Source organism: Perognathus longimembris, chromosome 10, assembly GCF_023159225.1.
Source record: "Perognathus longimembris pacificus isolate PPM17 chromosome 10, ASM2315922v1, whole genome shotgun sequence".
NCBI classification, from domain to species: domain Eukaryota; kingdom Metazoa; phylum Chordata; class Mammalia; order Rodentia; family Heteromyidae; genus Perognathus; species Perognathus longimembris.
In genome coordinates this window covers 70,895,708-71,120,285 of record NC_063170.1, presented here as the reverse complement: position 1 = coordinate 71,120,285, position 224,578 = coordinate 70,895,708, and the positions used below count along the sequence as shown (strand labels likewise).

General features: G+C 63.5%; 4 protein-coding genes and 2 long non-coding RNA genes across 8 annotated transcripts; 3 read left to right on the top strand and 3 right to left on the bottom strand.

Moving 5' to 3' along the window:
• Nucleotides 1-61,799: 61,799 nt before the first annotated feature.
• On the bottom strand, nt 61,800-79,475 carry LOC125358855. Its single transcript, XR_007212409.1, has 3 exons — nt 79,460-79,475; nt 66,539-66,665; nt 61,800-61,827 (listed from the first exon to the last, which is right to left on the bottom strand). It is a non-coding gene; the product is annotated as an uncharacterized LOC125358855 (long non-coding RNA).
• Nucleotides 66,523-102,660, top strand: Aldh1l1 (aldehyde dehydrogenase 1 family member L1). 2 transcript variants are annotated; one of them, XM_048356337.1, is made up of 23 exons: nt 66,523-66,669; nt 69,595-69,829; nt 70,170-70,335; nt 71,739-71,840; nt 72,344-72,433; nt 73,056-73,193; nt 74,756-74,881; nt 76,567-76,658; nt 77,118-77,265; nt 77,993-78,112; nt 78,439-78,566; nt 81,637-81,787; nt 84,059-84,129; nt 86,067-86,172; nt 87,832-87,919; nt 90,643-90,736; nt 92,255-92,354; nt 93,287-93,385; nt 93,997-94,162; nt 94,795-94,900; nt 95,844-96,043; nt 97,489-97,571; nt 102,624-102,660. In XM_048356337.1, exons 1-22 carry the CDS (start codon nt 66,543-66,545, stop codon nt 97,542-97,544), a joined length of 2,709 nt encoding a protein of 902 aa, XP_048212294.1. In that variant the 5' UTR covers nt 66,523-66,542; the 3' UTR covers nt 97,545-97,571; nt 102,624-102,660. The 2 variants fall into 2 exon arrangements, with proteins under 2 accessions (XP_048212294.1, XP_048212295.1); XM_048356338.1 differs by lacking the exon at nt 102,624-102,660 and having other exon boundaries at nt 66,536-66,669; nt 69,728-69,829; nt 97,489-97,570.
• On the top strand, nt 101,172-132,767 carry Slc41a3 (solute carrier family 41 member 3). Of its 2 annotated transcripts, XM_048356339.1 has the most exons (11): nt 101,172-101,295; nt 111,100-111,372; nt 123,364-123,471; nt 123,956-124,027; nt 125,337-125,481; nt 126,385-126,531; nt 127,248-127,392; nt 127,470-127,549; nt 128,832-128,966; nt 131,031-131,179; nt 132,231-132,767. In XM_048356339.1, exons 2-11 carry the CDS (start codon nt 111,109-111,111, stop codon nt 132,420-132,422), a joined length of 1,437 nt encoding a protein of 478 aa, XP_048212296.1. In that variant the 5' UTR covers nt 101,172-101,295; nt 111,100-111,108; the 3' UTR covers nt 132,423-132,767. The 2 variants fall into 2 exon arrangements, with proteins under 2 accessions (XP_048212296.1, XP_048212297.1); XM_048356340.1 differs by lacking the exons at nt 101,172-101,295; nt 111,100-111,372 and adding an exon at nt 117,306-117,508.
• A 3,655-nt stretch (nt 132,768-136,422) lies between these two features.
• On the bottom strand, nt 136,423-190,620 carry Iqsec1 (IQ motif and Sec7 domain ArfGEF 1). The gene is given in 19 exon segments (XM_048356343.1): nt 136,423-137,419; nt 138,139-138,188; nt 142,547-142,723; nt 143,268-143,339; nt 143,342-143,428; nt 144,367-144,466; nt 145,474-145,599; nt 146,134-146,163; nt 146,684-146,763; nt 146,766-146,825; nt 148,375-148,497; nt 148,500-148,530; nt 148,532-148,541; nt 149,407-149,529; nt 152,545-152,706; nt 167,802-168,097; nt 168,100-169,047; nt 171,558-171,849; nt 190,379-190,620. Coding segments are annotated over 19 exon segments (3,309 nt in total). The 5' UTR covers nt 190,444-190,620; the 3' UTR covers nt 136,423-136,942.
• On the top strand, nt 146,962-154,986 carry LOC125358857. Its single transcript, XR_007212411.1, has 4 exons — nt 146,962-147,117; nt 153,734-153,742; nt 154,432-154,434; nt 154,975-154,986. It is a non-coding gene; the product is annotated as an uncharacterized LOC125358857 (long non-coding RNA).
• A 27,158-nt stretch (nt 190,621-217,778) lies between the features above and the next one.
• LOC125357957 (spidroin-2-like) lies at nt 217,779-224,440 on the bottom strand. Its single transcript, XM_048354791.1, has 4 exons — nt 224,121-224,440; nt 221,330-221,462; nt 220,058-220,299; nt 217,779-218,559 (listed from the first exon to the last, which is right to left on the bottom strand). Exons 1-4 carry the CDS (start codon nt 224,438-224,440, stop codon nt 217,779-217,781), a joined length of 1,476 nt encoding a protein of 491 aa, XP_048210748.1.
• Nucleotides 224,441-224,578: the final 138 nt, after the last annotated feature.

Genomic DNA, 224,578 nt, shown 5'->3' with positions numbered 1-224,578 from the left:
GTGCGCCAATTACATTTTGATGATGTAACTAATTTGACCAATGATTGGAATTCATGGGATTTGTTTCGTTTATGCACTTGTTAGTTATGAATATTTGTTATTGTCTTAAGTACTTACACAAAGGCGTTGTCACTCACCGAAACAACTTATGAACGCGGTGCCACTTGATCACGGTCACCCTTTCAGCTTCTCATCCACCCTCCCAACCCATTCCTTCCTCCCCGTATCTTAATTTTAGGTTATAGGTTGTTTTGGGGTTTTTTTTTGCAACTTAACAAAGCAGTTTATGTGTAAACTGTATCTTGATCTGTATCACTACTTCCACATCTCCCCGCCCCTCTGTGACCCACCCCTTCCCTTCAATGTCTCAGTTCTGTGGTATAACAATAATTTATTTAATTTTTTATCTATTTTTATTTTTTTATCTGGTTGTGGGCCTTGAACTCAGGCCACGGGCTGTCCCTGAGCTTTGTCACTCTCCACCACTTTGAGCCACAGCTTCACTTCCGGTTTTCTGGTGGTTAACCGGAGATAAGAGTCTCAAGGACTTTCTTGCCTGGGCTGGCTTCAAACTGAGCTCCTCATATCTCAGCCTCCTGAGTAGCTAGGATGACAGGCCTGAGCCACTGGTGTCTGGCTACAATGGATCCTTGCCTGCCTTCTTCCTTCCCCCTTCATTCTTCTACCCTTCTCCCCTTGTCTCGACCCTCCCCTCTTGCAAGTACTCTTTTCCTGGTACTTAACTTTGTTGGAATTTTGTTGGGCTTTGACTTTAGTCTTTTAAAATTACACTATTTTGTGCTCTCCATAGAGTCTATTACACTTCAGCTGATTCATTTGTAAACCCTTGCTTGCCAACCTACGTGTTTACTTGTACGTGTATAGGCGCATTCTAGCTACCACAAATGAGGGAAACCATGCAACCTATATTTCTCTGGGTCTGGTTTACTTTTGTTTAATATAATATTTTCCTGGTCTTTCCATCCAATATCATTCTGGCCAATGGATGAGTAGAATTCCATTGTGTCTATTCAGCTGTTGAGGGGCATCTGGACTAATTCCATATCTTGGCTATGGTAAATAATGTTGCAATGAACATGGATGTGCTGTATTGGATAAATGCCCAGGAGAGGAACTGTTGGATCACAGGGAAGCTCTATGTTTAGTTTTTGAGGCACCTCTGTACTGCTTTCCAAAGTGCTTGAACAAGGTTACATTCTTACCAACAGAGTCCCTTCTGGCACATCCATGCCATCATTTGTTTATTGTTAGTTTTCGTGATATTGGACATTCTAACTGGGATGAGGTGGAATCTCAATGTTGTTTTGCATTTCCTTTATGATTGGCGATGGTGAACAGTTCTTCATGTGTCTTTTGGCCATTTTTACTTTTTCTTTTTTTTTTTTTGTGGCCAGTCCTGGGCCTTGGACTCAGGGCCTGAGCACTGTCCCTGGCTTCCTTTTGCTCAAGGCTAGCACTCTGCCACTTGAGCCACAGCGCCACTTCTGGCCGTTTTCTATATATGTGGTGCTGGGGAATCGAACCCAGGGCTTGATGTATACGAGGCAAGCGCTCCTTGACACTAGGCCATATTCCCAGCCCCCATTTTTACTTTTTCTGAGATGTCTGTCTTTAAATCATTAGCCCATTTACTAATTGGATTGTTGTTTCTTTGAGATTTTATTTTTGGAGGGTTTAATTTTTTAGCTCGACATATATTTTGAATATTAGACCCTTCTCAAATTTTCCTCCCATTCTGTGGGCTTTCTATTTAGCCTGTTACCTATGTCCTTTGCCACACAAAAACTTGATGCAATCTCATGTATCCAATCTTTCTTTGATTTGCTGTGATTCTGGATCTTTACTTAGGAAGTTTCAACCTATGCCCAGGAGCACCCCTTCCTGTAATATTTTCATGGCTTCTGGCCTTACATTGAGGTCTTTGATCCATTTTGAATTCCTTCTGGTGAAGGTGATTGACAGGGATCTAATTTCAGTTTTCTGCATGTGGATAGCCAATTTTGCCAGCACTATTTGTTGGAGAGGCTGTCTTTCTTCCAACCTATGCTTTGGTCTCCCTTATCAAATATTAGATGGCTATAGGTCTGTGGGTTAATTTCTGGATCTTCTGTCTGTTCTATTGGTCCAAAGGCCATTTTTGTGTACCAAGCTGTTTTTTTTAACAATCACTATTGCTTTGTAATACAATTTGAAGTTTGATATTGATATTCCTTTAACACTGTTCTTCCTGCTAAGGATTGTTTTTGTTGTTTGGAGTCTTTCGTTATTCCATTTGAATTTTTTTGTGGGGGGGGGTCATGGGGCTTGGACTCTGGGCCTGGGCGCTGTCCTGGGCTCTTCAGCTCAAGCCTGGTGCTCCAGCACTTTGAGCCACAGCGCCACTTCCTCCATTTGAATTTTTGAGTTGCTTTCTCTGCTTCGTTGAAAAATGTTGCTGGGATTTTGATTGAATTTGTAAATTGCTTTGGGCAATATTGTCTGAGTTTTTTGTTGTTTTTGTTCTTTTATTTTTTATCTCCTTTTTTTTAAGTATTGTCATTTTTATGATGTTAATTCTTTGGATCCAGGAACATGGAAAGTTTTTCCATGTCCTTAAATCTTCTTCAATTTTGTTTTTCAATTTTTTGTAGTTTTCACAATAGAGGTCCTTTACATCTTGGACTTTTTTTGGGGGGGGTATTAAATGAGGTTGTTTTCCTAAATTCAGTCTTGATCTTCTCATTGTTGGCATACAGAAAAGGGTTGGTCTTATAACCTGCTACTTTGCTGAAGTTTAGAATCAGCTCTAGTAGTTTGGGGGAGCAGACTATAGAGTCCTTTAAATACACAATCAAGTCATCTGCAAAAAGGGATAGTTTCACTTCTTTCCCTATTTGGGTCCCCTTTATGTTCTTCTCTTGCCTTATTGGCTCTTGTTAGGAATTCTAGTACCACATTGAAGAGGAGTAGAAAAAGTGGATATCCTTGTCTCATTCCTGATTTTAGAGGAGATGGCTTTAGATTTTCATCATTAAGTATAATGCTGGCTGTAGGTTTTTCTTGCCTACTTTTGATCTTTATGTATAGTAGAGCAGTCTGAATTAGTGACCAGAAGAGATGGTGGAGGAACAGACTGAAATGATAGCAGCAGAGGCAGAGGAGACAACAAAGAATAGAGGAAGTAGAAAGACACGGAGAGTCAAGGTGGAAGAAAGCAGGCCGTGGAAAAGCAGAAGTGAGACATTAATAGGCCTGCAGGCCTCAGTGGCTGGAAGAATTCAAGGCAGGCACCAAGCCATACTGACCAAGGGTTTCAGACCTCTGTTCTGAGCTATAAAAACATCTTGTCAAGGGCAGGGTCCTGACACTCTCTGAGAGCTATAACACAAGTTGAATGCCCGTGATTGGTAAGAAGACAGTCCTTCATTTGCATGCCAATCTGCTGTGACTGGTGTAAATAGTCCTTCATTATGAAGATGGGCTATGATTAGTACAAACACCCTTGCCACACTCCTTTCCTGGCTGTATAACCGGGGCGCAAGGCTTCTCTGAGTGCTTCTTCTTCTCTACTTTTGATCTTTTTTATAAGTAGAGTGGGGCTGAGCGGGGAGAGAGGAGAGAGAGGAGGAAGAGGACAGGAAGTGGTAGCGAGGAAAGCATTCGCCGCCTCTGCCCTGGCAGCAGGCACCGGCAGTGGCGGCGGCAGCAGCAATGAGAGGGTGGCTGAAGAGTTTTAAGGAGCTGCCAAGCCTGAGAACCAAGGGTCTCGGCCCCCTGGGCTCCCCAGACCCAGGAGGCTTAACCCTAGTTGTCCCAGGCCCGGGGCCTTGGGTACCGAGGCCCTTGGATCTGCCTGCCCTGGGCGAATTTCTCCTCTCTACCTGGGTAGAGCAGAGGGATGCTAAGGCCGTAAGATAACAGTTGCAGGACAGAAAATCAAGCCTGGAGGACCCTTCTTGCCCACCCTGTATAAGGTTGTCCTCCAAGGCACCCAGAGGGGAGAGGAAAGTACCACTTTCACGTCACTATACCAAGTAGCCAGTGGGTCAGGCTGCTATAACAAAGAAATCTCCCAGTTGTGTGGATTAAGGTCAGGTTTATGGTATTCTGCTTCGCGTATGTGGGGGCTCTGCGTGAAGTGGCCAGCTCCTCCTCTTGTGGTCCTGCAGGCTCTCGGGTGTTGATCTAAGATGGCTTGGACCAGCTGGCAAGAGCAGGTGTCCCCTGGGCAAAGTCACTTGTACTCACCTCCATCAGCCAGAACGTAGCCACGGGGCCGTGAAGGATGCTGAGACACGAAGGCCACGGGTGGCTTGTGCCGAGCTGGAGTGGAAGGCCCCATTTCGGGTGTCAAGTGGCAGAACCCTGACTCCCACAAACAAAGGAGAATGTGTGCAAGTAACCAGGGTTTTCTGAATTGAGCCAGGGTCTCTACGGGGGCCAAGATGGGGAGCCGAGGAGGAGGGCTCCCAAAGGCAGAGTGCAATTTCCTTCTGCTGCGTTAGTCTAGAGTATCAAAGGTGCAGGCAGGGGGACCCGCATGCACAGACACAGTACCACTCTTCTCCCTGTTTGCACAGTTCTTGCATATCAGTCTGCTTCTTGATACTAAATGTGATACTTGAGGCAGGCTTCTTTATAATGAAACAGGTTTGTTTGGGTTCTCGGTCAAGAGTAGACATGGTGATGGCCTTCTTGGAACAGAGTCCTAGGGGCAGTGCGGGACGTTGCCTGGGAAGAGAGAACGTGCACATGCGTTTTCTGCTTTCTCTTCAGCTTTGGGCGCTAAACCCAGGCCCTTGTGCATGCCAGGCAAGCACTACGGCTCTGATGGACATCTCCAGTCTTTGTGCTTCTTGAGACAGGGTCTCACTACATAGCTCAGGTTGTCCTCAAAGTTGAGAGCCTCCTAAGTACTGTGATTACAGCTGTGTGTCTCTGTACTTGGCTTTTCTCTTCTTAAAAAACTACCAGAGGCTGGGTGCTGGGTGCTCACATCCGTAATTCTAGCTACTCAGGAGGCTGAGATCAGAGGATTGTAGTACAACCCGGGCAAGTAAGGCCATGAGACTTCCGTCTCCAATTAACCACCAGAAATCCAGAAGTGGAGCTGTGGCTCAAAGTGGTAAGGCACTATCTTGGAACAAAAAAGCTCAGGGACAGCGCCCATCCCTACATTCAAACTGACCCCCCAAAAATAAAAATAAAAAGCTACCAGGATTTAATCACCTAATCCTAGTCACTGTCCAAGCCCTTACCTCTAAGCACCATACCATAGTCCTTTTTTTTTTTTTGCCAGTCCTGGGCCTTGGACTCAAGGCCTGAGCACTGTCCCTGGCTTCTGTATGCTCAAGGCTAGCACTCTGCCACTTGAGCCACAGCGCCACTTGTGGCTTTGTCTGTGTATGTGGCGCTGAGGAATCAGCCCCAGGGCCTCATGCATGCTAGGCGAGCACTCTACCACGAAGCCACATTCCCAGCCCCCATGGTCTTTTTTAATGTGTCACAGTGGGAATTGGATTTCCACACATGAACCCTTGGAAGGCGCATTCAAGCCATATCGAAACCGTGCGCATTGCCAGTGTAATACAAGAGACACAAAGGGGGGGCAAGCGAATGCTGCAATTGTTCACGGGACAGCCAGAGCTTGTGACGGTGTTCAGCCCACAGCAAGCTGCAGGCTGACGTGGGAACGAGGTGTCGTGGGGTCACTGCCGTGCCCACGGTAGCTGCGTGAGGCAGCAGCCACCCCGTTCTGATCCCCAGGCCTGCGCTCGGCCCTGTGAAGCCTGCTCTTCTGGCTCTTTGTTGGGAAAGGCCCAGGAGCTTGCTTGCTGTGAGGAGACTTGTGTCTGTGCACAGAAGCGTGTTGGTCCACGCGCTGGCGCTTCTTCAGAGCCTCGCTTGAAAACCCCTGGGATCTCTGCGCGGAACCCTGCTGAGTCAGGACCAACGGAGGTGGAAAACCCACAGCAGGCCCCGCGCCGAGCATGGCCTGGCCTGCCCTGGCCGCCGCGGGGCTCCGTTCCCTGCTCTGGGGGGGGTCAGCATGTGGGAGCCCTCCTGTCTAAGGAGACCTGCCTCACCTCCCCCCAGGCAGAGCGCCATGGGAATAGGTCTGCCCTTGTTTCCCCAACTGAAGACTACTCTGCAAGGCCGCCTGCTCCTGAAGCGGGCACCAGGTCTGCCCCCAAGTCCCATGTGCCCCCCACCAGTGCTTGCTTCCCCCCGCCTCCCGCAGTGGGTCCATCTCTAGGACGACACACTTCCCGTGTGGTTCCCCCCCTCAAAGTCTGTTCCCTGCAGGCCGAGAGCAGCGGGCTGGCCAGGAGTCCAGTTCCAGCTTGGACGCTCTGCCCTCCACCTGCTGCCCAGTCTTGAGAGGGCCTCAGCGGGTGCCCTTGTGGGGGCCTGGGAGACACGGAGTCCATGGGAACAGCACTGCAGAGCCTGGCCAGGCTCGACTGGGATTCTTCCCCAGGTCTGAACTTCCGGTGGCCCAGCTGTGAGGACAGTTGGCTCACTGATCCAAGAGGAAGTTCTGGCCAGGCAGGCGGACCAGGCCCAGCACACACAGATCAGCCCCAGCCGATCTGCCATGGAAGGATGGAAGGGGATGGGAGGATGGAAGGGGATGGAAGGATGGAGGGATGGGAGGATGGAAGGGGATGGGAGGGGTGGAAGGGGTGGAAGGGGATGGAAGGGGATGGGAGGGGATGGGAGGGGTGGAAGGATGGAGGGATGGGAGGGATGGAAGGGGATGGGAGGGGTGGAAGGGGATGGAAGGGGATGGGAGGGGTGGAAGGGGATGGAAGGATGGAGGGATGAGAGGGGTGGAAGGATGGAAAGAGATGGAAGGATGGAGGGATGGAAGGGGATGGGAGGGGTGGAAGGGGATGGAAGGGGATGGGAGGGATGGAAGGAGATGGAAGGATGGAGGGATGGGAGGGGTGGAAGGGATGGGAGGATGGAGGGATGGAAGGGGCTGGAAGGATGGAAGGGGGTGACAGGGAATGGGTAGGTGGAAGGGGATAGATGGAAGAGGAGGAAGGAAGGATCGAAGCGGCAACAGAACGGCCTCTTCTCAACCAACCAAACAAAGTGGGGGCCCTGTCGGATCAACAGTTTCCCTTCCCCTTACTCCAGAGCTTCAATGTGTGGGCTGCACATGGACAGCTGTGTTGGTGTGTGTTATTGTGTGTGCACTGTATGTGTACTTGCCTTCTATATCTGCTTGTATGTTAAAGAAACTGCTGCACCCCAAATTCAGAGGCCAAGGCTGGCAAGATCACAGAGCTAGGGAGCTCCCAGAGGCCTTTGGACTGCTTTAGGCCTGGAGGTTCAGCCAGGGTTTGGGTTACACATTTATTTTCATGGCGTAAATACTCTTGGCAGTGAGGGACAGAGGACAATGGTGGTTTCTTTCTTCAGTGTGATTTCTATGCAAGATTCATCAGGGCCTCTGCCCATACATTGCTTTCCTTTCTCTTAGGTTGCCAAGGGGAGCAGATTTCAGACCTGTGGCCATCCTTCATAGGAGCCTTCAGCCCTGGGGAGAACCCCTCTCCATCCTGTTGGCCTCTTCCACTCCCAAAGTACAATACACAAGATGACGGTTTCTTCCTCCCGCTGAGCACCTGGGAGCCAGGGCTGAGAGGCGAGGAGGAGAAGGCGGAGCAGGGGCTGAGTCCCACAGGCACGCATTGGCATTGGCATTGGGAAGCACAGAAAAGCAGTGAAGTCAAACCATGTAGAACATCTCTCCAGCCACCTGTAACCTGTAAAACACCATGATTCCTCAGCTCAGCAGTAAGGCTCAAGTGTGAGCTTTTCTCTTCTTCTTCCTACTCCCTTTCCTCCCTCTGCCCTGCAGAGGACCTGCATTGAAACGCGTGGGCTGTCAACTCCTTATCTTTAAGACAGAGCTGATGCTATTGTGGCACCGATGTCACTGGCTGCCCAGCCCAATCCTGGTACACACACAACTTTACTCACCTGCCTCCCTTCCTGGAAAAGCGCAGCCAGGGGCTCAGACCTCTTGATCTAGTACTCTTTTTTTTTTTTTGGTCAGTCATGGAGCTTGAACTCCAGGCCTGGGCACTGTCCCTGAGCTCTTCCGCTCAAGGCTAGCGCTCTATCACTGGAGCCACAGCGCCACTTCCGGGTCAGACTTCTTATATAAGAAGGGTCAAGTTTCAAGTCATGGAATGAGAATGGGATCGCTGGAAAGCTCATTCTTGCTTGATAAAAGAGATCACAGAGAGAAGGGTGGGGGGACTGCCTTCTTTCCCCTCCTCTCCCTCCTTGTTCTTTTTGCCTTCAGTGTGGATGAGATGCCTGGATCTGTGCCAGCCATTTTACAACCCTTAGGTACCAACAACGAGAAGAAAAAGCCAATGTGCTAAGGAGGGCAAAACATAATTATGGAAAGAGCTGTGTGTGTGTGTGTGTGTGTGTGTGTGTGTTTCTCTGTTAAATGCCTTTTATTTAAAAAAAAATACCAGTCCAGTTTGTTCCCCTGTATGTAAACTGAAGTCCTTAACCACTGACATCTACCTGTAAAGCAGGGCAGTTTCACACACACACAATCGGGACATTAACAAGCCCCTGTCCCAGGGTCTCCCCGCCCTCCCCCGGCCTTCCTGTACAAGCTCCACACCAAGAATCTGCGCAGCAAAGCAAAAAGTGATGGGGAAAGCTATGACCAATGATTTATGTGCTCATCAAGTTTCTGATCATGGCGCTTGCTTCCTTTCCTTGTTATTAATGTGCCAAGCATGGATTGACCTAAAACTTGGCATTACTCAACAGGTACAATGTTAGGACTGCAGCCCTGGGGCCAGGAAGCTCCACCTTCACTCCTGAGAATGGAGGCCAGAGTCCCAGCCATTCCTGCCGCATGGGAGTGCCGTTCGCCTCCCTTCCTGCCACACCAGCCTCTATCCCGGAGAGACAGCTAACTCACCCAGAGAGGGCAGTGGCTGAGGAGACCGAGTGTGGAGTCCAAGTGTTGCTGCACACACACACACACACACATGCACGCGCGCACACACACACACACACACACACTCCGTGGGCCCTGGGACTAAACCCGTTGTACTAGGAACCACACTCAATGACCCCACACAGTGACACCACCCCACATGCTATCACCAATTTCTTTTTGACTCTTTCCCTTCTCCTGGTGGTGGAGGGTAACTGGCAGGCTGCCTCTTGCTGCCCTGCCCTCTGCTCTACAGCCCTCCCTTCAGTGCGGGCCAGCGATGTGGTCCTGGCTCCTCAGGTTCCCAAGCTTGTACTTTGTGATCCGAGTCTCTCTGTTCACATGGCTCTTGCAGTTCTATCTGCCTAGAGTTGGGTTCTCCTGCCCCCCATTCCTCTCTCCTTGGGACAGTCAGAACCCCATCTCACCCACCCTAGTGACTTCTTGGGCTCTGTTCCTTGGCCTAGTTCTTCATGGTGGCTTGTCTGTCCCCTTAGCTTCTCTCCAGTGCTGTTTCCGGACAGCCTCTCTTCCTGGAAGTCCTGTGACCTCACACCACAGCCCTGCATCTTGGCCATGTCTGGCCAGACTGATAAACATCACAGTTCACAGCAGGTAAACACTAGATTCTGTGCACGGAGCAGACTCCATCAACAGATCTAGTGCACTTCTCACTCTGCTTAATCCTAAAGGTAATACCTGAGATGATCAAACCGGTTTTAACTTGCTGAACTGGGCAGGATACAATATATTTTTAGGAAGACAAAGGATATTTATAGGAACACCAAGACCTGCTGTACAAGCATCATAAAACTTAATCTTTGGTTCCACATGAATGCTCTTCAGACATGCAAAAACTATGACCCTTAATGAAGGAAAACCAATGAAAAGCAACCCAGAACAGACACAGAAGGATGAAAACACAGCATTGAAACAATTACAGGTTTATAATATATGTTTAAAAGCTCCAGTAGAGATCCCAATAAAATTCCTATAGGTGAAAACTCTGAGAGGGAAAATGTCATGAATAGTGGAGGAGACATTGAAGGATTCAGCAAATAGATGATGGCAATAGAAGTTATATCAAATGAAACACTTAGGAAAAAAGAGCAATAAATAGCCTATCAAGGAGCACATCAAACGTGTCTCCCAATAGCAATGAGTTTGGTAAAGAAAAGGGGACCCTAGAGAAAATAATGGCTGGAAAAAATGTCAAAATGTTACCTAAACTGTGCCCCGCAGATACCTGTAAACACGAAGACAAGCGACAGGAAGGAGATGGCATCAAATGGCCTAATGCCGGCGATAGTAATTTGACCGTCCCTAAGCCCCTGAGAACGACCCACCACGCCCGGCGCAGGAACGGCGATCGCAGCAAGTTCTTGTTGACGCAGTGCAACTGTGAAGCAACGCGCACGGGGAACTTCATCCGCCACACTTGGGGGGCCACACAAACCACCCCACAAAACCACCACCGCGGCGCCTCGCGGACGGTCACGGGCTTGGAACTTCACAGCCAGGAGACCGGAAGGGGCGCCGGGTGCTCGGGAGGTAAGGACGGCGCTTCGCACAGCGGCCCGTGGGCTCCTGCGTTTCCCGAGGGGCCCGTCGCGCACTCCCGGGGGAGCTCACGGCGCCGAGGCTTACGTGGGAAGAGACGCACGGTCTCCACGGTCACCTCGAGAAGCTGAAACAGGCGGAGCAAAGCCGATTCCGGGGAAGCCGGAGAGAGGAAGAGACCGCGGATCCGGCGGGCAGCGGGCGCGGGGGCGAGCCCCGCCCACCGCAAATGGCGGCAAACAGCCGGCCAATCGCAAGCGCCCACGCGGGGGGCGCGCGCTGACGCGGCGGGCGCGGCCGGCCCCCGTAGCCAATAGGAGCTCCAGAGCCAGGAGCGGTCCCGCCTCCGCGCCCGCGCGGCGCTCCCGGGTCCCAGCCGCGAGGCCCGTGGCTCGGGGCGGCTTGTGCCGGGCGGTGGGGTTGGACTTGCGCTTTGATGGGGTCCGAACCCGGCGGGGGGGGGGGGCCGAGCTCGGTGGAGAGGCTCCTGGGCCCGGGACCTCCGGGTCGCGGGGCCTGCGCGTCGGGCAGGCCCGTGGGCGCCTGGGGGAGGTGAGCGGGCGCGGGCCGGGCCTCCCCGGGCCGCCTCTGCATGCACGCGAGGACCGGGCCAGCGCGGGAGAGGTGCGAGCCCCAGCGCCACGCCCGGCCTCGGGGTAAGAGTCGCACAGACTTGGCTGCTGGGGCTGGCTGTGAACCCCAGTCCTCGGGTCTCAGCCCCCTGCGTAGCCAGGATTGCAGGCGTGAGCCGTCGCCCGGCCCCCTCTGCTGTCCACCCTCCCGCTGTGACGCATGAGTCTGGCTCGGCCCGGCCCGGCCCCGCGCGTTCACGGAATGTGCTCACCCACGCCGCAGTGATCCCGGTTGTCTGCCTTTGGCGTGGTCAGAAATCACGGTTTCGCTTTTGCTGTTTACCGTGGGTGGATTGTCTGGGTTGGTTTCACCAGTGGACTTTGTGAATGGCCTTCCTGGAACGTGGGTACACAGCTACCTCGTCACAACTTCTCGAGTGGTTCTATGTGTAGACTAGGCATGCACTTGCTAGGGTCGCTTTCCCGTCGTGACTTCATGTTTCCACCGACCAGGCATCCAGCCTCTCCATGTCCCCACCAATACTTGTCATACGACGCAGACATCAAAGAGGCTATTTTACATGTGATTATATGAAAATGTTTCCAAAGCAGTTTTTCAAAGCATGGTATATTATGTTTTTGTATTTAAAATTATGTGTAACGAAAGAGTCAAATTTGTTGGTGTTTTGATAGTAGCTGTCCTAATGTGTATTCAGTAATATCATTGTGGTTTTGATTTGCATTTAAGTGATGACTGTTGCCCATTTCCCCCCCTCCCCCTGCCCCTCCCCCTCCTTTCTTCTCCCCACTTTTCTAGCCCCCTTCCTAGTAATCCCTTTGCACTTTCAGATTATGTGCTCTCCAATCATCTTTTTTTGTTGTTGTTGTTGTTGGTTATGGGGCTTGAACTCTGGTCCTGGGCACTGTCCCTGAGCTCTTCAGCCCAAGGCTAGTGCTCTTCCACTTGAGCCACAGTGCCACTCCTGGTTTTCTGGTGGTTAATTGGAGATAAGCATCTCACTGACTTTACTGCTCAGTCTGGCTTTGAACCATGATCCTCAGATCTCAGCCTCCTGAGTAGCTAGGATTACAGGTGTGAGTCACCTGCACCCCACTTTTTGTTTTATGGGTTTGTTGTTGGTGTTTATTTGTTTTGCTAGTCCTGGGGTTTAAATTCAGGGCCTGCCTAGCAAGCACCATCATGAAGAGATGTGGACTTTTTCAAATGCCTTTTCTGTACCCATTGAGATGATTGTGTGACTTTTGTCTTTGACTATTTATTTGATGTATTGTATTTATGGATTTCCTTATGATAAACCATGCTTGAATATCTGGAATGAACCACTTGATTATGGTTTAGAGGATTACATATGCTTGGCAAGTGCTCTACCACTGGACTGCGATCCCAGCTCAGCATTGATAGATTTAACAGAACACGTTATGGTAACATAAGTTTAGGACTAGTTGTTAATGAAAAGTTATTAAATTATTTAACAGGAAATAAAATTATATCATAAACTTAACACTCTACGTAAAGGGTTTTTACAAACCAATAAAGGAAGAGAAGAACATCTTTCCCAGTGATGGACAGTAGCAAGGATAATTCCCTGAGAGTGCTAGGAGCCGACGTGGACTCATTTGCACTCTCCCCAGATTACATCGTTTGTACTTTCTCAACTTTGGAGATAAGGACTTACAGAGCATGATAGAAATCTATTACCATCACAAATACTTGAGATAACCAACTTGCAGAGATAAAAGGCTTATCCTGGCTCATGATTTTAGTCCCTGACCAGTTTGGCTCTGCTCCTTTAGGCCTGTTTCAAAGCAGCATATCAAGGCAGGAGCGTGTTGCAAAGCAAAGTTACTCATCTCATGGCAGGGAGCAAGTGAAGAAGACAAGATCAGGGTCCCACGGTCCCCTTTTACCTGAAGACTTGCCACTAGATCCACCCCTTAGTTTTTACCACATCCTAGCAGTGACCAGCTTGGGACCAATCATTTAGCATGTAGACCATTGAGGAGTACATTGCAGACCCAAGCTATGCAGAGTGTAACTAAATTCACCCAGCTGGAATTTCAAAAACTGAGCCTTAGCTCCTCTACTTCAGGCCTGTCGTGGAAACATAAGGACATGTGTCTTAAGTAGATAAAAAAAAATCACTTGAATATTTAGTACAAATTAAATGAACATGTGTACAAATTTGTCACATATAAAAACAATACTAGGGTCTTTAAGTCCCCATGGGCCGCGAAGCAGGAGAGCAAGTAACATCCAGCATCGGTGGTTCCGTGCATGCTTCAGAACGCATTACTCTGTGTGCTTTATTAAAATGTGGTTAAGACGCACCCAAACGGTTGTGTGGTAAAAGAACGCTTTACTTTGTTAAAGTATGGTAGGAGGACTCGTTCTGGACCTTTGTTCATTAAAGAACACATTGCTCTGTGACTCCTTAAGGAGCCGTAAGGAAAATGGACTCAGGCCCACCGTACGGGGTTGAGTGGTGGGAGGGAGAGGTTGGGCTCAGCTCGGAGTCGATCGCGGGCCAGCCTGAGTTTACAGTCAAGGAGTCATGTCAGAGTTAGTGGGTGGGGAATGACAAACACCAGGGGGAACAGCCCGGCCATGGCGGACCACAAAGAAGCTAAGCAGATGTCACTGCGGGTGAACCGATCTGCAGGGGAAGGGTTCTTGGTAAACTCAACCCAGCTTTGTCTTGCTGGAACTGGATTTTACAATGAAGTGCAGGTGGGCTTTCAAGAAAGTTCAGAAGCCTAACACTTGGCTAAGCAGAGAGAATCTTTGTCAGAGAACAGGAAGCCTCTCATGTGTGGCAGACAAGTGGAGCTGGCTACCTCTCCCCCTGGAGGGGAGGGTGATGGAGGCAGAGAGCAGGTACTAAGTAGGACATCAGCACTGGGTGTTTAGTTGTGGATAACTTCTTTTTTTGGCCAGTCCTGGGCCTTGGACTTAGAACCTGAGCGCTGTCCCTGGCTTCTTTTTGCTCAAGGCTAGCACTCTGCCACTTGAGCCACAGCGCCACTTCTGGCCTTTTCTATATATGTGGTGCTGAGGATTTGAACCCAGGGCTTCATGTATACAAGGCGAGCACTCTTGCCACTAGGCCATATCCCCAGCCCTGTGGATAACTTCTGACCAGACCAACTTCAGTACTAATCTTGGAGCAGTACACCGAGATGGGACTGAAGGGGCAAGCTGTGCCACTTCCTGTAAGGCCCACCCCAGGGAGGGCTCCACGAAGATGCCCCCCACCTGTTTAAGTCTGCGCTCAGTACCTCCGTTACCTAGGTAACTGGCACACCTGGAGGCAGTTACGTCCCCCTTCTCTGAGCTCACATCCAATCCATACTTCCTGCCCCGCCACTGCTCTAGAAAAGGTATGGCCCTTTGGTGGTTCAAGCCTTCTCTCTGGCCATGCATCATCTCAGCCTGAATTTCTCTCCTGCCTGAATACCACATGGCATTCTCCTTTATCGGCTTCCTGCTTGAATAAACCTTCCATCTAGTGCCGCGACTCGGGAGGGGGCGGAGACTGGAGTCGCTGGATCCTCTCCTCCCTCTTCTCTTTCTGAGGAGTAATCCATTTCCTTGACCACCCTTCCTCTGACCAGACTACTGAAAGCCAGAGTAACCTCACCTCCGACTTCTCGCCTTTCCTATTGCTGGCTACACATCCGCCACGCCATCTCCTCTCTACGTCTGGTGAGTGACTCCCGTCTACAGCTCCTGTTTGTCTGACCACACCAGAGGGACCCCGAATGCCTTTTGGGCCAGTCTGTTCTCATTTCAGGGATGCCTGAATCGAGAATTTGACTCTACATCCTTGTGGACCCCCGTGGTGCCCTCAGCAGACTACTCCATAAAGTCAAAATGCCTCATAGGCTAGAAACTCAGTCTCAATGGCCCCAACCCTTTGGCTTGTGCCCTCGAGAGTGAGATGCAGGCTGGGTTCCAGGGGTCCCCCCCGCCCCAGGTTCCCTCTCAAAGGCTAGCCATTCTGGGTTTGATCTACTCCACAAGCAGGAGGAAAAAGCAGGCAGTTTTAGAGAAATAACTCTGACAAGTATTTGTGGTCAGTTCCTAATAAGTTGCAGCCCCTGCCTCGTGAGACTTCTTCTGGGCTTTATTCCGGGCTTTTTCTCTTCTCCCTTCCCCTCTGTCTCCCTGCACCCCATCTTGTGTGGGCTGGCTGTTTGCTCTCCTCCCCATAAACTCTTCTCTGCCTGAACCATGTGGCAGGTTTCCTTTCGGGTGAACCTTACACTTACCAGGAGCCCAGGGCAATAACAGTGCCTGTCCTAAACGCTGTGCTGAGGATGTGTGAGCTTCAGAAGCTGCTGCCTTCCGTCACAGCCTTGAAAGGTGGGAGCCGACATCTGGGACTAGACTACATGTGTGTTCGTGTGTATGTGGTCTGTATGTCTGCTTGTACATGTACCCACGTGCCTGTATTTGTATGTGTGCACCTATGTGCGCATGCACAGAGCCCAGTGGGCTATAGGCAGGGAGTTCTGGGTGGGATGTTTCCTTTGATGGGCAGGATGAGGACAGCAGAATTGCTGGCAGTGGAAGGAGCCAACCAGGTCTTGTTCTCTGGAGAGGCCACACTGAATCTTCTGCAAGGCCCAGGCCAGCTGCTGACCTCAGCAGCAGGGATAGGTCAGAGCCAGTGAGGACCAAGGGAACCCAGGGTCAGGCCATGGACAGAGACAGGTGCTGGGTTAAAAAGTGACTCGGGCAGCCTTTGTACTGGAAGTTTTGTTCTTCCTCCTGCCCCGTGCTCTGCTGACTGGTGTGTAGCTTAATTATTGATGTTTCAGAGTGAGTTAGCCTCTTCTGTACTGATCAGATCCAGCTAATAAAGATAAAACGAGAGACAAAGATGTCCACTGGAAGATGGCAAGACGCATAGCCACAGGCAGGAGCACGGGGGCACGGTACCGTTCCTGGGTGAAAGCTTGGGCAGACATCATGTCTGTGTGGAGGTGCCGAGTGTTGCTTGTGCATATGTATTCAGGAATCCCAAAGGACAACATAGAAAGTTCACAGTGGAGAGCCCTCCAGGCACCATCTTAGCTGGGAGATCGGGTACAAGGCCTAGCGAGGTGTACCTTCCAACAGGAGGCAGGGAGAAGGCCGGCCTGGCATTGCCACAGAGAGGCTGCCACAGAGAGTCTCATCTCAAGAAAGCATCCGGGGGCCTACGGGGAAGGATGGTCCACAGAGTGATGCGCCCAGCCTCTTCAAGCACATGCTGGTGGGCAAGGAAGGGCTGGGGCCCCAGTGGGGGCTGGAGGAGTCCAGTGAACCCTGACAAGAGAACATGTGGGGGGCAGGATGGGCCCCAGGGCAGGTAAGGACAGGGGGTGGACCCGGGTAGAGCAAGGCAAGCCTTGGGGTGGGGAGCCAGTGAGTTAGGAAAGAACTGCAGGGCGGAGACCTCACCCTCCTCTTGTGGAGCTGTCTACCGCAGTGGCGGGGCAGTGAACCGCGTTTCTCCAGTGCCGGGGGTCCCTCGTACAGATGGAGGTGGTGATGGAGGAGGCTGATGCCACCTGGTGGTGTAGAGCAGCTGTCGATGCCGCTTCAAGTCTTTTGTCTAAACTCATTGTAAGACAAATTGTTTTCAGAGGTGAGCTCACTGTTAGGAAAGGGCCAGGGGCAGTGTGTGTGTGTGTGTGTGTGTGTGTGTGTGTGTGTGTGTGTGTTCCCAAGTGTGAGTAGTGTTTGCTAGGGTCCAGCCTCAGGCGGTGCAGGACTCGCACAGCAGTGGAAGTGGCACACCGTCACTGAGGCACCGCCCTGCTCTGTGACATGAGCTCTGTGGGGTCATGCACTTACAGCCAGGCACACTCTGGGGGAGGCCAGGATGAAGGGTTTGCCAAGGAACAGAATGTCTTCCCCATGCTCACCTGCCCAAGTTCTCAAGACTCCCAGATCCCGAGGAGGTGTTACCAGTCACATGGCCAAGTGATTCCTGACTCCACCCTGTCGGGGGTTTTTAGCCTCCCGGGCTCTCCTGTCCTGCGGGAGAGACGGGCAAACACGCCCCACCCGGACGGGCCAAGAAGAGGAAAAGAGGGCCGACAGACTGCCACCCAGCCCCCGTCTCGACGGAGGACACACAGACAGTCCAGGAGCCAGTCAGCGCTAAGACTCGCTTAATGGCGGCGATGAGCTGTTGTTTTAAACGTGTCGGAGGGCGGCGGAAGGGAAGGGGTACATGCACCAACGTAGGGACTGTGAATGGACGCCTGAGCTGTCGTCCGTCAGGGTGGAGCTCTGAGGGACCTCCCTAAGGGGCGGCCTACATCTACGTCAAGGCCCACAGGACCACCTCTGGGTTCACCACCGGGGCCATCTTGGCTCACACGCAGTCTGAGGCTGGGAAAAGAGGCGGGGCCAGCTAGAAGCGCCTCGTAATGATGCAGGGCCACCACTCTCCCCAAGCCTGCTTTCCTTCTTCCCCAGGAATGACCCAGTCAACAGGCCACCTTAGTGTCTGTTTCCTCCACGCTCCCCTGCGGCTCTGCCTCCAAAACCTGTGCTCAGGCACCAGTCCCGCTGCCTCTCTCTTCATCCATTCTCCATCCAGCGAACACTGGAACTGATGAACCTCAGTCTGGTTAGCCCTCTTCTTCATGGACCCCACCAGTAGCTCTGCCCTTGACTCCTCCTGTCCTTCCTACCATCTTCCTGACCCAGAGTCAGCATCTCTGCGGGTGCCTCCCTTGCTGCCCAGGCCCAAGGGACTCACTCTTGGCTTGCTCACTTTCTCTCATTTCCTGTGGTCTTCATTCTGCCAGTGGTGATCTTCTCCACTGCTGTTCTAGAATGTCCACCCCGTGGGAGCATGACCTGTTTGATTCTTTTGGTTATATCCTAAATCTAGAGCAAAGAAGGTGTCGAGCAGACACTTGTCCAATTACTTCATTCATTAGTTGTTTCCTTCATTTAATGCTAGTCCTCCCCCGGGGCCAGAGCAGGAGCGAGGCAGGTGTGAAGGCCCCTAGAGGTTTTCTAGAGAGGAAGGTATCAGTAGGAATGCATTAAGATGTAGCTAAGTCCTTAGGGGAAACTATGTATCTTAAATTGGGTCACCCAGGAATCCCTCGTTCCTTCCCCTGAGCCACTGTCCCTGGGACCCAGGCACAGAGAGCCACTAAGGGACCTTGCACCCAGCTGGGTCATGCATCCTGGAAAGTCTCAGCAGGACAGAGGGACGGGCGAGAAGAGAAGACGGTGAGCAGGGAGGCGGGGCCCGCCCTGGGGGCTGCAGCGGGTGCTTCTGCCTGACGGTGCTGCGGGGCCTTTTCCTGAACACCGAGAGTGTGGAGCCGGCGAGTTAGGAAAGGACTCTGGGGTGGAGACCTGGCCCTGGCTTTGTGGAGCTGTCTACCGCAGTGGCGGGGCAGTGAACCACGGTTCTCCAGCGCCAGGGGTCCCACGCGCGCACACTCGTGGAGGTGGAGTCCAAAGTGGGAAACACACACTCGGGAGCAAGCTGGAGTTTGTTTGGGCTCCTGAGTAGGATGTCTTCCCATTTCTGTAGCTCCAGTGAGCTTCTACAAGGGGGCTGCCCAGGAAGTGGGCAGATGGGGAGGTAAATGGGAGGAAAGAGTTCACAGGGTGGCTGGCAAGCACTCCGCGAGAAGGAATTCCCTGACTGATGACAGGAGGGAGCTGAGCCCCGAGGGCGAGACCTCTTCAAAGCATTCCCTCCTAGACACTCCCGGTAGCCCTGGGACTCCAGCCCTCCTCCCGCCAGCCCAGCTCAAAGGCCCTCTGTCTGCCTCAGGCCTGAGGCTGAGAGCTAGCCTCAAGATAATGGACTAAGCTGGGCAGGAGGTGGAGGGGGAGCATTCAGAGCATCTCTCCCACTGTAAGGGGACGGGGGACGGGAGGGCGCGCGAGCCAGGTTCACACAGGCAGCAAGGGGCTCTGCCTCGCCGGGGAATCCACGCCGACTCCCAGCGCGGCAGCCGGATGTCACAGAGGCCAGAGAGATTGTTGCATGGGAAATGCAGTACAACACGATAAGCTAATACACCTTTCAAAAAGCTTAAAGCCAAATAACTTCTCAAGAAATCCAGGTACCCGAAGAACTCAGGCTATAATAATAGAGCACAGGAGAAATCTCAATGACCTGCGAGTCTCAAAATATTAACAAGTGAAGCAGATGATGGAAAGAGTCCACCATAACAAAATAAAATATCTACACGTTGTCCTGAATCGTCGTTATGCAAGCTGCGATTATAGCTCATTAGGTTTTTAAAGCAAAGCAAGAAATGATTGCCTCAACAGAAACCCAACAAATATTTTCTTAAGACATAATACCCTATTTTGAAGAGGGAGCTTCGATTGATTAGGACTGGAAGGAGATAGCTTTAGTGAACCGCAGTTTTCCAGCCCCAGCTGTGTTATAGCGGTGGCGCTGTTTTGGGAAGCTTTGGAGGTGGGGCCTCATGGGAGGAAGCAGGGCAGTGCTGGAGCCAGAGGAGGGGCTGTCCTTGGGGCTCTGTCGGGCTCTAGTCCCTTCGGAGGCCTCTGTCTCTGCTGCTGGTCTCTGTTTCCTCCACCATGGTGTCCCACCTCACCGCAGGGCTGGGGCCTTGGTGTAAATCAGCAGACAGACCGTGATCCAAAACCCTGGAAACCATGAGCCAAAATTATATCTTTCCTCCTTTTACATCATTCTCTTGGATATCCTGTCACCGCAAGGAAAAGTCTGGCTAACAGCAATAGGAATCTGTGCTTTCAGAGAAGTACTCTGTCAGGGGTACTGATTGCTTTTGGGGGTCCAGTGAATAACCTAGATATTGATCTCCACGAAATAAACATGCATTCAAAATTTTGTACAAGTCTGAGAGTTTAAGGGCTGCCTGAAGCCATTTAGGCCTCTATGGATCCTAACTTCATTATAGTTGAATTCTAAGGAATAAGTCAGAGTAACACACATGAGTTATTTGTTCTGCACTGGGTAGAAACCCCAGCTTTGTCATTCAGCTTTGTCACTAAGGGAATTTACTCAACATATCTGTTTTGCCTTAGTTTCTTTGTTTTTGGCTGTTTTGGGCTATGCTCAATTCTTAGGGCTCTTAGGAAAATGAAATGAGATTAATGTATATAAAGTTACTACCATATAATAAGTGCTCAATAACAGTGGTTGATTATTATTCAAAGTAGTCACATACTTTCTGGAATAGAATTAAAGTTTGCATTAGCCAGGTGTTGATGGCTCATGCCTGTAATCCCAGATGCTCTGGAGGCTGAGATCAGAGGATCATGGCTAAGAAGCAAGCCTGTGAGACTCCCATCTCCACAACAATCAGCAAAAAGCTGGGCTGGAGGCATGGCTCTGGTAGTAGAGTGCCAGTTGAACAATTAAGCTAAGCAAGCTCAAGGCCAGAGTTCAAATTCCAGTACCAGAAAAAAAATGTATACACCAATGTTCATAGCAGCATTATTCAGAATAGGCAAAAGGTAGAAACGACACAAATATCCATTGGTATAGCCATACGATAGATTACTGAGCCATAGAAAGGAATGAACTCCTGAAACATGCTGCCGCAGGAACCTTAAACACATCAGGAGGTGTGGCTTTAGTGGTAGAGTCAGCCAAGCAAGCAAGCTGAGTGAGAAAGGCTCTGAACTCAAACCCCAGTACCAGCACCCCCCTTAAATTCCTGTCTCATCTATGGCTGGCTGATGTGGTAGATCAAAGGTGCTAGCCAATGGAATGGCTGAGCAAACAGTTTAACCTATGAATATTAACAGTAAACATGAGGATCATTTTTTTTTTACCCAGGTGTTTTTTGGGGGTTGTTTTGGTACTGTAGCTTGAACTCAGAGCCTGGATGCTCTCTTTTAGCTTTTTTTTTTTTTGCTCAAGGCTGGCACTTAACCATTTGAGCCACAGCTCCACTTCCAACTTTTTGGCACGGAGTTTCCTGGTGAGGCTGGCTTTGAACTGGGCTCCTCAGATCTCAGCCTCCTGAGCAGCTAGGGTGACGGCCCTGAGCGACAGGCACCCAGCTTCATTTTGCTTTGCTATTGGGTAGTTTCCTGAAGTGTGTTTTTCCACAGCCAGTGCCATTTCCTCACTTTCTGTTAGTGTCAGCCTCACCTGGGGGTTTCATTTGAACACTTCCGTTCGGTCACTCCCTTCCTCGCTCCCCCCCCCTCCCCACACCAGTCGCAGTGAACCTTCTTGTTTGATTTTCACATAGGTACAGAGCGTTTTCTGATTGCATTCGACCTCCTTGCTCCTCTCTCTTCATCTTCCCCCTCCCATCCGTACCCACACTTTCTTCAAGACACATTTCAACTTCCTAGTCTTTATCAATGTATTTTTAAAAACTGTTGATTCAAGTGGATTTCATAATGGTATCTCACATGTGTATATATCATGTTTAGTCATATTGACCACACACGCATATGAAAGGAAACATAGACTTGTGTCCTTCTGAGCCTGGCTGACTCTACTTAATGGGATAGTTTCCAGATTCATTCGTTTCCCTGCAGATGACATAGGTCGATTCTTCTTTGTGACAGCAATATTTCATTATGCTCACCACTTTCTCCATCCATTCTTCTGTTATAGGGCGTCCAGACTGGTTCTGTAGGTTGGTCGTTGGGAATAGTGCCACAGTGAATACAGTGCATAGGAGCTACTACACTGCCTTGGCTCCCAGTCCTTCCGATAAATGCTCGAGTGCTATTGCTAGATTGTAGGGCAGTTCTTCTCTTAGATGTTTAAGGAACCTCAAGTTGATTTCTGTGCTGGTTCTCCAGTAGTAGCAAGTTCAAATAGCTTGCATTTTTCCCTTATATCCTCCTCACATTTATTGTTGTCCATGATCTTGATTGTGGCCATTCTGACTGGAAGGAGATGGAATCTCCGTGTGGTTTACATTTCAAATGATGTTGATTGGTGTTTTTTTTTGTATATTTATTGGCCATTGATATCTCTTCTTTTGAGAGGTGTCTCTATCTTCTTTTCTCATATAAAAATTGGGTCATTGGTTCTTGGGAGTTGACTTTTTTGAGCTGCCTGTATATTCTAGTTATTAGTTATTATTATTATTCTAGTTATTATATATCAGTTATATAAAGATTTTATTGCATTCTGGCAACTTCAGCCTTCATACTCTGCTTTACCGGTTCTAGACTCACCAGAGAGGCCCCTTTCCTCTTACTCATGTGAACAGGAGAGAGCCCGTTGGCCTTGCTGCTATGGTAAACATACCAAATGGCTGCTCAGTGCTCTCCTCCCTCTGCCCACTTCCCTGTGGCTTGGAGAATTTAAGTCTTGGGCCTCTCTTGTCCTGGAGGTCGGGGGGGGGGGTCTCCTGAAATCTGGTGGTCTGACCGGCGTTCTGTAAAGGACTGGGTGTGTCTTTGTGGTTCACGGCACTCTGTTGGAGCTTTCCTTGCTGGAAGGCAGCTAGAACCCTGGTTGCAGGGCCTCAGGACCTGTGCACTGCAGCAGGTGTCCCTTGTCACCCGTCAGGGTCTCGGAGACGGCTGGCTCACCCTGCCCATGCAGTGTTCACAGGCCGGCACTGGGGCGGGGGTTCCTGATGGGCTCTTGGGCAATATCTCTGACTTGCAACAGGGTAGAAACTTCACAGTGTTTCATAAGCATCGTCCCTGCAGTGTCTGAGTACAGGAGACTATGTTAGGGGCTGTTGAAATTTGTTCTCAACCCTAGCACTGAACTATATGTATCCTAACAGAAAACCCTTGACCCCTAGAAGAACGGAAAGGAAGAAGGGGATTGGAGGAAGGAAAAGGGGAGGGAAAAGAGGGATGGAAGGAAAGAATGAAAGGGAAAGGACAAGAGGAAGGAGGGAGGAAGGAGGGGAGGAGGGGTAGAGGAGAAGGCAGAGACTGCTGAAAACACAAAGGTTGTTGGTACCAGAGTGTGAACTTAGGGCCTCACGCTTGCTCAGCTAGTCTGGTGCCTACCACTTGAGCCATGCCTCCAACTAGAAGCAGAAAGGTTGGGTGACAGGGCCAGGGTCTCTGCCTATGACCAGATTTCTCTCCCTGCCGATAGCCTGACCCTCCCTTGCAGCACCTTCTGAGCTGGGCTTCCCATCGCGTGTGAGATCCGGTGCAGCATGCTGTGGTGTGATAGCAGGCAGAGTCCTCACCGGGATGTATGGAAGCCGGTGCGTGTCTCCATGGAGGCTGCGGAAGGGAAGCAGGAACTGGCCTCCCGGGCGGGAGCGCTTGGGGGAGCTGGCGTTGGCCGCAGAAACAAGCCCATGGTCCGGCTGGGCGGAGGTGGACTTCTGAGGCTCTGTGGGGCTGCCGGTCTGGGAAGGTTCTGGGGGGGCCTCGCAGAGCCTTTGGGTGGAGACAGAGCTCATGTCAGACTTGAGTCATCGGTCAAAGGCCCAGAAGGGCAAAGGGTCACCAGGAAGGGCACCAGAAGAGAGTAAGGAAGGGACTCGTGGCCGGCAGTGGGCAGCAGGGGTGAAGCCTCAGGCGGAAAAGCTACGCGCCGACCCTCTGTGCCTCTGCAAGGACATCCGGGAGGAAGACGCTCCCCGGTGGGGCGTCCGGGCCCTGGGTAAGGACAGGGCGGCCTCCGTGCTTCCGCGCGGCCTTGTGCTGCTCCGTAGGGCGGTTGGGGGGGGGGGGGAGCCCGGGCGGGAGCGAACGCCGGCGGCTGCCGAGCACCCTCGGTGTGCTGTGCCCCGCGGGCCGGCGCGGGGCTCCCCAGGGGTGTCCTCGACGACGAGGCTGAGCGCCGGCGTCCACCTCGTGCACCTGGGAAGCCAGGCGGGGAGGACGCGGAGGTCGAGCCTGGCAACAGAGCGCCACGGAGACCCTCCTGCAGAGGCCTTGCCACCGCGAGACGCAGAGGGATGCCTTCGCGTCCTGCCCCACCGCGAGACGCAGAGGGATGCCTTCGCGTCCTGCCCCAGCTCCAGCCTCCCCTTCGTCCAGACCGCGTCCCTGGCTCCGCCCGTGCCCTACAGCGTCCTCCCCCACCACGCCAGCGCCAAGAGCGCCTCTGCGGAACCCCAGCACGACACGCCGGCGAGGCCAGCCCTCCCGGGCCTGCCCGTGGCCTGCAGCTGCACCTTCCGTGTCCGGTCACCCTTCCCCCCACGCTGTCTCCCCCACAGTGGAAAATCAGCGCGTTCCTAATAGACCTGAAAGCGACTGGGAAACCGTCCACTGCACAGGCCTCACGCGGGACCTCCTGTCGTTGCCACTTCCTCCCCACGTGTGTGATTTGAAATCACTTGTTCATTCGTACGGGCCGTGAGCATTCAGCCTTTCGATGGCGAGTGTAGGGTGGAAAAATACTCAAGAGGGCGAAAGAGTGCAGAGGAAGAAGAGCCTCTACGGACGCTCTCCTTCGGGTCCGGGACGGCCACGGAGGACCTCTTGGCATGAGCTGCAGCCAGTTACTGCCTGCAGCAATTAGTAGCTTCACAAGATCCTTGCTCCTCTGTGTTTGGATCCTTGTTTCCAGTGGCAGTCCTTTGTTCAGTTGTTGTTTCCTTGTGAGTTACCCCTTTCTCATCCTAGATGTCAATCGTCTTGATTAACGTTCCATCACTATAACAAACCCCTGAAAGAATCCACTTACAAAGGAGAAAGGTTTAGCGAGGCTCTGTGGAGCAAGCCTGTAGTCTCAGCTGTTTGGGAAGTAGAGATAGGAGGATCGGAGTTCTAGGCCAGCCTAGGCAAAAACAGTTAGCAAGACTCTTATCTCAAAAATAAACCGAGCTTGGTAGCTCGTGCCAGCTACACAGGAGGGACAGTTAGGAGGGTTGCTGTCTGAGCTCCGCCTCGGCCAGGGTGAGCTCAAACCCCAGAACAGCCTGAAGGAAGGAAGAGAAAGAGGCCGTTTTTCACGGTCCGTGGCCTTGTGACTTTGGGTGGGCGGCCGGTCGTGGTGGGAGCACGGGGAGCCAGACTGCTGACCTCATTGCTGGGGGCGAGGGAGGGAGAAGGGGGGCCGGGGCCCCACCGCTCCTTTCCAGGGCTCCTCCTGGGAGGCCTCGCCTCTCAGAGGCTCTGTCTCCTCTCCGCAGCACCTCGCTGGGGCCTGGGCCTTTCACGGGCAGGCCTTGGAGAACATTCCAGATCCTGGCCACTAGAGTTTGCCTTTGGCTCTGCCAGTCACCACACACACGTCCACTGCCTACGTAAAGACAGCAAGTGCTGTTCCCGGTGCTCCCGGCAAGTCGGGTGGAGCACAGCCGGAACTCCTGGGAGCGCCCGCTGTCGATGCGGAGCTGAGCTCGCTTGTGTTGACACAGCGAAGTCTGTTTTGTTTTCTTGGGAATGGAGTTTGAACTCAGGTCACACAAAGAAGTTCTAAGTGTGTTTTCCGACCAGATCCATTCACCTTTTACCTTATTGTTTCAACCTTTGGTTTCATGTTTAATAAGTTCTCCCTCCAAGATTATATAAATATTCACGGAAATATTCTCCTTAATGTTTTTATGGTTTCGTGTTACATTGGAATCCTTAATCCACTAAAACAAGAATCTTAACTTTTATTTCATGTCCAGGGGCTGGCCATTTGCCCAAACTTAAGTGAAGAAAGCCTTCGCTCCCTGCTAGCTTGAAAGGTCTTCTTTTCATGCATGAGATGTTTATGTAATGACGGGCTGACACATGCAGTCCCTCCGCTAACTCGCTGCGTGCTCACCTAGATTGCAGTGACTGAAGGATTTTAGCGTTAGTATCTCTAAGATGAATTCACTTTATCCACCCGGTTCCCTTTCAGACACTTTGTGCTGACAAATGGACGTTGTCTTTCTATCCCAGGCCAGGTATTATCTCTCCGTTCACTAAATAATTTGTATTTTTCAGGCAAGAGTTGATGTTTCTCACTTGGGTCTTGTGTTTCCTTGTCCATGTTATTCCGAGGAATTTCTAATTTCTTGTTGAATCGTGAATAGGATCTTTTTTCTCCAATATATTTTGTTACAGCTATTTTGGAGCGTTTGGCAAGCCACGGGGTTTTGTGTATTTATTTTGTAACTGGCCACCTTACTGAATTCTCTTTTCCAGTTGGAATAGCTTCTTTCCCCAGAGGCTGTCTTTGAATGTTTTACTTCTGTACCCTTTTGTGGCAGTAGCATTGGGGGGCACTGAGCCCCCCACGTGGCCTTGGGGAAGAGCCCTTCACCCGCCACCAGCATTCAGGGATCCATCTCCAAGCAAAATATTTTTTTTTCGTGAAGGAGCTTGTTTTATACCAGTTGGTATTTTGGTCAGGAATTACAGAATGTACTTCGCAACAAGTTAAAAAACACTCTGCCTTTTTTAAAACCAGGCCTTTTCCAACGAGATCAACAACAAATGTGTTACTTTTCTCACACCTTGGACATGTAGGAAAATGTGTGCTCAGAGGGCTGGCCGAGTGCCCGCCTGGGAAAAGCGCCAGGCTGGGTGAATGCTACGGAGCCTGGCGTGTCCTTGTCTGCGGGACTCTGCAGAGCTGCTAAGAGTCCCCCTGGAGCCCGTGGGCGGCGCGGATCTGCGGGGCGCAAGCCTCGGCGGCTAGCAGCCCGTGCCGGGACAGCTCGCCCGCGTAGAGAGCCGCACGGATTTGCCCACTGCCACCACGCGGTTCGGGCATCCACTCGGGACGGCGGCAGAAAGAGAAGAGAAGCCGCCTCTTAGCGTTGTTGTCTTCGCGCCCCTTGCGAGGAGCTGGGGCTCCGGGACGCTCCGGGCCTCTGAACGTCCTGAGCGCGCACCGGTCCTGGGAGGACGGGCTCGCTGGGGCTCCCCTGATGAGCTTGAGGGGGTGGGACGGGCGTGGGAGAGTCGACCCGTCGGCTGCCCTTCTCTCACGCCCCACCTGCAGAGCCACCTGGTGAGAGAGACCCCAGGACCGTGATTGCACAGCCAGACCGAGAGAGACGAGGGGGCTCGCCCAGGCGGTGCTCTTAGTGAAGGGCTCACGCGCCGAGCAGCCGGTGACCCGCCACAGGGACTTCTGGTGACAGCTCGGTCCCCGGCTCAGGAGAGGCCCTTCCCCGGAATTTTGGCCCCGTGTTTGACTGATGATTAAAACAAATAGGAAATGCCAGCCAGCTCAAGGTGCCACCATGGGCAGATAAAGATACATGCCTTCCTCTGGCTGTGGAGGGAGAGGGGCTCGGTAATTCAGTGATCTGCCTGCTGGTGCCTCCAGCCCCACCACGTGTCCACTGCCCATTCTCTCCAGTTAGTATCCATTAACCCCCTTCTGGCTCTTCTTGGCTACCCTCAGAGAAAAACAAAAGCCAGCCCTCTTTCTCAGGCCCCAGCCCCGGCCAGGCCCAGTGGGACGTGGAATCGAGTCATCTTCTCCCCGTGGCCCCGGCCTGCCTCTGGGAATGGCTGTCCTGTCGTCATCTGGCGCCTCAGCCCTGCGGCTCACCCCCTCGCAGCCCCAGCTCTCCCCCGCCAGCCTCCCTCTCCACAGAGGCCCTTCCCTCCTGCTCTCCACGCCCCCATTTCGCGGGGGGCGGGGCATGCTCTGGACTTCCGTGTGTCAGAATGTCCCACCAGCTAGACCCAGCCTGCGCCACCTTCCGTCCCCACACCGTGTGCCAAGTGGGTTTAGTTGCCTGGCACCGGGGCGCCCAGGCAGGCCCAGTCCTGGAGGAGGGCACGGCGCGGGGGGGGGGAGGACATTCGAAGCCAGAGGGGTTCACACATGCCGTGCTGGGAGGAAGGGCCTGGCCCAAGGGCTCCGGAGGGGGCTGGGCTGGAGACCCCCACACCGCTGCTCTGTCTTCCCCAGCCTGGAAGACGGGAGCCCACCGCAGCCTTCCCGAGTCCCGGGCTCCGAGCTGCACACCCGGTCCCGGGAAGAGGCTACGTCCAGCGGCCGCAGGCTCCTCTCCCGGCAGACTCAGGCTGATCGCTACACAGCTCACGTGCGCCGGGGCTGGCGGGAGGACACGGCCGTGGCTGCGGGAAGCCCTCTTTCTCCTTCCCTTAATCCCTCGCCCTCCAGGCCCTCCGCCCCTCGCCAGGAATGTCATGAATGGAATGTACAAATTCCATCCTGTGCGCTCAAGGCCAGGAACGCAGGCTGCGGTGACCTCCCGGAGCCCGCGCCTCCCCGCCTGCCTGCGGTGGGGACAGGCTGACGGGCTGCGTGACCTCCCGGAGCCCGCGCCTCCCCGCCTGCCTGCGGTGGGGACAGGCTGACGGGCTGCGGTGACCTCCCGGAGCCCGCGCCTCCCCGCCTGCCTGCGGTGGGGACAGGCTGACGGGCTGCGTGACCTCCCGGAGCCCGCGCCTCCCCGCCTGCCTGCGGTGGGGACAGGCTGACGGGCTGCGGTGACCTCCCGGAGCCCGCGCCTCCCCGCCTGCCTGCGGTGGGGACAGGCTGACGGGCTGCGTGACCTCCCGGAGCCCGCGCCTCCCCGCCTGCCTGCGGTGGGGACAGGCTGACGGGCTGCGGTGACCTCCCGGAGCCCGCGCCTCCCGCCTGCCTGCGGTGGGGACAGGCTGACGGCCACTGTGGGAGACTGTAGGGCAGGCCCCACCGGGAGGCGTGAGGCCAAGACACACCAGCGCCACGCGCGCACCTGGATGTGGGGGATTGCGTACGCGGGCACGCAGGCCGTATTACATCCTGTGCGTGGGATACGCACTGGCGCGTAGGCACACCACGCTCTTGCAGACATTTGTGTACGGTACGGGTGCTGGCACTCACGTGCCAGATCATGCACAGTGCGCCCACACCTGCAGGGCACGCGCGTCCCGGCAGAGGGCACGCAGTCACACGCTGAGGTACCCAGACCTCCAGCGCACGGCGGCTCCCTAGAGGGCCTGAGGTCTTGGGCACAGATCGCCACCCTAGGCCGGCCCCAGGGAGGGCGCCGGGGGGTGGGGGGTGGCGGGGGGGGGGGGGTGGCGGGGGGGGGGGTGGCTGGGAAGGGCTGCACCGCTTGGCGTCGAGAGGTGCGGCCCAGCGCCCCTTCCTCAGGCCCTGCGTGTGTTGTAAGGACTGGAAGCTGTTGCCTGGAGGGGGGAGAGCCAGCGGGGCCCCTGGGAGGGACGGGCGGGACCGGCCCTCTCCGCTCCGGGGCCTGGGTGAGGCTGGCCGCTGGCCAGCCCGACGCCCCTGCCAGCTCCAGCACCTCCACAGCACGCTCCCTCCGGACACCATGTTCTCTCCTGGGACACGGGGTAAACACGAGCCTCCCAGAGGCCTGAGGGCCGGGACGCGCTGCCAGGCCTTTCATTCATTCACCCGGCCATACATCCATTCATGTGTCCACTCGGGAACGCCTCCCCGACGCCTCCCACAGGCCAGGCGCTGCAGTGGGAGCCAGCAGGCCCTGTCCGCGGTCTCGGGTGGGCTTCAGTTCACATATAGGTTTTGTCTGGACTTGCTGTGATTTTTTTAAAAACTTGATTCCATAGAAAAATCCAAATAGGTGTGTTTTCCCCCCTGTGGTGCTAAAGGGGTTAAACCTCACACATGCTGACCGTACAGTACTGGGTCTTTTTTTGGCTTCAGGCCTTCCCACCCAGTGGATTCCGATGTAAGCCCAGCCTCTCCTTCCTGACGGACCCTGAGTTGCCGTCCCGCCTCCTTACTGTCCTCACCTGCTGAGTCTTCTAGCGGCTCCTTTGGCACCTGGTGTTGGGTCCCAGGACTCTGCGGCAAGCAGCCCGCCACTCCAGGAAGCTTTGCCATCTGCGCCCCACTCTGCCCCGAGCAGGGCAGCTTGAGAGGCTCAGGGAAGGACTGGCAAGCCTCGGTGCATTAATTCCCTTGACTCAGAACTCTGGGTGCGTGTGTGCTTTAACGGAAGGGTACAGAGTATGCCCATTTGGGAAGAAAACCAGCTGAAATGGGGATGAGCGTAAATCTCATGTTTCTTGTAAATGGTGCAGCTTGAAATATCACAGCACAGAACTGGTGAGACTCAAGGAAGCAGCTTCCAGGTCTGTTCACACCCTGCTGGAGAGAGAGCCACTGTCAACTGCCTGGTGGACCTCTCCGTTATGTATGTGGCAAGTTCTATTCCCACATAACTGAAACAGGACTGCTCCCCTTAAAACACCATCGCTGAGGATATATCCAGACTCCTGATTAGCACTGCAATGTCCCTTTGGTCTCTCCTTATTGGACATCCAGTTGCAGGCTTAGACCCTGTGCCAAAATGAGCCCTAGACGCTATCTTCACTTCACCTTTTTTGCCAGTCCTGGGGCTTGGACTCAGGGCCTGAGCACTGTCCCTGGCTTCCTTTTGCTCAAGGCTAGCACTCTACCCCTTGAGCCAAGGCACCACTTCTGACTTTTTCTGTTTTTGTGGTGCTGAGGAATCGAACCCAGGGCTTCGTGCATGGTAGGCAAGCACTCTACTGCTAAGCCACATTCCCAGCCCCATCTCTCCTTCTTCAGATCATTTCCATGTTGAGTCTGCTGGGTTAGGTGTGGGATAGCTATCATTTTTGCCACCAGTATTTGTACTTCGTATTTGTCATGTGGTTTCTTCTATGAGTGAGGCAAATGAGTATCATTGGGCTGAGGATACCAAAATGCTGGCTCTGAGACAATTGAACACAGATAGGCTAAGGCTGCTGTCTTTCAGAAAGTGGGAATTGCTGGGATTTAATTTGAAAAAGAGAGCACTCCCAGGCAGCAGCATCTTGAGGCCTTGTGGCCCAGGTTCTGTGGAATCTGCACAAGTGGAGATGGACGTCCGCCTCGCCCCCATGCCCCCGTCCCCCCCCCCGGAGGCTCCTCCCCTCTGCTCCTTGAAGGCATGCCCTAGTTCCCAAAGCTCATGCCTCGTAGCTCATCTCATGAATATAACGAGACCTCAGTGTTCATACGCTCCGTGGTCAAGGAGTCACCCAACTATGGGTTGACATTTCCTTAAGGAGTAAAACATACCAAACGTCTATAGGTTTAAGACCTTGTCATTATTCTCTAAGAAACACACTAGATCGCCGTGATGGAGCATTAGAAGCCATCTGGAGGCGATTTGAAATTCCTAGTAGGATATGTGTAGTTTTTTGCTATGTTGAGCAAGGGGCTGGAGCATGTCTGGATTTTGGTGTTCCCTGGGGATACCGAGGGCAGCCTCGGTGCAGTGTGTCGCTACCTCTGTTAGAGATGAAGGGACGCAGTACCAGAAAGTGAGTGGTTTGCCAAGGTCAGGTGCAGTCGTGGATTTACTGAAAGTCGTGGCGTTAACCAGAGTGAGCAGAGCCAAAGCTTGCCAGGCTCGGATCTCTTCACTTCCAGTGGCAGCTCAAGACCACCACTCCGGGGTCTCAGTGCCAGGGAGAACCCCAGCCTCCCCTGGGGGAGCCCCAGAGCCTCTAACCACGCGCCTTATAAACGCCAGATGGCAACCCACTGTGGGGCTCCGCTGTCCAGGGAGCTCTTGCCTTCTCGCCTAGGACCTGGGGGGCTGGGACCTCCGGTGCTGGGGGGTGGGCGGTGCCCCCGTGTCTCCGGCTCACGTGGAGGCCTATTGCCACAACTTCCGCTCTCTTCCTCTCAGAGAGAGTGCCCAGAATTAGGGACAACTAACTCAACGTGGATTCTAGTGCTCCTGGACTCTAGAGCAGGCCTAGAATGGGTATGGCGAATCAAGACTTAAGCCAACCTATCCCGATATGCGGAGCTGGACAACTCCTCATGGACAGCCTTGTGTTCGTTTGGAAAAAAATAACATCCTGAGGGGTAGGGGCTATCTAGTCTCACCTAGGGCCTGGAAGTGGGTTGAGGAGGACCTTCCAAGGGGACAGCTTTCTTACCTGAGTGCCAAGTGGTAGATTGGAGTGTGCACTTGTAAGAACAGGAATCGGAGTGGAATTGGGTGGTCCTGGTGGAGCTGTAAAGTGTCTAGACCTGAGGAGACGCGGTCACGGGCCGCCTGGGTGAGTACTTACTCCAGGCAGACGCTCCCCGCGGGAGCCAGGGACACGGAAACGCTTACAGCAGGTTTGAAATGGAAGCCTGTGGGTCCAGCACAACCCTGTTTCCTTCCTCTGCAAAGTCTTCACTGAGGGTCCCCTCAGGTGTGGGTGCTGAGCTCCGCCGGTCACGCGGGGCAGTGCGGTGGGTGGAGGAGGTCTGAGGGGCACTGGCTTTGATAAGGCCCCGCGTTGCTTCAGGCCGACCCCTGTGTACTGCGGTGTCCCCCTGGCCTCACTTGGAAGCGGTCTCTCGTATTTGCTCGGTGACATCGATTCATTTCCCTGTCCTTTCTGTCTTTGCCCTCCACCTGCGAGGTGGGGAGCGCATTCGTGTCCTGCGTTCCCTGACGTACCTGGCCAAGGCCCATGGGCTGAAGCTGTGGCCCTCCCGGGAGAGGCAGAGCCTTCGGGAGGGAGGGCCTGATGAGAGGCAGTGAGGGTGGGCCCTAGCGTGGAATATCGGGCCCCCAGCCGCTCTGAGGCGGACACCTTGCTCTGTCATGGACTCCTACCATGATGTGCTGCCTTACCACGGGCCCTCGGGTAGCCAAGCTGAGCAGGGACGAACCCTCTGACACTGTGAGCCAAAGCAAACCTTTCATCCTTGAACTGTTTATCTCAGGGGTTTCGTCATCGTGACAGAGAGCTGAATAACAACCGGCTATTATAACAAATTATCAGGCACTCAGTAGCTTAAAACAACATTCATGCACTTCCTTATAGTTCTAGAGGTTGGAAGGATACAATGGGTCCTGCGGTCAGGTTGCTGGCGGAGCCGGCTGTCTTCCTCCTGGCCTTTTCCAGGGTCTGAGGCCTCCTGCATTTCTAGTTCCATGGCTCCTTCCTCCATTTTCAAAGCCAGCGGGGGCCAGTCAAGTTCACGTCCTATCATTTCTACTGCTTAGCCCCTGTCCCTTTTAGTTATTTAGCTGATAGTTCTCAAAGTTTTGTCCAGGCCAGATTGGACCACAATCCTCTTTAAACTTCCTGCCTGGCTGGAATTACACACCACCACAGATAGCTTGTGTGTTCCGATGAGTGTCACCTTTTGCTCAGGATGGCCTTGAACTGTGATACTCCTGATCTCTGCTTCCCAAGTAGCTAGGATTATAGGTATGGGACACCATGTGTGGCTGATTAAAATTTGATCGTGTTTTCACGGGTTTAATTTTACTGTATCCTGTTTCACTTCTTGAGTAGGCCCACGTGGCTTCAGCTCTACGCCCATACCTCTCAGGAGCCCGCTCTCCTCTCCTCTAGGAGCTCCTATCATTGCAGTGTTCAAATCGGGAAGCCAGAAGGCTCACTCTGCCTAGACACACTGGAAGCGTTATCCTTACGGACCTTGTCCGTCAGGCCCTGCGCTTGGGACCCCTTACTCTGAGGAGGAGAGGATCGACCTTTCCTAAGAGGGTGGCCAGACGGGCGCATTGGGGAGAGTGGGGTCTCTGCGCCCGTTTCCTCAGCCCTGGTGTGCCGAGTGTGCACTGGCCCGGCCTCTGCGCTGATGCAATCTTGCCCTCCATTGTGTAACGGATGAAAGGGCCCCCGGATGGCACACAGGGCTTTGCATCACCCCGCTTTGCGCTGGACCAGAATCAATTGCGCACACTGGAGAGCAGCCTGGGGCTCGGAGGGAAAGTGGGAAGGGAGACAGAAAGGCTGGTTTCGCCACACCGCGCAGGCTCCGAGAGGCTAGCAGGCCAGGGAGCAGGGTGAGGAAGAGATGGAGGAGAAAGTGAACCGTGGGAGGAGCAGGAAGAGGAGGAGGGCGACCAAGATGTACAGCCCTGGCTGAATGTGCTAGGCCTGCCAGCAATAGCCCTGAGGCAGACCCACACCCGGGAACGGAAACCTGGCACCGGCGCCCCAGTAGGTCTCCATCCCAGATCTCCTCCTGAGAGTGACTCTGCTGTGTATAAATAGGTACGGCTCCAGCGACAGTTCTTGAAATCCGTCCTAGCAGAGCCACGTAAACAGTGGCCTGATCCAATGTTGACTTTACAAGGCCTGGCACTCCCTGGGGGACTCACGAAGGTCTCTTCTGTGGTCCTTTCGACCAGCTGGCATTGCCTCTTAGAACCTGAGCTCTGGGGTACAGCTGCCCTCCCCCCTGCCCCCCGGGTCCTCTGCAGCTCTGTGCTGCCACCTGCCGGTCAGATCCGTGGGTCCCGAGCTGGGGACACAGGCTTGCGTTAGGCCATGGTTTCCTTTTCACACCTTGGATCTTCCCGTTACAGCAGCGGTGTGAACACACAGATGCACTCGTTTCCCCCAGTAATCGACAGAAAATTTTAAGTGTCCATTTTAGTATTTTGTCGCCATATTGGTAAAAACGAAAGAGCCAGTGAACAAGCACAGTTGTTGAAGGAGAAGAAAAGAGAAAAGCTTGCCGTTACGTGTTGTGCCAATAGTAGGGTTGAACTTAGGGCCCGGATACCGTCCCTTAGCGTTCCCACTCAGGGCTGGCGCCACGGCATGGCATCCAGCTTTTTGGGGTGGTTAATTGGAGATAAGAGTCTCATGAACTTTCCTGCCAGGCTGACTTTGAACCACGATCCTCAGACCTCAGCCAGCGGCTAGGTCTACAGGCCTAAGCCTCGGGCACACAGCAAATGAAGGGAGCATTTTTATACTGAAGATGTACGTGCAACGTGAACACGACCTTTGAAGTGAGCGTGTGGAGGCCCTGCCCCTGAGCGTTCCCACGCTGCTCTCCCTGGCGGAACGGCCTGCTCGTGGGGCCTTGCACAGGGTCCCGAGGGTCCTGAGCGGCCACTCGGGTGCTCATGGCAGAAGAGTGGGAAGTGGGCAGAGCGGGGTGCCGGTGTACGGTGCAGACGAGGGCAGGGGGGCCGCGCCCGTCTCCACCCTCTCTGCGGGGTGACTCCGCACCCCTGAACATCCCATGCGGGCATTTCCCTGTGCTTGAAGTCAGGCCGGCCTGCGGCACCCACGCACCCACGGTGTGCCCACGCATCCTCTGCAAGTCCCCAAGCTTGGCCTCTGTCCTCTGCGGATCCTGCATCCATCGTGCCTCGTTCATGGATAGGCATTTGTGCTGTTTTACCATTGTGAATGGCGCTGCGGTGACCTTGCATTTATTTTTAATTCTCATGCACATATAACTGGAAGTGATGTTCGTGGTCACAAGTACAGTGTTTAACTTGTGTGTGTGTGTGTGTGTGTGTGTGTGTGTGTGTGTGCTGGTCCTGAGGCTTGAACTCGAGGCCTGGGTGCTGTCACTGAGCTCCTTTTCTCAAGGCTAGCACTGCTACTCGAGCCAGAGCTCCACTTCTGCCTTTTTGGGGGTAGTTAATTGGAGATAAGAGTCTCCTGGGCTTTCCTGACTGGGCTGGCTTTGAACTGTAACCCTCGGATCTCAGCCTTCTAGAAGCTAGAATTACAGGCGTGAGCCACCGGCACGTTCAGCCCAAGTGGCTGAGTCATTTTACATTCACACCAACTGGGCACAAGGGTTCCAGTTTTTCTGTTCATTGTCAACATCCTTTGTTGGTGGTGGTGGTGGTGATGGCGGTCATGGCGCTTGAACCCGGGGCCCGGGCGCTGTCCTGAGCTCTTCAGCTCAAGGCTGGTGCTCTACCACTTCGAGCCACAGTGCCACTCCCAGTTTTCTGGTGGTTAATTGGAGATAAGAGTATCGTGGACTTTCCTGCCTGGGGTGGCTTTGAACCGTGATCCTCAGATCTCAGCGTGCACGGCTCCTGGCTCACTGTCAACATCTTTGTTTCCATCTTAAAGCACAAATTATTGTTGGAATATTGTATTTCCCAGAATTAATGTTAAACCTCTAACCTTAGTATAGTAGTGTTAAGAGATAGTCAGGTCGTTAGACTGGGACCCTTGTGAATAGAATTAGTGTCTTCACAAAACAAAACTTGCCTTACCTCTGCTACCATGTAAGGACACAGTGAATTCTGCCATCTTCTAGGACACAAACCTACTGGCATCTTGATCCTGGGTTTCTGTTGTTTGTAAGCCACCTGGTATATGGCATTGTGTTATAGCAGTTTGGACAAACTAAAACAGATTCCATCCTGGAAGTGGTTTGAATTTCCCTAATGACTTATGCTGCTAAGCATATTTTCATGTGAGTATCTTCTTTGGAAAAATGTCCATTGCCCATTTATTAATTGGGTTGTCTGTCTTTTTGTTGCTGACTTACAAACATATTTCTATGTTCTCAATGCCAGACCTTTGTCACATATCTGATTTGCAAATACGAGTTTTCTTCCATTCCTTCTGTAGGTTTCTCTCCTTTTCCTCAATAGTGTCCTTTGATGTTCAACAGTTTTGAATTTTGATGAACTATTTGGTCTATTTTGTTGTTATGCTTTGGGTGTCATGTAAGAATTCATTAGTCCCATTTTTTTCTTCTGAGGTTTATGGTATTATCTTTCATGTAGATGACTTAGGATCCATTTTGTTTTGTAAATGGATTAGCATGGATTGATAATATACAATTGTCTCTCAGCACTATTTGGTAAACAGACTCTCGTTTTTCTTTCTTTTGGTTCTGGTACTGGGACTTGAATTCAGAGACTTGTTGCTCCCCTTAGCTTTTTTGTCCAAAGCTAGCAGTCTACAACTTAAGCCATATCTCCACTTACGGCTTTTTGCTGGTTAATTGGGGGTAAGAGGCTTTCCTGCCATGGCTGGCTTTTAACCATGATCCTCTGATCTCAGCCTCCTGAATAGCTTGGGTTACAGGCAAGAACCACCACTGACCAGCAGTTTTTCTTGATTTTATACTATGCTTAGAAAAGTCTTCCTCATTACAACATTATCCTGTAATAGTGCCAGCGTCTATTACTTCATGGCTTCCCACACTTTTTTTTTTAAAGCAGTATTCACTGGTGAGTATTGGTGGGGTGGGGGGTGGTGCCCAACCATCTCACTTACCAAACTCTACCAAGAGAACATGTTCTGTCTCCATGCAAAGCCCTTAGTCGCCACTGTGATTGGGTGGCCATACCTAGCACCACTAACGTGCCAGTTGACCCGGGACCTACGAGTACGTGCTGCGAAGAACATAGCTCATGAAGTTTTCTGACAAAAATCCTTAGTCTGAACTCAGTCCCCGAGCTTTAATTTCTACTTTAGAAGGTGTGTGTGCGCGCCAGTGCGTGTGTGCACGTGTGAGCACGTGTGCACGTACCTAGGAACAAGTTAAACGAGCCCATTAGAGAAAGATCAGCAGAATTACCATTTGGAACATTTTACCAAAAAAAAATCTATCTAGATGCATAAAGTCAATGCCACTGGGGGGAAAAAAAGAAAGAAAAGCAGAACTGTTTGAGACGAAGAGAATAAAAATATAATCAGAATCTTAAGCCATAGGCCTAATTCCAGGGGCCTTGCACCTCAGCTTCCGCCACCTGCCGCAGTGCACCTGATAAAGAGTCGAGCAGTGAAGAAAGGAGGTGTGTTATGACACAGCAGGGCACCCCCTCCCCCAAGAGGTAAAGAAAGCTCTTCAGCCCAGCTTGGGGCTTGAGGCTTTGAATAGAGGGAGGATGGGGGGAGCAGGGATAAAGATACGCAGAGCCATTCAACAGTCCGAGTCGGGTCAGGTCCGGAGGCACAAGTGTGGTTGGGCTGCTCCTTATCTCCTTGCCCGGCAGGGGCAGCTTTGACTTCTGTCACAGGATGTTCATTAACCAGACGTTCTGGCCTTCCCAGATTCCAGGGTGGCTGACAGGTGCCAGACAGAATGGCTCAGAGCGAAGGACGTAGACGCAGATTGGGAGCAGAGATGCCAGGCTCTTATCCTGCGCTCAGTTGCTCTTGGACATTTGCAGGAAAGTCAAGTGAGGAGTAGGTCCTTTTCAACAAAAGTAGCTTCTAAGTCCCCATCCTAAGAAGACGACACAATCTAACATAGCTCACGAAGACGGACTGGACTGCTCTTGAAGAGTAAGCTAGAAAAGGTATTCTTAGGATATTTGGAGCAACTTAAATAAAGATATAGGGTATTGGCGGCATGGATTATTGCTACTTCTACTAGCTGTGATAATGGCTTTGTGGTTTGTAGTACACCGTCTTTAGCTTTGGCTTCGTTCTCGGGAGATGCAGACTGACAAGTGTGTGAGTCGTTGCCTTCATTGATCACTTCAGAGAGAAGTCAAGAGGCTAGATCAATAGAAACCTTTTAGCAGATCCAAAGGTAACCTTTTTACCTCTGTTACGTTGGAGACAGAGTTATGCAAATATGCTTGTGTTTCAAATACTCTTGTATGGTTGATATTTTTGCGATTGAACATTGGAGAAATAAATTTTAAGTGAGAGTACTTGATGCGTCGCGTCAGGCACCTTGATTTTTTTTCTTATCAGTATTTTCCCGTGTGAATGTACGGCTCCGCCTCTTTATTCTTCCCTAGAAATGTCAGCCGAGTGTTGGAATTTCCAAAGTGTCCACTTGCTCCGGCGCAGCCCGCTGTTCTTGGCTTCTGCAGAACAGTGTTCTTTCACCTGGTTGCGTTTAAAAGCAAGCAAGCGAGGCTGGGGAAGCAGTGCGCGTGGCCGGCATGAGCACCCTCTGCTGGCCGCTTGCAGGTCAGCGCTGACCTCCCGGCTGCGGTGACCCTTGCGGCTGCCCCGCCGCGGGGGGTTGTGCGAGGCGTCCCTGTTGGCAAGTTGTGACTCCTTCAATGACAAGGACTCCCTCAGCCCGTCTGACGGAACTTGTGCCACAGGGTTCCTCCTTCTCCACTCATCCTCTAGCTCCCTCCTCCAAAATGGGGTCCACTTCCGTGTGGGAACGAGGATATGATGTGTACCTGCCTTTGGTAATTTTGCATGCATGAAATACCACAATCATATCTTACACAATTATTTGCACTTTCTTGCTTTGGTTTTGTTAGGGTCAGGGGGTCGCCGTGGGGTTCGGGCTGCCTGCCCTCGAGCTCACGTTCTTCCTGCTGTAGCCCACTCGTGTGCTTTCTGAATTTAAAAAACCCCAAACGTTGTGCCAAAGTTGCTCTGCCCTGTCTCCTCTCATCCCCACGTCCTTCATGTTGCAGCCCTCCAGGAATCGGTGAGAACCAGTCACCAAATGCATTTGAGTATTTTTGTCCACCCTCAAGTAATAATAAACCAAGCTGAAAGACTTTGGTTTGGTTCCAGGTCACTGTGATGAAGGGGGTGTACGATAAGGAGAGCCACATGAATTCTAGTGCATACAGAAGCTGTGTTCACAATAAATCATCCCCTGTTGAGCGTGTGCTGGTCTTATGCCATTTCCCTCATTTTTTGTTTCTTATTTCTAGCGAAGGTGACGGTTGTGTGGATCTGGGATGCTCTGTGGTGGTTCGGCGGCGCGGTTCTTTCTCTCCGTGGGCGCCTGGGGTCTCTTCTGATCACGGCCGGTGGGTGCTCGCCCCTGCCCTCGCTCGCCCTCGGCTCTGGCCGAGCCTGTGGGACTGCTTGACTTAGGCAGTGTCGTGGGAGCGCCATGCTGGTGGGACTTTGGAGGCTGCTGAGAAGCCTGCGGTGCTCTCTGGGTCTTGGAACCCCGCCATCTTGCCGCAGGAATCCGAGTGGCACCGAGGTGCCCCCGTGAGTGCTTCCACGCAGCGCCTGCGGAGGGCCCAGGGGGCGGTCACGTTCAACTGCCGCTCCTGTGGCCAAACAGCCTGCGGCCTCTAACCCAGCGAGGTCTCCAGCTGACTGCAATCACCTCAGACACCTAAAGAACACAGCTAAACCCAGTCAGGCCACAGGGCCTCAGAAAACAATGAACCATTCTTGACGCTGCCACCTGTGTCTGTGTTTCCAGAGGTTTGAACCCAGGTCTCCATGCTTGCCACCTGAGCCATGTTCCCCAACCTTGCAGTGGTCTTGAAAGCAGTTACACGTGATACAGAGGCTCGGCTTAGAGCGGACACCTTACTTCCTCTCTCCAGATCCAGCACTGAATTCACCAGCCAAGAACTGATGTCTACAGAGCACAGAAGTCCAGCTCCAGAATAACAGTAAAAGAACGAAGTAGTTGGATATGAGTAAGTACACTTGTATATACTGGCAATAACTCTGTAACAATGAATGAATAAAGATATGTTGTACAACCACAGTAGCACCAACGAAGTATCTGGGAACCGTGTCGATGCCTTAGATACACGGAGTTCCTGGTTGAAGCCCCCAGGGAGCGGTTTTGTAATGAGCTCATTGGCAGACATCGGGTCCTGGGACTCTTCCAGCAAGGCTGCAAGAGAGTGTTCTGCCTCCGAATGGCTGGGCATGTTCTCCACTCTGTGGAAACGTCCCTGTGTAGGTACGATGCTGTGATCGTGGCAGAGCGGCTGATCTGACGGACTATGACCAAGACATTCTCTCCAGCATATGCCAAAGCGAAAAGGGGGGGGTGGGAGTCAGCTTCAAGTAAGGGAGTTGTCTCAGCTCTCCTGAGAACAGCGGGTAGAGGGCAGCCCTGCCAAGCCCCCTGTGCTCTGGGTGCCCAGACTGGACAGACGACCTCTGAGGAAAAGCCAGCAGTCCTTGGGGCAGCAGGGTCCTGACGCAGGAATGGCGTGTCTTTACCATCTCCTCCTCTGGAATACATCCTTAGTAAACCGCCGCATTCGTTGACATTGGCTAAAGCAATGATTTCTGCACCTTTGGGGCTGAGACTTAATTCCAACTGCAAATTTAGGAGAAAACTCCCATTGTACCTGGTACACACACACACAATTGCACGTGGCTTCGAAAGATCGGACCCAGTGACGCATCCCAGGCCTGTGATGAGAGGAGCCCTGCCCGTCAGGGGAGGGGGGAGATGGAGACGGCGAGACAGTGGGAAGTGGCAGGGGTTTTAGGCGGAGGAGACCCACGGTAACTCGCAATTGATGGAGGACAAGGTGAAGGCGGAGTAGCCCCCCAGGCATCTGTCAGTGAGAGGTGAATGAACCCCACTTCTCCGGAAGTTTAAAACACAGCCCCTCCCCGTCTATCCCTCTCCTCTCCTCCATTTTTCTTCACCTCATACGTAATTCCCGTGTTTATTTTGTTCACTGTCCAAGTCCATGTCATTGTAATTTCCTAAGGCATATGTCCTTAAATCTGTGTTCTTTGCCATAGCCCCAAGCTTAGGACGGTGCCCAGCACATGATAGTGCTCAGTGCTCTTTGTCCAAGGCTGACATTGAACTCTGGAGCACAGGGGCCTTGCCCCTTTCACAGAGGGCGTTTCCTTTGAATGCTGACTGGACTCATGACCCATCTGCCACAGCATGAAAACGGTAGTGTCAGGAAAGTCGGCCCCGGTGCTTGCACTAATGGAGAGCTTCGGACACCAACTGCAAAGCTCCTTGCCCTGTGTGCAGTTTGATCCGTTTATGCAGTCTGACGGCTGAGGCGCTCTCTCCGATCCACAGCCTCAGTTCTGCGGGGAAGTGGTGAACACTGGAAATCAGGGCGGGCCTTCACCCCCTCCCTAGCCCAGGAAATCAGGTACTGCAATCCGGCTTACTGCACTCACCCTAGAAACGGACAACCTTCTGTGAGCCTCAGGAGAACGAGGCTTGCGGACAGCTGACTGGAGGGCACGGGGAGCCCCGGGACACGGTGTCCGTATTCCCGCTTGCAGAAGGGCTGCGTGTGCAGTAGCGATTGCTCCAGCCTGGCTCGGGACCCAGAGCCCGTCGCCCCTGGATGGCCTGGCCTTCCTTTCCTTCCTCGGCCGTGTCCCAGCGCGGCCTGCCAGGGGGCGCTGCCCTCCTCTGCGTGGCTGGGCCCTGCCTGCTGGTCTCTGGGCCTGGGAGGTGGCGTCCCTGAAACAGCCTCCCTAGGGGGATAGCCGGGACGCGCATCTATCCTGGCTTGCGCGGTAGAGGCAGAGGGGAGCCAGCCCACAGGCAGCCATGTGTAGGGATCTGGACGATCCCTTTCTCCCCCCACGGGGAGAATGGTAACCACAAACTCTATGAAAGAGCACTCAGCCTGGCCCTCCGCCAGCGGAAGGCCAAAGGCGTGCTCACATGGGCAAGCGCTAAGTTGAGGACGGGTTGCTGAAGCTTCCCCTCCCCCCAGTCCCCCCACATGTTACCGAGGGCGGAGGCGAAAAGGAAGGCATCAGGGACACGCTGCGGTGGTGGGAAGCGTCTCAAAGACTTTAATATGGAAGGGCACTTATATAGAGGTAATGGCGGGAAAGAAAGGGGGCTGGCCAAAGGGCCAGTCATAGGCTAGGGGTCACGTTCATCAAGTGACATCACGAAACTTCCCTTTGTGGGCGGGACAACCCCATCATGGTGGCACGCACGTGTTCACCTCCCAAGGGGTGGAGGCCAGAAGGTGGGAGGGACTTCCATTGTCCCAAGGCTGGTGGAAGGGCAGCCTTTCCCAGGCCATAATAATCCCCAACAGCCATGGCTGAGCCCCTGGCAGTAAGGAGGAGCCATGCACCCATCAGCTCCTAAACACGAGTGCTGTTGTTCTCTTAATCCCTCCTGCTCTCCCAGGAGCTGCCATCCGAACTCAGCAAAGCCGCTAATGGCTTGGCGTTTTGCTTAGGACCTGTCTCCAGGTTTTGCCTGTCAGGAAAGGGGACTCATTACAGTAACGTGAGCTCTGTGCTTAGCACAGCAAGTGCAGCAGGAATTCAGGAATTGCTTGATTTACAGTGCTGGTGGGTTCATCCCTCCCCACCCCCCCCACTTACATAAGATCTGCCCGGGGTCCTGGCCCTCCAGGATCTGGGAGGGAAGCCCTTCCCAGAGAGAGGGCTAGAGAGAGAATTCGTATTTCAGGGTCTCAAAGGCTTCAGCCTGGAAGCGACATTTCTGCTCCTAACTTCCGGCCAGAAGTATGAGGAATCCAGGGAGAAGCGGCTCCCAGTGGGGAGGCGCGTGGCTGTTTCGGGAGTAGCAAACATCTTGCTCACCGCCTCCTCCCACAGAGTACATGATCTAAACGTGGCAGGGGGCACAGGGAAGGGGAGGAAGCTCACACCCACTGGAGATGCCCCAGTGGCTGGCACAACGAGCTCTCAGAGTACTGGAGGGACTGGCCCGGGGGCTCGGGGAAGAGTCCGGCAGAGGCGACTTCTGGACTCACACTGGCCACGGCTGGCATGCCACGCAGGCCTGCTAGCTGAGTGCCCGCTCTGTGTGTGGTCGGCGTCCCTCCCCCTCCCCCAGCACACACACACACACACACACACACACACGCATGCACGCACACACACACACGCTGGCCCGTGCCCTTCAGCCCCTTCAAAGAAGTGCAGAAAGCGTGAGGTAGAGTCATTGGAATCCTCCGCTCGGGGTTGTGGGCCCAGGGCATTGAGGCCCTAACTCAGTTAAAGCATGACCTGTTACTGTTCTTGACGACTTCGGTCTAGTTTGGCTCGTTTACATCTGGCAGCCATATAGATGTGTTTGCAACATTCCCTCAGACTTCTGCCAAGTGAGGAGCAAGGTGCCTCTTTTTAAATGATCAGGATGAGGTACAGAGGGGTTACAGTTACCTACTTAAGGTGGTGAATACGTTTCTTGTCACACTTGTTACCCCTTCCCCCCATCCCTCCTTTGCTTTAATCGTGTGTTTTTTAACCTTCCCAATGATGGACATCGTCATTCTACAGTGCTTATGAACTCTATGAATATGAACAATAAAACAGTTCCTTCCAGGTCAGGTGATACGTACACTCCTTTCCTTTTGCTTGGTGTAATCGGTTCCTTCTTTTTATCTCTCCCCCCGCCCCCCGCCCATGCCCTTGAGTTGCTTAGTTCACTTTCACTGCAATGTCCAAAGTCCACTGCAGCTGTTGGGCCCCCTCTACTGTTTTTTGTTTCATCTCTTTCCACTCATTCTGTGCCCTCCTCCCAGCCTTCCTCAGATGTGCACGTGTGTACACCGTATGTGAGGAAAAGAATATAGGGTCCTCTAAATACTAGAAGACTAATTAAGAAGAGGTCCTTTGCGTCCTTATCTTTGGAGTTCTTTTCAGTTTGGATATTATTTTAGGTGCATATGAAGTAGTGTTTGGGTTTTACTTTTTGGTGTCTTTCTCCCAAGACTGACCTTTTTTGGTCTCACTGTCAGTTGGTATCTTGGGTCCTGTTTTCTTTGTCGTGTCTCTTGGTTATTTAATTCTAACACCCGCATATCGTTTGTCTCTCTGTTCTTGGCTTGTCTCACTCAACATGATTTGTTCTAGTCTTGTCCATTTCCCTGCAGATGCCATTATTTTATCATTTCTAATAGCTGTGTAGAATCCCATTGTGTACAGGGACCACATTTTTGGGATCCATTTATCTGTAGTGGGGCATCTGGGTTGTTTCCCTATCTTGGCTATTGTGAACGGTGCAGCAGTGAACATGGAGGTGCAGGTGTCCTTGTCCTATCCTGGATCCTGTTGCTCAGGGCAGATGCCTAGAGCGGTATGGCTGGGTCATGGGGGATGTCTATGTTGAGTTTTTTTGAGGAACCTCCAGACTGCTTTCCAGAGTGGTTGTACTAGTTTACATTCCCACCAGCAATGGAGAACGGTTCCTCTTTCCCCGCACCCCCTCTAGCATTTGTTGTTGCCTGAGTTCAGCGTATAGGCCATTCTGACTGGGGTGAGGTGGTATCTCAGCGCTGTTTTTGTTTGCCTTTCCTTTACTGCCAGGGATGTGGACATTTCCTCATGTGTTTCTTTGCCATTTTTATGTCTTCTTCTGAGAAGTCTCTCTTTAGCTCCCTTGCCCATTTAGTGATTGGTTGATTAGGTTTGGAGGGATTCGTTTCTTGAGCTTTCTGTATAGGATGGATCCTAGGCCTTCATCTGTCGTATTGCTGGTGAAGATTTGGTTGGCTATCTTTCTAGTTTAGTAGCTATGTCTTTAGCTACGCAGAAACTTTTTGTTTTAATGTAGTTCCATTTCTCAAGTCTTTCTCCAATCTGTTGTGCCCCTGGAAGTTTGTTCAGGAAGTCAAGATGCCTTTTTTTTGTTTTGTTTTGTTTTGTTTTGCCAGTCCTGGGCCTTGGACTCAGGGCCTGAGCACTGTCCCTGGCTTCTTTTTTGCTCAAGGCTACCACTCTGCCACCTGAGCCACAGCGCCACTCCTGGCTTTTTCTGTGTATGTGGTGCTGAGGAATCCAACCCAGGGCTTTGAGCATGCTAGGCAAGCATGCTGCCACCAAGCCACGTTCCCAGCCCAAGATGCCTTTTAAGGTGCTTTGTCTAGTGGGAGAACCTGTCAGTCTCCTGTCCTGCCTGGTTCCTTTACTAGTTTATGTGGCTGCTTCTTGTCCAGGCTTGGCCTGTTTCCTATGTGGTTCCCCCATTTTCTCCATCCAGATCCTGGTTTGTTCTGTCATTTTTCTGAGTCGCGCACTGCAGTGTCTTTTTTTTTTTTTTTTTTGGCCAGTCCTGGGCCTTGGACTCAGGGCCTGAGCACTGTCCCTGGCTTCTTCCCGCTCAAGGCTAGCACTCTGCCACTTGAGCCACAGCACCACTTCTGGCCATTTTCTGTATATGTGGTGCTGGGGAATCGAACCTAGGGCCTCGTGTATCCGAGGCAGGCACTCTTGCCACTAGGCTATATCCCCAGCCCACTGCAGTGTCTTTTGTGGAGAAGGGAAATTTTCAGTCCTCGTTCGTGTCACAAAGTACTCGCACTCACAGGTGTTTATTTTCACTTGGCCAGAAGGTATTTGGTCGAGAGTCATGGCCCCTCATAGTTTTGAGGGCTGCGCCCCCCTCCCCCCCGGTACTCCAGAACTCACTTGTGACTTACACCTGTGTTTCTTCACAGACAGCCCGGTGGGGTTCCTTTTCCATGTCTCCTTTCGTGCTCACGCGACGGCGTGTGTCTCTTCTCACCACAAGAGGCATGGGTGAGTCCTCCCCCGCACACCGTGGCCCTGTAGGCTTCGGTGGGGCAGGCCGAGCATCCGGCCCTGTGCGGCCAGGTGGAGGGATTCTGGGAAGAAGGGGCGGCATGGGGCCTACTCGGGAATGTCCCGTTCCAGTCCTCGCTCTTACCCGGAGGTCTGAAAGAGGAACTCGAGCAGGACCTGAAGGCCAGCTTCACCTCACAGCGGTAATCGAATATTACCCAAGAGACGGTTAAATATTATCCCCAACTACTGGGATTCCCGGGTTGATTCCTTCAACGTGTTCAGCTTAACGCAGGTGTCTTCTTCCGTTCCTTCCGTCGGAGCTCGGCTCTGAAGTGCATTTGCTCTAGTGTCGACGAGTGCCCGCCCGGCCCCGGAGTGAGTGGCGCGCTCCGTCGGGGACACGCGGGTGTTTCCAGGAAGTGGTTTCATTGGAAAAATGAGTTGGGGTCCGGTGCTGAGTTTGAAGGCCATCGGTGGGGTGTTTTATAAGAGGCACTGCAGCCAACACAACTCCAGTTCTATGAGACAAAACAGTAACATTCAGGGAGGCCCTGAGTGGGTTCACTGCACCCATCTATAGTGTTTTACATTTATGATGAACATACGTTAATTCTGTAACTCATCTTTAGCTTTTTAATAGTTTTTATGCACAGATAGTGGGTTGGCTTCCCCGTTTGGTGGTGGCTAGCTGAGCTGGTAGGTGTAGTAAGAGAAAAGGTGGCTTATGGCTTTACAGGTTGACCCTATGGCTTTGGGAGCGTACCGGCACTGTGAACCGTAGCCGGGGGACCTGCTGACATCGCTACGGCCACCAACAGAGACACGGAGGGGCCAGGGTCTCACAGTCTCTGTAAGGGCACACCCCAGTGACCTTCTGGTTTCTTGTTAGGCCTGCTTCCTCAAAGTTCCACCACCTCCTGACAGTGCAAGTTGGGGCCCCGTCATTAACACGTGGACTGTGGGAAACAGGTCAGGCCCAAGTACGGCGCGGGGCTTCTGTGTTCGGTGTTCTTGTCAATGGCGTGATCAGTGCAGTCGCCGTCCTGGTACGCCGCAGGCTGTTTGCATTACTGCTGGCACGGCTATTCTGTCGGCCACTGTTGACCTTTATTACCACAGGTCGGCTGTATCTGATCTTGAATGTCCAGTAAACAAAACCGGGCAGCATGTGCTATTTTAGTGGTACTGGTGGTTGGCCCAGAAATAGAAGAACATCATTTGTAGGAAACAGCACAAAATGGGTGTCCTTCTCCCTGACAGTTGAAGGCCTCAAGTGAGCTACCGCTTTGTGGCCACCTCAGGTCTGTCACCACCTGGGCTGCCCTGGGTTCCAGGCCACCAGTTCCCCTCTGCCCACACGTTCTCATTCAGACTCCGGTTCATCTGCTCCGCCTGGCCACTCGGCCTCAAAGAGAACAGGTACTCCCAGTGTCCTCCGCCCGGCCCAGATCGGAAGACGCTGCTGCCTGTGGACTCGACCAGAAGCCTCCTGGGCAAGTCGTCAGCCTTGGCTAAGCCCTCCTGTCCGCCTGCCGTCCTCCTCTCTGCGCAGTCTACGGCGCCGGGAGACTCTCCCGGAGTTCACATGCTCCCCTGCAGACCCTCCGTGCTTACCAGCATCCTTCCTCCTACCTTTCTCCTCCTCCCAGACTGCACAGCGCTGCTCCGGAGCCTTCCCCTCGGCCGCGTTGCGCTGAGAGAAGGGAAGCCTCGAGGTGGGAAACATCACGGAAATCGCCACCTTGTCCACCCTTCCACGTGTGCGCGTTTCCCTCCACCCATCTACATTTCACCCACCTGGCGGGTCCTTCTCCCTTCCTCCTTTCTTCCGCCCATCTAGTCACTGTTATCTCCCCCCCCTCCCCATTCCCTCCCTCTCTTCCTTTCTCCTTTCCTGCCCTCTGGTTGTGATGTCATTGAAGACCACACCCTGAATCTAGTTTTGGGTGCCTTGCTATACAACTTTTGGTGCCTTTCAGGAATTACAGAGACTACTGACTCTCTCCTTCCTGCCATGTCCCTCTCTCCTCTACCCTTTCCCTCCCTCCCTCCCTCCCTCCCTTTCACACCAGCTTTTCTCTTCCTTACATTTAATTTTATTGCCAAGGTGACGTACAGCAGGGTTACAGTTACATAATAGGTAGTGAGTACATCTCCTGTCGTACCTGTTACCCCCTCCCTCATTTTTCTCCCACTCCTCTTCCCCCAGCCCCCCCCACCGAGTTGTACAGTTGATTTCCAACATATTGTCTTGTAGCTTTTTCTTCTTGACCCCTGAAGTCTCTCTCATTGCCTCTGTCGTGGCCCTCTTTCCTTACCTTCTACTCCCCAGCCTAGCACCTCGGACATCATGGCCGAGCCCTCCACGGGGTTCTGCCAGTCACTCAGACACGAGCTCTGGCTGAGGGAATGCGTCGGGGGGGGGCGGGGAGGGCTCAGCGGCCCCAGGCTGACCCCGGGCAGCCGCAGGTGGCCGGTGCGGTGGCCGTGCTGACCCCGGGCAGCCGCGGGTAGCGGGTGCGGTGGCCAGGCTGACCCCGGGCAGCCGCAGGTGGCCAGTGCGGTGGCCGTGCTGACCCCGGGCAGCCGCGGGTGGCCGGTGCGGTGGCCGTGCTGACCCCGGGCAGCCGCGGGTGGCCGGTGCGGTGGCCGTGCCTCCCGGCCCTGCTCTGCCTCCCTCTGCTCCTTGTTTGGGTGACTGACCCCAGCAGCCCCTGCTTCTTGGGCGCGTTAGCTAGTGAGTAGCTGCTTGTTTATTCAAACACGGAGAATCCCTGGCGGTGGTGGGAAGAGGGTGAGCGGCAAGAAGAAGCTGGGGTGTCTCCCCCCCCCCCCACCGCCAGTAGCCAAGCCCCTCCGCCACCCTCATTCCCCTGGGAAGCCCCGGGGTTGTTGTTTCCTGCCATTGACCCTCCCCCCTCAGGTCGGCCAGGCAGAGGCGGAGCGCGTGACTGACATGAGCACAGCAGCACCGGCCTTGCAAGCACGGCAGTGCCCAGCCGTCCTGGGTGTCCGTCCCGTCCGCCTGTGCCTCTCCCTCCTCCCCGCCGGGCCCTCCGGGGTGGGATCCCTCATGACTGCGTGGCACCGGGTCAGACGCCAGGCTCTGGACACGCGTGGCCTTCGCCGCGCCGTCCACTGCCCGGGAGTCAGGCCCAGAAGGCCTCCTTCCACGGGCCGCGGCCTCTGATAACCCAGCTGGCTTTCTGGCAGTTGGAAAGTCCTAGAAGGCGATCAGAAGAGAGAGGGAGGGCTGGAAGGAGAAAGGGAGGAAGCCGTGTTGGTCCGCTGATTAACCGAGGGAGGGAAGGGCTTCCTCGGGGACAGCGTTTGGGAGATCCCAGCCCCGCTGTTCTGGATCTACAGGGAGGGAGCCAGCGGTCACGGTGGCACATTTTGAAGCAGATTGCCCGGGGGGGCAAAGGAAGGGTGCCCCCTTTGAGGCTACTGCCCTGTGACTGAAGAGTCCCAGTAAGCGCCATCTTTCAGAGGTGCCACAGTGTCCCATAGCAGCGTGGGGCCACTCCAGTCACACCGGGCTCGCGATGGCATTCGAGAGCCAAACCGTCACAGGACAGGAGAGGCCGGGTCGGCTCCCGGCCCCCCGGTGGGGCCTGTCCGTGCCGTGCGAAGGTGGCGACTCTGCGGTTCTCCTCCGGGTCCCGCGAGATGGGCCTTGGCCCCGTCCCCAGGCCCCAGTGGGTGGCTCTTGATCGTGGCTCCGGGCTGTGGCGCCATCCTGCGGCTTTTGGCCAGGATGGCGTTGTCTTCTGTCTGCTGCTGGCCAGGCTGCTGGGTGAGTGATTGCCTCAGACTCAGTCCTGGCCACTGGGAAAGCCAGAGGCGCTCCGAGTGCCAGACCCCAGCCACCGGGAGCCGGATTGAGCCGGAGTGAGCGGGAACACCTCCGAGCAAGGTCCAAAGCTCCTTCACACTTTGCAGTGTTACACGCTGCTTCTGGATGACATGACTGATGACTGCTGGAAATTGACCTTTCTTTTTCCTTTTTTGTCGGTCGTGGGGCTTGAACTCCAGGCCTAGGTGCTGTCCCTGAGCCCTTTTGCCCAAGGCTAGCATTTTACCCCTTTGAGCCACAGCTCCACTTGCAGTTTTCTGGTGGTTACTTGGAGATGAGCGTCCCAATGACTCGCTTTGTTGCCCAATCATCACCACCATCCATCTCCAGGACTTTTTATTTTCTGTTAATGAAACTCTGTCCCTAGTAAACATCAACTCCCAGCTGGACACCGGTGGTTCACACCTACAATCCTAGCTACTCAGGAGGCTGAGATCTGAGGATCAGGGTTCGTAGCCAGCTTGGGCAAGAACGTCCGTCCGATTAACCATCCGAAAACCGCAAAGTGGCGCTGTGGCTCAAGTGGTAGAGTGCTAGCCTCGAGCAAAAGAGCTCAGGGACAGCGCCCGGGCCTCAAGTTCAAGCCCCGTGACGGCTAAAACAAAACCAAAAAGAAACCAATAGTTTCTCCTAATAGAATGAATGTAAGATTCAGCTGTGTTGTAGCATGACTCAGAGATACCTATTATTTATTAGATTAGATTATATAGAGCGTGGAGTGTTTCACCATAACATTTCCACATTTTTATACTATATTCCAACCAGTCTCTCCCTTCCTAGCTTCCCTCCCTCCCAACAGGTATTACTGTCTGTTTTCAGAGTTGTAATTTTTCTCACTATATTCGTCTCCCTCATCCTCCTTGCTTTTAGTACTTATTTCTGAGCCGGGGTGAGTTTCTGGGTGGGTGTGGGTGTGTCGCGTGGCTTCCTAGGGTGGCCTGGGTGACGGGACCCATCGCCATGCACATCGCCGTCGGGTCCTGCAGACTCACGACACTCCCTCTCTCAGCCTCCCAAGAAGCCGGGTTTCCAGGCAGGAGCCACGGGTGCCTGGTTACGATCTCCTCCCAGAATCACCTTTAGACGTCTTTGCAAGAACAAAAACTTGAGGGGCTGGGGATATAGCCTAGTGGCAAGAGTGCCTGCCTCGTATACATGAAGCCCTGGGTTCGATTCCCCAGCACCACATACACAGAAAACGGCCAGAAGCGGCGCTGTGGCTCAAGTGGCAGAGTGCTAGCCTTGAGCGGGAAGAAGCCAGGGACGGTGCTCAGGCCCTGAGTCCAAGCCCCAGGACTGGCCAAAAAAAAAAATTTTTTTTGAGACCATGATGTGAGTTACTGAAGTGCTTTTGCAATCCTCCTGGCCTATGAAATAATCACGTGGGGTCCCCCGGGTGAGCCCGGAGCCTCTGTCCCGTGCCGCGGCTGCCCAGGAGCCCTGGCCTCCGCCTCCTCCCGCTCCGCTGCCCGTCCAGTGACCTTTCCCTCGGTTCTCACAAAGCAGCCCTACAGCTACGCGGCCCCTCCCGCTGTGCTCCACCTGGAACGTCCTCCCTTCCTGCTCAAGTCCGGCCTGCCTCGCTGGGCCTGCGCGCCGCCGGGCTCCCTTTCTTAGTGTCTCTCGGGGAAGGGCCACGGCGCGGCCTGCTGTCACGCGTCGTGTCTCTGGGGAAGGGCCACGGCGCGGCCTGCTGTCACGCGTCGTGTCTCCCGGGGAAGGGCCACGGCGCGGTCTGCTGTCACGCGTCGTGTCTCCCGGGGAAGGGCCACGGCGCGGCCTGCTGTCACGCGTCGTGTCTCTCGGGGAAGGGCCACGGCGCGGCCTGCTGTCACGCGTCGTGTCTCTCGGGGAAGGGCCACGGCGCGGTCTGCTGTCGCGCGTCGTGTCTCTCGGGGAAGGGCCACGGCGCGGCCTGCTGTCACGCGTCGTGTCTCTCGGGGAAGGGCCACAGCGCGGTCTGCTGTCACGCGTCGTGTCTCTCGGGGAAGGGCCACGGCGCGGCCTGCTGTCGCGCGTCGTGTCTCTCGGGGAAGGGCCACGGCGCGGCCTGCTGTCGCGTACCCAGTGCTGGAGACGCGGCGTGCTGCCTGGCACTCTGGAGGCCCAGAGGAGTTGACCCGCCACGAGGCCGGCAAGGCCCCGGCTGGCCGTGCTGTGACTGTCACCCACCCTCAACTGCCCAGCTCTTCCAGGGGCTCTGGGCCTCGGCCGGCGGCCGCTACCACCGCTATGCAAAGCCACACCGGGGCCCTGTGGAAGGAAGCGTGGCGGAAGCCGTCCTGCGCGGCAGGCCCGCCCTGGGAGGCGTGCGGAGGAGGAGCGTGGGGGGAGGCTGCCTGGGGCGCCCCGGCTCCGCGAGCGTGGGGGGAGGCTGCCTGGGGCGCCCCGGCTCCACGAGCGTGGGGGGAGGCTGCCTGCCTGGGGCGCCCCGGCTCCGCGAGCGTGGGGGAGGCTGCCTGGGGCGCCCCGGCTCCGCGAGCGTGGGGGGAGGCTGCCTGGGGCGCCCCGGCTCCGCGAGCGTGGGGGGAGGCTGCCTGGGGCGCCCCGGCTCCGCGAGCGTGGGGGGAGGCTGCCTGGGGCGCCCCGGCTCCGCGAGCGTGGGGGGAGGCTGCCTGGGGCGCCCCGGCTCCGCGAGCGTGGGGGGAGGCTGCCTGGGGCGCCCCGGCTCCGCGAGCGTGGGGGGAGGCTGCCTGGGGCGCCCCGGCTCCGCGAGCGTGGGGGGAGGCTGCCTGGGGCGCCCCGGCTCCGCGAGCGTGGGGGGAGGCTGCCTGGGGCGCCCCGGCTCCACGAGCGTGGGGGGAGGCTGCCTGCCTGGGGCGCCCCGGCTCCGCGAGCGTGGGGGAGGCTGCCTGGGCGCCCCGGCTCTGCGAGCGTGGGGGGAGGCTGCCTGCCGGGGCGCCCCGGCTCCGCGAGCGTGGGGGGAGGCTGCCTGCCTGGGGCGCCCCGGCTCCGTGGGGAGCGTCTGCATGGGGGTCTCGGGCACTGAGGCAAAGGACACGCGGTCCAAGTGTAAGGGAGGCAGGAGGAGTTCAAGGCCAACCCGGGCTACCCAGTGAACCCGCTCTCAAAATAGAAAGAAAACAGTGTGAGCGTCATGCCCTGTCCACCGTGGTTCCCTAATGGCCACAGTCCCGTCCAGGTTAATGTTTTGTAGGCTACTCATAGCACTGTTAGTGAACCCCCGGAGAACGGGCTGACTCATCCTTACATAATATCCCCCCTCCGGCCGCTCTGCCCGTGCAGCCCCGAGCTCGCTCGATCCGCACGCCCCGTCCCCAGTCCGCCTTCCCGGGGGGCCAGCCACTGAGGGTTGCAGAAAGTTCTAGGGAGCAGAGGTTGCCCATACCTGCCACAAGGCTTCTCTTATTCTGGAGAGGGGTTGTGAGCTCAGAGCAGAACCGAGTGCCCTGCTTCTGCCGGGAGGGGGGCCTCTCACCGCAGGGCACGCGGGGGGGGGGGGGTGACACGCAGCCAGGGCTCAGGCGCGGCCACCTAGGCATCCCGGACGGTGTGGCCACGCGGGTGAGCCGTTCAGCAGGTGTCATGTAGCACAGGGACGCTGCAGGCCCTTCCACCTTTGGGCCTTGAGCCTCAGTTTCTCTAGATGGTCCATGAAGGGGTTCACCGCCTCCACACTCACTTCCCGTGACTGCGTCCAGCCCACACACAGGGAGGGAGTGACAGATGGACGCCCCCCACCTTTCAGAGGAAGGAAGGGAGTGAGAGCCCCCCACTCCCACCCGAGGGAGGAGAACCACCTGGAGTCAGCACCTCCGTCTGGCCAGCTCTGTTTCCTTCCCCATACCTAGCTCCTGTGGTAGGAGGCCCTTCCTTTGGAGACTTGGGGATTCAAGAGAGCTAGGTGCCCTGGGCAGGCAGGCAAAGGACGGCCGCTCTAGACCCTCCTGTTGTGAGGCCCCTGGGCTGGGGGTCGGGCAACCACGCCAGTCAATAGCAGTTCCGAACCCCTGCTTGCTTAGGACGGGGCCTGACTCCAGCCCACGGGTCTCCGCGTTCTTGGCCCCTTCCTGTTTACTCTCCCGCCTTCCCGTCTTCCTCGCCCACGAACTGCTGCACGGCTTTGCGCATGTGCAATTCCTCGGCTTCCTTCCTGCAGTAGAAGCTGGGGAGCCCAGCGGTCTCTTCCTTTTGTGTATCGCACCCTTAGACCAACCTGACACTTCTTGCCTTTAAAAACTAGTTTCTGTGAATCCCACTGAGGTTCACGCCTTCAGTCAGCTGACAAGCCCGCATCCCCTTGGAGAAGGGTTCTGTGGAGTCTAATGCTGAGGGCTGTGCTGAGCCGTCTGAGGCGCTGGGGAGGAGCCCTGGGTCTCCTGCCTGCCCAGGCGAGCAGTCCACCACGGAGCCCGCACACACCTCCAGTCTAACGTGAAGCCTCTCCCAAGGCCTGCTGCTTGACTGGGAGAAGATCTTGACCAGCAACACATCGGACAAAGGCCTAACACCTCACACACACCAGGAGCTCAAACACTGCTTCCAGACCTAACATGCCAATCACCGAATGGGCAAGGGGGCCGAGGAGAGACGCCTCAGAAGAAGAGGTAAGACTGGCAAAGAAGTACATAAGAAGTGCTCATCGCCCCGGCCCATAAAGAAAATGCAGATCAGAACAACTCCGCGATTCCATCTCGCCCCAGTTAGATTGGCCAACGTTGTGAATTCGAACAACAACGAGCATTGCTGCTGCGAAGTGGGGGAATCCTACTGCACTGTTGGTGGGAATGTAAGCTAGTGCAACCACTCTAGATAGCAGGCTGGAGGCTCATCCAAAAACAAAAACACAAAAAAAGAAGCATGGATCTTCCCTGTAACCGAGCCACACCGCTCCTGGGCATCGACCCTGCACGTCACCAGCCAGGATGGGATCAGCACGCCTGCAGTTCCACGCCCACTGCTGCGTTATTCACAACGGGCTAGATAAAGACACAGCCCGGATGCCCCACGGAAGAGGAGTGCATCCGAAACACATGCCCACACTCGGTGGAACTTTATACAGCCAGCAGAAAGAATAAAATAACGGCACTCGCGGGGAAATGGGTGGAACGAAAACAAATCATGTGGGCTGGGGATATGGCCTAGTGGCAAGAGTGCCTGGGTTCGATTCCCCAGCACCACATACACAGAAAACGGCCAGAAGTGGCGCTGTGGCTCAAGTGGCAGAGTGCTAGCCTTGAGCAAAAAGAAGCCAGGGACAGTGCTCAGGCCCTGAGTCCAAGGCCCCAGGACTGGCCAAAAATAAAAAAAAGAACAAAAACAAATCATGTGACGTGAAGTAAGCCAAGCTCAGAGACCAACAGCACGTGTTCTCTGTTATGTGGAGATTAGATCTAAAAATGATCAATTACACAAGATTTTAGATACTTACACACGGACCAAAAGAGGATGCTCTTAGGAAAGAAATACAACGGCGCAATGCTCTGTGCCTCTCCACATTTATATAAAATAACACACATATCACAGTGAACTCCAAGATATGGGAACAAGGCCCCCTTTGTTAAGTGTTTAGATTTTGGTGATTCTGTCCTTTCCTTACGTACGGTGTGTTCACGCGTATGCCTTTGGAAGGGTATAGAACTCAGGGAACAGGTGCAAGAGTACAGCTATGGCGCTCCCTGGATGCAGATGAAAGGCGAGGTGGGGGGAGGGGGAGGGAGAGAAAGAGGGAACAGAAGGCACGACGAAGGGAAATGTGCTCACGGCCTGACTCCTGTAACTGCGACCCCTCTGTCTATCACCTCTGTAGTAGCAGTGTCTTTTGGCTCTTGTGAAAACTTGCGGGACCTCGCACGCGTGGCTCTGGCTCTGGGCCCTCCTCCTGGCCCCGGTCTGTCTGCATTTGATCCTCGCGTGGAAGCCCCTGGTGTCAGCACCTCGGCACACGCGGCAGCGAACAGCGAGGAGGCGCCCTCAAACGCCGCCTGGGAGTCTCCCCCAGCGGATCGCACGCCCCTTCCACAGGCGTTGTGCCTCAAGAGCCTCCCTCTTCTCCGTGTGCGCATCTAAAGGGAGGGGTTCCTGGCTGCTGTGCTGCTGCGGGTTGTCCTGACAGCCAGCCTCTACGCGCTGGTGCATCAGTCCAGCCTCCTGTCCCTCTCAGTTTCGGTATCCAGCAGATCACCCCCTTTCTTCCCAGACCCCTGGCAGGCATTTGATCAGTGCCTTTATTGTGCACCCAAGACCCAGGAGGGCGTGGGACCTCTTCGCTCTCCTGCCCCGGGGGCAGGGGGCTCCTAAGTCAGGTGATTCTGAAGCAGGGCGGAAACCGCAGTCAAGGCGGGTTCCTGCAGGGAAATCGAGTCCCTGCAGGCGGGCACTCTGCGGGGAGGCTGCGGCTGGGCTGGGGAAGGCTTCTGGAAGGGGCGGAGGTCAGTGGGCAGGCCCTGCTGGAAAGAGCAAGGCGGCCAGCGGGTGCGACCTGGAGGGAGCACTGCCAGCACCAGGCCAGCAGACCCAAGCCCAAGCCCACGCCCTCCTCGCCCCTTAGCACACACGGAAGAAGTGCATTCAACCATTCGGCAAACATTTGTTCAGAACACAGTGTGTCATCACTGTGTACTGGAGACAGGGCCATGGGCACACCGAAGTTCCCTGCCCTCGAGGGGCTGACACTCTGGCGGGAGACGGGCGGATAAAAGGCCCAGCCAGCTCCCGGGCCGCAGCACCGTCTGGGATTCGCTAGCTGACTGGCAGCTGCGCACCGGGGGACAGGCTCGCCTCGCCGGTCAGTGCCCGGGGGTGTGTTCCAGGTGTGTTCCAGGCAGACCCGAGGTCACGGCTGGGCGGCGCGGGCGGGAGCCCGGGGCCGGGAGCTTGGGGTGGCACCGAGGCCGAGGCCGGGAAGGGCGCGCCTGGGAAGGGCGTTCCAGCGGAAGGCGCCCCTGGGACCCCGCTTCCTGCAGGAGGCAGGTGGCCCTCCCCGACCCTGGGCTCGGCCCTCACCTGGGCTCGGCCCTCACCGTGCGGACCGCGTTCCCCTAGCTGCACCCGGACTAGGCGGGCGGGGGGCTGGAGAAGCAGAGTCCCAGGAAGAGCGGGCGAGCCCACCGCGGGCTGCCGTCCCAGGCCCTCCCCGGCTGCCGTCCCAGGCCCACCCGGGCTGCCGTCCCAGGCCCTCCCCGGCTGCCGTCCCAGGCCCTCCCCGGCTGCCGTCCCAGGCCGCTTCCTCCCGGGCGGCCGCGGGCGCCCAGGCAGGGCTGCGCACGGCCGGCCTCACTGCGGGCTGGCTCTCCCCCGGTGCCGGAACTTGAACTCAGGACGCAGCGCTGGCCGCGCATCCGAGCCGCGCAGCCCTTGCGTCTTTCGATAGCTTGTGCGGAATTCCCTCTCTAGCTGTTGCTCCAGCCACCGAGTCCTCCTCCCCGGGCCTCGGCGAGGAGGGCGCCCGCCGGCCGCCCCAGCCCCACCCACTGCGAGTGCCCGAGGGCCCCTCCCTCCGCGGCGAGGCTCCCCCGCGCTCGCGGTGCCAGCAGAGGCAGGGAGGGGGGGCACCGCCCGCCCGGCCCGCGCCCCTGCTCCGCGCCCCTCCTGCGCCCCGCCTCCGCGCCCCGCGCCCCTGCTCCGCGCCCCGCGCCCCGCCGTCGCGCCCCGCGCCTCTCCGTCGCGCCCCGCGCCCCTCCGTCGCCCCTGCTCCGCGCCCCGCGCCCCTCCGTCGCGCCCCGTCTCCGCGCCCCGCGCCCCTCCGTCGCGCCCCGTCTCCGCGCCCCGCGCCCCTCCGTCGCGCCCCGTCTCCGCGCCCCGCGCCCCTCCGTCGCGCCCCGTCTCCGCGCCCCGCGCCCCTCCGTCGCGCCCCGTCTCCGCGCCCCGCGCCCCTCCGTCGCCCCGCCTCCGCGCCCCGCGCCCCTCCGTCGCCCCGCCTCCGCGCCCCGCGCCCCTCCGTCGCCCCGCCTCCGCGCCCCGCGCCCCTCCGTCGCCCCGCCTCCGCGCCCCGCGCCCCTCCGTCGCCCCGCCTCCGTCGCCCCGCCTCCGCGCCCCGCGCCCCTCCTGCGCCCCGCCTCCGCGCCCCGCGCCCCGCCCAGGCCCGGGCGGCACCGTGCCGCGCTGACCTCCGGTCTGCTTCGCAGAGGCCGCTCCGCCCGCCCGCGCTCGGCTCCCGCGCCCAGGTGAGTCCTTGGGACGGGACCCGGGGCCCTCGGAGCAGCCCGCCCGCCCGCCCGCCCGCCCGCCCGGGTCCGGGCCCGCGTGGTGCCGCCCTGGAGGCCATCGCGTCCCCGGGAACCCGGTGTCCCGGACAGCGCGCCCGCCCCCAAGCCCTCACCCCATTCTAGGACGGGGCACGGGGCCCGCGGCTGGGCAGCCCCGGGGGCCGGGCACGGGGGCCTCCCGGATCGGAGCCCGCTTCCCCGCAGCCCTGGGCTGGGTGAGGTCCACACGCACACACACACACACACACACACTCACGCCAGTCACTTACACAACCAGTCACACACACCAGTCACTCACACTAGTCACACACTAGTCACTTACACACAGTCACTTACACAACCAGTCACACACACCAATCACACGCCAGCCACACACACCAGTCACACACACAGCAGTCACACACACACCAGTCACTCACACACACCAGTGTGGGAGGAGGCGGACCCCCCCCCACCTTGACCTGTGCCCCGTGTGGGGGGAGGGGAGGGGTTTGCACGCTCCCCAGCCTCTGGCGCTCCGAGCTCCTCTGAGCTCCGGTGTACCGGGTCCCGGGCCCCTCTCCCCAGCCTGCTCGGCCTGGGACCCCCCCGCCCGGCCTGGGACCCCCCGGGAATGACTCCGGCACGGGCGCTCTGGGACAGCGTGGGGAGACAGCACTGTGCAGACGCTTTCAGATGAGAAGGGAGGCCCGAGGCGGTGCAGCCTCGGCCACCGGCCACGCCTCGCCCGGTGCCCGGATGCCCTGGCCCGGGAGGGGGGACGGAGCACCCTCTCCTCCCGGGGCAGGCGAATGGGCCTCCCGAGGCCCGCGGGGCCGGCCGGGAAGGAGGTAGAGCCTCCGCCCAACAGGTGGCCCCAGCTGCTATGTTCTGCACCAGAGAAGGTTAATTATTGACTTAATTTTTTAATCAATAGAGACCCCTTCACATGATTTCTCCTGGTGGGAGAAGCTTACTTCTTCCTTTCAAGGAAACGTGCCCCTGTATCTAGAGTCTCAAATTTGTGGGCACAGAGTTGCTTGCAATAGTACATTGTCCGTTGGTGAGTAGGGTTCACATGAGCAGATCTTGTCTTTGTTATTAGCAATTTGTACCTTTATTCTTCTTCTTAATCTGCCTAGGGACTTACTAGTTTTATTCTTCTTTTCAAATAAGCAGCTTCTGTTTAGTTGTTCTTAATTGCTCTTGTGATTTCTTGTTTTCATTAAGTTCTGCTCACATTTTTATTATTTCCTTCCACTTACTTTAGGTTTAATTCGCCCTTCTTTTTGTTTCCTAAAGTGGGAGCTTAAATGGTTAGTCTTCCATCTTTCCTCTTTAGTAGTGTCTGCATTCAATGCTCTAAGTTTCCTTCTACCGCCTTAGGTGTATCCCACTTTTAGCAAGTTACATTTTTGGCCGACACATTGTTTAGGAGTGTGGTGTTTAATCTCCATGTGCTATGTTTTCTAAATGTCTTTCTGTTATAGATTCTATCTAGTTCCGTCACGGTCTGAGTCATTCCTGTGGTAGAATTGTTATTGATGATGTTTTAAGTATGTCAGTGTAGGGGAAAATGTAGTCTGTCTTGGTGAATATTTCCTGTGAGCTTGAGCAGAATATGTACTCCTCATTGTTGGATGACGTCGTTTGTGGATATCAGACACAGTTCAGCTGGGGCAGCTCCATTCAACTTGCCATCAGTCTTTGCTGATTTCCAACCTGCTAGCCCTGCCACTCCCTGGGGATTGGGTGGGAAGTTTCAAAGCCACCAGCTGTGATAGTGAATTCATCTATATCACTTCACTTGAAGGCCTGGGCACTTCATGTGTTTTGCTGATGCATTGTTAGATACATAGACACTAGGGTTGGTATGCCTTCGAAGAATTGACCCTTTGCCATCATGTAATGCCTTCTGTCTAATAATTTTCCTTTCTCTGAAGTCTGCTTTGTCTGAGGTTTATAGTGCTATTCCTTATTTCTTTTGATTAGTGTTAATAGTGTATATCTTTCACTATCCTTTTATTCTACCTTTAAAGTGGGTTTCTTATAGCCAATATTTAATTAGGTCTTGATTTTGGATTTACTCTGATAGTTTTTGGGTTTTAGTTGGTCTGTGTAGACCTTTAATGTTTAAAGTGATAGGTGGATTAGCACTATCTTATTAGTACTTTCTCTCTTTCACCCTTGTTGTTCACTCTTCTTATGCCTTCCCTGGTTTTAGCTGAACATTTTGTATGATTCCATTTTCTCTTCTCTCCTACATAACAATTACACTTTTTTGGTGATGTTTATTTTCAGTGATTGTGCTAGATATAAATTTACAATATGATTTACAGTCTGATTTCAAATCCTGCTACATTATTTTATGTATAGTGCAGATACCTTACGACAATGTTTTTCTGATTCCTCCTTCCTGTGCATAAGCTAAAATCAATCTCAAATACATTGCTGCTATTAATGTTCTGAGAAAACTGTTATTAATCTTCAGGTTGACTTTAATTGTCTCTCTTGGTCCTTTCTAATTTTCTTTTAATGTAGATTTGAATTTCTGTTTGTTTGTTTGTTTTTTGCCAGTCCTGGGCCTTGGACTCAGGGCCTGAGCACTGTCCCTGGCTTCTTTTTGCTCAAGGCTAGCACTCTGACCACTTGAGCCGCAGCGCCACTTCTGGCCATTTTCTGTATATGTGGTGCTGGGGAATCGAACCCAGGGCCTCATGTATACGAGGCAAGCGCTCTTGCCACTAGGCCATGTTCCCAGCCCCGGATTTGAATTTCTGATACGTTACCTTTAGTCTGCATAATTCCTTTGAGTATCACATATAGCAGGTTCACTCATGACAGATTTCCTTGATTTTTTGTTTGAGGAGTCATTATTTCTCCTTTCTACAGTGAAGCACAATTTCTATGTGAAGCTGGAATTTACTTTTCTTAGTGGAGCATGATCTCTATGTGAAGATGGGATTTATTCTAGACTGATGGGCGTTTGCGTGTGTGTCCTGTCCAGGCGTCCCTGTCCCGGAGCTGCTTTTGTTAAAGCTAGTGCTTTACCATTTGACCCACAGCACAGTTCCACTTTAGGCTTTGTTGTTGTTGTTGTTGTTGTTGTTAGTTTAACATAGATAAGAGCTTCGCAGACTTTTCTGCCCGGACTGGCTTCCAACCATGATCCTCAAATCTCTGAGTAGCTAGGATTACAGGCACGGGCCCCTACCCCCCAGCCTGATGGGCTTTTTGTTTGTTTCAGTTCTTTAAATGTCTCATTCTGTTCTCCTGCTTGCATGTCTTTAGACAGACGTGTGATTTCAACCCATGCGCTTCTGAAGGGAATGCATTTCTTCCCTGTCCCTCTCAGCGTCTTACAAGATTTTCTGTCTTTTCTTTTCTGTAGGTTGACTATGATTTTTAATTTTGCTGTTTTTGCCAAGCCTCCTATTTGGTTTTCTTTGAGCTTCCATATCTGGTTCTCTGTGCAATTTTAGAACATTCTTGGTCATTGTTTCTTCTATTGCTTCCTCTCTTCCTCTAGCGTATCTACCACAGATTTGCTGCGTCGGTAGTAATTATCCCAAAGTTCCATCCTATTTGTCTTTCTTCCTCTTCACATTCGCCTGGGAGGGCCTCTTGCTCCATCCCCTCTCTTCAGTTGTGTTCAGTCTATGGGTACACCCCTCGAAGGCGTTCTTCATGCTTCTATAGGGTTTCTGTTGTTTCTAGCATCTGCTTTGCGGTGGGGGGGGGAGGGGCGTTTCCTCGACCTCTGCAGACGCGGGCGTCCGCCCTTCGAAGCTGGGCCCCGCCCTCGGGGCCCCTCCGGTCTTCATCACGGTCCTTCTGGGTTCCTTGTCCTCCAGATGCCCGCCGTTGTGCCACGCCTGTTCCAGGTCTCGTGCTGCTTCCGCCCCCTCCAGCTCTGCTGTACTGGTTGGTAGCTGCCGGTGGTGTCGTGATTTGTCTCGTAATTGTTTTTTGTAGAAAACTAGACATAATGTATCAGGTAGAAGATTCCAAAGTGGAGAGGCCTTTAGGCCCAGGCTCTATGCTTACCTGGGAGGGGTTAGGCCGCATTACTGTTGGGTTTAATAGCTACAGTTTCATCCAGTTTTCTAATGCCCTTGCTTTTGTCTCCTTCGTGTGTTTGGTTTTTCCTAGAGACTCCTTAAGTAGGGTCTGACCTTCAAGCCTTTTTTTTTTTTCCTCTCTACTTTCTGTTACACAGGAGCCCTGCTCATGTGATGGGAAGGTATGTATTGGGGGAGGGGAAAGGGGTGTTCTGTAGTCCTGTAAAATGAGTCTGTGCACTTGCCTGTGACCTTTACGGCTACATCGCAACTCCTCCTTCCGCTGGGAGCAATGCAGAAGACTGGAAGAGGCTGGAGTTGTTTTCCTTCTTACCAGGCTGGTTAGGCCCGGGTAGAGCCCAGCCGCTTGGCTCTGGGTCAGTGATTTCCATTGGTGACAAGTCCTTGAAGAATAGAATGTGCTGGGTATTCTCTTCTCTTTTTTGGGGGTCCTGGGGCTTGAACCCAGAGCCTGGGTGCTGTCCTGAGCCTCTTTGTGCTCAAGGCTAATGCTCTACCACCTGAGCCACAGCCCCACTTTTGTTTTTGTTTTTATCTGTGTAGTTTATCGGAGATAAGATTCTCACGGACTTTTCTGCCCAGGCTGGCTTTGAACCTGGATCCTCAGATCTCAGCCTCCTGAGTAGCTAGGATGACAGGCGTGAGCCACCCGTGCCCAGCTCGGAGTGTGCTCTTCAATGGCTTCCTTCCCTCCTCCTTCCAGCACGAGGAGCCTTCTCTCCTCTTCCGGTGAGAACCGGTTAGGGTTCTTGAAGACAATGCTCACGAATGTGTCTTACTCCCCTAACCATGGCCCTCAGCCCTCTAGTAGCCCGTCAGGGCGCGGGGCGCCCCCGCCCCGGCCCCCGCGAGGACGCGGGGCGCCCCTGCCCCCGTCTCGGGCTCTGGGACAGTGGCTGGGCGGGCGAGGTTTGGCTCTGTCCCCGTGTTACTCTCTCCAGCTTGTCCCGTGATCTCGGCTATCTGATGACCCAAGAAGAGTTGCCCGATTTGTTTTCTTAGCTTTTGTTTTGTGTTGACGAGAACAACATCTCACTTTCTTCTAGCCTGAAAACCAGAAGTTCTATTTTTAAATTTGGAAGTTGTTGGCCAGTTTCTAGTACACTGAATTATCCACCCTTTTCTGCCAGTTTGAAAGGCAACATTATCATATGAAATGGTCTTTTATTTCACTTTCTCTTCTCCTTTTTATTATGTGTGAACACACACACACTTCCCGACACTTGGCTTGAGGATCTTTGCAGAAACCTTCCCAGATCACTAAAATCCTCAGTGTCAGCGTCTCTTACAAGAAGCCTAGCAGGTCCTCAAATCTGCACCCCTCCCTCCGTGAACGGCAGGGCGGCCCTGGGTGACTTGCAATGCTAGTGCAGTGCGTGTGCTGTGGAAATCATATCCTGCCTCTTGTTAGGGAGCAGCAAGAAAAGAGGCTTGTGTGCCTTGAGTACAGATGTAATTCAGAAAAGAAGTCTGCGAATGGTTGGATCCACAGATCTGGCACCAGCAAATGCCTATGTGATTAGGGATTCCCCAGTCTTGCTTATGTTCCTACATCCCAAAGTCCTAAACAAAAGGCTTAGCTAATGAAACCTAGCCCTGGGTGAAAGAAGAACTTGTGACGAAATAAGCTGTTTCCTTCTAAGAAGACAAGTATGTGTCAGCATGGAGCAGTTATCCATGGAATCAGCTGTTATCATGTCTTCAATATGTGCTAAAAAAAATAATAAAAGTGCTTGACAAAACTCAACATTAAGTTCTTAGCAAAAAGAATAGGACATGGTTTCCCTGGTTTGGGTAGATAAGTGTCTATTTTAGGACTACTGGTTGACCCACCTTAGGCAGGAATGAAGCCTCCCCTCCACATTGAGGTGGGTAGGGTACTCAGAACCCCCTCAGCTGCTGTTTTATGGCCCTGATAGCCACCTAGACGAGTCACCTGGAAAGCTTAATCACAGTGTTTTCTCTCAAAGACCTTGTGATCTTACCCATGCCTTAGGTTCCCCTTGATTGCCCCTCACTCGTGACTGATAGCTGTTAATCCCATCTCAAGGGCTTGGGATGCTAAAATGTGTTGGAGAACAGGAAGTAGAAATTAGCCTTTGGCTACTTCCCACTGGTATGGGGTGTAGGGCTTAGCCGAGCGCCTTAGCCTTGCTCTCTGCCTGCGGAGCAGCCCCCGTCTGCAGTCCTGGCTGATCCGTGGGCCCCGGTGACGAGGAGCATCCAGTGGGAGTTGCACTTGAGGAGGAGGCGGAGCTGTGCTTCGAGTTCACTAGAGTTAGCTGTTAAGATGTTATTACTTGTGCTGGGTACTGGTGGCTCACACATGAAGTCCCAGCTACTCGCAATGTTGAGATCTGAGGATTATGGCTCACATCCAGCCTCGGCAGGAAGATCTGTGAAACGCTTGTCTTCAATGAACCACCAGAAAACTGGAAGTGGTGGTGCTGTGGCTTAAAGTGGTAGGGTACTAGCCTTGAGCAAAGAGAGCCCAGGGAAGCACCCAGGCCCCGAGTTCAAGCCCCACAACCAATAACAACAGCAAATGTGTGTGCGTGTGTGTGTGTGTATAAAATCACTTATAGTTCTCTCACCTGGAGATGGGAGGAAACAAACTTGGTTAAAACAGTACAATGCAAGGTCCAATAAGGAGGAGGAACATCTGGGTTTCTGGATCTTAGAGATAGCAGGTAATAGAAGTGGCGCGGTGGCACAGGTGGCAGAGCCCTAGTCTTGAGCTGAAGAGCTCAGGGACAGCGCCCAGGCCCAGTGTTCAAGCCCCGCAGCTGGGAAAAAAGACAAAATAATAATAATAATAATAATAATAATAATAATAATAATAATAATAATGAGATAGCAGGTAAAAGAAAGGCAAGGATGTAAGTTCCTGTGCTGTTGGGAGGTGGACAGCCATGGGCGTCAGGTAACCACGCTTGTGAACCACGCGTGTGAACCACGCGTGTGAACTATTTCCTCATACTCTCTCAGCGAGTTGCTTTTGAAAAGGTAAAGCGACTGCATCTGCAATCGGACAGCCTCCCCTTGCAGGAAAAGTCAAGACTTTAATGTCTTCCTACCTCCTGTGGGAGAGAGTAGACCAGCACTGAGAGACCGGCATCACGCACGCGTTGTCTGGCCTCCCAAGTAGCCACGAGCACAGCAAAGGGAAGATACAAGAAACCAAACTGTAGGATGCGTGGGGTGGATCCGCAGATCAGAGTGCACGCGTGATCCCTGGAAGGCACGTTTCTACACACTCACAGATGGCGCGGTGGGCCTCTCGTGGGAAGAAGGGGGCTCTTGGTCATGTTGTTGTCATTTCTTCCTTTGCTGGTTTGGGAGACATTTCCTGTTGGGAGGAGCACAGTCCCAGCCAGGAGAAGGCCCATCCGGAGCCGCGCAGGGACCGTCCCCCCCTCGCCCCCGTGCCCGCCCTCTGGGTGCTGATGCCCTTCGTAGGCGGTCGTGACTGGGAAAGCTCAGGGGGCGTCTGGGGCTCTCCTTTTCTGGGGGTGCATTTCGGAGTGTTCTGTTGCACACTCACCGAGGGGCACACCTGTGGTGAGCGTGCTTCCGTATCCAGGGGGATGCGCCGCTTCCTCGGTCTCCCCAAACCATGTTTGCTTTCACCAATGGACAACTCAAAGAAATGGATTAAGTGAACAGAGGTTCGGGCTTTCCAGCCAGGAGCAAGATGAATGAGCAAATCTAAGGGAAACTTGGGTTTTGTCCCATTGGGCTGGATTACACACACACACCTTCCTCCTCCTTGCCCATCCCAACCGCGTCCCTGCCCCTTGCCCCCACTTTGACCCCACCCCCCTCCACTGGCCAAGGTGGGCACCCTTTGGAGCTAAGTCTCCCTCTCCCCCTTGGGTAGCACCCTGGCTCAGGGGGAGACAGTTTGTAGACAAGAAGCTATTTGAGGAACAGAACTGTTCCTCAACAGTTACAAAAATGTGTTCTAGTATACCTCAGGATCTGTACCCCAGCTCTGTGCCAGTTTGGAGAGACTCTAAAGGGTCCCCCAAGGTTCCACGCGCCGCCACGTGCCTCCCCAGCCGCGGCGAGGGTGTGCGCTGCCCGTGGCTCTTTGCGTTATGCGCACATACTTTCCATGGCTCCTTGCGCAGGGACGGCTTCCCCGCGGGGGTCTGCTGCCTGTGGAGCCCCCGAGGTGGCCCAGACCAGACGGGCCAGGTGCTGTGAGCTCCCTCCGTCCCCCCCCCCCAGAGGTGGCCCAGACCAGACGGGCCAGGTGCTGTGAGCTCCATCCCCCCCCCCCCGAGGTGGCCCAGACCAGACGGGCCAGGTGCTGTGAGCTCCGTCCCCCCCCCCCCCCGCCAGAGGTGGCCCAGACCAGACGGGCCAGGTGCTGTGAGCTCCGTCTCCCCCCCCCCCAGGTGGCCCAGACCAGACGGGCCAGGTGCTGTGAGCTCCGCCCCCCCCCCCCCAGCCCCTGAACTGGGGCTGGCTTTCCTCCGTCCAGCAAGCGCTAACCTGCAGCGTCTCCTCCCCAGGTTCCCTGGGCCCCTTCCACTGCCATGAAGATCGCCGTGATCGGACAGAGCTTGTTTGGCCAGGAGGTTTACTGCCACCTGAGGAAGGAGGGCCACGAGGTGGTGGGCGTGTTCACCGTCCCGGACAAGGATGGGAAGGCAGACCCCCTGGGTGAGTGGTTAGCCCGGGGCCCCGCGGAGATGCCGCCAGCCTGCCCGTCGGGGCGGATGGGCAGCCGTCGGCGGCGGCCTTGCAGGGGCCCCGCTGGAAGGCAGCCATCTTCCTTCACGCTGATCTAGAAGGGTCCGTGCCGCCGGCATCCTCTAAGCTGGACGTGCCCCGTACTGTGGTTGCCAGTGGCTGCGGGTGTGCAGGGGGAGGGGCCGTGCTGGGGGCGTTCGTTCTGAAGCCTTCCGGGGCGGTGCTGCTGCCCCGCGGGAGGGAGGGCAGAGGTGGATTTGAGTGGGAGCCTGTGTGGAGGAACAGCCCCCCCAGGCACACTCGACCTTTGATGGAGGGAGAGGGGCGGATGGGCGCGGCCAGGCCCAGAGCCGGGGCTTCCAGTGCCTAGCGAGACTCCCCCCACTTCACAGCCCCCACACTTCACTGCAGCACCACCAGGGCCAGCCAGGGCCCCGGTGCCGCACCTGACCACAGCGCGGCCCCTCGTGGACGCCGCTCATCAAACCTGAGCCCTGCGTGCAGAGCCCAGACATAACCACCAGCTTCCCACCCCAGACCCGGCCCAGCCCAGCCTCTGACGGCCGCACAAGTAGCTCCTCGGCCGCAGTGGGACCACTCGTCCAAGTGCCCTCCCTCCACCGCAACTGGACGCCACGGCACAGTGCCGGAGAAGGGGGCCAGGCCAGTCAGGGCAGAGGTCGCGCCAGATGCCGAGAGCTGAGACCCAGGAAGTGTTCCTTAGGCTGGGAGGAGTAAGAGGGCCCTGCGGCGTGAGGCCGGGGGCTGCTGACGGGGTGGGATGCAGACGGGGTGGGATGCAGACGCGGCCACGTCCGGGAGCAGGAGCTGTGCTGCAGACGGTGCCAGGGCTGAGAAGGGGAGTGGGCTGCAGGCCCGTGAGAGCAGGAAGAGCCCTGCAGGCTGGGGGGCCCAGGGCCAGGCCTGGTAGGCGGGGGTGCACTGAGCTTATCTGCAGATGTGGGCAAGGACTCAGCGGCAGCGCTGGGAGGGAAGGGCACCCTAGGTGAAGCATCACGGTGGGGGTGGCCAGAGAACTGGGCCCAACCGAAGGACCAAGCCCCTACCCTAGCTCTCCCCATCCTCCCTCCAACCCTTCGTGCTCCCTCTGGTCAGGGGATGGCTGACAAAGCAATTCACACAGCCCCTGGTCTGTGGCCAGACAGACACACGGCCCGGGCCTCCACCGCAGAGAGCTGTGGATGGACAGACAGACAGACACACACCCCGGGCCTCCACCACAGAGATCTGTGGATGGACAGACAGACACACGCCCCGGGCCTCCACCACAGAGAGCTGTGGATGGACAGACAGACACACGCCCCGGGCCTCCACCACAGAGATCTGTGGATGGACAGACAGACAGACACACGCCCCGGGCCTCCACCACAGAGAGCTGTGGATAGACAGACACACAGTCCGGGCCTCCACCGCAGAGAGCTGTGGATGGACAGACAGACACATGCCCTGGGCCTCCACCACAGAGAGCTGTGGACAGACAGACACACAGTCCGGGCCTCCACCGCAGAGAGCTGTGGATGGACAGACAGACAGACACACGCCCCGGGCCTCCACCGCAGAGAGCTGTGGACAGACAGACACACAGTCCGGGCCTCCACCACAGAGAGCTATGGATGGACAGACAGACAGACACATTGCCCGGGCCTCCACCACAGAGATCTGTGGATGGACAGACAGACACATGCCCAGACCTCCACCACAGAGAACTGTGGATGGACAGACAGACACACACACAGCCTAGGTCTCCACCGCAGAGATCTGTGGATGGACAGACAGATACACGCCCCGGGCCTCCACCGCAGAGAGCTGTGGACAGACAGACACACGGCCCGGGCCTCCACCGCAGAGAGCTGTGGATGGACAGACAGACACACGGCCCGGGCCTCCACCGCAGAGAGCTGTGGATGGACAGACAGATACATGGCCCAGGCCTCCACCACAGAGATCTGTGGATGGACAGACAGACACACGGCCCGGGCCTCCACCGCAGAGAGCTGTGGATGGACAGACAGACACACGGCCCGGGCCTCCACTGCAGAGATCTGTGGATGGACAGACAGACACACGCCCCGGGCCTCCACCGCAGAGATCTGTGGATGGACAGACAGACAGACACACGGCCCGGGCCTCCACTGCAGAGAGCTGTGGATGGACAGACAGATACATGGCCCAGACCTCCACCACAGAGATCTGTGGATGGACAGACAGACACACGGCCCGGGCCTCCACCGCAGAGAGCTATGGATGGACAGACAGACACACGGCCCGGGTCTCCACTGCAGAGAGCTGTGGATGGACGGACAGACAAACACACGCCCCGGGCCTCCACCGCAGAGAGCTGTGGATAGACAGACACACAGCCCAGGCCTCTACCGCAAAGAGCTGTGGATGGACAGACAGACACACGGCCTGGGCCTCCACTGCAGAGATCTGTAGATGGGCAGACAGACAGACACATTGCCCGGGCCTCCACCACAGAGATCTGTGGATGGACAGACAGACAGACACACAGCCTAGGTCTCCACTGCAGAGATCTGTGGATGGACAGACACACGGCCCAGGCCTCCACCGCAGAGATCTGTGGATGGACAGACACACGGCCCGGGCCTCCACCGCAGAGATCTGCGGATGGGCTGGGTAAAGAGGGGAGCCCAGGGCCCAGGTGGAATCGGAGAGGGGGAGGCACTCGAGGTCTGGGTGCTCCGCATCAGACACTCCCGGGGGGAGAGACGCCGAGGGCTCGCCCTGGGCGGCGCCTGGCCGGGCGGCGGGGGCGGGCGGGGAAGGGCGCAGAGGGGGTTCGGGAGCCGCGTGGCCGGGCAGCAGGGGCCGCGGGCGGAGGGCTGGTTCCGTGACCGCGCTCCTCTCCCGCAGGCCTGGAGGCCGAGAAGGACGGGGTGCCGGTGTTCAAGTTCCCCCGGTGGCGGGCACGAGGACAGGCCCTGCCCGACGTGGTGGCCGAGTACCGGGCTGTGGGGGCCGAGCTGAACGTGCTGCCCTTCTGCAGCCAGTTCATCCCCATGGAGGTGATCAACGCTCCCCGCCACGGCTCCATCGTCTACCACCCGTCCCTGCTGCCCCGGCACAGAGGGGCGTCCGCCATTAACTGGTGAGCCGGGGCGCGTGGGGCGGTTCCGGAGGGCTCCCCGGTCCCCGCCCGGCACTCCGCGCACGAGCCTCCAGGCCTCCTCTCCGACGTGCACCGACCACGCTGACTCGTGGCTGCTGTCGGGGGGCGGGGGGGGGGGTCACGTTACAGGACGCTTCTAGAGCTTTCGCCCTGCCTGGCACGTGGTTGGTCGTTAGCAAACGTCCTTCTTTCCCCCTTCCTTGTGGCAGCAGTTCTCTTCGGGGGAGGAGAGAGGACGGTCAGAGTGGAGAGGTCACAGGTCACAGGTCGTACCCTGGGAGAGCGTCTTTCTCTGCGACCCTTCCTCTTGTGCTTCTAGGACCCTCATTCACGGAGACAAGAGAGCGGGCTTCACCATCTTCTGGGCTGATGAGGGCCTGGATACGGGGGACGTCCTACTCCAGAAGGAGTGTGAGGTGCTCCCCGACGACACCGTGAGCACCTTGTACAACCGCTTCCTCTTCCCCGAAGGCATCAAGGGGATGGTAAGGCCCGAGGCCCGGCCCCGCCGCGCTTGCCTGTGACACCGTGCCGCGGCCTCTGCCTTCCCAGAGCCTCCGCCGGCCGCAGCTCAGCCCGGCCCCCCTTCCCTCGGAGAAGGCACGGGTCCCCGGCTGGCCAGGAACCGGTTCCCCAAATCCCAGGATTCTGGAAAGAAGCGAGCTATCACTCCAGGGTGTAAAAGACAGGCTTAGGTCCGGGTTAGAGACTTGTTCACAACTGACAGGACCCAACACACACACACAAAAAAAAACAAATAGGGAAAGATGGGGTTTGAGTTCTCCATGGGCGAATCAGTTACCAAAGGCAGAGGGCAGAGCTGCAGACAAGCAGGGAAAATAGACGCCGGGATAGTTAGGCTTGACACAATGGGCAGGCCTGGGGCATGTACGCACACGCGCGTGTGTGCGCCCGGGCTGCTATTGCTCTAGCAGGGTAGGCAGACTTGTTGGGGGCGGGGCCAAGAAACAGGTACGGTCCAGGCCAGGAGTTGGATGGGAGGTTCGAGGAGAGATTTGCACAGGTGTCGATTGTCACACAGATGTGAGCAGTTCCCTGCCCTGGGTCCTGTGGCACTGTCTTTAATTTTCAGTTGTGTTAAACTAGATCCCCCTTTGCATTTCCCCCATGCTATCATCTGCTCACCAAAGTAGTGAGCAAAGCTGCCTTGCTGAAGATTCACACAAGACACAGACAAGAGTGTTAGCTGCACCTTGCATAACAAACAGCTGCAATATCCACCCAGCATGGCGGCCAGTGGCCACGCCCATGGGTCTATTTAAATTAATTGCAATTCAGTGGAATTTAGAGATGCAACTCAGAGATAAAGCACTTTCCTAGTGCGCACGACGTCCTGGGCTCCAGCCCTGACACCACCACCACCACCACACAATTCAGTGCATCAGCCTCATTAGCCGGGCTTGAAGTCCTCAGGAATTACACGTGGTTCCTGGCCACGCTTCTGGACCACGCAAACACAGAACACGTCTGTTACTGCGGAGCGTCCTGCCAGGCACCGTGGTTTTTAGCCGTTCCTGGGGTTGACCCCTTGGGCCTCTTCTCTCGGGCCTTCCAGGCTCCTCATTCTCCAGCCCTTCCCAACTACCTTCCTCCTTGCTTCCCCACAGAAGGTTGTGTCAGCCCTTCACACCCGCCTCGGGCTCGGGGGGGATGGGGGGGCGCCCTCCCTACGAGGCGGGGAGGATTAACCACGGGATGGTGCCTGCTGCCCCGGTACAGGGCTTGACAGTGGGTTAAGCCCAGAGATCCCGGTGGAGCGGGCGGGCTTGCGGCCCTGAGCGGCGCCCCTCCTCCCCCGCGCGGGTGGGTGTGAACCCCGGGGGGGGCCGGGCCGGGCACGCACCCAGCAGCGGGGTCTCCCCTCCAGGTGCAGGCCGTGCGGCTGATTGCCGAGGGCAGGGCCCCTCGACGCCCTCAGCCGGAGGAAGGAGCCACCTACGAAGGCATCCAGAAGAAGGACACGGCGCAGGTGAGGGCCGACCACCCGGCCAGGGTGCCGGCGCTGCCGAGCAGGCGGGTCCTTCCCGGCCCCTGGTCCCCCCCCAGGCGGGCGGTGGCCGGGGAGGGACGGGCGCTGGGCGGCGGGTAAAGCCAGCTCAGTGCATCAAGAGGAGGTAGGAGAGACCGCAGCTTCTTGGAGCAGCAGTGAGTAGGGGAGATGGGGGGGGGCAGTGGGCCGTGTTTCAGCTTGGGGATTGTGGGGGGCGGTGTGTGGATCTCCATAGCCACGGAGAAGCGGTCGTGAGGTCCTGTGGGGGTGAGCCCGGGCACTTCACTGGGGAGCTTCGGGGGTCACTGGCCAGCTCGGCGAGGCTGGGAGGAGCTCTTCCCGCATGTCCGCGTGTGTCCCGCAGGCCAGACTAAGGTTCAGAGAGCACCCAGAACCAGGGCCCCCCGGGGGGCGGGCGGGGCCCAGGAGGCGGCCCAGGCCTCGCGGCGAGGGTGGGTCCACCGTAACCCCGCTCCCCACAGATCGACTGGGCCCAGCCGGCAGAGGCCATTCACAACTGGATCCGGGGGAACGACAAGGTGCCGGGCGCCTGGACGGAGGCCGGCGGGCAGGTGGGTGCAGCCGGACGAGCCAGCGGGGCCCGCACGACGGTCAGACCTGCGTGGAATGCGCAGCGCCCCCACCCCGAGGCCCCTGGGCCCTCCTCGGGGTGACGGGGCCCCGTCCGCCGTCCAGGGGCTGAAGGGCAGGCGTCTGGGGACGCTGACCGCCTCTGGGCACTCACCACAATTCTGGAACGTTCCCACCCTTCCGTGGCCTCAGGCAGGGGAGGGGCATAATACCCGAGACCACGCTGGGCACGGGTAGGCCTGGGGTCCCAGGGCCCACGAGGGATCAAGGGATGGGGGACCGGGGGGGGGGGGGGGAGGGCTAGGTCCACGTCTTGAGGACAGCCCGTCCTCTGCGCAGCCTCAGGCTGAAGCACCCCTCTTCCTACTGACAAGCGCACCTCCTCCCGGTGCCCCCGGATGCGAGCCGCCCCGCGAGGCCTGAGTCCGCCCCCCACCTGAGCACCCCGCGTCTGCCTCAAGTCCTCCGGGACTCCCTTGTGCCCCTGGAGGCGGGCCCGCGGGGGCTCGGGGCCCGTCGGCCCTGGCGGCTCCGGTCGCGGCCGCCCGGGACCCGCGCAGCTCCAGCGGTACAGCGCGCCTCTCCTTTCCCTCCTCTCCGCAGAAGCTGACGTTTTTCAACTCCACGCTGCGTGTTCCCGGCGTGGTGCCGGAGGGAGAGGCCCTGCCCATCCCCGGAGCCCGGCGGCCGGGCCTGGTCACGAAAGCGGGACTCATTCTGTTCGGAAACGATGACAGGATGGTAATGGCGTCGCTGCCGGCACTCGAGGGTGGCGTGGGTTCCGGGAACAGGGGCTCCAGGCCCCACAGGGAGAGCCGGTGCCGGCTCTGAGCAGAGGACGCTCCAAGGGGGCCCGTGCTCTGTGAAAGAAGTCTTCATGGCTGGCACCTGTAGTCCACAGAGAGTTCCGTGTCCAGTCAGGCTTCCTGGGAGCAGGGAGGCGGGAATGCTCACGGCCGTGGTTCACTGAGGGAATGGAAGGCAGCGGGCAGGGCGGAGGAGCCGGCTAAGCAGAGCTGTGCCTTGGGGGGTGTCTGGGCTGGTTGGAATGAGGCACCGTGCTGGTTACGCACCCCAGCAGCCTGCCCCGGGCCTCCTTGACCCCGCCTCTGTGGGCCGGGACGGGGAGACACGGTCCCCAGCCTTCCGCTCAGTGCTTCTTGTCAGTAGCCGGTGAGGAGGAGGAGGGGACGGACCAGTCCTCCCCAGCCCTGGTTGCAGCTAAGGCCTCGGGGCTGAGGGACACCAGCCGCAGCCCCCATGAGGACCGGCTGGTGGGGGCCTGGGCGGGGCTGGCTGGCCAGGCTGGTGGGGGCCTGGGCGGGGCTGGCTGGCCAGGCTGGTGGGGGCCTGGGCGGGGCTGGCTGGCCAGGCTGGTGGGGGCCTAGGCGGGGCTGGCTGGCCAGGCTGGTGGGGGGCTCGGGCGGGGCTGGCTGGCCTTGAACCCACAGACATGTTTTCAGCGGCGGCCGAATCTGGCTCTGTTCTGAGAGCGCTTGCACTGAGCGCGCTGTTCCTACAGAGCCGCGGTCACCGAACGCTGCACCGGTCCGCCGAGTTTATCCCATGTGTTTTCCTCACCTCATGGTGTTTTTCCCATCCCGACAAAGGCTTAAGAGCAAACGGCCCAGAGAACCCGTGTGACGCATTACTGAACTCCGTAAGACGGAGGCACACACGAGAGTATTCCCCATCACCTTCTCTCTCCGTCACGGGTCGTAACCAGGATCACCTTCCATCTGGGGCTGGCCGTGGAACCTGCCGGGGGCCAGCTGGAAGTGGGGTCCCAGCCTGTAGGCGTAGGGCTGCTGGGCTCCTCTCAAACTCTGCTTCCCACCTCTGCCTGCAGGCAGGCATCTAGATGTTTCTGCGGGGTTTCCGGGAGATTGTGGGACCAGATGCACTCCCGGTTGACATCCCAAGTAGTTCTGGCATTATTTTTTTTTCTGATGAGCAGGCATCTTGTTTTTAGAATGTAGAGGCAAGGAAGTCGTTACAGGAAGGAAGAAGACAAGAGCATGGGGTGTAACTCAGGGGCAGAGCTCTTGCCCGCATGTTCACGGCCTGAGTTCCGCCCCCAGCCAAGCGAAAACCGTCACCAGCACTCTGGACAGCACGTGTGGCGGGAAAACGGGGGCTGAGGAAGCGCGCGGGCTCTGCGTCCCTGGCTGGTGGCCTCCCCCGTGGGGCGGCTCCTCGCCCTCACTGGCTGGCGTGGGCTCCTCCTCACTGCCCCGGCGCGGGTGCCCCGTGGCGCCCGCGTCCGCCTGGCCGCGGGAACAGCGCAGCCCTTCCTCTTACAGCTGCTGGTGAAGAATCTGCAGCTGGAGGACGGCAGGATGATCCCCGCCTCGCACTTCTTCAAGGGGGCGGCCAGCAGCGCCCTGGAGCTGACGGAGGCGGAGCTGGCCACTGCGGAGGCTGTGCGGGTAGGCGGAGGTGCCCACGTCCAGCTGGGTCGGGTCACCTGCCCTTGAGGCGGGCTTCTGTGTTAGCCTCGGGGGCTGAGCTTTCTGGTGTCTCTGGGCCCCTCCTTCCTTTGCCACGGGAGCCCTGGGTCTGACTCTGCAGGACTCGTTGTCCACGGTAAACAAAACCAGATGGCCAGGGGATCGTTGCCGGGATCCGCAGCCTGGCCCGTGGCTCGAGATGGGAGCAGGGGCTGTGGGATCCACCCGAGAGGCTGTCCGCAGGGAGGGACCAGGCCTGCCCAGCCCCCGCCCAGCTCTGCCTCCACCCTTGCCCGGGGGGCCCCAGTCTTCCAGCCTGAAGTTCAGCCCGTGGTCACTGGGGGGGAATTTGTTCCTGACCCTCCCTGCCCCCCTTCCCGGAATGGTGCATGCGTTGAGCTTTTTTGGATCCCGACGTGAAGTGGGTTTTCAGCCATTAACTCACTCAGCCATGTAGAACAGGTGCTCCTCTGCGCATAAGGGGCTACATCCTGAGGAACTCATCATACCTGGGAGTTAGACGAGCTGCCAGGGCGTCCAGCAAGCCCCCCCCCGCGCCCCCCCCGCCCCCCGTGGCTCCCTCCGCAGCTCGGTGTCTGTGAGCTCCTGTGACCGCAGGGCTGGCTGGGAGCTCCGGCTCCTGGCTGCTGCCCGGCAGACTCCTAGCCCAGGTGATCAAGGTTTACAGGCCATGTATGGTCTCCACCATCACGAGTGACGAGCATTGTGAGTCAAAGCCTCTCACCGCTGACACCTGCCTCCGTCGTGGCCCCTTGGGCACTGTCCGGCAACATGCCCTGTGCAGCCGGGCCCCCCAGCCCTGAGAGCCTGCGGAGCGTCGCCCCTCGCCGCAGAGTGCTCCCTGAAGGTTGAGGAGTGGGTGCCAGAGCCCCGGAGGAGCCCTGGACTCACACAGCAGCTCAGAGCTTGGGGCGTTCCTGACGGAAAAGCCGGGGCGGCATGGGCGTGGCCTCCCCACAGGAACGGGGGGCGGCAGCGTGCGCGCGGCCCCCAGTAGCTGCGGCAGGTTCAGGACACTGTTCCCTGAAAGGAGGAGCACCGGGGGCAGGGCGGGCCACCGCGGGGGGGGGGGGCAGGGGGGGAGCGCGCTCTGCCTCCCGCTGGCTTCCGTCTCTGAGCTCCGCTCCTGCGCTGAGGCAGGAGCTCGGAGGAGAGCGAAGCTGCCCACCCCATGGAGGCCAGGCAGCACAAGCACGGCGAGAGGGGGCCACGGCCCAGCACCCCTCTCCCCCCACGGTGGGTGCAGCTCCACCCCCTAAGGTTCCGCCACCTGCCGGCAGCGCCAGGCAAAGGCCACAGGTCCTCAGGGCACAGGCATCTGGGCGACACGCCAGAGGGCAGGGGCCTCAAGGACCGCGCCTAGACCGGCACCTTAGCCAGAGCGTGGACCCCTGCCCAGCCCCTTCTGCCAGGCCGGGGGGGGGCTGCCCAGAAAACACTTGTCTCCCCTTGAACCACTGGATGGCCTTGGGGTGGCCGGGCTTTCCCCGGCCCCTCTCCCCTGGTCTGCGGGGCCGGCTGGACACTGCCGCCCTCTGCAGGGGGCTCGGTGCGGCCCCGGCTCTGGCCCCGGCCCGGGCCGCGGTGCCTGTGCCCCCCCCCCCCCCCCCGGCGCCACGCGCTCACGGAGCCTCGTTTTGCAGAGCGCTTGGCGGAGGATCCTCTCCAACGTGCCGGAGATCAAAGACACCACGGATTTCTTCAAGTCGGGGGCTGCGTCGGTGGATGTCGTGAGGTATGGCGGAGGCAGAGGGGTCCCGTCCCGGTCCCGCCCCGAGCCCGAGGCTGCCGTGAGGACTGGCACCTAGGCCCGGGAGGCCCCCGTGGCCACGTGGGTCCCGGGCCGGGGGGGGGGGCGGGAGGAAGGTCAGTGAACGCCCGGCGCCTGTCCACCGTCACGGAGTCTGCCCTGTCCCCAGCACGGCCAGGCTCGGGTTGGCGTGAAGGGAAGGGCTCAGGGTGTGCGGCTAAACCTCCACTCGGCACGCAAGAGTGACCGCACTCGAGCGGGCTTGAGCCAGATACGGAGGATCACAGTTCCTGGTTAGCTTCCTCGTGGCGCCGCTGGTGACTGCAGAGGCCCCTTGTGTCATGAAAAGCTGGCCTGGTTTGCAGGCAGGATCTGCCTGCGTGGTGAGGAGCGGCTGGGTGTGGCCGGCCCCTTGCTCCCCTCCATCCTGTCTCCTCCCCGCAGACTGGTGGAGGAAGTGAAGGAGCTGTGCGACGGCCTGGAGTTGGAAAACGAAGATGTGTACATGGCCACCACCTTCGGGGCCTTCGTCCAGCTCCTGGTCCGGAAGCTGCGGGGCGAGGACGAGGACGGCGAGTGTGTCATCGACTGCGTGAGTCCCGGCCGCCGCCCGTGTGTGGCTCAGGCCCCGTCTCCGTGGCCCCGCGGTGACCCCGGGCCACCTGGCTCTTCGGGAATCCAGGACTCCCACGAGCCAGCGCTGTCTGGGCAGCGGGCGGCAGGCAGGAGGGCGGGCCGGCGCGGCGGGGGTCGCTGCCGTCCAGCGCGCCGTGCGTAGGTAAATTCTGTACCTCAGGACCTGAGACCAAGCCGGCCACGGGGCTCGGTGCAGGTCCTAGTGAGGTAAACAGTGAACGCTGTGTGCCCGGCTCCTGCACACGGACGTGCGGCGGGGGACTGCAAAGCAATTTACATTAACAAAAGAACTGCAGCTTTGGCAAACGACTGACTCCCAGGAGGAGGGGCTTGGGACTCGTGGGGATGGCGGTTTGCGCGGTGGCCCGAGTGGACCCCAAGCTGCCCCAAGGTAGTGGACAGATGACGGGTGGGACTGGCGCCCGGGAACTCCGTGGGGGGGCGGCGAGGGCCGCAGGGGGCCCGCCCGGGGCCCCGCCAGGCCTCCGCACCCCAGCACCTCCCGTGGTGCCCACGTGTGAGGAGCGTGTTCCCGCGGTGCACCCCCGAGTCCCGCGCTGTGTCTGTGCGTGGGCGTGTGGCCCCACGCCTCTCGGTGGGAGGGTGGGTGGGTGGGTGGGTGGGCGCTGGTCACCCTGCCCACGCGTGCGGGCCCCGCGGCAGCTCAGCCTTCCCCTCGGCAGGTAGAGCGGGCCGTGAACAAGCGGACCCTGCGGATGCCCCACCAGCTCTTCATCGGGGGCGCGTTTGTGGACGCCGAGGGTAGCCAGACCTACGACACCATCAACCCCACGGACGGCAGTGTGCGTGCCGCTCCCCCTCCCCCCACCTGGCCTAAGGGCCGTGCTGGGGCCTGCCGAGTCCCGGGAAGGGTCCCCAGCCCCGGCCCGGGAAGGGGGTCGAGCGGGGAGGACGCAGGGCTGCAAAGGGCCTCGCCTGCTTCTGAGACGGAGAAGAGGACTCGAGGCCAGGGCCGGGCCGCCCCTCCCGCCCCTCCCACCGCGGCAGTGAGCCCGGCCCCCGCACCGGCTTCGCCGCTACCTGTGCACTCACACAAGTGCGCTCGTGCTTCGTGGCCTCGTCCTACTGGGGGGCGGGGGGGGGCTGACATGTCCTTGTCCTGCCACAGGTCATCTGCCAGGTGTCCCTGGCCCAAGTCAGTGATGTTGACAAAGCAGTGGCTGCGGCGAAGGAGGCCTTTGAGAACGGACTGTGGGGAAAGATCAACGCCAGGGACCGGGGCCGGCTCCTGTACAGGTGAGCGCCGGGACCCCGCTAGGGACGGGGCCGGCTCCTGCACGGGTGAGCACCGGGACCCCGCTAGGGACGGGGCCGGCTCCTGCACGGGTGAGCACCGGGACCCCGCTAGGGACGGGGCCGGCTCCTGTACAGGTGAGCACCGGGACCCCGCTAGGGACGGGGCCGGCTCCTGTACAGGTGAGCACCGGGGACCCCGCTAGGGACGGGGCCGGCTCCTGTACAGGTGAGCACTAGGGACGGGGCCGGCTCCTGTACAGGTGAGCACCGGGACCCCGCTAGGGACCGGGGCCGGCTCCTGTACAGGTGAGCACTAGGGACGGGGCCGGCTCCTGTACAGGTGAGCACCGGGACCCCGCTAGGGACCGGGGCCGGCTCCTGTACAGGTGAGCACCGGGACCCCGCTAGGGACGGGGCCGGCTCCTGCACGGGTGAACGCCGGGACCCACCGCAGCCGCCACCTCTGGAGCAGTGGGCGGCCTCTCCCAAGGCCTCCTCCTGAGGGTCCTGCAGCCGGAGCTGCCGGCCTGAGCAGGCGGAGGGCTCTCGCTTGAGGCTCGGGGAAGACTTCCCAGAGGAAGGGACTTGAGAAGCAGGGGGTTCTGGACGGACGGGAGTGGCCACGGGGGACAGGGCCCGGTAGAGCCGGGACCGTGCTCACTGGGGGGTCCCCCACGGCACCTGGGGGACGGCTCAGAACGCGGTCGGCTCGGCAGGCACGGCCCCGCGTGGCTCCGCGAGCAGATACGGCTGGGCTGGAGCACGGCTCCTCCCGTCTCTGCCTATCACTGCTCAGCCCGACTGGCCGCCGGGATCTCTCCTGGCCCCTCTCTCCCCCCTCGCCCTCCTTTCCCCTCCCTCCCTCTTTGCTTTGCCATTCCTGGGGCTTGAACCTGGGCCTGGACGCTGTCCCCGAGCCTCTGTCTCTGTGCTCAGGGCTAGCTTCCTACCATTTGAGCCACAGCGCCTCCTGGGATTCGTTCCCAGCACAGGGGGGAGGCGGACAGAGAAGCCCAGTAGTCAGGGAATGCAGCCAAGCCGCTGGGGTTTGATTCCCGGCGTGGCTGAGAATGGCTCTGCGGGGCGTGGAGCCCGACGGCGCGGGCTCACCCCGGGTCCGCTGTCTGCTGGCAGGCAGCCCCCCCCCGCCCCGTGCTCTTGCAGCCGGAATGGCTTCTGTGCCTCTTTCTGGGGCCAGAAACTCCTCGGCAGCCTCAGGCGGGGAGCCGGAGGGCGGGGCCTACGTGGCTTGCAGAGCAGTTGGAAGCTAAGGACGTGCCTGGCCTGCTGAGGCTTCCGGCCTCCCTGGAGAAGCCCTGAGTGTTACACTCGCGGCGGACACCTCCCAGAGCCAGAGCCCCCGACGGGCTCTGCCATCTGGTGGCGCATGCCACCGCTGCGCCTACGAACCGCCGTGACAGTGCCGGCCAGGTCCGACTTGGGGTACGCGACCTCTCCCGGGCCTGGGGCTCTGCACGTGTCGGGCCCCCCGGAAGAGGTGCCCTGGACTGGCTGCACCGCAGCCCAGCAAGAGAGGCTGGATCGGACGCAGGACAGCTCCCCAAAGCCCCAAGGCGGGAAGCTGCACACACCGGAGCGCCTGGTGCGGCCACCAGGAGGGGGGGAGGGGAAGAGGTGCTGTGCCCTGGAATGACGCAGGACGGGCCCTCGGGACGGTCCCCGGCGTGGCGTGGGAAGGCGCTGGCCCTGGGCGGGGACGGGCCGGCAGCTCTGGCTGCACGCTTGGCTCCGGAGCCGGCCGCCTGCTTGCCTGTCGAAGCCCGAGGCTGTTCCAGACGGGTGGCCCCCAGCCTCCCACGTCTCGCTCTCCCGTCGTAACCAGGCGCCCCGCAGCTGAGGGCCACTGAGTCGCAGCTACCGCGGCGGCGAGGCTGCCGAGGGCCTGGCTGACAGCACTGGCGAGCTCAGGGTCACGGTGGTGGGCGAGCTCAGGGTCAGGTGATGGGGAAGCTCAGGGTCACGGTGGTGGGTGAGCTCAGGGTCACGGTGGTGGGTGAGCTCAGGGTCAGGTGATGGGGAAGCTCAGGGTCACGGTGGTGGGTGAGCTCAGGGTCAGGTGATGGGCAGGCTCAGGGTCAGGTGATGGGGAAGCTCAGGGTCAGGTGATGGGCGAGCTCAGGGTCAGGTGATGGGGAAGCTCAGGGTCAGGTGATGGGGAAGCTCAGGGTCAGGTGATGGGCCAGCTCAGGGTCAGGTGATGGGGAAGCTCAGGGTCAGGTGATGGGCGAGCTCAGGGTCACGGTGGTGGGTGAGCTCAGGGTCAGGTGATGGGGAAGCTCAGGGTCAGGTGATGGGGAAGCTCAGGGTCAGGTGATGGGCAGGCTCAGGGTCAGGTGATGGGCAAGCTCAGGGTCAGGTGATGGGCAAGCTCAGGGTCAGGTGATGGGGAAGCTCAGGGTCAGGTGATGGGGAAGCTCAGGGTCAGGTGATGGGCAAGGTCAGGGTCAGGTGATGGGGAAGCTCAGGGTCAGGTGATGGGGAAGCTCAGGGTCAGGTGATGGGCAAGGTCAGGGTCAGGTGATGGGCGAGCTCAGGGTCAGGTGATGGGGAAGCTCAGGGTCAGGTGATGGGCAAGGTCAGGGTCAGGTGATGGGCAAGGTCAGGGCCAGGTGATGGGGAAGCTCAGGGTCAGGTGATGGGGAAGCTCAGGGTCACGGTGGCAGAAAGCACACTGTGCCCCCTTCCTGCTCCTGCTCCCCCCCCATGATGGTGCCAGGCTGCGCCTCTACCTCTGGCGATGCCAGCGTGGAAGCAAGCCCCCCCCCCCCGCGCCGTCAGCCTCTTGAGGCATCTGCGTCCGCTGCCTGCAGCCAGCGGAGCCAGAGAGCCCTGAGCAGTGGTTATTGAGGGGCTCAACCCATAGATGTTTCGGGAGGGGAGGCAGGAGGGGTTTCGCTCCCATGAGAGCCAGCAAGCTAAGCCTTCTTGTCCGTGAGCGGCCCGAGGTCGTTCGTCTGAGCGCGGGGGACGGGGGTGGCGGGAGGGGCCCGCGGGGGGCAGGACCGCCTCCGGCTGAGCCCGCCCCCCTGCCCCTCGCCCCCCTGGCCAGGCTGGCGGACCTCATGGAGCAGCACCAGGAGGAGCTGGCCACCATCGAGGCCCTGGACGCCGGCGCCGTCTACACGCTGGCCCTCAAGACCCACGTGGGCATGTCCATCCAGACCTTCCGCTACTTCGCCGGCTGGTGCGACAAGATCCAGGTGGGCGTGGGCGACGGGCACCCGGGGAGTCCCACGGGTGGCACCCCGCCTGCGTGCAGAAACACAGGCCACCGGGGCTGAGGGCTTAAGGACCACGTCCTGCAGCCCCGCCGCCTGGGGCTTCCGGTTGGGAATTCCCGGCCGGCTTCACAGGGCTCTGGGGCAGAGTCCCTCCAGTGTGTCACACAAGTTCCCATCTCAAAAACATGCCCGCCAGGGGCTGGGGATATGGCCTAGTGGCAAGAGTGCCTGCCTCGGATACACGAGGCCCTAGGTTCGATTCCCCAGCACCACATATACAGAAAACGGCCAGAAGCGGCGCTGTGGCTCAAGTGGCAGAGTGCTAGCCTTGAGCGGGAAGAAGCCAGGGACAGTGCTCAGGCCCTGAGTCCAAGGCCCAGGACTGGCCAAAAAAAAAAAAAAAACATGCCCGCCGGGCTGGGAAGGTGGCTCAGCGGTTGAGTGCTTGCCTAGCTTGCGTGAAGCCCTGGGTTCGATTCCTCAGCACCACATACATAGAAAAGGCCAGAAGTGGCGCTGTGGCTCAGGTGGCAGAGTGCTAGCCTTGAGCAAAAAGAAGCCAGGGACGGTGCTCAGGCCCTGAGTCCAAGGCCCAGGACTGGCCAAAAAATAAATAAATAAAAATACTTGTGCCATTAGCTTGGCACCAGTGACTCATCCCTGTAATCCTAGCTACTCAGGAAGCTGAGCTCTGAGGATGGTGGTTTGAAGCCAGCCTGGGCAGAAAGTCCCCATGAAACTCGTATCTCCAACTAGACACTCAAAAGTCCTAGCCTTGACCACAAAGAGGCCCAGGGACAGTGCCCAGGTCCTGAGTTCAAGACCCACAACAAACAACAGCAAACAATGTACTTGTGCTGGATGCCAGTGGCTCTGTAATCCTGGCTACTCAAGAGCCTGAGGTAGGAGAATCATAATCCGAAGTCAGGTGGGGAAAGTCTGTGAGACTCAGGGACTCCTTAAGACTCTTATCTCCAATTAACAACAAAAAGCCGTAAGTGGAACAGTGACTCAGTGGCAGAGTGCTGGCCTTGAGCAAAAAGAAGCCAGGGACAGTGCTCAGGCCCTGAGTTCAAGCCCCAGGACTGGCAAAGAGAAAAGGGGTGGGGGGCAGAGTGCTAGCCCTAAGCATAAAAGCTAGGTGGCAGCTCCCAGGCATTAGTGTTGGCAAAAACAACAAAAGAAGTGACACAGCTACCGGGGAGGCAGAGCTCGGAAGATCACAGTCCAAGCCTGACGCCAAGCAACAGCACAAAACCCTCTCTGGACAGCAACTTAAGGCAAAAAGGGCCTGGGATACGCCTGTGGTAGATCCTGCATGGAAACCCTGATACCGTGCTTTAAAAAACTCTGAGACAACTTACAGAGGGAAAAGCCGTGTTAGGCTCGCAGATTTGGAGGCTCCCGCGTATGAGCTGTTGGCCCCGCTGTAGCTCATCACACTGGGGTGCGTGATGGAGCAAAGCTCATTCTAGCAGCTGGGAAGCAAAAAGAAAGGAGGGGACCAGGTCCCACTGCCCCCCCCCCAAAGACACACCCCCAGTGGCCTGGCACCTCGCGCTTGGCCCCACCAGTTAGAGTCCTCCCACCTGTAGCAAACCGTAGCCAGGAGCTAGGCTGAGGCTAGACTGAGGCTAGAACTCGTTTCCGGTCCCTTCAGGGGTTGCCTGGGGTCAGGTCTCTACAGTTGCAGGGTTCAGGCCTTGCTAGCTGCAGGGCCGGGGCTGCTGTCTCCCCTGCTTCTTACCCAGGTCTCTCACCTCCCCGTGGTAGTAGCGAGCTTGGAACCTTTGACCTGCTCTTCCGCCGCAAACCGTAGAGAGAGATCTGCGCCTGTTCTAGGCTGTTCTAGGCCATGTGCACCTCCTCCCTGTCCCGGGGACCCAGGGGATACAGCACTGAGGGAGAGAGAGCTCACCGTGTTCCCCAGGAGAGCGCCGAGGCAGGCCCCCGGCGGCTCTGGGGCTCTGCTTTCCATCGGGAGCTAAGTGGTTCGGGGAACGAGGGTGACGAGCGAGCAGGTTGTCTGGTGCCGGCTCCACGTGCTGCTTCTGGGCTACTCTCCAGGGCAGCCGCCTCCTCCTGGCCTCCGTGGGCTCCGGGGCCCGCTCAGCACTGTGCCCGGGCGCCGTTGCGCTGTGTGCGTGGCGGGGGCGGGGGGGGGGGTTCTCTGGGGCCCCCCGGGAGGAGCCGGCTGCCCAGAGCCAGTCGGGTGGGCGCTGGCCAGTGATGCTCACGATTTCTTCCCAGGGCTCCACCATCCCCATAAACCAGGCCAGACCCAACCGCAACCTGACTCTGACCAGGAAGGAGCCCATTGGGTGAGTTGCTGCCGTTAGAGGCAGAGCCACGTGGGCACCTTGCAGGCACTGTGCCAGGTGACCCCGCACCAGCCCACAGCGCCAAACGCTGCCATTCCACGGGCCTAGGGGACCCCTATCCCCTTGCTTCTCAAGTGCCCGGCCTGGGCTAGCACTGGCGTCACGACTTCATGCCCCACAGTAACCCGGTGTCCGTCAGGGTCACAGACATTCCAGTAGCTGGGGCATCTCTCCATCAGTCAAGGTGACAACCACGATTCACCCTCTCCGCTGTGACGGGGCAGCGGGGGACACCAGTGCCGTCTAGTCAGCCGTCCACCTGGCCACAGAGCGCTTCCTCCCACCAGCAGGGGGCGCAGGGTGGCGGGGCGGAGGCTGCAGATCTCCTCTGGAGCCGTCGGAAGCCGCGGGTCCCCGAGACCGCTGGCTGCCGACACAGGATAGCTTGGGGTGGGAGGTGGCGGAGCCGGGCGTCCGTCCGTCCGCCGGGCCGCTTCGTCCGGAGTGCTGCGGGGGGAGAACCTGCCCCAGGCTTCTCCTGGCCGGCGCAGGCGTCGGATTTCCATCACGGCGGCAGAGCCCTGGGGATGACGGAAGGGGAGAAGATGCTTCCTTTGGCTCAGTCAGAGGCCCCGTGTGGGCCCGGTGTGCCACGGTGGCGGCACGCGTGGACTTGCGTGGCAGCTGGGAGCCCGGAGGCCCTGGGCCTGGGCTCCGGGGTCCCCCTCGTGGCGCGCCCCCTCCCCCCACGAGGCTCCTCCCCCCAGGGGCGCCCAGACCCGCCGGCCGCCAGGCCTGCGCACACCGGCTTGGGAGGCCACCCCGGAGCTCGCTGTCCCCGGGGGCTGGCTGGTGGCCTGCTTTGGCTTCCGGAGCCTCCGCCGCCACCCGTCTCCGTGTCTCCCGGGCCTTGCTCCTGGGAGCGTCCCCTCGCGTGGCTTTCCTTCTCTAACGGCAGGATTCGGTCCCAGGGCCCGCCCCTCCCCAGCGCGACTCCAGCCTGCGACAGCGGCACGGCCGCACACTCACAGGTCCCCACGCTAGGGGCTGAGGGGCCAGCGCGTGGCCTGAGGGGGGACGGTCCACCCCGGGGCTGAGGGGCCAGCGCGTGGCCTGAGCGGGGACGGTCCACCCCGGGGCAGGAGGGCTCCTCTCACACGCTTTCTCCTCTGCCCCCCACCCCGCGTCCCTCCCTCTGTCCCCAAGGTCAACCCCTACTTCCCTGAGAACGGGGGGCATCCTGCCGCCCACCTCGTCCCCGGGGTTCTGCTCTCGGCGGTCTGCAGGCTCCCGGCCAGTCCTGTGCCCGGCAGGCCCAGGCTCGTGCTTTCTGTCCTGGTCCCCTGGCCCCAGGGAGTCCTCCCTGCCATCCTGCGTGCACGGAGGTCACCCCCGGGGAATGCTCCCGGTGGCTGGCGGCAGGGAGGTCACCCCCTGGGGAGTGCTCCCGATGTGGCAGGGAGGTCCCCCCCTGGGGAGGGCTCCCGGTGGCCGTGCCTCCTCCCGTTGCGTGGTGCTCTCGGCGGTGCCGCGGCCCCGTGGCGGGGGCCAGCGGAGGGCCAGGCCCCGTGTGGTCGGCGTAGCTGCTGGCCCCGTCCACACAGTGCGGAGCGGGAGGGCTGTGTGCTAGCCAGATGGCCACTCTGGGCTCGGGGAGACGCGCACGCTGGTCACAGCCCTGCAAGCCGAGCACGCGGCCTCGCCAGCTCCCCCTGCCGGCCCCATCGTGTCCCTCCACGGGACTGTCCCCTTTCCAGGCCACGCTCTCCGCTGGGTCTGCTCCCTGCACACCGGCCCCTCTGCACCGTCTAGGATGGAAAGGGCGGGGTGTCCCAAGGGGGCCGGGAGGCGCTGGCGGGGCCGGTGTGGATCTGCGGTCGGCAGGCCCGCGGCGGGGCGGGGGCTGGAGGACAAGGCCCGCTGCTTTGCCGTGACAGGGTCTGCGGCATCGTCATCCCCTGGAACTACCCGCTCATGATGCTGTCCTGGAAGACAGCCGCCTGCCTGGCGGCCGGGAACACCGTGGTGATCAAGCCAGCCCAGGTGAGCAGGGCCCGGGGGGCGCCAGGACCTCGGGGCGGGGGGGGGAGGAAGGGGGGAAGGCCGCTGGGACCCGGCCTTGGAAGCCCTGCCCTCCAGGGGTGCGGGCGGGTGTGCATGGGGGGCTGAGCAGCCAGGCCCCGCCCTCTGGGGGTGCAGGCAGGGGTGCTGGGGGCTGAGCGGCCAGGCCCCGCCCTCTGGGGGTGCAGGCAGGGGTGCTGGGGGCTGAGTGGCCAGGCCCTGCCCTCTGGGGGTGCAGGCGGGAGTGCGGGAGGCTGAGCGGCCAGGCCCTGCCCTCTGGGGGTGCAGGCCAGTGGGGGGGGGGCTGAGCGGCCAGGCCCCGCCCTCCTGAGGTGCAGGCCGGCATGCAGGGCGCTGAATGGCCAGGCCCTCTGCTCCTCGGCCCCGGGCGGTGGGAAGGGGCTCGCTGTGGGGGCCCCCGCACGCCCGCCAGCGCGGGGTGTCCCATGCTCAGCTCCCTCCTGGCCACCTCTCCCTGGGGACCTGCCGGGTGCGTGGGGGTGGGGCGAGGCGCAGAACCCCACACGCTGGCCCGGCGTCCCTCGACCGGCTCCCCGCCCCGGCTGCGGTCTGTGAATGACGCGGCCCCGTCCTTGGTTTGACTTCAGGGGCTACAAATCCAGGAGGGAGGCGGGACATCTCAGGGCTCTGCAGCCCCTAGGGGAGCAGCTGCCGCACAGAGGGAAGCCGCGGGGGGATTCCAGGGACCGGGAGCAAGCTGGGAGGGGCGTCTTCCTCCGCACACAGATGGCGGCTGTCCCCCGGCTGCCCGCCCCCAGCGCCTTAGACAGAGCAGCCAGGGGACCGGGCGCCCGGAGACCAACCTCGCTCCAGCGGCGTCAGCCCCCAGGGCGTTGACTGGATAACAAGCACGGGGAGCCCTCGCCCCGACCCCCACAGCCCCCGGCATTTACAACACAGGCACTGCCACCTGATCCAGACACGGGGCTGGTTCAGTCTTTGCAGTGACCCCCGCGACAGGGTGGGGGCTGTGCTCCCGGGTCAAGGCTGTGCCTCGGGGGTCCCCCCCCCACTCAGCCACTCGGCAGAGACCTTGGAGGGTGGGAGTAACCTAACTTTGGCTGGAAAACATGCCTGGGCCAGACAGACATTTGCAGAGGCCAGAGCGGGGAGGCGGTGGGGGTCCTCGGAGGGCTGGGAGAATGGCCTCGCTTGGGATGCCCGCACCCCCTCCAGGCAGCCTGGAGAGCAGGGGCGTGCTGGCAGCTTCCGGAGAGGGCGGGCGGTGCCACCGAGGGCCGCGGGAGGCGCTTCCCGGCCTGGCAGCCCAGCCTCGGCCCCCCGGCCCTGCCAGCTCGCCTTGGGCTCTGCTCTTTGGGGCTCAGCATAAACCAACCACAAAGAAATGAAGAGTAGGGAGAGGAGGCCAGGCCTGGCCGGGGGGGTGCCGCACCCCTAGGAGAAGGGAGAGTCCGAGGTTGGCAGGCCCTGGTTCCCACCAGGAGCGGTGAAGAAGCTGGCTGGGTTGGTAGCACCCCCATCCATGGTGGGCCATGAACCCAGCCTCCCTGGGGTCCTCGGGTACCCCAATCCGCTACTGTGTGGGGCTTCTGGGAATGGAAGGCAAAGGGAAGGCAGCGCCCTGAGTCCAACCTCTCTCTGCCCACTCTCCCCCGTCAGGTGACCCCACTCACAGCCTTGAAGTTTGCGGAGCTGACGCTGAAGGCGGGCATCCCTAAGGGCGTGATCAACGTCCTTCCTGGATCTGGTGAGGACTGTTGCGGGGGGGGGGGGGGGGGGCCCTCTGGGCCGGGGGAGGGGGGGCTCTGGGCCGGGGGAGGCACACCTTCCCTTCTGTGATCCTAGGAAAGAGCACTTGCAGCCTGTAGAAGCCAGGCCTCAGTGTGGTTTCCTCTGGGCCTGGCGTGCGTGTGCGTGTGTGTGTGTGTGCGTGCGTGCGTGCGTGTGCGTATCTGGGCCTCTTTTCGATCCAAATTCTCCTTTGTATGAGGACCCCAGTCACAGTGAGCGAGGGCCTAAGTCTCAGCTCATTGTATCCTAGTTGATTCTTTCCCCAGATAAGGCCACATCTGGGGGACTTGGGGGTAGGGTGTCAGTACATGAATTTGGGTGGGGATATGCCAACCCATAATATCCTGTTTTTTTTTTTTTTAAAAATCTGTCTTGCTTGGAAGTGGAGGGATGGGTCAAGTGGTAGGGTGCCATCCTCGGGTGAAAAAGCCAAGCAAGAACTTGAGGCTCTGAGTTTAATCCCCAATACTGGCACACGCAAAACAATAAAAAAAAAAAAAACTTTCTAGCGCTGGGAAATGTGGCCTAGTGGTAGAGCGCTTGCCTAGCATGCATGGAGCCCTGGGTTCGATTCCTCAGCACCACATATGTAGGAAAAGCCAGAAGTGGCGCTGTGGCTCAAGTGGCAGAGTGCTAGCCTTGAGCAAAGAGAAGCCAGGGACAGTGCTCAGGCCCTGAGTCCAAGCCCCAGGACTGGCAAAAAGTAAAACGAAAAAAAAAAAAAAAAAGCAGTTTGGGTCAACAAAAAACTCGAGCAGAAAGTTCCGAGTCGCATTGCGTGCGCGTCCGTGCACCCATGAGGAAGGCCGGGGCAGCTGGGCTGGGTGCTGCAGAGTGGACAAGCAGGTAGCAACAGGCACCCTGGTTCATACAGTGGATTCTCGCTGCCCTGCCCTCCCCCAAGGCCGTTCACACAGTCCCTTCTCACGGCCTGACCCCCTCCCCACCCCTCCCCAGCCACGCCGCCCCTCCGGACGCCGGACAGCACAGAGCCTTTAGCAATGTGCATTTGTGTTTCCTCCGTGGTTTTCATGGCTTGCTAGCCCTTCTTAGTTCTGCATATTCTGTACCCCTTCACCCAACAAAGGATGTCTGATTTGTTTTTGTGAATACAGCCGTGGTGAGCGGTTTGCTGGTTTCTGTATGGACGTTAGTCGCTGCACTGTATGCTAAGAATATTTACTTTTATAAGAAACTGCCATATTGTCCCCCAGAGTGTCTGGAACCATTTCACATTTCCACCAGCAATCAGCACACATTTCTTTCTCATTCTTGCCACTGTTTTTTGTTGTCAGCTCTGGATTTGATGTTCTAAAAGGGGCAAGGTGAGAATTCACTGTTATTTTAATTTGCACTTCTTGTTGACAGACAGTATTGAGCATTTTTTTTTGCACACATTTGCTGCATATATGTCTCCTTCTGGGAGGTGTACATTCCAATCTGTTGCTGGGTTTGTTTTTCTTACTATTGAGTTTTAATAGGCTTTTTGGGTGTTCTTTAAATACCAGTGTTTAGCCAGATAGATCTTTGCAAATATTTTCTTCCCGAACAATGACTTAACAGGAGAGACGGAAGGTGAATTGGTGTCAAAAATCATTGGTAAACCTTGAGTTAGAACTCCAAGGAGGCTGCAAGGGTCCTATTCCAAACCCAGCGAATGGAGATGTTCACGGTGCGGCTGGCAGCCTTCGGTCGGGCACAGCGGAGGAGGGGCCGGGCAGAAGAGGATGGGCCCTGGGAGGGCTTCTCTGCCTGAGGGGTTGTTTACCGCAGCGGAGGGGGGGCCGGGGCGCAGGGCCGGGGGAGGTGGAGAGCTCAGTGTCCGAGGCTGACTTTGAGAGGCCGTCAGCCCTGTGGGCACGACATCAAGGGGGCAGGACGACACGCGGGTCTGGGCTGCAGAGGCGCTGGGCTGCAGCTGCGGGTTCGGGCACGCTGTACCTGCCGAGGAGGCCCCGGGGCGGCCAGGGCCACGGGGGGGGGGGGGTGGGGGGAGCGAAGGCTGAGCAAGCAGGGTGATGGAAAGAGAGCGAGAGAAAAGCCAGAGGCCGGCGGGCGAGGAGAGCCAGGCTCGGGGGCCAGGTCGGGGGAGGGTCTTAAACAGGCAGTGAACGCGGGTGCTCCGGGGCCGGCGTAGGGAGCCCCCCCCCAGGTCTTCGTGGAGCAGGGACTCGCTCAGCGCACAGAGGGGAGGCGGTGGGCGTCGGGGGGCAGGAGTCAGAGCCTCCCTGCTGTGCAGGGCCGGGCCCTCCCGCGGCCTCTCTCCTGCCTGGTCCCGCGGCCTCTCTCCTGCCTGGTCCCGCGGCCTCTCTCCTGCCTGGTGGACGCTGTCTTCTCCCGGCTGCACCGGGCTAGCCCTCGGGGCGTGCCTGTCCATGCCCTCGGACTCCAGGCATGGAGGGCTTGCCTTCATTTCATTACTGAATTACTCATTACTCCTTTAAGGACGCTGCCTCCAAATTCGCCACATTAAGGGGTCCTGGGGGGTCAGGAACACTACTTACACGTTAGGGGACACAATTCAGCCTGCACCCACAGGCAAGGCCAGGCGTGTCCAGGCCCGCGGGGGGGCACTCACCCTGCAGGGGGCACAGGGCAGAGTTCTGGCCTTGGGGTGCCGGCCAGGCTGTGCCTCCCCAACACCACAGGGCTGCCCTGACTTCCCTCTAACACCCCCAGGCTCCCTGGTTGGCCAGAGACTCTCAGATCACCCCGATGTGAGGAAAATCGGGTTCACGGGCTCCACCGAGGTGGGAAAGCACATCATGAAAAGGTAGGTGCGGGGGGAGGGGAGGGGCGGCCTCTCGCGGTGGCGTGGGCCCGTCGGCTCGGCCCCCCTTCTGGGGCCTCGGTCGGCAGCGTCCCGGGCAGCAGCGCCCGCTGGCTGGGCTCGCCTGCGCTTGCTCGGGAAGCCTGGGGGCAGAGCCACCCGGACCGGGGAGGCCCTCAGGCCACGCCAGCCCCCGCACCCCAGGGCCTCACGGCGGAGCGGACGCACGTTACGGGGCGCTGCGCACTCCCTGCACTCGCCCGGCACCGCAGCGCCTCGGGGGCCGGGGCGGGAAGATCCCGAATCCGAGGCCGGCCCGGGCCGTGCGGTGAGACCGTCCGGAGAACACGCCGCCCCCGCACCACAGCGCTCAGCTGCCCTTGCCGTCTTGCTTACCGTGGGGAGTGGCGTTTTTCTATTAGATAAGTTCCGGCTGGACGCGAGCGCGTGGCTCCGCTGCCGAAGGGTGGGCGGGGGCCGCGAGGCCCAGCGCACGCGCCCGCCCTGACGGAAAGTGTCCTGAGCACACGCGTCTGGGCTGCTTTCCTTTTGATGGTTCCTTCAGTGCCCCAGGATGCACGCTCGCGTCGTATCAGCGTGAGCGTGTGGGCGTGCGCACCTTGCGGCACGCAACACGAGGGGTGCGGGGTCCCCGGGCTCCCGGCCGGCCCGGGGCGCACCCAGGGACTGCGCTGAGGGTTCCGCGCGGCCGGTGCGCGGCGGTTTCCTTCTCATGCAGCCCTGCCAGCGGCTCCCTCACCGGCATGGCCGCTGTTGGGGGCGTTTCCTCTGTGAGCCAGCGTGACCCCCACAGAGCCCCCGCCCATGGGGCCCCACGGAGCCCCCGCCCATGGGGCCCCACGGAGCCCCCGCCCATGGGGCCCCACGGAGCCCCCGCCCATGGGGCCTTCGCCTTCAGCCTCAAGGGGACTGAGGTCTGCTCCCGGCCTGCCCCTAATCCATGATGGGACCGAGGCCCAGCCCAGCCTGGCTCCCCCTGCCCCCGCCCCATGAGGGCAGGCTCCTGCCTGTGTCTCCCACCTGTGGACAGGTAAAGGGGCGCCCCTCGGGGCCGCCGGAGGCCTCCCCCCGCCCCCCACCTTTGCAGAGGCTGAACCTCAGGCTGGGCGTTGGCGCCAGGGGGCTCAGCCGGGCGCTCTGGCCTTGGCGCTGCTCCCACTGGGGGCTCACCGAGCACACGCGCGAGCAGCCCCCGCCGCCGCCCTGTGTCTGGCCCACGCACGCAGTGACGCGCGGCCCCCAGCTTCTCGGGGGTACCCTGCCGGGGGCCGCGCCGTGTGTCCTTGTTTGACCTTGGTTGACCCCCAGCTGTGCACAGCAGGCGGGGGGGGGGGGGGGGGCGAGGCGCCGTGGGGGGCCTGCCCTGGCCCGGGCCTAAGCGCGCAGGCGGGGCGCCGAGGAGCTGGCTTCCTGCGGCCCGGCGGGCAGGGGAGCGGCGGAGGGGGTGGGCGTCCGCTGTGGCGGGGGACGCCCTGACCGTGGCCCTCACTGCTCCTCCAGCTGCGCCCTCAGCAACGTGAAGAAGGTGTCCCTGGAGCTGGGCGGGAAGTCGCCCCTCATCATCTTCGCGGACTGTGACCTGGGCAAGGCGGTGCAGATGGTGAGGGCCGAGCGGGGGTGGGGCGGGCGAGGGGGGGCGGGAGTCTGCGGGTCACCCCTGCCCAGCGGGCGGTGGCGGGCGTCTTGGGAGACGTGCTGTGGAGAGGCGTCCTGGCCTTCGGGACGGCTGCCTCGGGGACCCGGGTTGGGGACCCGGCCGGGGCCCGTCTTCCCCGAGGCAGCAGGGCGGCCTGGCGCTGCAGGGAGGCCAGCCAGCCTGGACGCCCTGGGCACGGGCCCATCCGCCGGGCAGGGCCAGTGCGCCGTGCCGTGCACCGGGCCTGGGGCGCCCCGTCCTGGGGTGCAGGCCACCTGCCGGCAGGACTCGGAGCCGCCGTAGGGGCCCGCACCCCCCGAGCGGGGCGCTTCTTCCCGCGACTGTGCCCGCCGGCGCCCTCTCCACGCCTGGGGAGCAGACAAGTGGGGCCACCGGGTGCCCGAGGCTCCCCCCCCCCAAGCCCCACTCGGCCCTGGAGGAGGAGGCGACCCCAGCCTCCGTTCAGCTCCGTCCGGGCCTCCGCCCCAGCGGTGAGGCTGTGCCAGGCTCCGGGCCATGGCAGCCCGGGGAAGGCCGGCTTCCACGGCGCTGGGCTCTGCCGCCCTCGCCTCCCACGGGGGGTGGGGCGCCCGGCTTTCCAAGAGGACCCCTGCCCTGTGGTCACCCTCGGAGGGGCCCAGCATAGCCAGACTTCCTCCGGGGGGGGGCGCAGGAGCCAGGACGCCGTTCTGCCCCCTCACCGGGGCCCCCCGGCCCCGCTTCCCACCCCACGCTGCCCCCTGTGCCCGCGCTCCGCGTGGAGGATTGCGGGGCGCGCTGGGGCCGGGGCTGCCGCCTCTCCCCTCCCCCCTCCCGCCAGGAGGGGGGGCAGGGCCCCGCCGCGCGCCGGGCCGGGGCAGGCAGGACCCTGACCGCCCCTCGCCCGCTCTCCCCAGGGGATGAGCTCCGTGTTCTTCAACAAAGGGGAGAACTGCATCGCGGCGGGGCGGCTCTTCGTGGAGGACTCCATCCACGACGCGTTCGTGCGGAAGGTGGTGAGTGCCGCCCCAGGCCCGCGGCCCGCGGGCGGGCACCGAAGCGGGGTGGGCTTTCGAGGCTCGGGCCCCTCCCGGTGGCCCCTCCCCGTGGGCCCATCACGGCGGGGCTGACACGGGCCCGGCCCCCCACGTGCGGGAGGGGATGCCTGCCGGCGCCCCCTGCTGGCCACACCCCCTCCCCCACCACACCTCCCTCCCCCCCCCCCTCTGCCCCCTGGGGATGTCTGAGGCCTCCTCCCTGGGAGGACGGGTTGGAACCAGAGCCGGGTAGACCGTCCAGGACCATTGGTGAGCACGACCACTGCCGTCGTGAGGGGGGGGGCGCCGGCCTTGGGGGGGACGGTGGGGAGCACAGCAGCTGCGGTCGTGAGGGGGGGACACCGGCCTTGGTGGGGACGGTGGGGAGCACAGCAGCTGTGGTTGTGAGGGGGGGGGCGCCGGCCTTGGGGGGGACGGTGGGGAGCACAGCAGCTGCGGTCGTGAGGGGGGGGCGCCGGCCTTGGGGGGGACGGTGGGGAGCACAGCAGCTGCGGTCGTGAGGGGGGGGGCGCCGGCCTTGGGGGGGACGGTGGGGAGCACAGCAGCGGTGACCGGAGGACCCCGTGCAGGTGGAGGAGGTCGGGAAGATGAAGATCGGCAACCCCCTGGACAGGGACACCGACCACGGGCCGCAGAACCACCAGGCCCACCTGCGGAAGCTGCAGGAGTACTGCCGGCGCGGCGTGGAGGACGGGGCCACGCTGGTCTGCGGAGGGAGACAGGTCCCTCGCCCGGGTCAGTCAGGGCACCCGGGCTCACTTGGGTAAACGGAGGCAGCCGGTTCCAGCGGGAGGCAGCGGAAGGCCACATCAGGCGCGGAGCCCTGCACGGCGGGCGTGGGCTCCCTGGGCACCTGGCGGGCCAGGCGTGGAGCGGCACGGAGCGGAGGGCGGTCGGCCGTGCCGCGCTGCGGAGGGGGACGGGCCGGGGGCTACGCGCCGGGGGGTCCACGCGTTTCCAGACCACGCGTGGCAGGCTCCGTCTGGAGGCAGCTGTGCGGGGCGTGGACCTCCCCAGGAGGAGGAGAGGGGGGCGTGGACCTCCCCAGGAGGAGGAGGGGGGCGTGGACCTCCCCAGGAGGAGGGGGGGCGTGGACCTCCCCAGGAGGAGGAGGGGGGCGTGGACCTCCCCAGGAGGAGGAGGGGGGGCGTGGACCTCCCCAGGAGGAGGAGGGGGGGCGTGGACCTCCCCAGGAGGAGGAGGGGGGCGTGGACCTCCCCAGGAGGAGGAGGGGGGGCGTGGACCTCCCCAGGAGGAGGAGGGGGGGCGTGGACCTCCCCAGGAGGAGGAGAGCGGGCCCCGGGCGCTGGGCGGGGAGGGCCCCCGCGTGCGCCTCCTGTGTCCCACGCGCCTCGGTCTCCCCGCAGGCTTCTTCTTTGAGCCCACGGTGTTCACGGGCGTGGAGGACCACATGTTCATCGCCAGGGAGGAGTCCTTCGGGCCCATCATGATCGTCTCTCGGTTTGCTGACGGGTACGAACCCGCCGGGCTCGGGCCGGCGCTGCCCTGTGCCCCGGGGCCCTTTGCATGAGCTTGGGGGTGGGGGGGTGGGCCGGGGCAGCCGGGGGGCGCAGGGGAGGAAGCCCGAGGAAAGACGACCCTGCGGGGCTCTGCCGACCCCTGGGAGGAGCCGTGGCCGGGGAGGCTTCCAGGCAGCCCCTCTCGCGCCCGCGCAGCCTCTCCGTGTCTCTCCGTGCCCGCCCCCCGCCCCGCCCCGCCAGCTCCCGCGTGGAGGCTGCCCTGCCACGCGCGAAGCCTCCCGGCCTCCGAGCCGCTCTCCTCGGGGGCCCGGCCTTCTCCCAGGGCCCCGCGGGGTCGCACGGGGCCCCGCACTGGCACCCCCGGCTTCCCCCGGGCCCGCAGGAGGTGGCGGGGCCCCTCAGCACGCCCAACGCATTCTGCCTGCCGCGGCCTCAGCCCTGCGGCCCAAAGGGGGGGGGGCGGGACCCCGCTGAGGAGGGGAGGGGCTGGGAGGCGCCGGTCTCCCCGCGGTGCTGTCCGCGCTCGCTTCCCAGCTCTGTTCCCGGCCACACTGGCCTTCCCCCCCCACCGGCCCCCTTCCCCTCCCGGGCGGACCGAGGGCTCCGGGGGTCTCTGCGGAGCCGGCTCGCTGTGAAGCAGCCTCGGGTCACCGTCCCCGGCTGGTGTCTTCCCGAGATGGGGTGTCTCCTTGATGCCGGGGTGGCCCCCATCTTCCGAGCTCCGTGGTCTTCCCGCCTCGTTCCCTGAGTGCTAGGTGACAGGTGCTCCCCCCGCCCCGCGGTCTTCCTCGCCATCGCTCGCTGGTCTCCTGCACACTTGTTTTAGTTGCAGGACATTTTTCTCCCGTGTCAGGTCAGGGCTGGGACCCCGAGTCCAGGGCCAGGGCCCCTCCGAGCCGAGCCGTCCTCACGGAGGTCCTGGGCTCCCCCCACAGGGACGTGGACGCGGTGCTGTCCCGGGCCAATGCCACGGAATTCGGCCTGGCCTCCGGCGTCTTCACCCGGGACATCAGCAAGGCCCTGTACGTCAGCGACAGGCTCCAGGCGGGCACCGTGTTCGTCAACACCTACAACAAGACCGACGTGGCGGCCCCCTTCGGAGGATTCAAGCAGTCGGGATTTGGCAAAGACCTAGGTAGCCCAGCCCTGCCGGCACCTGCTTTCCTTCCTTCCTTCAACCAACGGCGGCCGAGCTGCTGGGCCGAGGGCTGGCTGTCACCCCAGGGCTGGCTGTCGTTTCCGGGGCGGGGGAGAACTGCGGGGTGACTTGCGCTTCTCAGGAGGGGGATGGAGATCCTTGAATCAGCCAGGGAGACCCTGCAGGGAGCAGGGAGCACGGGCAGGGGGCCCCTGGGGGGGGCACCGCCCTGGAGCACGTGGGAGGAAGCAGAGGGAGCAGCCTTGGTGTTGGAGCTGCAGGGAGGCCGGTGTGGTCGGCGGGGTGGAGGCCCGGGGAGGGGCGGAGGGCAGGGCTGGGCGGCCGCTCTGCCTGCAGGGCGCGGGGTGTCTGTCCTGGCCGTCCGTCCGTCCTGGGTCTGCCCCGTGTCTCCCGTCTCGGGCCTCATCCCACCTGCTGTGTTGGAGGCCAGCAGTTGGGGGCAAGCAGTGTGCTGTCCCAGAGGCCTCGGCCCCTCCGCCCCGGCCCGGCCCGCAGGGAGGGTCAGACCGAGGCTGGAATGGGGGGTCACCTCCCCTATCCTTCAGGTCCCCCGGGGCACCCCCGGAGGCCTGGGGAATGCTACCACACTGCACAGTCCTGACCCGACGCAAGCTCCGTGCAGTCACCTGCACCCACAGGCGGTGTGCGTGTGCACACGTGTGCACACACGCTCTCACACTCGCACATGGACACACGCACGCACGCACACACGTGCAGCCGGATATTCCTGCTCCCACCTCTCCCCGGGGCCTCCCTGGTGTCCACGGTGCCCTTGGCCGCGGGACACGCCGTGGCCTCGGGCCCAGGACGGGCTCCGGCCCAGCTCCCGCTCCACCGTGGCGGCCCTGCCCTGCAGAGGTCTCAGAGCCAGGCGTCCCGTCCACCCCCGTGCGGTGGGCCAGACACACACCGGGAGACAGCAGGCCCTGGGCCGGGGCCGGGCCCTCAGCCCCCGGGGACCACGCACGTCGCCCTGGGGCCGAGGCTCCCGCCACGAAGCTCTGCCACGTGCCCGGCCTCGGTCCCCCAGCTCCCCGGCAGCCTCGGCTTGCCCGGCAGCCAGGGCAGGAGGAGGAGAGGAGATGGGTCTGCAAGCCCTGGACACAGGAGGGCAGCCAGACCCTACTGTCCCACCCATGGCCACGAGGAGCCGGGGAAGGTTCTAGAACAGCTGTCCCTGATTGGCTCTGTAACCCCGCCAGTCTCCGCAGGATTGCCTGGGCCTGGGCCTCTGGTCTCTAGGGGGGCGGGTCTGGGCCTCCCCCTGGGCGGTGCCTAGGATACCACCAGGAGCCACACGTGGTCAGGTCCACCCGTGGTCAGGGACCTGCACGCTGGGAGCCACGCGTGGTCGGCGCCGCGCACGCGCACAGCACCCGAGGCGGCCTGGCACCCGTCCCACCGCCGGCGCTGTCTTGCAGGAGAGGCGGCCCTGAACGAGTACCTCCGCGTGAAGACGGTGACCGTGGAGTACTAACGCCAGGGCTCGGCGAGAGGAGAGGCCCCGCCCCGCCCCCCACGCCCCGCCACGCTGCCCCGCCACGCCCCCCACGCCCCCCCCCGCCCCCCACGCCTGCGCGGGCACCGCAGGCCCGGCCGCCCCGGCTGTCTTGGGACCCACGGGCCGGGTGAGGGGGATCACGGGGCAAATAAAGATGTTGAGCGGCGGCGGCCTGCGCGTCGAGTCTCGGGGTGCCCCGGGGTGCCCGCGGTCCTGTGGGACCCCGAGTCCTGGTGCCGTGCCGTGGCCCGCGAGACGCGTGTGATCCGCCGAGGCCTCCCCGCGGCTGGGCCTGAGCGGGAATCGTGGGTGCGAGGGCCCCGGGGAAGGGCGGCCCCGGGAGACGCGTGGGGGAGATGGGCCAGCCGGGCACCCTGGTCCCCCCCTCGCACCCCAGCCCCTCCCTGCCTGGAAGGCCCGGCCTCCGTCTCGTCCCTCTGGCGCGCCTTACGCTCCTCCTTGCCCCCCCCCGAGTGTCCTCCTGTGCCCTCACCCCACGGGAGCCGGGGCCCCTCCCTGACCCCCTGCCCTCTCGACCCCACAGTGCGTCAGCAGAGCAGCCATTGCCTCGGTTTCCCCCACACCCCTGCGCTCCTTGGCATCCCAGCCCCTCCTGGCTCTGCCCCCCCCCGGCCCAGAGGCCCCCCACAGGCCCCCCTCTGCTGCCCTGGCCGGTGCTTGGCTGGGGGTCCCGCCCTCGGGGTGCAGCACGCGGCCCTGCCCCGTGACAACCTCCCTCCCTCCCTCCCGGGAGCCCTCAGTCGTGCCGTCTCTAAGTGCTGTTAGACCCCCCACCATGGTCAGAATGGGGCTCTGGACTGCCCCCCCACACCTGTCTCTGATTCTTGTTGCCCCGGGGGGGGGGGGCTGTGCTCTCGCTTCCGTGTGCTCCCTGGGACTCAGTGACCGCAATGTGGTCTCTGCTGCGGTGGGCGCGGCGGCCGGGCCGGGAGGAGCCTGGCCACGGCCTTGCCCAGCACGGGGCGCCCACCCTGCACTGACCTGTCCCCTAGCTCCAGCCCTCCGACCTCGGTGTCCCCGGGGCCGAGCCCGGGTGTGTGCCCAGGGGGGGGGGGAGGTACCCGCGTCCCTGGGGGCGTCCCCGTTGTCTTCATGGGGACAGCAGCAAGCACTTCCCCGACAGACCCGCCACGGGGCACCCCTGCAGCTCCACGCGGGGTCCCCCACGCTGTTCCCCTCCAAGGATCCTCCACGAAGCACAGGGTGGGGGAGGCAGATGGCTAGTCGCCTCCGGAGCCCCTCTCCTCCGCCCTTCTCAAGGCTTGGACCCTCCCTCGCCCGGGCAATCACTGCCCCCGAGCCAGCGTCCTCCCTTCTTCCTGCGGGTGACAGTGCGGGGCTGAGGCCTAGCGAGCGGATGAAAGCGGCTGTGACCAGCCCGGCTTCCCGCACGCGCGCTGCCTTGTCCCGTTAGTAGACACGTTCAGGGGGCGGGCGCTGGAAATGGAATAAACAGCTGGTGTGGGGGCTCGAGCCTGTCCTAGCTCTGCAGGAGGCGGGGGGGGGGGGATGGCGGCTTGAGGTCAGCGTAAGGGTAGAGGTTCACAAGAACCCAGCTCAACCAGCGGCCGAGTACAGCGTGTGCGCCTGCCATTCCCGTGACAGTCCAGGCCCGCCGGGGCACGCTGTGAAGACAGCCAACTCATGAAGGACTGGAGGAGCGGTCAGAGCAGGAGAGGGCCGGCGCCGCAAGGGCGAGGCCCGGTGTTCACACCTGAGATCTGTCTGTCTGTCTGTCTGTCATCTATTGAAATTATTATTTATTTATTTTGCCAGTCCTGGGGCTTGGACTCAGGGCCTGAGCACTGTCCCTGGCTTCTTCTTGCTCAAGGCTAGCACTCTGCCACTTGAGCCACAGCGCCACTTCTGGCCGTTTTCTGTATATGTGGTGCTGGGGAATCGAACCCAGGGCCTCATGTATACGAGGCAAGCTCTCTTGCCACTAGGCCCTGAAATTAATTTTTAAAGCAAAGCAGAGTATACACTAGCTGCGTGCTGTGGTGCTTGTACAGTCCCGGCTCCTCTGGAGGCTGGGGCAGGAGGATTGCTGGAGTCTAGGAGTTCAAAGCCAGCCTAGACAAGACACAAGACCTCTGTCTCTTAAGAAACAGGGGAGGGGGGAGAGGGGAAGGGGGAGGGGAGAGGGAGAGGGGGAGCACTCATGCTGTGGCCTGGGCTGAGGCTCAGTCTCAAGCCACTGACCTAGCAGCTGTGAGGCCTTGGATTCAATCCACAACACTGAACAAAAAAGTCAAAAAGTGCGTTAAGTTATACCTAGCATTGGGCTGGGATGTAGCTCAGCAGCAAAGTGCTTGCCTAGCAAGTGCAATGTCCTGGGTTCGAGCCCCAATACCAAAAATGAAAAGACAAAAACAACAACCAAAAATATGCCTAGCATAAAATGGAGGGACAAAGGGTGAGGCAGAGCGGCTGCGGTGCGCGCTGGACACTGTTGAGAATGAACTACACAACTGTGGGTGTGGACGGGAGGGAGAACCCGGGAGAGAGCAAGGGAAGGTGACATGATCCAAAGGGAAATCTGCTCTTGGCTGGGAGTGTGGCTCAGTGGTAGAGTGCTTGCTTAGCATGCACAAAGCCCTGGGTTCGATTCCTCAGCACCACATACACAGAAAAATCCGGAAGTGGCGCTGTGGCTCAAGTGGTAGAGCGCGAGCCTTGAGCAAAAAGAAGCCAGGGACAGTGCTCAGGCCAGGAGTTCAAGCCCCAAGACTGGCAGAAGAGAAAGCAAGCAAGCAATGTACTCTTTAGCTGACTTATGAAACAGTAACTCCTTGGTATAGCACCTTTATAATAGCAATGAAATATAAAATAAAATTTAATAGATTAATATACAAGCACAAGTTGTGCCGTCCAGCGGTGTCAAGCGCCCTGATGGGTGTCAGCGAGCACCGTCTCCTCATTTCCGGCCTCTCCGCGGCCCGCCCCAGGGCTTGGTCATCTTGTGGACCGAGGACGGTCCCGGGCACGGGGGGAGCTGTGGGCAAATGCGATCAATTCAGAGCTGAGATTTCACTCCCGCTGTGGCTCGGATGAGAAGACGAGCACCTTTCACCCCGCGCCTGGGTAGCCCCAGTGAGTTAGACACTGCAGTGCGGCTGGGGAAGGCCCTGGGCTTTGATCCCCAGCACCAGCACCCCCCCCACCCCCATCGTCGTTGTGTTTTTTTTTCGTAAATTCTGAAATCACCTGACACAGGAACGTGCTCCACGTCAGTGTTCGTTCCACGTGAGCGCTTAACACACGCGGCAATCTGTCTAGCTTCCTTCTGGCTTTTCCTGGTCTTTTCCATATACTGCTAGCCTTCACATGCAGATAGAGCCTGGGCCTCTGGGCCCTTGCGGGGCCCCGGGGTGGGGGTGGGGGGGGAAGAAGCTCGTCCCCGGGGAGGACCAGGGCGCTGGCCCCGAAGCGGCTGACTTCAAGTCCTCGGCTGCCAGCGCCTGACCTGCGGTCAGCTAGACCTATCTTTAGCCTCGGACTCCGTCTCTCCCGGCCCTTGGGTCGGCCACGGCGGGCGGGAGGGGGCTGCCTGGGAGGAGCCCGGCCGGCCGGGCCTGCGGGGGAGCCCGGCGGGGAGGCCGTCCCTCCTGCAGCCCAGGGACCTCACAGCAAGTCCTGGAGCGGCCGGCTGCTCTCGACGCCCAGCGACGGAGCCGCGACTAGGCCCTGGCCTCACCGAAAGGCTGTGAGTCCTTTAAGGGGGACGTCGTGGTCGTGGCCGTGGCCGGTCCCCGCTGTTGGCCTCTAGGTGGCTCGAGCAGAGGGGTTTCTAACAGAGGCAGGGGCAGCCCCCCGGCTCGGCAGTCAGCCGCTGCGGGCTCCTCACTGGTAGATGGAGCTTCGGGTGGGTTCCCTCGTGTGTACACGTGTGTGTACAGTGTGTGTGTGTGTGCGCGTGCGCGCTGGTACTGGGGATTGAGCTCAGGACCTGGGCAGCACTGTCACTTAACTTTGTTTGCTTTAAGGCTAATGTTCTTCCACCCGAGCCATAGCACTTAGGGCTTTTTGCTGGTTCACTGGAGAAAAGCGTCTCCCAGAACTTCCCGCCCTGGCTGACTCTGAGCCATAATCTCAGATCTCGGCCTCCTGCGTGGCTAGAGCCGCAGGTCCCTCCCAGGACATGGGAGCGCGCCCGTTCTGCAGCTGAGCAGGGCTGTCACGCACGCGGGTAACACAGTGTGAGTGTGGAAAAGTCCAAGCAAATTGCAAGGCACCATCACAAGCGGGGCAGGGGATTGATGCTCGTGTGTATGGTTTTGCAGGTTGATGGCCGCCTTGCCTTCCTTCTTGGCCGGCGTGCAGAGGGCAGGGTGGGGCCCCGCGACTGGGGTGAAGGGGGGGGGCTATGAACTTCAGCTGGGCAGGCGCTTATCGGGGCTCGGGCAGTGTCCTCAGCTGTGGCTTGTCTCGGTTATCTTCCGAGACCGTGGGCAGGCCCGTTGATCTGCAGGACAAACGGTAGCGCTGGGTCACTTCCCTGTGAGCCGCGGCGAAGGCCGGGCGTGGCTTTTGGTCCTGTGTTCTAGCCTGGACGGAGGAGCTGTGAGCCGAGCCCTGGGTCTACGGCAGCCCTCGAGGCACCTGTGGACTCGCGAGAGACCAAGGGTCGTTCCTTGGGATTCCTCTGCTCTGAGTGTGAATTTGATGTTGTGCATCATGTCTGGAAAGGAAGATAATCCACGGGGTACTCTTAGGATTTTGGGGTTTGGTTTTGTTTGTGCGATTTGAGGGTGGAGCCTGAGACCCGTGTAAGACAGCAGTGCCCAGCCACTGGGCCGCACCCCAGCCGGCTCGCGGGAGAGCGGAGCAGCTCCTCCTCGGGGCCTGCTCGCCCACATGGCCGCGCCCTCCAGCTCTCTGCAAAGCAGAGGCCGCCTCGTGCCGCCGAACGCCGCCCCGGTCTCGGCCAGACCTCGAGTCTTGCTCTGCGTGGTGGCATCGGGCACAGGTATCCGCTCCCCCGGCCCTGCCCTCAGCGGGCCCCACCCTTCCCGCCCCTCCCAGGCAGCGGGACTAGCCACGCTTCCTCTCCACGCCCGCGCACTCTCCTTCACTCCCGGCAGCAGCAAGGGTCCCAAAGTGCGCTCGAGAGCCTGGGGGCGGCCTGCCCTCGCCCTGGCGGCCGGCGGGGGTCGCGGCCTGGCCCTGCCTGCGGTGACTCTCCGGAGGGCTTCTCTGAAGGAGCTGCGCTCCACCCCCTTCCCTAGCGCTGTAGGGAGCTGGCAGTCAAACGCTCTGCGCTCTGCTCCTTCAAGGGACACCAAGGAGGCTCCCAGAGGCCCCCCGCTTCCTCTGGTGCCAGCCTCGAGGGAAAAAGCCGAGAGAGCTCCCTGGCCCCGAGTTCGAGGGCTACACATGCAGAACGGAATTGCAGGTGTGTGCGTATGTGTGTGCATGTGTGTGTGTATGGGGGGGGGACTTGGAGAATGTTTGTTTCTAACTTGCAGCCCTCTCTCTCTCTCTCTCTCTCTTTCTCTTTCTCTCATTCTCTCTCTCGGTTGTGGGGCTTGAACTCAGGGCCTAGGCACTGTCCCTGAACTCTTGCTCAAGGCTAGCGCTCTACCACTTTGCCCCATACCACTTCTGGTTTCTGGTGGTTAATTGGAGATAGGAGTCTCTCGGACTTTCCTGCCTGAGCTGGCTTTGAACCGCCATCCTCAGCCTCCTAGCAGCTAGGATGACAGGCGTGAGCCCAGTCTCTCGGACTTTCCTGCCTGAGCTGGCTTTGAACCGCCATCCTCCGCCTCCTAGCAGCTAAGATGACAGGTGTGAGCCCAGTCTCTCGGACTTTCCTGCCTGAGCTGGCTTTGAACCGCCATCCTCCGCCTCCCAGCAGCTAGGATGACAGGCGTGAGCCCCCGGCACCCGGCTAGCATTGTCATGGGTGGAAATGATGACAAGATCTAGTGTCTCCGTATCTTGTGAAATAGCTAGGCCCCACCACACTGGACTTTACCACTCCTGCTTCGCCTCCTTGGGCTATGGAGCAGGCCTGAAGGTAAGCCCTTCCCTCTAGGAGACACCCTCCTCCCCGGGGTCCTATTTGGGCCCGTCCTCAAGGGTGCAAAGGCATTGCTCCGTCAATCAGGGAAAACCGAATTAGGCCGACAATAGTCAGGTGGAACAGTGGCCCTGGGGCCGGGAGCGTGGCTTAGTGTAGAGCGCTTGCCTAGCACGCACGAGGCCCGGGCGGGGTTCGAGTCCTCACTACCACAGACACCGAAAAGACCTGATGGGGTGAACACGCCCCAGTTCTGAGAGGTAAACCGCGTGCGGGACGCTTCACAGTTACTGCGGAGGGACACGGACGGCCTGTGCGGGCGGGGGCGGCTCCGGCGGCAGAGCCCGGGCCCCGAGTTCGAGGCCCAGGGCCGGAAAAGAAAGCAGCAACTCGACAACAGGCAGATGGGGACGCAAAACACGCTGGGCGAGTGAGGACGAGAGGGAGCCTCCGCCGGAGGCCACAGTCCCGGCCCCGCCCCGCCCCTCAGTCCCGCCCTGGCCCCGCCCCCCGGGCCTCAGTCCCGCCCTAGCCCCGCCCCTCCCGGGCCTCAGTCCCGCGCTGGCCACGCCCCGCCCGGGCCTCAGTCCCGCCCTGGCCCCGCCCCTCCCGGGCCTCAGTCCCGCCCTGGCCTCCCCCGACCTCTGTCTCGCGCTGGCCCCGCCCCGCCCCGTGTCTCATTCCCGCTCTGGCCCCGCCCCTCCCGGGCCTCAGTCCCGCGCTGGCCCCGCCCCGCCCCGTGCCTCATTCCCGCCCTGGCCCCGCCCCCCGGGCCTCAGTCCCGCCCTGGCCCCCGGGCCTCTGTCTCGCGCTGGCCCCGCCCCGCCCCGTGTCTCATTCCCGCCCTGGCCCCGCCCCTCCCAGGCCTCAGTCCCGCGCTGGCCCCGCCCCGCCCCGTGCCTCAGTCCCGCCCTGGCCCCGCCCCCGTGCCTCAGTCCCGCCCTGGCCCCGCCCCCGGGCCTCAGTCCCGCCCTGGCCCCGCCCCCCGGGCCTCAGTCCCGCCCTGGCCCGGCGCCCGGAGGCCACCGCCGCTCCCGCCCGCCCCGGCCCTCGCTTCTCCCAGCCCAGTCGCCCCTGGCGCCGCGCCCTCGAGGCCGCTTTCCACCTCTTCACGCAGGGTAAGCGCAGCTCCGAGCGTCCGGGGAGGCGCCGTGGAGACCCCGCCGGGAGCGCCCGCCCTCCGCGGGGCCTGGGGCGCCGGGCGGACCGGGAGGGGGCGGTGCCGGGGGCCGCGGGGGGCGGAGCCGGGGGCCGCGGGGGCCGCGGGGGCGGGGCGGGGCGGGCGGCCTGGCTCCTCACCCCGACCCCGCCCGGCTCCACGGCTGGCGTTGGCTCTCAACGTCCCGGGAAGCCTTGGCTGCCCTCCCCCGGGGTCCCTGACCCCAAGGCCCCGCCCACCGCCCCCGGGGTCCCAGCCGACCCCCACCCCGCCCCGGCACACCGCCCCCGGGGTCCCTGCGGACCCCCACCCCGCCCCGGCCCACCGCCCCCGGGGTCCCTGCCGACTCCCACCCCGCCCCGGCCCACCGCCCCCGGGGTCCCTGCGGACCCCCACCCCGCCCCGGCCCACCGCCCCCGGGGTCCCTGCGGACCCCCACCCCGCCCCGGCCCACCGCCCCCGGGGTCCCTGCGGACCCCCACCCCGCCCCGGCCCACCGCCCCCGGGGTCCCTGCGGACCCCCACCCCGCCCCGGCCCACCGCCCCCGGGGTCCCAGCCGACCCCCACCCCGCCCCGGCACACCGCCCCCGGGGTCCCTGCGGACCCCCACCCCGCCCCGGCCCACCGCCCCCGGGGTCCCTGCCGACTCCCACCCCGCCCCGGCCCACCGCCCCCGGGGTCCCTGCGGACCCCCACCCCGCCCCGGCCCACCGCCCCCGGGGTCCCTGCGGACCCCCACCCCGCCCCGGCCCACCGCCCCCGGGGTCCCAGCCGACCCCCACCCCGCCCCGGCACACCGCCCCCGGGGTCCCTGCGGACCCCCACCCCGCCCCGGCCCACCGCCCCCGGGGTCCCAGCCGACCCCCACCCCGCCCCGGCACACCGCCCCCGGGGTCCCTGCGGACCCCCACCCCGCCCCGGCCCACCGCCCCCGGGGTCCCTGCCGACCCCCACCCCGCCCCGGCCCACCGCCCCCGGGGTCCCTGCGGACCCCCACCCCGCCCCGGCCCACCGCCCCCGGGGTCCCAGCCGACCCCCGCCCCGGCCCACCGCCCCCGGTTCCCCCCACAGGCCCCCCCCCCACCCTCCCTCATCCTTCCTCAGCGGAGGGGGCATGGTAACTCCTAGGGAGCCCTGCGCATCCCGAGCAGACGGACCCGGAGACACTTGGACTGGTGACCTAGATAGTGAGGCCGGCAGCGAATAAGAGCAAAGCGCTGCACGGGAGAAGCTCAGCAGCCATGGGTGGCCTGTGCAGAGGGGGGGCTCCGGGGCGGCTCCCGGCCGAGAGGCGCAAACAGGGTGGGCCCGGCGGACACGGTGAACCGTCTGGTGGGATGGAGCTGGATGGCCAGAATTCCACCAGGCTGCCCAGTAACTGAAAGCACATGCATTACCGACTCGCGGGATCCGCTTTTACTGTTTGTGGGTCACGCCGGGTGGCCGGTATCTATAATCTTGTTGGGTGAATGGAGTCTCCGTGCTCTCCTAGGCCCCATTTAACTTCCTCAGCTCTGTGGCCCGAGTACTCTCATCTGACAGATGAGACAGGGGGGAGACAGCTTCATTTTCCAGGATCACGTGTCTAGGGAGAGGGAAGGCCCGGATTCTGAGGGGTCTTTTGGGGTGCGGAGCAGAGTTGAGCCCAGGGTTGAACCTACGGCCTTGGTAATGCTAGGTAAGTGCTCTACCTCAGAGCTACATCCAGCCGTAGGACCTGGGATTCCACTCCTGGAACGGCTCTCCAGTTCCTTCCTGCTGCAGTGGCCGTCACCCGTGAAGTGTAGATGAAGCCCGGCGGCTCCCCGCTCCCCCGCCAGGTCATGGTCAGGAGTGTCTGCCCAGCCTTTGTCTACCACAGCAGGAGTTCCTCTGAGGAACGATGGCCAGAGAGGAGAGTTACTGCTGGAGTGCTGAACGGGAAGGGGGCCACCACCCCTCCTTGGAGACGGGTCACTTCCAGGCCACACTGGCTGTTTGCCCCTCCTTCTGATGGGGCAGCTGCCCCCTGGTGGCAGCCGGGAGGGCCAGTGTCTTCCCAGTGTCCTATGTGGCCCTGACCTGGGGAGGTAGGGAGGGGCTTAGTCTCTGCCTTCCCATGGGGGGGTCGTTCTCTCTGCCCCCACACTGCTGACATGGGGTGAGAGCTGGTGCGGCGCACGCACACACACACACGCACGCGCACACACACACGTGCGCACACACACCCCTCGTGTGACAAACGCTGCCTGTTGCCCTTTGGGGTTAGTGGAACCTGGGTGGAGTGGGTGCCCACGGCCTCACTCCACTGAGCTGAAGGACAAGGGGGTTCCGACCCACAGCCCTCTCCCCATGGGACCCCACTCCGTACAGTGTTCCCTGCAGCCTGGCCTTCAGGACTGGTGTGCCCATGGTCTGTATGATTGTTTTTCCCCTCAGTCCTGGGGCTTGAACTCAGGGCCTGAGCACTGTCCCTGGCTTCTTTTTGCTCAAGGCTAGCACTCTGCCACTTGAGCCACAGCACCAGACCCAGCTTTTTCTGTGTATGTGGTGCTGAGGAATCGAACCCAGGGCTTCACGCGTGCTAGGCAAGCACTCTGCCACTAAGCCACATCCCCAGCCCTGTATGGATTTTTTTTGTTTTTTCTTGGCCAGTCCTGGGGCTTGGACTCAGGGCCTGAGCACTGTCCCTGGCTTCCTTTTGCTCAAGGCTAGCACTCTGCCACTTGAGCCACAGCGCCACTTCTGGCCGTTTTCTGTATATGTGGTGTTGGGGAATCGAACCCAGGGCTTCATGTATATGAGGCGAGCTCTCTTGCCACGAGGCCATATCCCCAGCCCATCTGTATGAATTTTTAATTACACAAGTGACAACTGAACACATCCTCCTCACAAAACACTACACCATTTCCATAAAGTGAGGTCCCTGCGGGTGCTGACCCCAGCCTGGGCCTCCCCAGGTGACAGCCCCCCCCCCCCCCCCCGCCCTTGCCTAGCCGGGTCAGAGCTTTGTCTAGACGTATGCTAAGCTGGTGAGCGGCCATGGGCCCTTGGGCCCGTGTGTCTTGGGGTGGCCCTGGCCCGTGTGTCTTGGGGTGCCTGTGGTCTGTGTCTTTTGAGGTGGCCCTGGCTGTGTGTCTTGGGGTGGCCCTGGCTGTGTGTCTTGGGGTGGCCCTGGCCCGTGTGTCTTGGGGTGGCCCTGACTTGTGTGTCTTGGGGTGGCCCTGGCCCGTGTGTCTTGGGGTGTCCCTGGCTTGTGTGTCTTGGGGTGGCCCTGGCCCATGTGTCTTGGGGTGCCTGTCGTCTGTGTCTTTTGAGGTGGCCCTGGCCCGTGTGTCTTGGGGTGGCCCTGGCCCGTGTGTCTTGGGCTGAGCTGGGATTGCCCCTTGGCTTCATTTCTTTTCCGGGCTCGGTTGCTTGCTTAGTGTTTCTCTCTGCACTGTGACTGCAGGGCCGGCCTCCGCGCTTGGCCTGGTTTCGGGGTGTCGGTGGAGGCTCACTGCCTGTTATCTGATCCCCGCTCACTCCGTGTGGTCATGCTCTCCCGTGTGTGGTTTTGTGGGATAGGGCCTTGTCGCGTTGCCAGGAGCTCCGGCTAGGCTGGCACGCTGCTCCCGCCTCCGCCTCCTGAGCGCCAGGCAGCTCACAGGAGCTCCTGCCCCACTCCCTCCCCACCGCGCCTGCCGCGGGGGGCTTCCCGCCATCGCTCCTCGGGCCCCCCTGGAGCTGGTCTGCCCGCCCCGGCCGTGGCCTCCGCCCCCCGTGCGGGGCTCAGGGCGGTCGGCCGAGGACCCGCCAGGCCTTCATAGCCGTCTTGTCCACAGGGTCTGTCACGGGCCTTGCGCCCCCGCTGGTTAGCCGCCGCCCGCACGCTCCGCCATGTTTGTCCCGAGGCCTGGAGAGCTGGGCCTCGGCCGGGCCGGCCCGGGACGCAGTGGTTTGCAGGTGTTCGGTGCTCTGTCCCTGGCTGTGCTTTGAGCAGGGGCGTGGCCAGGGCCACGTGTCTGGTGGCTTCCTGCCCCGCGTGGGCAGGCCTCCCGCCTCCACTGCCCCCCGCAGAAGGCCGCATGGGGCTGGTTCACGACGCCACAGAACAGCATTCGACCGACTCAGCATTTCTCCACGTTCCAGAGTTCTGGGACACACGTCTTCTCAACGAGGGTCCCTGGGCCTGATTCCCATGAGGGCTGTGACCGTCTGAGCTCACCCCGCCACCCTCCCTCCCTGAGAAGCACACCCCCACCCCAGGGCCTTTGCACTTTCTGTTCACCAGTTTTATCAGTGCAATTGTCACCCTCTCCTCCAGGCCTCCTTCGTCACCTGTTCGAGCTGTCCCCTCTGCTACCCTAGAGACCCTTCAACGCACGTCCCTTACTTTGCTTCGTACTCGCCCTTAGCCAGCACACGCGTTCACTTCTCGTTTCCTTCCTGCTCTGCCTTTACAATGTGACCCCTCTGAGGACAGGCCGTAGCTGTGCCTCTTCTGGAAAGGAACCCTGGGGTGAGCCAGCTGCGGCCCCCGAGTTCTGCCCGGGGCCCGGGTGGGAAGGGAGCAGGCCCTCTGGTCTTCGTCCCCCTCGGGTGAGGTCCCAGCTGCAGACATGCTTCGGGTGACGGCACGTCACTGTCCCCGCGGCCGGGGATTCGGGGCGAGCAAGCCCAGGTGAAGACAGCCAGGCGCCAGGCGTGGGGAGACCGAGGGGAGCCGTCTGCAGGCCGCGAGGCCGGAGGGAAGGGGAGGGGCACGAACGGGGGCCGGGTTGCCAGGCGAGGCGTGGGGCGCGGGCGGATGGACCTGGCTCCGTCGCGGCCCTGCGGCCCGGTTCTTTCACGCGGTCCGGCAACCGGAGGCTGCGCTCCAGGGGAACCCGAGGCGGCAGGGCCTCGAGAGAAGCCCGGGCATGGCCAGCCTCCAGGAGGCCATTTCCTTTGCACTGTGTGGGCTCTTCATTTTAAGGCTACCAGCAATGGGACACCCACACCACAGGTGTTACAACAACACCGCGAATGTTATGCCAACACAACACTGGATACTAATACCATGACCATTACCCCAACACATGACACCAGCACGTGACACGAGCACTACAAAAGTTATGCCAACACATGGACACCAACACCATGAACATCATACCACTGCCGTGAATTGTGGGCTCTCTCTGTCTCGATTTCCCTTCACTTGGGGGGGAAGGGGTTTGTCCGCCCCTTCCTGGGTGGTCCTTTATCGCTCTCACGTGGGAGCGATGGCCACGGGTAGCCTCAGTGGCGTGTGGTTGCAGGGTGCCCCAAAACCACCAAGAACGACACGGATGCGTGGGCCCCTGGAGAAAACCTCTAGGGCTTCTGTTTATTCAAATGAGGAGCCTCCCAGATATACCCCAAAGGCGGGCACAAGAGAGGGGCCCCTGATTGGTCCCAAGGAGCTGTCCCTTAAGTGATGTCAGGAGACTTCCTTTGTGGGCAGAGGTCCAGCCCCTCAAGGATGGGCCCCTGGGGTACCCCTCTGCCATAACACACGTGCTAGCCCCAGGAACAGGGGCTTCTCTTCCTGTTAAAGACAGGAAGGGGAGGGACAGGCCGAGGTCAGCTGTGGCCCCTTAAAGGTGCAGCTGACCCCAACAGTGAATGTTACACCAGCACCATGGACATGGTACCAACCCTATGAACATCACACCAACACCACAGATGTTACACCAGCACCGTGAATGTGACTCTAGCACCACAAACATTATACCAACATGCTACACTAACACCATGAACGTTACACCAATACCATGACTGTTACACCAGCGCCATGGACGTTATACCAACACGTTTACCAACAGCATAAGTGATACCGTAACACCACGAATGTCACACCAACACCATGAGTATCACACCACAAACATTACACCAGCAGCAGGAATATCACACCAACACCATAAACGTTACAGTGTCTCCATCCTTACTGGGCCTGGAGTTTAGGAATAGCCTCCCCCCAGTTTCCACAGGCCTGGGATTCATTCGGAGGTGTGGAGCAGGTCTTTTTCCACTTTCCTTATTTGCTTACTGGGTTTTCTATGCTTCTGCTGCGCTGGGCGTGGAACGCAGGCCGGGTGGGCGCCCGGCACTCTGGCGTCGGGTTTTCCGGTCGCTCCGAGGACGGAGGCCCAGGAGGCCGTCTCCGCACAGGCGGGGGCTGCAGTCGGTGCACGGTGGCACCGCTGCGGGTGCCCGTGAAGAAGCAGCCTGGGGGGCGCGGTGCAGGCGGCCCCGCGGCTGACCCCACGCGGGGCGGAGGGTGGCGGGCGGCCTCCGAGGCCCCGGGTCAGGCGTTCTGCCCTCAGCCCCGTTGCTTTGTGTCTCCCAGGTGAGGGAGATGGAAGGGACGGAGACCCGACACCGGAGGCTGGAAGGCTGTGCCAGGCCCGAGGAGCCGGGACCGCCCTGGCCCGTCAGCCCTGGAAGAGGGGCCGAGGAATCCGAGGACGCGCACCGGGGGGCCCCCGAGCCGCCCGCCCCGCCCGTGGAGGTCGAGCCCCGCCGGGAGACCGCCGTGACCATCGGCACGCAGGTGGTGGTGCCCTTCCTGCTCGCAGGCCTGGGGCTGGCCTGGGCCGGCCTGCTCCTCGACTACTTCCAGGTAGGGGCACCGGGGGGCGGGGCCCGGGACCCCCGGGAGCCGCCCGGCTCCCCAGCACCTTTCCTGGATACTGGGGAAAATTCTTTTTTTTTTTTTTTTTTTGGCCAGTCCTGGGGCGTGGACTCAGGGCCTGAGCACTGTCCCTGGCTTCTTTTTGCTCAAGGCTAGCACTCTGCCACTTGAGCCACAGCGCCCCTTCTGGCCTTTTCTATATATGTGGTGCTGTGGAATCGAACCCAGGGCTTCATGTAAGCAAGGCCACTGGGCCATATTCCCAGCCCCTGGGCAAAATTCTTTTTAGTCACTGGCAATAGAGGTGAACTCAAGTTAAACCTATCAAGACTTTCTTCTTTAAAAAAAAAAAAGTTGTGTTGTTACTATAGCGGTGGTGTTCAGAGAGCTGACTTTTTTCTTATAATCAGTATCGATGTCACAACGGTGTGATCCCATTGTGTGGTATATAAGGTTTTGTCCCCTGTGGTGATGGTTCTGTTCTGCAACTCTGTGTCTGCCCTGCCCGGCTGCTCTCACGGAGCCCCATTGGCCAGGGGACTAAGTCACCAAATCACCAAATCGAGGTGCCATTGGCCGACCGCCCAGGCGGAGGCGGCGGCGCAGACTGCTCGCTCGAGGCAGCCTCTTCTCCTGCTCCTGTCTGCTCTCAGAGACGCCCCTGTGGATTTCTTCCCTTGAATATGGTTACCTCTTAAAGACCCTGTCTCCAAAAGCAGTTACTTCCTGAGCACTTGGGTGACGCCGTTCAATAACCTGAATAATGCTGCTAGCAAATGCAGTGTGATCGTCTTGAGAAGTGACTTTGCACACATCTGGGGACGTCGGCGGGGCGAGGAGGCCAAACGCCGGTGGAGAACACGAGCCTGCGTGGCTCCGATGGACGGCAGCACCTTCCTCGCCGTGGGACAGGCGGCCAGTTCCCGACACCCGCGACTACCACTCCCTGCTAGCCCTTCGTCTCCCGCTGTCCCGGAGAAGGGAAACGCCTTCTTAGTGCATTGAGTTCTCACTTACTCCGAAACTTAACAGCTTAAGACACCTCAAGCTTCTTGGCGCACGGGTGCTGGGGGTCAGGCTCACGGGTGCTGTGAGGTGGGTTTCCTGCTTCGGGCTGTCCTGGTCTCCCCAACTCACGTACCAGGCCGGCTCCCGGCAGACTGGGGGCTGGTCCTCCCCTCAGCGCATTGGTCCCCTCCCTTGATGGCTGTCAGTCCTCCCCTCGTGGGCGTCGGTCCTCCCTCATGATTGTCAATCCTCGTGGTTGTCAGTCCTCCCTCGTGGTTGTCAGTCCTCCCTCGTGGTTGTCAGTCCTCCCTCGTGGGCGTCAGTCCTCCCCTCGTGGGCGTCGGTCCTCCCCTCGTGGGCGTCAGTCCTCGTGGGCATCGGTCCTCCCTTGTGGGCGTCAGTCCTCGTGGGCATCGGTCCTCCCCTCGTGGGCGTCGGTCCTCCCCTCGTGGGCGTCAGTCCTCGTTGGCATCAGTCCTCCCTCGTGGGCGTCAGTCCTCGTGGGCATCGGTCCTCCCTTGTGGGCGTCAGTCCTCCCTCGTGGTTGTCGGTCCTCGTGGTTGTCAGTCCTCCCTCGTGGTTGTCAGTCCTCCCTCGTGGTTGTCAGTCCTCCCTCATGGGCGTCAGTCCTCCCCTCGTGGGCGTCGGTCCTCCCTCGTGGGCGTCAGTCCTCGTGGGCATCGGTCCTCCCCTCGTGGGCGTCGGTCCTCCCCTCGTGGGCGTCGGTCCTCCCTCGTGGTTGTCAGTCCTCCCTCGTGGGCATCAGTCCTCGTGGGCGTCGGTCCTCCCTCGTGGGCGTCGCTCCTCCCTGGTGGGCGTCTGCCTGGGGCGGCTGGCTCCCTCCGTGTGTGCAGTCTGCATGGACGCAAAGGCTTCTGGTCAGCCAGGTGTTGGCCGTGGCCTCGGGAGCAGCGGCGGCTTGGCCGTCGGCGTCACCTGCTTGGCCCGCGGTGCTGGTGCGCGGCCTCCGTGGCGGGAGCAGGGCCCCGGGGCGGGGGGCAGGCTGCACGTGGGAGTCCATTCCTGTGTTGCCACCGGTGAGGCCGTGGTGTCGGCATCGCTGTCCTCACCAAACCTCGCGTCCAGGCCTAATCGCAGATGCTCGGTCAGTGTTGAAAGCCACCGGGACACGCGAGCGTCATGCCCTTCCCCTAAGGGTGCGGCAGCCGTCTGAGACCCTGAACTCCAGGTAACCACCAGAAAGCAGGCAGGGGCACGGGCACCGGGGCTCAGCGGGGCAGAGCACCAGCCTTGAGCCGAAGAAGCTCAGGGACAGCGCCTTCCCGGTCCTGAGTTCAAGCCCCACAGCTGACCAAAAAAAACAACAACTCAGAGGCTTGGCAGCACTGGCTCTGTGTTTAGTTTCCATTGCTGTGTCACAAATTGCCACCAGCTTGCCGGCACCCACTCGCAGGGCTGAGAGCCGGGGGGGGGGTCTCTCGGGGTCTCCATGGCCGGAGCCCAGGGCCGCCACTGCCCTCCAGGCTCTGGGGACCCGCTTCCAGACCCACGCCTGGCAGCCACAGCCCCCTCCTACGGCTGCAGGATCATGCCCCCGCCCCCCGAGCCCCCCGCCAGCAAGCAGGGGCTGCTCTTAGCCTCCTAAAGCCACCCGCCCAGCCCGCGTTCCTCCCTGAGGCCGCTCTGACCGTCAGAGGCCTGGCCGGGCCCGGGGCGGGCAGCGAGGGGGCCGCCTGGCCAGGCTGGAGGCTTCGCGTTGGCAGCCTGTCACGCACGCGGGGACCGGCAGGGCGGCGCCGGGGCCCTCACCCAGGACGGCTGTCAGGCCGGACCTTGTCCCCAGGAGTAGAGGGGCCCTGTGGTCAGGACCCCGATGCCCTTCTGGTTTTCCCAGATGTCGAGTCACTCATTCCGGCGATTGCCTCTCTGACACCACACAGCCTGCCCAGGGACCCGGTGTTTCCCTTTTCCTTCATGCGCACCCCTGCCTGGGTTTCTTTTGCTTGTGATTCTCTGGTTCCTGTTATTTGTCCCTTCTTTGTCAGGTGGCTTCCGCTGTGGGTGTGTGCCCGGGGAGAGGCACAGAGCAGGTGCCCGGCCAGCGCTGGCAGAAACCACGCAGCAGGAGGGCAGAGGGGGTACGCGAGGCCCCCCGGGAGGGGCAGGCTTGGGAAGGATGCCCGCCAGTCCTGGAGGTGGCGGGCCACGTCTTCATTTGCACCTAGGGGCGGGCCGCTGGCTGAGCTCAGACCAGAAAGTAAAGGGGACCTCCCCTCCCTCCCATAATTTAAGTCTCCTCAGGCCTGAGGCAAAGGTGCTGTGTCCCGGGAGCTGTCAGAACAGCCACCTGACTCAAGGGGACTCACAAGGGGGAATCGGAAACTGCTCCTGGGAAACGCAGTTCTCAGTTGCAGCCGACACCCCAAACCCTGCCAGCGAAGAGCACACCAAGCCTGCAAACCAGAGGCTGGAGTGGATCGGGGGTGCCGGCGTCCAGCTGAGCCTGAGCTCTGCAGGGGGATGTGGTTCCCACTTAGCTGCTGCTGAGCGCGGCTCTGTCTCGGGGCCCGGGGGCTCCGTCACGGATCTGATGAGCCGCTCACTCCCCTTGGGGGCTGTGGGGTGGGTAGAAGCCCAGGAGGGGCCACGCGTGGGCAGGGACACGCACAAGGCCACCGGATGCCTGACCCCGATTTGCCTGCCGTCTCCCTGCGTGCAGCTCAGGCTCTTGGAGGTGTTCCACTGGGCTGCTGGGCTGTTTGGAAGCCGCCGTCCTGGGGTCTGCAGGGTGACCCGGTAACGTTCTGAACCGTCAGGGAAAAGAGGTTTCTCATATGGTTGCAAGTTATCTGACGACTCTAGCCAGTCAGCACACAAAGGAAGTTATTTTTTAAGGTTCCTTATAGCCCTACTAATGAAGGGTAACTACTTTTTAAACTATTCTTCCCAACTTTGTGCAGTGTCTCTCTCGATCACTCAGTTTCATTCATTTATTTAGCGTGCTGGTAGCAGGGCTTGAACTCAGGGCTTGGGCACTGACCTTCCGCCACCTGAGCCACAGCTCTGCCTCTGGCTTTTGGGGGGTGAATGGGAGATGGAGTCTCCTGGGCTTTCCCGCCGGGCTGGCTTCACCCCATGGTCCTCAGATCTCAGCCTCGGGGCAGCGGGGGTCACCGACAGGAGCCACCGCTCACTCCGTCTCTGAAGCGGGTTTCACGAGCTGGCCGGGGTGAAGGGACCCTTGGTTGTGCAGGAGCTTGCGATTTGCTCATTTCCACGTGTTCAGGACGGCGCGGGGCTCGGGCTCCCGCTCTGGCTGCGGTGTTAATGATGGGGTGTCGCTGCCTCTGGGGGAGCCAATGGCAGGGCACCCCGGTGCCCTGGGGTGGCCCGGCGTCTGCAGGGCCTGCCCTCGTCCAGCCGCGTCCACACTCCACTCGTCTTCTCAGAAACTCAGCTTCTCTGTTTGTTGCGGCTTTGGATTCGCGTTTGAACCAAGTGGTCCATTCTGTGGCTTCCGGGAGGGGTGGGGAGGGGAGGCGGGGAAGGGTGAGCAGGGCAGAGGCGGGTGGGGGCCCTGGGAGCCTCACTGGTGAGCCTCACTGCTGCTGGCCTGCCGCGTTGGGCAGAGCCTCTCGGAGCCTTCACCTTCTCGTATGCAAAATCCAGCGCTGCCCCCTTCCCGTGCGGGGTCCTGCAGGGTCACGGCGGGTCAGGGCGGGTCACGGCGGGTCAGGGCGGGTCCCGCAGGGTCAGGGCGGGTCACGGTGGGTCAGGGTGGGTCAGGGCGGGTCAGGGCAGGTCACGGCGTGTCACGGCGGGTCAGGGCAGGTCAGGGTGGGTCACAGCGGGTCAGGGCGGGGGTCGTGGGCCGGGATGGGGGACTGGGCTGAGGCTGCTCTCGGTGGTCAGGCGCTGGTCAACGTTCCCGGGGGGGGGGGGGAGCGGGCTGGCGTGTCTGCAGGAGGCTGGGCGTGTGGCTGGAGGGGCGGGGGGGGGGGTGCGGGCGGAGCTTGGGAATTGTCGGGTGCAGGAGTAGGAGATTAGGAAAATCAAGGGTGGGGATGTGGTTCCCGCTTATCTGCTGCCGAGCGCGGAGCCCACGCCTTGGCGGCTTGCTGACCGCGCCACTCAGCGGATCACCAGGGCGCAGCTGGGCGGGGCTCTGCCGGCCTGGGGGGGGACCCCACCAGGGCGCACCAAGGGAGGAGCCCTGGGGCCGGGCGGGGTGCAGTGAGAGGCTCCAGTGGGGCCGGCGCGGGCCCGGCCGAGGTGCCCCGTGAAGGAGGTCGAGTGAGGCTGCCCGGAGCGACAGCGGTTTGGGCACCAGAGCAGAGGGAGGCCCCGGCCCGCCTGGCCCTCGGGCTGCGTGGGGGGCTCCGGGGTGCCAGGTAGACCCCCGCAGTCCCGCGGGGCCTCCCTCCGCCCCGCCCCTCTGGTCCAGGGTTGGCGGCCCCCAGGCCCCGGCCCACATCAAGGCGACCACGGCCACGAGTCCTGGGGGGGGCCTGTGGGCTCCCCGAGCTCGAGGGGCCTTCCGTGGGCGGGCCGGGGGCTCTGGCCCCTCTCTGCCAGGGCGGTGCCAGCCACGGTGCCCGTGGGGAGGGCGGCGGTGGGGCGGTGGCAGAGCTCTGCGCGCGCAAGCTCGGCAGGGCCGGGTCACGTGGGCGTGGGCTCTGCCCCCCTCCCCCCCTGCTGGGCCCTGCGGGGGGGGGGGGGGGGGGCGGGAGCGGGGCCGCCGGTGCTGTCAAGGTCGCTCTGGAGGGCAGCGGAGGGAGGGCCCGGCCCGCGCCCACCCCCCCGGGGGGCGTGGGCAGCAGAGCCCGTGCCCTCGAGGGGCTGGGTCGCGGCCGCCGCGGCGTCTCGCTGATTGGCTCTGGCCCTCGGCCAAGGCCGGGGTCCTCCACAGGTGCGGGGCGCCGGCGGCCTTCCTGCCCGGGCTGCGGCGGCCGGCCCGACCATGGTGGTCACCCAGCTGAACCTGGAGCTGCGCTTCCAGGGCCGGAAGCTGCGGGGCTTCCGCTGCGAGCTCAGGCGGGCCCCGCGCGGCGTGCTCCCGGAGGCCCTCTCCACCACGGCCAGCCAGGTCGCCCTGCCCGTCCTGCTGTCGGGCCTGGGCGTCATGACCGCCGGCCTGCTCATGAACACCGTCCAAGTGCGTACCGGGGCCCCGGGGCGGCGGGTGCGGGCGCGGGCCCGTGGCGGGGGCAGCCGCTCCCAGCCGGCCCCCCGCGTCTGAGCCACGTGCAGGGCGCCCCGCGAGCCCCCGGGAGGCCGTCGGAGGCGCGGCCAGCCCCGCAGAGCGCCGGCTCGCGGGCCACGGTCTGCCGTTCAGGACTGCGGGCCTCTTGTTTCCTCGGCTGGTCCCGGGGCTCGAACCTCAGGGCTTGGGTGCCACTCCTGACCTTTTGTGCTCAAGGCCAGGGCTCTACCACTCGAGCCGCGGCACCATGTTTGGCTTTTTCTTAGTAGTTTATTGGAGACAAGAGTCTCGTGGACTTGGCTGCCCAGGTTGGTTTCAAACCACGACCCTGAGACCTCAGCCTCCTGAACAGTCAGGACTCTAGGTGTGAGCCGCCAGCGCGTGGCTGAGCGCGTGGCTTTCGTCACTCTCTGCCTTGGTTTTCCTTCCTGTGAGCACGGGCAGTGCGGGCCCTCACCCCGCAGGGCTGGGAGGAGCCGGGGACGGCGGGCATCCGGTCCTGTGGGGTCTGAGACAGGCCTGTTCGTCTCCAGTCCTGTGGTTCCCTGCGGTAGGACGAGGCCCAGAGCCCAGCTTGGGGCCCCGGGGCAGGGGTGTGGCCACCCCCAGCTGGTGAGGCCTGGCCGCGAGCCAGGCCTTGTCCTGGGCCGGTGCCACCCCGCTGAGCGCGTAGGGAGCATTAAGACGCGCGGAGGCCCGTGGGGTGGGGTGAGACGGTGGCACCGCCCGCACGCACCGCCCTTCCCTGCGTCAGAGTGGGGACCTGCGTGATCGGGCCCTGGAATAACGCTTGTGCTCTTTTTTTTTTTTCAGGTTTTTTTTTTATGGGCTATGGAACTTGAACTCGGTGCCTGGGCACTGTCCCTGAGCTCTTCAGCTCGAGGCCAGCGCTCTACCACGTGAGCCACAAGGCCACTTCTGGTTTTCTGGTGGTTCATTGGAGCTGAGAGTCTCATGGACTTTCCTGCCCAGGCTGGCTTTGAACTGCAGTCCTCAGATCTCAGCCTCCTGTGTAGCTAGGAGTATGGGTGTGAGCCACCAGTGCCCGACTTTTGTTTGCTTTTAAAATTTGTGTATGTGCGGTCCTGGGGATTGAACTGGGGGCCTCACGCCTGCCAGCCAGAGCCTGTGCCCCTGCCCTTTAACCTGGGAAACTCATTACCTGTTTGTTATTGGAGATTCCATGGCCTTACGTCCACGCGGCCTCTCCTTGGTTGGCCTCTCCTGGGAACCTGTCCCCCAGCTGGGAAGCTGGTCACTAAGGGGTTGACCACCACCCTGTTACCCCAGGTGCATACAGATGCCAGGCACACCCCCAGGTGTGTAGCTAGGGCAGTCCGCCTAAGCTCGCGGTAAACAAGCCCTTATGGTCCAATCCAACCCCCCCACCCCATACCTCATGGCTTTGTCATTAACCTCTAGCTCCTTGCTCAGACCCCATGGGAGCCGGACGCCACATCCACGCCCTTGCCAAGCTCTGACGCCATGGGAAGGCCGCCGCCCCTCGCTGCTCTCCCAATCAGCCGTCCTCCCTGGGGAAGATCCCGTCTGGCCTGTTTCCTTTCGCCATTTTCCCAACAGTCACAACCCTCAGGACAGCTGGCCTTGAAATGCCCGCCCAGGGTGCCTGCCGGGAGCTCTTCCCCTACCCCTGGCGATGCCAGCGTCCTTGCCTTGGTGCAGGGCCAGCTTGTCGGAGAGAGCACATCCTTCTCTCCCCGAACCTCCAGCCCCTCCCTGACACCGCCTGCCCTCGAGGGAGAGGCTGCCCGCCCGGGTCTTCCCTTGGTGAGCTTTGCCATGGCTCCGCGCCCCTCCATTCCTAACCAGCCCCCCCCCCCCCAGTGCCCCAGCCCCTGGAGCCCAGAAGGCTCTTGTCAGTGGGCGGGCTGGGCAGGGCTTGGGCAGCCTGTGCCCCTCGGCTGGAGGGAAGGGCTGAGAGTGGGGGGCGTGAGACAGAGTGAGGGGGGTCGTGAGGGGCTTGGGGAGGCGCGGCAGGCGGGTTTGGGCAGCAGAAGCAGATGTCCCGACTGAGAAGCCAGCGGCAGGATGTGTCAACAGTGGTGGCGACTTGGTCGTCGGGTTGGGGACGGGAAGGGTGAAGGCCCAGAGAGCGGGGAAGGCCAGGGCAGCGGGTTGGGAGATCTCGGGGTGCCGCGTGGGGTCCTGTGTGTGGTTGGTTTTGGTGGCGAGAGGCGGAGGCTGGAGGCCGCGGCCCCCCACGCGCGCCGAGGACAGCCAGTGATTTGGTCTTGGCTGCGAGCGACGAGGCCCTGAGAGCGAGGGCACTGTGGGCCACGAGTGGGGGGGGGAGGCGGGGGGGCGGAGCGGGGCGGGGCTACAGCGCCCGCAGCACGGTCCCGAGGCCCGGGCCGGGGCTGTCTCCTCCCCACGCCCCAGGCCCCTCCCTGCCTCCCAGGACCCCACCACCTCCTCCAGGGCCCCCTCCGGGCTGGCACCCCGCCGCGCCCCCCGGCATCCCCACTGCCTGGGAGGCCGAGAACGGGGAGCCACCCGCGCAGCCACGCGCCCGGCACCGGGCGCCAGTCCGTGAATGGGGTGTATCTTGGCATAAGAGTGGGGGCCCCCTTCGGCTGCGTCTGGAACAGACCCCCCCCCCCAGGGTAGTGTGACCCCCGCATGTCTTCAGTGATCTCGAGACTGGGATCGCCACAGCCGCGCCCCGGCAGGAGGGGCCCGCCGCGGTCCCGGGGGGGGGGGGAGAGATGGAGGGGGGAGGGGGCCCTCCCCCGCAGGGGCGGGCGGTTAGGAGCGCCCCTGGACCCCCCACGCGGGGCGGGGGCCTGGGGGACGAGGACAGAGCCCCAGCGAGGGGCGTAACGTGCAGAAAGGCGTGTGTGCCTCGCTGCTGCCGCCCACTCGGCCTTGAGGGGGGGCGGCGAGGGCTGGGAGGGGGGCACCGGGGGCAGAGGGGTGCGGCGGGGCTGTCACGGGGCTGATAGGGGCGCGGGCGGCCCGGGGGAGACAGGGCGGCAGCGGGAGCCCGCTGATAAGGCTCCCAGGACTTTCTTGCCAAGTGTCTGGAGGGAGAAGGCAGGGCCGTTGTCAGAGCCGGCCTGTGCTCTGGACTCCCGGCCGCGCGGGGGGGGGGGGGGGGGGAGCACTGAGCACCGAGCACCGCCCGCAGTGCCTTCCTCTGTGTGCCAGGGGCAGGCAGGGCGGCGCTTCCTCCTTCCTTGCTTTTACACTTTTGGGTGTTTTTTGTTGTTGTTGTTGTTTTCCAGTCCTGGGCCTTGGACTCAGGGCCTGAGCACTGTCCCTGGCTTCTTTTTGCTCAAGGCTAGCACTCTACCACTTGAGCCATAGCGCCCCTTCTGGCCGTTTTCTACATATGTGGTGCTGGGGAATCGAACCCAGGGCTTCATGCATTCAAGGCAAGCACTCTACCACTAAGCCACATTCCCAGCAACTTTGGGGTTTTTTTAAATCATTTTAATCTTGATTTTGTTGCCACTATGGAAGGGATGTACAGAGGGCCACCGTTCCTGAGCCAGGTCCTGAGCGCCCTTCCCGGACAAGGTCACCCCGTCCCTCACTGTCTCCATTTTCCCTCCCTCCCCACGCATGCAGCCTAGTGAGCCAGTGCCGCTGCTGCGTTTGCTCACACGCCGTCCCTCCATCTGTGACCCCTGTCATTACTTTGAGTAGCTCTGTATTTTATTGTCTTTAAGTAGTTGTACAAAGGAGCTGCCACTCAACAAAGCTGTTTATGAATAGAGCGCGTCTTGATGAATATCTCCCCTTTCAGCATTCTCACCCACCCCTCCCAACCCACCTCCCAACCCACCCCCCAACCCACCCCTCCCAACCACCTCCCAAGCCACCCCCCAACCCACCCCTCCCAACCCACCTCCCAACCCACCCTTCCCAACCCACCCCCCAACCCACCCTTCCCAACCCACCCCTCCCAACCCACCTCCCAACTCACCTTTCCCAACCCACCCCTCCCAATCCACCCCTCCCAACCCACCCCTTCCCAACCCCCCTCCCAACCCACCCCATCCCAACCCACCTCCCAACCCACCCTTCCCACCCCACCTCCCAACCCACCCTTCCCACCCCACCCCTCCCAACCCACCCTTCCCACCCCACCCCTCCCAACCCACCTCCCAACCCACCCCTCCCAACCCACCCTTCCCAACCCACCCTTCCCAACCCACCCTTCCCAACCCACACCTCCCAACCCACCCTTCCCAACCCACCCCCCAACCCACCCTTCCCAACCTACCCCTCCCAACCCACCTCCCAACTCACCTTTCCCAACCCACCCCTCCCAATCCACCCCTCCCAACCCACCCCTTCCCAACCCCCCTCCCAACCCACCCCATCCCAACCCACCTCCCAACCCACCCTTCCCACCCCACCCCTCCCTCACTGCTCTTAAAAACAATCCTTGTTAAGACGATGGATGTGCAGAGGGGTTACAGTTGCATGGTAAGGTGGTAGGGATATTTGTTGTCAACCTTGTTATCTCCTCCCTCATTTATCTCCCGCCTTCCCTCCCCCCCAGAGTTGTACAGTTAGTTTACAACAACATAGTGTCTTGTTAGTATTGTTGGTGCATTGGCTCGCCTTTACCCTTTGTCTCACCATTTTGATGTTCCCCTTCCCTTCCCTAATTCAGACACACATGTATACAATACCCAGGGTACCAAAATCACATAAGATGATGCTAAGTGAAATGAACTCCAAGACACGGACACAAGCGGCTCACCACTGCTGCTGTTCTTCCTAACGCACTAGGTGAAATTATTTCTTTTTTCTTTTATCTTCCCGACGGTTTAGCCTCTGTGGTGTCTTCCTTATTTTTAAGGACTGATGTCTTTATTAGAAAACATTCAAACAAGTCAGTGGATTGAGCCACAAACTAACACATAATTTCCAAGAGGGAATACAATTGATAAGTGTGGAGAAGATGTTTAAAGTCAATAGTAATAAAAGTAATGCTAGTTAAGACCATGCTTTACTTTTTCACAATCAACCCACACGAAGGAACATGACCTTCCTGCCGGGCCTTGGCCTGACCCCTTTCTTGACCTCCCTCCCGGTGCCTGAAGTCAGCCCTGGCTATTGGGGGTGGCGTGGTGACACTGTTGTGCCCCCTAGGGGCCGCATGGATTTGCCCACCTCCACCCTGCGGCGGGTGGGGGGGAGAGGGGGGGATGGAGGTGGAACTAACGCCCGGTCCCGTCCTCTCCCTGGCTAAGCAGGATCTGCCCACAGGCCTGAAATCCCAGCTGGAGAAACTGACTGTGTTGGGAATACAGACAGCCATGGGCCAGCAAAATACATGGGTCCCATCGGACGGGGTGCGCAGAGCCGACCGTGAAGAGCCGTCCAACTGCGTGCTAAACAAATCGAGCTCGCCCCTCAAGCCAGTGCTTCTGTCCCAGTGTTTTTTAAAACCTGCATCCCTCCCAGCGTGTGTGTGTGTGTGTGTGCATGCGTGTGTTCTTTTTGTGTATTGTCTTTTCTGTAGAGAGAATGTCTTCCGTTTCGGAAGCGCTTGGGCCGGGTGAGATGATTCCTGTGCTCAGCCCGGTGCCCACCCAGGGGCGGAGGGCAGAGCCGGGCAGCCAGGCAACAGCAGAGGCCCTGCCACCCGCATGCAGCCCAGCCGCTTGGGCTTCGCAGTGTATGAGGAAAACCTCAGCGATTCCCTTCCCATGTCCACGTCTGCAGCCTTGTTAGACAGCGAGCCTCCCCGGGCCCGGCCCCTGCCCGCCCCTGCTCCTGGGGGCCGGAGACAGAGGAGGCGCTGCCCATTGGGCCTCCTTGTCTTCCAGCACTGGCCAGTGTTTGTGGAGGTGAAAGACCTGCTGACGCTGGTGCCGCCCCTGGTGGGCCTGAAGGGGAACCTGGAAATGACGCTGGCGTCGCGGCTCTCCACCGCGGTAGGCTGACACCCGGGCCCCAGCCCGCGGTCTCCCCTCTTTCGGGCGGGGCGGGGAGCCAGCCCCTTTGGTCCGGGTAGTTGGCTCTGCACGCCCCCCGCAAGCTGCTGCTCCCCCCCGCCGCTCCTCCCCCCCGCACGGCCGGACGGGACCGGAGGGGGCTCAGTCGCCCCGAGCAGCAGTCTTTCCCAGCATGCTGTTCTCCTTGACCGGCTTGTCCTGGTGCCCAAGACCCCGAAGCCCCCGGCGGGGCCCTCTCCCCACCACCCATGCCCAGCAGCCTGGAGGCATCCTCCGTGATGCCCCCCGGACCTCGGGGCCGGTGACCCCACCGCCCTCCCACCCCACAGGAGACCCCACGCTGGCCGCCGGCAGGCAGGGCGGCTTGTCCCGATGCGGGTGGAGTAGAGTTCCTTAATCTCTCCTAGGGGCTGCTCATGGCTTTGGGCCCCGCCAGACACGCTGCCCCTTCTCTGTCCGCTAGGCCAACACTGGGCAGATCGATGACCCCCAGGAGAAACGCAGGGTGATCAGCAGCAACCTCGCCCTGGTGCAGGTCAGTCTCGGCTTCCCTGTTTGTCAGGCCGATGCCTCTCCTCCCTCCTGGACCTGCGCAGACAGGCGCCGTCCCGGTGGGGAGAGAAGGTGGTACAAGCCTGTCCCGCACCCCAGACTGAGCTTGAGGACGGGCCCGCCAGCCTGCATTCCCAGCTTCCTGCAGGAGACGCCTGTCTGTCCTGGGATCCACAGCCCCATTCCCCAACCCCAGGGCTTCCCCCCAGCCACGTCCACACGGATAGCCTTGTTGCCAGCACCCGCAGGGCAAAGGCCCAGCTCGTCCGGCTCCCCTCGCTGATACCCTGGGGCTTGGGCTGCGCTTAATCTTCACGAGGGTACGGGTGGGTGGGTGGGTCCTCCCTTCCTGGACAGCCTTGGGACATGTCTCTGCCTCTCCTTGCCCCTTCTGGGCCGCTGGGGCACCTGGATAGAATGTGGCCTGCCTGTAGTTTGGATCTGCAGTGTCTGCTGAAGGGCCATGAAGTAGGGGGTGGGCGGGTCCCCGCTGGGGAGGCGGTAGGGGATGCGCTAGGCCTTTAGGAGGTGGGAGATTACCTGGCTCGTGGCACACCCTGTAATCCGAGCAGCAGGGGTGCTGGGTTGCAGGCTTGAGGCCAGCCGGGGTGGTATAACGTGGCCCTGTCTCAAGAATCAAATGAGAAGCCATAGGTGGGGCTCAACTGGGGGCCTCGATGGCTGGGCGCGCCCCTGAGGGGTGCTGGGGACTCAGCGCTGCTTCCTCCGGCCACCGGGGGCGTGGGCGCGCTCTGACTTGCACACGATCCACCGCCTCGCCCCCAGCCCACGGCAGCCAGGCCAGTCTACCACGGTGGACACCTCCAAAGCCCCGTGGCAGAACAGACACTTGAGCCGCCTGTGCCACGCGCTTGCTTCTGGCTGTACAGCTTTGCTGCGCACACGCCATCGCTCCCTCGCCCCATGGCGTAGGCTGCAGAACTCCTTCCCCACCTGCCCAGCCTAGAAGTGGGGTCCCTTCAGTTGCCTGCCCCTCCCCCGGCCGCCCAGGGCGCCCGCCGAGGCCCCTCAGGGCCGAGCCCCAGCCAGCCACCCGGGCAGCCATTTCTGCGCATGCCCCCTGGGCTCTGCGCCAGACCCACGGTGGAGGGCGACGGCCGCGAGCTTGCCCGGCGCACGGCGGCCCTGTGGGGGTGACACGGCCCCCTGCGGCCACAGGTCCACGCTTCCCCAGAGCGGAGCCTCCGCTGCTGCGGTGCCGCTGTGGGCGGCTGCGGGGTGGGGGCGAGCGAGGGGGGCCGGGGCCTCAGGTGTCTGTTGGTGCCCGGCAGGTGCAGGCCACCGTCGTGGGGCTCCTGGCGGCCACGGCCGCCCTGCTGCTGGGCGCGGTGTCTCGGGAGGAGCTGGACGTGGCCAAGGTGGCCCTGCTCTGCGCCAGCAGCGCCCTCACCGCGTTCCTCGCCGCCTTCGCCCTCGGTGAGCCCTCCCCACGCCCCTCTCCCGCACCCCAGAAGAGGACGCAGGGCTGCGGCCGTGCCTGCCGGCGTGGAGGGAGGGGTGGGAACTCTTTGGACTTGTTTGTTTGCCTAAACACCGTTGGGGGCGCTTTCACTCGGGCCCAGCGCACCGACACGTGAGCCACGGCGCCACCTGCAGGCTCGGGGTGGCTCATTGGAGATGAGAGTCTCAGGGCCTTTCCCGCCCAGGCTGGCTTTGAACTGTGATCCTCAGATGTGAGCCTCCTGAGGGGCTGGGGTGACAGGCCTGCGCCCCTGCACCCAGTAGCCCGTTTATCTTGTGTGTGGTGCTGAGTCCAGGCCCTCGCTGTCATCATTTCTGGAGTCGCAGGATTCCTGGTGGTGTTAAACCTCCAGGGACCACAGTGCAGAGTATCTTCCTAAAGAACCAGTGGGTGTCCGCACGGGGTCCCGGCAGTGGGTGGGGGGGGGGGAGAGGTCCCGAGCCTCCGACAGGTTTCCTGTCAGTCACGTGCCTATCACTGCCACCCTGGGCAGCCGCGCAGGGCAGGGCCCCTGGGGGAAGGGAGCTCAGAGGGCCACCCGGACCCCGCCTCCTTTGTCTCTTCCTCCTGTCCCCAGGGGGCCCCCCACCCCGTCTGTGGCTCCAGGTGCCGTGGGGGCTCTGGCCCGCCCGCCCGCCCTGGTCTAGGGTCAGCGATGTTTTCAGGCCCTTCCGGCATGGTGTGCACAGATCACAAAGCCGCGGCTGACTCCAGACCCCTCGGGCCTCCAGGGTGGCAGAGAAACGCTGAGCGTGGGGCAGAAAGAGCCAGATAATAAGCAGCACTTCCATGCCAGGGCCTGGGGACTCCAGCCCTCCTGGGACCCCTGACCCCAGCCTCCTCCCTCTCCCCGGCAGGCCTGCTCATGGTCTGCATAGTGATGGGCGCTCGCAAACTGGGCGTCAACCCGGACAACATCGCCACGCCCATCGCGGCCAGCCTGGGAGACCTCATCACCCTCTCCATTCTGGCCTTGGTCAGCAGCTTCCTGTACCAGCACAGAGGTAGGGGGGCACCCAGCTTTGGCAGTCCAGGTGGGGGGCACTGTGCACCGGCCCGTCCTGCCGTGGCAAAGCCTGGGGTCACGTCGCAGAAGCAAAGTTACAGAGAAAAGCTCCAGCTGTGGGCGTGGCTTGCCAGCCTCGGCCTTTTCGATGAGGTGGGCGGGGCATGTGGGGTGGGTGAGTGGGGCTGTGGGTGTGGTCTGTGTGGAAGTGGGCGTGGTCTGTGCGGAGGCGAGAGCGGCCGTGGGGATGGAGTGGGCGTGGCCTGTGCGGAGGCGGGAGGGGCCGTGGCCGGTGGGGAGGCAGGAGCGGCCATGGGATGGAGTGGGTGTGGCCTGGGTGGAGTGGGCGTGGCCTGGGTGGAGGCGGGAGCGGCCGTGGGATGGAGTGGGTGTGGCCTGTGGGGAGGCGGGAGCGGCCGTGGGGATGGAGTGGGCGGGGCCTGGGTGGAGGCGGGCGGGGTCTTGGAGGACGGGGCTGCTCTGGCCCTTCACCCGTGTCCCGAAGGGGATCAGGCAGCAGGAGCAGAGGCCGCCGGCCCGGCACAAGGCTGGGCCCCAGGCTCTCGCTCGCCCACCGGTGCCCGGTGGGTGCCCGGGCCCAGCCCGGTGCCGAGGTCAGGTGGGCAGGTCTGCCCTCCTGCCAACCTGCGAGCACTTCCGGAGTCGGGGGCCGAGGGGGCGGGGCGTGAGGCCGGAGGGTCCTCTCTGTTGCAGACGCCTGGTACCTGGCGCCCCTGGCCTGCGCCGGCCTCGTGGCCCTGACCCCGCTCTGGGTGGCCGTGGCCCAGCAGAACCCACCCGTCGTGAACATCCTCAAGTTCGGGTGGCTCCCCATTGTGCTGGCCATGGTCATCAGCAGGTGAGGGCGGGGACGGGGACGGGCAGGGCGGGGTGGGGGTGTGCAGGGCTGCTGAGGTCCCCCCCCTTGTCTCGCAGCGTGGGCGGACTCATTCTGAGCATGACGGCACAGAAGCAGCAGTTCCAAGGCATGGCCATCTTCACGCCCGTCATGTGTGGTGAGTGTTGGGAGGGCGCCGGGGGACGGGCGGTCCCCTCGCAGGGCTGGCCCTGAACACCAGCCCCAGGGTGGCCCATCCGTGGGCGGGTGGCAGCCGAGAGGCGGCGGGCAAGGAGGCGTGGAGGAAGGCGGCCTCCGCCCGAGCGCAGCTTCACCCCAGCTGCACGGGCACCCCGACACGGCCCGGGAGCCCGGGAGCCGGCCCTTCTTGGTTTGTCTTCCTTGACATTCACTGGTGACAATAAAACTCAGCCACTGACACCTAAAGATCTGGGTCTGTCTTCTTATACACTAAGACTGAGGGGCTGGGAACATGGCCTGGTGGTACAGCACTGGGTTCGATTCCTCAGCACCACATCTATATAGAAAAGGCCGGAAGTGGCGCTGTGGCTCAAGTGGCAGAGTGCTAGCCTTGAGCAAAAAGAAGCCAGGGACAGTGCTCAGGCCCTGAGTTCAAGGCCCAGGACCAGCCAGAAAATAACAACCCAAAACAAAAAAAAGTAGGACTGAGACAGTCAGTGGGTTTACTTGTCGGGCCTGGCAGCCATGACTGAGGCTGGTCTGGGCCACGTTCCTCCTGTTCACGCCGCCTGTCTAGCAGAGATAACAGGTCTGCACCAACAGATCCCTGACCTATTGGTTGAGATAGGGCTTCATCAACTTTTTGCCCTGGCTGGTCTTGAACCACAATCCTCCCAGTCTCTGCCCCCCAGTCACCAGCATTGGCAGGAATGAGTCACTGTGTGCCCAGGCTGCAAGCTCTTGCTAAACGACCCAATCCCCACACCTCCTCCCCCAGACTCCCCCTAGATCTCCTCACCCCAGCGTCCTCTGGGACCTGTTGCCTGTCCCACCTCGCTCTCTCAGAGGGCCAGCTGTCCAGACACGACCTCATGCTAGGCCTGGCCCACCCTACCTGGGAGACATGCCTTTTTTTTTTTTTTTTTTGACTAATCCTGGGGCTTGGACTCAGGGCCTGAGCACTGTCCCTGGCTTCCTTTTGCTCAAGGCTAGCACTCTGCCACCTGAGCCACAGCGCCACTTCCGGCTTTTTCTGTTTATGTGGACCTGAGGAATAGAACCCAGGGCTTCATGCGTGCTAGGCAAGCACTCTACTGCTAAGCCACCTTCCTAGCCTGGAGCCATGCAATTTTGAGGGAAAAAGAAGACATCGGATCCTGAGTTGATCAAGGGAGATGTCCTAGAGGAAGTGACTGACAGAGGAGGCAGGCCCGAGGCTGGGGTGAGGGAGGGAAACGCTCTTGCTTTTCTCCTCGCAGGAGTTGGTGGCAACCTGGTGGCCATCCAGACCAGCCGAGTCTCTACCTTCCTGCACATTTGGAGCACCCCCGGTGTTCTGCCCCTCCAGATGAAAAGGTTCTGCCCAAACCCCTGCTCCACTTTCTGTACCTCAGGTAGGTCTCGAGACTCCTGGGCCACATTCCTTTCAGCAGAGGAGAGTCTGACCTCTGAGGCCAGGGCTCATCTCAGCAGGGGCAGCTACAGGGTCCCAGCCCCTCCTTCCTCTGAAACAACTGCCTGCCACCCCTGCTTTCCTTCCTTCCATTCATCCGTCCATTCTTCATCCAAACATCCACTCATCCATCAATCATCCTTCCACTCCTCCATCATCCACTCCTCCATCATCCACTCCTCCATCATCCACTCATCCATCATCCACTCATCCATCCACCCACCCATCATCCACTCCTCCATCCACTCACCATCATCCACTCCTCCATCATCCACTCCTCCATCATCCACTCCTCCATCATCCACTCCTCCATCATCCACTCATCCATCCACCCACCCATCATCCACTCACCCATCATCCACTCCTCCATCATCCACTCACCCATCATCCACTCATCCTTCCACTCATCCTTCCACTCATCCATGCATTCATCCATTCATGAACACAAACACATAGCGAACGTCTGTTAGGCTCTAGGCGATCAGGTTGTAGGTTACAGTGGGAAACAACCTACATCTTGTCCTCACAGGTATAGTGTGCAAGAGAGAGATAAGCACAAAAGAAACAAGCCCATGATTGCAGATATTTTCCAGAGGGGAGCAGTGAGGAAGAGTTAGAGGGGATCAGGGGCTGCAAGTGTCTCTGCTAAGCAGAGGGGCACGGGGCAAAGGCACAGCCTGGGTGGTGATCTAAGAACCTGAAACGGGAGGGACTTGAACAAAGATGTCTCTTGCTCTATTTTCCCCCTTGGGTCATTTCCTCTTGGTTTCCAAAACTGCTATTCCCCTCACTTAGGGTAGGTGTGCTGGCACATTTCGGAGGGTGTTTTCCCAGGCCACAACGTCATAGACCATTGTTGTGTTCAATCCTTGGGAACTGGCCACTTCCTCCCACGCCCCTGCCAGGTCTGTTTTTGCTCTAGACTCAGAGATTCTGTCTTGCTATTTCACAACTTCTTTGTAAAAGGTGGGTGATAGTGTGCATGGATATGGATTTTTTAGGGTGTATTTGGAGTTTGTTAGGCTCCTTGAATCTGTAGCTTTATATCTTTTCCAAATATATTTTCAAGCTTATTGACTGACTGGTTGATTTAGGGTCAGTCCTGGAGCTTGAATGGAGGGAGGCCTGAGTGCTGTTCCTGAGGTTTTGGTTTTTCTTCCCACTAGCATTCTACTCCTCAAGCCGTTGCTCCTCCAGCCTTTGGTGTTCATTGGAGGCGGGAGTCTCACAGACGTCCCTGGCGCTCGGAGCTCAGCCTCCCGAGTGGCTGGGAGGACAGGCGTGAGCCCGCGCTCGGGGCTCCCGACCCCACGGGTTGGCTTTTGTTTTGTCCCCTCCATTCTGCCATTGAGTGAACTGCCTGGGTTCTTGGGAAGTTCTGGATGTTGGTTCTTCCTAGAATCTTCTGTTCCTTCCCTGTGACCTGCGCTTGGTTTTCAGGTCATTTCTCGTGTCGGGGGTCACTGCTCACGCTTCAGGGAGCACGCTGTCTTAAGGCAGCCTGACCCGCTTCCTCTCCATCGCGGAGCTGTCCTTTGTCCTCATGGGGTCCCGAGTGGGAGGCGGCGGGGCTGCGTCTGGACCTGTGGTGCTGTGTGGGGAGCTCGGGGTCTTACCGAGCCCGTCCCCTGCCCTGCACCGCGGGAGAGGGCGCCTGCTCTGCTCAGCCGGGCGGGTGGAGGCCTGGGGGTGGCCCGTGCCGGGCGGGGCGGGCGGGTGGAGGCGCGGGGGGGGGGGGGCCCTGGGCCCGGCGCCTCCATCCAGCACGAGGGCCGCTTCCTCACGCTCCTGACAGCCCCTGGTGGGGTGGGGGCGCCGCCAGGCTGCCCCCGTGCAGGGGACCCCTCTGTGCCCCACAGGGGCGTCACCGATGCCTGCGGGGGGCGGGGGCGGCCGCTCTGCGCGGCTCCGCAGCCCCCACAGCCCCGCCCCGCCGCCCTCTCACCCCGCCCCCCCCGCGTGCCGATGCACGGGTCTCACGCACTCTCGCTTCTGTTTCCTCCAGACACCAACGCCACGTCGGCGCGCGTGCTGCTCTCGCTGGCGGTCCCCGGCCATCTCGTCTTCTTCTACATCATCCGCCTGGCGGAGGGCCCGGCGCTCACGCTCAGCGCCACCTTCGTGGCGCTCTACCTGCTGGCCGGCCTGCTGCAGGTGCGCACGCGCCGCTCACTCCCGCGCGGAGCCCCACAAGCGCATGCGCACACGCGCCCCTCACCCCCGCGCTGAGCCCTGCACGCGCATGCGCACACGCGCCCCTCACCCCCGCGCAGAGCCCCACAAGCGCATGCGCACACGCGCCCCGCGCGCGCACAGGCGCCCGCGCAGAGCCCCACACAGCGCCCCTCGCACACGCGCCCGCACGCGCACACGCGCCCCTCGCACCCACCGCTGAGCCTCGCACGCGCACACGCGCCCCCGCACACCACCGCTGAGCCTCGCACGCGCACACGCGCCCCTCGCACCCACCGCTGAGCCTCGCACGCGCACACCGCCCCTCACACCCACCGGAGCCTCGCATGCGCACACGCGTCCCTCACGCCCACCGCCGAGCCCCGCACGTGAACCCCACACCCCTCACCCTGCACATTTTGCCGCGCACACGTGATCTCGTCGTACCGCACAGTGCGCACCCGCAGCCTGCGCACTCACCTTGCATTCGCGGCTGCACACTGCCCGTGCCCCGCCCGCCTCGCACCCTGCCTGCGTGGGCTTCGCGATGGGGACGCACGCGGCCCTGCTCACGCTCGGGGCCGGGGCGGCTCGGGCGCGGCTCAGCGGAGCCCCCCGCACCCCCTCCCCGCCGGCCTCGCCCCGGGTCCTGACGAAGAGCCGTGCCGCCCGCGCCCCGCGCAGCAGGGGCGTCCCGGCAGTGCGGGCGCGCTCCCTCGGCCGCCGCGCGTGCGCTCCCTCGGCCGCCGTGCGCGCGCGCTCCCTCGGCCGCCGTGCGCGCGCGCTCCCTCGGCCGCCGTGCGCGCGCGCTCCCTCGGCCGCCGTGCGGCGCGCTCCCTCGGCCGCCGTGCGGGCGCGCTCCCTCGGCCGCCGCGCGCGCGCTCCCTCGGCCGCCGTGCGTGCGCGCTCCCTCGGCCGCCGCGCGTGCGCTGCGCCTCCCTCGGCCGCCGTGCGCGCGCGCTCCCTCGGCCGCCGTGCGGGCGCGCTCCCTGGGCCGCCGCGCGTGCGCTCACCCGCGCGCGTGTGTTGACAGGTGGCCGTCCTGCTGTTCCTGGCCGAGGTGACGGTTCGGCTGGCGTGGCGCCAGGCCCTGGACCCCGACAACCACTGCATCCCCTACCTCACGGGGCTGGGGGACCTGCTGGGCACCGGCCTGCTCGCCCTCTGCTTCTTCCTGGACTGGCTGCTGAGGAGCCGGGAGGAAGCGGCCCCCGGGCCCCCCTGACGGACGGCCCGCACCCCGCCTGCGAGCGGCGCGCGGCCGCGACCCTTCCACCGCGGGCCCGGCCCGGCCCGGCCGCCCTGCCGGGGACCGGCCCCGCAGGCCTGGGCTCGGCGTGAGGAGGCCGCGCGGACCCGGCCCCCGGGGCCCCGGCAGGGTCCGGCGGGAGGCGCGGGCGCCCGGGCCGCTCCCCGCGGCCCTGCACCCCACCGCCGCCCCCAGCCCGGGGCGCGGCCTCGGCTCGCTCCCGGTTTTCCTTTCTTCCTTGTTGTCTTTTAAAACGCAAAGCCCCCGTTTGGATTTCCATTTCCATGACGCATAAAATAAAACCCGGTGACGCTGTGCGCACCCTCCGGCTCCTCGACGGCCGCTCCCGCGACCACCGCCGTGGGGGCCGCGGCAGAAGCCCTGGGCAGTGGTGTGTGGAGGGCTCCTGACAGTGCGGCTCGGAGGCGGAGGCAGGAGAATCGCGAGTGTGAGGCCGCCGGGGCTACATAGCAAATACCAGAAGCGAGAAGTAAGGGGCTGGGAACATGGCCTGGTGGTAGAGCGCTCGCCTCACATGCATGGAGCCCTGGGTTCGATTCCTCAGCGCCACACATGTAGAAAACGGCCAGAAGGGGCGCTGTGGCTCAAGTGGTAGCGTGCTAGCCTTGAGCAAAAGGAAGCCAGGGACAGTGCTCAGGCCCTGAGTCCAAGGCCCGGACTGGCAAACAAAACAAAGAAGTGAAAGAATCAACAGCCCCTGGCGCTCCTCCGGAGCAGTCACCCGGGGCCCCCGGCCTCCCCGGCCTCGGACCCTGCAGACCCAGGTGTCGGGTCGGGACCTGGCGGCCGTCACCGGGAGTCCCTGCTCGGGTTCTCGTCGCTTCTTACTCGACGCACGGTGTTGCCGGACGGCGTGCTGTGTCAATTCACCTTCACTTCCTGTTCGCAACGCAGCTCACAGCGCAGCGCGGGGTGGTGCAGGGCTGTCGTCCGCTGAGGGGGGCGCCCTGGCAGGAGTCGGGGTGTCGGGGTACCGTGCCCCGTGAGCACCTGGACAGTGGCTGGCCTCGGGGCTGCCTGAGGTGAGCTGCGACCCCCGTGAGTGTGGCCATTCCGCCCAGGCGTGGCCGAGGCAGCCACAACCCTAGCCTCTGCCCGCGTGCACCCCGCACGGGCCCAGCCCACGGGGGCTCAGCGCCTGGGCGCGGAGCCGGTGCCGGCGGGAGGGGAGGCGTCCGGTGGCGCTGTGAGCCCCGGCCGGCCCCGGGGCCCTGGCGGCTTCCGTGCCCACCCCGTCCAGTCAGCCGCGGGCCCGGGCCCAGGCTCCGCTGCCCCCCGCCCTGCAGCTCACAAGCAGGGGCAGGCGCCGGGCTCCGCGTGCCCGCTCCCGTGACGCCGCCACAGCCCGTGTCCAGCGCTGCCCGGGGGTTCGCCCGTGGAGCCAGGGCCGTGGCCGTGAGGGGCCCCAGGAGTAAAGGCGTGGCTGCGACAGGTCTGGAGAACTGTCCCCGGGAGATGGCGTGCCCGCCCGGCCCGGGAGGCCCCCGGGAGGGGGCTGAAGGTGCCTGCATCCTGGGCGGGGGAGGGAGGGGGAGGCAGAGCGAAGGGAAGGTGGCCGCAGCCCTTCCTCCCTCGGCAGCCCGGCCGGCCCACTGGGCCCCTCTGCCGCCCTGCAGCCAGTGGCCCGTGTTGGCGAGGAGCCCGGCGGCTCCGGAATCTTCTCCCTTTCCTGGGCGCTCAGGCCACCCTGGCCCTGGCTTCCCCCATGGGAGCGGCTGGCCGCCCTCGCCCTCCTGGGGACAGGCCTGCCCCCCCCAGGGTCATTTGGGGAGTATTTGGGGAGTACCCCCCTCTGGGCATTGCCTGTGCTGCAGCACAGCCCCCCCCCCCCCCCGTGAGCCCCATCCATGCTCCACCGCTGACTTGGGACTTTGCCTGGGTGGAATGGACTGAGCGGCACGGGGTGGGAGACAGGTAGGTGACACCCAGGCGGCCCAAGCGTTCCCTAAGGGAGACCGGCCACAGCGGAGTGGCGTGGACAGTGCGGCCGTGGACGCAGCCACCTCCTGCCACCACCGCGTGGCTTCCCGGGGGGTACGCACATCGGCCCTTCCTCTCCCGAGTGCCCGTGTGAGCCCGCCCCGGGCCGGGCGTGCGTGGGAGGCGACCGTGGGGGTCTCTAGGATCCCGCCTTCCTTCGTGGGTGAGGGCGTCTCAGGCCCCCACGCTAGCTTTTCTCACCCAGGACGCCATCTCCTAGTCTAGGTGGGACACGCGGGTTAGGGCTGCAGCCGTGTTCCCCATTAGAACCTCTCCCAAGGCCACAGGCCGGCGGGGGGCAGGGAGCGGGGCCCAGGGAGAGCAGGAAGCAGCCGTGGGCTTGAACTTGCTGCTCCCCGGGCCGCCCGGCCTTGTGGAACAGGACTGCGCTGCGAAGGGGCAGCTTCCCAAAGGCTGCGTGTGGAGATCGGGGGGCTGGGCTGCTAGGGACAGGGATCCCCCTCCTTCCCTTCCCCCCCACCGCGGCGGGGTGCGTGTGATTGTCATGGGGGGCGATGGTGCCGTACGCGCGGGCTGGGCAGGGCAGCCCTGGGGTGCCGGCAGCCGCCCTCCCCGGGGGCCGCACCCTCGGCCCGCGGGCTTCCCACGGGGGCCGGCCGCACCGCCGCCCGGCCCCGCACTTCCAGCCGCTCGGAGCCCGTTCCCGGCCCGCCACCGCCCATGCCCGCGCCTGCGCCTGGCCCGCCACGGCCTGCGAACGGGCGGCGGCGGCGGCGGGGTGAGCCTGGGGGGCGGCGGGGCCGGGGGGCCCTGAAGGCCAGAGCCGCGCGTTCTGCGCCCGGGCCCGCGCAGAAGAGGTGGAGAGGAGCCGGCGTCGGGTGTGATCACTTTACTTCAACTATTGTCAACAGTAACACTGGGATGTTTGCAAATGTACAATACAGAGCGCAGCCTGGCGGCCGGCGCCGACGGCATGCACGTCCGCGGGGCTCGGGGCGTGGGCCGGGCGGGCCGGGGCCGGGGGCCTCCCGTCCGCGGGGCTCGGGGCGTGGGCCGGGGGCCTCCCGTCCGCGGGGCTCGGGGCGTGGGCCGGGGGCCTCCCGTCCGCGGGGCTCGGGGCGTGGGCCGGGCCGGGGCCGGGGGCCGCGGCTGGCGCTCCGCGCTAACAAAGTGCTGGGCTTGCAGATGTGCTGGTCGGCGACCTCGAGGGCGTGGGGGGCGGGGAGGGGCCGGCGGCGTCACCCCGTGGAGCAGCGCCCCGCCCGGGCGCGCCGTGGGTGGTCCTCGGCCCCAGGCTTAGGGGCGCGGCGCGGGAGGCTGAAACTGCAAAGGAGGCCGTGGGTGACTCGGGCGGGCGGGCGGGCGGGGGGCGGGCAGCCCCGGGAGCGCACGGCATCACACACAGAAGCGACAAGGACACGCAGGGGCTCGCGGCCCGGCCGCCCGTGGGCCCGAGGGGTGGCGGGGGCTGGGCCCGGCCGGGGGCGCCGCGGCGGGGACGGGGGCGGCGAGCACACGGCTGCATGGAATCACAGTGACCACGGCTGCCACGCAGCGCACAACACGGGACACACACAGCCCGGCCGCGCGCGCACACCGCCCTGCGGGGCAGAGCCCGCGGGGACGCCCGCTCCTGCCTGGCCTGCCTGGGTGGCCGGGGTGGAGGGCAGGGTTGGGGGCGGGGGGGGGGTCTCCGTGTCACGCCTCCGAGGGCTGGGGCGTGTTCAGCGTGTGCATAGAGGAGGAATGTGGAACCCGGAGCTCGCGGTCGTGTCCGAGGCCGCGCGAGCCCGGCCGTGCGAGCGGCTATGGCGGAGGGGCCCTGTGGCCTCGCTGCTCCCGACGTGGTGGGGACACGGGCTCCCTAGTGGTCACCTAGCGTGGTCCTGCTGCTAACGGGGGGGGGGGTCGCACGGGCGGTGTGGGCACTTGGCACGGTAATGGCTGCGCGGGGCGCGGCGGGCGGGAGGGGGCGCGGGCGGGGCCTGGCGCTGGTCTAGCGGGGGCGTGGCCTACCGCGCACACCGGCCCGGGCTCGGCCTCCCGCGGGAGCCGAGGTCTGCGTGGCCAGCGCGGGCCGGATGCGCGTCTCAGACACACACCACCTATACAGCAGATGTATTTATATATTTATATATTTATATATTTATATTATATAAAGTTACTTACGTAGTTTCATCAACCATTTCAGGTCTACTTAGTTTGTTTTGCCAGGGTCAAGAACAGAGCAGGGATGCAGCAAGTTCTGGGTTAAGGTCTGTCCTGTCTGCTTCTGGGCCTCCCCTGTCTCTGTCTCTACGTGGGGTGTCCGGTGTGTGTGGCGAGGGCAGAGCGCGGGGGGCGGGTCTGTGTCTACTGGGGCTCCTCGGGCCCCCCTGTGGGGCGGGGGGAGCGCCCGAGGCGCGGGGCTGGGTCGCGTCGGGAGCTGTGCTCCCGCGGGCGCCGGCCGGGGCTCCAGGCCGTCCGGGCGGAGGAGGGGCGTGGTCGGCCGGCGCCCCGGTGCGGGCGGCTCTGGGGTGGCGGCCCCCGGCCGCCTACACGATTGTGCTGATGCCGCTGGGTTTGGCCTTGCTGCCGGCGGGGGGCGGCGGCGCGGGGGGCTGCCCGTGGTGGTGCGCGGGGTGCCCGCCGTGGGCGGGGGGCAGCGGGGGGTGGCCGTGGGCGTGGGCCCCGTAGTGGCCGTGGGGTCCGTGGTGGTGGTGCTGGTGCTGCAGGTGGGAGGGCGGGTGGTAGTGGTGGTGGTGGTGGTAGGGCGGCGGGTTCTGCATGTGGCAGTACTGCGCGTGGGGCCCGTGGGCCGGGGCCGGCGGGGGGCCCTCGAGGGGCCCGGGGAGGTGGCCGGCGGGGTGGGCGGGGGGCGGGGGGGCCTGGGGCGGGGGCTTCCCTCTCCGGCTCCCAAACAGGGAGCCCAGGAGGGAGGAGGAGTTGGGCGCGGCCTGGGGGGGGCGGGACGGGCACTCTCGCGTCGAAGTCGCTCTCCGGCGCGTGTGAGGACTGCTAATGATGGACCCCTAGAAAAGGAAATTCATAGAGGTCACGGTCACGAGGTCTCGGAGCGCGGGGAGGGCCTCCGCCTTCCACGCCAGCGCCGCCCTGCCCTGAGCCCGCGGGGGCCTGCGGGGCGGGGGGCGCGGGGCAGCCCCTCCTGACTGGGGCGCGCCCGCCGTCTGCCTGTGCTCTGGGGCGCAGGGGCCTGGGGTGTCTGTGCACTGGGAAGGGGGGGGGGCGTGACGGGTGTGACGTGGGCCCTGAACTCCGTCCCGGTCGCCCCGCCCCTACCGCGACCCCCCGGCCAAGGGGAACCGGACGGAGCTCTGCCGGCCGAGGGCGGTGTGGACGGCGCGGGAGATGAGGATGAATGAGATCTCGGGAGCCCGCCCCGCGTCCTCGCTCCTCCCGCACCCTAGCTGACCGCAGACACAGCGGGGCGGCAGCGTGGGAGGCCGGGCGGGCCCGGAGGGGGCGGCAAGCCGGGCGGTGAACCATGCTCGGGCCGGGGGGCTCCGCGGACGCGCGCGCCCTCCGGAGCCGCCCCGTCGGGTGGGGCAGCCAAGCGGTGAGAGGCGCGGATGCGTCTGGCGGAGAAGCCGCATGCACGGGCAGCAGGCAGGGCGGGGGGCCGGGGCTGCGTCTCGGGGGCGGGGAAGGGAGCGCAAAACAATAAAAAGACCACAGAGAGAAACCGGGGACGGGGCGACAGGACAGCCGGCCACGGGCGCGTCCTACTTACTTCCACATTGCTCTCTAGCGATCCCGCACTGCTGCGACGCCCTCGCTTCCCTGCCCAGAACATGCAATACCACAGGTTAGACTCGCAGCCCGGGCCGGGGCCGCCGGGGCGGGGCGGGGCTGCGGGGAGCTCCAAGGAGCCGGCCCGGCGGAGGGAGGAGGGAGGGACGCCTGCGAACCCGGCCGCCGCGCGTCCTCACAGGGTCTGCAGGGGTCTCGGGGCCCTGCTGCCCCACACCCCCGTCGGCGCGCCCCGGCTCGGGGCGGGGCGCGGGCTGGCCTCGTCGCACCGACACCCGCCCCGGGAGCTCACACACGGGCGCACGCACACACACATATATATATGTGCGTGTCACTCCACGCGCATGCTCACATATATATATACACGCGCCCCACGGCCTCCGGGGAGCAGCAGCGGGGCGAGGACGCGAGCGCGGCCCCTCTCCCGGCTTGGGCCGAGTTGTAGTTTGTGCAGTGCCCTGGCTGGGAGCAGGAGGCTTCCTCCCCGAGTGCCCCGTGGCGCCCGCTCGGGAGCCAGGCGCGGGGTCCCGGGCCCGCGCCCGGCCACGCGGGCTCCGCCGCAGGACGGCTCAGGACCCCCGGCCCGCCCGGCCTCCGGGACGGCGTCTCGGCTTTCCGCAGGACGTCTGGCCGTGGCCTCCGACCTCACACACGCTCTGAGCGCGTGCGCGCGCCCCCTGCCTTCCGGTCAGCCCTGCCGCACACCCGCGGATGCCAGGGCCGGCTACGGCGGGGCCGCCGGCTGGCGTGCGTCGCTTCTGGGCGGGACGGCCCGACGGCGAGGAGGGGCGCGTGTTCCGGCCCCGCGTGGCTCCGCCGAGGCCAGGCGGCTGTAGGTGGCTGTAGGCGGCTGTGTCTGCTTGGTTGGTGGCTGGCGTGGCCTGGCACCCCGAGGAGACGGAGGCGCTCCATCCGTGTGGCCCAGCGCGGGGCTGTCGGGAGCCTCAGGGAGCCGGGCTGTCCGCTCCTCCCTCCCCGCGTCCATAGCGCGGGCTCTGCGCCCGCCGCCCGCCCCACGCTCTTTCCTCCCGCAGAGCACGCGCTGGATTTCAGTGCCGGCCTCCCTCGTCTGCAGACGTGCAGGTGCCACGCCCCCAGCTGTTCACACGGCGGGTGTGCGCGCGTGCGTGGTGCGCGGGTGGGGGGCTTGATCTCAGGGCCCGGCGCTCGTGCTTAGGTGTTCACTCAGGCCGGCACTTTACCACGCGAGCCACCGCTCCACGCGCAGCCGTTGGCCGGCTGCCGAGCCGCGATCACCCGCTCCGGGTTTGCCGGCGGGGGATGGCTGTGAACGTCGATCCTCGGGGCGGCAGCCCAGGCCGCTCTGGGACAGAGCCTCTCGTGTCTGCCCGGGTTGCCTGGGCTGTGATCCTCCGGATGGGGGCCGTGCCGCGCGCCGCGCGTGTGGACGGAGGAGGGCTTGTGAATGGCGGGTTGGCCCGGAACCAGCGTCCTCCCGGCAGCCGCGCCGGGCCTGGGGTGCTCTCAGCGTCTTGACCGCTGGCGCCCGCACACCGCGCGCCTCGGACGGACGGGGCGGGCTCCCCACTCTGAGTGGCCCCGCGGGCGTGCCGAGGGCGGGCAGCCGGCCCGGGGTGAGCGAGGCTTCTGGGTGGCGCCATCTCGGGGTGGGGTGGCTCCTCGTTTTCACCTCTTCCGCTTCTCAGCCGGGAGGTGCGCTGCTCTGCTTCCCACCCGCCAGGCGCCCCGCACACGCCCCCCCCCCCCCCGCAGCCCGGGACACGGCCGTCACGCTACGCGTGCTTCCTGGGTGGACGCGGCATGCTTGGAGTGAGTCCTCAGGCTTCCCCCCCCTGTCAGGAGCCGCGGGTGCCTGTCCATGTCCCCCCCCCCGTCAGGAGCCGCGGGTGCCTGTCCATGTCCCCCCCCCCCCGTCAGGAGCCGCGGGTGCCTGTCCGTGTCCCCCCCCCCCCCCCCCGTCAGGAGCCGCGGGTGCCTGTCCGTGTCCCGTCCCCCCCCCCCCGTCAGGAGCCGCGGGTGCCTGTCCGTGTCCCCCCCCCGTCAGGAGCCGCGGGTGCCTGTCCGTATCCCCCCCCCCCCCGTCAGGAGCCGCGGGTGCCTGTCCGTGTTCCCCCCCCCCCCGTCAGGAGCCGCGGGTGCCTGTCCGTGTCCCCCCCCCCCGTCAGGAGCCGCGGGTGCCTGTCCGTGTCCCCCCCCCCCCCGCACCCCGTCAGGAGCCGCGGGTGCCTGTCCGTGTCCCCCCCGTCAGGAGCCGCGGGTGCCTGTCCGTGTCCCCCCCCCCCCGTCAGGAGCCGCGGGTGCCTGTCCATGTCCCCCCCCCGTCAGGAGCCGCGGGTGCCTGTCCATGTCCCCCCCCCGTCAGGAGCCGCGGGTGCCTGTCCGTGTCCCCCCCCCCCCCCCGTCAGGAGCCGCGGGTGCCTGTCCGTGTCCCGTCCCCCCCCCCCCGTCAGGAGCCGCGGGTGCCTGTCCGTGTCCCCCCCCCCCCCCGTCAGGAGCCGCGGGTGCCTGTCCGTGTCCCGTCCCCCCCCCCCCGTCAGGAGCCGCGGGTGCCTGTCCGTGTCCCCCCCCCCCGTCAGGAGCCGCGGGTGCCTGTCCGTGTCCCCCCCCCCCCCCGTCAGGAGCCGCGGGTGCCTGTCTCATGCAGCGCAGGCCTGGCGTTCGGCCCGGCTGCCTTCGCCGTCCTGGGCCGCGGCTCGCGGGGCAGCCCTGCGCGTAGCAGATGCCAGTCAGCTCGACGCTTTTCCCATCTCCCTCGTGCAGCTGGGGAAACTGAGGCTGAGATGTGCCGAGGCCTGGTCCGGCCGCTGAGGACCCGCAGGCCGCCCGGGCGCTCCGCTCCTGTCGAGCTGCACGGCTGCCGGGACGGACGCTCAGCGGGGTGCTGGGTCCCTGACGGGCGGAGCGGTCCTCTCCCTGGGGACAGGGCGCCATCCCGGGCCCCTGCCGCGCGCATCTGGAGGAGCGGGGGCCCGAGTCCTGGGCTGGCGTGTGCAGGGCGGCTCCGAGGCGTCGGGGGCTCCTCGCGGGTCTGGTGAGTGGCGACAGGCCAGCCCCGGGCTGTCCCTTCTGCAGGGCGCGGGCTCGGTGCACGCGCAGGCCCGCGGGGGCCGCACACACGTCCGTCCTCCGCATGGCTGCCGTCCTCCGCGTGGCCGCCGTCCTCGGGGCAGGCTGCCGTCCTCCGCGTGGCCGCCGTCCTCGGGGCAGGCTGCCGGCCTTCGCGCGCCGCCTGGGCTGCGCCGCCACCCCCCCCCCCCCCCCCCCCCCCCCCGCTCGCAGCTTCCGCGGGCTGCGCGGGCGGTGTCCTGGCGGGCCCGGGGCTCCCCTCGGAGCTCTGCGGGACCTCTGGGCCGGGCCGGGCGGGGCCTCGGGCGAGGCCGGGGGGCGGGGCGGGGGAGGGGGACTGCCACACTGCACAAACTCAAACGGGCCCTGCCCGCGGCCTGGTGATGCGTGGGGGGGCCGGACGGGCACCGGGCAGCCAGTGGTTCTCCAGCGGGGCGCGGGGCGGGGCTGCGGGCCCGGGCCGCGTGGAGAAGCGCTGGCTGCCTTCATGCTGGCGATGGGCTCACGTGATTACTATGGAGAGATGACAGAAGCAGAGGGCCACTCCACAAGGACACAGAAAGGAACAAGAACTTGTGAGGCAGGGACGAGCGGGCCACACGAGGCGGGGCTCTGCGGGCGGGGCTGGGGCGCCGTGCGGGGCGGGCTGTGCCCGGCCGGTCTCAGCCCCGGGGCCGCACAGACACACACGGCCACGGCAGCTCCAGAAGCGCGCTGCGAGTGAGCTGATGGGCGGCCGGGGGCTCAGGGAGCCCCCCAACACTGCTCTGACGGCGAGCCCGCCCCGCCCTCCCCCCGCTGCCCTGAGTGCCGCCTTCTCTTAGCGGCTGGGGTGAGGTTCTAGAAGCTTCCTGAGCCTCGTCAAGGACCCTCGCTCCTGGAAAGCCGGGAGGCCTGAGGGCTCTGGGCATTAAGTGGCTGGCGGCGACGTCAAACACACGGACGGGGAAACGGCACCACGGTCAGTTTGCCCCGGGGCCCCCGCCGCCCGGAACCGGCCGCGCTCACGGGCCACGGCCTGCGCGCTGGACAGAGGCCCGGGGCCCCCGGGAAAGCGGCCCTGAGGAGAAGCAAGACCAGGCAGCTCCGAGGGCTCCCCACCTTCATTCATCAGCAAAAGTCAGCAGGACGCGGCGGCGCGGGGAACGCGGGACGCAGGGGCTGACGGGCGCGGAGCGGTGCGCGCAGGTCAGTAAAGCATCGCGCACACCCCGGGGGGGCCCAGGCCCTCCCCAGCGGCTCCCCAGCTGCCTGTCCTGAGCCTGGACGCCCTCCCTGCCCTGCCCCCGGGCTGCCCTGTCGGGGGGGGGGGGGGGGGCCGCGAGGGCGGCGGCGCTTACCCGCGTCCGAGAGGTCGCGCAGGGAGCTGCTGAGGGCGCTGCGCTTGAGGCCCTCGCCGCTGGCGTAGCTGTCGTCCAGGCAGGCCCGGCTCAGCGTCCCCGCGCCCGGCTCCTTCTTCAGACTGGAGCACTGGGACATGCTGGGGCGCACCACGCCCTTCTGCTTCTCCAGCTCGGCTGCGGCGGGGAGGACGGGGGTGAGGGCCACAGCCGGGACGGGCAAGGGACCCGCCCAGGCCCCGCTGCCTTTCACTGCGGCACAGGCCTTCCGGGCTGGGGTGCGTGGCCAGGGCAGAGCTGGCGCGGCTGGCCGCCCGGGGGCCTCCGCCGGGTCGCTGCCCAGAGGGGCTGGCGCGGCCCTGTGTGCCCGCGGGAGGGCTGGGAGCCAAGGCCGGGCCTGCTGGTGCCCCCCCCCGCCCCACCCCGGCCCATCGAGGAGGTGTGGAAGGACCACAGGCCACCGGCGGCACGCCGCAGCACGGAGGGCTGGGGACCGTGCCCTCGGCCTCCGTGGCACGGGCATGTGGCCGTCAGCAGGGGTGCGGGGAGCAGAGGGAAGCCAGGCACCCCGTTTCTGTGCTCGGGGAGTCCGGCCATCACCTGCCTCTGACCGGCCACTGCCCCACGGAGGCCGCGCCAGGCCCAAGGGCCCCTCGGCTCCAGCTGGGGACCCACCCCGCCCCCCAGCCCGCCCCCTCCCCCCCCTTCCGCCGGGACCCACCCTCTATCCGGTGCTTCTCCATCTCCTGCACTTCCGCCACCGACTCCCGCAGGTCGTCGGTGAACTTCTTCCGTCCTGAGGGTTGGGCGCGTTGAAGTTGATCAACACCTTGACGTCGGCCCCGGGAACGGCGGAGGTGAGGCGGATGCCGTGCGGGTAATCTGCAGGAGGAGCCGCGGGGCCGGGGCTGGGTGGAGGGGCCCGGCCCGGCCTCCCGTGCCCCCCACACCCGTCGGGGACCGCGCAGGCGAGATGCCCGTCCTGGTGAGGGCCCTGGTCACTGCCGGACGCCAAGCCCCAGGAGGGTAGGTGGCCCCTGGTGGCGTCACGGCCCGTCCCCTTGGGCTGTCCTCTCCCTCGCGGTCGTGGGGTGCGCCTGGGACACCGCACGGCCACGTCCAGACCCCCTGGGCTCGGGTCTCGTGGGTGCTGCGGTTCTCAGTGCTAACGCCCTGCCCAGACCAGGTGTGGGGAGGCCGGGCCCCGGGGGCCGCGGACACGGGGTCCTGGGACCCCAAATCTGCTGGCCTTTCCACACAGGCCAAAGATCTAACGTTTGAGGTGAAGATATAAATATGGACCCCACAAGTTTTTGAAAATGTCCATGAGACGCTGATCTCCCAAGGACCCGAGTGGAGCCGGGTGGAAGGCGAGAGCCTTGAGCAACAGCGCTCAGGGCCGGCGGCCGGCCACAGGCCTGGCAGGAGCAGCACGGAGAGAAAGCTGGCGGGCGGCACTGGGGGGGAGGGGCAGGGGAGGGGGAGGGGGGCGGGCAGGGAAGCCTCACAGGTAGAAGCCAGCTTCCTGGCGGGGCTGGGACGCAGCCTCCATCGCACTCCCGGAGCCCATGCCTGGACCCCCCGGGGGCAGTGCTGCTCCCCAAAGTGACAGCCGGGAACAGAGGCTGGGTTCAGAAATAAGACCCCCAGCAAAAACACAGCCGTCTCCTGGCGCTGGGCGGAGGGCGCAGCGCCCTGGCTGTCGGTGTCACCCAGGCGGCTCCAGGCCCTTTCATGTGAACAACCCATCCTGCCCCCCGTGGAAACCCCACGGGGCTCCCCGCCTGTGCTACCCGTCCTCGGGGGCCCGGGGGACTCACACTGGTTCTCGAAGAGCAGGACCTGCATGCCACACAGGGAGAAGGACTGCCGGAAGCTGTACGTCACCGAGTTCTTCTTCTTCTGGAAGATCTTGGTGACCTTGGGGAACGGAGACAGAGCTGAAGGGGAGCTCCCGGGATGCCGTCCTGGCTGCGCTGCCACACAGCACCCCCACCCCGCCTCACCCCGCCCCGCCCTGTGGGGGCGCAGCCCACCCCACCCCCCAGCCCAGCGCCCTGGACGGCGGGAGGCAGCTCCGCGCAGCCCCTCCTGAGGCCGGAGGCCGGCTATGGACAGAGCTTCCAGCCTGGCCGTGCCAGCTGCGTGCAAGGCCCGGGAGCCTCGCTGCCCAGGCTGCCAGGCGCACACGAGAGCGCAGGAGGGTCCTGGGTTCAGCACGCAGGAGGAGGCTGAGGCCAGGGACTCTGGAAACATCCACAGCTGCCTGTCTGGACCTGGGCCTCGGGGGGGGGGGGCGCCAGCAGTGGGGAGGTCTTTAGGAGCACCCACCCGCGCCTGCAGCAGGCCCCAACCTCGAGGAAGAACAACATGCGCTCTGCCCTTGGTGGCAGGTGCTCTTATTTGCCACGGGCTGGCGTTTCTGTGCCTTCTTTGTGGAAAGAACTTCTCCAGGTCATTCTGCAGACCTGGCTTTGATTACTTTGCCCCTTGGGTCCTGGTAGACAGGACTCCCAGCCAAATCCCACAGCTGAGCCATCGCAAGGCCTGGTGCTTGCTCGGTCTCCATGACTGGCTCGGAGCTGGGCACCTGCTCTGACAACTCTGCTGAAGTAGGAGGAGAAAATTCTATCGGCTTCCCTGGCCATGCCTCCCCCTACGATGGGAGCTTGCTCCGTGAGTGGCTCACCAGGCGGGGTCGGCCTGCTCCCGTCGAGTGCAGAGGACGGGAAGGAGCCCGGCGGTGGTGGCCCCTCCGCGCGCGGCCGAGCCGGGAGCCTTTGCACGGCCGTGGCTACGCCAGCCTGCACTGGCCCTCGGTTCTCCTGCTGGAGCCCCACACCAGCCCCGGGCGTGCGTGCCCAGCCCCACGGCAGCGCGATGGCCACAGGAAGACCCGGGTCCCCACGCCGAGCCCCTTCACCTACCACCAAGAGGTCGTTAAAGAGGAAGATTTCCCGCTGGTGCAGCCCAAGTTTCTGGGGCTTATTGGGGTCTGGAACCTCAAAGAGTCGGCAGTAGCAGACCAGTCGCCGATGGGGCAGAGACAACACCTGCACGAAGAGACGGCCCCGCCTCGGTCCCCAGCCCTCCAGTGGGAATCCTGCCGTCCCCACAGCCCACGCCGCAGCCCTGGGGACCCCACGCCTGTCCTGTTGTGCAGGGCAGAAGGGGACTTGGCCCCTGCAGCCATGTCCCCCCCCCCCGCCCCCCGTCCACAAAGGAGCCACTGGGAAAAAGCCCTGGCCCCTGCTCCCGCAGACCTCCGGCCAGCACTCCAGAGGACGCGCCGTTTAACTGGCCGCCCCCTCGGGGCCCCCTCACCTCCTCCCCCCCAAGGCACTCGTGGGTCTGATGCCCGGAAGAGGCCCCTCCAAAGACGGGAGCTGGGCCGGGCCCTGACCTGGTGCCCCCGCGCCCACCCCCTCAGGAGCTCAGGCAGGCAGAGGTAGCGAACGCTCTCAAAGGCCACGGGGAAGACTTCTCCCCCAGGTCCTGGGGTCAGGTGTGTCCCCGGGAACGTGGCAGAGGGCCACAGATCACGCGCAGTGTCCTCAGCGTGGGCAAACGAGCAAGCAAATACTCACACAGCCGAGTCCGTGATGAAGAGACCCAATCTGTGGGGAGCAAAGGCCAAGAGAAGGCGTGACTATTCCACGCTTGTGTCTGGGGCCCCAGGGAGCTCCAGGCAGAGGCGGAGCCCGCCTTGCCAGGCCCGGTCCCCTAAGGAAAGCCACCTGAACCCCCCCCCCCCCACGCCACCGCAGCCTGCCATTTTTCTAAGCGCCCGGGGCATCCAGCTGCTACTACCCGAGACTGTGGAGCCACTCGGAAACCCTCAGCCCAGAGCCGCTCACCCAGCTCCCCGGGGGGGGGGGGGGGGGGGGGGGGGGGGGGGGGAGGGGAGGGAGCTGGAAACCCTCAGCCCCAGAGCCGCTCACTAGCTCCCCTGGGGGGGAAGGGGGAGGGAGCTGGAAACCCTCAGCCCAGAGCCGCTCACCAGCTCCCCAGGGGGGGCTTGAAACCCTCAGCCCAGAGCCCTTAGCCCAGAGCCGCTCACCAGCTCCCCTGGGGGGGGAGGGAGAGGGGAGGGAGCTTCGACGGCGTCAGGGGGGCCCGGGAGGCGGGGCCCAGCACGTACCGGCTCTTGCCCACAATGAGCTTCTCCACCTTCTGCACCTGGGACACGTGGTCCTCGTTGGTCTTCAGCTCGCGCTTCGGATCCGCTCGTAGATCCCGATCAGCATCTCCCGAGGAATGTCCTCCCCGTCGTCCACGCCTGCGGGCACAGGGCCGGGGGTGAGGCCGCCGCCGGGTCCAGGCTCCACCCGAGGGGCGAGCTTCTAACAACTCCCGAGAGCCACAGGCCACGAGCAGCCCGGGCCTCGCAGCTAGGCAGTTATGGGTCCAGAACATGAAGCCAGACCCGAGGGAAAGACGGCCTGTGACGTGGGCAGGCAGGCTCCCGCTCCACAGGGGGAAACTGAGGCCGGGTGCCGGGCCTGCCTGAGGCTGAGTTCAGGCCGGCAGACTGAGAACCAAGTCCCACGTGTGTCCCCTCTGAGCTGGCTGTCCTTCGCAACTCGGGCGCCCGGGGGCCTGCAGCCTTGCAGGGCCTCGAAGGCGCGGCTGGGCCGGCCTGGCCCTCGGCGCCCCCCACAGGCCACGGGCGGGAGGCTGAGGCGCCGCTTCCAGCGCCTGTCAGAGGCGTCCTCTGGCTACAGGTACCTGTGTGGTACTGCCGCTGCGGGAAGGGAGACGCGGGCCAAGATGGCGACGGGGCCAGGTCCCGCCTCAGGACCTTAGACTTCCTACCGCGCATGCACCCGGAATGGGCGGCCCTGGGGGACCGGCTCTCGAGAGGGTGAGGCGTCGGGCCGTGGAGAAGGGGCGGCGCGGCCGCCGCGGCCCTCCCCGGCACGGGAGGTGTCTGTGTACTCTTGGCCAGGCACCTCTCCAGGTCAGCGTCATCTCTAGCGGTGGACAGCGACCCTCTGGGTGTCCGTGCGCCTGCGGAAGGAGCGCTCGGCTTCCTCCTTGGCGTGCGGAGGGCGCACGCGCGGGTCTCTGCCGGGACCTGACGTGACGCTCACGTGGAACACCGAGGAGTGACTGGCCGTGGGCTACGGGAAGGTCACACCCACTCGAGGCCGCAGGAGGGCCGGGGCGGCGGCTTGGCGGTGGCGTGCCGGCCCGGCGTGCACGAAGCCCGCGCGGACTCTCGGCACCGCAGACACACAGAGCCGTGCTCAAGGAGAGAGCTCCAGCCTTGCGCCAAAGAAGCCCAGGGGCCGTGCCCGGGCCCTGAGTTCAAGTGCCAGGACTGGCAAAAAAATTCAGACGACCCAAACAAAAACCAGAAGGCACGAAGCAAGGAATAATGCTCTGGGCGCCTCCTTTGCGAGTGTCTGGCCCCTCCGTGCCCACGGAGGCAGCGCGGGGGAGCCGGGTGCGGGCGCTCACCCGTGTGGCCTCGCGCTGAGAGGAAGGCACGTCAGTCTTCTTCCCAGGGCCGCCCTCAGCCCTGCGGCACGAGCTGCCCAGGAGTGAGGCAGGACCCCCCATTCCTCCTCCCAGGGCACGCAGGGGTGACCCGGAGCTGCCCCCCCGGCTGACGGCGGAAGCACAGGGGCACCCTGCCCTCCGCACGGGGCTCGTGGCTGGCTCCTGGGGTCCTGCCTGGTGAAGGCGTTTTTGTACCCTTTGAAACGCCCTGCCTCGGGAGGCCCCCCGCGAGAGGCAGCCCGCCTCCCTGCAGCGAGGGCCCGCCCGCCCCGCCCGCCCGCCCGCCCTCCCCGCCCGCCGCCGCCACCGGGGCCGGGCCCCACCTCTGAGGTTCTTGACGAAGTCCTCCAGCTTCATCTTGCGCTCGGGCTTGACGTTGGGGCTGTACATGTCGGTGTTGAGCAGGATGATGGCGAAGGCCAGGATGAAGATGGTGTCCGGGTTCCGAACTGCCGCACCACCCCGGGGTTGCAGATGCAGGTACCGCTGGCTGAGGGGAAAGGCAGCTGGCCAGGGCCCCTCGGGGAGCACCCCGAAGCTTTGTTCCTGCCCCTGGGGCGCTGGCCTGGGAGGACCTGACGTGCAGGCACAGGGCCGGGCACGCAGCCCGTGGGGAGGCCCCTCTGCCTCACTCCACGTGGGCGCCACCGGCCTCCTTACAGCAGCTGAGCCCTCCCCTCCCCCGCCCGTCCTCCGGGTCCTCCTGCGTCCGGGGGGCCCCTGGGGGCCTTGAGGATGGTGGCAAGGTGACTAGGTCTGCGGGGCAGGGGCCGCACGGTGCCAACTCCTCCAGGAAGCCGCCCCCTCGCCACGCAGCCTTCCCCCACGGCCACGCTTCTACATGAAGAGGACCCAGGCCCGCGCCCACGCCGCCCCCCAAGCCGCCCACAGGGCTGCCCGGAGGGACCCCAGGCCCGCGCCCACGCCGCCCCCCCAAGCCGCCCACAGGGCTGCCCGGAGGGACCCCAGGCCCGCGCCCACGCCGCCCCCCAAGCCGCCCACAGGGCTGCCCGGAGGGACCCCAGGCCCACGCCCACGCCGCCCCCAAGCCGCCCACAGGGCTGCCCGGAGGGACCCCAGGCCCACGCCCACGCCGCCCCCCAAGCCGCTCACGGGGCTGACCTGAGGGACCCCAGGCCCGCGCCCACGCCGCCCCCAAGCCGCCCACAGGGCTGCCCGGAGGGACCCCAGGCCCGCGCCCACGCCGCCCCCAAGCCGCCCACAGGGCTGCCCGGAGGGACCCCAGGCCCGCGCCCACGCCGCCCCCAAGCCGCCGGCGCCCACGGGGCTGACCCTGAGGGACCCCAGGCCCGCGCCCACGCCGCCCCCCAAGCCGCCGGCGCTCACGGGCTGACCTGAAGGCCTCGATGAGCCGCTCCACCTTCTGGGCCTCCCCTTGGACGCGGATGTGTGCCTGGAACTTCCTGAGCGCCTCGTCCAGCTCCATGGCAGAGAAGTCCATCTCGTCCACCACGCAGCTGGAACAGAGGCGAGGGCGGGCGTGAGAAGCGGGCGCCGCTCCCCGGGGGCGGGGCGGAGGCCCGGCGCCCCCTCGGGCACCGCAGTCAGCAGACGAGCCCGCGAGGCGGGGACCACCAGTGCCGCCCCGTCCGCCCACGGCCCCTGCAGGGTGGAGAGGCCCGCAGGAGGCGGCCCGGCCCCGCACACCGCAGGCGGGCTCTGGCCCGGAGGGGCCTGCGGCCAAGCCGGGGTGGACGGGCGACGCTCCAGGGACACCGAGGGGTAACGGGAGCCTCTGCCCTGGCGCGGCCCCCACGGCCCCCTCGCGGCGGGCGGCAGCGGCGGGGGTGACCCGCGCCTCGGCGCCCTCGGCTGGAGCAGGAGGCGCGGGCCTCAGGCCCACAGCCTGGGGGGCACTTAGGGGGCCGTTGCTACGGGGGGGGGGCGGGGCTAGGACCCGCGGGCAGACTTGCTGGCGGGGCGGGCGGGCCGGGGCTTCCGCAGGCCATCGCTATTTTCTGACGAGAACAAAGCGCGGATTTCCTGTGACCGGGAGCCCGGGCGGCTCCTGCGGGGCGGCTGCGGGGCAGGGCCTGGGCTCCCTGACACCGTGCCCTGCCGCCCAGGAGTGCGGCCCTCCCCACGCACGCAGACCGAGAGCGGAGGGGGTCGCGCCGCCGCCGCGGGCAGCTCCAGTGAGGGGCACGGAAATGAGCCCGGGAAGACCCACGGCGGTGCGCCCGGCCGGAGGGGCAGCGCCGTGCTGGAGCCCGCGCTGGAGCCCGCCACGCGCCCGCCTAACGCCCCGCGCCGGAGCCCGCCACGCGCCCGCCGCCTAACGCCCGCGCCGGAGCCCGCCACGCGCCCGCCGCCTAACGCCCGCCGCCGGAGCCCGCCACGCGCCCGCCGCCTAACGCCCACGCTGGAGCCCGCCACGCGCCCCGCCTAACGCCCGCGCCGGAGCCCGCCACGCGCCCGCCGCCTAACGCCCGCGCCGGAGCCCGTGCTGGAGCCCGCCACGCGCCCGCCGCCTAACGCCCGTGGGGCAGCACACGCGTAAGCACGTCCGCCTTGGTGCGTCTGCGGGACACACACGTTAGCTTGGAGTGCCGTGTGGCGGCACGCGCACGTTAGCTTGGGTGGGCCGTGCGGCCCGCCAGCCCGGCTTCCCTCAGGCGTGTGTGGAGCGTGATGTGCGTCGGCATTCAGGGCTGTGTGAACTGTGTGGACACGAGGCCATGGCGTGGCCTGACCCCCGAGGCGGAGCAGGGGCCCAGGAAGCCCCCCGGAGCACGCGGGACCGCTCATGCCCGCCGGCACCCTGTGTGAGCGTGAAGCTGTACGCGTGCCCGGCCCCGTGTGTGAGCGTGAAGCTGTACGCGTGCCCGGCCCCGTGGCGTGAGCGTGAAGCTGGACGCGTGCCCGGCCCCGTGCGTGAGCGTGAAGCTGGACGCGTGCCCGGCCCCGTGCGTGAGCGTGAAGCTGGACGCGTGCCCGGCCCCGTGCGTGAGCGTGAAGCTGGACGCGTGCCCGGCCCGTGCGTGTGTGGCAGCTGTCTGTGTGCTTGGCTCTGTGTGAGTGTGACAGTGGTGTGCGTGCCTAGCTCTGTGTGTGAGTGTAAACAGCTGTGTGCACGCCCGGCCATGTGTGCGCGTGGCAGCCGTGTGCGCTCCTGGCCTCACCTGTGAGTGTGACTGGCAGGAGTGGCTGGGTCAGTCCTCCCTCCTTCACATCCCCATGCCCCGAGTCCTCCCTCCACGTCCCCCCACACCCCGAGTCCTCCCTCCTGCACGTCCCCGCACGCCACGAGTCCTCCCTCCACGTCCCCCATGCCCTGAGTCCTCCCTCCTTCACGTCCCCCACGCCCCGAGTCCTCCCTCCCTCCCGCCCCCCCCACGCCCCGAGTCCTCCCTCCCTCCCGCCCCCCCCACGCCACGAGTCCTCCCTCCACGTCCCCCCACACCCCGAGTCCTCCCTCCTGCACGTCCCCCACGCCCCCGAGTCCTCCCTCCACGTCCCCATGCCCTGAGTCCTCCCTCCTTCACGTCCCCCCACGCCCCGAGTCCTCCCTCCCTCCCGCCCCCCCACGCCACGAGTCCTCCCTCCTTCACGTTCCCCACGCCCCGAGTCCTCCCTCCTTCACGTCCCCCCACGCCCCGAGTCCTCCCTCCCTCCCGCCCCCCCCACGCCACGAGTCCTCCCTCCTTCACGTTCCCCCACGCCCCGAGTCCTCCCTCCTTCACGTCCCCCACGCCCCGAGTCCTCCCTCCCTCCCGCCCCCCCACGCCCCGAGTCCTCCCTCCTTCACGTCCCCCCACGCCACGAGTCCTCCCTCCTTCACGTCCCCCCACGCCACGAGTCCTCCCTCCTGCACGTCCCCCACGCCCCGAGTCCTCCCTCCTTCACGTCCCCCCCACGCCACGAGTCCTCCCTCCACGTCCCCCATGCCTGAGTCCTCCCTCCTTCACGTCCCCCACGCCCCGAGTCCTCCCTCCCTCCCGCCCCCCCACGCCCCAAGTCCTCCCTCCTTCACGTCCCCCCACGCTCCGAGTCCTCCCTCCTTCACGTCCCCCCACGCCCCGAGTCCTCCCTCCCTCCCGCCCCCCCACGCCACGAGTCCTCCCTCCTTCACGTCCCCCACGCCACGAGTCCTCCCCCTCACGTCCCCCCAAGCCACGAGTCCTCCCTCCCACACGTCCCCACACCACGAGTCCTCCCTCCTTCACGTCCCCCCACGCCACGAGTCCTCCCTCCTTCACGTCCCCCCACCACGAGTCCTCCCTCCTTCACGTCCCCCCACCACGAGTCCTCCCTCCCGCACGTCCCCACACCACGAGTCCTCCCTCCTTCACGTCCCCACGCCATGAGTCCTCCCTCTGCACGTCCCCCCACACGAGTCCTCCCTCCTTCACGTCCCCCCACGCCACGAGTCCTCCCTCCTTCACATCCTCCCACGCCCCGAGTTCTCCCTCCTTCACATCCCCCACGCCCAGAGTCCTCCCTCCCTCCCCCCCCCCTTGGTCAGCACTCACTCCAGCACGTCGCGGTTGAACTGCTTCTGCCGGTTGCCCAGGAACTCGCCGATCATCTGGCGGCTGAGGCCCTTGCGCTGCAGCAGGAAGTGGGCCACGCCCACGGGGGTGTCGGGCACGAAGCCGCGCTCGATGAGGTACTGGACGCCCTTCTCAGGCTTCCTGTGGGCAGGGGAAAGGACGGTCAGCCTGGAGCGCCAGCCCAGGGGCGGGTCCCCCCACCTGCTCACAGGGCTGCGCTAGCCCTCACCCCCGCTTCTCCTTCGCAGGCCAGGGCGGACGGCCAGGAGGACCCCCAGGACCCCCAGGACCTCCAGGCCTCCTGTCCCGGCCCCTCCTGGCCCAAACCTTCCTCCGGAGCACGGCGGGGCGGGGCGGACTGGGCCGGCGCCGGGGCGCTTCCGCCGCCCTCCAGCCCCGCCTGCGGACCCCAGCTGCCCGCAGATCTGCGGCCTCGCCCGGCCCAGCTGCACGGGCTCTAGCGTGGCCGCTGCTGACGCGACAGGCGTCGGGCGTGCCTCTGGGTGCGGCGGGGGTCCTAGGACCGGGGGCCCCGAGGCTGTCCCGGGGGCCATGTCCTGCGGTGTGCAGGCCGGGGGGAGGCTGTGGTCAGGACTGCTGGCTGGGGCAGCGGAGACAGGGTGCAGGCGCAACAAGGAGCTGGCTCTGGCCAAGGCCCCGGTGGGCACCCAGGCCGGGCACCGTGAGGAGAGGGAAAGGAGCTGGCTTAGGATGTGGCCTGAGCGTGTATGCGGCCAAGGCGACCGGGATGAAGAGACGAAACACAGGACGCCTCCAGCGCAGCCCAAGCCCGGCAGAGAGGGAGCGGGTCCACGCGGACGGGGCAGGAGACAGACCCAACGCCGATCTAGACCCCCAGGGAGGCTGTGTGGCCGGCGAGTCCACAGGCTGCCCTCCCCCCCCACCCCGGGCCCAGGCTCCAGCACGGGCCTCGCCTCCACAGGGGACCCGGTATTCCGCAGACCTAACCCGGACTTAGCAGCCGGCTCTGGGCTCCAGAAGGCTCTAGAGACCAGCAGTGGGCACACTTCAGAAACCAAGGCTCCCAGCCTGTGGCAAGAGGCGGCGGCTTGAGGAAGCACCGCCGCCCAAGCCGCAGGGCCCCCAGCCTGGGCCGCCTGGCGGGGCCCTGAGGTCGCTGCGGCAGTGGCCTCTCGGCTCCACGGAGGCAGGACTGGTGGGGATCTGCACCCGCACGGCCGGCCGCTCCCCACGGGCAGCCAGAGGTCGGCGCAGCGAGCTAGCGCCCCGAGGAAACTGAGCTCACAGCATCCCAGTTGAGGCTCCGGCCCAGAGGCGGCGCCAAACCCACTGGGGCTTTTAGGAGTTGCAATGAGCTGCTTTGAAAGTCGTGTGGGGAAGTAGTTTTGGGGTGTTTTTCTTTCTGGTGCTGGTAGGACCCGGGCACGGTCCCACTGTCCCACTTAAGCCACAGCTCCACGTCTGGCTTTGTGACAGTTAACTGGAGTTAAGAGTCTCATGGGGGCTGGGAATATGGCCTAGTGGCAAGAGTGCTTGCCTCGTATACATGAGGCCCTGGGTTCCATTCCCCAACACCACATATACAGAAAACATCCAGAAGTGGCGCTGTGGCTCAAGTGGCAGAGTGCTAGCCTTGAGCAAAAAGAAGCCAGGGACAGTGCTCAGGCCCTGAGTCCAAGCCTCAGGACTGGCAAAAAAAAAACCAAAACAAGAGTCTCATGGATTTTCCTGCCCAGACTAGCTCTGAAGTATGGTCCTCAGCTCTCAGCCTCCTGAGGAGCTAAGAGTGCAGGCGTGAGACACGAGTGCCCAGCCAGAGACCGGAACGAAGGAGAAAATGGTGTATCAGTTACACCTGATCTTAATGGCAGCGTGCTCGCTTAGCAGGTATGGCCATCTGGGTTCTACCCCAGCATTTGGAGAAGAAAAGAAATATCTGCCATGCGCAGAAACACCAAACAGATTCCCTAGCCACTAAGGTGCCGGTATCCAGGCCTTTCGCTCCGTCCGCTGGTGTGGCCAGGCCCCTACCGAAGAGTGCGGAGCGCGATGGATCCCAGGAGGAGGTGCTGCGTGAAGGAGGGTCTCAGGCCACGTCTGCACGGGGCCCCCGGCCCACGGAGCACGGTGTCGGAGCCAACAGCAAGCCCGGCCCCTCCCCCGTTACCGTCCAGTCACGTATAAAGCACAACGACGAACATACTTCAGCCCAAACTCAAACCCCAAGTTCTAGACCTGTGGAGAGCAGTGGGGGGGGGGGGTGGTGGAGGGGGGGGCAGCTCAGAACACAGTGCCGGCCCAGTGGGTGCAAGGCCGTGGCTTCCACCCCCAGACTACAAGGGAAGGAAAAGGAAGAAAAAGGGGGTATTTTTAGAAATAAATGGAGACAGCGGTGCTTTTGCTGAGTAGAATGGAACGCGGGATGAGGAGAGACCTGAGGGAAGTCGGTGTCTGTGTGGCGAGAGCAGAAGCGACGTTTCACGTTGGGCGCCCCACAGGGCCCCCGGTGCCCCCGGTGCGGGACGCGGGCTGCACCTCCAAAGCTACAACAAGACAAAACAAAGGCCAGCCCGGGAGCGCTGGGGATGACGGAGGATCGCAGCCAGGGAGCCCCTAGGAACGGCATGTCCTCCCAAGGGACAGGTGGCCAGCAGGGAGGTGACCGGGCCTCCTGCCCAGACACCCCAGAGAAGCAGAGAGGTGCAAATCAAAATGCCCACCGCCGGCAGTGTGCGGGAGCCTGTGGGGTGGGGGGGGCGGATCCAGCCTCCTGTTGAACACGTCCCCCCGGGGGCGCGCCCCCCACTCTGTGGACTCTACCCAGGACACCACTGTTCCGCTCCCGCTGTCTTCCCAGCCCCTCCCAGCCCCCCGTCTGCCCCAGTGCCCGCCGGGCCTCAGCCGCCCGCTCCGCGGCCCCGGCCGCCAGCCTCAGGTGAGGCAGCGGACACTGTGGCATCGGTGCCTGAGCCTGCCCCCCTCCCCCGCCCCCCCCCGCCCGCATCAGCCCCGTTCCACAGGCGCCCTGTGCACAGTGGAGTGGAGGGCAGGCAGGGAAGGGGGGAGGAGAGGAGCTGAGCTAGCCAGACTGCCCCTGAGCCATGGCCCCGACCGTTCCTAAAGGCCGTGCGCACGCGCGCGCACACACACACACACACACACACAGAAAGATCTGGAAAGAGACGCTGCAAGTCACAGAGGCACTCGCGCTGCGTTGTGGAGCTCACACACACACACACGTCAAGGAGGCACTCGCGCTGCGTTGTGGAGCTCACACACACACACACGTCAAGGAGGCACTCGCGCTGCGTTGTGGAGCTCACACACACACACACGTGTCACGGAGGCACTCGCGCTGCGTTGTGGAGCTCACACACACACACACGTCAAGGAGGCACTCGCGCTGCGTTGTGGAGCTCACACACACGCGTCACAGAGGCACTCGCGCTGCGTTGTGGAGCTCACACACACGTGTCACAGAGGCACTCGCGCTGCGTTGTGGAGCTCACACACACACGTGTCACAGAGGCACTCGCGCTGCGTTGTGGAGCTCACACACACGTGTCACAGAGGCAATCGCGCTGCGTTGTGGAGCTCACACACACACGTGTCACAGAGGCACTCGCGCTGCGTTGTGGAGCTCACACACACGCACACACGTGTCACAGAGGCACTCGCGCTGCGTTGTGGAGCTCACACACACGTGTCACAGAGGCACTCGCGCTGCGTTGTGGAGCTCACACACACATGCACACACGTGTCACAGAGGCACTCGCGCTGCGTTGTGGAGCTCACACACATGCACACACGTGTCACAGAGGCACTCGCGCTGCGTTGTGGAGCTCACACACACACGTGTCACAGAGGCACTCGCGCTGCGTTGTGGAGCTCACACACACGCACACACGTGTCACAGAGGCACTCGCGCTGCGTTGTGGAGCTCACACACACGTGTCACAGAGGCACTCGCGCTGCGTTGTGGAGCTCACACACATGCACACACGTGTCACAGAGGCACTCGCGCTGCGTTGTGGAGCTCACACACACGCACGTGTCACGGAGGCACTCGCGCTGCGTTGTGGAGCTCACACACACACGTGTCACAGAGGCACTCGCGCTGCGTTGTGGAGCTCACACACACGCACACACGTGTCACAGAGGCACTCGCGCTGCGTTGTGGAGCTCACACACACGTGTCACAGAGGCACTCGCGCTGCGTTGTGGAGCTCACACACATGCACACACGTGTCACAGAGGCACTCGCGCTGCGTTGTGGAGCTCACACACACGCACGTGTCACGGAGGCACTCGCGCTGCGTTGTGGAGCTCACACACACACGTGTCACAGAGGCACTCGCGCTGCGTTGTGGAGCTCACACACACACACACGTGTCACGGAAGCACTCGCGCTGCGTTGTGGAGCTCACACACACACGTGTCACAGAGGCACTCGCGCTGCGTTGTGGAGCTCACATACACACACACACGTGTCACAGAGGCACTCGAGCTGCGTTGTGGAGCTCACACACACGCACACACGTGTCACAGAGGCACTCGCGCTGCGTTTTGGAGCTCACACACACGCACACACACGTGTCACGGAGGCACTCGCGCTGCGTTGTGGAGCTCACACACACACACGTGTCACAGAGGCACTCGCGCTGCGTTGTGGAGCTCACACACACACACGTGTCACAGAGGCACTCGCGCTGCGTTGTGGAGCTCACACACACACACGTGTCACAGAGGCACTCGCGCTGCGTTGTGGAGCTCACACACACGCGTCACAGAGGCACTCGCGCTGCGTTGTGGAGCTCACACACACACACGCGTCACAGGCACTCGCGCTGCGTTGTGGAGCTCACACACACACGTGTCACAGAGGCACTCGCGCTGCGTTGTGGAGCTCACACACACACACACACGTGTCACAGAGGCACTCGCGCTGCGTTGTGGAGCTCACACACACACACGTGTCACAGAGGCACTCGCGCTGCGTTGTGGAGCTCACACACATGCACACACACGTCAAGGAGGCACTCGCGCTGCGTTTTGGAGCTCACACACACGCACACACACGTGTCACGGAGGCACTCGCGCTGCGTTGTGGAGCTCACACACACACACGTGTCACAGAGGCACTCGCGCTGCGTTGTGGAGCTCACACACACGCGTCACAGAGGCACTCGCGCTGCGTTGTGGAGCTCACACACACACACGCGTCACAGGCACTCGCGCTGCGTTGTGGAGCTCACACACATGCACACACGTGTCACAGAGGCACTCGCGCTGCGTTGTGGAGCTCACACACACACACGTGTCACAGAGGCACTCGCGCTGCGTTGTGGAGCTCACACACATGCACACACGTCACGGAGGCACTCCCGCTGCGTTGTGGAGCTCACACACACGCACACACGTCACGGAGGCACTCGTGCTGCGTTGTGGAGCTCACACACACGCACACACACGTGTCACGGAGGCACTCGCGCTGCGTTGTGGAGCTCACACACACACACGTGTCACAGAGGCACTCGCGCTGCGTTGTGGAGCTCACACACATGCACACACACGTCAAGGAGGCACTCGCGCTGCGTTGTGGAGCTCACACACACACACGTGTCACGGAGGCACTCGCGCTGCGTTGTGGAGCTCACACACATGCACACACGTGTCACAGAGGCACTCGCGCTGCGTTGTGGAGCTCACACACACACACACGTGTCACAGAGGCACTCGCGCTGCGTTGTGGAGCTCACACACACACACGTGTCACAGAGGCACTCGCGCTGCGTTGTGGAGCTCACACACACACGTGTCACGGAGGCACTCGCGCTGCGTTGTGGAGCTCACACACACACACGCGTCACAGAGGCACTCGCGCTGCGTTGTGGAGCTCACACACATGCACACACGTGTCACGGAGGCACTCGCGCTGCGTTGTGGAGCTCACACACACACACACGCGTCACACAGGCACTCGCGCTGCGTTGTGGAGCTCACACACACACGTGTCACAGAGGCACTCGCGCTGCGTTGTGGAGCTCACACACACACACACGTGTCACAGAGACACTCGCGCTGCGTTGTGGAGCTCACACACATGCACACACATGTCACGGAGGCACTCGCGCTGCGTTGTGGAGCTCACACACACACACACGTGTCACGGAGGCACTCGCGCTGCGTTGTGGAGCTCACACACACACACGTGTCACAGAGGCACTCGCGCTGCGTTGTGGAGCTCACACACACACACACGTGTCACGGAGGCACTCGCGCTGCGTTGTGGAGCTCACACACACACACGTGTCACAGAGGCACTCGCGCTGCGTTGTGGAGCTCACACACACACACACACGTGTCACAGAGGCACTCGCGCTGCGTTCTGGAGCTCACACACACACGCACACACACGTGTCACGGAGGCACTCGCGCTGCGTTGTGGAGCTCACACACACACACGTGTCACAGAGGCACTCGCGCTGCGTTGTGGAGCTCACACACACACGTGTCACAGAGGCACTCGCGCTGCGTTGTGGAGCTCACACACACGCACACACGTGTCACAGAGGCACTCGCGCTGCGTTGTGGAGCTCACACACATGCACACACACGTCACGGAGGCACTCGCGCTGCGTTGTGGAGCTCACACACACACACGTGTCACGGAGGCACTCGCGCTGCGTTGTGGAGCTCACACACATGCACACACGTGTCACAGAGGCACTCGCGCTGCGTTGTGGAGCTCACACACATGCACACACGTGTCACAGAGGCACTCGCGCTGCGTTGTGGAGCTCACACACACACACGCGTCACAGAGGCACTCGCGCTGCGTTGTGGAGCTCACACACACGTGTCACAGAGGCACTCGCGCTGTGGAGCTCACACACACACGTGTCACAGAGGCACTCGCGCTGCGTTGTGGAGCTCACACACACACGTGTCACAGAGGCACTCGCGCTGCCTTGTGGAGCTCACACACACATGCACACACGTGTCACAGAGGCACTCGCGCTGCGTTGTGGAGCTCACACACACACACGCGTCACAGGCACTCGCGCTGCGTTGTGGAGCTCACACACATGCACACACGTGTCACGGAGACACTCGCGCTGCGTTGTGGAGCTCACACACACACGCGTCACAGAGGCACTCGCGCTGCGTTGTGGAGCTCACACACACACGTGTCACAGAGACACTCGCGCTGCGTTGTGGAGCTCACACACATGCACACACGTGTCACAGAGGCACTCGCGCTGCGTTGTGGAGCTCACACACATGCACACACGTGTCACGGAGGCACTCGCGCTGCGTTGTGGAGCTCACACACACACACGTCACGGAGGCACTCGCGCTGCGTTGTGGAGCTCACACACACACACACACGTGTCACAGAGGCACTCGCGCTGCATTGTGGAGCTCACACACACACACGTGTCACAGAGGCACTCGCGCTGCGTTGTGGAGCTCACACACACACACACACGTGTCACGGAGGCACTCGCGCTGCGTTGTGGAGCTCACACACACGCACACACGTGTCACAGAGGCACTCGCGCTGCATTGTGGAGCTCACACACACGTGTCACAGAGGCACTCGCGCTGCGTTGTGGAGCTCACACACACACACGCGTCACAGAGGCACTCGCGCTGCGTTGTGGAGCTCACACACACACGTGTCACAGAGGCACTCGCGCTGCGTTGTGGAGCTCACACACATGCACACACGTGTCACGGAGGCACTCGCGCTGCGTTGTGGAGCTCACACACATGCACACACGTGTCACGGAGGCACTCGCGCTGCGTTGTGGAGCTCACACACACACACGTGTCACAGAGGCACTCGCGCTGCGTTGTGGAGCTCACACACATGCACACACGTGTCACGGAGGCACTCGCGCTGCGTTGTGGAGCTCACACACACACACGTCACGGAGGCACTCGCGCTGCGTTGTGGAGCTCACACACACACGCGTCACAGAGGCACTCGCGCTGCGTTGTGGAGCTCACACACACATGCACACACGTGTCACGGAGGCACTCGCGCTGCGTTGTGGAGCTCACACACACACACACACGTCACGGAGGCACTCGCGCTGCGTTGTGGAGCTCACACACACACGCGTCACAGAGGCACTCGCGCTGCGTTGTGGAGCTCACACACACACGTGTCACAGAGGCACTCGCGCTGCGTTGTGGAGCTCACACACACACGCGCGTCACAGAGGCACTCGCGCTGCGTTGTGGAGCTCACACACACACACACACGCGTCACAGAGGCACTCGCGCTGCGTTGTGGAGCTCACACACACACACGCGTCACAGAGGCACTCGCGCTGCGTTGTGGAGCTCACACACACACGTGTCACAGAGGCACTCGCGCTGCGTTGTGGAGCTCACACACACACACACGTGTCACAGAGACACTCGCGCTGCGTTGTGGAGCTCACACACACACACGTGTCACAGAGGCACTCGCGCTGCGTTGTGGAGCTCACACACACACACACATGTCACGGAGGCACTCGCGCTGCGTTGTGGAGCTCACACACACACACACACGTGTCACAGAGGCACTCGCGCTGCGTTCTGGAGCTCACACACACACACACACGCGTCACAGAGGCACTCGCGCTGCGTTGTGGAGCTCACACACACACGTGTCACGGAGGCACTCGCGCTGCGTTGTGGAGCTCACACACACACACGTGTCACAGAGGCACTCGCGCTGCGTTGTGGAGCTCACACACACACACGTGTCACGGAGGCACTCGCGCTGCGTTGTGGAGCTCACACACACACACGTGTCACAGAGGCACTCGCGCTGCGTTGTGGAGCTCACACACATGCACACACGTGTCACAGAGGCACTCGCGCTGCGTTGTGGAGCTCACACACATGCACACACGCGTCACAGAGGCACTCGCGCTGCGTTGTGGAGCTCACACACATGCACACACACGTCACGGAGGCACTCGCGCTGCGTTGTGGAGCTCACACACACACACACGTGTCACAGAGGCACTCGCGCTGCGTTGTGGAGCTCACACACACGCACACACACGTGTCACGGAGGCACTCGTGCTGCGTTGTGGAGCTCACACACATGCACACACACGTCAAGGAGGCACTCGCGCTGCGTTTTGGAGCTCACACACACGCACACACACGTGTCACGGAGGCACTCGCGCTGCGTTGTGGAGCTCACACACACACACGTGTCACAGAGGCACTCGCGCTGCGTTGTGGAGCTCACACACACGCGTCACAGAGGCACTCGCGCTGCGTTGTGGAGCTCACACACACACACGCGTCACAGGCACTCGCGCTGCGTTGTGGAGCTCACACACATGCACACACGTGTCACAGAGGCACTCGCGCTGCGTTGTGGAGCTCACACACACACACGTGTCACAGAGGCACTCGCGCTGCGTTGTGGAGCTCACACACATGCACACACGTCACGGAGGCACTCCCGCTGCGTTGTGGAGCTCACACACACGCACACACGTCACGGAGGCACTCGTGCTGCGTTGTGGAGCTCACACACATGCACACACACGTCAAGGAGGCACTCGCGCTGCGTTTTGGAGCTCACACACACGCACACACACGTGTCACGGAGGCACTCGCGCTGCGTTGTGGAGCTCACACACACACACGTGTCACAGAGGCACTCGCGCTGCGTTGTGGAGCTCACACACATGCACACACACGTCAAGGAGGCACTCGCGCTGCGTTGTGGAGCTCACACACACACACGTGTCACGGAGGCACTCGCGCTGCGTTGTGGAGCTCACACACATGCACACACGTGTCACAGAGGCACTCGCGCTGCGTTGTGGAGCTCACACACACACACACGTGTCACAGAGGCACTCGCGCTGCGTTGTGGAGCTCACACACACACACGTGTCACAGAGGCACTCGCGCTGCGTTGTGGAGCTCACACAAACACACGCGTCACAGAGGCACTCGCGCTGCGTTGTGGAGCTCACACACACACGTGTCACGGAGGCACTCGCGCTGCGTTGTGGAGCTCACACACACACACGCGTCACAGAGGCACTCGCGCTGCGTTGTGGAGCTCACACACATGCACACACGTGTCACGGAGGCACTCGCGCTGCGTTGTGGAGCTCACACACACACACACGCGTCACAGAGGCACTCGCGCTGCGTTGTGGAGCTCACACACACACGTGTCACAGAGGCACTCGCGCTGCGTTGTGGAGCTCACACACACACACACGTGTCACAGAGACACTCGCGCTGCGTTGTGGAGCTCACACACATGCACACACATGTCACGGAGGCACTCGCGCTGCGTTGTGGAGCTCACACACACACACACGTGTCACGGAGGCACTCGCGCTGCGTTGTGGAGCTCACACACACACACGTGTCACAGAGGCACTCGCGCTGCGTTGTGGAGCTCACACACACACACACGTGTCACGGAGGCACTCGCGCTGCGTTGTGGAGCTCACACACACACACGTGTCACAGAGGCACTCGCGCTGCGTTGTGGAGCTCACACACACACACACACGTGTCACAGAGGCACTCGCGCTGCGTTCTGGAGCTCACACACACACGCACACACACGTGTCACGGAGGCACTCGCGCTGCGTTGTGGAGCTCACACACACACACGTGTCACAGAGGCACTCGCGCTGCGTTGTGGAGCTCACACACACACGTGTCACAGAGGCACTCGCGCTGCGTTGTGGAGCTCACACACACGCACACACGTGTCACAGAGGCACTCGCGCTGCGTTGTGGAGCTCACACACATGCACACACACGTCACGGAGGCACTCGCGCTGCGTTGTGGAGCTCACACACACACACGTGTCACGGAGGCACTCGCGCTGCGTTGTGGAGCTCACACACATGCACACACGTGTCACAGAGGCACTCGCGCTGCGTTGTGGAGCTCACACACATGCACACACGTGTCACAGAGGCACTCGCGCTGCGTTGTGGAGCTCACACACACACACGCGTCACAGAGGCACTCGCGCTGCGTTGTGGAGCTCACACACACGTGTCACAGAGGCACTCGCGCTGTGGAGCTCACACACACACGTGTCACAGAGGCACTCGCGCTGCGTTGTGGAGCTCACACACACACGTGTCACAGAGGCACTCGCGCTGCCTTGTGGAGCTCACACACACATGCACACACGTGTCACAGAGGCACTCGCGCTGCGTTGTGGAGCTCACACACACACACGCGTCACAGGCACTCGCGCTGCGTTGTGGAGCTCACACACATGCACACACGTGTCACGGAGACACTCGCGCTGCGTTGTGGAGCTCACACACACACGCGTCACAGAGGCACTCGCGCTGCGTTGTGGAGCTCACACACACACGTGTCACAGAGACACTCGCGCTGCGTTGTGGAGCTCACACACATGCACACACGTGTCACAGAGGCACTCGCGCTGCGTTGTGGAGCTCACACACATGCACACACGTGTCACGGAGGCACTCGCGCTGCGTTGTGGAGCTCACACACACACACGTCACGGAGGCACTCGCGCTGCGTTGTGGAGCTCACACACACACACACACGTGTCACAGAGGCACTCGCGCTGCATTGTGGAGCTCACACACACACACACGTGTCACAGAGGCACTCGCGCTGCGTTGTGGAGCTCACACACACACACACACACGTGTCACGGAGGCACTCGCGCTGCGTTGTGGAGCTCACACACACGCACACACGTGTCACAGAGGCACTCGCGCTGCATTGTGGAGCTCACACACACGTGTCACAGAGGCACTCGCGCTGCGTTGTGGAGCTCACACACACACACGCGTCACAGAGGCACTCGCGCTGCGTTGTGGAGCTCACACACACACGTGTCACAGAGGCACTCGCGCTGCGTTGTGGAGCTCACACACATGCACACACGTGTCACGGAGGCACTCGCGCTGCGTTGTGGAGCTCACACACATGCACACACGTGTCACGGAGGCACTCGCGCTGCGTTGTGGAGCTCACACACACACACGTGTCACAGAGGCACTCGCGCTGCGTTGTGGAGCTCACACACATGCACACACGTGTCACGGAGGCACTCGCGCTGCGTTGTGGAGCTCACACACACACACGTCACGGAGGCACTCGCGCTGCGTTGTGGAGCTCACACACACACGCGTCACAGAGGCACTCGCGCTGCGTTGTGGAGCTCACACACACATGCACACACGTGTCACGGAGGCACTCGCGCTGCGTTGTGGAGCTCACACACACACACACACGTCACGGAGGCACTCGCGCTGCGTTGTGGAGCTCACACACACACGCGTCACAGAGGCACTCGCGCTGCGTTGTGGAGCTCACACACACACGTGTCACAGAGGCACTCGCGCTGCGTTGTGGAGCTCACACACACACGCGCGTCACAGAGGCACTCGCGCTGCGTTGTGGAGCTCACACACACACACACACGCGTCACAGAGGCACTCGCGCTGCGTTGTGGAGCTCACACACACACACGCGTCACAGAGGCACTCGCGCTGCGTTGTGGAGCTCACACACACACGTGTCACAGAGGCACTCGCGCTGCGTTGTGGAGCTCACACACACACACACGTGTCACAGAGACACTCGCGCTGCGTTGTGGAGCTCACACACACACACGTGTCACAGAGGCACTCGCGCTGCGTTGTGGAGCTCACACACACACACACATGTCACGGAGGCACTCGCGCTGCGTTGTGGAGCTCACACACACACACACACGTGTCACAGAGGCACTCGCGCTGCGTTCTGGAGCTCACACACACACACACACGCGTCACAGAGGCACTCGCGCTGCGTTGTGGAGCTCACACACACACGTGTCACGGAGGCACTCGCGCTGCGTTGTGGAGCTCACACACACACACGTGTCACAGAGGCACTCGCGCTGCGTTGTGGAGCTCACACACACACACGTGTCACGGAGGCACTCGCGCTGCGTTGTGGAGCTCACACACACACACGTGTCACAGAGGCACTCGCGCTGCGTTGTGGAGCTCACACACACACACACGTGTCACGGAGGCACTCGCGCTGCGTTGTGGAGCTCACACACACACGTGTCACAGAGGCACTCGCGCTGCGTTGTGGAGCTCACACACACACACACACGTGTCACAGAGGCACTCGCGCTGCGTTGTGGAGCTCACACACACACGTGTCACGGAGGCACTCGCGCTGCGTTGTGGAGCTCACACACACACACACGTGTCACAGAGACACTCGCGCTGCGTTGTGGAGCTCACACACATGCACACACGTGTCACAGAGGCACTCGCGCTGCGTTGTGGAGCTCACACACACGCACGTGTCACGGAGGCACTCGCGCTGCGTTGTGGAGCTCACACACACACGTGTCACAGAGGCACTCGCGCTGCGTTGTGGAGCTCACACACACACACACACGTGTCACAGAGGCACTCGAGCTGCATTGTGGAGCTCACACACATGCACACACGTGTCACAGAGGCACTCGCGCTGCGTTGTGGAGCTCACACACACACACACACGCGTCACAGAGGCACTCGCGCTGCGTTGTGGAGCTCCGGCTGCGAGCGCGGGATGTGGGGTGCGTGGCGAGGTCAGGAGGCCGGAGCCGGCTGAAGGAGGGGCCCGGGCGCCTGGCCCTCGCCTCCACCCCGGGGGACCCTAGTCAGCCCTGCCGCCCAACTGCGCGTCACGCACCGCACACTCCACGCCAGGGCTGGCCCTGGACGGGGCGGTGCCCAGGAGCCGTGGGGCTGGAGTGGGACACGCCCTTTCACCCGCTTGCAGCTCTGGATGGGGCGCAGGGGCCCTGTACGCAGCAGGCCATGGGCAAAGGGGTCGCAGGAGCTGCAGCCCCAGCAGGTGAGGGGCCGGACGTCTAGCTCCTAGCTGGACCAGGGGGCGCAGCGCTGAGCCACGGCCGCCCCTCCATCAGGTCCCGGGCCCCCCTGCCCAGGCCGGGCCGCTGACACGCCACCCGCCACTCCGTCTCTTTTGTTTGTTTTGGTTTTTTTGGCCAGTCCTGGGGCTTGGACTCAGGGCCTGAGCACTGTCCCTGGCTTCTTTTTGCTCAAGGCTAGCACTCTACCACTTGAGCCACAGCGCCACTTTGGCCGTTTTCTATATATGTGGTGCTGGGGAATTGAACCCAGGGCTTCATGTATACGAGGCCAGCGCTCTTGCCACTAGGCCATATTCCCAGTCTCTACCAGCGCGGCTCAAAAGCTTCCGGTCTTCGCCGGCCCCCCCTGGGCCACGGTACTGTTCCGTGGCCCTTCTGGGAAGCTCCTGGGTGTGCACTTCACTCTTGGTTTCAGCCCTGGGGGAATGCACCAGGCTGGCATCGGAGGAGCCCCAATCCCAGAGGCCCTGGGGACCGGGGCCTGTGAGGCTCTGGAGGGGTGCTCCGCCCCGCCCCTCCCACCTGCTATTTTGGGCTCTGCTAAGAATAGTTCCTGTAGGTATCGCTGTCCTCCTCGGGGCTGCAATCGGAGCTGGCCGGCAGCCCCTCCATGAACCCCCAAGGAGCAGACTCCATGACCCAATTCCCTGGCCTCCCAGACGTCCTCCCTACCCTCACACATGGTCACGGCCGGCCTGTTTCTACTCCCGGACTCAGATGTGTGCCCTGCCCAGCTCCCCCTAAGCCTGGCGCTGGGCCCCGGCACAGACACCCGCCACAGGCCTGCCCCAAGGTCCTGGGCTCCACACGGTCCCCAAGCCACGGTACTCGGACAGCTGAGGCCAGGCCTGGTGTGGCCAGCCTCCTCCCTCCCGGGGGGACACATGAGCAGAGTGGGGGACGGGGCCCAGCCTCCTCCCTCCTGGGGGACCCGGTCCAGCCTCCTCCCTCCTGGGTGACCCGGTTCAGCCTCTTCCCTTCCTGGGGGACCGGGCCCAGCCTACTTCTCCCTCCTGGGGGACGGGGCCCAGCCTCTTCCCTTCCTGGGGGACAGGGCCCAGCCTCCTCCTCCCTCCTGGGGGACACTTGAGCAGAGTGAGGGGCAGCCCTTGACTCACAGCTGGCGGCCCTGCCCGAGTGGTTTCTCAGAGAAGCTCCCGTCCGGCCCAGTGGCCCAGCAGCGGGCACCGGAGGGAGCGGGGTCTCAGCTCCCCGGCTCTGAAGCCCTCGGCACAGACACCGACAGGCCCCTGTGCGGAGCGCCCGCCCGCCCCCCCCCGCCCCGCCCCCCGCCCCCCGCCCCGGCCGCGGACTCACTTGTTGAAGAGGTTCAGCCCGATGCGGTAGTGGCGCTTGCGGATGACGTCGTTGCTGAAGGCCGGCGAGTCCCAGCTGTGGCGGGCCTCCTTGTGGTAGGTCTGCTTGCTGAGCGTCTGCTCCCGCACGCTGTCCCGGGAGGAGGACTCGGAGCTGCAGTTGATGGTGTCGTTGGAGTTGGACGTGCTGTTGATGCTGTCGTTGTCCCCGTCCGAGTAGTCCGACTCGGACTTGCTCTGCCGATTGGCCGAGCCGTTGATGGCCAGGTGGCTCTCCAGGGGCCGGGGGGGGCCGGGGGCCGCAGCTCGGGGTCGTCCCGGGGCGGGCCCTTGGGGGCGCCCCCGAGGGGGCCGTGCTTGGGGCTGGCGGGCTGGCCGAGGCCGCGCTCGTAGGCGCCGTGCCGCGTGAGCGAGCCGCGGTCCGAGCGGTCGCTGAGGTCCACCGAGCTGTCGCTGGGGGGCTCGACGGTGAGCAGGGGCAGGCGCTCCACGCGCAGCCGGGGCTCCCGCCGCTCCAGCGACGGCGTGCTGCGGCAGCTCGTGTCCGTGTCGGCCTTCTCGTCCTTGTGGGCCAGGGCCCAGTAGTCCTGGGCGGCGCCGCCCACCCGCAGGCGCAGGTCGGGCTCGGCGCCGGGCGGCCCGTCCCCGGAGGGCGCGAGCGGCAGCGGCGGGGACAGCTCCTCCTCGTCGATGTACAGGGTGACGTCGCTGTAGGAGGCGGTCATCTCGTCCAGCTGGTGGCGGTCCAGGCCGTGCAGCGCGGCCTGCGGCTCCGCGTCCCGGGCCCTGGCCGCCTCCTGGGCCGGCCCCTCCTCCGCGTGGAGGCTGCGGCAGTTCAGGGCGTCGTCGATGGACTCGGCCAGGGACTTCACCTGCCGGGAGAAGGCGTCCTCCAGCTCCGTGATGGCGTCGGTGAAGTCGCTGGAGGGGGCTGGGGACTTGAGGGCGGGCTCCCCGAGGCCCTCGCGCTCCGAGGGCCCTAGGGCGCCCAGCTGAGCGCCGTCGTTGGTCACGGAGACCTGCTTGCCCTCGAAGTAGGAGCTGTGCACCTTCTCGGGCCCCTCAAAGGAGAACTGCATCCTCATGTTGGACAGCACGATCCGGCGAGACATGCGGTTCTCCGACATGGAGCTGCGGAGGCGCTCGAAGTTCTTGTTCATCTGGTACTGGCGGAACGCGGTCTGGATGGTGCGGGCCGCATGGCGGGTCACGAGGCGACCTCCATACTTGCGTTCTAGCATCTCCACCTGGCGGGGGAAGGCAGGGGCTGAGGGAAGTGCTGCCCGGTGACCCCCACCCGCCGTGCGGGGGCGCGGCCTGGGACAGCCCGCCACAGGCCCCGGCCGGCTGGGACGACGGCCAGTACACCGCCCAGGATAAAATAAGACCAAGAAACCCCAGCTGGCCAGGCAGGCCCGGCGGCTCCCGCCTGTGATCCCAGCTCCTCAGGAAGCTGAGATCTGAGGAGCCTGGCGCGAAGCCAGTCCTGGCAGGGAAGCCCGTGAGACTCTCATCTCCAGTTAACCACAACAAGCCAGCAGTGGCGCTGTGGCTCAAGTGGTAGAGCACCAGCCTTGAGCGCAAAGCTCAGGGGCAGTGCCCTGTGTCCAGGCCCTGAGCAGAACAGGAGGGTAAGGGAGGGAGGGAGGGAGGGAGAGAGGGAGGGAAGAAAGAAGAGAGGGAGGGAGGGAGGAAGGGAAGCAAAGCTGGCGTATGCAGAGTGCTGAGCATCCCCGGGGCCCTGGGCCGGGCCAGGGGCCCTCCCGGGAAGCACTGAGGCTGGGAGAGGGCAGGCTGGGCCCTCGGGAGGTGGGGGAACGGGCAGCAGCTCAGGCTGTACACCTGGTAGGGGCACACTGTCTCAAGGGAGCTCCCCACGCTCCTGGGGCTGGTGGGGGGTCGAGTTGGGCGTGAAGGGGGCGGGAGGCCTCGGGAGCAGCTGCCTCGCGCTGCGGTTGCTGTGTGTCATCCTCAGGGAGGAAGGGCCGCACCCCCGAACCCCGCCCTGTCTGCAGGGGCACCCCGTCTTGAGGCACCTCAGACTCCCAGCATTCCCTCTCGGGCTTCTTCTCCTGCTGTCCCGGGACCTTGAGCACCAGCCACCTCTTCCTGAGCCCGGCCCAAGTCTGCGTGTGCTTTGGGGTCAGGGCTGCCGCGAGGCAGAGCCATCAAGACCCCTTTCCGCTTCTCCCCGCGCAGACACCCAGAGAGGCCCCCCCTCCGCTCGCCTCGACTCCCAGGCCCCGCTTTCTTCTTTCTTTCTGCCAGCCAGGGGCTGCCCTGCTCTTTTTGCTCGAGGCTGGCGCTCTACCACTTGGAGCCACAGCGCCGCTTCCAGGTTTTCTGGTGTTTAACTGCAGATGAGTCTCATGGGCTTCGCTGCCCGGGCTGGCTTTGAACTGTGGTCCTCAGAGCTCAGCCTCCCGAGCAGCTGGGTGAGAGGCGCGAGCCACCAGTGCCCGGCCAGCCGCCGTTTGCTCGGCGGGCACTGACGTGAGGCCCTGCCTGTGCTCACACGGGGGGCAGGGAAGGCAGTGGGTGAGCACGGGCTTCCCCGCGGGCTGTGCCGGGGGACGTGCACCCTCCCGAGACACCCCGACCCCTCCCCAGCACCCGGCCTGGGCCTGTGGCCCTGACTCACGCAGGGGGCCGGGAACAGGGTGAGCGAGGAGTGACCCGTCTGCCTCCCAGGGCAGCCGGCGGGCGCCTGGTGTGCCCCCCCCTTCCATGCGGCCCCTGCGCTGGCGGGACGCGGCGCCACCCCACCCCACGCCACCCGCCCCGTTAGGGAATGCTGTGCGGCCACCGGGGCCGCCACCTCTCCCGGTCACCCTCGCGTCCCCAGGGCCTTCGTGCCTGGGTCACGCTTTCCCAGAGCCCCTCTGCATCGTCCCCAGCTCAGTCCCGGGAGCCCCACTTCCTGGATTTGCTCCTGAGCCGAGCTCTGTGCCAGCACCCCGGCCGCTCCCCGCAGGCGGCCGTGTCGGGAATGCACCGGCGCGTGGCCACCGCGTGCGGGGTGAGAACGCGCAGCGGCAGCACACGAGCCCTGAACGCGCGGCCTTTCTCGTTTCTATTCTAAGGGTTCTACAGGCATCTCTTTGGCTTTGAACATGGAGCCCACGACGGCAGGGGGGGCTGCCTCCCCCGCGGCGGCCCGGCTGGGGGCCGCACCAGCCCAGACCTCTGCTTCCAGGACCAGCGGGGAGACGGAGCGGACAGGTGTGGGCCAGGCTGAAAGCAGCTGGGGGGGGGTAGGGGGGAGGGGATGGGGGCTGGCTGCCTGTTCCAAGCTCGGCGCCCAGGAGCGGGGGCTGGGGGGGCAGACATCCCTGCCCATCCTGGGCTGAGAGCTGCTGCCCGCACTCCACTCCCCCGGGGGCGGGAGAGCACGGGCGCCGGGGCTGCGTGGGCGCACTCGCCACCGGCCTCTGGCCGCGGCTGGCGTCCTTCCGTGTGCCGCGTGGGAGGGCCTGCTCTGCGCACCTAGCGTGGGCCGCCCTCCTCCCCGGGCCCCTGGGGACCTGGCACCGCCAACCGGAGTGGAGAGGGTGAGCGGCGCCGCTCCGGCGGCTGGGGCGCGCTTCCGTCCTTGGTGCTGTCCCCTGGGCCGGAGGACCTTGTGGCGGGTCACGTGACCCGAGTCCCGGGGACTGGGACACCACAGGGGCGTCTGGACGCGGGAGGGCTCCGGCGCTGCCCCTCCCACACCCGGGGCCCCGAGGGACGCTCCGCGCCCCGCGCCGGGGCCGCCCACCTGCTTGTCCTGCAGGTCGGAGGAGAGCTCATAGCTCTCGGACAGGGAGCGCGAGCGCTTGATGGCCTCCTCCTCGGCGTGCTTGCGCAGGATGGACGCCGAGTGCTGCAGCTTGGGCCTCCGCGCGCGCGGCTGCCCCGGCAGGCCCGGGTACAGCCCATAGGCCCCCAGCGGCGCGTGCTCGTAGTGGTCCGGGCTCGGGCTGGAACCGGGCACCAAGGGGCCCTGGTGGTAGGCGGAGGGGCTGTCCAGGGAGGTGCCCGTCTCGCTGCTGGGGGCCTCGCCCTCGACGCTGCGGAGAGAGGGGAGAGGCGGTGAGCGGGCGAGCCCGGGGCGCAGCGCGGCGGCCCAGCCCCTCCCCCACGCGGAGCCCGCCCAGGCGCTGCCCCCGCGGCCCGGCTCCCGGGGCCCCCTCCCGGGCCCGGCTGCTTCTCCTGCTCGGCGTGGCTTCTGTCGGCTTCCTGCGGGCCACGCAGACCCCTCGGCACCCAGAGCAAACACCGAGCCAGCACAAGCCTCCCCCGGGCACGCGGTGCTCCCCGCTCCCCAGGACTGGGCTCGGAGACGGGGTCACCTAACGTAACTGGACCGGGCCTTGCTTCCCGAAGAGCAGGTCCTGAGACGGCAGAGAGGCGAGCCACGTGACCAGGGGGGCCGCCCCCGCCCCAAGCCAGGACACGCCCGCACCACACCCCAGCCTCACCACTGGGGTAACGATGCTCACGCCCGCACCACACCCCAGCCTCACCACTGGGGTAACGAAGTTCACGCCCGCACCACACCCCAGCCTCACCACTGGGGTAACGATGCTCACGCCCGCACCACACCCCAGCCTCCAGCCTCACCACTGGGGTAACGATGCTCACGCCGCGCCACACCCCAGCCTCACCACTGGGGTAACGATGCTCACCGCCGACACCACACCCCAGCCTCCAGCCTCACCACTGGGGTAACGATGCTCACGCCCGCACCACACCCCAGCCTCACCACTGTGCTAACGATGCTCACGCCCCCACCACACCCCAGCCTCACCACTGGGGTAACGATGCTCACGCCCGCGCCACACCCCAGCCTCACCACTGGGGTAACGAAGTTCACGCCCGCACCACACCCCAGCCTCCAGCCTCACCACTGGGGTAACGATGCTCACGCCCGCGCCACACCCCAGCCTCCAGCCTCACCACTGGGGTAACGATGCTCACGCCCGCGCCACACCCCAGCCTCCAGCCTCACCACTGGGGTAACGATGCTCACGCCCACACCACACCCCAGCCTCACCACTGGGGTAACGATGCTCACGCCCACGCCACACCCCAGCCTCACCACTGGGGTAACGATGCTCACGCCCGCGCCACACCCCAGCCTCACCACTGGGGTAACGATGCTCACGCCCGCGCCACACCCCAGCCTCACCACTGTGCTAATGATGCTCACGCCCGCGCCACACCCCAGCCTCTCCACTGTGCTAACGCATGTCCGGTGTTCACGCCTGTCAACGGTCCTTGCTACGGCAGGATCGGACGTGATCCCATGTTGCACAAGCACTCTACGCCTTCACATCAGCGTGCAAAGGAGGACTTATCGACTCCCTGAAGCCGTCCCGGCCCACAGGGGAGGAAGTGCCGACTCCTCAGTGTGGGTGAGGAGACTGAGGCCCAGGAGGACCGGCTGTCATTGCGTACGGCCCCAGGGGGCAGCCTCCAAGCTGGGGTGCCACGAGCCAGGGTACTCCCCACAACCTTGCTGCCTCTCACCCCACACATCCAAACATCACGCAGGGGTGGAACCGCCGCCCCCGGGGGGGAACAGAGGGCCCGCAGGCCCTCACCTGCCTGTGAACCCGGCTCTGTGCGGCCCACTGCTTTTCAGGGGACAGAAATGAGCTCCCGCGGGGAGCGTGGGGGTGGACGCAGGGGCTCGCACTGCTAGGCAGGTGATCTCTGCTTGAAGGACTGCAGAACATCCCCACCCCCACCCCTCTGCGCTGCACCCACCAGTGTCTTCTGGTCTCGTGTGGGGCAGGGCCGGGGCTGGCAGGCCCGGACACCCCTGCTTCACAGGGCAAAGGTGACTCACATCTGTCGTCATAGCTACTGCAGAAGACGGAGACCTAGAGGATCCCAGTTCAAAGCCAGCCCAAGCAGAAAGGAGACCCTGTCTCCACATTAACCAGCCAAAGGCCAGGCCAGAGGCATAGCTCAAGTGGTAGAACATGAGCCAAGCAAGTACAAAGACCTGAGTTCAAACTGCAGTACCAACAAAAAGAAAGAGGAAAAAACACTCAGTCCTCGCCTGAGGCTTGGGCCCACGGCTCGCATCAAGTGCTCAGGACTACAGCCAACTGCCTCACAAAAGACCAGCGGAGCCACAGCCGGCGCTGGGGGATCAGTGAGCGCACGCCAGGAGCAGCCAGGAGCAGCCAGGCGGGGAAAGCCCACCCTGGCTGTCTGGACACCAAGCCTCTGCTCCCAGCCACGGCCTCCGGGCCTCGTCTCCTTTCACCTCTGCTGCAGTCTACACACACAGGAGCATCTCAAGGGCTGGTCCGTGCGTGCGTGCGTGCGTGCGTGCGTGCAAGAGAGAGGCTGGGTGGAAGCAGGTCCTGAGCTGAGCTCCTCTCCTGGGGTGTACCCCTTCCCTGCAGTCCTTAGGGCGTGGGACACCCCTCAGTGAGCTGCCAGGCGGCTCAGCGGAGAGACCCTTCCTAGTTCACCATGCTGCCCCCGGTGGAGCCCGGGGTGCTGGGGTAAACATGCCCCCGTCCACGTTGGGGGACTCAGCCCTCTGTGCCTGAACATGGCTACAAGCGCGGGGCACTGGGAGAGAGTGGGCCCCGCTGCCTGCAAGCCCGGGAGTCACCTCCATTCCCGGAGGAATGCTGCCCGGGGCAGGGCATGAGGGCAGAGGAGCAGGTGCCGCTCCCCGGCTGAGCTGGCCTTGCTCGGCCGTGGGGAGGCCGGATGTCAGGAGGGGCGCCACCCACCCGGGAGGAGGCTCTGCGCCTGGGAAGGGGCAGAGAGGAGCGCCGCAGGACGGTGCCAGCCCAGAATTCCCAGCAGGCCAGCAGGCTCTGGAGGGCAGGAGGGCAGGAAGGGAAGGGAGGGAGGGACGGAGGGCGGGACGGAGGGCGGGAGGGGAGCATGGGGGAGAGGGAGGGAAGGGCTACCTCCACGCGAGACCAGGACCTCCGTCCCTCCTCCCAAGTCCAGCCCAGGTGCCCCCTGCGGCCACCACAGGTTCTGCAAAGTCACAGCCTTTCCCAACTCCACAGCAACCCCAACGCCGGCCCAGCCTGGTAAGAAGGGAAACGGCTGGGTGGCCCCACGTCCAGGCCGCCCGGGGGGGCAACGCGGGCGGGCGAGAGGACAGGCGCGGCAGGCAGGCCTTTCCCCCGCGTAGCTTAAGTCCTCTGCTGACGCAGGAACAGTGCCCGTCGGAAACCACACAGCGTTAGGCACCAGGAGCTCGTCTGTACTGACACGCGGAGAGGTGCAAGTGAAAACGCCGTGCTGGCGGGCGATGCCCAGCCCCGCGGGCAGAGCCAGGAGAGGGGCGGCCTCACTGCAGGGCAGCTCCCCAGCCAGGACACGGGGGGGGGGGGGGACACGCTGCCCTCGCCGACCAGGAGGGCTGCCCCCACCCCCAGGAGGGCACGCGTTTCCCACAGCAACGCCCCGAGGCTGGGGGCTTTGAGCCCCGCCCTCCTTCCGATCGGGGCAGGGACGACGCTGCACATCCCGCAGCCCAAGGGACCTCCCGGTGGCCCAGGCGCCTGCCGTCCTCCTACTTCCTGACAGGGCCACAGGGCATTCAGCAGGCGGCTCCAATGGGGCCACGTTTCGCGTCCCTGTGCACGAGTCTCGAGCTGGGACTTGGTAAGGACACAGCTGGGCTGGCCCCCCCATCCCTGCCTCGACCCCCCCTGGGCAAAGCTGCTCTGCACGTCAACACTCCCGCCATCAGACGCGGCCCTCAACAGCACCCCGAATTCGCCTTCTCTCCCGACGCCCAGCCACAGGCAGACCGAGGAATGCGGTGGGAGTCCCTGCCGTTCAGTTTCGGGGATTCTACGGCGGTTAGGCTGCCCGCATCTCTCAGGAGAGGCTCGTGGTGCGGCAAGCCCTCTTCCGGAGAGTTCTGTCAAGGAGATGAGCCACTGGCGGTCGCATGGAGCCCAGCCAAGCGGGAGGCTCGGGCAGGAAGACGGCGGCGGACCCTATCCCAAACGACAAAAACCAACAGAGCTGGGGGCCTAGATCCGGTGCTAAGGTACCTGCCTAACACGCACCGCCACAAGACCAGCAAGAGCAGTCCACAAAGGGGGAAATAAGCCAAGGAGTCCACAGCAGTGATGACTGGGGACCATGCAAACACCCGTCAACAAGGGGCTTAAATGATTTCTAGATCCATGTCGTGACACTGACGTCGGGATGGGTGAAGAGCTGGTCTGACAGCTGTTCTTCTGGAAGAGATTTGGAGATGGGTTGACTGACTGTAAGATTAACGGGAACAGATACATCACACGGCTGAGCAGGTCGCCGTGCCTAGGAAGCCAGAAATAAAACAGCTCTGCTCTCGCTGTCAGACGCCACGCAAGACTTGAGTTCCAGGGTGGGGGCGGCCGACCTGTGCAAGCTCACCTGCCCCAGCAGGCCCAGCAGGCCCAGCAGACATGGCTAATTGATCACAGACTCTCTCACAGATGATGGGTGGGCCCGGCCCCCTACCGACACGGCAGTGCACACGACCGATCCTCGCTGGCAAGGGGTGAACTCCAGGTGCCAAGCCCGCATTACAGCCCGCTGGGAGCAGAAGCTGCGGCCTCTACCAGGTGCTGGGACTGCAGGGCTAGGAGAGCAGCCGGGGGGGGTCTGGTCACCAGGCTCGGCAGAAGGACACGCGGAGGCTGAAGTTCTCCGGGTGACGCTGCCCAACACGGCAGGGTGCTCGGGAGGGTGAGCCCTCTGCCCGGCAGGCCCTACCTCCACCAGGGGCGTGGGCCAAGGCCTCGGCTCACAGAGTCATTTCGTCTTGCAGTCTGTGCTCGGGCTGCGTGGTCGCAGCTTACCTCCACTGCCCACCTGCACACAGGCTGTGTGTATGCCCCGCCCACCTGCCATGAGGGCCGGAACCCTCGGAAAACAGTCCCCAGGGAACCTGGTCTCCGTGGACAGAAACCAGGGAGGGAGGTGGAGAGCAGCTCTTGCTCTCGGGATGAGCCATGTTCCACATTCTGCCCCGGCCCGCAGCCCAGGCAGCCCCCCCCCCCCCCCCCCCGGGACTCCAGGCTCTGGCTCGCAGAGGGTCAGCGACAGGCCCTGGGAGGTGGCAGGGCACCGCGGGGCGCAACCCTGCTCCCCCGAGGAGAGAGGGCAGGCAGCTCCCCGCCCTCCCTCCCTCCCTCCCTCCCTCCCCCCGCTGCCTCTGGGTTGGGACTTTGGTTCCATTGCCCTCTGTGTGGCTGGGGAAGGACCTCTGTGCCCCCGTGTCCATTCCTGTCCACCAGGGGTAGTTAGGACTTCAGTGGGGCCTGGGCCTCGCCCCCACCCCGAGTGCTCTGCTCATGGACAGAACGCGCTCTCCCACACCTGCTGCTCCAACCCACGCACAGGCACGTGCGTGTGATCATATGCACACACGTACACACAGACACGCACACGTATGTGGGTGCACGCGAAAGCCTACGTGCCCATACAGGCTCACGCGATTCTTGGTTCTCCCCGCTCCTACACCTCCATTCAGATTTTCTGCCCAGGGCATGTTGACTCCAAGCCACCCCCAAACACCACTGTGGGTGGGGCCCGTCTCAGAGGCGCCCACCCTCTTCTTCCACAGCAGGGACCCCCAGGTCTCTAAGTCTCACTTGTCACCAGCTACACATTGTCTTCTCGGGGGACCCCTTGTCAACCCCGAAGAGGTCCTGCCCCGCCAGCACCAGAGAGGGGACGGGTGGCCTGCTGCGCACATCGCCCCGTTCCTGGGGACGCCTCAGTCCACCCTCTGTGCCCGCCCCGCCCCTCCCCCCCCCCCCCGGGCTCAGCCCGGGACACTGCAGCTTGGGAGACCTGGGTCTGGGAGAAGGATGCCGCCACATCCTGGCTCTGCTGGCTGGGACCAACGCGGGGTCCCCGTGAGCCCCGCTGTCCCGGCCTCGGCAGGCAGGGCTGGGGAGGCCCCGTCCCGAGCTGCGGCTGGGCTCCCCGGGCCGCCATCTCCCCACATGAGCCAACGGTTCTCCCCGGCGCTCCAGCTCTGTGCTCACGGACCCCCACTTCCTCGGCAGAGACTTGGGGGTGCTGCCACGCTAGCTATGCCATGCTTGTCTTCAGAGCCCCTTCGCCTTTGCTCCCTAGACCCTGGCCCTCCCTGGCTGGGCCTGGATGTGCACACGGGACCTAGCCCAATACGAGCAACGCGGTCCCCCTTTCCTGCAGTCGACCTCCACGCGCACGGCCCCAGCAGCGGGCGTCTCACGGGGCTCAGGAGGGCTGAGAAGGGGTCGCCCTGCCTTGTCTAGCCTCCCGAAAGGGCAGGGCCAGAGCGTGAGGGGTCACGCGGCTGCTTGGCTCTGGCAGTGCAGAGTGCGAGGAACCGGCCGGGCGTTTAGCCTCCGTGGGTGCTTCGCCGCGGACCGGCTCTCAGGCGCCTCCTCCCCGTCCCGGCCCCCTGCCCGGAAGAGGGGGGCCTCCCCACGTGACACGCCGCACTGGCCCCGGGCAGCCGGGCTCGGGCACCCCTGCCGTGGGGGGGCGCCAGCGGCCCCTCGGCCCTCAGGTGGGAGAGCTGCGGCCGAGGCCAGGCCCCGCGGCGACGGCCTTCCCTCGGCCCCAGAGCCCCCGAGCCGCCCCCCGTTTCTCCCCAGGCGCTGCTGAGGGGCCACGCGTGCCAGACGCCAGCGTGTGTGCACCCATCCCCGTGGGCACTGGTGTGGGTGCAGTCACGCACACCTGCTTGAGCGTGTACACAGGATGCGTGTGACCGTGCAGGCGGATATCCACGTGCACCTGTGCACCCGCATCTGCCTGCACACGTGTGACGGTCTTGCACACGGGCATACCTGTGCACGCAAGTGTGCATGCAGGTACACACATGGTTGCCCATACATATGTGCATACACATCACTGAGTGTGCACACGTCACAGATGTGTGTGGGTATAGTTGGGTTCCACAACTGGGTTTGCAACCATCTGCTTGACTGGAAATACCAGAAAACGGTGTGGAACACACACCTGTACTCTCACGAGTGCGTGCTGAGCTCTGTGCCCGGGCGTGTGCGCCCGCTGGGGTCGGGCCGGACGGAGGACGGAGCCCCGGGCTGCGGAGCCCCCCGCGGCGGTGTGGGGCGCGGCGGGGCCCTCCTTAGTCCTGCCCGTGGCCAGAACCTCCTGACTAACATTTTTCTTGAGAAAAGTCATTCGTGATTTCCCAGGCCATAATTAGAGACCTCCGTGGCCCAGAGGCCGGGGTTCCCGCCCTCACGGCGGGCAGCGCAGCGGGGCGCGGGCGTCTCCCGCAGGGCCCTGGGCTGGGGTCACGCCGCACTGGCCGGCTCCCGGACTGGGAAAGGCGGCAGGACAGGTCTCGAAGGCTTCGGCTGGAGGGGACCCTCCAGCAGGCAGGGCGAGGCGGGCGGCCCGTGTGCGCCCTGGACTTGGGCGGGCCCAGCCCTTCCTGCTCCTCCCCTCCCCCCTCCCGTGCCCCGGGCCGCTCCAGCCCGCAGAGACCCACAGGGTGGACCCCTCCGTCCCGCCAGGCTCCTTCCCAGGGCCTGGGCTAGGCTGGGTGACAGCCATCCTTAGGGCCTCAGTCTCCCGAGGGCAGGGAAGGCGGGCAGTCAGCCCCAGAGGGAGCATGGACCCCCCCCCCCCCAGCAGGCTAGGGTTCACATGGGCCCAACTTAGCAGCCTGAGAGCAGGGTCGGGGAGAGGGGACACTGTGCCAAGCTTGGTTGCAGGGGCAGCTTCAGCCCGTCTGAGCCTCGTGGCCACAGGGCTGTAGGCGGGCTCCGTGTGTGAACGCCCTGGGACGGGCTCTTGCAGCTCCTCGCCCCTGCTGGCCTCCATCCGATGTGCTCCTGGCCCGGCCTGGGCCGCCCACGGCCTCCAGGCCTAAGGACTTGCTCGGGCCTCAGGGGCGGAGCTACGGCTGGGCTGGGCTCTGCCAAGGGCATCATCCCAACTACCGACAGACTCCAGGAGGGCTTCTATACACTAGAAAAACATAGGGCTGCAAACAATGGGCTTTTCAAAGCAGCAGCTATTTTTAGAGCCTCACTTACTGAGCCAGCACACAACATTTCCCGATGGTCAGCTGCTCCCAGCACGCCCGGAGGGTGGCGGGAGGATTTGGGAGCCCAGGCCTTCTGGGGCCATGAGGGCAAAAGGGGAGGATGTCATCTGGGGTGCCCAAGGCCGGCAGAGGCGCCATGACAGCCAACCAAAGGGCCCTGTGCGGCCTTTGCCCTCCTGCCTGGGGAGGGCAGCCTGGAGCCCCACCAGAGAGAAGGAAGAACGCTCCATGTCCCACGAGCCCCAGGCCACGCGGCCAGTCCCTCGTCCTAGGCCGGTCACCAGGGCCGAGGGTCCTCTCTGTGGGTCGCTGGTGCTCATATCTGTGAGGACGTGCAGGCTATGGAGTCAGGAGGCTGGAGGCTGAGACCCGAACCTGCTCCACCCTGCCCGTCTCTGGAAGGAGCACGAGGGCCCTGCGACGCCCAAGCCGGGCACCCAGCTCAGGCAAGATGGCAGACTGGTGCGAGGGCAGCAGGGGTCCCAGGAGGCTGGCCCTATGCACCCCTCCTCACCATGACCCACTGGGGGCCACAAGCACGGCAGCAAGGGAAGGCGGCGCCAGGACGAGGGAAGGAGAGGGTGTCGTGTCTGGCCTCCGGGGCGCTGGAGGACAGCTCCTTCCCCGTAGGCCACAGCTTAGAAGGCAGTGCTGTCCACCTCCTTACAAAGGCGGCCCCAGCACCCAGCAGGCGGGCGCGAGCCGGTGCCACCGAATGAAAGGTGCTGGCCGTGAAGAACCCGGGCACAAAGCCGGGGTCCGAGCCGCACCCCTCACCCCCCCCTTCGCTCCTCTGCCGCTCACCACCGGGGGCACCAGGCGTGCGGGGCGGGGGACGTGGGGAGACACCGGGGTCACGTGGCCCACTCAGAGTGAGTGTGGAGACTCGACGTGGGACGCACACCTTCACTCCGCACTGCGCCGCGGGGGGCAGACCTGCCAACACACAGACGCGCGCACGAGGCTCCCCGAGCCCCCGCCACGCCCAGGCCTCGAGGAGCCAAGGAACGCGTGGGGCCAAAGGCAGCCCCTCCCCAGGGGCCGTGGGCCTGTCCCAAGGATGCCTTCTGCCCGGTGTCCACTCGCACAGTCCTGGAGGCCCACCAGCCTCGGCTGGGCCCCGCTGGGCCTGACCCAGGAGGCGAGAGCAGAGATCTCCACCGCCTGGCACGCACGGCCTGCAACACAGGCTGTGAGCCAGCTGGCAGAGCGGCTGGAGGCTCTGGGTGGGGACACGAGCACCCTACAATTGATCCCAGCTGGGCCGGCCTGGGCTGTCCTCCAGAAGGCCCCCCGCCGCCTGGGGCCCCCCGCCACGGGACAGGGTGTCAGGCCTCACTCAGAGGGAGGCCAGCCCCTAGCAACCAAAGCCCCCGTGGTGGTGGCCTCCGCGGTGACGCTGGGACAGGCCTCTCCTCTCCCGACTGCCACCGCGGGCCGGGCGGGCCAGGAGGCCGCGCAGCTCTCTGGGTGATGCGCTCCAGACGCTGCGGGCGTGACGCGTGGACTGGGGGCCGGGGCCGGGGCCGGGGAGGGCTGCACGGGCTGCCACCTGACTAGAATGAAACAAGAGAAAGCCAGGCACGGAAGCCATGCCTGGGTCGGGAGGATCTAGAGTTTCCGGCCAGCCTGGGCTCTACACCAACCCTGCTTCAAACGAGTAATATAAAAAAGGGGGGTCGCCACGCTTCCGTACCTAGAGGAACCCGGGAACCATAGGAACCCGGAGTCTAGTCTTTCAGAGGGGGGCCGCCTGACGTCGGGGCACGGTGGGCCGGCGTCCTGCCTGACGGCTGGCCACACGTGCCGTGCCACGGTCACCGACCCCACGTGGGCTGCCCGCGCGCGGCTCGCCTCTCTGCCGACACCTCCCGCCTCTCTGCTGGCATCTCTGTCCGCTCATGGCGGCCGAAAGGCCCGAGGCGCGGCGGAGAGCAGGACAGGGACCACAGCTCAGGACGGCCACTTCTGAGAACCTGATTTACAACACCAAGTCCCAAGAGACGGGATGGGACCCACAGAGGTCCCAGCGGGGCTGGGGAACCCCGAGGCCTCCTCACTGCTGATCCTGTGTTTGGTTTTTAGGAGACTCAGCCCCCGGACCCCACCCACCGCCGTGGACCGCGGGGGCGGCCACGCCTCACCGTCCAGCCGCCCCATGCTGGGGTGCAGGGCCAGGACACAATGGAGAGGCCACCGGATACCCGCTGCTTGTTCCAAGCTAGACTGTCGGGGGGTGAAACCCGAGCTCCTCCCACCCCAGAACGCCAGCGTGCGTGGGGAAAGAAGGCCCCAGACGCGCCAGTGGGCAGACAGGGGACAGACTGGTGTCCCCACTGCAGGCTGAGGACAGGACGGGCGACCTCACCTCGCGGGGCGCCAAGGTCTCATCAGACAGAGGCTGCTGCTCCACCCCCTCGCCCAGTGGGGGTGCGGAGTCAGCTCCCGGCGCTGGCCAGGAACGGGGCCGGGGGGTTGGGGGGGCTGGAGCCCTGAACTCCATGGAAAGGGGGGGAACGAGAAGAATCCCAGCCAGCCACGGCACAGCAAGCCTGTGGCCTGCCCCCCACCTCTACTCACCCCCCCCCACTCTGCCCACGGGGTCTAGAGACCGACGCTGACACCTCTGCTCCCAGCCACAACCTCGCCCCCGGTGGCTCGGGCCTCCTCCCCGCTTGCTTCCTCCCGGGCTTTCGCTCACCATTTCCTGCAGCCCCTCCTCCACCCAGGCCCGGCCGCCCAGGCAGGGCAGCTCTTGTTGGCTTTGACTGCACAAAGATGACCAGCGCTTCCGACCCCTGGGCTCCCTCAGAAAGACTCTTCAGAACCCCACACACATACACACGCACAGCCAAAGACCCTCCCGGCGGAGCCAAATTAAACACAGAGGCCTCTAGTCACTTCCCTACGCGCGGAACGGGCTTGCACAAAGCCGCTCTGTGGCGGGCTCCAGCAGACAGGGCTGGGCAGGAGGCACCGGCTGGGGAGAGCGGCCCGGAGAGGGTGGGCACCGCCAGAGACACAAGCCTGCTGCCCAGCCTGGCGGCCACGGCCCACCCCACAGGCCAGGGAGGCCGCGCCCAGGGCCCAGCACCATCGGCCTTTCTAAAGTACACAGCAGTACTGAACAGGGAGCACTAAGCTCCCAACCCGCGCCAACACACACAGCCCCCACGCTCCACCTCCCCAGGCGGCTGAGCGCAACCCCACTACTATCCACACCCCACCCCGGCCGTCCACACACAGCCCCTACTCCCCGCACCCCACCCCACGCCAACACACACAGCCCCTACTATCTGCACCCCACCCCACGCCAACACACACAGCCCCTACTATCCGCACCCCACCCCGGCCGCCCACACACAGCCCCTACTATCCGCACCCCACCCCATGCCAACACACACAGCCCCTACTATCCACACCCCACCCCGGCCGTCCACACACAGCCCCACTCCCCGCGCCCCACGCGGGCCAAGCACACACAGCCCCACTCCCCGCACCCCACCCCGGCCGTGCACACACAGCCCCACTCCCCGCACCCCACCCCGGCCGTCCACACACAGCCCCTACTATCCACACCCCACCCCGGCCGTCCACACACAGCCCCTACTATCCACACCCCACCCTGGCCGTCCACACACAGCCCCCACTCCCCACACCCCACCCCGGCCGTGCACACACAGCCCCCACTCCCCGCACCCCACCCCGGCCGTCCACACACAGCCCCTACTATCCGCACCCCACCCCGGCCGTGCACACACAGCCCCCACTCCCCGCACCCCACCCCATGCCAACACACAGCCCCTACTATCTGCACCCCACCCCGGCCGTCCACACACAGCCCCTACTATCCACACCCCACCCCACGCCAACACACACAGCCCCTACTATCCACACCCCACCCCGGCCGTCCACACACAGCCCCTACTATCCACACCCCACCCCGGCCGTCCACACACAGCCCCTACTATCCACACCCCACCCCGGCCGTCCACACACAGCCCCTACTATCCACACCCCACCCCGGCCGTCCACACACAGCCCCTACTATCCACACCCCACCCCGGCCGTGCACACACAGCCCCACTCCCCGCACCCCACCCCACGCCAACACACAGCCCCTACTATCCACACCCCACCCCGGCCGTCCACACACAGCCCCTACTATCCGCACCCTACCCAGGCCGTCCACACACAGCCCCACTCCCCGCACCCCACCCCGGCCGTCCACACACAGCCCCACTCCCCACACCCCACCCCGGCCGTCCACACAAAGCCCCACTCCCCGCACCCCACACACAGCCCCTACTATCCACACCCCACCCCGGCCGTCCACACACAGCCCCTACTATCCGCACCCTACCCAGGCCGTCCACACACAGCCCCACTCCCCGCACCCCACCCCGGCCGTCCACACACAGCCCCACTCCCCACACCCCACCCCGGCCGTCCACACAAAGCCCCACTCCCCGCACCCCACACACAGCCCCTACTATCCGCACCCCACCCCGGCTGTCCACACACAGCCCCTACTATCCACACCCCACCCCGGCCGTCCACACACAGCCCCTACTATCCGCACCCTACCCAGGCCGTCCACACACAGCCCCACTCCCCGCGCCCCACCCCGGCCGTCCACACACAGCCCCACTCCCCACACCCCACCCCGGCCGTCCACACACAACCCCACTCCCCGCACCCCACCCTGGCCGTCCACACACAGCCCCCACTCCCCGCACCCCACCCCGGCCGTCCACACACAGCCCCTGCTATCCGCACCCCACCCCGGCCGTCCACACACAGCCCCACTCCCCGCGCCCCACGCGGGCCAAGCCACACAGCCCCACTCCGCGTGCCCCGTGCGGCAGGCCCTGTGTGGCAATCCACGCCGCGATCACCCGGCATCCCGTGTCCACGCCCTGGCCTACGGAAACTCCTGCGGCTGGTGTGGACCACCCGTCTCTTTGTGGAGGAAGGAACCTCCACAACCAAGCCTCAGCCCCCGGCTTCGCAGAAGGCCTGGGAAGCAGCTCCATCTGCGGCGCGGCCGCACTCACGGCCTGTCACGCCCAGCCCCCACCCGTCTGCCCACGAGGCTCCTAGGCGTCGGCAGGTGCCTGGCGCCCACCCGCCGTCCGGCTGGCTGAGAAGGGGCAGAGCCACAGGCCTGGGGACCCCAGGCTGCCGACTGAGGCTGGGCCCCCAACTCTGAGCCTGGTTAGGTGCCAGAAGCGGCCCAGCCCGGGGAGCAGGAGCTCAGCACAGCCACCAATTCAGAGGCCTAGAGAGGCCACTGCACCGCTCCCCAGGGGGCACTGCGCCCCAGGGGCTCCACTGCACCGCTCCCCAGGGGGCACTGCGCCCCAGGGGCTCCACTGCACCGCTCCCCAGGGGGCACTGCGCCCCCAGGGGCTCCACTGCACCGCTCCCCAGGGGGGCACTGCGCCCCAGCGGGCACTGCACCCCAGGGGCTCCACTGCACCACTCCCCAGGGGGCACTGCACCCCAGGGGCTCCACTGCACCGCTCCCCAGGGGGCACTGCACCCCAGGGGCTCCACAACACCATTGGGGGGGTTCTTGCCCCCCTGCATGGGGCCAGGCACTTCTCCCCAAGTGGGGCTGGGCACTGCCCTCACTGTCCGCAGCCTCAGGGGCCTAAACACACACACACACACACACGCGCGCGCGTGCGCGCGCGCGGTGTCTTCTTCCTCCTCTCCTCTCTGCGCCCAGCAGAGTGACCGCTTCCCCGTGGGTTGTTGGACGGTGGCAACGTGGCCCCCTCGAGTCTGGGCTTGGCCGCTTCCCACCGTCTGCTGTCAGGAGGCTCCCATGTACTGGCGGAGCACTTTCTGCAGGTTAGTGCCTGTCACAAACAGGGAAACGGAGGCACGGGACGACAAGGGGCCCAGATCCCCGAGACAGTGCGGCAGAGCCTCGTGCTTCGCCCCGTGGCAGCACTTGAAGTTGGTCCACGCTAAGCACATCTCACCCAAAAAAGAGTTATTATGGTTTTGTTTTCAGACGAGGGCATGTACCTGACCGGGGGGACGGGGCGGGGGCCTGCTTGATTTGAAAGCGGCGGGTCTGCCTCCAGAATCTTTTAACCACGGGATTCCACATCCACGCTCTGCCTACTTGCAGGTGTGGAAACTGAGGCCCAGGGTGGGGAGATGTGGGCAGCCAGAACCACCAACCAATCAGGGCCAGCTCTGGCCAGGCTTTCTGGGAAGCCTCCTCTTCAGGGAGGTGACTTTCAAAGCTTCGTAATAACCACAAAAAGCCAGAATAAATAAGAACAATCATAGCTATGTTAAGTGAGAACAATTAAATAAGTCAAATTAATAAGTAAATTAAATAAGAATGATTGTAACTATATTCGGTGCTCATATAAGACATGGTTTGAACACTTTCACGCAGTAATGCATTGGACACTTATACTACCTAGCAGTCCAGCCAGAGACAAGAGCAAGCACTTGGCTTCTACGTGGAAAGCAGGTGAGGGGGAGAGCAAGGCAGACTCCAAGCGGCCTGGGCCCTTTCCACGTGGGAGCCTGCGGCGGCCCTGCCCTGCCGAGGACTCGTCCAAGCTTCCTCGTTTATGAGGATCCTCCCCCATCCCAGGGGACCCCGTCCAGGCCCCACACCCATTTGTCTTGTAATGACATCATAGGCCTTGGCTTTCCTCACCACGCAGGGCTGGTTCTCTTAGCCAGTCAGGGGACAGCTAGCTTCTGTCCCCAAGTCCCTGCCCACACAGAGCCTGGGCCGGGCCGGGCTGTGGAAGGGAACAACACGCCCTAAGGGCTTGGGACTGAACACTGGTGCCCAGGTCCCCTGGAGCTCCTGGGAAGGAGATGAGGCGCCAGGAGAGCCAGTGTGGGCACCAAACATGCCCGCATTCTGGCCTCGGGAGAGAACAGGCCCATTTATGATGGTGACATATTTTGCCAAAGACGATCTGACCCAGAGGAAGCAGAGGCTGGCTTGAGCACCGACTCTGCGGCGGGGCAGCGGGAGCCTGGATCCTAGCACCAGCCCTTCCTGGCCAGGGGCCCTGGGCACTTCCCACCCACCATGAGCCCCAGGGACGCAAAGCCTGTGCTCACAAACGGCCTGAAGAATGGAGCCATTCACATAGCGTCGGTAAGTGGCAGCTGAACCGCTAGTACCGTGGCGCTAATCTCTGAGTAAAGAGGAAAAAACAAACACAGTCACCGTTTCCTATCTCTACAAGTGGGGTTCCACATGGGCCTGAAGTTCAAACTGATGGTTCAGTTCAAGCAGGAATCCGCAGGCCGAGGAACTAAATTGGGAGGAATGGTTTCTTCCAGGAAGGGGCCGCAGCCATGTACAAACAAGGTAGAAAAAACATCCAAGCGGGACCAAGAGGACTCGGGACAGAGCTACCAACCCTCAGCTCCCGGAAACAGCCAGAAGAAAACCACAGGGAACCGAGGAACCGCTTAGCCCGGCAGCCCCTGTCCCCAGAGGGAGAGGTGGTGACGGCAGGGGAGGTGACAAGAGCGGCCACTCACTGCCCGGCTGGACAATTAGCAGGCCAAGCTGCACATCACCTCCCAGCTCCCTCTGGCTCCACTTCATAGATGAGAAAAACCAAGGTTCAGAGAGGGAGCCATGGGCTGGGAGTGGTGGGGTCAGGGGTCAGCGTGGCCTCCAGCCTAGACTCCGGTGACGCGCAGTTTCACAATACCACGCGGTGGCTCTCACGCTAGCCCAGGGCGGGCACGAGGTCCGTGCTCAGCAAGTGTTCATGGTGTGAACAGAGGAAACGCAGGGAAGTGCACGTGGGGGTGCCCCCGGGACCCCTCCTCTCCCTAGAAAACAAAGGGCTCCTCCAGGCCCCGAGGGGTTGGTGCGCGTGCTCTCTCCTGCGTCTGTGACCGGGAGCGGGGCGAGGCGGGCCGGGCCTCGGGCGCAGGCCTTGGAGAAGCACTCCCCTAAGAAGGGAGCAGAGCGGAGCTGGCGGGTCCAGGTGGCACCATGCCACATCTTCTACCATAATTGCCATCAATTTTCTCTCTGCAGCAGCTCACACAGTGGGAAGAGCCAGGTCCTCTAAGGCCACACCAATTAATTCTTCAAGAGCCTCAAGGGCCTTTAAACTCATCATGATTCGCTTTTGAGGATCGATGATAAATCGCACTCAACAGCCTTTATCTTCTTCCCCAAACACACACTGGTGTGGGGACAGCGCCTAGCCCTCCAGCTGGGGCCCAACCCACTGGAGCAGGGTTGCTTCCCTGGCCCTCTGCTTCCTGGGCGGATATTCCAGACAGCATCCTCAGTCAAAGGAAACTGACGAAAGAGGAAGGAAGAAAGCGCAGTGGACCCTGGCTGGCAGTGGGGAGAAGCCGAGTGCTGACTTGAACAAAGGCGGCCTGGAGCTGGAGGCCGCATGGCTGACCAGCCCTGCGAGACCACCACCTTCTGAGGACCCTGGGCCACTGCCACGACAGGGGAATCAGGCACAGAGGGAGGCAATAACGCGTATGAGTGCACAAAACTGAGCTGGGATTGGGGGGGGAGGGGGAGGAGTTTGCCTCCCTGAATGTAGGGATTCTCCTGGCAAACCGTGACCCCTGGGCTCAGAGACCCTACAGCAGCCACACACCCCTGCACACGCACGCACACAGAGCCCATCCAGAAACACCCATCTGCCAGTCACCACGTTATTCAACCGCGCAGCTGTCAGTCCTGCCCATCCATGTGTCTGAAGCCAGGCTGTGTAAATATTAGCACAACTAGTTCAGAGTCCGACTTCCTGGGGCAAAAGCTTGAGATGCTGGTGGGGGCCCCTGGAGTCCACTCTCCTCCCCAACAGCTGGGTCCTGCTCCCGGCTCCCCCTGGGGTATTCTGGGCCAGTCCTGGCCCCTGACTCTCTGAGCAGGGACAAGGGTGAGCCAAGGGTAAAAGGGTGCCCTGCGGTGCCACCAGGCGGGGGTGCAGTGCAGCACTGGGCACACGGGGGCCGGGAGCCCACTGCTGTTCAGAAGCCTGCGGGGTGGGGAGGCTGGCTGGCTGGTACCCGGGGTCAGGAGCACGTAGGAAGCAGGAGATGGCCAGGTACAAGGGCTTTGGGTGGGGAAGAAGCAGGCTCCTGAAGGTCCTGTGACCCCAGGAGCACCGAGTTCCACCTGCGACACCTAAGGATGGAGATTCTCCCCAGCCTTCCACGAAGGCTCGCACCAGGAGCTCTAGAGCAACTGAGCCCCACCCACTTGGAGGCTGACGGGGGTAAACAGCAGCTGCACCTGAGTGGACAGCTGGCGCTGCTATGTGGGGGGCGGCAGCTGTCAGCCGCAGCCCAGGCCCCGCAGGGCTCCCCGCAGCGCTCCCCGCAGCTGGGAGACCTACATCAGACACAGAGGGCCTGCTGCGTCTGCAAAGGAGAGGCCAGGGCATGCTCACTGGGATGGAGATCTCGGGGAGGTAGAGAAAGAAGCAGGACGACCTTCATCCTCTCCAGCTGGGGGTGAGAAGTACAGCCAGGACAGGGAGCCCCCTTGCTTGTGGTCACGGTGCCCATGACACACGCGAGACAAAAACTATGTTGAGTTCTCTGCTGCATCGCTGGTCCCGGGCAGGGCCTGGCCCGCCACGGGCTCTCAGTACACCCGGGGTTTAGTCTTGAGCAGACTTCATGCCCACCTGTTGGCTCTTCTGCAACAGCGGGATGGTGGCGCCGCACAACTAGGATTGCAAACACAACACCGCATGGCACAGCTGATGAACTGCACAGGGTGGAAGTATGTGTGAGACATAAACAGTGTGACCCCCATACCAAGACAATGCCCCCCATCCCAGACAGATGGCCCTGCAGCTGCAGCTTGCCTGGCCTCCAGCCAGACGCCACGAGCATTTGGATCCATGGGAGCCACCCCTCCCACAACCCCACTCCAGAGCCTGAGGCCCAGAGCCCTTGGCTTGGAGGAGGGAGGGGGCAGAGAACAGTTGCCCGTTCATGCGACTGCCTGTAGTCCCCCAGAAGGGACTGGACACGGCCAAGCCTGCTTGTCCACAGCCCCCGGGCCCCCCACCCTGCTCCTCGGAGGGGCCCGCAGACAGCGCGGGGCAGCTGTGCAGGAGAGAAAGAAAATCAATATTCCCAGCACACACGCGCACTCTCTCCCTCTCCATAAACACAGGCGGCCAGCTGCCCACAGGCCCCTGGAACAGCGGGCCGGGCTCCGCGGGCCCACACAGAAGCGCGGCTCCCCCTCCTCCAGCCCCCCTCACACCCGCACTGGGTCACCCACAGCGCCCCGCGCGCGCCCCAGGTGCCCCGGCGGACACACACCCCACCCCACCCGCGATCTCCAGCAAGCAGGCCGAGGGCGGCCTCGCCTCCCGGCCCGGGGCCTCCCCGCCGGACGCGGGCGCCCTGGCTCTCGCCCCGCGGGGAACTCCGCGCCCCACCGCCGCCGCCTTCGGCCCGTGGAGCCCCCGAGTCGCCGGCGGCCGTCCCGCCGCCCCCGGCCCGCCGCCCCGCCGCCCTCGCGGCCTCACCCGCTGTCGAGCTCCAGCTCCAGCAGGGACTGCGTCCGCTCCGAGTGGCAGTGCAGGCACCACATGGCGGCCGCGGCGGGGCTGACGGGCCGGCGCCCGGGACCCAGGCCCGGCCTCGGGCCTCCGGCCGCCAGACCCCGGCGCCGCTACCCGGCCGCCCGGACACAGACCACCGGCCACGCGACCACGCCGGCTTCTTCGGGCCCGGCGCCCGCAGGCCCCGGAGTCCGCACCCCGGCCCGGCCGAGCCCGCCCCTCCGCCGCCGCCGCCCGCCGGCCCGGCGCAGCCCGCCAGCGGCCCGAGGAATGTGGCCCCGGAGGGGGCGGGGCCGCCGGCGGAGGGGCGGGGCCCCCGGAGAGGGCGGCGCCGGGCTGCGGGGGCGGGGCCTCGGCGAGCGGGGCGGGGCCGCGCAGGCGCCGTCGGGCGGGGGTCTGGGCGAGCGGGGCGGGGCCGCGGCGAGCGGGGCGGGGCCGCGGGGAGCCTGCGGGCGGAGCCGAGTCCAACGCGCCGGCCCGGAACCAGCCTGGGGCCGCCGCAGCTGAGCCGCCGCACGTAGGCCCTGGAAGGAGCCTGCGCGCTCCCACCGCCCGGGCCTACCGACAGCCACACCTTCCTCCCGGCGTGGGCTCTGCAGACGCGGGTCCTGAGCCTGGGGCCCGAGGAGCCCGCCCCACCGGCTCCCAGAAGGGAGTACCGTGCCCAGCACCCACGCCTGTGGAGTACTCAGGTATTCCTGGCAAGGGGGTCTCCACACCATCAAATCCACCCGTTCCACCCACTCCACCTTCACCGGACCCACTTCTCACCTGCAAGTCTCCAGGCTTCCTTTGCTATGTTACAGACACACAACCCCAAAGTGGCAACTCTGGGAGGGAGGGAGGGAGGGAGGGAGGGAGGGAGGGAGGGGAGAGCCAGCAATAAGTAGAACCAAGAGGATTCCCCAGCTCAGCCCTGGACACCGGCTCAGAGAGCCCCACTGCACCCATTCTCCGAGAACTCTAGGCCCAGGCCATGCCTCATCTGTCTCCCAGACGGAATTCCTGCCCCCATCTAAAAGGGACTGAGTTTCTCTGATAGCACCTGAAATGCCAGAGGATGGAGTCCCTGGAAACCAAACGTCTGTGCGTTTCTTGTTCTCTCTTCTTGTCCCTAGTGTGCTTCTAGCTCCTGCCCCGTAACTGTCTGGCAGAGAAAAAGTGAGGGAACCGAATGGAAACAAGGAGAAGAGAGGGACAGTCGGGGAGCAGAGAAGGCCCATTTCCTGCCCAGGTGACAAGACTAGGCAGAACCCTTACCCGTCCCATTTGGGCAAAGTGCTTCACCTTCTGAAACTCCCTTCCCTCAAAGTCTGGCTCAGCACTCACTCTATCCAGCCGACGCACCATTGCTATGTGATTTAGCAAGCACTAATCAGCACTTACCTGTCCCTGTCTTCTGAGGCCTCAATGCAGAGACATCATTAGGATTTCCAAGCGTCTCCCAGTGGACAGTGGAAGACAGACTCTATAGCTCCAGTGATGAGCTGGGCTTTGAAGGATGCAAAAAAGCCATACTAAGGGCTGGGAGTGTGGCCTAGTGGTAGAGGGCTTGCCTAGCATGCATGTAGCCCTGGGTTCAGTTCCTCAACACCACATACACAGAAAAGGCTGGAAGTAGTGCTGTGGCTCAAGGGTAGAGCTTTATCCTTGAGCAAAAAGGAGCTCGAGGACAGTGCCCAGGCCCCGATGTGAAGCCCCAGGACTGGCAAAACAAAAACCAAAGCCGTAGAAATGTTCAGTTCCACTGTGGTGTCCTGGGTTTTAGTTCTGAGTTGTATGCTTTGACCCATTTTACATGCCACAACTCAGCCATGTCCCCATCCCTGTTTTCCAAGCGTCTTCTGTCTTTCTAGAGCCTTCTGCTGTTCTAAGCCAGCTAGGTGCCACCCCTCTTTGCAGCCTGACAGGTTGAAGTCTGGTTCTTCCCCGCGGCTGACCCCCAGGTCTGTGTGGCCTGGCGCTGGGCCACATCTCCAGCTCTTATCTCCACTGCACTTCCTCCCATCTGCCACGCGGTGCCACCCCCTAGCGTATCACGCCACACCGCACCGCACGGTGCCACGACACATGGGACCGCACCCCTCTGCACGTCAAGCAATGCTAAGCGTCTCAGGGCCGAGTCTTCCAGGCCCCGGACCCCCTGCTGTCCGGATCACAGCCGAGACCCGGAGGCAGGTTCGGGTTCAAGCCCATCTTTCGCCAAGAAGCTACCGGACAGGTCCCTCGTCCCAGTCAGAAAGTCCCCAGCACGCGTGGCCGCCGCCTGTGCCCTCCCCATTCCAACGGGCAGCGCTGGGCCTGGCCCTTCCCAGCAGCCCCGAGCCCGCCGCGGCGGGGCCTGGCAGCCCCCGGTGCCCAGGGCCTGGCGCCTGCCACTGTCTGTTTCACTGGCAAGGAACCACCACCTGCATGTGGGTTACGAAGGGCGGAGAGCGTGAGTGCGGAGCGCCTCAGACCCACGACCCCGTGCCGGGTCCGGGAGTGACGCGAGTGAGTGGCGCCCCTCAGGGCTCGGGTCAGGACAGGAAGTTCCCCCCCCCCCCGCCAGACCCCCAGGGCTCTGCAGAGCAGAGTACACGCAGGGGAGGAAGAAGGTGATGAAACTGAGCACACCCTGGCTGGGGAGGGAGGGGCGGGAGAGGGGCGGGCAGGACTCTGCCCACACTGTCTGTGGGTGCCGGGGAGAATATTTGGAACAGCAGGGCAGACTCAGGAAACACGCAACCCACCGCCGCGGGCTTGCTGGTGGGGGGAGCCCGGACCTGGACACGCAGGCGGGTGTGCTCCCTCGTGGCTGTACCCCAGCCTCAGCCCCTCACCGACCACCCGACAGACACCCGAGAGCAAATGCCCTGGCTGCCTTCAGGAGGACCGGGCGCCCGCCCTGCGGAGAGCTGGAGCTCTGACGGCATTCTGGTTCTTAAGCCCAGGTTGGCTGATTTTTTAGAAGCCCGTGCCAGCCCCGTGCAGGTGGCTCACACCTGTAATCCCGCCACTCAGGAGGCTGAGATCCCAGGACCATGGTCGGAAGCCAGCCCCGGCAGGAAGGTCTATGAGGCTCTTAGTTAACCTCCCCAGAAAGCCAGAAGTGGAGTTGTGGCTCCAAGTGGTAGAGCCTTGAGAGAAAAAGCTCAGGGACAGCGCACAGGCCCTGAGTTCAAGCCCCATGACCGACCCCCCCCCCCATAAAAGCCAGTGTAATAAAAGAACCCACAAAAAGCCTGGCGGCGCACAAGGCAGGAGGGCCTGGCCTTCCTCCAGCATCTCCTAGAAGCTCTTTGAGTCAGCATTCAGTGTGTAGCTCAGGCTGGCCTAGAACTCACGAACCTCCTGCCTCCTGATGCTGGCCTTGCAGGCCTCGCCCACATCCAGCCACGGATGGCCCTTCAAGGCCACCGCAGCCAGCCACAAAGCCACGAAGTGCCACCGGGCGCCTGGCCATCGCTCAGGCTGCTCCCGCTCTCCTCCTTAAGCGGGCTGTGTCTGTGCCCAGCTGCAAAGCGGACGGAGCGGTTTCCAGCTGGCCTCCACCGTCCCTCCTCACCACGCCTCGAGTCCTGGAGTCACAGGAAGGACGCATGCCGGGCCTCGGGCCTGCGGTAAAGCTCCTCGGCCACCTCCCAAGCCCGAATCCTGCTTACAGACGGGCACTGAACACAGCGATGCTAAGCCCGGGCTTCCTGCCTCGCTGCTGGGGTGCCCGGGCTGGGAGGGGGCCAATAAGCAGATGGGGGCGGGGCGATTAAGAAACCACTGTAACCCACGTGCGAAACGGGCCTTCTGCCCATGACCCGGGACACAGAAGAGAAGCCGGCGGGGCCCGGCCTGGTGCCCGGCCTTGGACCCCCAGCACGTGGAGCCTGAAGCAGGAGGACGGCCTAAGCCCAGAAGCCTGAGGTCGGCCTCACAGCCAACTCTACCTCAAAATCAAGAAGTCAGAGGCACCCGGACAGGCAGGCGCCGGACCCACAACCCCAGAGCGCCCGCTCGGGGGCAGCGGTCGGCCATCTCCCAGGAGGAAATGCTCCCCGATAAATGCAGCTTGGACATCTTACTTCCGAACTTCAGGCCATTTGTCATAGGAAGCACCTGCAAGCCAGCTTCTTTCCTAATTTTACTAAAAACAAAGCAGGTGGGACAGGCCCGGCCTCCCTTGCGTTGGGGGGCAACGGGAGGGGGAGTCCCCCCGAGGAGGCAGGAGCCTCTGGTTTTCCGCCGGAGCCCAGGCTTGGCTGTGATTCGGCTCTGCTCACCCCCAGTCCGGCCTCTCCAGTCTGGACACTCCCACAGGACCCCCGCACTTCCCCGTCCCGAGCCTCTGCTGGTGCGGTTCCCACTTCTGAGTGGGTCTCCCGGTCTAGGCGGCAGTCTCTGCCCCTTCAAAGCCCATCGCGAATACCTCCCCCTCCTCTCTGAACCCCCCTCCTCTCCTCGGTCCTGTCCCCCAAGCACAGGGGAACTCGCCTGCACTCTGGCAGCTCAGCCTGGGCAGGGACGCCCCCCCCCCACCTCCGCGCCAGTTCTGCACCTGCCTGGCACCAGGGTTGTGAGACTCAAGGGGCCTCAGCTCCTGCTGTCGGGGGAGCAGGGAGGAAGCCAGGCCCTCACCCCTGGCAAGCAGCGCCAGGGAGGGAGCTACGGCAGATTCCGGGGAGAGGGGACTGTGGGGCGGCACTGTGGGCACTCCCGGCCTGGGGCGGGGCGGCTGCTGGCTGCAAGGGGCAGAGCCTGCGGGGGGGGGGGCCTGGGGGTCCCCAGCTCCTCAAAGGGGACAGTGACATCACACGCGCAAGGTCAGAGAGCACAGCAGTGACCTCAGCGATGCCCGGCCTGGGGCCGCGTCCCACCCCGCCGAGGGGACCCAGAGCCCAGTGCCACCGCCGCCCCGGGCCCCACCGCCGCCCCGGGCCCCACCAGGGCAGAGCCCAGCACCGCAGCGCCATGTGTGCGGACCCGGCCGGCCGGCCCGCCTCGCCGCCTCCTCCCGCAGGAGGCACTTTGCACAGGGATGGAATCTAATCCTTCACGACCCTCCACTTCACGGGTAAACTGAGACACAGGCCACACCACACAACCAGCGCCCGGCCCGTCAGAAACCTGAGCCCAGCTGCGTTTGACCGCCAAACCGTGAACTTAATTAACCGTGATGCTAGGCGCCCCATGAACTTCATTAACCACGGGGAAGGCCGCCCCCCCACCCCCACCCGAGACACAGGCCCCGCGCTCAGCACTTTACAGACATCGTCTCATTTAAGACCCCAGTGCCGGAAGGTGGGGGGGGGGCACTGTCCTCACAGGTGGGGGGGGGGCACACAAGGCTGGGGGAATCTGCTTAGACACGAGCCGTTGGTGGCATGGAGAATGTGCACCTGGGGCGGTCCTGTCCCCCTCCACGCGGGCCCTGCGGCTCTGCCCTCCCCACCCCTGCGTGGGGGTGGCGGCTCCAGGGCTCCGGCGCCCAGGGCAGAGGCTGCGGGCTCGCAGGGCGAGGAGTGTCCTCCTCTCTCCCCCTCCTCCTGCCCCTCGACAGGTGTGTCCCGACCTCGGCACCCGCACGGGGCCCCTCCAGGAGCGGCGAGGTGTGCGGGCACCGGGTGCCCGGCACGCAGGAGGGACGCGAGGGCCGGGCAAGGGCTTAAATGGTGGCCGTGGGGCTCGCCGTAGAAGCCCGGCCCCGTGGGGGAGGACCTCGCTTGGTCACTTGCCTGCTTCCTGCCTCCGCTCGCTGCCCGAGCCCAGACGGTGCCAGGCTGAACCAGCGCCCGGTGAGCATCCGACGGTGACCGACTGGCTCGGGGACAGCTCCAGGAGTGGGGGGGGGCTCCCCTTCTCACCCCTGTCTCACTGGGGTCTCCTTTGCCTTAAGCCAGCACTCCACCCCATCTCTCTGCACACCGCCGAGTCTAGAAAAGTGAGAACAGACCCCCTTTTGCGGAAAGCGCCGATCTCACGCCCCGTGTGCCCGGAGGCCGGGGCTCCGCGCCCGCGGAAGGCCTTCGGCAGCAGACACGGGAGCCCGCCCTCCTCCCGACGCCACTCAGACGGGGGCCGCGGGCGCGGCGGAGCGGACGACGCGGGACGTCTGGGGAGCGCGACGCCGGGGCCCCGGGGCCGCCCTCTCGCGGCACCCCTGACCCAGGGCCCGGCGCTAAGTAGCCATCGGGGAGCCGCCTAAACGCCGAGCTCGCGGCCAAGAAGAGGCGCCGCGCGGCGCCAGGCCCGGCCCGCGGCCTCCGCCGTGATGAAGAGCTGCGTTATTTACAGCCAGCCGCGGGGCCGCCTGCCCGGCCCGTAACGGAAGCCGTCACGGCCCCTGCGATGCCAGCTACACTTAAGCAGGTTAACATCCATCCCGCCGTCCGGGTGCTATTGATTTAAACACCACCTCCGCGGTGGACATGGCCTCGGCCCTGGCTGGGCGGGGGCGGGGGCGGGGCCGGGAGGCGGCGCTGAGCTCCCGCACCCCTCACAGCAATTCCACCTGGCGAGGGGTGGGGGCGGGGGGGCTGCTGATCTAGGGTAATCTAGGGTGATCTAGCCCTAAGCACACGCCCCGGGGGGTTGGGCACAGCCAGAACCTTCTCTCTGCGCCGCGCCAGCGGTCCTCTTTGTAGTGGCCCTGGCTGGCCACAGTCAGAAAGCCAAGTTCTGCTCCTCGGGTGCCTCGATCCCGATGCCCGCTGGTGTGAGCTCCGTCCACACACCGAGCAGGCCCCTGTGCTGCCGTGGGCGTCACTGGCAGCCCCGGGGGGGGGGGGCCTTCCTACGGGGCAAAGGGTGCCGATGCTCAGGATCTGCGGTGTGGACGGGGGGGGGGGGGGGGGGGGGGGAGAAGGGCCCTCCAGGGATGGGGGCTGGCGGGGTGGAGGAGGGAAGCTGCCCTGGGAGGGGGTGGGGGGAGCTTTCCCCCTCAGCAGGCGGGGGCTGGGCGGGCGTGGGCACAGTCTGCCCCCGTCTGTCTCAGACAGGCTTGCCAGCTCCTCTGTAGGGGGCCCCGTCTCCTTGGCACAGGGGGGATTTTCCCATGAGAAGAAGTCAGCCAGCGCCCGAAGCGCAGGAGGCTGGGTGGAGGCCAGCTCCGCCCCGGGGACGCCGCCGGCCAGCCAGATCGAATGGAGGGGTGCTCCTCACACCTCAAGGGGTGCCGGAGAGGAGGGGGCGCGCCGGATCAGGGCAGGGCCCGCCACACAAAGCAAAGGGCAAAGAGCAGAGCAGACACGGCGATGCGGAACCTCTGTGGGTGTCGGCTGCCCCCGGGAGGGGAAGGGGATGGGGGGCGCGGCCCCCACGGGGGGCCTTTGCATCTGTGACCGCAGAGCCGCGTGGCAATGGGATGCCCCGTGTGATACACGGCCATGATGAAGAGACGGGAGACGTGTCCGCCCGGGCCGGGCGCGCGGCTCTGGGAGAGGACCCACGGAGCGCGCCCCGGCTCCCGCGATGCCGTTCCCGCCCGGCCTCTGACCCCGGTGCCTATCAGAAACCCTGCCTGGCGAGGGACAGAAACCTGAGAACCGCTTTGCAGTGAGCAACACCATCAGGCCAGGTTTGGCGGCTGCCACGGCCGACACCGGCTACTCGGGATCTGGAGACGGAAGGGATTGTAATCCAAGGCCAACCTGGCAAAAAGTCAGCAAGCAAGCGGGGCGTGGAGGGGCCGCCCTGTTCACTCAGCAACGCGGCGGGAAGCAACAGGCAGGAGGAGGCCGACGGCCCAAGGAGAAAGCGCAAGACCCTATCTGAAAAATAACTAAACAAGGCCGAGGGCATGGCTCAAGCGGTAGAGCGTCTGTCTAGAAACCTCAAGGTCCCGAGTTCAAACCCCGGTACCGGAAAGAGAGTGAGGGGATGAGAATGCGGTCCGAGTGAGTGGGTGGTCCGGTCTGCCTACCGCAGAGGAGGCGGCCTGGAGCCCGGGACTGGGGCCTCACCTCCTCCCCATCCCCGGGAAACAGCCCCGCTGCTGCGGCCTTCTCTCCCGGTCCAGGAGCAGACGGAGGCCAGGGAGGCGACAGCGAGCCCTTCGGGAGCCCTTCGGGAGCCCGCGGAGCCCGGGCCCGGCCCCTGGGCCCTCACCAGCATCTCCTCCCAACTGCAACACAACTCACGGGCAGCTCCAGCCTCTCCAGCCGGCTCCCTAAAGCGCAGCCATCTACACATTAGCAGCGAGGGGCCCCTGGGGTGCGGGAAGGCGGTTTATAATGACAGCGCACAGAAGGTGCCAGTGCTGCAATTAGGAGCCTGGTGAAGGGTAATCTGCATCTCACACGCCCCCTCCCCGGAGCCCCGCGCTGGGCGTTCTCCCCTCGGCCGCCCGCATGGACGGGAACCTCCGCCAACCTCGACCGCCCGGGCCGTCCCGCAGACCCAGGCCTTCCCTGGATAGGCCAAGGCAGAGCGGCCCTCCGGAGAAAATCTGCTTGACGCCCGAGCCATCCCTTGTATTCCCAGGCACGCACGGGACCACGCTGCTGCCCTGGGGTCGGGCACACGTACGACCCTCCCAGCACACTGACAACACGTCAACCAGGAGACTGGCACTGTTTCGCCACAAGCCCCCCCCCCAGTCCATCCTTCCTCCTATGGGAGCAAGATTGGGGGCTTCCCACCACATGCCCCCCCCCCCGCCTTTGGAATTGTAAACTATACAAACAAACCCATCTACAAAGTTACTACTAGGAGCCAAGCGATTATTTACTCATTATGTGACACTGACTGTAGAACCAGCTATGAACTCCCTGGTCTCCATTTTTGGGTGCTGCAGCGGGGTCCCCCGGGGGGCAGCTGGGGAGAGGGGCCTCCGGCCAGCCGTCCCCGCAGCCGAGAACAGAGCCCGTGCGAGGCCAGGTGCGGGTCAGCGAAGTCGCCCTCCACACGGGCCTCTTCCGGCCTCCTCGCATCCCCGCCGCCTACCGTACCGGCTCCAGCTCGGAGGCTGCGACGGAGTCTAGGGGTGCTCTTTGTGGCGGGGCTCGATGCTGCGTGCACACTGTGGTCTGGCCACCGAAGACCAGCGCAGTTACAGCTGGACCCCGCGAACAGGCTGAGCAGTTCTGCCCCAATCCCCACCATTCCATCTGCCTCTCTCTCCACGGCTGAAATCAGCCTTAGCTGTCCTTTTATATCAATAGTGCTCTCTCTTGCTCTTTCTCTCTCCCTCCCTCCTCCCCCCCCTCTCTCTCACACACACACACACACACACACACACACACACACACACACACACACACACACCCCAGTGGTTCTCAAACTTTTGGTCCCAAGCTCTTTATATACTTGGTCTCGGAATTGTTTCCGGGGTCTCTGTCTACTGACAGTACCCTCTCAGAGGTTTACTAGGGCACTATCTTCCCCCCCTCCCCGGCTGGTTCCTGGGGCTTGAACTCAAGGCCTGAGCGCTGTCCCTGAGCCTCTTTGTGCTCGAGGCTAGGGCTCTACCACTTGAGCCACAGCGCCACTTCCAACATTTTTTTCTGAGTAGTTTATTGGAGATAAGTTTCTCGTGGACTTTTCTACCTGGCCTGGCTTTGACCTGGGATCCTCTGCTCTCAGCCTCCCGAGGAGCTAGGGTTACAGGTGTGAGCCACGGGTACTTGGCTTGCTGCCCTATCTCTTAGCATGAGAATACACAAGTACCCTCCCATCAACGGGCCAGCCACCTCTAGAAAGTTCCACAGAACACCGGAAAGGGGCAGGCGCAGCTTGTAGTTGTCACTCAAATGGTCTGAACACCTGACACTCAGGGTCACACCAAGAATCCTCCTCCCAGAACCTTCTCAGTCTCATCTGAGCCTACACTGCCACACCAGGTCCTGTACCTGTGCACACGGGAGAAAGAGAGAAGGCCGAGCCCCCACCCCCACCCCCCAGCTTGGTGGGGGTGCCCTTTATGTGCCGGGCAGCCCAGGGCGTGGTGTCGGGGAGATTGCAGGCGGCCCCCCCAATGCCGAGGCTGCCGCACCTCACCCGGCTGTCCCCACAACTGGCTTGCTGGCAAATCTAGATCGGCTTAAGAAGCGCCGGGGCGCAGCTGGTGCAGCCGTCCCAGATGGGCACCGACAGTGCTGGCTGGGAGCCGGCGGGCGCTGGCGGGCGGGCCCCACTCCCGACTCCGGGCTGCTCTGTGCCGCTCCAGTCGGCCAGTCACGGCCGGGGCTGGGGCCACCGTTCCCTACTGGTGGACAGGGCCTGGCCCGCGCACACACGCGTGCCTGTGCACACGCACGCGCGCGCGCACACACCCTGCTCCTCCCAGCACCTGGGGGCACCGAGAGGCGCGTGTCCCTCTTCTCTGAGTAGGGACAGTTCAGCGGCCGTCTACGGCCCGCACCGGGCCTGAGGGCCTCGGTGGGGGCCGGAGCGGCACCCAGCTCCTCAGCACAGCGGCTGGACTCCGACTGCCGCCCGCGCAGCGTTCAGACGGGCCCGTGCCTGGGCAGGAGGCCCGGCAGGGAGAGCTGGGCGGTGCCCGGGACTGCGACCAAAGCCAGGCGCAAGACTGGGGGGTCCCTGGCATTGCACCTAGGTGCTGGGCGCTACACCCGGCTCCAGCTCAGCCCAGGAGTCTGGAGTTCCCTTCCCCCGGGGCTTCTGGAAGAGCTCTAGGAAGAACTGTCTAGAAGACCAGAGCCAGGAGGCCCTGAGCCCTGCTCATCCGTGGGGCGTGCTGGGGCGCCCTCTTCTGGTGGAGACGGCCCCGGGGGCCCAGCGTCTGACTACTCCTGCTCTGCGCCGCCCAGCCCCCTTCCCAGGCCAGGCCTGCTCCCTCCATGGGGCTGGCGGTCCCAGCGGTGGGGGGGGGGGGGGGGTAGGAGGCCTGTGTGCAGGGCCTGTGGCGACCTCCATTCCCAGGCCCGGGGGACAGACAGGACACCTGCGGGCCCACAGGGCCTGCCTGGCCGTCAAGGGCGTCAGGGGTGACTCAGGGAAGGCACACAGAGCGCAGTTCTACACCACGGGCGCTGGCCAGGTAGGCTGGGGTGTGGCTTGCTTAGGTCCTCAGGGGAATGCCCTCCCCTCCCCAAGGCCACAGTCAAGAGCCCCAAAGAGGCCAGGACAGGCTCAAGGTCACACAGTGGCCAGCTGGCGGCCACGCTGGGTGCGGGCCAGGCCTCCAGACCTGCAGGGGTTGGGGTGGGGGTGGAGAGCTGGCCTCCGCCAGGCACAGAGCGGCCGTTCTTCCTGCTCCCAACTCCTGGTGTTTGCCTGGTGCCAGGCTACAGCCAAATCTGTTGCCAGCACCTACAAATGTGCACGCCTGCAGAAGGAACATGACAGCCCAGGTCCCAGCGGCCAGGGTGGGCAGACAGGGCCGGAGGGGGTCCACAGGGGGCCCAGCCAGCAGGGGCGGGGGCTCCAGGGGGGTGAGGGGGGCCGCGTGCGTCATGACTGGAAGTTGCTGGGGGGCAGTGGTATGACCAGCGCGGACCACGGGCTGCACTGGGAGCAAACATTCAATCCATGGGTGTGAACACACACACACACACACACACAGAGGCTGGGGACGAGGGGGGGACGAGGGCAAAGCCGTGCTCCCTCCCTCCCTCGTCACGTCTGAGGCTCGCAGGGCCAGACGCGAGGGGCAGGGCCAGCGGTCATCCGGACCGAGCGCTTGCCGCTCAGGCTACACCGGCCGTGTCACCACGCTGGGAGCTGGGTGCCGGCTCCGCCCTTGGCACCTGGACATCTCCCGAGAGGCCTGGGCACAGCAGCCCTGCTCCACAGGTGAGGAGAGCCGAGGTGGGGCCTTCCTCGAGCCTGAAATGGGCGCATCGCCCTCGCTGCACGAGGCCCTGGGTGAGGGGCCCCAGGGCGAGCCGCTCCTTCCCCTCTCCTGGGCTGTGACCAAGGCTGCGTGGGACCTAGGAGGGCCAGCTGAGTATTGGCCACTGCCACTGGACAGGCCCAGGGTCTGGTCAGCCTTCCCACCCAGCCGGCAGGCTCTGGGCCCCCGGGGGGGGGGCGTCACTGCTGGCGAGTGGGCTCTGTGAGCTCCGTCAGAGCGCGTGACTGCGGCAGGCCCCTCTGTGAGCTCCGCCCAGGTCCCGCTGCCCAGCAGACAGACCGAGCCTGCCGGAGGGCTCGCTTTGCAGCCCAGGCCCCAGGGCACGGCCCTTACCTCGCTCCAGCTCCAGTGGAGGTCGTGGCCTGCCTGGCCTCTGCTCCCTCTCCCGCCCCAGGCGCGGGGCTCCGCAGCGGCCGGTGTGGGTCATAAACCCCAAGCCCTGCTTAATCCAGGGCCCTGCCTACCGCCGGCAGCACACGTGACCCGCGGCCCCAGGACCTGTTTGGCAGGAGCGGCAGCTGGTGTGGCTGGGTGGGGAAGGTCTTCCCCTGGCCCTGGCCTCTCACCCCTGCAGGAAGGCTCCCTGGCCCAGGGCCCGTGCCCGGGAGCGGCGTGGGGTCCGCGGTCGCGCGGACACGGGGCCCTCGCGTCTCACAAAAGCCAAGTCAGGCAGACTGAAGTCCCCACTGCGTGCAGACGGCTGCGGGTGGGGACCGGTTCCCAGCAGACCCCGTCAGGAGTAGAGTGCAAGCCAGCTTTGATTAACTACTTCAATGAAGACCTCTCCGGGGGGCGGGGTTAGGGGGTGGAGGGGGCGGGGTTAGGGGGTAGAGGGGTCTGCCCACCAAGTACAGGCCTGGACTTCAGTCCCAGTGCAGAGAAAAAGGCCGGCGGGGTGGGGTGGGCGTGGCGGCATTCACCCCCGGCCCCCCGCCCTGAACTGACCAGAAGCAGAGCCAGAAACATCCCAAGAATCTGCCGCCTCAACAAGTGAACCACAAGCGAACCCAGTGGCACCACCCCTGGGCGAGCAGGGCGACGGAGCTTTGGGAAAGCGTAGGGTGTGGGCTAGAGGTTCAGGAGCAGCAAGTCCAAGGGACAACAGTCCCTGCCGGTCCCAGGAGCCACCCAGGAATGCCACGGGCCACATCTCCCTGGGAGGGACTAAACTACCAGAGCAGCCACCACCTGGGGCGAGGGCGGCGGGAACCCGACACAGGCACAGCCCGGTCCACCTGCGGGCAGCCCTGATCGGGCGCAGGAAACAGGCGTCTGGCCGGGTGCCGAGGGTGGGCGGGCAGGGTGGGGGAGGACCCAGGTGCACACAGGGACTCGGGGGCCCTGTCAGATGCCCTGAGCCCGGCCTGGCGGGGGGGGGGGGGCACTGCTCTGTGCGGTGGGCTTCTCACTGTCCGAGGCCGGGACAGACCAGAACTGCGGCTCAGAGATTTGCCAGAACGCGTTCAGTCACCTTCCTGACTACCAAGCCGAGGGCCAGGTCCCCCAGCGGCGCCTGGAGAGGCGCCTGGAGAGCCGCAGCACCAAGGGAGGGCCCTCTAGGCTCCAAAGCCAGGCGGGGAGTTCAGGGCTGCTAGGAGCCTGTAGCAGCCCTCGGGCAATTAAGTCAGTCAATGGCCTCCAGGGGAGCAGCTGGCTGCCACACCCACAGAACCCCCGGGGGGCAGAACCCAAAGGCAGCAAGAAGTGGGAGCTGCCCCTGCACGGGGGCGGCCAGTGCCTCTCCCTGCCTCCACCGTACCCCAGACCGTGTGAGGCCGACGGTGGGTGTCCGGCACCCCCGTCCTGCCGCTCAGGGCAGGATCTCACAGGTCAGCCGTGACACCGCGCTGGAGGAGTGGGGACACAGCCCGGGGGCTCTGGGAGGCCTCTGAGGGGGCCGGCCCCGGTGGCCGAGGGCACTGCGGCCCCAGGGAAGCTCCGGGAACGATCTCGACAGTGGCCCATGGGCCCAAGGTTCGGAGCCAGGAACGGAGGCCGTCTGTGGGAGGCCGGTGGCCGGGCCATCGGTCTGAACTGGATCTGAGTGACTTCAAAGCAGAGGACTTGGCCATCTGGGCGGGCCTGTCTGGGAGCCTGAGGGGGGCCGGAAGGGCAGAGGACATCTGTCCCCTCAGGCACTTCTGGCGGGTGGCCTGTGACACCGGTGCCCCTGGCCTGCACAGGGGAGAGGGCCGAGGGCGGGAAGGACGACAGGACATTCCCAGGCTCCTCAGGGAGGAGGCCCGAGCGGGCCAGGCCTCCACGGGGGACCTCTAGTTGAGAGCAAAGTCCTGAGACGTCTATGTGAGGCCGCAGCTGACCGAGGAGCTGTTCCCAGCCAGGGGTGCTCCGGGCTTGGGGGCACCCCAACCCCAGGAGTTAGAAGGTTGGTTCGGAAGCGAGCTGAGGACACGAGGGTTCCCGCTCGGCTGCCCTGGCCTCCACACACGCGCGCGGACCTGCAGGGGAGGGCAGTGCGGGCCGGGGCCTCGGGCCCTTTAAGCAGCCCGCGAGGAGCCAGCTCCAGTCACGAGAACCAGATTACTTCATGTTTGCAAACTGCAGGAGTCCCCTGCAGAGGGAGGAGTTGCTGCCCCCCCCCCCACTGCAGGCAGCAGCCCCTCCAAGATGACTGGGGTGCGATAGAGCCGGGAATGGGGTCCCACTCTGAACAGGCTTGCTGACCTTGGCCAGGGATCTGTCTCTCCAGTGGGCTCCCAGGCTCCAGAGCCCAGTGGCTCTGAGGCCCGAGGCTGGGCTGTGGGCAGGACGCCCCTGGAGGCGCCCCGGGCTCAGCTTCTCCCCTCTGAGGGGTGGCCCTGGGGGAGTGGGCTACGGCTGCCGTAGGCACTGGCCTGGCTCCCTCGCCAGACCTTGTGGAGGGCCAGGCAGAACGCCGGGGGCAGGGGAGGGTGACCAGAAGCCATGTCTGCTGGCTGCGCGTGTGTCCCCTGCTCCCGGCCCAGCACAAGGCCCTCGGACCACCAGCAAAAGGCACCACAGGGAGCGACGTGGCCCGCGGGAGCCCAGCACGCCCACTGCTGTCCTTGGGGGTGAGCCGCGCGCATCTTTCTGCCCTCCTTGCTCCAGGAACAGACTCGCTGTGACAGCTGACAGCTTGTCAATTCCAGGCGGCCACCATCGGGCCAGGCGCGGGAAGGGGTTCCCCGAGGGCTCACCTCTGCTAGCCGGTCCTTCCGCTCGGCTCAGCCCGGCGGGCGGCGGCTCGGCGCGGCCGGGCGGGTTCCACCGCCGAGCCCCCACCGGGAGGAGCGCGGCGCCGGGCGGGCAGGGATGTGGCCAGGGCGCCCGCGTGACGCCACGCGGGGCTGCCCGGGGTCCCGCTGCTCTGGAGGCCCCGCCCCCTGCGCGGGACCGGCCCGGGGCTCACATCCGGGTGCGGAGCCCCCGAGGGGGTCCCAGCCCCGGCCGAGTTCCCAGCGGCCTCCCCCGCGGCCCGGCCCGGGCCCAGCCCCCGCCCGCAGGCCCCCGGCGGATTCCTGAGATGCTTCCACCGCCCGCCCGCGGCGGCCAGTCCCGGGAGGCCGGGCGGGGAGGGGAGGGCGGCGAGGGCGGCCCCGCGCACCCGGGTCCCGCGGGCGGCAGCTGCATTGCGCGGCGGGCGCCCTGCCCCCACCCGGACCGCGCCTGGCTCCGGAGAGGCCGCGAGCCCCGAGCGGAGCCCCGGGGCCCCGAGCCCGCCGCAGGCCCACGGGGGCGCCCTCCCCCCCCCCGACCCCGGCCCCACCCCGGCCCGGCGCCCGCCCCCCGCTCGCCCGCCCGCCCTGGCGCGGCCCCGGCCTCTGCGGCGCAGCCCGCCGCCCGCCCCGCGCTCGCGCCCCGGGGCCCGGGGCGACGCGTCCCGGGCGGCGCGGACCCTGCGAGGGGCCCCGCCGCAGCCCCGCGCCCGGGCCCCGTCCCGCACCGCGCCGCGCCGCGCGGGCCGCCGCGTCCCCCGCCCGCCCTCCTACCTGGCGGGTCCCCGCGGCCGAGCGCGCGCCGTCCCCGCGCCGGGCGCGGCCCCAGCGCCTAGGGCCGGCGGGGCGCGGGGCCGGGGGGCGCTCGGGAGCCGGAGTCCGGCCCGGCGCCCCCGCCCCGGCCTCCCGCGCGCCCGCGGACCGTGACCTTGGCGGCGGCCTCTCCGCAGGCCGCCTCAGTTTCCCCTTCGGAAGGTGTGAGCGCGCGCGCGTGGCGGAGGGCGGGGAGGACGGGTGCCGCCCCGGCCGCCGACGTCACCCGGGCCCGGGCCGAGCCGTACGCTGCGGCGTCCGGGCGCGGAGCACCCTGCGCGGCGCGCCCCCGCTGCCCCGCGCGCCCCGGTGCGCTCCGGAGGCCGGGCCGCCGGCCGGGCTCGCCCGCCCCTCCCCGCACCCGGGCGGCGGGGCAGCGCGGCTCGGCGCCCCCTCCCCAGCGGACGCGGGCGGCGCTGGGCCCTGGGGCCGGGCCGGCAGCCGCCATGGCCCGCGGGGGGCGAGGCTGGAGGGGCGGCCGGGGGCGCTGGGCCGGGACGCGGCCGGGCCTGGGGGGGGCGCGCTCGGGGAACGGGCGGGCGGCGCGGGCGCGGACACGCCGGGGCTCCAGGGGGCCGCCGCGCTCCGCGGCCCGGGAGCCGGGGCGCCCCGAGCCCGCGCGGCGTCCGCCCAGCGCCCCCTGGCGCCCGGAGCGGCCAGGCCGCAGCCGCGCGGGTGATGTCACCACCGGCCCCGCTGGGCTGTGTGACCTTGCGCCAGGCGCTTCCCCTCTCTGGGCTTCCGGAAGAGGCCGTGGGAGCCAGATTTCCGACCCGGCCTGGCCCTGCATGCCTGGACCGGGAGGGCGTGGGGGCCCATCCCGGAACCGGCGGGCAGGTTGGCGGGGAGGAGGGGGCGCTCCACGCCACGCTCCACGGGAGGGCAGAGACGAGCATCTCAGTTCCACAGACAAGGACACCGCCCAGGGAGGGAGAGGTCCCTGCCCTCCGTGGCCCAGCAGCCAGGCTGTGATTTGAACGCAGGCCTGGCAGTCTGCAGTCCAAGCCTTGCTCTCCACCCTTGCTGCATTTAGCCCCCCGCCCCCCGGGGTCCCTGGAAGGCAGCCCCGCACGCTGCGCGCCCTCCCTGACTCCTAGTGAGGGGGAACCATGGCGCCTAACGGGTGCTCACAGCAGACGCCGCAGTGGGCTCACCCTGGGCCATAAGCTGGGGAGAGGATCTGCTGCTCCCCCATGGAAAACGCAAGCCTGGGCTATGCCCCCTGTGTGGCTGCAGGCCCTACTGGGGTTTGAACTCGGGCCTCACCCTTGCTGGACAGGCGCTATGCTGGCGAGCACCCCCCATCCATGTTTGCACTGGTTATTTTGCGAGGGTGTCTTGCTCTTTGCCCAGGCCTGGCTGAACACCCCCCCCCCCCCCCCCCCCCCGTTTACACTTCCTGCAGCAATCGGATGATGGGTGCGCATCACTAGACCCAGCATTTTCTTCCTTCCTTTCTTTTTTTGGCCAGTCCTGGGGCTTGAACTTAGGTCCTGGGCACTGTCCCTGAGCTTTTCTTGCTCAAGGCTAGCACTGTGCCACTTGAGCCACAGCACCATTCCCGGCCTTTTCAGTGTATGTGGTGCTGAGGAATCGAACCCAGGGCTTCATGCATGTGAGGCAAGCACTCCACCGCTAAGCCACCCTCCCAGCCATGCCCAGCATTTTCTGTTGAAATAGTCCTGTAAGCACTTTTGGTCCATGCTGGCCTGGAACTACAATCCCCTTGAATCTGGACCTTCAGAGCAGCTGGGTTTACAGGGCTGAACCAAGGCCTGGCTTAGCAGGTTACTTTTTAAGAACTATGATGTCAGCATGAGGCTCTGACTCAAACCTCATCCAAAAGACAGAAAAGAAAAACAAAGAACTACAAATTAGTTTTATCAAGCACTTCAAGGAGGAAGATATTCGTAGCTTGTAATCCTAGGTACTCAAGAGGCTGAGATCTGAGGATTGTGGTTCAAAGCCAGCCCCAGCAGGAAAGTCCATTATACTCTTATCTCCAATTAATCATCAAAAAGCGAGACGTGGCACTGTGGCTCAAAGTGGTAGAGGACTAGCTTTGAGCAAAAGAGCTTCAGGACAGCGCCCAGGCCCAGAGTCCACCACCACAGCAGCAGCAGCAGCAGCAGAATCTGTCCTGGGGAAGCCAGCGCTTTGACTTCAGTGCTAGAAGTAAGTGGCCTGGGGGAGGGCAGCTAGGCCTGTGAATGCTCGTGACAGGGCCCACTGCCCCCCCCCCCCGGCCTGTGGGACGCAGCTGTAAGGTGAGGCTGACCCTACGCATCCCAAGGCTGCCCGAGGACAGCCAGCAAGAGTCAGGAAATGAAATGCACTGCAGAAAGACTTCCTTCCCAAAGTCCCAGAGGCAGACGTGGGCACACTGTGTGGGCCGCGTGCAAATGTGGGCACACTGTGTGGGCCGCGTGCAAATGTGGGCACACTGTACCCTATGCAAATGTGGGGCACACTGTGGGCGTGTACAAATGTGAGCACACTGTGTGCACCGCGTGCAAATGTGGGCACACTGTGGGCACCACGTGCAAATGTGGGCACACTTTGTACCCTATGCAAATGTGGGCACACTGTGACAATCAATACTACATACACAGAATGGAAGTACCATAAACAAGGTAGAAAAGACAAGTGGCACATGGACTGAAAGATGTCTGCCGCACACATGACAGAAGCTAATTGAGGAAACTAAGATGCAAGCTAACTTCCCTAATGCATAAAGAGCTCTTTCAAATCGACCCGAGGATGACTAACCCATTAGACAGCAGAGCGAGGGATCCCAACACTCCATTCAGGAAGAGATATTCAATCTCACTTGTAATTAAATGCACATTACAGAAATACAATCAAGGCACTATTTGCTTGCCTTCTTGTTTGTTTTTTTTTTACCCACCAGGTTGGCAAACATCAGCATGTTTCATCTGAGGCTCAGCGGGAAAGGCGCTGGGTGCACACGGCACTGGCCCAGCGTCCTTGAGCTGAGGCTGGGCTCCATCCCCCGCTCTGGACGTGATGACGTTGATAATAATAATAACAACAATAACAACAAGTGGAAGGAAGGAAGGAAGGAAGGTGCATGGGGGTGGGAGGAAGGGGAGGCCAGGGGGCGGGGCCTGGTGGGAGGAAGGGAGGCCAGGGGGTGGGGCCTGGTGGGAGGAAGGGAGGCCATGGGGTGGGACCTGGTGGAAGAGAGGCCAGGGCGAGGGACCTAATGGGAGGAAGGGAGGCCAGGGGGGTGGGGCCTGGTGGAGGAAGGGAGGCCAGGGGTGGGGCCTGGGGGGAGGAAGGGAGGCCATGGGGTGGGGCCTGGTGGAAGAGAGGCCAGGGCGAGGGACCTAATGGGAGGAGGGAGGCCAGGGGGTGGGGCCTGGTGGGAGGAAGGGAGGCCATGGGGTGGGGCCTGGTGGGAGGAAGGGAGGCCAGGGGGTGGGGCCTTGGTGGGAGGAGGGGAGGCCAGGAGGCGGGGCCTGGTGGGAGGAAGGGAGGCCATGGGGTGGGGCCTGGTGGGAGGAAGGGAGGCCAGGGGGTGGGGCCTGGTGGGAAGGGAGGCCATGGGGGCGGGGCCTGGTGGGAGGAAGGGAGGCCAGGGGGTGGGGCCTGGTGGGAAGGGAGGCCATGGGGCGGGGCCTGGTGGGAGAAGGGAGGCCAGGAGGCGGGGCCTGGTGGGAGGAAGGGAGGCCATGGGGTGGGACCTAATGGGAGGAAGGGAGGCCAGGGGGCGGGGCCTGGTGGGAGGAAGGGAGGCCAGGGGGCGGGGCCTGGTAGGAGGAAGGGAGGCCAGGGGGCGGGGCCTGGTGGGAGGAAGGGAGGGACAGGCTGTTGAAGGGAGTGCGGGATCCACCCCTCGGTCTCCCCTGGCCATCGGGTGGGCAGCCGCCTCCTCCTCCTCCTGGGGTTCCCACATGCCCGGCCCTGCCAGCACAGGCTCGGGGCCATAGGCTGGAACACCACGGGCCCTGTCCCCCCAACTCTGGGTGGAAACAGCCCTCTCCTCCTGGTGAGCTGCTCGCAGGGCCCGGAAGCCGTCCGGGGCGTGGCTGGAGAAGGCAGGGGGCCAGGCCAGCGAGGGCCGGCGCCCCCAGGCTGCCCTCCATGGACTGGCGGGCGGCCTGCACCCCAGCCTGGGAAGGGAGGTGTACAGGAGGCGGGGCCTGCGCTCCTCTGAATCTGGCCGGGCCCCCGGGAAGGGTGGGAGGATGAGGAAGCTGGAGGAGGGCCCGGCTGTTCACGGAAGCGCTCCCTGCGGCCTGCGCGGTGTTTGCGCTGCGTCTTCACGTGACCTTGTTTTTCTGAAGACTGTATTTGAGGGTTGGATGTGGTAGCTAAGGCCTATAATCCCAGATACTTGGCTTGAGGCCATTCTGGGCAAAACCTCAGCAAGATTCCATTCCAACCAATATGCTCGGTGTGGCAGGGCATGCCTGTAATCCCAGCGACACTAGAAGCTACACTGAGCGAAATGATAATCCCCCCATAAAACACCTTAGTGGTAACAAAATTATACTTCAAGTCAAAGTGGCCGGGCACTGGTGCTCACACCTGTGCTACTCAGGAGGCTGAGATCTGAGGACTGTGGTTTGAGACCAGCCTGGGCAGGAAAGCCCATGAGGCTCCAACTGATCACCAGAAAGCTAGAAGTGGCGCTGCGGCTCAAGTCATAGAGCGCGAGCTTTGAGCAAAAGAAGCTCAAGGACAGAGCCCAGGCCCAAGGTTCGAGCCCAGGACTGGCTGGCAAACAAACAAACATCACACACACACACAACACACACACACACACACACACACACACACACACACACACAGCCAGCTCTGGCAAATAGATGATATATAGTTGCAAAACAACTCAAGCAAAACAACTCAACAAGTGAAGCTATGGCTTCACACCTGAGTTCAAACTCCAGTCACCCCAACCCCCCCCAAAATAAAGTTCTGCTTGTTCCTAGTACTTTCTGATCCTGGAAGGGGGGGGGGGAGCTGCTTCAGGCCGGCGCTGAGCCAGGGGCTGGGCCTGACTCCAGGGGACCTCTGGGCAGAGGGCAGAGGGCGTTTCTTCTGCACCTCCCAGGCCCCTCTCTGAAGCAAACAGGAAGCTGAGAGGAGCACCCAGCCTCCCTCCCACTGCTCAGTGACCCAGAGCCCGCCCTCCCTCCCTCCCTCCCTCCCTCCCTCCCTCCCACCCCCCCCATCCCCGGCTCCCTTCCCTGGCCTGCCGCTGGAAACTCTGGGCTCATGTTTCCTCGCTTGGTTCCCGAGCGGCGGCCTGTCTGCCCAGGCGGGCAGTCCGCCTGTGGTCCCGAGGCGGGGCCTCCCGATGGGAAACAGAACCGCGCACCGCACCCCAGAGCTGCAGGCCCGGCCCCGTCCCTCTGGGATCTGCGGAAGGACCCAGTGTCCGCGGTGTCCTCCCCACGGCCTGAGCCTGCGGCTCCCACGGCCATCAAGCCAAGCGGCCTCGCGTCGCCCCTCCTCCCCGCCAGCCAAGGAACGGGCGGCTCATCTCCTGCCCCACTCCACTCCCCTCCAGCCCCCCGCGACCCACACGTCCAGGCTGCTCGGCGGGTGCTCAGAGCTGCCTCCGCCTCCTGCCGGGCTCCACCTGCAGCGTCTTTCCCCAAAGTCAGGCCACGCTTGGTCCCTCTGAGCTACTGCGCGCCTCCAGATTTCCTCCAGTGACAAAGAGTTCCTCCAAACCGCTACCCCCAGTCACCGTTTGGAAGGAGAACTGTGGCCAGGCACAGCGCCTCGGAAGCGGGGAATCCCGAGGACAGCGTTTCTAGACCGGCCTAGGCAAACATTTCGCAAGACGCCATGTCAACCGACAAACGGGGCAGGGTGATGCATGCATGTAACCCCGGCAGTGCAGGGGGACTAGGTAGGAGAACTGCGGAACAACGCCCGTCTGGGCGAAAAGCATTTAGACCATGTCTGAAAAATAAGCGAAGCAAAAAGAGCCGGGGACACTGCTCAAGTGGTAGAGAACTCGGCAGCAAGGGAAGGTCGTTCCATCCCCAAAAGGTCTAGGTAGTCGAGAGAAGAAGGGGTACAAAGACCCAGCCAGCAGAGACGCCCAGCTCCCGACGGAGCCGCTGCCGTCCACCCGGACGAGACGCGGAGCCGCTGCCGTCCACCCAGACGAGACGCGGAGCCGCTGCCGTCCACCCAGCCAGACGAGACGCCCGGAGTGCCGCCAGGTCTCCGTTAGCTGAACCAAGCCGGTCCTTCCAGCCCAGCTCCCAAACTGCCACCTCGTGGGGCATTACCCTCCCATCGCTTGGTGCCCGCTGTCCCGCGACAGCCCCAGAGCGGGGCCAGGCACGAGGCCACGCGGTGTCAGCTGGTGGCCGGCGGCCCTGCCCTGCGCTCGGGGACGCGGCTGCCCGGAGCCCATGACGGAGCCGGCCCCAGCAGCCAGGCCGTGGGACCGGGCGGGACGGGAGGAAGGGATGTCTGGAGCCCCCGAGGGCGTGGGGCAGGCCCAGTCGCCCTCCACCCCCACTCCCTCCGGGGCTGCCCTCCCAGGGCAGAGCTGGGCCCGCCCCCTCCCCTCACAAGCGGCTCTGTATCGAGGGAGTCTTAACCATAGGAAGTAGTGGGCCCCCTTGCATGGTTTCTGGGGCTCACCGGGCCTCCCTGGGAGACAGCCTGTGGTGCCGCCCGTTCAGGAGAGCCGGCCAGGTGGCAGGGCTCAGTTCTGTTCCGCGGGGCCGGAGACGGAGCCCCCAAGCCGCCCCCAGGCCCGCCCTCCAGCGGCCCGTCCACGCAGAAACGGCATTCACAAGGTGCCGTCCGCGGAGTGGGCGCCCTCGGGGCGCAGCGCGTGCTGGGCGTGCGCGAGGCCCCGGGGTTCGGCCCCGCGCGGGGAAGGAACGCAGTGCCGCGGGCTGATGTGGGAGTTCTGACACCGGTGCCACGATCTCAGTGGGGTGCTGCTGGCTGGCTCGCCACGCGGACCCTCGCCGCCGATGCTCCGCCCCCCCGCCCCCCTCCGCGGCCCCACGCCGAGCACGCGCCCCGCACCGAGCTCGCGCCCCGGCTCCTGGACTTAAGACTCCTGAGCCGCAGCACCAGAACACAAGCAACTTTAGAAAGGATAACTGGGCGCATGGAAACGAGCGCGGCCGTGCTTCCACAGAAGCCCCGAGGACAGGAGGAGGAGCGCGCGGCGCAGGGCCTGAGCTTGGAGTCCGGGGACAGCCGGACGGCAGCGGGGCCCCCGCGGCACGGGCCGGGCCGGGCGGGCGGGGGTGGCCGGGCCGGGCGGGCGAGGGGCCGCCGCGGGGACCCGGCTCGCCTCCCCTGGGCCCCCCGGAGCCCCGCTGCGGAGCAGCAGCCCGTCCTGAGACTCGGCTCCGGAGCGGCGGGAATTCCCAGGCTGGATTATTCTGGGGGCTCGTTCATCCCGTACGCACACCAGACACCCGCCGCTGCTCACACCCTGACCTCTGCCACACCCAAACAGGCCGCCGCCGCCCTCGACCCCCGCCAGCCGCAAGTTCATCCCGCGGGGGGCGCGGCCGGCACCATGGAGGTTCAGCCTCAGATCCCGGCCCAGCCTCGCGCGTCCTAGGAGCACGGGGGCGGCTGCAGCGGAAGCCCCGGCCCCGGGCCGTCCCGCGCCCCCTCTGCCGCCCCTCCCGGGAGCCCAAGGCAGGACTTCCTCGCCTCTGCCGCCCCTCCCGGGGCCACACGGCAGCTCGGAGCGGAGCGGGGCCCGGAGCCCGGCTCTCCTGGCGTCTGGGACGCCCAATCTGGGCTTTTCCATTGGGAGAGCCGGAGCGGCCCGCTGACCCGCCCTGGGTCACGGGGCGGCAGAAGCCCCGATTACCAGACCTCGGTGGGTGGTGACAGGGAGACCCCGGGAGCCTGTACCCTCCACTTCCCCTGGGGCAGCAGGGGAGGAGGGGTGGGCAGGTGACCTCTGACCTTGCATGATGTCACCAGGGGTGGGGCTTTCACCTGGGACTCGGAGGGCTGAAAGGGGAAGTGAGGACAGCAGTTTCTCCTTTCCGCTCAATGCCCAGGCCCCTAGCAGAGGGCTGACACCCCCCTCTGACCGCTTCCCCCCGGAAATGTCCCAGGTGTCCAGTTACGGGCCGGCACTGAGGATGGGCCCCTCAGCCCTCAGAGTCACCTCCAAACTGGCCACCAGCAGCCTGCGGCGGGCTACGCCCACCGGGCCGCTCACACCTCACACCTGGGCTCACACCCCACCAGCTCACACCTCACAGCCTTGGGGCTCACACGGGGGGGGGGGGGGGGAATGTCTGATGTCCCCAGGGTCCTAGCTCCGGGCCACACTTTTTTTTCTGCACCACACTTAGAGATATACTCTTGTAGACTAGACTGATGTGCCTGGGCCCCGGGTGGCATTCAGCCAGTGACCTGTGGTGCACAAAGGCCACACCTGCCGCTCAGCCGCGGGCCGGGCTCAGCACCAGGGCTCTGGTTCTTGGGGAGCTGGGCTAGGCCGGGCTGAGCCCAGTGGGGAGCCTGAGGGCCGGGGCCGGGCCGAGCCCCCCATCCCTGCCCAGACCGTGGGATCTGAGGTTGAAGCCTGACTTCTCCCAGATGGTAACATGGAGGCCCAGTGGTGGCACAGTACTGAAATGCCCCTCCTCCCCCCCCACCCCACCCCCCGCCCCTGGTCCCGCTGAGCAGCGTGCCCCAGTTCCCTGACAAACCGGCTGTCAGACGTCCCAACACCTCCAGTCTGGGCTGGTGTTTCCTCCTCACCGGCAGTGAAGTGTGCGCTCCCAGGCTTGTCCTGAGACTCAGAATGGAAGTAGGGCTCGGTAGGGATTTCCCGGGGGGCACAGGTGACCCCAGTGCCCCCACTTAGCAGCGGGGACTTCCTAGAGGGCACAACCACCCTTAGGACCTCCGGCTCCCCTGGGGATCTGAGCGCCCCAGGCTCTGCTTGAGATGCTTCAGAGAGAAGTGAAAGAGGCCGGGCTACCAGCCCTCAGGGGGTTCCTGGCAGAGTGAGGGTGGGGGGAGGGAGCACACACCCCGGAAACTTCCAGAAGGGGGAGCGCCCTGGGGAAGACAGAGGGACTGCCCAGGGTGCGGCAGAGTCTCCCCAGCCAAGCCTTCTCCGGGTGGCTGGCAATCCCAGCCCCGTCGGCTCGGACCCCGCGCTGGATGCTGGAGGATCTGAGACGCAGGGGTGGGGGCGGGCCCTGGGGGCTGCAGGGTGCCCAGCGGCAGCCTGGGGCTCTACGAGTCCCTTTCTACCAGGGCAGGCAGCTGGTGGCCTGGAAGGCCGGGCCCACGCCGGGGCCCGGCCTGCGGCCGTCCTTCCGGGGCTGCGGGAGGCAGGGCCTGGGGCCTCCGGTGGCCCCGGCCACCCAGACAGGAAGAAGTGGGTCACCCAAGGCAGGTCTGAGAAGCAGCAGGCACCCCCGAGTGCCCCCGACATCCGTCCGAGCCCCGCCCCCCCCACCTCCAGCCAGGTAGGTGGTACTCACAGCGCCACGGGGGGCCGAGGTCTCCGGGGAGCCCAGCGCCGGGCCCGGCAGCCCCCGGGGACGCGGAGCTACAGCGACCGCCCGACCTCCGGGCAGCAGGTCCCCGCTCACCACTTCCTTCCTGCGCGGCGCATCCAGGAAGCCACGCCCCGGGGCGAGGGGCCCCGGCCTGCCGCCCTCCGCCCGCCCTCCGGAGGCCCTTCAGTCCACCGGCCCAAATGGCTTCACTGGACAGCCCCGGCAATAAATTATACAGCTCCTCCCGGGCCCGTCTCTCGTGGCCGATCACATTTCGGGGCCACTGGAGTTTCGGCAAGGCATCTTTGTTCGGAGCGCCGGGCCCGGGCCGCTGCGCCCGCCTCACTGTGGACAGCTGGACAGCAGGACAAAGGCGGTGCGGGGCAGGCGGCCTACTTACCGAGAAACTTCCTCAGGCCCGAAGGGACCCAGGGTGGCAGCTTTCCCTCCCGGGGCCCGGCGGTTCCCCTGAGGCCTCCGCCGCCGCCGCCCCCGCCCAGCTCCTTCGCTGTGAGGGCCTCCCCCTCCCTCCCCCTCCCTCCCCCCAAGTCTGTCCTCGACCAGCTGCTCCCACGGCAGCTTTGAGTCTCACTAATGGCGTCCCGGCCAGCCCACGGCTGCCCTTCCTCGGAAAGCCTCATCCTGGGAATGACCCCGCCCCATGCCCCCACCCGAGGATCTGGCTCTGTGGCTTCCTTCCCCCCCCCCCACACCCTTGACCTCCATCTGCAAACACACAAGGCACGGCCCTACCTCGGGGCCTTAGCCCGTGCGCGGTGCCTTCTGCCCACAGCGCCTCGCCCCAGGTCCTCCCGCGTTCACGCTTCCCGTCGCTCGCCGCCCTCGGTGCAAGGGCGCCTGCTCAAACTCCCTCCTTTGCTTTTCTTTAAAAAGACGGCTTTAAGCTGGGTGCCGCCCTGTCGCCCTAGCTACTCAGGAGGCTGAGGTCTGGGAATCGTAGTTCAAAGCCAGCCAGGGCAGGAGAGTCTGTGAGACTCTTACCTCTAATTAAGCGCCAAGAAAGCCGGAAGTGGAGCTGTGGCTCAAGTGTCAGTGCCCCCCCCCCAGTGCCAGGCCCCCCCCTCCCCTGCCCCTGGCTATTTTCTGTTTTATTCGCATGGGGGGGGGGCTGGCGGGAGCCCTGCACCTAGCCCGGCCTCTGCAGGGTGCGCACCGGCGCTGAGGCCGAGCACAGCGGAGACCCCCTGTAACCCCAGTTCCTGGGGAGCTGGGTAGGAGGACCTGGAGAGAGAGGACAGCCTGGGCTACGCCCTCAGACCCTATCCTGAAAAAGGGGCTTTTTAAAGCAATACACACGGTGGGAGTAAGCAGTGTGTATGCATGTGTAGGAAGGGAACGGCGGAAGGGGCGGGCGTGGGGAGGGCGGGTGGTCAGGAGACACTCTGCACGTGTGGTGTCACACGGAAGCAGGCCCTCCGTGGACCACCGATGGGTGTGAATCACGCAAAATCGCAAGGACAGCCGAGTGAGGGGGGCAGGCGAGCCGGGGGGTGGGGGGGTGGGCAGCTTCCCGGGGACGGCGCAGAGCTCGCTTGGCAGTGTCCCCCCCTGAGGGGGGGGGTGGGGCGGGCAGCTTCCTGGGGACGGCGCAGAGCTCGCTGGGCAGTGTTCCCCCACGAGGGGAGGTGGGGGGGTGGGGCGGGCAGCTTCCCGGGGACGGCGCAGAGCTCGCTGGGCAGTGTTCCCCCACGAGGGGAGGGTGGGGCGGGCAGCTTCCTGGGGACGGCGCAGAGCTCGCTGGGCAGTGTTCCCCCACGAGGGGGGGGGGGTGGGCAGCTTCCAGGGGACGGCGCAGAGCTCACTAGGCAGTGTCCCCCCCTGAGGGGGGGTGGGGGGGTGGGCAGCTTCCCGGGGACGGCGCAGAGCTCGCTGGGCAGTGCCCCCCCCTGAGGGGGGGTGGGGTGGGGCGGGCAGCTTCCCGGGGACGGCGCAGAGCTCGCTGGGCAGTGTCCCCCACGGGGGGGGGGGTGGCTTGCTCTGCTCTAAGGCCCCGGGGCTCCTGGGGAGGGGCGGGGGGCGGGGGGCGGGGGAGGGGCTCTGCTGCCTCAGGAGTCCAGGACCATGGCCACGCGTCCGGGGCACACTGCACACTGGCGGCCGGGTCCATGACCCCCGAGGGGCGGGGCTGACACGAGTGACCCTCCCGGCGCGGAGCCAGGGCCTCCCGCGGCACAGACGCTGCGTACTTTACCAGACGGGGCGGCCCGGCCCGGGCTGTGGGCTCCGCGGACGGCGGCTGAAGACGCAAGAGGAAAACTATGTGCTGTCTGTCCCGCGGAAACCCCGCGCTCCGCCCCGCCGCCCATGTGCTGATTCAGGCCCCCGGCGGGGCCCGGGCTGCGATCCCACCCCACGTGGAGGCTGACGCCGGCCGCCCGCTCTCTGGCGCAGGGAGGGGCGCTCATTCCTTCTGGGGCCCCACACAGGGGGCGGGTGCCAGAGAGTGGCAGGGGCCACCGCGTCCTCGGCGTGCCAAGTGTGGGCTTGGGGCAAACCCAGGGCTCCCACCCAAGCTGTCCGTCCCTGGCAGCAAAGCCCTCGGGGTGCCCTGGGAGCCAGCGGCCCCACGCGGCTCCTCCGTAGAACGTGGGGGCCCGGCCGGCCCTCAGACCGCACAAGGCCGCGGCGGCTCCCCGCGGGCCGCGCTGCCGCAGCCCGTAAACAGCCCGAGGTTTCCTGAGAGGCCGGGGAGCCCGAGACCGACCTCGGGCGTTCGCCCTGCCGGGGCAGAGCAGGCGGCCCGGACTCGCGCCAGGGCGCCCCGGCCCCTCTGTTCCCACAGCCCGAGCGCACACCTGGCCCTCGCTGGCTGCCTGCTCCCCAGACCTATCCAGGCCCAAGCCCCGTCCCAGGGACCCCTACGCCCGGGACACCGATGGCTCCTGTCGCTGCGGCTCCGACAAGAGCGGGGCTGAGCGGGGCTGAGCGGGGCTGAGCGGGGCTGGCTCATCTCCCGTCTCCAGGTGGTCACCTCTGTCCCGATGCAGCCCCTCAGAAGCAGGGCGCAGGCACAGCGGACACTTACTGGGTGTCAGTGGGCCGGACCCCAGATTTGTATGCCACCACATCCCATCTTCACATGAACGCCGTGGTCCCTCACACAGACGCCCCAGCCAGCCAGGCCCGCCGCACACCTCCAAGCACGCCCCACGCTGCACACCTCGGGAGCACGCCCCACGCCCGGGCCCCCGCACACCTCCAGAGCACGCCCCACGCCCGGCCCCCCCCCCCGCACACCTCCAAGCACGCCCCACGCCCGGGCCCCCCGCACACCTCCGGAGCACGCCCCACGCCCGGGCCCCCCGCACACCTCGGGAGCACGCCCCACGCCCGGGCCCCCGCACACCTCGGGAGCACGCCCCACGCCCGGGCCCCACGCTGCACACCTCGGGAGCACGCCCCACGCCCGGGCCCCCCGCACACCTCGGGAGCACGCCCCACGCCCGGGCCCCCCGCACACCTCGGGAGCACGCCCCACGCCCGGGCCCCCCGCACACCTCGGGAGCACGCCCCACGCCCGGGCCCCCCCGCACACCTGGAGAGCACGCCCCACGCCCGGGCCCCCCCCACACCTCGGGAGCACGCCCCACGCCCGGGCCCCCCCCCACACCTCGGGAGCACGCCCCACGCCCGGGCCCCCCGCACACCTCGGGAGCACGCCCCACGCCCGGGCCCCCCGCACACCTCGGGAGCACGCCCCACGCCCGGGCCCCCCGCACACCTCGGGAGCACGCCCCACGCCCGGGCCCCCCGCACACCTGGAGAGCACGCCCCACGCCCGGGCCCCCCCCCACACCTCGGGAGCACGCCCCACGCCCGGGCCCCCCCCACACCTCGGGAGCACGCCCCACGCCCGGGCCCCCCGCACACCTCGGGAGCACGCCCCACGCCCGGGCCCCCCGCACACCTCGGGAGCACGCCCCACGCCCGGGCCCCCCCCCCCCGCACACCTCGGGAGCACGCCCCACGCCCAGGCCCCCCGCACACCTGGAGAGCCGGCCCCGCGGATGGGATGGACCCGGCGGCCCGGCGCCCGCATGCAGGCGGCGCTCGGGTCCCCGGCACATGGAGGGTCACCCTACTGTGAGCCCCAGGGGCGAGTGTGAGGGCCCTCCAGACTCAGAGGGGGCGGGGCAGGGCTAAGGCCACACAGCTGTGCCCAGCGGCAGCCCGGCACATCACAAAGGAGCGCGCGTGGGAGGCGAGCCTCCCTCCCCCGTGGGCGTGCTGGGTGGGGGCTGCCCCGCGCCGCGGGGGCCTTCCTCCCTCAAGCTGCCCGGGGCCCCCCCGTCCCCCCCCCCGCGCCTCCACGCACGTCCAGTACCTGAGCGTCCGCACCGACACGCAGTACTTCCACATCAGGCCCCACAGGGCGCCGCCGTCGCCCTTCATGCCGCGTGGAGGCGGCCGCGTGGTCCCCGGGGCGCGGGGGGGGGGGGCCAGCTCTGCCCCGGCGGTCAGGTGACTTCCTTCTTCATGGCGCGGCCAGGACAGACGTGAGGGGAGCCCCCCGCGGCCCCCAGAGCCCCGGCGGCCCGGGGACTCGGCCCGACTGCCGGCTGCCGTCTGCGAGGAGGCAGCGGTGGCCGAGGGCCAGGGGAGCCGTGAGTCACGGGGCGGGGCGGGGGGCCGGCCTCCCCGCAGGGCAAGCCCGCCAGGAGCCCCGGTCAGCCCCGGCGCAGGGCTGGGGGGACGGAGGGGAGCGGGGCAGGGCCGGCCCACCTCCTCCCCAGCTCCCCAGAGGACCGAACCCGACACCGCCCCGCGGCCGCAGCCCGGCCCACGAGCCTCCCCCCCCCCCCCAGCAGAGCAGAGCAGAGCAGGGCGCTCCGCCCGCCCTCCCGCCCGCCCGCTCCGGACACAGCCAGGACGGGACACAAAATAAAGATAAGTGAGGGCCTCCCTGGAGAGCCGCCATGCAAGGCCTCCTCGAGGGCCAGGAGACAAAATACCCCGCCGGGCCCGCCACGCCACGGCCCTGCCCGCCCCCCCCTCCCTGCCACGCCACGGCCCTGCCCGCCCCCCCTCCCTGCCACGCCACAGCCCTGCCCGCCCCCCCTCCCTGCCACGCCACGGCCCTGCCCGCCCCCCCTCCCTGCCACGCCACGGCCCTGCCCGCCCCGCCTCCCTGCCACGCCACGGCCCTGCCCGCCCCCCCGCCACGCCACGGCCCTGCCCGCCCCCCCTCCCTGCCACGCCACGGCCCTGCCCGCCCCCCGCCACGCCACGGCCCTGCCCGCCCCCCCTCCCTGCCACGCCACGGCCCTGCCCGCCCCCCCGCCACGCCACGGCCCTGCCCGTCCCCCCTCCCTGCCACACCAGGACCCTGCCCGTCCCCCCTCCCTGCCACGCCAGGACCCTGCCCGCCCCCCATCCCTGCCACGCCAGGACCCTGCCCGCCCCCCCTCCCTGCCACGCCAGGACCCTGCCCGCCCCCCTCCCTGCCACGCCAGGACCCTGCCCGTCCCCCCTCCCTCCCTGCCCTCCGCTCTCTGAGCCCGGGGCAAATGAGGGCACACTCTCTCCACGCTCCGGCCGCCCCGCGAGCGAGCCCACCGAGGCCTCCCCAAGGCGGGGGACGGGGCGGCCCGCTCACCCGGCCATCGGCCTCGGACGGGGGAGGGCGGCCGGCCCTGAGGACCAGCAGGGACGTGGGAGCGCCTGCCCCCTCTCCAGATGGGGTGAGGGCGGCACCCGGCTTCCGGCGGGGGCCCACGCCCACCGCACAGCTGTTCCCAGGCCCGGCAGCTGGGGCTTCCCAGGCAGGGTCTCCGGGGACAGTGACTCAGGGGTGGGGGTCGGCGCCCCCCCCGCCCCAGCCCCCCTGGAAGGCCAGCTGCCAGGCCCGCCCTCCGGCTGGGCCCGGGGCCCCGTGCTGCCCTCTGCCCTGGAAACCTGGCTCGCTCACACGCGTGTGCCCTGCACTCCGCCACGCCTTGCCTGGGCCCCAGGTCCCAGCTTTGGCTGTGCTAGTGGGGTCCACCGCAGACCCCCTCCCCGTCCCCACTTATCTGTCAGAAGTGGGGACAGGACATCTTGGTCCCAAGATGCAGGATGGGTTTCTACAAAGGCCCTGGCTCACGGGGGGGGGGGGGGGAAGCTGCCCCCCAGCATCCCCCAGCCGGCCGCAGAGCTCCTCCGGGGCGCAGAGGACACTGCCCGGCTCCCGTGCCCGCCTCCCCACCCCAAACGCCCGACTCTGGGCTCTGCGCGTGGGTGAGTGGGAAGCGCACCCGGGGGGAAGTTCCTCAACAGCTGGCGGGTGCAGACGATCCGCCCGCAGCCCTGCGCCCCGCCCTGCGCCCACCCATCCGCACCCCCAGCCCCCCGCGGCCCTTCCCACTCGTCACAACCGGCTCTCCCCACCTCCCCGCCATCCACCGTAAACCTCAGCCTCCCTCCCTCCTTTCCTGCCCCCTACCCATCCAGCACCCCACGCATCCCCCCTTTCTGGGCTGATCCTTCTCCCCACACCACTTGTGTGTGTGTGCTGTGTGTGCTTGTGCTCTGTGTGCACTCGTGCTGTGTGTGCTGTGTGTGTTCATGCTGTGTGCACTCGTGCTGTTTGTGCTCGTGCTGTGTGTGCTCGTGCTGTGTGCGCTCGTGCTGTGTGTGCTCATGTCTGTGTGCACTCGTGCTGTGTGTGTGCTGTGTGTGTGCTCGTGCTGTGTGCGCTCGTGCTGTGTGTGCTGTGTGTGCTGTGTGTGATCATGCTGTGTGCGCTCGTGCTGTGTGTGCTCATGTCTGTGTGCACTCGTGCTGTGTGTGTGCTGTGTGTGTGCTCGTGCTGTGTGCGCTCGTGCTGTGTGTGCTGTGTGTGCTCATGTCTGTGTGTGCTCGTGCTGTGTGTGCTGTGTGTGTGCTGTGTGTGTGTGCTGTGTGTGTGTTGTGTGTGTTCATGCTGTGTGTGATCGTGCTGTGTGCATGCTCGTGCTGTGTTCATGCTGTGTGTGTTCATGCTGTGTGTGTGCTCGTGCTGTGTGCGCTCGTGCTGTGTGTGTGCTGTGTGTGCTCATGTCTGTGTGCGCTCGTGCTGTGTGTGTGCTCGTGCTGTGTGTGTGCTGTGTGTGCTCATGTCTGTGTGGGCTCGTGCTGTGTGTGCTCATGTCTGTGTGTGCTCGTGCTGTGTGTGTGCTCGTGCTGTGTGTGCGCTCGTGCTGTGTGTGTGCTGTGTGTGTGCTTGTGCTGTGTGCGCTCGTGCTGTGTGTGCTCGTGCTGTGTGTGTGCTCGTGCTGTGTGTGTGCTCGTGCTGTGTGTGTGCTGTGTGTGTGCTTGTGCTGTGTGCGCTCGTGTTGTGTGTGTGCTGTGTGTGTGTTGTGTGTTCATGCTGTGTGTGATCGTGCTGTGTGCATGCTCGTGCTGTGTGTGTGCTGTGTGTGTTCATGCTGTGTGTGTGCTCGTGCTGTGTGTGCTCGTGCTGTGTGTGCTCGTGCTGTGTGTGCTGTGTGTGTGCTGTGTGTGTGCTGTGTGTGCTGTGTGTGTGCTGTGTGTGTTCATGCTGTGTGTGCTCGTGCTGTGTGTGTGCTGTGTGTGCTGTGTGTGTGCTGTGTGTGCTCATGTCTGTGTGCGCTCGTGCTGTGTGTGTACTGTGTGTGTGCTGTGTGTGTGCTGTGTGTGCTGTGTGTGATCATGCTGTGTGTGCTCTGTGTGCTCGTGCTGTGTGTGTTCATGCTGTGTGTGCTCGTGCTGTGTGTGTGCTGTGTGTGCACTCGTGCTGTGTGTGTGTTGTGTGTGCTCATGTCTGTGTGTGTGCTCGTGCTGTGTGTGCTGTGTGTGCTGTGTGTGTGCTGTGTGTGCTCATGTCTGTGTGCACTCATGCTGTGTGTGTGTTGTGTGTGTTCACGCTGTGTGTGCTCGTGCTGTGTGTGTGCTGTGTGTGCACTCGTGCTGTGTGTGTGCTGTGTGTGCACTCGTGCTGTGTGTGTGCTGTGTGTGCTCGTGCTGTGTGTGTGCTGTGTGTGTGCTGTGTGTGCTCGTGCTGTGTGTGTTCACGCTGTGTGTGCACTCGTGCTGTGTGTGTGCTGTGTGTGTTCATGCTGTGTGGGCTCGTGCTGTGTGTGTGCTGTGTGTGTGCTGTGTGTGTGTTGTGTGTGTTCACGCTGTGTGTGCTCGTGCTGTGTGTGCTCGTGCTGTGCTGGGACCCAGGGGACCCAGGGGTCATGGCTTCCCCAGCAGCTCCCCCCCCCCCCCGCCGGCCTTTGCCACCCCCCGGCGGGCCGTCCTGGCCCTCGGCAGGCTCCCCATTGGCCTCAGCCCCCTTCCCTGCGCAGGGCCCGCCCTGCCACCCTGTGCTCTGCCCCTCTGAGGACCGGGGGCAAATCCCGAGACTGCTCTGTGGTGAGGGCTCACTGGGCGTCAGCCCTGGGCAGCCGGGGTGGAGGGCGCACCTGACACCCTGGCTGCGGCCTGGAGGGGGCTGGGGACGGCCCGCCCCGCCCTCTGGGCTCCGCGGGTCAGCGGCCTCGGGGCGGGGGCGAGGCCGGCAGCCCGTCCTCCTGGAGGAGGCGCACCCCACGCCCAGCGTCTTTCCCGGGCCCCGCGCCGGGTCAGGGCGGAGCCGGGCCTCGGCGCTGAGCGCCAGTGGAGGGCAGCGGGGCCCAGGGGCAGCGGGCGCCGGAGGAGGCAGGCCGGACACGGCCGTCAGTGAAGCCGACGGTGGGCCATCCTGGGCCCTCTGCGGAGAGCACCGCGCCTCCCTCACCGCCATGGGTTCAAGTCCAGAACTTCCACACAGGGAAGCCAGACGACACCAGCACCGGAGGCCTCGGTGTCGGAGACGCAGAAACGCGGGCCCCGAGAGGCCACGCGGCTGGCCGGGGTCTCACAGCAGGGACTCGGCAGGTCC

Bases quoted from the DNA above. Each gene is read 5' to 3' on its own strand.
- LOC125357957 (XM_048354791.1), bottom strand. From the start codon at position 224,440: ATGGCGGTGAGGGAGGCGCGGTGCTCTCCGCAGAGGGCCCAGGATGGC. The intron at 220,300-221,329 runs GTGAGCGGGCCG...GCCTCCTCGCAG, and splicing joins CGTCCGAGGCCGATGGCCGG to ACGGCAGCCGGCAGTCGGGC. The intron at 218,560-220,057 runs GTACTGGACGTG...GGGCCTGGATAG, and splicing joins GTGTCGGTGCGGACGCTCAG to GTCTGGGGAGCAGGCAGCCA.
- Aldh1l1 (XM_048356337.1), top strand. From the start codon at position 66,543: ATGAAGATCGCCGTGATCGGACAGAGCTTGTTTGGCCAGGAGGTTTAC. The intron at 90,737-92,254 runs GTAGGTGCGGGG...CTGCTCCTCCAG, and splicing joins GGAAAGCACATCATGAAAAG to CTGCGCCCTCAGCAACGTGA. The intron at 93,386-93,996 runs GTGAGTGCCGCC...GACCCCGTGCAG, and splicing joins ACGCGTTCGTGCGGAAGGTG to GTGGAGGAGGTCGGGAAGAT.
- Slc41a3 (XM_048356339.1), top strand. From the start codon at position 111,109: ATGGAAGGGACGGAGACCCGACACCGGAGGCTGGAAGGCTGTGCCAGG. The intron at 123,472-123,955 runs GTAGGCTGACAC...TCTGTCCGCTAG, and splicing joins CGTCGCGGCTCTCCACCGCG to GCCAACACTGGGCAGATCGA. The intron at 124,028-125,336 runs GTCAGTCTCGGC...GGTGCCCGGCAG, and splicing joins GCAACCTCGCCCTGGTGCAG to GTGCAGGCCACCGTCGTGGG.